Source organism: Miniopterus schreibersii (genome assembly GCF_964146895.1).
Source record: "Miniopterus schreibersii genome assembly, chromosome: 9".
Taxonomy (NCBI): domain Eukaryota; kingdom Metazoa; phylum Chordata; class Mammalia; order Chiroptera; family Miniopteridae; genus Miniopterus; species Miniopterus schreibersii.
This window is the reverse complement of record NC_138118.1, coordinates 82,942,197-83,223,283: the sequence shown is the minus strand read 5'-3', so window position 1 is coordinate 83,223,283 and position 281,087 is coordinate 82,942,197. Positions and strand designations below refer to the sequence as shown.

The 281,087-nt window shown below is 55.9% G+C and overlaps 4 protein-coding genes and 1 long non-coding RNA gene across 27 annotated transcripts; 2 read left to right on the top strand and 3 right to left on the bottom strand.

Annotated features, from left to right (window-relative positions):
* Nucleotides 1–29,631: 29,631 nt before the first annotated feature.
* IKZF1 (IKAROS family zinc finger 1) lies at nt 29,632–103,752 on the top strand. Of its 9 annotated transcripts, none has more exons than XM_081146739.1 (8): nt 29,632–29,726; nt 43,713–43,766; nt 48,748–48,867; nt 79,563–79,823; nt 83,520–83,687; nt 88,045–88,170; nt 92,283–92,387; nt 100,659–103,752. In XM_081146739.1, exons 2-8 carry the CDS (start codon nt 43,727–43,729, stop codon nt 101,366–101,368), a joined length of 1,530 nt encoding a protein of 509 aa, XP_081002865.1. In that variant the 5' UTR covers nt 29,632–29,726; nt 43,713–43,726; the 3' UTR covers nt 101,369–103,752. The 9 variants fall into 9 exon arrangements, with proteins under 9 accessions (XP_081002865.1, XP_081002863.1, XP_081002869.1 ...); XM_081146737.1 differs by having other exon boundaries at nt 92,283–92,417; XM_081146738.1 differs by lacking the exon at nt 29,632–29,726 and adding an exon at nt 33,349–33,408 and having other exon boundaries at nt 92,283–92,417.
* A 9,982-nt stretch (nt 103,753–113,734) lies between these two features.
* On the bottom strand, nt 113,735–119,663 carry FIGNL1 (fidgetin like 1). Of its 4 annotated transcripts, none has more exons than XM_081147300.1 (4): nt 119,566–119,663; nt 118,460–118,528; nt 117,549–117,636; nt 113,735–117,208 (listed from the first exon to the last, which is right to left on the bottom strand). In XM_081147300.1, exon 4 carries the CDS (start codon nt 117,196–117,198, stop codon nt 115,192–115,194), a length of 2,007 nt encoding a protein of 668 aa, XP_081003426.1. In that variant the 5' UTR covers nt 117,199–117,208; nt 117,549–117,636; nt 118,460–118,528; nt 119,566–119,663; the 3' UTR covers nt 113,735–115,191. The 4 variants fall into 4 exon arrangements, with proteins under 4 accessions (XP_081003426.1, XP_081003428.1, XP_081003429.1 ...); XM_081147302.1 differs by lacking the exon at nt 119,566–119,663 and adding an exon at nt 118,704–118,871; XM_081147303.1 differs by lacking the exon at nt 119,566–119,663 and adding an exon at nt 118,716–118,871.
* A 1,312-nt stretch (nt 119,664–120,975) lies between these two features.
* On the bottom strand, nt 120,976–165,520 carry DDC (dopa decarboxylase). 5 transcript variants are annotated; one of them, XM_081147323.1, is made up of 15 exons: nt 165,383–165,520; nt 153,640–153,866; nt 151,880–151,993; nt 149,490–149,609; nt 144,414–144,548; nt 142,763–142,906; nt 140,049–140,115; nt 139,068–139,162; nt 135,521–135,588; nt 127,590–127,666; nt 127,305–127,324; nt 126,122–126,220; nt 123,772–123,873; nt 122,718–122,937; nt 120,976–121,369 (listed from the first exon to the last, which is right to left on the bottom strand). In XM_081147323.1, exons 2-14 carry the CDS (start codon nt 153,838–153,840, stop codon nt 122,737–122,739), a joined length of 1,443 nt encoding a protein of 480 aa, XP_081003449.1. In that variant the 5' UTR covers nt 153,841–153,866; nt 165,383–165,520; the 3' UTR covers nt 120,976–121,369; nt 122,718–122,736. The 5 variants fall into 5 exon arrangements, with proteins under 5 accessions (XP_081003449.1, XP_081003446.1, XP_081003445.1 ...); XM_081147320.1 differs by lacking the exon at nt 165,383–165,520 and adding an exon at nt 165,171–165,260; XM_081147319.1 differs by lacking the exon at nt 165,383–165,520 and adding an exon at nt 162,240–162,293.
* A 2,511-nt stretch (nt 165,521–168,031) lies between these two features.
* Nucleotides 168,032–275,751, bottom strand: GRB10 (growth factor receptor bound protein 10). Of its 8 annotated transcripts, none has more exons than XM_081147808.1 (19): nt 275,570–275,751; nt 231,477–231,575; nt 217,173–217,263; nt 208,975–209,101; nt 208,439–208,500; nt 196,138–196,357; nt 191,697–191,910; nt 181,038–181,194; nt 180,303–180,418; nt 179,325–179,393; nt 177,902–178,039; nt 176,661–176,771; nt 176,214–176,312; nt 174,607–174,684; nt 173,597–173,713; nt 172,712–172,778; nt 172,483–172,570; nt 171,608–171,701; nt 168,032–171,327 (listed from the first exon to the last, which is right to left on the bottom strand). In XM_081147808.1, exons 2-19 carry the CDS (start codon nt 231,528–231,530, stop codon nt 171,181–171,183), a joined length of 2,049 nt encoding a protein of 682 aa, XP_081003934.1. In that variant the 5' UTR covers nt 231,531–231,575; nt 275,570–275,751; the 3' UTR covers nt 168,032–171,180. The 8 variants fall into 8 exon arrangements, with proteins under 8 accessions (XP_081003934.1, XP_081003935.1, XP_081003941.1 ...); XM_081147809.1 differs by lacking the exon at nt 275,570–275,751 and adding an exon at nt 268,221–268,241; XM_081147815.1 differs by lacking the exon at nt 231,477–231,575 and having other exon boundaries at nt 275,570–275,651.
* LOC308562102 lies at nt 275,412–277,306 on the top strand. The gene is made up of 2 exons (XR_013999581.1): nt 275,412–275,534; nt 276,503–277,306. It is a non-coding gene; the product is annotated as an uncharacterized lncRNA (long non-coding RNA).
* The last annotated feature ends 3,781 nt before the right edge of the window (nt 277,307–281,087 follow it).

The following is a 281,087-nucleotide window of genomic DNA, read 5'->3' as shown; positions in this document are numbered from 1 at the left end:
GGGTTATTCCTGGCTCCAGTGCGATGCTTGGAAAGCAGAATTGGGGGAAGGAGGGGGAGGAGAGAGGGTTCGCCTTTGGTCCCCTGCCTTTCCTGGGCGAGGTGAGCGAGCCCATGAGTCACCCCTGGGTTCCATTCTCATTCGGGAGCCGCGAAGCCACCCAAGTCGGACAAACAGGAAGTGAGCAGAGAGGCCTCGGAGACCACAGCGACCTGGAAGGTGCTCTCCACACAGAACTGCGCCAGACAGTTTATTATTATTATTATTTTTAAAGCTGTAATACCACCACGTAGAGAGGACCACTATTTTTTTTTTTAATATATCTTTATTGATTTCAGAGAGAGGAAGGGAGAGGGAGAGGGAGAGAGAGAGAGAGAAACGTCAATGATGAGAGGGAGTCATTGACCAGCTGCCTCCTGCAGGCCCCCGACTGGGGATGGAGCCCCCAACCCGGGCCTGTGCCCTGACCGGGAATCGAACCCTGATCGCCTGGATCCTAGGTCGATGCTCAGTGGCTGAGCCACGCCCGGCCGGGCTCACCAGGCAGTTTAATGTGAAAGCACTTGTTTAATGACAAAGCCCAGAAAGAAACGATTTCTCGCTCCATCACTAGGTCCCACCGTCGCCACCCTTCTCGTTTCTATTGCTCCTAGAAGAGTAGAAACGGGTCTCGGTTTGGGGAAGCGTCTCCCTCGGCCTGGAGTGTGCGTGTGTCTCGTTCACCGTCACATCGGCACCGACGCGTCTCCCCGGGGGGGGGGGGGGCCGAGAGTGACCATCTAGTGGCGGTTCGCCCGAGGATGAAAGCTGCGTGGACACAGGTGCCCAAGGACAAACCCTGCCCGCCCTGCCTGTGGGTTCCCACATCGCACGTGCTTAGGAAGCACCGGTGGACTGACGCTCGCGCTCCCTGCTGGCCCGGCGCCTCCTGGAGAGCGGGCAGGGGAGACGGTGGGTGTCGGACGCGCTCCTGAGGAGCGGGGCCGGGCCGGGGCAGCACCGTCCTGGGAGGAGGGGCTGGGGGCAGGGGCGCAGGCGAGAGAGCCACGCGTGGCCTCGCGTTCGATGGACGTCTTCCTCTGGCATCCGCTTCGGTGGCGTTCCGTTACACAGGGAAAACTGGGAGGCCGTGTGTGGTCAGTGTGAGGCAGGACCTTCCTGCAAGTCTGTCTGACGCGTCCCCCCCGAGAATATTTTATTCTGGTGGGAATGGCTTCCTCGGGGCACAGCTAAGGGAAGAGGGGGCGGTGTGAGGAGCGGCTGGCACCGGGCTGAGGGTGAGGCGGGCGGCGGAGGCCGGGCAGGTGGCGCAGAGGCCGCGGTGCCCGGAGGCGGGCCTGCGCGGGATGAAGGGGCCGCGGAGGCCTGGTCCACACTTCGGGCCTTGCTCTGTGCTGAGAATAGGGAACCGGGAAGGTGCTGAAAGGGCAATGGGTATTCTAGGAAAATTAGTCAGGCCCTCCCACGAGATAAATTAGACGGGGGCAGCCCAGGGGCAGAGAGCGGGCAGGACCGCAAGGGCCCCGCGGAGCCGGGGAGCGCCTGGCCGAAGTGGGTCCCTCTCGCGTGCATCCATTTTTCACCCTCGTAAGTACAGCCTTAGGACGCCCTCCTGGGTACTCGACACGCAGCAGAGGAGCAAGGCGAGCGACGCTTGTCCTAAGGGCACCTGCGTTCTGGTCGGGGAACCCAGCCACGAATAGAAAATAAACGCCTTCAGGAAGCCTGGGCAGGGTCAGGGTCAGATGAGGGCCGGGGACAGGTGAGCGGCGGGCGGAAGGGAAGGCGCTCTGAGGGGCTGGCACAGCAGCTGGACGGCCCGTGGGAGGGCAGGCGGTGAAGGCAGGGGGTCAAGGCGGGGGCCACACGGGCCAGAGGGCCGCGGGCAGAGGGGCTCCGCTCCTGGAGTCTGGGCAGAGGCCAGAGGTCTGAGCGCGTGGGGTGCGGATGGGCCGTGGGAGGAAGACATGAGTGGGAGCCTCCGAGGCAGCTGTGGCCGGCTCTGTGCCATCCTCGAAGGTGGCGATTTCAGAGCATCCAGGACAGAGGCCGCGGGAGGGAGAGGTGAGCGCCGAGCTCTGGGGAAAGGGGAAGTTTCAGGTCTTATGAAGAAGCCGAGTAGGAGACAGAGGTAGCCCGTGACTCATCTGCGGCCCGGGCCCCTCTCTCTGAAGGGCAGGGCTCTTTCTTTCACGCTGTTACGGAATTTCCAGGTCTGGAATGGCTGACGAGGCCGCGGGACTGCCTCTCGGAGCCCCGGGCAGGGCGGCCGCGACCTCCCCGGGCAACGTGGGCGGCTGGCGAACGTGCCAGAGGGACAGGACGCAGCCGCCTTCCGCCAGGACAGGCGTCGCTAGTCCTCCAGTTCGGGGCCCAGGGGCAGCTCTCCCCGGGGCAAAGCGGTGTAAGGTGGCTCCCAACGGAACGGACCCACGACGAAACCAGCAGACGCGGGAAGAGCGGGACCGCGGAGCAGCGAACAGAAAGGAGAGGAGATGGCGCAGGGTTTGGGGAGGAACCTCCGACGAGAGCTGGAGGAAACACAGGCGCTGATTAACTCGCGGGTCCCACGCCGAGCTGTGGAGTCCGGAGTCGGGGAAGGACGGCTGCCGGACTCTCCTGGGAATTTCTCGCCATCCTGGGCTCCGCCTGCGGCGGGGCTGGCCCGTCTCTCGCGATCGCCCCGTCTCCTTGCAAGGAGACCGAGAGAGCCGGCCTCCTGGAGAAAGGGACAGGTTTGCCTCTCGTCCTGGTTTCTCGGGCGTCAGGGTGGACAGGGGTCCTGCCTGGACCTTGTATCTCCCAGTCAGGAGCCCTTGTTCTAAGTCCTGGCCTCCCTGCCAGGGGCCTGAGCAGCAGCTTCTCCCTAGACCCTCACCCAGTCCCACCCCTGAGTTCCACTGGCTCAGCTCATCCTGTGCAAAATTTGAAATAATAACTTTAAAAACCCTCAGAAGCAGGTAACCATCCGGTATAGACCCCCTGCTGTGGCCTGTGGCCGGGGCTTGACCAGGCATCTCAGGACGGCTTAGGGATCGGGCCGCATTTATGTGACATCCTCACTGTCTCCAGGTGCCAAATAAAACGACTCCCTCCCCACGCCTCCTGAGGGCCTGCTGCGATGCCCGGCTTTCACTTTTTAGGCCTTGGTGATTTATTTGATCCGCCCAGTCTTTGCTTTTCTGGTAAATGGGTGGCTTCCCTCCATGGTAGGTGCAGGCCCAGGAGCAGGCAGGTGCTCAGCCGGAGCCCAGGGAGGTGTGTATGGGTGGGGGGCAGGGGGTGAGGTGGGGTGGCCCTTCTGAGGTGGGGCCCTCAAGTCTCCCGTCTCCTCCCATCAGGCCTTGCAGCTGCAGGAAGCCACCCACCCTAACTGCAGAAACCACAGGCTCCTGTGGGTTGCATCCTTTTAAACATGCACCCCATTTAACATCGCGGCGGGCGCCTTCTTTTACGTTTCTCTGCTAGAGCCAGGAAAGGCGCCCTGAGCCACGCGGCTTGGACTCCATGTCCCCATCCCTGAAGGAGGCTCAGGCTCCCTCCCAGCGCCCCCTGGGTGGGTGCACCCCTGCGTTGTGCCAGCAGTCTTCTTGTTTGGTGTGAGGAGGCGAGGTCCTGTTTCTCGCCCTGGGCTCTGAGCAGTCAGGATGTGTTTTTAGCTGCCCCTGTCACTGTGGGATAATGTCACCCCGTGGATGAGAAGGACAGGGGGTCCACGGCCGGGGCCCCTCCCGTCTCCTCCTCTGGACCCTCTCTCCTCTGTCCAGGGCCCCCCAGCCTGTCCCCTGCTCAGCCCATGGCCTGAATCGCACATGCCCGACCCCAGCTGCTCCGCCTTCCTCCTCTGGCTTCCAGCCTCCTTGGGCTGCCATGCCCGCGGCTCTGAGTCCTGAGGCCACACCCGTCACTCCTCCATCTCTGGCCCTGCAAAGGGTTAGTCCCTGGGAAGTACTGGGGCCCCTGTTTACCTCAGCCACCTGATGGCCCAGAATGGAAGAAATGTCGCGAATCAGGGAAGCTGCTGGGCCCAAGGCCCACTCCTGGCGTCCCTCGCTGACCACATGCAGTCGTCCTGAGCTCAGGACCTGACAAGGCCGCCCACCTGGGGCAGTGGCAGCTCGGGAGTCCGTGACTAGGCCAGGGAACACTCTGGAGGGACACTCTGTCTGTGGTCAGAGCTGAGGCTCTCCAGGTGGATGCTCTGCAGCACCCACCTGGACACGGGGGCTCAGAGTGGCTCAGAGAGGCTCTTTCAAGATCATATAACTGGCAAAGGTCAGAATATGAAGCAACAAACTGAGCGATGCAGTCACCCTGCTGTTTGCCATGTGCCTCCCCTCCCGCTGGGCCAGGCAGTGGGGCCGCTCTGCAGGCCTGCAGACAGTGCAGTGGCCCAGGTCCTGGGCACCCAGACTCCGCAGTTAATGCTCCGTGGCCAGTGTCTCAAATTGCTGGTCATTTTATCTTAAATCTGTGTTTTGTACATGAAGCCAGGTGAAGCATGGAGCAGGCCTCGGCTCCCACACAAGCCACAGTCCCAGCTGCTTCCCCTCCCCAGGATGGGATCCGGGCCATCTGCTCCCACCAGAAACTGCTGCCTCCTGTCGCCCAAGCTGGGGCCTGGGCCTGGGAGTGGGGACGTGGGGGCGGGGCAGTCATGTGAATGGGAGTCTGGGCCCAGCCCCAGGGGCCATGAGGGTCTGCATTTACCCCTGAGTATCCCCATCACAGGGGTCGTGACATCAAATAGCAAATAGAAAACATTACGAGTTAAGAGAGAGATGACAGAAGGAAACGTGTTTCAGGTTGGCAGAGCCCTGCCCAGTGTGGAGTCGCCCTGCCTGGGGACACATGCTGCCCAGGACCCAGCTTGCTGCTGCAGGTCCGACTCTCAGAGCCCCCCATGCACCTGACATTTTAGATTGTAGCTCTTCTTAAGGAGCAGGGAGGGTGTGAGAAGAGGTGGCTGCAAACAGCAACCTGAGGCTCAGGGAGACAGAACCCGCCTGCCCCTCTCTCTGCTGCTTGGGTGGCACGTGAGCCAAGGGCCTCCGTGGCTTGGGCTCAGGTGACCTCCCCCTCAAAGACAAGAGGGATGGCTGGGTGTTTGGGAGCTGCATTCTCAACCCTCGTGTCTAAATTAAGGCTGCGATTTTGCATCTGCGATTATTTATGCCTGGAAATAAGGAAGTGAAATTCCCACCCACTGGAAGGGCCGTTGTGGGGGCTGTGCTGTGAGGCATGTGGCTCAGAGCTGCACCCAGGGTGGCCCACATATGCAGCGGAGACCTGGGAGCCGTGGACAGGCCGCTGACAGAGGTGCTGCTGCTCAGGGCAGATAGGGATCTGACTCCATTTCCTCTTAGGAGGTGCAGGAAAGAGCAGACTTCACAGGGGAGTGGTGAGGGCTGGAGGAGACCGAGCAGGAGCAGGACTGGCCTGTGGGGACATGTGCCCAGCAGGGACAGTCAGCGTGGCTTGTGTCCATCCAGCGGTCCTCACTGCCTGTCACCATGCTTGCAATCCTCCCCTTAAGGGCCCTTCTAGGCTCTAAGTCCTGTTGGGTGACACCTCTCTAACCTGTATGTGCTAGTTTCCTGCACTGGGCATGTTGTGTGGACTGTTTGAATTGCTCTCAGCAACCTCCTCTGAGCTGACATGTGAATAGCACTGAGTCTATGGCCAGTCATGGGAATGTGGGCCCTGGACAGCTGAGACCAGCTGTGCATCACACCACCTGGCCACAGTAATTGTTACGAGACAGGGACACAATCCAGTCAGAGCCAGAATATTTCCTGAGTCCTGCGGATGGAGAAATTTACTCTTACGCAAGGGCTTCAAGGGCTTCAAGGGCTTCAAGGGCTTGAAGGGAAGGGCACCCTCCCTTCATATTGTGTGACTTAGAACATTAGGTCTGGGCAAGAGGGTGGAGCTTATCCAAGGGAAAGCCCCCTGTGGGGTCCAACTCTGAGACTGACACTATAGAAGGCAGATCACAGAAATGGAGAGTCATTGATTTCCCTGTGAGTCCTCTGGATCCAGCTTCTCCTGCATCTGCTGTTGACTTTTTTATTTGAGCTGATACATTCCCTATATTGTTTAGATATGTTTCAGTTATGCTTTTTATTTTTAATTTTAAATTTTTACTGAATTACTAGGGATTAAATTATTGTTCAAGTTGCATTTTTGTTAAGTCATGAGGTTAACTATTCATTCTATCTCTACTTGAGCACATGACACATATTGATTGATTTTATGAGAGTCCATATTAAATCTCTGTCATATTTATTGAAAATATTTCCCAATTTGTTTTCTTTTCATTTTATTTTTATTAAGTGCTTGTTTGGTGGAAGTTTCCTATGTTTATGTTCCATATCTTTTACTTGCTTTCTTCACAATTTGTTATATTGGCTCAAAATTTTGGAAATATGAAAACTTTCTGATACATACTTCACTTTGCTATTTATTTCTCAGATTTGTCTATATCATTAGTTTTTCTAAGATTCATGCCTTGGAGCTATTTATCTATTTTGTTTCTGTGTATTTCCCATTATATTCTTTCTTCTTTTATCATATTTCTCAGGGGTCTGTCAGTTGCCAGTTAAAGAAACTCGATTAGAACTGTCATGTGCAACACTAGATGACTTAGTAAAAATGTAACAGTGGGAATTGTAAACCCCCCTACCATTCTTTTGACATTGTTTCTGTAAATGCTGATTCTGACTAATATGTAGCTTGAAGATAAACAGCATGTTTGTGTAAGGATCCTAAGAATTAACTTCAGAAGATACAGGCTTCAATCTGATCCCAGCTCCGGGAGATTGGCTGACCTTTAGCCATAGAACCAAGATGAAGAAGACCAGGATGCTGCACACCAGACCATCACTTGACCAGTTTCCAGGTCCTTATCAGAATGGACTGTGCTGCCTGCATGTAGATAACTTTTCAACCCCCTCTCCTTTGTCTCTTTGTCCTGCTTTCCCTCTCCCTCCTTATAAAAACCTCTGCCTGCACTGAGGTGTTGAGATGGGCTTTGTGACAAGAGTCCCCCATCTCCTCAGGTGACAGGCACTTGAATAAGCCTCTTTCCTTTTTTACCAGCACCTGTCTCATGAGTTTGATTTTCGTGGTGGCAGGCAGCCAACCCTGGATCCCTGTCACAAAAGGATGCTGAGTAGGTCACAGATATGAAAGACAAGCTGGTGTTGAGCAAGAAGAAAAACATGGTAGCAAAGGGCTGGGTATGAAGTGCTCCTGCCTCCCTCCCTCTCTTCTCTCACTGCCAGGATCCAGGTTTTATTACTTTTTCTAGTGGCAGACATTTCTCCATGCTGAAGAAAATATGAGAGCCCAGGCCTGACATCATAGAGCTCCATCACCCAAGTCACAGAATAGCCTTTCTCCAACAGCCACCAGGAATGTCCAGGGAGGTCCAACTGGCCCAGCCGCGGTCACCTGCTGGCCCAACACACAGAATGAATACTAATTGATATTTCCTCAAGAAGAAAATTCTTAACTCTCAATAGTGAGAAGCTCCCAGGAATCTGAACCAGGCTGTAGACTCACCTAAGAGCCAAAGGCAGAGCTTCCATCCTGAGCAGCACAGGGGGGCCTCATAGTGACCCCCTGCTACACCCCACATCCTCCCAGGAATGACCCTGGTCACGTGCTACAGGTAGAGCGCTGGGCTTGCCTTGAGCTGCAGAACTTCAAGGAGGCCTCAAGGCTGCTAAAGAATCCCCACATCTGCCGTTTATTCTTGGAAAGAGATTTTGGCCTCTCAGTCTAGACTCCTTTGTCAATGGGCCTAGTTGCTTGTTTTATTTGACCAAATTGAAAAGCTTTCAGATCAAGCTTTTCTCTATTATTTTAACAAGAGTATGAAAAACTGGAAACAGCATTCTTTGCATAACTTTGCCTGGATATCACTGTCTGACTTACTGATCGCTGTGTAATTTACTCGAATTCCCTAGGCCCGATTCTTCTTACATAAGTGGGACCTTCTCTGTGGGAGCCGGTCTGCAATACCCACTGAGAACTTCTGAAATGTGTTTCAGAGATGTTTTTCTCGGCTCCCTCGAATCCTTCTGTCTCTCCAGTGCACGTTGGTTAACTTTATTTGCCTCATCTGGGCTTTAGTTTTAGTCAGCACTATTAATAATTCACTCTCTGGCTTAATGGGGCTGTCGGGGGAGCTCTGGTTCAAACGGCGAGAGCTCCCTGTTCTGGACAGCGAGGGCCTCTCCGTGAGCTGCCAACTGCACTGAGAGTAATAAATGTATAACAAGCCAGCCGCCTGTGCGGGCGTGCGCTGAAGATGAACTTGGGGTGGAGTGAGCGAGTGCTCCGTCTAGCTGGCTCTTCTCCCAAAACTTGCAGAGTTGTGGGACGAGGTGCTCACGCCCACTGCTCAGAGTGCGCACGTGTGTGTGTGAACGGCCAGTCCCAGCACCTGCAGATGCCGGGAGATTTGGGCAGCAGGGCTTCTCAGTAGGTTATTTTGATCAGGAGAAATCCTTGGCCATGTCCCGATTCACGCACCATGGGCCAGGGCTTCTGCTTCTCGGGTTCTTCTCATTTCACTCACTTCGTTGCTCCAGGGGAACCAGTGGGTGTGGGATGGCTCAGCAACGAAACCTCAGGGCTCTGCAGCTGCAGGGGTAGATGAGGTGGGGTGAGGCAGGGAGGGGAGGGGTGTTTTCAACTGGACAGTCATGGGGGGGGGATGAGCCACACCCACCATGGGGGATTTCTTCCCCTCACACTGAACCCACAGGAGTCTCTGTGTCTGAAGACAGTTCATTCTAAAGTGGGGAGAGAAGTAGGAGGACTGATGCCCAAGTAACCAGAAAGCTTCTGGAACATTCTAGAGAGAAGAAATGGGAAGAAAGTCTCTCCTTAGGTTCAGCAACAACCAGAGCTATTTAAACCCAGGAGTGGGTGATGTACTTAAAATGTGGGTATCGGTCCCTTGCAGATGGAGAGATGAGAGTCCCTTCCAGTTAGGTCACGACGACCTACACTAGGAGGGAACAGGAGCCTGTGGCAGTCAGGGGGACACCTTCAAAGGACATGGAGTTGAGGATTCCAGACGCCAGCCACAGACAGGACCCAAGCATGCCTTCGGTTACACCCAGCTGGGAGCCCCCCAATTCGGAGGAGCCAGGATTGGAATCCAGGCGGTTTCCTGTGGACTCTTAACCACAGTGCCTGGTCCCAGGTGGGGAAGCAGCCCTGTGGGCGCCAAAGCAGGAGGAGGCAGGAGCAGGCATGTCGGCCTCCTGAGGGCCTGTCCCCACGGCCAGAGACACCAACAGGGAGGCAAGTGGGGAGAGCAGGTGGTGGGAAAGGGACAAGTAAGTTCATCAAAACCAGACGCATGTGAGTTCAGGGCCTAACTTTATGACTGACCGGCGGAGGTGAGCCTCAGTTTACTCACCTGCCGAGCAGGGGCGGCAATGTCTGCCTCCCGGGGTGTTATGGGAATTCAGTGATGCATAAAAACCGTCCGCAGTGTTGAGGTGCAGCTGGTGATTAGAAAATGCTGACTGCTTCCCGCGGCCGGGTCCCTCCTTCGCGAATGACTTGCTGTGGGCGGGGCCAGGCAACGCTCCTCCCAGAAGCTCTCCCAGCATGTTCATGGTGCCTGCAGAGGTGCTGCTAATGGCCTCTGGTAAACACCCCAGCTTGAGTGGGTGTGCTCGGTGGTTAGAGCATCAGCCTGTGCACCACAGTCGAGGGTTCGATTCCAGGTCGAGGGCATGTACCTGGGTTGGGTGCAGGAGGCAGCCAGTGGCAACCAGTGGGTGTGTCTCTCTCACATCGATGTTTCTCTCTCTCTCTCTCTCTCTCTCTCTCCTTCCCTTCCACTCTGAAAAGCAATGGAAAAAATATCCTCAGTTGAGCATAAACAAAAAATAGAGACACAAGCGTGAGGCCACTCAGACCACAGTGACCAGGGACCACCTGGGGTCTCTTCCTCTTCAAACAGCCTATGTTCCAGGAGCCAAGTTTTCATAACCATGATCCTGGCCAACAAAGAGTTCAATGAAACACATTTGCACGGGGACCTTAAATGAAGTCTTTCTCCAGGAAGACTCTCCTTGCCCGAAGTATAACATGTTAATATAGGAAATTAATATAGTGTGTGTGACATATGTGTGTTTAAATACAAGTACAAACCAATGTAACAGTTTTGGAAAAAAGTTACAGTGATATTGGAGGGAAAGGGGCGTCCTCTTTGTTTATTTGAAGTTTCCATTACGTAGAGAATTCGGTACATTTTCAGATTGCCTGAGTGCAATGTTTCCTCCCATAAGCTGAAAATTAGAAAATAACCGTCCATACTTGCTGATGTCCAAATAGTAACAAATAGTAGGAAAGGATCCCACCAGGCAGGTGCCTGTCATTATATAGGGTGTCCCAAAAAATGTATACACACACCTTGAATAATTATAAAGGCAGTTTTATTAAAGTACATTTCATTTTGCAGATTGAGCTCTCAGCTGCTGCAGTGTGGATACACTTTTTGGCGCACCCGGTATATAAAAAAGTGCTCTGATAGCCAATACAGAGAATTGTACCAGCATGTTTCCAACCTGACTGGACGATGGCTCCGGGGCTCTCGCTCACACTTGGTTCACTCCCTGCCCCTGAATGTCCACGGCGCTGGTGGACTCCACCCCGGATGCTGCCCACCCTCGGGCTCCGTGCCCGAAAGCCCCCCCCCGCGGGAGCTCCCTGGCCCCCCCATCACCCATGGGCTGATTGAGCTCATTAATTGTCAAAAGCTATTTATTCCAGCCAGAAGGCGTGGCTCAGTGGTTGAGCATCGACCTAGGATCCAGGAGATTGAGGTTCATTCCATTCCCGGTCGGGGCACAGGCCCGGGTTGCGGGCTGGATCCCCAGTGGGGGCGAGCAGGAGGCAGCCGGTCCATGACTCTCATCATTGACGTTTCTCTCTCTCTCTCCCTCTCTCTTCATCAATAAAAAACATATTTTAAAACAATAAAAAAGCTCTTTATTCCTTCTCTAATGAATAATTCTTGATTCAATTAATCTCCTTCCTAGCTAGACGGTGCTTCCACCGTGGAGGCACCTGCTGCGGGGAGATGGCTGTAAAAGCCGATTCATTCTTTCCAGAACATTAGCCCAGAATTCTTAATTCCTTCGCCAGAGCAATCGGGTGTCCACAGCAGCACAATGGCCGAGGCTCTGGCCCAATTTATTCTCTCACTCGGAGACCCGCTCTGATCCACGAGCCGGAAATACATTGGTTTTAAATTGGGGATTTAGAGGCCTTCTAGCTGGAGAGGGGTGAGGTGGTGAGCTCCGACTCCAGGCCCGGCTAATGGGGCCCCTCCTCCTAACTGTTATTTAATCACGGGGATATTGTGTTCCTGGTTTGCTGTGACCCATTACACACAGTAACATCTTTATGTAAATGGCACCTCGGGACGTCTTTTTCATAACCTATTAAAAAATAGCAGAGTTACCTATAATAAAAGAACTCATTGGTTAACAGTTCTCAATTGAATAAATTCTTTCTCTTTTAGCTGGTCAACAAGTGAAGTGATGTACAAATGCTCCAGAAGCATCGTCTAGGCAGGGGGGCCACCCCGGCCCAGGACTGACTCACCCTGGGGGCTCCTTACAAAGACTGACCACAGAAGGGCTTATGGGGCCTGTGCCTTCCCTTTGTCTCCAACTCCAGGTGCCTGCATTTTCTTATGACCCCCAATCATCCTACTGAAAATGCAATTCCTGGAGTTCATGGGGAACAGGAAAATATACTAAATCTGCCTATAAGAGAATTCCACGTAAGAAATGTGCACCTAGGTTGCACGTGGATGGAAGTTTCAGTAAAATGAAGGGTCCAGCCCACCACTGTGGATCAAGAGACAGACAGAAATTCTTTGGTGTCTTGGAACAGGCCAGGCTCAGCGTATGGTTCAGCCTCACAGCCAGGGTCTCCCAGCCTTTCTGGGGGACAAGCTCCCCTCTGCCGCCTCCCCTCTGCCTCTTCCCATCCACCCCCTCCAATGTCCTGGGCACCAAACCTTCTGCATGGGGGAGTTAGGAAGCATGGGAGTGCTTGTTTGTTGAATGAAGGTTCTTTCTTGCCTAAAAAAAGAAAATTGCAAATTATTAAGGCCCCTTTTCAGATTTTATTACGTAAGAAAAGCCAAAATTGGGAAACAAAATTCTTCAGTTTACATCAATAGGGTTTGGGTCCAGTAGAAAATGATGCATCCATATTACAGAATATTAAGAATTTCTTAAAAGAATGAAGTGCGCTTGGAGTTGGAAAACTGTCCATGACATTTTCAATTTTTAAGTGTTAAGTAGATACAATGCTATAAATACATGTAAAGTATAGGGGTAATGATCCAACAGCCATGACCTCACTTTGGGAAAGCCAACAATCAGCATGACTTTGAGGTCCTCGGGGTCTCCTTCTCTTTCTGCTCAGAGGAAAATGCTATCATGGATTTTTGAGTTCATTTCCTTATGTCTCTAGAAAATTATTTTATTTTTATTTTTTAATATTTTTTATTAATTTTTAGAAAGAGAGAAACTTCAATTTGAGAGAGAAACATTGATCAGCTGCCTCCTGCACGCCCCCTGCTGGAGATGGAGCCTGCAACCCGGGCACGTGCCCTGACCGGGAATCAAACCGGCGACCTCCTGGCACACAGGACAACGCCCAACCCACGTAGACACACTGGCCAGGGCAGTGCTACTATTCTTTATATTCTTGAATATTTTAATTTCTTGCAATCTAGTGATATGATAATATGGTTTTAATTTGCATTTACCTAATTACTAATGAGTTGAACATTTGTCCCATGTTCCTAAGTCATTTATATTCCCTTTTGTAATTGCTTATTCAAGCCTTCTGCCATTTTGCGATTGCTTTATTATTGATTTTTAAAATCTGATTTGTGGGTGTTCTTTGTAGATTCAGAAGATGAGTAATAGGCATTCTTTATATATTATGGAAATGACTATGATATGTATTTGTGAAAGGAAACTTCCACTTTGGAGTCAGTCTTTTTGCTCTTTTTTAGAGAAGTTTGTAACCTTTTCCGTGTTAAAATGTGTTTGTGTGCGTATGTGAAGATTTTCCTTACCTTGACATAGTGAAGAGATTTTGCTCTATTTTCTTCTAAAAAAATTTTAGTGCTTCACAATTTGGTCTGTAATGATTTGACTTTAGGGGAATGGATTAGGGAAGGGGTTAATTTTCATTTTTTTGTGTGGGTAACAAATTATTCTGCAAATATGACACTGAAAAGCCCTCCTCCATTATTTGCAATTCTAGCTCCATTATTAATTAAGTTTTCACACACGTCCAAGGCTGTTTCTGGGCTCCAGTCTGTTCCATTGATCGACTTGTCTATTCCGACACCAATACCTGGCCATCTTAGCCACATTACTCATAACATTTCTTGTTAGCAGAGGAGGCATATGGTCCCGAATTTTGGTGCAGGATTCCTTTAGCTCAGGGGTGGAGAACATTCGGCCCACAGGCTGTATACGGCCCATGATATCATTTGGTCGGGCCCTGCCAAGGCCTCAGTTCTAGCCATCACATTCGGGGTGAGTTCATTAAATGTTTGACCAAATATAGCAGGATAATTTTTAAGTTGATAGTTCTGTATGGCCCATGAATGATGTTATAAATATCCAAATGGCCCTGGGCAGGAAAAAGTTTCCCCGCCCCGCTAGCTACTCTGAGCTCCAGGAGCAATTCCACATAAATGTTAGAATCTCCTTGGTGAGTTCTTGAGAAAGGAGGAGTTTTGAATGGGGCTGGACTGAATTCCTCAATCGATCTGGAAAATCAGCGTCTTTATTAACATACTGCATTATTTGATTCATGAACATGGTATACATCTCTACTGAAGACTGACTGTGGATGGATTTATTTTTCCTTTTAGGGTGCGTGTGTGTTTCTATGAGGCTCTTTCTTACTTTATAGACTAGAATTATCATATTCTTTTTGCCAGTGATGTAGTAACTTCATAATTCTCTTAATTAGAGTCTCTTTTTATTCCTGTAAAACTGCACCTGTTTGTTTATTTATCTTTTTGTTGGCGTCTCTATCTGACTACTCATCCTTTCCCGTAGTTTTGTTTTTGATCCTTCTGACAGCTCCTGTTATGTCTTTTGTAAAAGAGATATGGCTGGGTTGATTTTTAAAATCCACCCTCCAAATCCAATTCAACCTCAACTAGGGAATTTAGCCTCTTGGATTTTATTTTAAGTAATGACATATTCTGATTTTTTTGTATCAATCTGCTTTCTTCTTTTTTACCTTTTCCTGGTCTCCTTTTGAATTCAGTGGGGGGTTATCTTTATTAGTAGCTTGGAAGTTGTCCCCATTCTCTTAGTGGTCGCCACAGAAGTTGTAATGTGCACACTCAACACATAAGTGAATGACTACTGTTTACCTCAACCCCGATAACGCCGGGACCCAAAAGCACCTCAACTCCAGGCTTCTTCCTTCTGACTCACGTGTATTGTTGCAGCTGCAGCCCAGTGAAGATTGTGGCCAAGGCCTCCGAATTCACCTGGGAGGCATTTTTCCTGAAGCTGAAGTTCATTTGCAATGTCACCCTCAGCTATGCCGGGATCTTCCATCTCCAGCTCGGATGAGATAAGAAAAATTCATCCACTGTGAGAGGAGGAAACCATTTCACACGGACACATCTTTGCCAGGATGAAAATGACCAAGGAATAGTCTCCTTGTACCTGCCCTGCCCACAGGTGTCTAAATCCAGTCCACGTGGGCTTGGAGGGGAGCAATCAGAGGCTGTGTCTAGCAGCACCTTCTAGGTTTGGGGGTTCAGTCTCATTGTAAGAATGTTCTAAAGTCACTTTCAGAGAGGGGAACTCTGAGGCTCAGAGAGAGGAAGTGGCTGAGGTCACCCAGGAGTCAGTTGGCAGAACCAGAAATAGACTCTAGGCCTCAGGTCTCACTCTTAGTTCAGACAGGCAGCGTGTTCTGCTTTGATGCAAGATACAAAAGGAGAGAGAGAGGGAAGAAGAAAGAGAGGGGGAGGGAGAGAAAGAGAGGGAGAGAGAGAGGGAGGGAGAGAGAGGGAGAGAGAGGGGGAGAGAGGGAAGGAGAGAGAGACACGGTGTTTGTGGAGTAGATAGGACAGAGACTTGTTTACCTAAGAGCAGTTCCTTTCCCCCCTTCCACTCAAGGGCATCTGAAAGCCCTCTGCTAAGGGCTGTGGGATTAGGCCAATTCCCACCAGATCAAACCCTGCCTGGCCAGAGCCACAGCTGCTGTCCCCCAGCTGCAGACCTGGTCTTGTGATTTCCGCAGGACTCAGACGTGTCTCTGGTTCTCCTCACCCAGGGTGCTGAGTGTGGGAAAACTCCGCGTGGGAGACTTCTCTCTTCCACAGGCTGGGAGCCTGCCTGTGACTCCCCAGGACACCGGCATGGAGAGCAGCTCGAAATGGTGTCCCGACAACTTTTGGAAACCACAGTGAGAAGGCACAGTTTGTTTTTTCCAATTACAGTTGACGTTCAATGCTATTTTGTATTAGTTCCAGGTGCACAGCACAGTGGTTGGACAACCATATACTTTACAAAGTGTTCCTCCTGATATTTCTGGTACCATCCATAGTTATTACAATATTATCGACTGGTTCCCTGTGTGGTGCTTTACATTCCAGGCCTATTCTGTACCGTGGACCCACCTGCACGTCTCAGTCATCGGGCACACTTTTAACTTGCCTTGCATCAGCTCCAGAGCCCGAGGGCAGGGCCTCAGACAGCAGAGAGCGCAGGGTGGGCTCTCTTCTCTGGGCCCTTTGGAGGAAGCATTGGGGTTGATCTTTCCCCGGCTCCCTCCCTGTGTGGGACCTTCCTTTCCCGGCCGGCTTCTCGCTGCCCCGCACACATGTCCCAGGAGGAGAGGAGGCCCAGGCTCCCACAGGTGCTCGGAGAGAAATGAGCACAAGCCAAGCGGACCCTTCCAACGGCCACTTTCCCAGAAATCAGAGGTTACAGAGAAAACTCAATGGAATCTAAATTGGGTAAAATTTGCAGAACCTCGGGGTTTCGCTGGGTCAGGACCAGGGTAAAAATAGTCTCTTGGGGTGATTCCTGGCCAGGACAGCAGAGACGAGTAAACGGCAGGAAAGGCTGTAAAATTTCACTTTTTCCTACTTGTTTGTTTTCACTGTCTGTCTCTGAATCATCTCCTTCTCTGGCCACCTCCACGGCTTTGCGGGTGAGCTGGCGGGACACCAGCATCCAAGGTCTGAAGGTCCGCTTGCATGAACTGTCACGAAGACAGGTCCCGCATGAAGACAGGTCCCGCATGAAGACAGGCCCCAGACATGGACCGTGTGCCTGCAGAGCCAGCCGGCCAGCTGCCTCCGTGTAGGACGGCCCATCCCCCGTCACAAAATAGGGCCCCGGAGCCCAGGGCACAGCCTCAAGGGAAAGAAGAGCAGGAACCGAAGGTCACTTAGTCATCGGACGCTTCCAGCCATCCCAGGCCAGCAACTGGTTGCCTTATGTCTGAAACTCAGATGGGGACACTCCCGCTCCCCGGGCAGCTGGTTCCTCTCCATCAGGAGTCTTACGCTGGTTTTCCTTGGGGCCATCCAGCCTGTTTCGCCCAGTTCCTCATTCCCTCCAGATGGTCCTGTTCTATTCAGTGGCCTTTCGGATTCCTTTCATCTGCCACCAGGATCACAGTCGTCTTTTCTTAGAGGACTATCCAAAGAAACTCAGCTGCCTGAGTTCAGCAAGAGCGAGAATAACTGAAGAAATCCTAGCGGGACTCTTTAGGTCTCAAGTAACAGAGACCCACTCACAGTGCCTTAAGTGAAAAGTTTGCTTTGATTTTGTTTTAGTTTCTGTTGTTTTTTTCCTAATAAGAAGTGAGGGGTGTCTCGTGGTCCCCATGGGCAGAAGGTGCCCCAGGCCTTAGACGTTAGAACTGGGATCAGTAAAGTCCAAGTGATCAGCCAGGACCCTGGGTCCCTCTCAACGCCAGCAGGTCTCACAGCATCTTATCTGGTCTCCCAGTGTCTCTCATTCCTACAGCTCTGCACAACGCACGTCCCTGTGGAGGCAAACGTGTGACCAAGCGTGACCGACCCAGTGCAAGTCAGCTTCTCCAGCTTTCCTGGATACCAGCCAGCAGGTTAGGGGACAATTCCAAATTCCCGGGGAGGAGACTCGGACGGGTCCATTTCCGGTTAAGAGATAAACCCTAGTCCAATCAATTGTGCTCAGAAGAGAAGGCGCTTGTGGTTGAGATGAAGATACAGGCCCATCTGGTATGGGTGAGACCCCAAGATGCCTCTACAGTAGAGACGAGCTGATGACTTCCATGGACTTAAGTCATCCATAAGCATTGTGCATGTCCCTGTGCATGAGGAACCAGCAACTCTGGGGCTTTGGAGGAGAGGCGACCTGTGCATTTGGAGGAGAGACAGCGTGTGCATTTGGGGAGACATGACCTGTGCATTTAGAAGGGAGGCGACCTGTGCATTTGGAGGAGAGGAAGCATGTGCATTTGGCTTCTTCTCTGGCATTCTTTACTTTTTTAGGATCACACTTTATTGGGTGAGAAAACGTTGAATGGGCTTGAGCCCTCTCTGGGTGTGGTCAGTGTTAGCCCCCACCTGGCAGCCGGGCAGGTGAATGTGCTAGTGGATCATGGCCTGGATCACCAATGGATCAGTTCATGGTAACAGGGCCCTTGGCTCAGGCTCACACCCAATACCAAGCCCATATCCAACGGGTGCTGCCAAGCACAAGATGAGTGCAGGGCAGTGAGGACGGTTGACTTCATCCGTCACGTGGAGAACATCACGAAGCCCAAGCACTTGTGGCGTCTCTGTTTGTAAAGGTGAAATTGGAAAGCGCATATTACATGGAAGATGGGTGATGACATCCAGCCATAATTATGTTCCGATTCCAATAACATCTTAATTCAGCAAATGAATTGTCTGAGTCCCTTCAGGCTGTTGTAATAAAACACCACGGACCTGGCAGCTCATAAATAGCAGATATTTATTTCTTACAGTTATAGAGACTGGAAGTCAGAGATCGGGGTGCCAGCCGCGTAAGGCGAAAACCTCCCTCCTGGTCACAGGCTTCAAATTGTGTCCTCATGTGGTGGGAGGGGCAGGGAGCTCTCGGGGTCTCTTCTATGAGAGCGCTGATCCCATACATGAGGGCTCCACCCTCATGGCTTAAGCACCTCCCACAGACCCCGCCTCCAAGACCATCACATTGGGAGTCAGGATTTCACATGTGAATCTGGGGGGGCACCAACATACTTTTATAAAGAAGCCCCTGGCTTCCTCCACGCACTCAACATGCTCCTCTCGTCTTCCACACGGCAGTCGCCATCCTGAAGGGCATCTGATGCCATGTGTCTTCCTCACTGAGCTTTGGGGCTCTTGAGTGGAGGCGTCGTATCATAGTTTTCTCTTCTATGTTCCAGGCTTGGGGCCCAGCCTAGTACCTGGCCTGTAGCAATAAACAGTTGACAGTAGATGGGTAAATTAATGATGGGTAGAGAAAAAAAATTGGAGGTGGGAAAGAAAGGGAGGAAGGAACTGAGAGGAAGGGAGGGAGGGAGGGAGGGAGGGAGGGAGGGAGGGAGGGAGGGAGGGAGGGAGGGAGGGAGGGAGGGAGGGAGGGGGTTCAGAAGACCACAGGGAGCATGGGGGCCGTGTCCGGCTGTTCACCTCTGGTGTGTGCCACCTTCTGCACCAAGCAAAACATCACCACAGAGCTGCTATTTGGCTTCACCCAAGAAGCTAACAAGCTCGGCCCGGGGCTAAAAGTTCCAAGCGTCATGTTGGTTTGGGGAATTCCCTGCCCCTCTTGTGCACCCCTGCCCTCTGCTCGGGTTTAACAAACACCCCCAACGGCATCCTCCCTGAGTACGCAGCCTCCCCAGCCTGGCTTCCCTCACTGAGTATAAGCATTTAAGTTTCCTCCATGTCTTTTCATGGCTTGATAGCTTCTTTTGAGTGCTGAGTAAGATCCCATCGTCTGGATGGACCACAGTTTGTTATCTACTCACCTCCTGAAGGGCACCTTGGTTGCTCCCAAGCTTTATGACTAAAGCTGCTATAAACATCCACATGAAGGTTTTGTGTGGATGTAAGTTTTCAAGTCCTTTGGGTAAAGACAAAGGAGCATGACCGCTGGATCGTACGGGAGAGTATATTTAGTTTTGTAGGAAACAGCCAAACTGCCTTCCACGGACGCTGCACCGCGTTGGGCTCCCACCAGCCAGGCGTGAGAGTTCCCGCCCCCCCGCGTCCTCGCCGGCATCAAGGGTTGTCGGTGCTCTGGATCCTGATGGGTGTGTGGTGGCATCTCAGTGTTGGTTTAATTTGTGTTTTCCTCATGACGCGACTCTGAGTGGCTTTTCCTGGCCTACTTACCGCTGGCCTCTCTTCTTTGGCGAGGGGTCTGCATTTCTGTGCTTTTTCTTCCAGCAGAAGGAGGTCTCTGACAGCAAATCCTGTGCGGTCCTTACCTCACAGGGTTATTGAATTACCTCCTTCTTAGTTTTTATTTTGGAACAGTTTTCTCCAAAATTGAAATCACATCCGCATTTTATAACACTCAACACAAACCATTCTTGTAGCCTATGACTGGATGTTGTCAAGCATGTTGTCGTATCTCGAATCCCATCAACACATCGGTCCACATCGCTAAGTAATAAGAACATGTTGGCACAAAATCACACGCCGTTTTCCCAACTCACCCACTTTTATACCAACAAAATTTTACCCACTGTGTAAAACCCTTTGGGGTGATAGATATCCATTTCAAAATATACCCCACGGGTCATTTTCTTTAGCCTGTTTTGCCTATTAAACCAAAGACAATTTCATTGGCTTCGCACGGTTTCTCGACTACATGCCTGTCACTCTTATCAGATTCTCTTTTCCTACAAAGATCGTTCGCTTGACTCAGAAGTTTTCTCTCACTCGTCACGTTCTCTGTGCTGGGCCTTGGAAGACTGCAGGCCTTTGAACCTAAAGGCAGCTGTAATTCTTATTTCCACTCTGTGGCAGCTCAGTATTTCCAATGAAATGGGTTTGTGCTGAGATCTGAAGGTTTTCCTGTGAATTTTCCACATTGTAGGCATTTACATAGGCATTTGGGGAAGTTATGGGTTTTCCCCAAAGCATTTCCCACTTACCACAGGGGCCTAGCTCACAGCCGTAGTCAGGATTTCCCCCAGATCAATACACTTATTTTAGTCCTGTGTTAGCTCATCTGCTTAGTTCCCCCCCTTTGCTTCTGCAACAAGCAGCCTTTCCCAAGAGTCCTGGTCTTCACCAGGTGTCTCTCTTCTTTTACTCAGGTGGACTTTCCAAGGAAAATCCTGCCACTGGCCAAACATAAAACTCCTCGGTGAGGGCACTGCCCAGACTAGTCAGGTGGCCCTGTCACCTACAGCACACACCTGCTTGATTTATGCTTCGGGTCGGGAGAGCTCTGAAGTTCTTCACTCTGCTCACCAAGCCTGAAGTCGAACCCTCCATCTGGCCAGAGGGGTTCAGTCACTGTAGGTTAGTAGGTGGTGAAGTCAGTGGCTGTGTTTGTGCATCTTTGAGAGTGTGATAAGTCCTGGCCACGTTCAGCAAGGTTGGCCTTCGGCGCTTGGGGTCTTCTGGGGTGACACAGCCCTGAACGACAGAGGTAGGTAGACTTGGAGATGACAGGGCTTCCCCCTGAGGCTGTCCTCAGTCCCACGCCAGTTTCAGAAATAAATGCATCACCGAAGCCAAAGTCAAGTCATGAGGACCCATTAGGAGACGTCGCAGTGATCATCTTGTCAACCACCTTCATTTTGGGAAGGAAGAAACCAAGGCTTAGGAAGGTCAACTGAACCACTTGTCCAAGTTCAGAGAGAGAAGCATGACCAAAACCAGGTCTCCTGACTCTCACTAGTGACCCTCTCTACCTACCAAACCAACCCAAATTGTCCCTGGATCCTGACTCTCTCCATCTACCCAACCTCTACTGAAGCTCGGGAGGCTGGTGGTGCCTCCCTGAAGCAGGCCCTGTTATGGACAAGCCTAAAATTTCTCCAGTGGGGTTGGCCACTATCATCAAACTACTTCCAAGGGACTTTGAATAGAACTTGCTCAATTTGAGGTCTCACCTATTCAAGTCTAGAATCCTTCATCATGGGCCTCGGGAGGATGGACTTAGAGATGGCCTCGTTGGGTGAATGGATGTCTACTGAGACAAAAGAGAACCGTGTGCATGATTCAGATGAAAAATACACCTTGAAGAGACTAGATTGTTGGCCCACATGTCCTCAGGAGGCCCCATTCCAAAGCTGGATCCCACCTTACCCTTGACCTGCCTCCATCCTTAAACTACTTGGTCTTTTGTCTTTGAATCGGCAATAAGGTTGGGTCTTTAAGAGAAGAAATAAATAGTAAGTAGTTCTCTGGGTTTTGTGCAGCTATGTCTCGCATTTGACAACCGTACGCTCCCCGATCTGACAGTCTGCTGTCACTAACCCGTATGCATATAAGGTGTATGTTACCCCCATGCCTACCGGAGTCTCATTTAGCCAACGACATCTGTCTTCGAACTGTCATGAAGAGCAAGAATAATTATTTTTCTTTTGTGGTGTCAATTCCTCTTTCTGTCATTATTAACCTCGTTAAATACCCTCCCCCCTCCCCCTAGGAAAGGCATGAACTGAGAGCTGAGTTTTAAGCGTATCCCTCATCTAGCTATCTGCTTAATCAAACACCTACTTCTACCCCCTCAACGGGGAGTAGGCCCTTTTGTACATTTAACGAATTCAGGCAATTTAGCGATGGGGTTGAAGTCTATGTAAAGTGCTCCAACAATGAGGGGAAGGAAGACACTGGCCCTCTGTCTCAGCCAGTTAATGGAAGACGTGAAGTCTCAGAGCGCGCAGCGCGGTGGGTCTTGCCGAGCTGCCTAATGCACTACTGGGAAAAGCCTGCGAAGTTCTCCACCGCGGCGGGGGAGGCGGCTGACAGTCGCTGCCGTTGCTGTCAGCTCCACTGCGGGAGGGCCCTAAACGTGTGATGCTGGGAAATGTTTCCCATGCAAAGCTGTCCTGGAGGAAGCAGAGGAGCCCAGCAGCACGGTCTTCCACGCGTGTTGTCCGTGGTTACCCCAAGGCCACGGGGCAGTGACCACGGACACGTCTCCATCTAACCTGGTCAAGGGGAGTCAGAGCAAGGCATGGGTCCCATTGGTCCATCTACATCCATCAGCTTGCCAAGCCTTAGCTGAAATCTATCTATCATCTATCTATCATCTATCAATCTATCTATCTTCTATCTATCATCTATCTATCTATCTATCTATCTATCTATCTATCTATCTATCTATCTATCTATCATCTATCTATCTATATCTATCATCTATCTATCATCTATCATCTATCTATATAGTGTCCCAAAAAATGTATACACACTTAACAGCTGATAGATCAATTGATGTTTCTTTCTTTTCAGATTTAACCCATTGGAATTAATAATTATTCAAGCTGTGTGTACGTTTTTGGGGACACCACGTATATATCCATGGAGTCGAGGGGAATCCTCGTGGTGGAGCGGCGTCGCTCCCCAATGGCGTGAGGGTCTCCTTAGGATGCCGTTTCAGCCGAGGAATCAAACATTCAACACCGTCAGGTAGAAGGTCAGGTGTACAACAGAACTTTGGGGTCGTCAAGAGGCAGCTTTGTTTCCTTTTGTTCCGCTTGCCTGCGCCCAGCAGCTCCTTCCTCTCAGTCCCCTCATCCAGCAAGGACAGAACCACAACCTGATCCACCGTCCTGGGGAGGAGATGGATGAGCCGATGAGGGCTTTCTGCTGATGGGCTCTAAAGCCACGCAAACATAAATCACAGGGCCCTGGGCGCCTCACCCGCCCCAGGTGCCCGAGCTCCCACCAAATCCACGGGGGCGCGGGAGGGTCCGAGAGGTGCGTGCGGGGGGAGCTGGGCAGCAGCCTCGGGCTGACTGCGGAAGCCCCCCCCCCCCCGATCCCTGATCCAGCGGCAGGTGCTGAGTGTCTACTATCGACCGCCGCGCTTGGACTCGCTCTGAGAGCTCTGCAGGTCCAGGCGTCCGGCTCAGAGGGCATCAATCATTCGGTGCAGCTCCGTGTCTTACGGGCTTAATGGCCTCGGCATCCTCAGGGCCAAAAGCTGCCCTGGGAAGAGCACAGAGGGCTCTTCTCGGGCTGGAGAAGCAAGTGGGTCTGACTTTCGCTTCACAGATGATAGTCCGACGGTCACACAGTAATGACCGGCCTGCAGGTGTGTGATCTGCATGTAGTACCCATGAAATACCCTCTCCATCCATGTCTGTGTCTCTACGGCTCGGCCCACGGGGCCAACCCCTGGCTCCACCCCCAGGTCAGTCACCTGGCTGGTCGCCCTTAGGTGCCAATGGAATGTGTCCCCAACTCTAGTCAACGGTCTTACCACCATGTACAAATCCCCTACCTCAACTCGCTCCAAGGAGTGGACACGCATTCTGCAAATTCTCCTGACCTCTCTCGTCCAGAAGCCGCGACATCACCCCTTCTCCCAAAAGGCAGGGCCAGTCCCTACCGTGCGCTGGGAAGCCGGGTGCTCTGCAGAAAATCTCGGTGATATACGATCACAGAAAATAAAGGGACATTACAGCGAGGAGTCAAGCCCTCGGTTTACTGCAAAACGCCATTTAAGCTAAAGGAAATTGTGTGTTTCGCTCTGAGGTGGAAATAAAGTTGCCGTTTCCTGAGACGCGCAGCCTAGAAAATGAGCCCTGTGTCTTTGCTGGGAAAACACCTGTGAGGGAGAAGCTTGTGAGCCGATAGCCGAGGACCGCGCGGCCTCCGGGCTGCAGGAGCTCCAGGGCCCGCTCCACGCTCTGTTCAAACAGCTTCCGACTCGCCCGTTGGGAGGAAACCCGACTCCAGGCCTTACTAAGCTACACCTGCCTCTCATCCCGCAGAAACAAAGGGGGATCGGCTCCCTTGGGGTGACTGCCCCCCGGCCCGCGGGGGGTGAGAGAAAGCTCATCGTGAGTCGGGAGTGTTGCGTTTTTAAATCATTCTTTGCTTCCTTCTTGGGAAATGGCTGGAAAGTGGGACTGAAGCGCATGTGCGGACGGGGTGGACGAGCCGCCGACTTCCCCAGGCCCCCAAAAGGGGTGGACGGAGGCCCCCTTTGCTGAGGGAGCAGCAGGAGGGGAGGAGGGAGCGTTGCCACGTGCAGGGTCTCACAGGTCCCGACCGACAGACAGACGGACGGACAGAAGGGAGGCAGCCTCTTCGGCTCGAAGCCTCGGAAACAGTTCCACGCAGACTGGAAAACCCTGTCCTCTCGGGAAGGAAATCGCGTTGCCTCAGTTAGAAAAGTCAGATGAAACCTTCAAAAGCAGGAGCGATGAGTGGAAATGTCTGAGGAGCGACGGGCTCCAGGCACTGAGGAAACAAAACAGAGGAAAACAATATCGTCCCAGAAAGCAAACAAAATAAATGTCAATTAGACCGCACGTTAGAGATGCTAAGTGCCGGGGAAACTAAAGAAAGGGGAGCGTGGGGATGGTTGGGTGGGGGTGGGGGTGCTTGGGCAGGGTGGGGGTGCTCGGGTGGGGATAGGGGTGCTCTGGTGAGGATGGGGGTGCTTGGGTGGGGTGGGGGTGCTCGGTGGGGGCTGGGGTGTCGGTGGGGGTGCTCGGTGGGGGTTGGGGTGCTCAGGTGGGGGCTGGGGTGCTTGGTGGGGGTGCTCGGTGGGGGCTGGGGTGCTCAGGTGGGGGGTGGGGTGCTTGGTAGGGGTGCTCAGTGGGGGTGCTCGGTGGGGTGGGGCTGCTGCGCTCTGCAGAGGGTGGGCAGAGACAGCCTCAGAGCCCAGCTGACAGCTGAGCAGACTTGAACCGGGGGCCAGTGTGCAGCGAGCTGTCCCGGGTGTTTGAGGGCCAGCACGGCAGAGCGAACTGGCTGGACACCCGTGAGCAAGGGGACAGCAGCTGGCAGGAGTCGGGGGGAGACAGGTGGGGAAGGAGGGACAATCTCACATGCTCCTGGGACTTGGGGTGTTCCTGGGGTCGGCCAGCCGCCCTCCAGCACAGAGGCGCAGGATCCGACGGGGCTTCATCTCAGGCTCCCGGTGCTGGGAGGGGCAGGGACAGAGGTCGGCAGATGAAAGGGGGCCTGGGCTTGGACCAGGGTGGTTGCCGTGGAGACCAGAGGAGGCCGGATGTGGGTACCTGTTGGAAGCCCAGCCAGCGGGAGGTCCTGATAAACAGGATGGTGAGAGAAAGACAAGCCTCAAGATGCCTCCAAGGGGTTTGGCCTCAGCAGTGTCCGGGTGCCTTCGGAGGAGATGAAGACGGCGCTGCGAGGCAGGCTCGAGGGACAGACCCGGGGTTCAGTTTGGGGACATGGTAAATGTGAGAGGCCAGTGAGACCTCCAGGTGAAGGAGTCGAGGAGGCAGTAAGACGTGTGAGTCTTGGTCTGAGAGGGGGTGTCAGGACGCGTTGATGACGTGGAGAGCCCCGTCCGGGGCCTCATTTGGGAAGGACGCTGAGAGGGAGCAGCAGTGACCCAGGGAAAACCAGGTCCCCGTGGGCTCCCGAGCGCCCACCTGCCGACACCCTCAGGTTCAAGCACAATGTGTGTGGGAGTTTACTGCAAACTTCCAAGCCGCAGATACATGTTCCTGGGGCCAGCGGGATGTTGTACCAACCACCTGGGGAGGGTTCTTCCCAGCTCCGCCCGGAGATGCAGCCTCCTCAGCTGACCCTTGAGGAACACGGGTTCGAACTGCACACGTCCACTTGCAAGCCAGCGTTTTCATCTTACGAACAAATGGCATAATGCCCAGTACCGATAAATACAGACAGGACCCTAAGTGTGTTTTCTCTTCTTTATAATTTTCTTAATAATGTTTTCCTCTCTTTAGCTTACTTTATTTTAAGAAAACTGTGTGTAATACATATATGTGTTATATACACAAAATACGTGTTATTGGGCTGGTTATGTTATCGGTAAGGCCTGGTCAACAGTAGGCTATTAATACTTAAATTTCGAGGAAACAAAAGTTACATGCAGCCGGGCCGGGCGTGGCTCAGCAGGTTGAGCATCGACCTAGGATCCAGGAGATCGTGGTTCAATTCTCAGTCAGGGCACGTGCCCGGATTGCGGGCTCGATCCTGGGTTGGGGCCGTGCAGGAGGCAGCCGATCCATGACTCTCTCATCACTGACATTTCTATCTCTCTCTCTCCCTCTCCCTTCCTCTCTCTGAAATCAATAAAAAAAATATTTTTAAAAAAAGAAAAAAAAGTTACACGCAGGTTTTCAACTGGGAGAGGGTTGGTGTCCCTGACCCCTGCATCATTCAAGGGTCACCTGTATTGGCAACTAGGTCAAGGTTAGTCCCAACTGGGAATCTGGTTACACCTGCGTGCCCCCTGCCATCGTCTTCACCCACTTTCTACTGGACGTCGCCTTCTGAGCATCCCCATGGGGAAGGGAAGGAGTGGGAAACAACGCTGATCACCGGGTGTTCCCACTGAAGACCTGTATTCACGCTCTTGTGTCATCTTTACACCAGTGCCAGCGGCAGGCTCACTTCCTCGTTGTAGGTACGAGAGATGAAGTGACTCTAAGTTCCTGCGGGGAGCTGTGTGCGGCCGGGAGAGGCACCAAGATTATTAGGACACTTCCCACCCCCCCTCCAAAAGTGTCCCACCTCCTTTACGACTGGGCAGGTGAGATTTGCGACTTATTAACACTGAAGAGAGAGCGATGCTATAACAATACACAACACCTAGACTGGTTTCCCGTGTATTTTACAGATTGAAAAGTCTGTTCACAACCTTACTCTTTCCTGGATGTGCCCATCTCATGATTCCTTTATCCAGGCTGGTGCTTGCTGCCGATTCCGCCTTAAGGGAAATGAACACTTGAAAGAACTGGAGAGGGACACTTTCCGCCAACTGGAGGACATGGTAGGGGAATGAGAGCTCCAATTTGTTTTCCCCTCCAATGTGCTTTTATTGTGGGTCTTCCCTGGTTGCGCCATGAGTTTCTTCTGCTCCACCTGTTTGGAGGTGGGAGGAGTGGGACTCGGACCCACATGCTTCTCAGCCGGCTGCCCATCTCCACAGGACACTGGTCCTCAGCCGGTAAATAATCCGGAACAGTTACTACTCACAGGGCCCTCCTCTCTGCTGGGCGCACGGCAGGAGCCTCCATGTGTGATCCATACAATCCACACACAGTCCCGTGAGGCAGCTTATAGCATTGCCACCGATTTATAGATGGGGAAACCGAGGCTCAGGGAGGGTAAGGACCTTGCTCAAGGTCACCCGCAGCCCAGACTGTCTGGACTCTCACCTCATGGTCTTCCTGCCCTCAGATTCCCAGTCCTGGGGACCACACACAGGTTTAAAGAGACTCCAGGAGAAGCCTGCAGCGGGCATCCAAGGAGCAGAGGAGCCCACGACCCCTCTGGGCCTCGCACCTTACGCTTATTGCCTCCTTTGGTCCTGACAAGAATGCTTTAGGGTGAAGTAGTGTTTCTTTCTTTTGCAGGTAGGGATGACCAGGCTCAGGGGCCTTGGATAACCTGCGTGAGGTCGTGCAGGAGAGGGGAGGTCTGGGCGCCAACGCCCTGAGCCTCTCACCAACCCTGCCTCCCCTGGGCTTTGAGCCAGGAGCTAACTGGCTCGGCTGGGCCCAGCAGAGCTCCTTTCAGGAAGGGTGAGCGGTGGGTGAGGCACAGGGGGTCTGGGAACCATCTGGCCAGATGCTGTTCGTGGAGGGCGGGTGAGACTTCCAGGTGGCACTAGGCAAAGCAGTCAGCGGGGTACCTGGGCCCTGCCACCGGCAGCCGCCTTCAGCCAGGCACGGCCTTCCCTGACCTCAGCCGTTCTTGCCACAGGTAACTGCTCTGAAGGGACATTTCTGGCATGGTCCCCTCCACCTGGGAGCCTGCACCCCTGTCCCCAGCGCCAGCGCCTGCCTCGCAGTCCCGCAGGAAGTCGCTCCGTCCCCTGGAGCTGCCCGAGGCCCAGGCTCCTGCTCGCAGGTGCTCCGGCCTCTATCCCAGCCTTGCCGACGCGTCCTTAAGTCCGGGACACTCATCTCAGGCGCTCCTAGTGATTCGGTTGCATCCAGATTCCTCTGCTCACGCCCAGCGCTCGCTGGCTCCTGCCCAGGTGCCCGGCTGGCATACGGACGGCTCGGCTGTGGGCGCCCCTGCCCCGGACCCGCCGCCCCCGTGCGCGCTGCGGGCCGCGGAGGGGGGGCCTGAGGCGCGCAGAGCCGCGCGGGGGTCGCCGTCCCCGTCGCTGTCGCCGTCGCCGCCTCGCCACCGCCCTTCACACCTGCGAGTGCGCACGGCCGGGATGGAAGGATCCTAACTTGTGCGGCGCGGGGGGAGGGAGGAGAGCCGAGAGGTATTCCATTGGTTGTCTGGGAAAAGGAGCCGCACTTTCCCTCCCCCTCGGGTGGGCACCGAGAACGCGGGGTCGCAGCCAGAACCCGGGCGCCAGGAGGCCCCAGACCCAGGGCAGTGCGCTTGGCTGGCAGGGGACCCCCCCGCCCCCAGATTCTGGGGAAAGTGCTTCCTGGCGTCCGGAGCCCCGCGAGTGTCCCGGGCCCGGCGGGCATGGGGGGCCCGAGAGGAGCGGCCCCCGGCGAGGGGCGGCGGGGCCCGAAGGCGCGTGTCCCCTCCGCCCGCGGCCCCGCGCGCGCCGCCCGTGCCAGGCGCCCAAGGGTTAAGCGCAGGGCCGGCCGCGTCGCGGGCGATCCCGCCGCGGGCCCGGGGCGCAGAGCGGCGGCCCCCGCCTGGCGCGCGGGGCTGCGGGGCGATGCGGCGCTGGAACGAGGAAGCGCGGCGGCGAGGGGCGGGCCGGGGCGCGCGGGGCGCGGGGGCGGCGGAGGCGCGCGGGGCGAGGCGGGCGAGCGGGCTGCAGCCGGCGGCGCCAGCAGGTACGGCCCGCGCCCCGCCCGCGGCCCTGGGGGCAGCCCCGCGCCGGGCAAAGTTTGCGCGCGGCCCCGGAGTTGCGGTTGGGACGGTGCCGCGCGAGCGGGCGCCTCGCCGGCGGGGCGCGGGGCGGTGCGCTCGGGTCTGTGCGCGCTCCGAGCCCCGCTCCGCGCCCAGAGCCATGTCTCGCTCCGCGTCCCGATCGGCGTCCCGCTCCGTAGGGCGAGGGCCGGGCGGGCGCGCGCGGCAGGCGGAGCCGGGACCCGCGTGCGCACAGCCCCGAAGTTTGCGGGGCGCGGGGCCGCGGGCGCAGGTGGCGAAGCGCCGGCCGGCCGGCGGGGGCGCGGCGCGGAGGGCCAGGGGCGCGGCCCGTGGGCGGCGCTGTGCGCTCAGGGCAGCCGCCCGGCAGGCAGCGGGAAAGCCGGTCGGAGCCGCGGGGGGTGGGGAGCGCGTTGGAGAAATGGGGAACAATGCGAGTGAGCAACTCCAGGAAGTCATTGTGAAAGAAAGCCGGGAAGAGCGCGGGGCCGAGTGAGCCGGGCGCTCTAACAAGTGCCTGCGCGGCCGCGCCTGGGCCCCGCGGAGCGCAGCCGGCCGGCCGGACGCTCGGCCGCCCCCTCGCCGACCCCGGCGAGCCCGGCAGGGCGCCCACGGAGCCCAGCCTCCGAGGTTGCTCTTGGAGCCCGAGGATCAGTCTTGGCCCCCAAAGTGCGACGCACAAATCCACGTGAGTGTTTTCAATTGAATTTCAAAAGGAAAACCTGGGGTAGCTGGTGGATTTGAGAGAGAGAGAGGGAGAGAAAAGACAGGGCGGGAAGATTCCTAACCCTTGGTTTGGGTCCGCGCCGCCTCTCCTCTGTGCCAGGGGCGCAGGTGCCCGCCTGGCCGGGGCGGGACGGCTCTGAGCTCCGAGCCTTCGGCGCTCCTGCTGAGAACTGTCTAGCTCCAGCCACGTCTAAATTGATATATACTTACACAGCGAGATCAGAGGTCAGCCCTTATGAAGTCATTCATAAAGAGCTTTTTTTTTTTTTTTTCTCTTATTTGGGGGGTGAGAGATTTTGCTTTTACTGTACAATAAATGAGACGGAGCCTGAACTTGCTTTCTGCAAAATAGAATTATCCCGGTTTGAAAAGTCAGTAGTACTTTTGCTGACTGCGATTTTGGCTCTAGGGTTAGGAGACGCTGGGTAATCGGGCATCAGGTTACTTGAGACTGCATTTGAAATGCGTTTTAGAAACCTGTCAGGGATTCTCGGTGTTTCCTAAGAAATCTCAGGAAGGTGTGAGGGGTTTTGGGGGTTTTCTTTTTCTAATTTGGAGGCACAGAGTATGGCATCTAGGGAGTAAAAAAATGTCAGAATCTCCTCCGGTCTGATCAGGCCCAGCTTTCAGAGGCAGATGCCAGCCTCTCTCAGGGTGCAGCAGGCCCAGAGTGAGTTCAAGGCAGTGTGCCCACCCAGGGTGGGGGCTTAGTTCCCCACCCTGCTCCCCACCCAGTATCCAGCTCTGAGGTACCTTGTTTTGAACTTGGGGAGACAAACTGCTGTTGAAGAAATATCTCCTTACTGGTCAAATCAACTTCTGTTCAAAGAGAAAGAAACTGTGGAAGTTGAAAATATTTAATATGCATGATATTTAAACGTCAATGGAAATGGAAATGATTTAAGGATTGGTTCACTTTGGTTAATTAGTTGAGAGGAGAGAGAACCCTGCAGGAAAAGGTTGCAGCCTCTTGAATTTGTTTCTTTGTTTCGAGGTGTTTGTTTGATGAGGTTAATGGGACTCACCTTTTACATGGGATTTCGAAAGTAACAATTTAAATATTATTTATATTAAATGTGTCGGAACTGTTTCAGTGACAGATCAGATTATTTGGTTTGTGGCTTAAAATTTAAACAGTAACAAGTATCCACGACAGGAGGATTGCCTGCTTACATCATAAAATATGCAGAACATGTTTTTAAAAAATAACTCGTGTGCACAGATAAAATAATGATGTCACATTTTACAGGCCTGTGCTATTCTGCTTTGATATAATGTATCTGATTTCAAAATCCCTTTTTTACATGAGAAAAAAAAATGTGCTTCCTGTTCTAAAAGTCCACCAGAGCTGACGCCTAATACATGTTATAGAGTGAAAGGGTTGTGTGTTCTTCCCTTTTTGCCTTGTGGGGATAGTGGAAGGCAGGAGTTTTAGAAACTCCATGGCGCTTGTCTGCGTAGTTCGCCAGCGTCTTCATTAAGCTGCTACGTGTTGCAAAGCTACAGAATTTCAGAGCACACTGCCGGCCATAGCCCCTGCTGGGAATGAGCCCGCGCAGTCCGGGAATAAAGGGGGGCGTCACGTTCCACCTGCTGAGCAGTTGGTCCTCAGGCTCCTGAGAGAAGGGAAACTGTGGCTGTCCTTGAAGCCACCCCTTGTTGGAAGATGAAGGTCACTGTGAATTTCCTGGCCCCAGGTCTGAAGCCCACGGGTGCTGGGGGCCGTCGCGTCTTCCTCGCCTGGCTGGAGACTGAGAGCCTGAGGACGTGGGTCTCTGGATTGGGGTTTTTCCCCACCTGACTTGGGTCTGTGTGTTTCACATTTGGCTGATGTGGTAGCAATTTGTCCATGTAAATGACAGACTTGGAGAGAACACCATGCATATGCTGGCTGCTGCAGGACAGGACCCTCCACCCCCACGTACACGTGTGGTATGCACACTTCACGGTTATGTGTGCATCAGTGGATGTAGGAAATACACACACACACACACACAACGTGCACACTTGTGCAGAGAGCACATGGGGGTAGGGTGGGAAATAGTGCTAGCATTTCCTGGCCCCCACCTGAGTAATGCAGCCCCTTCTTGATTTTGGGGTTTTTTTTTTACCTTTTACTAAAACAGGATGGATTTTTAAAATTTATAACGGTCAGTTTGGCACGAATGATGTGAGCAGCTTGGGTGTCTGCCTGTGCTGAAGGCCCGTGGAGTGTGAGTGCGGTCAGCCCAGAATGCGCCGTGATGGCACCGTGTAGGGGCGTTTGGGGTCCTCGTGTCCTCCAGTCTCTGTGATTATGGGTGAGCATCGGCTGTACAGCTCAGTCTAAGGCGGGTTCCTGGCTGCGGGCTCAGCTCAGAGAGCAGACCCCTGAGAACCTCGCTGCCTCCTGCCAGACGCTGCCCCCCCCACCCTGGCCTTGGTCGGCTCCCCATCCGCTGGCCCTGCCTTTGCGTCTGCAGAGCCCCCCCACACACACACACGTGTGAGGTTCCATCTCATGGGCGAAAACGTGAGATGTCACAGCAACAAGTAACCCAGCCTCACAAGCACAGACGCTCTGGTCCCGGCTGCACCCCGAGACAGCAGGCTCTGTCTTGCTGCAAACAGGCGCATGGAAATGTGGGGTGCAGGGTTAGCAGGGCCACGTTTCCGGGTATCAGCGTCCTGCACACTTTCAAAACTCAGACGAGGAGGGAGATAGGAGTGGCGCCTGCAGGGACTCAGGGCAGCTAACAAGACGTGTCTGGTGCTGGTGCTGCGGACTCACCGCGCCCGCCGTTGCTCGGGGAGACCTGCTGCTGCTCTGTGTGGCTTCGTGAACGGCTCCCTGCCGGAGCTCGTCCTCTGCGACAGGTTCACAGCCTCGATTTCCCGCGCTGGGCTTTCCTGGCTGATGGTTCACGTAGTTTTTAGATGTTCGATGGCATCTGACAACTATGAGTAAGATCTTATGGCACATTAAGAGTGAAGCGAAACAGCAAACAGAGGAGCGCTGCAGACATTTCTGAGCGGAGACGTGGCTGGCCCGCCCTGCGCGGTGTGTCCCTGCCCCTGTCCCAGGGCCTGGAGGGAAGCAGCCGAGGCCTGGTCTAGGGCAGCAGCCTCATGGGTTCGTTTTTCTTCATTTCCTCTTGCATTTTACTGTGATAAGTGGGTGGAGGCCATGGGTGCCTTCAGTGGCCCACCCGTTGTAAACTGTTCAACTCCGTGAGAGCCCCGAGTGCCCGGCCTGGGGGCCACTGTCGCCCTGCTGAAGGCCTGGCCCACTTCCTGTCTCCCATGGCATGTCTGTCTTTGGGGACCTTGAGATTCCTGTTGACTAAAAGGCTCCCCGTCCCACCACAACCTGTCGAATCAGACGCCTGAGTAATAATCTCTGAACCCACTCTGGTCGGGGCAGGAAGCTCGGGCTCCCTTCCTGCCACTGTTTTCCTGGCAAAAAACAATCTTCCCTCCGTTTTTGCATATTTGGCAAGTGGGTCCTCCTTCCTCTCCGCCCCAGTGGAGTGTGAAGGCGGCAGTGAGGAGAAGCCTCCAGCGGGACAGCAGGGTCCCTCCAGGTGGCTGAGCAGAGGGGACTCCGTGGTCCAGGGACCCCAGTCGTCCACGTCAGGACTTGTGTGGGAGGCGCGGGCTCACCGGTGAGTGCCCCCCCCCCGTGCTGGGTTGTTTGCTGGGCTCGCCTGGACGAGGTGGCCAGTGGCCGGTGTCCCCTGCACCCAGCGCCTGCCGCACCCTCCGGGCATCTGTCTGGGTGACGGAGAGCCTCAGCCACTAAGATCCAGGGCTGTCTCTGCCTTTAGGTGGTCCCCCCACCGCCGCCTCGCGGCTCCCCTGCGGGCCTCGGGGTAACAAAAGGCTTGCCGTGGGCCCGCACTCGTGGGAAAGCGCGCTCATATTTTCTCACTGGAGGCTGCCATGATCCATTTTTGCTCAGCAATCAGCTCGCTGCTGAAGGAAATCTGATGCTCTTCCTGACATCTTGGCGCCAAAAGTTAGCTCTCCTGGACAGACATGGGTGCAGAGCTTGAAGGGGCAACGGGGGGACAGCAAGGGGGACCCAACGTCACTCCTTAGTCTTGCCCCTTTCTCCTCCTGCCCCCCTCAACCCCCTTCCTTTCACGTGTGGGGTTTTGCGGAGACGATTAAAACAACTAAAAAAGGCATAAAGTATTTTTAAGCAGCCTTATAGATACTGAAATAGATTTTTATGTTTCGTTTCCGAGATCACAGGCTGAGCCCAACACTCTCAAGCATTCTCTGTGAGTTTGGAATTGTTTAATAATGAACAGCACAGTGTGGATTAGAGTCCCCGTCTCAAGCGAGGTGTTCCGCCGTGAATGTGGATTGGCCAATTTGGGGTACATTTTGGGGGGTTCGATCGGATTTTTACTGGCAATTTTGGAGCAAATGAAACAGCATGTATGATCCCTCCCCAGCAGGAATGGGGAAATGTTTAATTTAGGAGAAATGAAAGGGAGGAATCAATTGCCCAGAAGCTTACTTGGCCACATCCTGAAATGTCCTCCACGGCTTCTAATGGAGCCAGAGCCAGCGGCCCCCCCGCCGAGAGCCCCACTTTTAGCCTGAAAAGTGACCACTCTCCCCTCCTCTGGGCTGAGTTCTGTGCAGGGCAGAACATTAAAGTGAGATGCAGAGAGATCCACGGTGGAATCGTGTTGATAAACTGAGTGTCCCACCTCATTAAATTAAAATCATGCCGCTAATTACCCCAGGTTGTTAGAGATAAGGCAGCTAATTACCATTTAGACATGATCTGGCGGGTTCCAGTGCTTTGCTGCCTGTGGTGTGTTCTCCGGCTTCTGCCAGGCGTTATGTATGTTTCTCTGAATTTAAAGAATTTAAGGAATAATTTAGAGCAGACAAGGCTTTTGTAAATATATATATGTAAATGTATATATATTATTTGCTAAGAAAGAAAACTTAAAGTAAAACACTGAAAATAAATTATCTAAACTGTCTAAGCAGGAAAATCCAGCTCCAGCGTTTAAAATGAGTTTTTCTCTCTTTTGCTCCCTGAAGGACGTGGGCATTTTCTGGCAGGTTATAAATAAAGACAGGCCGATGTGTGTAGCCAGCAAATGAGGAAGTTGTAGCTGCTCTGAGGTCCTACGGATGCCACCCCCTCCCCCTGGGTTTGCACGGGGACACTGGAGTCTAAAGGTTGTGGGTTACAAATGGGCTCCAGGCCGTCCTGGTGGGGCCCGGCGCCCGCTGCAGGTCCCATTCGCGTCAGCCTGTTCCCTGTTCCGTGGGGTTGGGCAGCCCCGTCTCCCGATGCTTTGAGGTTTGGGCTGGTGCTGAGCTCTCTTTTACAGAATAAAATGGAATCGAGAACTGTGCTTGCTGATTTGATCCGACTAAAGAACCAATCAGAACATCCAGTGGTGTTTTCTGTAGTTATTTGGTTTCTTGCCCGTAGCAATCCTTGTTGCCAAATAACCGATCAGTGTATCAGCTGACGATACATTGTATCACTTGAGACGCCCTGACTCTTCCCTCGGCCCTCTCAGGCGCGGAGTAATTTGACTGTAGCTAAGGCATTTGGAGTTGGGGTGAATGAGGTGAATTTCAGAGGCCTGAGGCCACTAAAAGACTGAACTAGATTGAGGGAAGCTAATTTTTGGGTCTCCATTCTGCCTCCTGTGAACATAATTTAAAATGTGAACATGGATCATTTCTTCAATAATTTTTAAGAAAAGTTGCTTCATTTTAACTGACTATAGTTGATAGTTTTGTGGGTGTTGTAGAAGAACTGAGCCCAGAACGCAAGTTCTTTAAGGAGGATTTTCCACTAGCCCGGGGACCATGTGGTCTGAACAGTTTGAGGGCGTCAGAGAGTCACGGGAAGGCTGCACCCTCCTCCCTGGAGCTCAGACAAAATACTCTGCCTTGAAGGTTGGCCGGGCAGCCTCTTACTCTGTGAGGAGCAGGAGCAAGAAGGCATCTGGGTGACAGCGACCCTGTGATGTGTCGGCTGCAGAGCACGTTTCTCTCTGTGTTTGTATCTAGATCCCGTCTCACCGCCAGCCCGACGGTAGAGACTTATCGAAACAAAGTGAAAAACAGCTTCCAGTGCCCGAGACCGCGTCCTCAGTGGGCAGCTCGTAACTGCTCCCCCGGTACCGTTAACACGCACTTATCTGTGGATTTATACACAACTGGACATTCCCATCAGGATTTGCATAATTTTACTTCCTTGGGTCTAAATAAAACAGAGCTTTCGCCAAAGACACTTCTGCAAACCCTTCTTTAAACAGAAGTCGAAGGGCCCTGTGGAAACCTCAGGCCTACAGGTGCATTCGGGGGAATGTTACGGGTGCGCAGGCAGCTCTTCCTGCCACATTCAGTTTTCATTTTGAGTTTTAACATGTCCGCGTGAGACGATCTGCTGGTGGGCGGAGATGACTTCACCCTGAGCAAAAAACTTAGCAAATGTGGAGACTTCGTATTGATCTATTTTTTAAATGAAGGGGGAAAAAAACCCTACTTTGAAAATAATAGGAAGGCAGATCGTTCCTGGGCTCCTGCCTCTTTGCTTTATACTAACCAGAGATGGGCAGAGATGGGGTGTGTCTGAGTAAGTCACGATGCGGGGGCAGAGTTTGTACTGTTTTAAGACGCAGGTCTCATTTTGTAGCACTGTTGCCGGCCACGCACGAAGGCTTCTAAAATCGGGAAGGGGGTAGAAGAAAATGAGTCTAAACTTAGATTTTTGCACTTAGGTGATAAAGTGTAAAAAGCCACTTATATTTGAGGAAGCTACTTAGGAAGTGGCTACTGCAAGGGTCAGAGCCAGGAGAAGTCCTGGCCCGGTGCATGTAAATTGTGAGTCTGGTGCCGTGTAAACAGGACCCACTGCGGGTAGTCTGAGAGCTGGGGGCCAGGACGGTCCCCGCCAGGCAGCCTGGTTCCTCCACTGGAGGGGCACATGGGACGGGCTGGACACGGGGGGGGGGGGTGATGCGGGACAGTCCTGCCAGCGGCACCCAGCTCCACGCCTGTCCTAACAGCAGTCAACATGCCTCCAACCCCATTTCCTCTGTCTTTTTAAAATTCTAAGAGTCCTGGCTGGTGTGGCTCAGTAGTTAGGGCATCGGCCCGTGGACCCAAGGGTCACAGGTTTGATTCCCAGTCAAGGGCAGGTACCTGGGTTGCGGGTTCGGTCCTTGGCCTCTATTCGGGCACATGCGGGAGGCAACTGATCGATGTGTCTCTCTCACATCAGTGTTTCTCTCTCTCTCTCTCTCCCTCCCTCCCTTCCTCCCTTCAACTCTCTCTTTTAAAAAAAAATCAGTGGAAAAATATCCTCAGGTAAGGATTACCAACAACAACAAAAATTCTAATACATCATCTCCCATCTCTGTTTCCACACCCCTGTGGTTCTTTCTCTTCTGGATGAAACGCCTCTTGCTAAGAATGTTTGCAAACAGCGCGGCTTGTAGCCGGCTCTGCGGGGTCCCCTGGTCCCCTCGAGCTGTCCACCAGTTCCTGCCTGAGGGGAAAACGTGGGCTCAGGAGCACCCATCTGAGCTGCTCCGCCCTCAAAACGCAGGTCCCCATCGAACAAACCACCAGAGGCCTTTTCTGGGGCTCAGTTAAATGGGGGTGGGTAAAGCCAAACGGGACCCCGCGGCCCTGCCTGGAGCTTGGTTTCGATCTTATTTGACCCACAGTCCCTGTGGGACAGTCGTGAGCACATGCGGATTGGCAGCTCGTTTCTGAGAAATGAAAAGAATCCGAAATGAGATGAGTGAGCGAAGTTTCTCTGGGCTTCCGACCCGTTTTGTCAGGTTGCCAGGAAAACCTCTAAAGTCCCCTGGATGCGACGCGATGACCCGCGGGCTGCCGGGCTTTTCTGGGGACGCCGCCTCTTTGAAGGGACGTGTGAGTCCCGGTGAGGGGAGGGACCGGCGGAGATGAAACCTGCTGGCTGGGAGGTGAAAGCACCTTCCCGGGCTGGGGCCAGGGCCTTTCTCAGGGCTGTGACCTGAGGCATCGGGAACAGGCCACGGGCTCGGCCCCTGCTCCTCCCCCACAAACCCGGCCCCTCCAAACCAGCGTCACTGTGCGCAGCAGGAAGTCACCCCAAATGTGACCGCAGCGAGGAGGAGTCGGCCGTGGACAGTGGCCCCGATAACCGGAATGTAAATATGTTGTAGCAGCTTCGGGGGAGTTTGTGCTGATTGCAGAGTATCCAAAGGACACGCTTGTTTCCTGTCGAGGGGCAGGTGACATCACACATTTGGGATTTGGGGCGACGGCAAGGGTAGCAGACTGAAAAGTGTCACCATCCCCTGGTCACGGGTTCAAATATCAGCCCCCTTGTCTACGAGGCGTGTGCCCCTGATCTGGCCACTTCTGTCTCGGTCTCGGTCTCCTCATCTGTAAAATGGGACTAATAATGCAAATTACATATAATAATAATACGGTTCAGTGATGCGGCTGAAGATGAAATGTACACGTTTAGCACATGAGTATTGAGTGCTGGGCCTGTGCTGGGCACCAGGCCAGACACTCAAACCAAGGCGGGCAAGGGAGGCCAGGGCCACGGTCCTGGGGGCCTCAGCGGTTTCCCTGTGAAATGCCAGGCGCACAGTAGGGTGCTTAAAGCTACCGAACACCAGAATCGTTTCCTTTACCAAGGTTTTCTGGCTTGTGTAAGGTACCCAAGAAACGGATGAAGTATCACTGGGCAGACAGTTACCTAGCCAGTGTCGGGGAGGGGAGAGCACTTGTATGGAGGTAGGTATGTAGCCATGTGTGTGCATACATGTATGTGTGTGTGTGTGTGTGTGTGTACGTGTATGTATGTGTGTGTGTATGTGTGTATGTATGTGTGCATGTCTATGGATGCATGTGTGTATATATGTCTTTTTGTCTTTTTTATTGAGATATAATTGATACATTATATTAGTTTCAGGTGTATGATGTAATGATTTAATATTTACATAATTTTATATGTTGCAAAATGATCGCCACAGTCGGTCTGGTTAACATCTGTCGCCACACACAGTCACAGAAACCATTTTTTCTTGTGAGAAACTGTTACGGCGACACCCAGTGACTTTTCACTTTGCCGTGTGTGGTTATTGACTGCGCACCATGCGTATGTGGCGGTTGGCTTTTCGAGAAAAGGAGAGTGTAGCTGTTTGAACCTCGGAGAACTAAAGTTTGCAGCCGGTGGCCGCGCTGGGTGCTCAGCACCTGGGCCAGTGCGGGGCCACCGGCAGCCGGGCAGGCTGTGTCCCCGGCAGGCTGTGTCCCCGGCAGGCTGTGTCCCCGACACGCTGTGTCCCCGGCAGGCTGTGTCCCCGGCAGGCTGTGTCCCCGGCACGCTGTGTACCTGGCAGGCTGTGTACCCGGCAGGCTGTGTACCCCGCACTCTGTGTCCCCGGCACACTGTGTACCCGGCACCCTGTGTACCCGGCACCCTGTGTCCCCGGCAGGCTGTGTACCCGGCACCCTGTGTCCCCGGCAGGCTGTGTCCCCGGCAGGCTGTGTCCCCGGCATGCTGTGTCCCTGGCAGGCTGTGTACCCGCTGCTTCGGGAGCATGAACTGGGCGGCTTGGAGAGGAGTCGAGCTGAGGTTTGGACAGGCATCTTGTGCTCGTGACTCCACTAATCCAGACTCCGTTTCAGAATTATGGAAGAGCCAGAATCTCAGAGCAGATACCGGGAAGAGGGGAGCTCACCGTAGACAAGAGGGGGCACTAGGAGGGCCCAAGGACCGCCACCACCCGCCCCTGGCCCTGGCCCTCCGGCTCCTGGGCTCTCAGAGCCGTTCCCGGGGCCACATGCCCCCTGTAGGCAGCAGTGAGGATGCCCCTCGGGAAGCTCCCCGGCTCCTCCCTCAGATGCCACCCCGCCCGGGGCCCCTGCCGCTTCTCCCCGGAGACACCCAGCTTCCAGTCCCTGGTGGGAGTGGCAGGAGGAAAGACAGGCAAGGTCATTTCCCAAAAGTCTCATTGTTCCCAAAGGAAGCTCCTTGGAGGGTCACCCTGGGCCCAAGTACAAGTTCCCCTGGTCTGGCCGCTGGGACCACGGGGCCGTGGGCCTGTCCCTCCTGCTGTTTGGGTCTTTGCTTCACCCTCCGCATCCCCTGTCCCCTGAAGTCATCAAAACGCCAACTCTGCTGAGCTGAAACTAGGCAAGTCCTGATGGACCCTGTTAGATAGAAGGACCAGAGAGAGACACAGAGACAGAGAGACAAAGAGAGAGGGAGAGACAGAGAGACAGAGAGACAGAGGGAAACACAGAGAGGGAGGGAGGGAGGGAGGGAGGGAGGGAGGGAGGGAGGGAGGGAGGGAGGGAGGGAGGGAGGGAGGGTCTCCCAGATGAGCGAGCCCTTGGATTTGGAGGGAGGGTGCCTAGTGACAGTGGCTGTGTCTCCTCAGTGGTCGGCCTCCACGCAGCCTGTCTCTTGCCTTCACGGTCTCTGCGCCCATTTCCCACGCGCGAGATTTAGATGTTCTGGCTTCGAAGAGACAGCGAGAGGGCTCGTGTTGCGAGCTCCCAGGCGGGACGCTCCGGGCCTCGCGCTCTCTGCAGTCAGGGGCTGAGCTCGGCCCTGGTCACTGACCCTCTGGGTTTCCAGGCGGGGGCAGAATCACGGCAGGTTTCTGTGAAATGGTGACCGCCTCGGGCACCTGCCTCACGGCCCTGCCGGCCTTGTTGCTCTGTCAGGTGAAGGTTGGCGAAAATAATTTGTTAACTCGCTTTGTGGTCAAGTCCTCTCTCCGATTGTAAACGCCTTCCAGCTGAGACCCTTCTCTTGCTACTGGGCCCCACTTCGTGTGGGAGCAGGGGGCTCAGGGAGCTCAGAGCCGGGGTGCTGGAGCCCCCAGGGGTGGGTGGGGTGTCCCTGCCCTCCCAGGGGCGGGGCGGCATGCCACTGCCCTGCTGGGACCCCCAGGGCTGCCCCTCGGTCATGCAGGGGGCAGTTTCCTGTCTCTCAAACAGTCCCACTCTTGGATCAGTCCTTTGGTCTTTGCCCAAAAGCAAAGTGACTGTTACAAAAAGCCACTTTTTTTTTTAAATCCCAAGATATGCAAATTTGGAGTTTGGGGAAGTTTGAGGGAGCTTGTCAAGTCCCCATGGTGTGTTGTCAGAGAAGACAGGCCAAGGAATTCACAGGGTCCGGTGCAGGCTGAGACGCAGCGTCCGGTTCCCCAGCTCCTCAGGGTGTCCGATGGTGGGGACCAGCAGACATGGGTCCCAGCCAGGGGTCCTCTGGGCAGGGCCAGGACCGTCCGGGCCGAAAGCCCATGGAGCAGCCATGACGTGCAAGCGGGGCTGGCGGAACGTGGGTGAGAATGGCAGTGAGGCCTGCGACCTGAGTGAGATCCGTGCGCTGGGGGCGGGCCGGGCGGGGACATTTAGTGACCGTGGAAACTGGCCTGTTGACACAGCCCCGGAGTCCTCTGGCTGAGTGTGGTCAGCTCCGTAACATGTCCCACCCCAGCTGTGCACACAGCTGCCGCCCCATCCGAGTGTGCAGACAGCTGCTAAGTCAGGGCTGGTCCCAAGAAGGCGCCTTCCCCCACCCCCCCTGGGGTCACAGCGGGTGCCAGCGTGAGGTGACTGCCCAGGGCGCGGGCATTCCCGCCGAGCAGAGCCTGCGCTGGGCCCCGGCCATGGGACCGAGCACACGTTTTCTCCTATATGACGTGTCCTCCCACCCACCGGCCTGGACACACGGATGTGTGAAGGGGACCTCAGTGTTGAATTCGGTGTCCACGGATTCTGCCCCTGACAGCAAACTGGGAGGGTCCCCCAAAGGCGCACTGGCAGGCGCACCCTCGGGTGCTGCATAGGTGGGGAGCCAGGCCTTAGGAAATATGTTTTTCTTTTCATGGGAAATAGCCTGAGCACACAATAGGATATCATCAGTTAAACCACTTCCTACACTGAGGAGTGCGTCGCCTTTAAGACAAAGGTGTCAGTGTATGTTTGTAAAATAAAATTATATGGGTGGTATTAAGTGGAAGATACGTTTACAACAGTGTATTTGGGATATGTGGAGTATCCTGTTTTTCTGAAAAGCTCTGTGTGTACACATGGAAAACATTTAGTAGTTCTAAGTGGTGGAAATTATGGGCATTGTATGGCCTTTATTAAAAAAAAAAAAAAAGTTGTAAGAAATGTATCACTTATGTAGGGAGACGTCCAACATTGAAACAGTGTTGCTGGAGCGGGACCTGCTGCACGGGGACTGGGGTTCTCCCGTCGGGCCCACCCGTCAGCCCAGGGGCGTCTCCGACCTGGGTGGGAAACGCTGGACGCGTCTTCCGAAAACTGATCCCGCGGTCATGCTGCCCGGTAACTGCGGAGCCGCTTCTCATTTGAGTCCGTCTGGTTTCTCTGGAATTGTTTTGACACGTTTTGAAAGAATCGTCGATGTTTGCCTCTTCGCAGTGGAAGCGTGTGCGACCACGGCACCCGGCTCCTGGGCCCTGGGCCGGTTTCCTGTTTGCCTCCGGGGCCCCTGTGTCTGCTCCGGCTGCTCCGGCTGCTTCGGCCGCGCAGTCCCAGGGCAGAGGCGCTGGTGGGCCACGGAGCCTGTTCCTTTCTGTGGTCACCAGCTGTGCCCAAGCCACACAGCAGCCTGGGAGACTCAGGCCGTGCCTCTGACTCCCTCGGGGGCTTTCACATGCAGGCGGACGCCCCTCCCATCCGGAGAGGCTGGCAGTGGTCGCTCGTGTCTTCGTGACCAGTGTCGATACCTCTGGGCCTGGAAACCTGTGTTCCGCGTGCCCCGTAAATACACATGTGGCCTCTGCCTGCTATTGTCAGCCTCACTGGAAAGGGTGGGGTCCCCTGAGCCCTCCCCCCCGTGCCCAGGTCTCTGCTGAAAACAGGCCACAGGGCCCGGAGCCGCACGCCTGAGCCAAAGAGACAGAGGTGCCCCGAAAACCGAGACCTGATTTAGGTTTGATGAACAGGCCCGGTTGGCCGGTTGGGGCGAGATCGCTGCCAAAGGTGGCCAGCAGAACAGAGTGGAGCAGGATGGCTGCAGTCACCTTTGGTGCCCGGGGCCACCGGAGACCTCCCGGGGCAGCCCAGGACCCTGCGCACACACCACAGCACCCCAGCCCTCTGCCCAGGGACGCCTGCCCCCCGGGTGTCCCCCGCTCTCTGTGGGGGTGGCGGGCGGGGGCGGCCTGTGGCACGTTCGCAGTCGCCACCCAGGGGCAGCTCTTCCCGGCTGGTTTTCTCTTCTTTCTAAACCCATCTGCGGAGCCAGCCGTCCGTCTGTCAGCAAAACAGGAAGGCCCGGGCCTCTCCCGGCCTGCTCCCGCCGCGGCGGCCTCACTTCTCCCCGTGGGAGCCCGGTGGGGTGTGAGGCAGGCCCGAGCCGCGGGGACGGAGGCGGAAGCGCCTGCCGCCTGCCAGGCGGGCGCTGTATTCATTATTGATGGACGGGGCGCGCTGCTCGGAGATGCCGCCCGCCTGGGTAAATGAGACATTCTTCAGCAAATTGCCTCGTTTTTTCTGATTGCTGATTGTGCGCGTGTCACCACGCTGACTCAAGGTTCATCGATGCATGCTCGGTAAATTAGAGAGAACATAACTGTGGATCAGCCCGGGGAATGAATTCCGTGCCTACAATGACCTGGGGCCATTTAATTTTCTGCTTAATTTTGTTGCAGTCAGTTTGCATTTTGGGTTATTATGCAGCAGGAAATTAACAATAAATAACAAATTTGGTCTTTCCGTGCCGGTAATGATATTTTTATAAATCTTTGTAAGGCCGTTTTTTAAAGGATCAAGGTCTGTGCCCGTCTAATACCCCGGCGAGAGCGCGAGGAGGAAAACGCATCCCTCTCGGCAGATAACCTTGTGGAGCGCGCGGGGCTGACTCATCCCGCGCTCACATCCCGCCGGGCTCGCTTTAAACTAAACGCCTTCCTCTCTTTCTCAGGTGACCCCGGGACAATGGATGGTGATGAGAGCCAGGACATGTCCCAAGTCTCAGGTGAGGAGCTTCTGTGACTCCCTGTTGGGGGTTCCAGGAGGAGCGCTGCCCGGGGCCAGAGGTCGCAGTCATGTTTGGGGGGGGGGACGACAAGAGGGGCTGCTGTGCAGAAGGGGAAACCGAGGCGGAGTTTGTGTCCGTGTTTCATGCCAACTCTTTGAGGCCATCCCAGCGGGAGAATCTGAGCAGAAAACCTTCAAGTTAAAATTGGTTTTACTGTTAAATCTGAGAGCCACTGGGAAGGATTTAACGTATGTCGGTGCTCTCGGGGGGCGGTGACTGATTGATCTCCTCTAGGTCCCAGACACACGCCAAGGGCCTTGTTTAAAAGGGAGGGAAAGGTGTGTGGGGGGGGGAGAAAGCAGCTCGGAGAAGTTTGGGGCAGAATCTAGAATATGTGTCATGTGTGGAGGCCGCATTGCTCTCTTCCCCGCATGTTTCTTTCGAGCCACAGTGGGCGTAGCTCTTCTCACCCCAGGGCCCAGGAAGTGGAGCAGTAAGTGGCGGGAGGCGAGGCCTGAGGTTGGGTCCCAGGCTGTCCCGCGGGGCGACGCTAGCACAGCCGGCCCAGCTCCCAGGTCCGTAGGCGAGGGAGCCCCCCGCCTGTGCTGTGCCTGGGGGGGGGGCAGCAAAGGCGGCCTCCAGGGCGTGCGCTGGTTTGTATTTCAGAGCCTCCCAGCTCACGTCAGCCCCGGTTGGCCCCTGTGGACAGTGGCCTCTCGTCCTCTGGGCTTGGCTGACCCGCCCCCGCTGGCGCCCAGGTTTTCATTGGGTTCTGCCTCCTGGTCTAGGTCGGGCCTGGTGATGGAACCAGGGCGGGGGCGTGGCGGCTGCCCTGAGGCGTGTGTGCGGGAGAGGAGACGCGGGTCCCGCCCCCTGGAGACGGCCCGCTGCCCAGCACAGGGCTCCCCCTCTGCCAGCCCCTCCTGTCGCGGGCAGAGCCTGGACTTTACTCTGGGCTGCAGCCAACGCGCCAAGAGCTGGCTTTCCCACGGTGGCGTTAGGCACCTGAGGTACAGCCGGTGGGAAGGACCGTTGGTCAAGCTTGGCCTCTTCTCCGTAAACTGAAGTTCACAGGTACAGCGTCCAAGCAGGTGCCGGGGGCGCTGGTGCCGACACTCAAAGACCATGGTGCCTCGTGCCCTTGCTCACGCGGCTCTCAGCAATGAGGGGGCACAGACATGCCAGCCTGGAAGATGCCAGGTACATGCGGACGGGAGAGTGTGCAGCCCATGAACCCGTTCCTTCCTGTGACAGCAGGCCACGCACACACACTCACACATGCACACGCACATACACACTCACACTCACACACTCACACACACACTCACACATGCACACGCACATACACACTCACACACTCACACATGTACACTCACATACACACTCACACACACTCACACACTCACACATGCACACTCACATACACACTCACACACACACTCACACATGCACACTCACACATGCACACTCACATACACACTCACACTCACACATGCACACTCACATACACACACTCACACATGCACACTCACACGCACACTCACATGCACACTCACATACACACTCACACACTCACACATGCACACTCACATACACACTCACACACACACACTCACACATGCACACTCACACATGCACACTCACATACACACTCACACACTCACACATGCACACTCACATACACACACACACACACACATGCACACTCACATACACACACTCACTCACACATGCACACTCACACACTCACATACACACTCATACACTCACATACACACACACATACACACTCACACACACTCACTCACACACACTCACACACCGAGGAAAATCCTGGAGGATGTGTATTAATTCCTGGCTTCCTCCTGGAAGACTGGTGACGGAAGGAAGGGCAGGTTATGGAAGAAACTCGGAAGACTCAGCTTCTCACCTCCCACCTTTCAGCATTATTTTATTTCCCTTAAGCACGTACTTTGTTTTGTAAACAGAACTGTCACAACAGCAGCCAAAACTATGTGAATGGACACACGCAGCTCAGGCTCTGGAAGCCTCGGCAGGGCTCTGGCTCCTGCTGGGAGGGGAAGGCTGAGGAGACCGAGATGCATGCGGGGTCTTTCCCCCCCGGAAGGGGCCCCCTCAGCGTTGTCCTGTGGCCGGGGGTGGTGACAATGTCACAGACGCAGGAGGTTAAAAGTCCCAAAGGCGAGAAGAGAGCCTCCCGTTGCTCCTGCTCCTGTGTCTCCCTCCCCGCCTCCCCGTGGGTTTACAGGGTGGACGATGCATCTGCAGAGGGGACCCCTGCAACCCCTTCGGTCCCTGGGCCCGGTTGGGACCCGGCCTGGGCGGCATCTCCACAGTGATTTGTATGCGGAGCAGCTGGTCAGCATTCTGATCTAAGCTTGGTAACAAAAATTGCAAAAGCCTCTGTTTCTCCTCATATTTCTCTTGCCCTTCACATTATATTCACCACCCCCTGGTCCTGGGCTCGGCCGTCAGAAGGGGAGGGTCTCCGGGGTGGGAACCTCACGACACGAGACCGCCGAGGGGAAGCGCTGGCCGGACGATGGGAGGTTCGGGCTGAGGCCTGGTGCGCACGGAGCAGTCATAAAGTGCTGACGACTCCGCTGGGCCGTGTCGAACCCGGAGCTTTCTGTGCCGCGACCGGAGCCTTCATAGTCAGCGTTTTCGCTCAAGATTCGAAAGGTGCTCCTTCTGCTTCCCGCTGCTTCTCCCGTTCAACCCAACGCCAGCAATTTCTCTTTATTTCTAAAACTGAGGGACGTGGCAGTTAGTCATGGAACAAGGGTGGACCCTGGGCCAGATGGGAGCGGACGTCCCGGATCTGAAATCGGAGGGAATGTGTTACAGAACCGCCTCCCTCCCCGTAAATTACTCAGTGTGATGTTCTGTCCACAGGAAAGGAAAAAAACAGATCTTTCTAAGTTGCACCCTATGAAATTGCCACTTTCATGGGTAAAACAATGTTTCTAAATAAGTGAAATCATGTTGCGCCTCCTAAGTTGTTGCAGCTCGAAGCCTGGTTTCCTGCTGTCCCAGCGCACACGTCTCCGTGTCCTCCTGCCAGCACCTTGGGGAGAGGGGCGCTCGGTGTGGCACATGCCTTATGTTTCTGCGGATGCAGTTTCCAAATAATCCCGTATTACGTAGCACGTTCGCACCCACACACGTCACTCTCATTTTATTCTCGCAGCAGCCCTGTGAGCTAGGCCAAGATCAGGGTTTTTTGCCTCATTTTATTTCTGAAAGAGCCCTAAAGGGCTGACTTAGTCCTGGAATTGGTCCCACCGGCACCGTATCCCGAGCCGACGAACTTCTAGTCCCCGTGTGTCAGTATTTGGGGTGCGCTGACTTGATTTAATATCCTTGTATCTTTTATCATCTTCCCATGGTTTTCCATTGTAAAGGGTTAATTGGGCAGATCTGTTTAAACTCCACACGTGGAGCTGTGTTTGCCTGTCACGAGGAGGGTTCCCGTGGAGGGGCTCGTGTCCGGCGTGGAGACCTCCCGCGGAGGACGCGCCCGGGGTCACAGCACAGGGCCCACGGGAGAGATCGACATCTCAGCGGTTGCTCCGCACACTCGGGGGCTTTTAGGCAAATCAGAGGACCTCTTAAAACTGCCCCTGAGGGAAGGCGGGTGAGGCTGAATTACAACAGGGCTCTCGCGGGTCACTCTCCTGCAGGCCTGGCTTGTTTGCGGGGGGCCCCACTCAGGCCGAGGCCGATGTTTTACCCACCCCCACCCCCCGTGCCCACGCAGAGGGGCCTCCTATTGATCGGTCTGGCCCAGGGTATTTTAGAGTCGCCATCCCCACTGTTTTCATTTGTTCTCTCCCTCCCCCACGTAGAACACAGTGACTGTGTGAGCTGGAAAGTGGGGGCCCTGGGGAGCTGGCAGTCCATCCCCTGCTGGAGGTGACCGGTCATCCTCAATAAATTATAGTTTGTCTTGTTTGGTAATAAGCAGATCAGTTAAAATTTTAAAATTATTTTTAAATCATTTTTTATTTTTCAGTTACAGTTGGCCCACAATAGTGTATTAGTTTCAGGTGCACACCCCAGTGATTAGACATTATAAACCTTATTAAGTGATCATCCCAAAAAATCTCATACCCACCTGGCCCCTACCTAGTTATTAGGATATTATTGACTATATTCCGTGTGCTGCGCTTGACACCCCCATGACTGCACTGTAACTAACAATTTGTAATTCTCAATCCCGTCACCCCTTCACCCACCACCCCAACCCCCACCCATCTGACAACCAGCAGAAAGGTCAGTTACATTTTTAAAAAGGCAATCGGGAGTTACCTGGACATATGTGAGCATGGCTTCGGCAGAGAGCAGGGCGTCAGACTCCTGGGGATTCAGACTCTGGCAGTCATCAGGACCGGGTGAAAGGAATGCTCAACACGGGGCTGTGTGATAAAAAAATCTAAGTTCAAAACGAGAAGGATTTAAATTGCTGCTCGTGCACCACGCAGTGGGAGTGACACAGACGTTATACTAACGTGGAAGCGTGGTCACCGGCGTGGAAAACTGTTCGTGACAGTGGCTTAAAAAGACATGTATCACCCATATTATCTACAGTATATAAGCATGTGGGTGGGTGCACACACGCACACATATGCACACGCGTGCATGCACACACATGCGTGCACGCACACACGTGCATGCACACATGCACACACATGCATGCACGCACATGCGTGCACGCACACACGTGCATGCACACATGCACACACATGCATGCACATGGGTGCACACGCACACGCCCGTGGCTGTAGCCGCCGTCTCTGGCACCGTGGGCGGCCTGTGTATTTGGCCGCCCCCCCCCCCCCCCCGCAGCCCAGGTGCAGGCCAGGCGCCCAGCTTCCCTGCTGGCTCCTCTCCCCAAGGCCACGTCCCCGGCGGTGGCCGCGTCCCCCGAAACTCATGCTCCGACCTCTCTCCCCAGGGAAGGAAAGCCCTCCCGTCAGTGACACTCCGGACGACGGCGACGAGCCCATGCCCGTCCCGGAAGACCTGTCCACCACGTCCGGAGGGCAGCAGACCTCGAAGAGCGACAGAGGCATGGGTGAGTCGCCCTGCTGCTGGCCACGCGCCGCTCAGCCTGTTCCCATGAGCCCTCCTCTCCCTCCTCCCAGAGACAGCGAGGAGGCTGTGGGGTCGTTCCCTCTGCTGCCCCCAGCCACGCGGGAGACACAGGGCGCAGATCAGTAGGACGGGGCCTTTTTTAAAAATTTAGTTCAGTGATTAATTGTACAGACAGACAAGGACCGTGACCAAAGCCATTTGATGTAGATGGGCCAAGAAAAGACGTGTCCCTATGAATCTCTCCCCCCATTAGCAAAGGGCTCCTGTGGGCGAGAGAAGCATTCGGGGGCCTCCGCTCTGCTCACGTTTCATTCCGGGGGCTCCCGCAGCTGGCCCGCAGAGCAGGCTGGGCGACGGCCGACGCGTCTGTCGTTAAGATCGTCTCCCGTTAATCCCAGCGATGCTGGGCCATCCTGCACCGTGCAGAACAAGTAGGGTCGATTCGAGAGTCAAATCTAACTAAGCATAAGCCAGGGAGGTGCACGGGCTTGCACAGGTGGCCCGCGAGAAGCCCGCCTTGTCCCGTCGGCCCAGTGCTTGGAGCAGCTGATGGGACGGGCCCTGTTCCCTGCACTTTCACATCAACACACGTGCTCTTAACTTACGCACGACCCAGAGAGGGGCTCAAGGACCGAGGGCCAGAGAAACTGTGTGGATGCCTAGCCACTAACCATCACGAGCCGAGCGCAGACGTCACGGTTAGGGCGCTGGGGGTCATTACGGAGGAGCTGTCCCCAGAGTCCCCCGCAGCCTGTCGGTGTCACCAAGACATCCCTCAAGGAGCTGAGCCAGGCTAATTCCCGAGGGCTGGGGACAGCACACAGGTGACCAGCCACGTTAGAAAGGCGTCCACACGCTCTCAATGTACCGCCCTGATGAACATGAGAGGGTTGGTGGTTCGCCCCCGGGGAGAGGCCACCCACCTCCGGGCAGGTGCCTCTGACTGTCCCCAGGCTGACTGTGTGCCCCAGGGGAGCTCTGAGCTGCAGGTAGTGCCCACACCAGCACAGGGACAGCTGCAGGTAGGGGCCGGCCCGCCATCGCCTGAGATCTCCTGGGCGCCTGGCCACGTGTGACGGGATTCCCATCTTCTCCTTTCACGATAAAGTTCATAAAAAGTGAATCTCGGGGTTTAAATTTTAAAACACCTGAGAAGCCTCTGTTGGCTTGTGCCCAGCAGCTGGCGTGGGCCCCGGAACACTGTCGGGGAGCAAGGGCTCCCATGGGGGCTGGAGGCCCACGGGGGTCGGCCACGGCAGGGAAGCCACAAAGCGCAGATGCACAGGTGACACTCGGCCACTGGCGAGGGGACAGGTTTCAGGAGAGAAGGGAGCGAAAGGCCCAGCGAGCAAATCCGCCCTTGCCTGGCACCTGCGTCCTAGAAGCCGTCCTTTGCGATTTGGGGTGGGGCTCTGTTAGCATGTGGGAGCTGATCACGTATTTGACGCGTAATGTGTCGCTGGAGGCGAGCTGAGTGTGTGGCGAGCTGGGAGACCGTGTAAAGGTGGGGAGTCAGCAAGTTCAGGGGGAGGGCTCCCGGGAGGAGCCCCAGAGCGTGGGAGCGGGCGGAGGGCAGGAAGGAGAGCGGCCGCCCTGCGCGGGGACAGCGGGGCCCGAAGGGAGGCGCCTGTGGGGACGGGGCCGGACCTGCTGGGGGCCTGGCCGAGCCCAGGGGGCGCCGCAGGCTGAAGGCCGCGCCCCGGCCCCTCTCTGGTCACACCCCTCCGGGCCCGGGGTTCCTCGTTTTAAAGTGGCAACAGCCACAGACGCGTCCGCAGAATGGCTCGGGGTTAGGGAAAGGCGTAACCGAGCTTCGCGGAGGACACAGAGCGTGAGGAGGGCAGGACCGGCCGGAACGGTGGCCGCTTATGCGGAGCGGGTCCCCCGTGGGTGGAAAGGGTGGAGGAGGCCGGGTGGCCTCGCCCGAGAGGAGGGAGGGAGAGCCGGCCGCGGGGGTAGCACCCGGATGGGAGAGGAGTGAATTGGTCTTAAAATGACCCGTGGAATCAGCAAACTGAAAACAGAGCGAGGCGAGAAGGACGGAATCACTTAGAGGGAGGCGGGGCCGAGAGAGCTGAGGTGCTGGCCACCCCGGGCTCAGCCGAAAGCCAGGGGCCCTCGCTGTTTCCGAGGAAATACCGGGAAACGGGGAGGGGCCGGCAGGTGGGAAAAGGTGGGAAAACACCCGGAAATATCAGCCCCCTGGGGTGTCTGTTTGAGGACGAGACAGGGATACTTTTGAGAAGCTCCGAGCTCGAGACAAATCTAACCGCAACCGGAACAGCTAGAGTTACGGACAGATCGGGAGAAAGCGCAGAAATCAGATGAGAGGGGCACTCGCGCCGACTCGCGGACCTTGGTTTCTCACCTCCCCGCTCCACCCGGTGCTGAGGGGACACCCGTGGGACTGTGGAAGTACGTTCGCCTGGATTTAAAAAGCAAACAAACCAACCAGCAACCCACACGCCTGGAAAACAGGTGTCGGAGAAACGAGGCCAGGGCAGGCTGCGGCCGCCTGGGGCTCCGCTTTCTCCTGGGTCCGAGCAAGAGGCGAGAAGGAAGGAATTACTTAGAGGGAGGCGGGACCGAGAGAGGGCAGCTGGAGGGATGTAGGTTAGACTCAGAGAGCACCTCCGCGGACCCTGCCCTCGGCCCCCGGCCCCGCCTCGGCTGCTCCTCTGAAGTGGTCTCTTTAAAAATGAGAGTCGCACCTCTCTGAAGTGGTTGTGTACGAAACTGCGTCGCGCTGGGGGTGCACTCGGTGACCTCGAGGCGCCCCACACCCACTCAGTCAGCCCGGCAGGTGTGGGAGCGGAGGGGGGGCCGCTGGGATCCCGGCAAACGGCTCCTGACCAGGGCCTCTTAAGAGGGGCTCCCGTTCGGATGGTGTTGGGATGGGTGTGTGAAGAACAGATGGCCCGGGCCGGCCGGCTCCGCGGTTAGCCCTTCGGCCTGTGCTCCGGGGGGTTGTGGGTTGGGCTCCCAGTCAAGGGCGCGGACCTGGTTCCATCCCAGGCTCCGGTTGGGGTGTGTTCAGGAGGCAACCAATCGATCTCTCTTCCCCCCCCCCCCCCCGCATCCCTTCCACTCTCTCAAAAAATCAACAGAGATAATATCCTCGGGTGAGCATTTTGGAACAGATGAGCGTTTTGTATTAAAAAAAAAAAAAGAAGAAGACCTAGTGATGTTCTGCCTTTATCCAGTAACCCTGACCTTCCTTATAGCCTGGGCCATTGCCCATTCCTGCCTTGCCCCCCCTTGCTGTGTGGGTCCCAAGTCCTAACCCTGAGCAAGGACCCTGGAGCCCTCGGACGCTGTGGGTAACACCCCGCCCCGAGGTGTGTGTCCCCCTCAGAGAGGAGGGGCTGGGGCAGGGGCAGCCCCGCCCACGGGTCCAGGAGGCTGGAGCAGAGGGGAGGGGGTCCGGCGGAGATTAGGGGGACCTGAAGCAGGACACCCGCCGAGCTGGCCGCGCTGGGAAAGAGCAGCAGACACGCTGAGCATTTAAGAGTCGAAGCGCAGGGGAGCCCCAGGGCTGAAGCCCCGGGAAGCTGAGGGGCTGACCGGGGAGGACCCCCCAAGCACAGGGGCGGCTGAGGCAGCCGGAGGGGCCGGAGCCAGGGGCCCAGGGGCCCGGGAGGGCTTGACTGAGGCTCAGCAAACGGCGTGGCTACCTGGGCAGATAACGGGGACCTCGGGCCTCGGGCAGCAGTTGCTCACGTGGAGGCCACTGTGAGGGTGGGCAAGGGCGTGAACCGGGCGTGATTTGTACCCAGGATGCGCGGCGTTCGCCTCTGCTCGCCGGGCGCCCCTCCCCACGCTGGGCAGCAGCGGCCGCGTGAGGACCTGGTCACCGCAGCCTCTGTCTGGAGCAGGGGGCTCTCTCGAGGCCAAATTAACTCACCTGGGTCCTTCCCTTCAAGGAGCTGGACCAGGGTTCGATTCCCCCTGGCAAGGATGGAAATAAGAAAGAAAAGTAGGGGGGAAATCTTTATTTCCCCCCTCCCCTTGGAATCCAGAAAAATGCTTAAGTGTGGAAAAGCACATTTTCTGTTCCCATCCATTCCCTGCAAGTAAAAATGCCCCACTCCACCCGGTCTGAGGGCTGCAGGGGGACTGGGAGGGGTTCCTGTGTTGCTACTGGCTATTCAGTGTCAAATCTCACCCTCTTTGTAAAGTTTCCCACAGGATACAGAGACCTCCCTGAGGGTGGAGGCGAGGCCACAGCCCCTCCTCCCGCCCGCCCCCCCCACAGCCGGGGGGGGGGGGGGGTACAGGCGGGTTTTCACAGTGGAAGGAGAAGCTACTGGGCTTCGATAGGCTGGAGATGGGGCAGTGGCGTTAGAATACGGATGCTGAGCTGCTTATCTCATCAGCAGTTGGAGGAAGTTGCTCTATCTGTGCAGTGCATCACCTCTGAGCTGATAACCCAGCGAGGACGTTTATCTGGCAGCATCTGAGGGAGGTGCAGCAGCTCAGCACGTGCAGCCAGGAGGCACTAAGAGCCTCCCGGGGCAGAGCCCTGCCTGCTGGACCCCAGGGGTCAGGCCAGCTCCGAGAGCCGCCAGCCCAGAGCACTGCCCGCTGCACCTCAGGGGCGGTCCTGGTCAGAGCCTCCCGGGACAGAGCCCTGCCTGCTGGACCCCAGGGGTCAGGCCAGCTCTGAGAGCCGCCCGGCCCAGCTGCACCTCAGGGGCGGCCCTGGTCAGAGCCTCCCAGGACAGAGCCCTGCCTGCTGGACCCCAGGGGTCAGGCCCAGCTCCGAGAGCCGCCAGCCCAGAGCACTGCCCGCTGCACCTCAGGGGCGGCCCTGGCATGCAGTTCCTTATTCTCTTCTGAGAGATGACTGCAAATTTACCCCCTGGCTGCTGCTCGCCTCCCTACTTTAGGGCTTATTCCTCTTCGTAACTGAAGGATTTGGGGATGGTTCGGGCAGGGCTCCGTTTAAAAAGCCTGGTTTCCATCCTGCGGCAGTCTGTCTCTGTGGGAACACCTGGTGCAGACAGCAGGTGTCGTCACCAAGACGTAGCCCCACCAGGTGCCTCCAGTCGGAGAGACTCTCGTTTTCCTGAAGTTCCAAAAAACACAAGACCCAGCATTCAGAAAAATCCTGGTGCTTACCTATAAGTTTCTCAGTTTTTGGAAACAGGCTGTGATGTAACAGGCTCCTTGCTTCCATTTAGAAGTAAATGTTAGGGTTCGCGTTACCTCCCTTCAAAGGTCAGTGGGAAATATTCGAAAGTCATGATCTTCACAGAGCATCAGGACATGCTGGGCAATAACATTACATCAGTGATCGTGTGAGCGTCAGGGACCCGGCGGGATACGTGCATGGAATAATCTAGAAGAGAAGGCAAGGAAGGAGGTGGAGGATGAGGTGTTTCATTCAGGGAAAATGTCCAGAAAGGAATACGATGGAGAAGACGCTGGGAAAAGGAAGGAGTAAATGAATGAGTGAGTGAGTAGATCAGTGAGTGAGTGGATGAGTGAGTAGATGAGTGAGTGAATGGATGAGTGAGTGAGTGAGTGAATGAGTGGATGAGTGAGTGGATGAGTGAGTGAATGGATGAGTGAATGAGTGAATGAGTGAGTGAGTGAATGAGTGAGTGGATGAGTGAGTGAGTGAATGAGTGAATGAGTGAGTAGATGAGTGAGTGAATGGATGAGTGAGTGAATGAGTGAGTAGATGAGTGAGTGAATGGATGAGTGAATGAGTGAGTGAGTGAATGAGTGAGTGGATGAGTGAGTGAATGAATGAGTGAATGAGTGAGTAGATAAGTGAGTGAGTGAGTGAGTAGATGAATGAGTGAGTGAGTAGATGAGTGAGTGAGTGAGTGAGTGAGTGGATGAGTGAGTGAGTGAATGAGTGAGTGAGTGAGTGAGTGAATGAGTGAGTGGATGAGTGAGTGAGTGAATGAGTGAGTGAGTGAGTGAGTGGATGAGTGAGTGAGTGAGTGAGTGAATGAGTGAGTGGATGAGTGAGTGAGTGAATGAGTGAGTGAGTGAATGAGTGAGTGAGTGGATGAGTGGATGAGTGAGTGAGTGGATGAGTGAGTGAATGAGTGAGTAGATGAGTGAGTGAATGGATGAGTGGATGAGTGAGTGAGTGAGTGAGTGAGTGAGTGAGTGAGTGAGTGAATGAGTGAGTAGATGAGTGAGTGAATGGATGAGTGGATGAGTGAGTGAGTGAGTGAGTGAATGAATGCGATGGTGGTCCTCCCTCCTTTCTCAGGTGGAGACTGTAGTGCTGTAGAGAGAACTTCAGGTTGAAGGGAAGGGATTTAAGGTTCATCACGCAGATTAATTTAGGTCAGTGTTTCCCTGTGGGCACAGGTGGTATTGGGGGCAGAGACTATTCTACCCCTGGTGGGATATTTAAGTACCCATGTCACACCTCTCCCTGGTCATCATGACTCCCTAAATGTCCCACATATTTCTCAGCTGAGACCCCAATGGAAGCCCCACCATTTCACTTCAGCACCTCATCAGTTACACGGTTCAGTGCCACTCAGTCACAGGAGCTTTGCACGTGAAGGGGGCCATTTGTAGCTGATTATTTAAAATTATTTTAAATATAGACAGTATGGTCCAAATCCTGACATATGAATCATATCTGTAGAAAAACTGGACCAGAAAAGTGTGTCAGAACTCACTCCTGGCCTTTCTGACCATACTTCCAGTTTTGACTTCCTGCCTCCAAGGCACTAACTGAAAAGCTGTTTATTTTTACAAACAGAAACCAGTGTTCGTCTCATCTTCATTTTATTCCGACAACTTACACTTAGGATCACCTGGTGCCCAACTGGTTTATGGAGGGAAACACAGACTCTTGTCCCCCAGAGTAGAGAGAGAAGCAGTCTGGTCCCAGTTTTCTCCTCTTCTCTGTTCCATCTGTGTTCAAAGCGTTCGCTGTGTGTCTAAAACAACCAACCGACATTTCGTTAACTTTCCTTCTACATGGGGTTTCAGAAAGAAATGGAAAAAAAAAAAAAAAAAAAAAAGGCTTTGAGCTGTGGTTGCCAGTTGCCACCTGTCCTATCTGGTTAGGACATTTTCTGATTTGGGAAGTGTAAATATAACCCAGAAAGAAAGAAAAAAAAAGCTTCCCCTCCTTTTATGCAAAAGCAGAAAGGTTGAGGCACAGCAGAGCCTTACCAGGGCCCCACAGTTTCCACAGAACCAGTCCCATTTGGTGGAAACAGGGCCCTGGGGAGCTGGCCCCCCAGGAAGCTGCCGCCGGCTCCCACAGCCCCAGCCTGCGTACTTGAGACCAGGACTGTGCCCTCCAGATAAGCCCAGCAGAAACTACAGTTCACTCATTACTGCAGCTGGGCCTAGGCTCTAAACCCTTTGCCTGTTAGGATTTGGGGAATAGCAGAAGCTCGTAGGGAGCTCAGAAAGTGCATCCAATTTGGTGGCAGGCTGGATCCAAGGGGAACTGGGGACCATGACAGATCCAGAGAAGCTGTGGGGCTCTGGTTCAGCTGTTGGCAGCTCAAAGCAACCGTGGGTGGAAGAATTTACACCACAGAAATTGGCAAATGCTATAATGAGAGCTTTTTGTTTTGCTCTATGAGAGCTGGTTTACCTAGAGTTTCGGTGTCTGGGCAGCTACCGTGGAGAGCAGGAGTTACTGTTTGGGGCGTGGGCCTTCTGGGAGAGGGAGCCTGTTGGGAAGCCCCTTGGAATAAGGCATAAATGTAGGTTGTCCAACAAGGACTGATAAAAATGATTCTTGGCTGTTGCTGTCACACACTGGAATTAAGGCCAACTAGACTGTTTGTAAATAGAAGACTCCTCTAGCAGTTGTTTTGTCGCTGGGAGAGTTTGATCAGAAGAGGATTCTGTGTCGTATGATTATTACTGTTGCTGTTATTGTGGTTTGAAGACCTTTAACAGGCAAAGCAAGACTTGTCTGTGTTCCGTTACTATGTTACTAAGTTGCAATGGTTTTCCCAGGAAAGCGTTCACCCCCTGACCTCCTTCACAATTTGGGATTGATCTTGGTGTTCTCGAAACAGTCTGAATTCCTTGGATTAAATGCAGCCCCGGGGGGTGTGTACAGGTCTGGGGGTGACCTCTTCCATCACCCCCATGTACACAGTGGCTTCGTTAGGACACTCTCTCAGCGGAAGCTTAGCCATGTGCAGGTGGCCGGGGGACTGTCAAACGCTGGTGACTGTTGAGGACGGGGGGGTTTTCCACATTCCCTGCCTGGGCACCTGACACTTGCAGCTACTGGATTAACTGAACTGCTGTTTCTGCCCTACTTTCAGGACTCAGCTCAGCTGCAGGGCCCTTGTCTCTGCCAGGCTGCCTGCCAGGAGGGAACTGCCCCTACAGGGGATGTGGCTGCAGGGTGTCGGTTCCCACTGAAGCCCCCCGGGCATGATTCCTGCAAAGCCTGGGCTGTTTTGTGTTTTCACTGCCCAGCAGGGTGACGGAGGCCTCAAACCTAGGTCCCGGCTGCCGTTACAGTGCCTGGCAAAAGCCCCCATTCCCTTTTTCAGAATGAAGGACTGTCACATTAAAGGTGAAATCCTGCTAAAATGAGAAAAGGACTTTTATTAGAGCCCTGCAGGCACCTATGTGATTATTTTTATTATTATTATTCTTGGATTCCAGTAGAATTTTGCTGCTTTTGAAATTTCTCTGTGCTCTCCAGTTGAACACGATAGCAGTAAAAATATGATTGTGCCAGAGCCCCGAGCACTCTGCTGGCCTCCGTTCCCAGCGTAATGTTAGATAATGACAATTAACTGTCATCTGGTGAGCGGCCGCTTACTGAATCCTGGCGTCACAGTTTCAGAGGTCTTTGGTGAACTCTGTGCTCAGTGCAGAATGCTGTGGGTTTAATCCTGAGATGGTAACAGTTATTGTTTCCTTCTAAACACTGCCTTCACTCAAGATTTTAAAGTCATGCTGTTATTTCTCCCTCCCCATCTCAGTACTGATTTTTAAGTTTGACTTTGTAGCTGAGGGTGTTGAAAATTCTGTTAGGGGCCTTGCTTTGCTTTTCCTGTTTCCACAACTATTTTTTGTGACTGACAGGACGTCTCCCGACACTCACCTAAAAGGCAGCCTGCCCTGTGCCTGCACAAGCACACACACATGCATGAGCACACACACACACGCATGAGCACACGCACACGCACCCCGTCTCGGTGAGGTCTGGGGTCTGGCCCAGCCCGGCCTGGGCAGGCAGCCCTCGGGAGACACGGCCGCCTGAACAGTCCCCGTTTGGGACAGAGGCTTCACAGATGAGTGATAACCAGCATTTCCGGGGCGTATTTGTGAAATATGGGAACCAAGTGCTCTAGGGCAGCTCAGTGCCATGAAAGCAAAACGGGACCCGCATAGGTCATTCTCAGTCTTCAAGTAGCCACATTAAAACAGGAAAATGGCACAGAAAAATAATTTTAATATATTTTATTTAACTCATTTATACAGGCACTCAGTGTGAACAATCAGGGAGCATGTTAGTCTTTTTTTGTGCTGAGAAACTAGGAACTGTTTTATGCTCACAGCACATCTGGGTTCGGACTGACTCAGAAGCCACCTGTGGGCAGGGCTACCTGTGGGCAGAGGTATCTGTGGGCGGGGCTACCTGTGGGCAGGGCTACCTGTGGGCGGGGCTACCTGTGGGCGGGGCTACCTGTGGGTGGGGCTACCTGTGGGCAGAGGTACCTGTGGGCAGGGCTACCTGTGGGCAGAGGTACCTGTGGGCAGGGCTACCTGTGGGCAGAGGTACCTGTGGGCAGAGGTACCTGTGGGCAGGGCTACCTGTGGGGTCACATCCAGGGCCATGTGGAAGAGTGTGTCATTATATTACAGGAAACTTTTTAGATTAATCCTTGCTGGAATTTAGCTCAGAACTAGTCATTTATCAAGTCGCTGAAGTGGTTTTTAAGTCAGTTTTCTCTTCAAATCCTTTCTCAGTCATCATCATGAATGACTGAACATTTGCTTTTGGCTGTCCCATTTTGGGGCCACATTTGATTTAGAGAAAATGGGGGTCCAGTCCCATTTTCACATCATTTGGGTTTATTTCCTGTAGCCCTGTTTTACCTCTAGGTCTTGGAAGCATTTGATTAAGTACAAAGTAGTGAGGATGGTCAGCACCTAAACCCATAAAACAACCTTTTTCCGAAGCACAGGAGTGAGTTAGATACAGGAAGGCACTGTACTCGGTCTCAGTTTTCGGCCATTCACTCCACGCTCACACCCTCTCTGTGGTCACGTTCGGGGCGAGGAATCCCTTTGAATTTTTGAAACCAGGCGGTTGCTCTGTAGACACAAAGCCCATTGGAGCAGAATGCGGGGAGGGTGGGGCTGAGGGGACCAGCCTCCTGGGGACGCTGCAAAGCGAGAAGGGGTTTGCAGGAATGTGCGCGGGGAACAGAGCTTCCCGGGGTCTCCCTGAGCTGAGCGGGCGGCATGGCAGGTGGCCAAGGCGGGCTCTTTGTACTTTTTAGGGGGAGAGGGAAGCAGAGTGAGGGGCACCGCCTGTGCTTCCCCTCAACCCCGCGTCCTTACAGCCCTGGACCCCAGACTGTGTGCAGCCCCCCAAAGCCGCCCTGGGGGAGGGACACGTCCTGGGCAAGGAGGCCTGGTGCTGAGGGCCGGTGCTCCTGCGTTTAGGGAGACGGTGTGCACCCACGTGGCCGCTGTTCCTGAGCAGCCACAGCCCACGGCCACACAGCAGCCTGTGGCTTTGACTGTGCTGCTGTTGTCTTAGGATTTTTTCTTCTCTCTGCCTCTCTCTCCGCCTCTCCCTCTCCCTTCCCTCCTCCCTGCCTGTGTTTCTTGCGCCCTTGCTTTTAAAACTGATCTCAGGTACAGCTCCATCAGGACTCTAGTCCCTGGCCAGGCCGGGCGTGGCTCAGCGGTTGAGCATCGACCTAGGATCCAGGCGATCAGGGTTCGATTCCCGGTCGGGGCACATGCCCGGGTTGCGGGCTCGATCCCCAGCAGGGGGCGTGCAGGAGGCGGCCGATCAATGACTCTCATCATTGATGTTTCTCTCTCTCTCCCTCTCCTTTCTTCTCACTGAAATCAGTAAAGATATATTAAAAAAAAAAAAGACTCTAGTCCCTGGCCCGGGAATAAAGCACTTGAGAAGGCAGAAAGAAAAGGCTCCCCCAGCGCCTCAGGCACTGCCCACCTGTGGGGCAGGTCGCCTAAAGTGGCAGTGCAGGTGCCGTAATGAAAAGAGCCAGAGCCCTGCAAATCTCAAGGCCGCTAGCTTAGCTCTTGCTTTCCGCTGCTTGTTTCAAGGATTAGACAGGCTGGCCGGTGCGGGAGCTGTGGGCGAGACCTGCTTCCCGCACAGAGCTGCCCCTGGAGGAAAGGCTGCTGGCTGTCGCGTGAGGGCCGGTGGTCCGCGTCTCACCTTGACATTCTCTGTGATCTAGGGGGGGTACTTTACGACTTCCAGGCTATTTACCTGAGCTCACCTTAGTGCACTTGGAGGCCTCCCGCTCCCGGGGACCAGACAGAGCGGAGCCCTGTGATGCCCACGCCAGCGTTTGGGCGCCCGGGCTCTCGGGCCCGTACTTACAGCCAGACTGCGACACCCTGCGGGCGGGCCCCTCTCTTCACGGTCTTCTCGTGACCCGGGCGGTGCAAACAGATCGTCTCTGGAGGGAGCAGAAAGTCAGGAAGCCACATCCCACCCATGGGATGAAAGTAATGAAAACGAAAGGGCAGGGAGCGGCCCTTAAACCTGTCACCTGGGCATTTCAGTCAGATGCAGACAGAATAAGGGAAATGGACATTTTCAGTTTTGCTGCACAGCTGGAACTGGCTCCACAGCCTGGAGCCCCCGCAGGTCGCCCCCTCTGGCCTTCTCCCGACCCTACGGGGACACGTGATCCCAATTAACGGCACCCGGGGATCTCAGAAATGACTCGTGTGCCCTGCGCAGACTCCCCTTGTGCAGATGTCCACAGGTATATATTAGGGTTTTTTATCCCGTTCAGCCTCGAAAACGGAGGAGACATCTGAATGCTTGTTGACGTGGATTTCAGGCCATGTCTTCACGGCGCAGTCACTGCGTCCAGCACCAGCGACTGGGCTGGACGCCCGGCGGTCAAAGCTGGTGGACACCCGCTCGGATCCCCACCCCGGGCTCCCGGGCTCGCTGTCTACCGCACGTGAGGCAGGAAGCAGGGCACGGGAGCCTGTCTGTGAACCAGGCCTAAGGTCAAGGCCAGGCTTTTGAAACCATTGGAAACTATGTAGCAAGTTCCTTAAAAAGAGCGAACCTCGCAGCTCCCGTCCGAGCAAGAGCAGGAAACTACGCCGTGGCCCTGGCCGGTGTGCTCAGTGGCTGGAGCGCCGGCCGGCGCCTCGGGCGGACTTGCAGGTCTGATTCCTGGTCAAGGGCAGTGACCCGTTTCAGGGTCAGCCCCGGTCTGGGCGGGGCGGGGGCGGGAGGCAACCAGTCGATGTGTCTCTCTCACATCCATGTTCCTCTCTCTCCCGCCCTCCCACCCTCCCTTCCACTCTCTAAAATTCAATGGGAAAAGTAATGGGGTTAACCAAACAACACAATTGTGGTAAAATACATAGACCTCAAAATTTGCCTTTTAACCATTAAAAAAAAAAAAAAAAAGATCCACAGAGAACTGAGGGAGCCGGGCACGGAGGGAGAGACATTTTACTCGAATCGAAGTACGAAGCGTGTTCTTATGTATTAAGAATGGAGAAAACCCCACGGTTTCCCCGCGATGTCCCAGGGGCGTTTCCGGGAGAATTCCCACGTCAGAGCAACGTCTCTGCCGATTTCCCGCCCGCGGGCTGTGCTTTCCAGATTGTTAATTCAGAAATGGGGAAAGGAGTTCATTTTCCCAGTTTGTCGGAGGTTCAGGCGCCGCCACAGGCAGTGAGTGGCCTGACTCTCGGGAGCCGCGGGGAAAGATCGCGGGCGCGGGGTCTCCTGCGCTGTCCCCGCGGTGGCCCTCAGCGGAGGCCTCGCCTCGGGAGGAGAGGGAAGGAGGGAGACGCTCACCGAGAAACGGCTGTTTGGGACGGGTTCTTCTAGGCGAGACGCCCCTGGGGGGCGCAGCTTCCCCCTGATGGTGGCACCAAGATCAGAACAAGAGTGTGGTGGCTGTGACACCGTGGACCTCAGAGGTGGCGGACGCCGGGCGCGTTCTGTGTCAGGGATGAACAAATGGGACCACCGGCCAGGCGTGGGCCCAGGCGGGCAGCGTTTCTGAAGGTTGACATGGGAAAAGGCAAACACGGCAGAACTCGAGCGGTCAGTGCAAAGCAGGCTCAGTAAGCGAGATGTCAGCCCTGGCCGGCGCGGCCCGGTGGTTAGCGCGCCGGCCCGTGGACCGAAGGCTCTCGGGTTCAGTTTCCGGTCAAGGGCACGAATACCTGGGCCCCCAGCCCCGGTTAGGGCATGTGTGGGAGGCCACCCTTCAACCTGTCTCTCTCCCATCAGTGTTTCTCTCTGTCTCTCTCTCTTCCAGTCTCTGAAAAGCAATGGAAAAAATATCCTCAGGGGAGAATTAATTTAAAAAGTGAGTGTTGTTTTTGCACATGCCCGTTTGCTAAGGTGCGCGGGGCCAGGCGCTACGACGCTGGAACCCTGCCCTGGACTCACTGGGATCGCCTGCCAGGCGGAGGCGGTGGCGGCCCCGGCCCTGGCCCCTCGGTGCGCCTGGCGCGGTCCCCCGGGAGCAGTGCCCTGCCTGCCTCACAGGCGAGGACGCTCCCGGCTGTGTCTGCGCCACCGGCTGCCCAGAAACGCCAGTCGGTACTTGGAGTTCTCCAGCCTCCTCCTTGGCTCTGCGGTTGGTTATAAAATGAACAAGGTTAATTAACTGATTGATCTTCAGTCTCAACCTGTGTGAGCCCCGCTTTCCCGGTGCCCAATCTTCTGATTTAGACTCTTAGCTGTTCCGTTTCTTACTCTAGGCCTGTGTGTGACCTGTTACCATCCACAGAGCTGGCATTAGCCGGGTGACCTTGGAAGACACTGGCAGGGACTTTCCAGTGACCTTAGGGGCTGGTGGGAACGGGCTCGCAGTGCCTACTACGCATTCTGGCATCCTGCGTGCAGTACTTGTTGGGCACACAGTGGGACAGAGGCCTCCCTAGGTACCCACAGGCCTCCCCACGGGGCCGGGACACACAGATGCCTCAGTGGGAGTATGAAACCCACAGCAAAGGCCGGGATCGAAGTCAGTTCCGATAAAACAGGCGTGGGCTGTTTTGAAGACATGACATTTGGGGGGGTATCCCCAAGAATATAGGGTGTCCCCAAAAAATCTGTACTGTAACAGCTGATAGCTCAATTTTAAAAATGAAATGTATTTTAATAGACATTGCCTCTATAATTATTCAAAGTGTATACGTTTGTGTACACGTTTTGGGGGGAACACCCTATATTCTGTCCCCTCAAGAAGGGTAGGATTTTAAGAGACTGACAGGAGAAAGGGTCACGTTGGGGGGCAAAATCCTGGGCCCGGGGAGCGCCGTGATGGCTTGGTGTCTGCGTGGGCCGAGGGGACGATCCCGGTCCGACCTCAGAGAGGGCCTCCCGTAAACGTGTCCCCTAGGCTGGCAAGCGTGGGTGTGAGGGGACCGGCTGGGCGCCCTCGGCAGAGGCTGCCCCCTGGAATAACTGCTGGTTTGAACCTTTTGTTCTGTTCACTTTTATCAAGAGATCTTGTAGGTGCATCACCCTAACTGAAGCCTTGTCAGAAGTAGGGGATGATTCCTGTATTTTAAATAATGTTGTGGGGTCGGCGAGAAATAACTTTGGGGCACAAGGGGCCCCCCAGTGCAAAGTACGAGTCAGGGCTTAGGAACAAGGCAGCTTGTCTTACGTTTTCATTTAGGTTTGAAATCCCAGGGACCCATGTGAGAAATGAAAGAGAGGGTCCCCGAGTAGCTGAGGTGTGTGAGCGGAGCTGCGAGAGGGGCCCTCAGCAGGCGACCTTGTGGCCTGGAGCCTGCAGCCCCTCCTCCTGAGCAGCCACATGCTGATGGCCCCCATCCAGGGGAGCAACGTGGGGTCACACTGGCATCCACGCTGGGGTCCGTTTCTCACGAAGGCAGTGCCAGCCTCCCCCTCCCCATCCTTGCCACCTCCTCTGGTGCTCACGGTGCCAGGTATGTTGTCCAGGCCCTTCTGGGAAGGGAGCCACCTGAGCGGGCGGGAAGGTAAAGTTGCTGCAGCCACGAGCAGCATCTTCCCCGGTGGCGAGGAGTGTGTGGCAGGTGCCTCTGCAGCTGGACAGAGGCTCCTCGGGCCAGGCTTGGAGGCAGGTGGACGGGAGATAAACGGGTGATCGTGTGTTACCCCGGCGACACCTGGCGACACCTGGCATCACGCACCCGTAACCGCCTCCCCGAGCCGTTAGATACGTGCCGCCGAGGTGTGAAAACGTCTGTGCTGTGAGGCTTACCGGCGTCTCCTGTGCGCTCACCCCTCTCATTTGCGTCGGTTACTCATAAACGCAGGGCTTGGGTGTGATCTGCACACTGCCCCTGTGAAGAGAGAGCTCCGGGCAGGCCGAGCTGCGGGGCCACTGTCCCCGCCTGCTGGGGCTCAGCAGTGACCCCCGCGGTCGTGCCACGCGGGCCTCTACCCGGGCCATTGCGCGTCCGTGAACACGAGCAGCGTGGGCTCCTGGTTTCCCACTTTCGGCTGAACCCCTGCTTTTCCTGATGCTGGCTGGGGGTCCTGGCGCGAGGGTCGGGGTTTGAACGCGGCGGTCCTCGCTCTCTAATTCTCTGTGCGTCACATCCCTGAACAGCACCAGCCTGCGACGATCCCCGCAGGTTCTGAGTCGAGCTCCCTGAACCGCTCCCCACCCCACACTTGGCCACGACGTGCTCTCTCTCCTTCTGTCTATTCACAGGACACACCCGAGCACCAGCTCCTGCAGTGTTAGGACGTGTGAGGGAGTGCGTTTTAGTACCTGGGTGTTTTCATTTTCAAAAGCCATTTATCATGAGGAGAAATCGTGTGTCCTAAGAACCTGATACATTGGGCTCTGCACGATTGCACCTTGGGGTTGAAACATTTCATTTCATCATTTCCCAGAAGGGGCACCGAATTCACCCATTTCCTGTTTTTAATCTCAGAACGTTCTGTGTGTCCTCCAACTCTACCTTCCTGGCAGCGGGACCCGGGAAGCAGCTGACACCAGACTCCCCGGCCCCTGCCTGAGGCTCATGTACTTTACACGCGGTTGCAGCCAAATCTGCTTCTTTGCACAGAAATGGGGACGTGAGGGGCGTTTCTGTTGCCCTGATTATGTGGGAAACCGTCCAGCAAGCTGGTCGGCGAACCCTGTAGTATCTGAGCCCGACACCGGTCGCTCATGCTCACAGCCTGCGCCCACCGTGGTGTCCTCAGCGCCCCCAGCCAGCGTCTCTTCGTGTAGCATCGTGGGGGTGGCGTTTCTTTACAGTGACACTTTCTAAACCGCTCAAACCTGCCCCATTCTGTGTTTGGTGTATTTTAACCCTGCTGGATAAGGGATCTTTCTAGAACCTACTAGACCCACTGTAATTGTTTCAAGAATAGTTTGGAAATACCTTGATCTTTTCTTCTGAACCCAAGTTTACTCTTGCCAATGCTGACCCTGGCGTTACGGAGAGACGTCTGTGGGCACCTGCTTGGCACACTGTAGCCCGTAAGCAGGGAGGGCTGTGTCATTATTTCATTCACTTGCTCATTCATTCATTCATTTGTTCCTTTGCAAACATGTATCAAGCCTCCAGGGGAGCGGGCCTGGGTTTCCAGATTTTCCATAAAGTTACAAATTGCAACTATGTACCCAGAAGGCCCACTGCGCCTTTGTCTGACCAGATGGGTCCTGAACTCCCCTTCAGAAAGTGTCACTGCATGTGGAGAGCGTCTCCCTGTCCCCGCATGACCCTGACTTTGAATTCTCTTGTCCATTGGGCTTCATCCCTTCGGCAGTATTTTCTGTCTGTCTCTCTCCTTTCTAATTTGCAGCTTCAGATGTGCTGGGTGTTAGATAAGAAGGGACCCTGGAATTATTTTCACGACTGTGCAGTAGAGGAGGGCGCAGGGCCCCCCTGAGCAGAGGGACTCGCCCTGAGTAAATAGGTGAATTTTAGTTCAAAGACTTTTTACTTCACTTTTACTTGATTGCCTCAGTGGCCGGTTTTACTTTCTTTCTTCTTGACCTATTGCCACCAGCAGCTGCAGATGGAGCTTCACTTGTCTGTGTAATGTCAATGGGGTGAGACCAACCGCGAGACTCTGGGAAATCTTTATTTTCCCAGGTTTGCGTGGTTGCATTTCGCAACTCAGAGTGAGGCAGAGGGGTCACGTTTTCAATCTCTCTGATGCCCACGCCGACCACGATGGGCCTGGTGTCTGGCTGCCCACCCGGTGGACCTCTGCTGGCCTTTCCACGTTCCTCACATTTGACCTTGAGGCCTGACCTCTGCAGTGCCTGCTAACGCTGGTGAGGGGCGTGGCATAAGGAGGCGGCCTCCTCCTTGGGGCCTCATCTCCAGACAGACATTAGGGGCCCTCTGAAGTCACAGACAGACTGACTGACTGTGGAAGCTGGTCCTCCGGTGGGGACACGAGGCCGGACGTGTAGGAGCTTCCACGTGAGACCAGGCCCTCTGGCCCCAGGGGCTGTGGGCAACCTGATGCCAGCCAGGGTCCCCGTGGTCTTCACCTACCTCCTGCTATTGAAAGGTCTCTCTTGCTAGCAAATCTCTAAATCTACCAGCAAGTTACTAAACTTTCATTTATTGAAAAGTGTAGATGACTCATTCATGTGTTTCTTCCAGAAACCCCGTGACAAGGTGGGAGACATCCCAGAGCTGGGATGTGGGGACTGTATTAAAACCCAATGGCTCTTTGTATGTTTTCTTGGGAGAAGTCTCTGTCCAGAGCTTCTGTCCATTTTTTAATTGGATTGTTTGTTTGGTGTTGAGTTGTGTGAGTTCTTTAAATATTTTGCATATTAACCCCTTGTTGGAGCTATTGTTTGCAAATATCTTCTCCCATTGGGTTGGTTGCCTTTTTGGTAAAGAGTGTCAAGTACATGGTGGTGGAAGAAGATTTGACTTTGGGTGGTGGGCACACAATACAATATAGAGGTAATGTATTGTAGAACTGTACACTCGAAGCCTATATAATTTTATTAACCAATGTCACCCCAATACATTTAATTTTTTAAAAACTCAATGGCAAAAGGATCCAGAGAAGGCAGAGTCTCCCCCTGCACCCACCCCCAAGTTCACCTGTAGCTCAGGTGCCTTCACTGGGAAGAGGTCAGTGATTCTCAGGCCTGGGTCCCTCCACAGCAGCCCAGCCAGAGCCCTCTGAGCAGATAGTTCATCTCATCTGAAAGGTAACCCTGGGGGCAGGGCAATGGACAGAGGTGGGGACTGGGCTTCGGTCTCACTTCTGAGCCACCTGAGGGACTGCATACAGGCGCCCCCTCGGCCACAGCTGTCCCAGCGAGGGTGACAGGGTGAGAACTGGCAGCTCTGGGTGAGCACAGCCCCTCCCGTAGCCTCGACGCCTAGGGCAGGGGACAGAGAGCACATGGACAGCAGGGACAGGGCCCGGGGTCACACTGCCTGAGGGGGCGAGAGGCAGGCTGGGGGGACCCAGGCGTCCGCAGCACACATGGTGCCCGAGGTGGCGTCTGTGCTACCACATATATTTTTAGACACATGCACACACACACACACACACACACACCAACAACCAGAAGAGAACAAGATTCAGAGATGAGAAACCAACTTGCCAAAACCAGAGGGAAACAGACTCGGAGGTTTGGAGTCTCAGGCCTTCCGCCCCCCCCATCCCCCCAGCATTGCTGCTCTTTTCCTGGTATTGAGAGGATTTTAAAGTAAAGAGCCGGTGCCCTCAGTGACAGGCCTGCAGCCACAGGCTGAGTGTGACATCTCAGCAGCACAGAGAGCTGGCCCCAGGCGCTCCGAGAAAGCTGGTCGCATCACCTGAAGTTCATCTCGGGGCAGAGGGATGTGGGGGGAAGATGTCAACCACCCTGGTTTTACTTGGCGTGCTCAGCCTGCTCGGGGTCACACCGCTGTGTCCCAACGGCCTGTGGGGGTGGAGACACGAGTGATGCAGAGTTAGAGGGAGCTGTCCCAGGACACCTTCGGGTGGGGTCACCGGGCATGGCAGAGGGCGGGGGGGTTTCAGGGGAAGACGGGCCTCCTCCCCCAGCAGCCCTGGCACTGGGCCCCCATGCAGGGAACCTCGACCTCCCTCCTGGATCTCGGGGCGGTGGGGAGCCCGTCAGAGCACTCCCATCGGCGGGCAACGGCCAAGGGTTGAAGGAATGAGGAGACTGGACAGCAGGATGGAGGTGGACACGCAGGACAGTCCTCAGGCCCGCAGCCCCTCCCAAGTGAATTTGCACAGGTCCGTTTGCAAAGAATAAACTGAAAGACGATTCGGAGAAGGGGCCACTCCAGGGTCAGGCTTCAGGGGATAGTCAGCAGTTTTCCCGAGGAGGCCAGTGTGTCCCAGGAAAACAAGGAGGGAAATGGTTCGTTTTGCACCTGCGCCTGGGAGGGAGCTTTTCCTTCGAGCCGGGAGGCCTGGGAGGTGGCGGGAACCCCTCCCGGCCGGGCCCCTCGGCCGCGGGCCCTGGAAAAGCGAGATAAGGCCCCTGTGAGCAGCCTCCCAACCGCTCCGCCGGGAATGGCTCTGCTCGGCTGCCCCTGGTTATCTCCACGGACAGAGGCGCAGACGGGAAACTCCCAGCTGCTCCTCTGTCCCTGACTCCAGGCCCCGCGTGGCCTGGCCTCGGGCCCACCTGCACGGACAGGTGTGCTCCTGGTCCGGTCTGTCCGTCCGTGTTTCGGTCTCAGCCCTGAAATGAAATTTTCGGCGAGGGTGCTAGGAACGGTTGCCATGTTTTGACACTGGCTGTTTAAACACAGGAGAAAGCCTAACGAATGGCCTCCTGGAATTGTTAGGAATGCCTGGGTCTGGTACCGAGCGGGGCAGACGTGCCAGGGACACTTGGACCACATCCCCCGGGGAGAGACTTGTCCCTGTCCCTCCGGTGCTGAGAGCTCGGCCATCAGGCCCTTTCAGGAGTCGGATTCAGATGCAAGAAAGGCTGAGGGAATTGGGAGAGTGTGTGTCAGTGTGTGTCTGAGCGTGTCAATGAGTATGTGTCTGAGTGTGAGTGTGTCTGAGTGTGTGTCAATGTGATTGTGTGTGTCTGAACATATATGTGAGTGTGTGTCAGTGAGTGTGTGTGTCTGTGAGCATATATGTGAGTGTGTGTGTCAGTGAGTGTGAGTGTGTCTGAGTGTGTCAGTGTGTGTGTGAGCATTTGTGAGTGTGCCTGAGTGTGTGCTGGTATGAGTGTGTGTCAGTGTGAGTGTGAGTGTGTCAGTGTGTGTGTCTCTGAGCGTATGTGAGTGTGCCTGAGTGAGTGTGTGCTGGGGCGAGTGTGCTGCGGGAGATGCCCGCGGCCCGCCGAGCTCCCTGCATCCCGCGCTCCCGCTTCCCTTTCCGTGGCTTCTCCGCAGCTCTTGCGCTTCGGTTGCCGGGCTTCCTCTTTCCCTGCATCCCTGTATTTCATTATTCGCCGGGTTCCTCTTCTGGGCCGGGAGGATGTGGACACCCAGTTACACTATGACACAGGCCGCCTGTCACAATCGCGCCCGGCCTGCCTCCCGGAGGCATCTGGGCCGGGCGGGGGATGGACGGCTGGGAGGGAAGATGACAGAATGCAGAAGTTGGGGCTTCTGGAGCCCAGGGCCGGCGGACCGGGACGCGTCTCCCTGAATCTGAGTTTCCATTGGCGGCGGCTCCAGACCAGACGGGGGGGGGGGGGGGGGGGGGGGGGGGGCGCGTGCTCTGCGGGGCTGGTGCCTTGGAAGCTCTCTTGCCGCCGGCTCCCAGCTTCCCTCTTTCTGTCTGTGGGGTGTTGGGATCACCTCCTGTGTGTCTCCCCTCTTCCAGCCACCGCCATCCCGACACCCAGCCCGGCTCCCACCGTGAGACCCCCCAGGGCAGGGCCGTCCTCTCGGCTCCCACGGCCCCTGTGACCCCCCTCGTGCCTGCCGAGCCCCCAGGATCAGCTGCCCCCTTTCCACTGGGGACTCCCTCCTCCCGCTTCCCGGGGCGGTTGCCCTGCAGGAGGCCAGGCTCTGCTGTCACTTCCCCCACCGAGCTCCCTGCCCTGGGTTTGCTCGCGTCTCCCGAGGACATGGATCCCCAGCAAAGTCTTGGCCACGTCTTCCTCCCCCGGCCCCTCAGGCTCCCCTGTGCTCGGAGACTGGGTTTTCCTCGTCTGATTTCCTGGTGAAACCCTTGGGCGTGGTGGGCACCCACCCTGGTGCACAAGCCCACGGCCTTGGCAGGCGGTGACCTTTCGGTGTGAAGGGGGTCACCTTGTCCTCTGGGGCTCCTTCCAGAAAGAGAGGAGCTGGTGTGTGGAAAGTGCGTCACAGCCGCCAGCCCCAGTGCCAGCAACAGATGTGGGGACAGCTGACAGTGCCCGGATTTGAAGTGGGACCCTCATGACCTCGCCGGTTCTGTTCACACGTGTCCCAGGAAGTGGTGTTGAATCAGAAACTGCGGGGAGAGGGAAAGGGAGGCCGCGGGGCCCAGGTTCAAAGGAAAGCTGCTCCCTAAAGGAGGGGACTTCCTGAGACCAGCGCCCAGAGCGACGGCCAGAGCCTCCTGTAGGCCACACGAGTGCCCAGCACTTGTCCAGCCTCGCGCAGAAAGTGAGGAAAGATGAGCCGGGAGAGAGGGAGGGGAAGGGGAGGCCTTACGGCTCTTCAGTGGAAGAGGGGGAACGCTAGTGCTTCCCGTTTCTCTTACCCGGGGTAGCAGTCCGCTGGCACGGTCACTGAACACCGTATCATCAGGGTGTCACTTCCATTGGGAGCCGCGCTCCTTTCCCGGGGGCCCCTGCAGGAGCCCCCCAGTTAGGAGGAAGTGAGCTTGTGGGTGACTCCTCAGTGCCCGGGGCAGCTCTGGGTCCTGGGCATCCATGGCACTGAGCTGCCTTTGCAAATGTGTGAGCAGGAAGAGCGATCTCTGTGGGCCGTTTACACATGAACACACACGTGCACACATGCACACACACACGTGTGCCCTAGTGCATCCACCCCACATGCTTTCGCCCCAGCCGCAGCTCCCAGCCTCAGCCCTGCCCTCTGTAACCGGCTCGGCTGCAGACACGCGGGGGTGTCTTGTACACTCTGCTCCTTCCCACCCCAGACCCCCCAGCTGGCGGCCTGAGAAACATGCTTTTTGGGAGGAGAACAGGAAGAAATGGGAAAGTCAGGATCGAAGGCTTCGTCTCTACGCGGTGGCCTGCTGACTGCCCCGGGGTCCCCCACGATGACCCCGCGAACACTGCCCTTCAAGCTCAGAGCCTGTGGGAAGACAGAGGGCTGCACCTGGGGGCTCAGGGACCAGGGACAGTAAGCTGGGGGCTCGGGGACAAGGGACAGTGAGACATGAGCTGTTTCTCTTCCTTTGCTGAGTCACCGCTTGCTTGGAATTCTGGCAGGGACGCCCCTGCCAACCTCTGGAAGGGAGGGACAGCGGGGCCCACCCTCTGCGTGTCCTGGGGAAGATTACTTTATCTCTGGCCTCCCTGAAGCCAAGCCTGGGCTCCTGGACTCTCTGGGGCCTGACACAGTGCCAGCCACGGGGACAGGAGGGAAAGGCCAGGAGTGTGGGCAGGGCCAGGGAGCCTGGAGCACTGGGCTGCAGGAGAATGGAGGTCAGCTGGGTCTCCAGTCCTCAGCCCCCCTCTGTCTGCCCACTTCAGGCGGGAGCAGCCTGGCCAGGCCTCCTCGTGGGGACAGCTGCCCAGCGACCACACTTTGGCCGGCGGGGCAAGCTAACAGTCAGAAGGTTTCCTCTCGTCTTTAAGACTTCCTTTGCCAAACTCCCTTTTCCACAGGCACCAGCAGCTCATCCTGTTGCGTCAGTGAGAACATGCCGCCAGGAAACCCACATCTGAGCCCACACTGTCACACCAGCAGGGGTGCACGCCCAGTAGGTGACACTCACCCGCTCCGGGGCCCACGCTCCAGACACCCAGATGAGGGGTGAGGGCGTCGGCTCCACATCCCTTCACTGCCCTTCTTCCCCTCCCTCCCAGGGTTGTAGTGAACACGGGACTGTCCCGAGCCTGGCCTGTGTGGCTCAGTAGTGTGAGCCTCGGTCTGCACTCCGAAGGGTCATGGGTTCAGTTCCTGGTCGAGGGCACGTCCTTGGGTTGCAAGTTCAACCTCTGGCCCCAGTCGGGGTGTGTGCAGGAGGCAACCAATTGATGTGTCCCTCTCCCGTCGATGTTTCTCTCTCCCTCCTCCCACTGTCCCTAAAATCAATGGGAAAAATATCCTCGGGTGGGGATTAACAACAACAAACCCGTCACATGGAGAGTGTGCCCAGTCCCTCCTGTCCTCACGGGGCCTGCGCAGGGCAGGGGCCTCCACACACACCTGCAGGCGCAGCTCAGCGGCGACTCCGTGCAGGTGACGGTCACAGGGACGCCCCTGGCTCCGTGTCTGGGTCCAACCTTAACCTGCCTGTGTTTCAGCTCCCGCTCTGTGAGTCTAGACAGACAGTAGCCCCCGCGGCGAGCAGTCGGACACGTTGGCTCGAGCTCCCACCCCCCGAGCAAACCTCGAGCCCCCGCTTAGGGGATGATTTAAGGATGGGTGTCCACTCCGGCCACGTCCAGTGTGGAAGAATTCCCAGAGGACCCGGGTGTGGCATAACTGGGTCTCCCGTGGGAGCCTGGCCTCAGCGTCCAGCTCCGTGCGGGGTGTCGCGTCCTTCGCCTCAGGGTCTCTTGCTCTAGCGTGACCACAGGTGACAGTGAAACGCATTGCAAAGGTCACTGCTAGCCGCGCTCACACAAGTTAATTAGAGACAAGTGGACTGACCATGCCTGGGAGGCTAATGTGATCTAAATAAAATGTATAAAAGCCAAACGCCAGCATATTTCTCAATTCCCCTGAGTACAAATCTAAACGTGCTTCCTGCCAGAAAATTGCGGGGATCGGTCTCCGACTTGAAAATCTCGAGAATGTTTTCCCGTCTCCCTGCAGGGGCAACAGCTGATGTTTATACGCGTGGCTACATGCAGGCTGGCGGGGGGGCGGGGGGGGGCTTCTTTCCAGAACGTTCTTCAGCTGGGCAGTGTGAGCAGGACTCAGAATCTGAGGCAGCAACAGCGTTTTATCGGAGCACGTCAGCGATGATTTAGGCAACAGACATTCCCACAAGTGAACTCAGTTTACTCCTGATAAGAGGATGTAGTTCCTGAAATTTAGAAAATGAGATGTTGAGTCTTTTACTCTCTGCACTTTTATAACAATGGCCTGAAATCTGGGGTGGAATTTACTGGACTTGGAGACAAGGCCGAGAGCCGGTCATGGGACCGTCCCTTCCCTGCTCCCTGCCCCGTGGCAGCAGCTTCTAGGGCCAGCGGGTGGGGTGCTGGGAGGACGGGCGTGTAGGGAACTCTGTTGGTAAATGCGCCCTTTCTCCCCTATGTGTCTGAGTGTGTGTGTACACGTGTATGTGCACATGTGTGTGCTGCCGCCGTAACTTTCACAGCTTCCCGAAGCCTTCCCTGCAGGAGGAGACGGCATGTCTGGAATACTGACCGTAATGTGTGCATTGGACACGCTCTCAGATTTGCATATTTGCAAGCCAGCCACCAAGAGGGCACATTCCAGATCCACCTCGCAGCCCAGTCTCCTCCCCAGTAAACGGGTGATAGTCCCTGCCGCGTAGGACCCTGGTGGGGATGAGAGGTAGGGTATGGGAAGAGCTCTGTGTGTGCCTGGCATTTGCAAAGCTCCCAGTGACCCCTTGCACAGGTGCGGGGCTGACTAGAGACAGTAGAGTCCACAGGACAGGACAGGACAAGACACGTTGTCACATTGTCACATGTTGCTCTGGGACAATGACCTGTCCATGAGGACTGACCTCTTCTTTTTGGAACTCAGGAGCCGACGCATGTGAGCTACGTGGTGCGTGAGCAGCAGCGAGTTCCCACGGGCCCCGCTCTCCTGGGAGCAGTAGATGGGCTCTGGAGCCACAGCTAGGTTTTGTTTTTTAGACTTTTCATAATTTTTAGGGAATCAAATATTAAGGACAAAACTTTCAAAGTTAGTTGGACTTACACTAGGCAAAGAACAGATCCTCCTGAAAACAGTTAACATGTAGTGTCCAGCGAAGTATTTGATATCATTTATGTTGAACAGTCATGGGTGAAATGGAAACATTGTGACAAAATTTCATATTTCAGGACTCACGCTTGGACTGCCCGAGGTCTGCAGTCTCTCGTGGTGGGAAGTTTTAGATACATTGTATCAGTTCTCACCCCTGAGCTCCCCCGCTAGCCAGTGTAGCAGTGAACTTGAACTCCCCGTGTCTGTCCTCGGCGCCACATGAGCCAGGGCCTCAGAGCTGGAGGGGTGAGCTAGGAACTTGACTTTCACATCAGTTGCCATCCAGCCCCTAATTGGCACGGTCCTGGGGAACTGTGCAATTATTTCACCAGACAGTTTTATGTCACATCACATATTGCAATGTCCCCATTTTAAAAAGGTAATACCTACCTTAAAACATCTTTGCTGTTTCCCCCATCATTTGAGGTGGCTGTGCCTCTAGGACACGAAACGACCGAGGTTCAGGAAGTTGATATGAAGGGTCAGAGCTCAGTGAAGATGACCGATTGCAAAGGCCTCTGGGAGCCAGCATTGGACTGACAACTGCCTGTAGGCCCATGAGCACATACATGCCTGGCAGACCAAGTGGTATCAGCTCTGTCTGACCACGTCTGTGACACTGACTCTCTTTGTTGGATTTGGGTGACCAGGGAGCAGGACAAGGAGAGGAAGGCTAGGCATTTGCTAGGAAAGTACTAAGCCCATTGGTTCAAGCAACAGCTTTGGACTCGTCTCCCAATTTGGGTTTGCTTGGTATCCTGATAGTTTAATAGACTTTTTGTGGGGAAAAGGGCATCTGTGGTTAGATCCGTTTGGAAAACATTGGTTTAAACAAAGTTCTGCAGGTTTGCTTCCCCCAGGATGGCACCATCTTACTCTGCTGACTCAGGGGCCCATCGAATGAGTTTAATTTAGCAGCCACTTGTGCAGGTACCTGAGGGTCACCGAGGTAGCCCTCCTGGAGAGACACTGTGAGTGTGTGCATGCACTCATGTGCCTATGTCTGTGTGTGTGTGCATGTGTACCAGTGTGTGCATCTGTGTAGACGTGCCTGAGGGTCACCGGGGTGGCCCTCCTGGAGAGAAACTATGTGCATGTGTGTGCATGTGTGGTAGCTACTAAGTCTTAAGACACAGGCACTCCCTAGGAAGCTCTGACCTATAAAAAAATGAGAATTGGAAGATTTAAGGTGGTGATCGCATTTATGATAAGACCCACATAAATTCAGTAGCTCTCTTTGAAGTAGGGACAATGCTCTTTCTTCCCCACTTGGTGTGGGCATGAATGTTTTCTACTTTTCTGGGCACAGGCTGAGTGACGATCACTCGCCATGCAACCCGCCCATCATGAGCACCTGCCTTTGTGAAACGAGCATCTCCCAGCAGAAGCCTGGCTAAGGTGCCCGCATCCTGGGCCTGTGTGTACAGCTCAGGTCACTCGCCATTTGAATGGTTTAGGGTAGAAACCCCCACGAGGTCACACACCGGAGGCTGCTCCCCACTGCTCCTGTGTGACACACATGGCGAGCTCGGGCCTCCGGGAGCAGCGGCCCCGTTCCTGAGTAACTGCGGCCACCTTTTCACTGCCTGAGAGCAAACAGTAGCCCATCTGGAGCTAAGTAATGGCTTTGAGCAATACCACTTTCTTTTTTAAAAAGTGATGTTTTCTTGTAAACTCTTCCTGCATCTCTGAAATGGTATCAACCCGCTTTCTCTCTCTGTGCTTTTTTGTTGCAGTTTCCTATGGGGCTGATGGCTTTAGGGATTTTCATGCAATAATTCCCAATTCTTTCTCTCGTAAGTATATGCTTTGCTTCTGAAAAATGGAAATGTGTGTCCATTTCACTCTCTGTTTCCATCGTGTGAATATTGTGTGTGTCTTCATCACCTTTTTCCATGCTTGACGACATGAGATCAATTAAACATTGGCCGTTCTGTTCATGAAATGGCTCCCATCAGCAACATCATTTTTTTGATAAAGGACATAGGTGACATTTTATTAATATTTTTTAAATGCTTTTATTGATTTTTTGATTTTTTTTTTTTAGAGAGAAAGAAAGGGAGAGGGAGAGAGAGAGAGAGAGAAATATTGATCAGCTGCCTCCTGCACGCCCCCTACTAGGGATGGAGCCCACAACCCAGGCGTGTGCCCTGACCGGGAGTCAAAGTGGCAACCTCGCGGTGCACGGATGCTCTCAGCCGACTGAGCCGCCCGGCTGGGCATACGTGACATGTCAGATGTCCAGAGATGTGCTATTAAGCAACCCTCTGTGGTTACGGGAGTAACAAAGGGCAGAAGAAACAGCAGCGTGAATGGAGCTGTTCCTGTGCCGGTGCCGTTACCAGTTTTGTTATTAGCGTGTGGCTGTCTCCTTTTTAGTGAGCAGCTGATGACATGGCCGGGCTTTCTGTCACCGTTGAACAGCCCAGCCTGTTTTCAGGGTCGTCCTCCAACCCTGCAGGACAGGAGAAGGCCCGCCCTGCCCTTCCGTTGCTCCGCAGTGTTCATTTCACAACCGAGAGGCGTCGCGGGCCGCAGGCCTTCGCAGCGCTCGTGGGGCACCGCGGCCACTCCCGGTCTGAGCTGTTAAGCCCAGAGCAGATGTTAATCTCGTCTTTCAGTTTTAGGCCTCGGGAGAGGAGAGATCGTGAGTGTAGCTGAGCAGCATCCTTGAAGGTGTATTTCAAGGAGTGGAGATTGCTTTTTGAAAACATACGGATAGTCGAATATTCGAAGTGATACAAGCAGGTTACCCCTTAGGACTTAACCAGAGCCTGGGTCAGTGGGTTGAAGACAGCGCCTGTGAACCCGCCACAGGCGTCCTGCGGGCTCTGATCTAGGCGCCATCGGGAACGGGGAGGCGGGTGTCCCGCATCCTGGGTATCAGAAACCGCCGGGGATCTAAAGGATTTATCAGTGTCGCTCCAAGTCAGACCCTTTCCCGCAACCTGGGCTGGCTGCCTTTCCCACTTACTCGGCTCCAGAGACCCTTCTCCTGCTAATGCTCCTTGGACTCACCTTTTAACCACTAGTTTGATCTTTATTTCTGTGTGCCGTGTATGTATGTATGTATGTATGCAGGCATGTAAATGTTTGTGTATGTGTACACATGTGTACGTGGGCTTATTTGATTATATGAGACATTGCAGTACTGGGACGGAGAACTAATATGAATTTTGAGGTGAACAGTCACACTGTTGAAATGTTAAGAAGTCAGGTGCACTCCAGGGTAAGGCAATACAACCTAAGACGCGTGTCACTGACTTGAGGACGTGGAGGCTCAAGCATGTGGCAGTGTCGAAGCAGGTCCTTTGGTGAATGTTTCAGTATATAAGAAATGCCTGAAAATAAATGGAATCTAGGACACTGGAGCTTTAATAAGATAGATGGTGTGTGTTTGGATGCACTGCCTGTATATACTAAACAATTGGGCTCACAGGTATTAGTATTTCTCTCTCTCTTTCTCCCCTCCCCCATGCACCCAAATTGTAAATATCCCCCTGGCACAGGGGCTGTTGACTTAAAATATATATATATGTTTTTATTGATTTCAGAGAGAGGAAGGGAGGGGGGATAGAAACATCAATGATGAGAGTCATGGACCGGCTGCCTCCTGCACGCCCCCTGCTGGGGATCGAGCCCGCAACCCGGGCACATGCCCTGACCGGGAATCGAACCGCAATCCCTGCTTCAGGGGTCAACACTCCCCCGCTGAGCCACGCGGGTGGGCCAGTGGCTGTTGACTGATGACCTGCCCACCAAACAGCAACCAAACTGTCCTGGGCCAACGTCGCCACCTAGTGGTCATTGGGGAGACTTGTCCCCTCCCCTCAGCGCCTTTTTTTTCCCCTTAAAAGTTAAAAACATAACCCCCTGGACCTTCTCTGTGCTGGTGCGTGTCCCTCGCTACCCGAGGAGATGTGACTCTGTTTGTAACTTGTCTCTTCATAGACTTCCTCTTTTCTCTCTCCCTGACTTCGTTCCATTTAATTTTTAAAAAACTGTTTTTAACCCTCGCCTGAGGATATTTTTTCCATCACTTTTTTTCAGAGAGAGTGGAAGGGAGTGAGAGAGAAACATCGATGGGAGAGAGAGACACAGATCGGCTGCCTCCCACACGCGCCCCGACCGGGGCTGGGGACCGAGCCTGCAACCCAGGTACATGCCCTTGGCCGGAATCGAACCCGAGCCCCTTCAGTCCCCAGGCCGACACTCTAACCACTGAGCTGAACCAGCCAGGGCTGACTTCATTCCATTTAAAAGCCTAAACATTAAGTAAGGATTAAAATATTCCTAATCTTGCATCTTGACGAGAGAAAGAAAAAAGCCTACATTTAAAATGGCGTAAGTGATAAGAACTGGTTTTATTAACCTGTAAACTGCTTAAATGTTTTCGCAAACCTCTCTCCGAGGCAGCACAGAGACACCTACGGGTCCCCTCCTCGCACATGTTCATTCACTTGCCCTCATTCCAGAGACACTGTAAACATTTCCGTTCCCTTTGCTCTCTCCTGGTGAGTCACCGGTGTGGCGGGGATTTCTCTGTTTCCATTGTTTTCACTTAAAAGAGGGAGCCCTCCAAGCTCCCCGGGCCTAGACTCGCGCTATCGTGACGGTCCAGGAACCGCTTTCCGATAGAAACGTGCGTGGCGTTGGCTTCTGCGGAGCCTGGCCGGTGCCGGCTGTGGACGGCTCCGTCTTCGCCCCAGAGACCCGGGGCTTTGCCTGCATTTTCCCGGGAACCTAGAACAGGGCAGGACCCGGAATCCCGCCCCAGGGCTTTGTCTGCATTTTCCAGGGAACCTAGAAGAGGGCAGGACCCGGAATCCCTCCCCCGGGGCCTTGCCTGCCCTGGCTCTGAACAGACCTCCCTCCTGCTTAAAGTCAGTAGAGAACTGTCCTCGGTTCGCGGGGACTAACACGCAAAGAGGGGACGTCAGGTACCGAAGAAGCAGACACCTGTCGGGAGCCTGCTCAGCGGCCGGGCACAGGCGGCCGAGCTTCGTTCCGTTACTTACGCAGCAGACAGGAAGGCAGCCTGGAGGGACCGAGGCTTCTCAGGCCCCATAACCACTAAGGAGGGATTTTGCCCAACAAGGTCGCAACCCCGGGACACAGCTGATGGGGTCCATACTCTGGTGGATGGGGCTCCCCGGGGGAGCCGGTGCAGGCCAGGCCTCGGGTGCTCCAGAGGTGCCACAGGCTGTCCCTGCGGGTCCGTGGCCTTAGAGCAAGAGGCGGGAGTACCTTCCCCAGGCCTTCGCAGGCACCACCACCCGGACCTGCGGAGGGCGGGCGGGCGGGCAGGTGTCCCCACGCCCGCTGTCCCCCGCCATCCCCGTGGTAGCAGCTGCTCGGCCCCCAGGTGGGAGCCCTGGGCCCGCTCTCTGCTGTGTTGCTGCGCCCTGTTTCTGCGATGACACTGAGCGGCCCCTGTGTTGTGTCTTTCAGCCGGTAATGTTAAAGTAGAGGCTCAGAGTGACGAAGAGAAGGGACATGCCTGTGACAGGAATGGGGACGCTTGTGCCCAGGACTTGCGCGCGCTCGGTGCCGCGGGAGAGGACGCGAATGGCTCCCACGGTGGCCAAGGCGGCAGAGCTCTGTCGGGAGCTGGCGGCATCCGACTTCCTAACGGCAAACTAAAGTGTGATGTCTGTGGCATCATTTGCATCGGCCCCAATGTGCTCATGGTCCACAAGAGGAGCCACACGGGTAAGGCCTGGGGCAGCGCCGCCGAGGGGCCTGGGAGAGGCCCCGGGGCAGCAGGGCGGGCCGCCCCTGACCCAGCTGCTGCCCCGAGGGTTTCGGGGGCTCCACGTTGGGCGGGCGCGAGTCCCACCCCTGGAACAACGTGGGGAAGGACTTCCGGCGGGGCCAGTCCGACCCTAGGGGCTCGAGCCTGCGCGGAGACGCTAACGGCTCAGGCGGAGGTGCCGCGGGGGGTCGCGCCCGCTCAGCAGGGCAGAGGTGCTGTTAGGTGGAGGTGCAGGTGGTTCACCCTTAGACAGTGAGGCCAAACCTTCACATTCATGCTTTAAATTCGAGTGGAAAGGGCTGGGTTCCTAGAACCACCAGCCCGGAGATGGAATTCCAGCAACACGCAGTCAGTCTTCCCCTAAGAGTTCAGGGCAGTTTCTGAAACGATGTCTCCCGTGTGCAGTTCCTCTGGGAAAATGTTTTCTTTTTTTCAGTACATTCATTTTCTGTACAAATTCATTTTCTAAAATTGAGCAAACTTTGCTTTTCCCGGCGGGCCCCTTGCTCCTGAAATTACCCAGCGACAGGCCCATCACTCCCGGGCGTGGGCGACACCCGCGGGACAGTTGTCAGCCCCGCCCCCCCGTCCGCTGTAACGAGAGGGAGGTGAAGGTGAAGGTGGCCACCATGTGATGGACACTCGGAGACACGTCCCCGATGCAGGAGGCCCCTCACAGAGGAGCTACTCCCCTGCTGACTTGCGTGAGGCCTGACCCTACGGTGCACATTCTCTTAGATAAATAGCTGATACACGCATCAAATCCTGGCACCGAATGGCCAAAATATAACGGCTCCTGCCCCGATAAAACAGTAATTGCATCTAAGGAAGCCTGCCAAGGATGGAGACGCAAGGCAGCAGGGCCTGCTTGCTGCCCACCTCTCCCCCGGGGTGGCAGCTAAGGGCCAAGTGCCACCCACACAGAGCGAGGAATTCCGGGAATGGGACATACTAGCAGCCGCTTTATGGTCCCTGCCTTGCCTTTAAAAAAAAACAAAAAACAGGGAACTCGTGGACTGTCTCCATAATGGTTTCCACTGGCCTGAACGGGAGGGTCCACGTAGAGGCGGAAGGACATTGGCATCGTAGGTGTGACTAACCGGACAGGCTGGGAAGGCTCCCACGCTCCTGGGGTCTGAGTCGAACATGCTAGAAAAGGCCGTTTTGCTGACCACCAGCCCCACCTGAATTCCCCAAGTTTACACCTTCCCAGAGTCCTGCTTCTCCAACCTGGAGACCATAGGAGTCGCTCGGGCATCCTGTGAAAATGCAGAGCTGGGTCAGTGCAGCGGAGGCCTGGGTGCTGGGCGGGACCCTGAGCGTGGGTGGACGGCAGTTGAGGAGCAGACTGTAGGTGGGACATTTCGGGGAGCCCTTCCTCTGGGAGCCTAGGTGCAACCAAGCTAGCTAATGTCCCCAAGAGGCCAGGATCTGCCCCTGCCCCTGCCCCTGACCAAGGACACAGGCGCACAGACTGGCTGCCCTGGTAGAGTCACTGGGATTTAAACTCAATTTTGAATTAAGGATAGTAAAGTCTTCTTCCCAGTTCAATAAGGAAACGCCACCTCGGAGAAGCCTGACTTCACCCAGCTGTAATCAGCAAGCCTGGGCCCTGCAGGAGGCGAGTGGGGGACCTTGGACAGCAGGGGAGCCCACAGATTCGCAGTCCCTGTCTTGAGCCCAACTCCAGGGCCTGGCCCCTTCCGCGCTGACGCCTGTGAGGGGAAGTGGCCGTGAGCCCGCCTCCCTGTTGTCACCCCAGGGAATGCTGCCCCCCAGCTTCCCGGACCCGTGTCACATGGTCAGGCTAGCACAGGCCATCGGAGAGAGGCAGGTGTCCAGGAGAGCTTGCCCGCGGCACACAGGGCCCGGGGGTCCCTAACAGAGGGCTGGTCTCTGTCTGTCGGTGCTCCTCCGGGCGGCCTGGCCACCAGCCGTTGACTCTCCTCTTGGGCAGCTACAGGTGGTCTACCCTGGGCTCCCCCTGCTCGGCTTGACCCCCTTCTCCACTCGGCCGGGTCCAGTCCGGACGGATTTGGGCAAATGCTGACTGTATGCCAGTTAGTATCAGGGTCCCCCCAGGCGGCCTGTAGCCGAATATCCTTGTGAATTCACTTCCATTTTTATAGCAGCGCCTCCCTCCTGCCTCCTTAAAAATGAAAAGGGTGACGGGTGCAGCCGCGGTGCCCACGCGGCCCTTTCACTTAAACGGCTGTAGGTGTTGCTGAACCAGAGAGCCTGCTCCCTTCTACGCCGTCACTTTGGATAAGTGACGTTTTGTTTGCAAAGCCATGAGGATCAGCTGGGAAGGTCGTTAAATGTGCGTTTTCGCAGGTTCTATTTTCCTAAGAAAAAGAAATCGTTCCTAAGAAGCGCATTTTATGGTAGCTCAGCGCCGGGCACGGTGGTCACACAGAGCGAGTCTTCTTTTTAAAAAAAGCACTGTTTTTGAGAGAGGTAGTGTTTCCCTGAACGAAACCAATGCCTCGCTCTGGACCGTGAGCGTTAAACGGCACGTTCACCCGCTTAGATCCAAGACCCGTGACTGCGCCACGGCGTAGTTTCCACGGGCCCATTCGTCCCCCGGCTGGGTCCAGACTATGGGCACGAGCTCTGCCCCACACGAGGCCCAGCGGGTCCTTGGCCGCCAGCCCCTCGGCGCCGCCCAGGAGAGAGATCCTAGGGACAACTAACCCACACCTTAGAATCAGGGTGTCCCCCCCAAGAAAATGTACACACGCTCTGAACAGTTATAAAGGCCGCGTTTATTAAAATACATCCCATTCTCCAAACGGAGCCGCCGGCTGTCACGGTGCGTGTGCATTTCCGGGGGACACCCTGTGTGTGCCGTGAAAACATCGCCCGTCGTCCGCGGACGTTCGCCCACCGGAGCAGGAAGGTTTGGGGATGCGTGCAGGATGCCGCGCCAGGCGCCGGCGGGACACGGGGGGACGCGGGACGCTTTGCACGCCGCGGAGTTTCCTCGCGAGTCTTCCCTCCTCGCTTTGCTCGGCGTTTCTCCTCCGCCTGTCCCCTCACGCGCTCTCTGTCTGTCTCTTCCCTGATCTGCCCGCGTGGGGACAGACAGGTAATGGAGAAGAAATTGAAAGGGAAATACGGGGAGATGTAAATGAAAAGAAGTTATTATAACTGTTATAATGAACTGCCTTTCATTTGAATATAAGAATGTAACGCTGAAATGAACTCGTGATCCTGAAATGCATTTTTAATGAGTTTCCTTTTTATTTGCTGCTCCAGTGGCGTATTTTAAAGACCCTTTTGAAAAAAGCCACATTAAAAAAAAAAGCCCCACCAAATGCCACAACACGCAAAATTGGATATTGGTTTATTCCAAAACTGCTGATCAGGAAGACTGGCTCCTCATCACAGAGCGTTGCAGTCACTTTATTTAAATGAGTCTGAATTTGCATTGTGATGTGCCGCTCTGATTTAGGGAGAAAAAATTAGATTTTCAGATCAAATTGACCCAACCAGTGAAGCGTTGAGGAGCCTGGCAGGTTTCGTCTGAAAGCCGTGTGTTCTATCAGACCTGCAGCCGGTGGGAGTCGCCAACCTGCGGGAGACAACTTTCTTGTCCGTGTCCCGCTCTCGTCCCGGCCGGGGTCTCGCTCACCACCCCTGTCTCCCTCCAGGTGAGCGTCCCTTCCAGTGCAACCAGTGCGGGGCCTCCTTCACCCAGAAGGGCAACCTGCTCAGACACATCAAGCTGCACTCGGGGGAGAAGCCCTTCAAATGCCACCTCTGCAACTACGCCTGCCGCCGGAGGGACGCGCTCACCGGCCACCTGCGGACGCATTCCGGTAGGTCCTCCGGGCGAGGCTGGGGCCCCGGGATCCGGGATCCAGAGACCGCCCGAGCTGTGTGTGGGCGAGGGAGCCCTCCCCGCGGGGTGCCCGAGTCCCCAGGTGCAGCCCTCCGGCGGGCACTGGCCACCCTGGTCACAGTGGTGGCATCAGTGTCCCCGCCATCCTGTGATCTCTCCATGAGCCAGAGGCAGTGGGTGGGGAAATCTCACAGGGAGTCCCACCTTAGGGAAAGTGTTTCAGAAAAGGCCCCTCATCCACTTTTGTCAGGTAAGTGGGTCTCTTTAAAGGAGTTCCCAGCTCTGCTTTCATTGGGGGTCCTGCTAATGCCCACAAAGCTCCCAAATATATGCCTTTGTATTCCTTGTTGAGCCGCACATGTTCCTGGGCTACACAGAGGGTTTCAGGATTTCAGTAGCGTCATTGCACAGGTGATAGATGACACCTCACCCGGACCTGTCCTGATTGGGCGGACACCTGTCACCTGAAGCCATGCTGCCCCCCCTGGGCCCGAGTGTAGCTCTCACACCAGGAGCTGGTCATGTCTCACTTGAGAGGCCGGTTACCAGATTTCAGTAAACACATCCTAGGTAATCGGAGGGCCAGCTGGGTCACAGTGACCAGGAAGCGCCAAGTCCTCAGCTCTCCCCACCGTGAAGCACAAGTTTAGATCAGATCAGATCTTCTGCCTCCTAAGGAGTATTTCTTGCTATTTTTCATTATCGGGTGGCCCCATAATCTTACAGGTCAGAGGAGGACAGTGTGGGGCCTGGATGGTGTGCCTGAGCCCTAGGAAGGCTCTGGGGACAGGAGGTGACAGGCCCTCACCCCTGCCCTCCTGGAGCTGTCCATCAAAACCATGATGTTTCAAGGACTCCTCTCGAGCAGGGTACTGGGAGACAGAAGCTTCAGACCAGCTCCTTCCTGACATCCCTAGGGCAGCACCCATCAGAGGTGCCTTCCCACAAAGCAGGGGTGCTGGGTCCTTGGGAAGGTTTTCCTGGGCTCAAGCCACCTCCTTCCCAAATGTTACCAGCCTAGTTAGTGTAGGGATTCTGTGTCCATTTTTGTGTCCATTTCTTTGTCACCCATGTACTGAGCACCCCAAGGACCCCCTTTCACAGTGGAGGATACAGGTACAAAGTAGCAAAGCACCAGCGTGTTCCCAGTGCTGTGACACGGGGTGGGGGGGAGCACGAGGAGAAGAGGGTTGGTCTCCAGGGTGGGGGGCATCAGGGGAGACTCCAGTAGAAAAGGGCTTGAGTCCCAGCAGAAAGATGCGTTTCTGAGGTTCACCTTCAGAGATGTTCCACCTGGATACACAGTTCTGTAAGTGACCCCAGAAAGGGGTGCAGGGTGCATGTTAGCAAGTGTGGTGGAAACTTGTCATTCTCCTGTGAGTGGAACCTGTGGAGTTCATCCAGGAGCAAGGGGGAGCCAGGTCCTGGTACCCTAGTGCTCAGCCAGGCCGTCTCCTCTCTATCCTGACCTCCTTCCTGGTTCTCAACATGGAGGAGGCTCCCAAAACACTCTTCATTATTAACTTGTGACTATTGGGGGGAGAGTCTTAAAATCTTCCAAGAAAAGAGCCACACAAAGCCAGGGAGTTGCTCCTCCCCTTGAGGGGACAGATCAGCCCCAGTGACAGTGGGGCCAAGGCCACCCCCACCCATCTGGGATGGGGATGGCTGAAGGCTGGGGAGGGTGTTGCTGCAGGTGACAGGGAGAACAGGGGCCTCTCCAAAGTGGGATGGTGACAGTGTGACAGTGGGCATTTTTAAATGTTTCCATGCATCTGTAATGAGAGGCATGTGTCAGGTGGAGGTGAAGGTTTGCGGGGACTAAGTGACAAGCAGGTTCCATGCAGGCTTCAGATGTGACGATTATGCAGCCTGTGTGCAGTGCCTCCCAGGTGATGAAGGACAGAGAAACTTGGCAGATGTCATTTATAAGGTGTCAAGCAGACATCAGCATGGGTGACAGCAATCCAGCACGGGGTTGTAGGGAGCATAGCTTCCCACGTGGGCCTGTCCTCAGCTCATGGTCATCCCCGGATTATGCTGATTTGCAGGAGGAATCTCTCCTGCATATTCATCAGTCCTGAAAGCTTAGGATGAAACTGCTCTCTTTCCTTTCCTGCTGTGACGTTAGGAACACCTGACTCAGTATTTTAGATGACTCTGGCTCCATGCCTGTTTGCTTCCTTGGAGGCCTGGCTGTGTCCTGCTCTAAGTTCTTGAGTAATTCTCTGTGACAGAGGCAGGTTTTGGACAGGTTACTCCTATTGTGGTTCCACCGATGAGCAAGTCAACAATCTTGTCTTGAGGAAGCACCTAATGACTCTGATGGGTAAAGGAAGGTGCCGCTAATACACAGCTCTTGGAAGAAATGATTCAGGTTCTACAAGATGATTTCACTAGAAATACATGAAGACTTCAGCCTGTGTCTGCAAACTCAAAGGTGGCCCCATTCTGTTCATTGGGAAATGGCCGCTCCTCCATTCTGCCAAAAACGCAATCCGGCTCCCAGCTTTCCCAGCAACTGCCGGTGGCCTGCGGCTCCAGAGACCAACCCCTCTGTGGTGAGGTCACTGTAGAATTGCCCCTCGCTGACAACCAGAGGGGCTCAGGTAGTCGGGCAGGCAGGGGAGGGACCCATTCCTTCTTTACCGCTTTCTTTGGAAGTTTAGCCGGACTTTCTTTCCTGAAGAATGTTGGGCTACCCTTCAAGACCTGCCTTAGCTCTGTTGTCATAGTAAATGTCTTTCTTAGGTTCCAGAGTCCAAATCAGTCACATACTCAGAAAAATGGACCTTCAGACACCGTGCCCTAGATACAGGAATTTGCTAAGAAGTTACGGCTTTTTCAGGAAAGGACCTTGCAGGGTTATCTATATTCCGTAAAACTATGTTTTAGGCAACATCGTATATTTCAGCGTTGGTAGGGAAACAACACCTTCTACAAATGAAGACGCTTTCTTCCTGTGTGGAATGTTCCAGGGCTCCGATTTTGTTTTTTGTCTCTGTTTCCTTTAACCATAGATTCCATCCACCTAAGGAAGAGACTTAACCAATACAAGCTTTGCTTGACCCATTTCACCCAACATTCCTAGTTAGGTGGTATTGACTTTTACATAATACTTTCAAGTAAGTGAAATCTAACATTACGAGAAGGAAGGAGAAGACTATTCTGACCTTAGAAGGAAATGTGGATTCTTTAAGAAGCAATTGAAGAAACTTTGTCCGTTTCATCTCTTAAAATGCTGGGTATTAAAGTCTGGAAACTTAGGCATGATGTGAATCCTAGTTTCATTTCCTACAATAATACCCAATAAAATTTAGGAAGCACTAAACTCACTGTATAGAATTGGCCACCAGCCATATGTGGTATTTACATTTTAATTTTAATCAATTAAAGCTAAACAAAATGAAAACTTCAGTTCTTGTGACACTAGTCAACCTCAGATGCTCAGGAGCCTCAGATGGCCGGCGGCCCCCATATTGAGCGCGCAGGCAGAGAACACGCCCCTCTGGAGCCCACGCCGTCCTGTGGCTCTTTGGGAGAAAAAAATAACTTGTCTAAGTTAGAGCAAGAGAATGCATTTTGGAAAATAAATGCTCCTTTCATTAAAGATATTGATTTTTTTCTATGTGTTTTTATTGGTTTCAGAGAGAGGAAGGGAGAGGGAGAGAGAGAGAAACATCAATGATGAGAGTCATTGATTGGCTGCCTCCCACACGCCCCTGGCTGGGGATCGAGCCCACAACCCGGGCATGTGCCCTGACCAGGAATCGAACCTCGATCTCCTGAATCCTAGGTCGATGCTCATGCTCTGAGCCACGTCGTCCGGGCTAAAGATACTGATCTTTATGCTTTCTTAGAGACCTCAAATTATCCAGTTTATACCCTGGAAAGGAATTTACTTTGGTTGCATTAGATCCGGCCCCGGTGCAGATGGGGACCAGAGTCCAACTGAGGAGGTGAATCTGTAGATCACTCAGCCAGCAGGCCACCTTCCTCCCGCCTCTGCCCAGGGGACCTGTCCTCATTGTTACTCCTTGGAGGTGTGTTCCCGCCAGTTAAAGGATGGATGTCAGTGATTTTAGCAGGAGAGATCGGTGGTCGGTGGAGTGGACGGATTGACATGGAACAGAACTCGCAGGGCTTCTTGGGGAATCGAGAAAACCCCTCGGCGTTACCATCGTTAAAGTTAGCAGCTCTGACCAGTCCCTGACGCTTTGAGCTCTCAGGAGCAGAGTTTTTGGCTCTTTGGTAATGACTGTATTGCATGCATCCCCCCTTCCCGTAAGGCCGGAGTTTAACGGGGGTCTCGAACTCAATTCTGTCTCCCGCAGTTGGTAAACCTCACAAATGTGGATATTGTGGCCGAAGCTATAAACAGCGAAGCTCTTTAGAGGAACATAAAGAGCGTTGCCACAACTACTTGCAAACCATGGGCCTTCCAGGCACGCTGTACCCAGGTAAGCGCCACAGCATGCGGGAGCCAGGCCTGCCCCGGCCCGGGGGGGCCGCCCCCCGCCAGGGCCCAGGGGAGCCTCTGGCCACTGACACCCCACAGTTCCGCTAGGAGCCCACTCCTATCCCACCGGAGGGAGCATGACCTTAAAGCCCCTCCCTCCTGAAATCTGGGGACGTTTCTAAGATATTAGTGACCCTTGACATTTTGAGGTTGTTTTTGTTTTTTTTGTCTTTTGTAAATTATTTTAACCTGGAGTATTGGTTGCTCCTTTTTTGTGTTATTTGTTTTGTATTTTTGGGAATTCTTACCCAAGGATATTTTTTCCATTGATTTTTTTCGAGAGAGTGGAAGGGAGGGAGGGAGGGAGACTGAGAGAGAAACATCAGTGCGAGGGAGACACACGGACGGGCTGCCTCCCGCATGCGCCCTGACCTGGGCCGGGGACCGAGCTTGCAGCGGAGGAGCGAGCCCTGACCGGGACTCGCACGCAGGACCCTTCAGCCCGAGGGCCGGCACTAACCACCGAGCCACACCGGGCAGGGCTGATGGGTCCTTCGTGCCTCGTAACCAGCACAGGACGTGAAATCTTGTTGAAAAGCTGCTTTCATGACGTGTATCCAATAAGCGCTTCCAGGCTGGCTGTGGTCATGGGTGCGAGAGCGCGAGCCTGATTTAGCCGGACTCGGGGAGCGGCGGCCTTTTCCTCCTGAGCGCGGTGCTTCCCGCTGGTCTGTTCTCGGGGGCGCCTGACCCCCCCGCAGATCCTTCAAAGTGGAGAATGGAGGGGAGGGTGGCCCAGGCGGCGGGACTCGCTCAGGGACGGCGGTGTCCTCGCAGGCGCTTTCCTCACTTAGGAAGGCAGGGGACGTTAGGAATAGATCAGCGAAGGCGCCCTCTTGCTTTTGAAACACGGCTTATTAGCACGACCCCTGGGAAAACAGTCGCTGCACCAAGGCGAGCAGTCCAGCGAGTAGCTGAGCATTGAGGACGCCACATTCAGCTGTCGGGCTCCAGTGAACGGCTCGTGAAGGGAACCCACCAGGGGACGGGTCATTTTTTAAATTCTAAATTTTATTCGATTGTCTTTTATTTTTTACAAGAGAAAGCTCAGGACCTGACCCATTTTTCAGGGTACAGTTCAGTGGCACTAGAACATTCAAGGACACTCAGGTCGTTAAGGCGGGCGAGAGCGGGAGAGAAGGTCAGGCGAGGGTGAAGGTCACCTGTCTGGGCAGGGAGAGGGCACGGGTGGGCCTGGCGCCGTCTCCCCGCCCACCGTCCCTCCACCCGGGGAGGCTGCTTTCTCTGTGCCCGCGCCTCTCGCCTGGGAAATGGGGACAGTCCCTGAGATGATCGTTTAGCGTCCCGCAGAGGCTCAGGCGTGTTTCCGCAGCAGAAAGGTGCTGAGGGCCCGCGGAAGCGGGAGACTAGGTGTTAAACACAATAAGAAGAAGAGTGTAACAGATGCCGATGTGCGGCCAGGCCCAAGGTGGGGGACCAGGGGTGAGAAGGTGGCTTGTGCTCCTTTAAAATGTAAACACTCAGGTGTTGTATTTTTCCATAAAAAATAAATTAACGGGGCTTAGAGATAAGTGCTGCTGATTAGTGTTTAAATGGCCATTTACCCACACAGCCGGTGCCCACCGAGGACCCATTCTCCACTACACGAAGCCCTATTAAGTACCATAATGCGAGTCTCCCTTTAAAAGTCTACACACGGACTAGAGAAGACAAGCGAGGCACACACAGAGCCGCCGGTTTTCTCTACTGTCCTCATTACCATGGAAACGCGCGTGAAGCCACAGCGGGGGACAGCTTCCTCGCGGGGACGAGCGGGGCCCATCCCCGGGGCCTGGGTCCCACTTCCAACCCTGAATCTTTTATTGAATGTGACCCTGAGCTCGTCTCTTCAGTGGGAGCGATGCTTCCCGCCTGGCCCACAGCGCGGGGCGAGGCACGAGGGGGGGGGGCGTGCGGGCGTGGAGTGTGCACGCGTGTCACACACGTCCCTGGACACGCAGGGTTAGGCCGTGAAGGACGGCCACCTGAGGCTGAGTGCTTGTCCGTTGCGATGTCAATAACCTTATGGTCAGAAGCAATTCAGTCCTAAAACGTTCGCCTCTAACCTCCGGCGCTTCGGTTGTTTGGGGAACCTCGGGACGTCCTCAGGCGCTAGGAAGGCTCTCGGGGGGGTTAGTGCCGGTTGAGGGATCTCGGGAAGCTGCAGAGGCTTTAACGAAAGGCCCCCAAGACGGCGCCCGGGCTGGGAGGGCAGGCAGAGGGCTGGGCTGGGCGGGGGACGCCTGGTCGCTTGGCTTCGCTGTGTCTCCGTCATCTCCTCTCTTTCCCACGAGCCCGAGACCCACCCCCACCCACAGCAGACTCTTCCCTCTCCCAACCCCCTTCGCTGGGGCCATTCTTTTGGATTAAGTACAAACAGAACCCAGCTTATAGGATGTAGAAAATATTAATTTTTATGACTGCAGCATCTTTGAATAGAAAGCATTTTGATCACCTGCAGTAACCACCTCATGTCTGCACGGAGCACGTAAGTCCCGCTGGAGGCTCAGGTGCGCAGACTGCGTTGCAGACCCTTGGTGGGAAATAGAGTGAAGGGCAGAGCAGCCGGTGACCGGGAACTGGGGGCCGAATGCCCCTCACTCTGAGGACCCCGAGGGTGAGGCGCTCAGGAGCCCGCAGCCGGGCAGGGGGGAACCCCCTGGTGGCACCGTGCCTGCCCTCAGGGAGGGACGGACACCTAAGGGGGCCTGTTAGCGCCCCAGGTCCAAGTTCGACCAGCAGTGTTGAACTTGATGGTTTCATGCGCATCCCTCAAAGACATCAGGGTGTTATGTTGCCCATTGAATAAGAAACACATTTCTGATGTTCAGAATTCCATCTACCAGTGATATTAACCAATTTGAGAAATACTTTTTCAAAGTGGCATTCATAATGATGCAGCGAAGGCATAAAATAACTAGAAATAACCTCAGCGGGTGGCGTGCAGGACACGAGGAGGAAAGCTACCCAGCCACCCTGCGGCAAGGAGGACGGGGTGGGGGAGGCGGGGGGACAGGGCTGGACACCGCGCCTGGGTCTCCCAGACCCGGGCGTGGGTTCACAGCAGACGGGCTTGGAAATCTTACTGGAATCTGGAAACCATGTACTGGAAAGTGTCTCTGGAGAAAATCAGTGAGGGAATTGGCTATTTTGTGAAAGAAGAGTTCTGTCTCGTGCTGTGTTAAAATGTAGCCGTGACACGGAGAGAAATGGATACACTTTGCAAAGACCTTGCGATACATCCTCTGGGGGTTAAAGGGACTGGTTAGAAACTGTGTGGGAAGAATTGATTAGCTATTGATTAGCTATATGGTCCATTGACATTTTCAGCTCCGTGCACATGAGGATGAACTGCAGGGAGGTGGAAGAGCTGTATTTCCAAAAATCCAACCGTATAAAACTAGAATATAGAGCAGGCCATGCAGGATACAGTGTTGCATCTTCAGTGGCGGGAAGGAAGAGACGATGTGAGGAGAACACAGATGAGGGGGAAGCACCCCCTCCGTCCGGCAGCAGCTCCCCCAGGGCTCCTGACTCTCCCGCAGCCCCGGGTGCGGGCTTTGCTTTCATCTGCGTGCGCAGGGCTCAGGAGGGCTGGTTCTCTCCCGCTGCCAGGGTTTGCAGGAGCATTTCGAGCATTTCCTCTGCTTCTCACTCAGTTCCCTGCGCCCAGGAGGGAGTCGGACCCTCCGGTCATTTCTGGCTCTGACAGTCCTTCGGTTCTCAGATGCCCAGTGTCAGGACTGACCGAGTTAGGGGATCAGGGAGTATTTGAAAAGTTAAGAGGATTTGTCAAAGGGACACAATGAATCACAGTCCGCGTTATGTTAATAGCGGCGACATTCGGTCCTCGGTCTTGGGGGACAATGTGGAGCCCACAGGTGTGTTCAGCAGGCGGCTCTGAGCAGTGCGGTCACCGGGCAGGTTGCCAGGAAGATTGGGAACAATCTCTGCTGAGGGCCCAGCTTACACACGTCGGGGTAACGCAGGACAGGCCTGGACCATTCCCCGTAAGCATTTCTAAGCTGGCCTCTCTGATGTCTTTGGCTTTAGTCATTAAAGAAGAGACGAACCACGGGGAGATGGCAGAAGACCTGTGCAAGGCAGGAGCCGAGAGAGCCCTGGTGCTGGACAGGCTCGCAAGTAACGTCGCCAAACGTAAGAGCTCTATGCCTCAGAAATTTGTTGGTAAGAGTTAAACGTTTGCTGTCTCTTAAAAAAACACACAACTCTGTGGGTATTTTAGACTCAGGTGGTCACTAGCGGAGGGTAGGAGAGAGAAAAAGTGTCTCATTTTTTAGAAAGCAGAAATTGGCAAGCTTAGCATGTCTTAAATGCCTTGGGAAATTTTCCAGTAGGCTTCATAATAGGACAAATTTTCTCTGAGTACTTTGTCCTAGACGTGATGTTGGGGTGTCCGGGCGCTTGCTGGGATCTGCCTGTGGACACTCGGTGGGCACCAGGGGGGTGGATCAGTGCGCACGGGGTCAGAGAGCGGGCCCGGCTCAGCCGGAGGCTCAGGCACAGCCCGGGCACCCCCTGCCTGAGCTTGACTTGGCCATTTTCACTCGGAGCCCACGCTGCTCCCCACACGGGCTGCTTTGAAGGGTTGATGGGCAGAATGACATAGCACTTGGCCCAGGAGAGGAGCCCAGGGTAGAGGGACCCAGCCACGATTGTTGTGTTCACAGGTGGATCTCTGCCTGTGACAGGGCTTTGAGGGAGAGGGCAGAGGAGGCACCTGTCCTGCAGGAGCTTGCTGTCCGGTGTAGGTGGCAGACAGGTGCACCAGTAGCCGCCGCCCAGGCCGGACACTGACGGGCAGAAAAGAGGGTGGAGGCAGGTGTGAGAGTGCAGGTGCTCCGGGCCCAGGGCCACCTGGGTGTCAGTCACAGCCACACGTGAACACTGTCCCCTCGGTGAGATTGTTCAACACCCCCCCCCAGCCTTGGGTTTATTCTTTGTATATCTCACAGGGTTTTATGAACAGAAAGTAACACGAAGGATGTGAGAATATTTAGCAACTGTCAATATTAAGGTCAACTATTATCACAGGATCATGGCCGAGGGTCACCTCCAGACAGAGGGCCGTGGGGGAGGGTCATGTCTGGGAAAAAAGACCAGTACAGGCTTCTGAAGGTGACAGTGACCTTGATGGAAGAATCAGGTCGAGTCCATTCCTGATAGAGGAAGAATGGGAGAGGGTTCTCAGCAGGCAGATAAAAATAAAGAGAGGTGATGCTGGTGTGGGGACGGGAGTGGGGACAGGCGGGATACTGTTGAGGACCCAGCGTGATCTGGGTCCCTCACGTCCCTCAGGGAAGCAATAAGAATGAAGTTGTCACTGTGCTCTGGCCTCGGGGTGAGGCCTTGAATGCCAAGGCAAGAAAATATCCTAATTCAGCAGGCAGAACAAAGCACCGGCCTATGCTGATTGGAGCCCCATCCTGGCAAATGGAGACCGCCCTGTGGAAAGTTGGTTGGAAAGGGAGAGGGAGGGTGCGGGGCTGGCATAGGAGGGGAGGCTGTGGAGGAGAGAGGCTGGAGAGAGGGGAGCATTGGGGTCAGCTCAGGGACTCGGTGACAGAAACTGAGAGTCAGGGTGACTCCAGTGCAGTGGGTGCTGCTAACAGAAATGACTGAGCCAGGCTCTGGAGAACATCGAGTCTCACTTTTAATCTGCAGATTTTCAAGGCCTTCGGGGAGCCTGGGAAATGTGTGTTGGCAGAGAGGGGGGGGGTTCCTGGTTAATGAAGCTGGTCCCAGAGGTGCCTGCTGTCCCACAGGACAGATGGGACAGCAGGAAGGGGGACACACAGCAGAGGCCGCGTGCTTGGGGCTCTAGCCTCCCTCCCTGTTGCACATAAAATAGGCTTCCTTTTGATCAGGTTTTAAATGGAGGTTTGTCACAGGCTGGGGGTAGGGAGAGGTGGGGGAAGGAAGTTAAAGACGCTTTTGCAAACCATGGGCTGGGGACACGTGGGGGAGTTGCCCACACATGTGAGCCTCAGGCTGGGCCGAGGGAGCCCTTGTACTTCCTGAGCGGAGCGGGTGGAGCTCTGGCACCAGGAGCCGTTGGCGGTGGGGCTCAAGCCTCCCAGGTTGAGGGGAGAGTGTGGGGCTCACTCCGGGCGCAGTAGGAACAGTGGCTGCCGGTGGCCAGGGAGACGCTGCAAGGAGGTGCAGCCAGGGGTCGGACAACTGCTAAGGGTCACTGACCTTGGGAAGCCGGGGGGACTTCCTCCTTCGGGTCCCTGCCGAGGGCTTAGTGGGTGCACATGGGCCTCCTTGAGCTTTCGGAGGCTTCTAACCAAATGAGCCTCTCGGTGAAACTGCTGCAGCCACCTCGGTGAGACCACAGCTTAGGTGTGGCCTCGAGATTGAGAAGCTTCCATGTTTAAAAAAGAAAAGAAAAGCCTTGAGCCCTGGCCAGGCGACTCCGTCGGTTGGAGCGTCACCCTGTGTACCAACTGGTCACCGGTTCGGTTCCTGGTCAGGGCACGTGCCCAGGTTGCGGGCTCGATCCCTAGCAGGGGGCGTGCAGGAGGCAGCCGGTCAGTGACTCTCATCACTGATGTTTCTCTCTCTCCCTGAAGTCAATAAAAACATAGTTTTAAAAATCACCACAAAACCCAACATTCAGAAATTAGCAATATTAAGAGCAGCTGAGATTCATTCTAAATACCCTTTCATTTCTGCGCCTTGTCTGTGAATGGGAGGGGGGGGGGTAGGGGGACTGACACAGGTGTAAATGACACCGTGAGGAGCCTGTCGCGTGCGAGATGCTACGTCTAATGAAAGCACCATTTACACGTGTCTTAAATGTAAGAGGAGGACAGGAACCAAACTGGCTCACCTTCATAAATATTTTCTCATGAAAATATGTTTGTAAAGGCTGTCTCCAAGATTAAAAAGGTATATTATAAAAAACATTAGAACCTTTACATCACTCTTTATTCATTTATGTCACTTCCGTCACTATCTACTGACTCACTACTTTGAAAAAGAGGGACATCCTCCCACTTCCCAGCGTCCAGTTATGTTTTTATATGTCCACTGTCCAGCTTCATTATTTCACACTCTGTTCCGGAATCAGAACTATGAGAACAGTTCAGCTATTTATTATTAACTCTGTATTTAAATAGATTAAAGGCTCAGACCCAGTTCTTTTATAACTATTTCATTTTTTAAATTTTTTTCTTTTAATTTATCTTTATTGTTTGAAAGTATTACAGATGTTCCCTTTTTTCCCCATTGACCCCCTCCCCCCCGCCCCCCAGGCCTTCACCACACTATTGTCTGTGTCCCTGGGTTATGCTATATGCACATAAGTTCTTAGGTTAATCTCTCCCCCCCCCCCCCCCCCCCCGCCTTCCCTCTGAGGTCCCTCAGTCTGTCCCATGCTTCCATGTCTCTGGATCTACTTTGTTCCTCAGTCTATTTTGTTCATTAGATTCCACATATGAGTGAGATTATGAGACACTTGTCTTTCTCTGACTGCTTATTTCGCTCAGCGTAATGCTCTCCAGGTCCCCCCATGCTGTCCCAAAGGGCAAGGGCTCCTTCCTTTTTACAGCTGCGTAGTATTCCACACAGCTGAAATTCACTATTGTATTAGCTTCAGGTGTCACTGTTTCTGTTAACATTAATCATCTCTTAATTGATTGGACTTTTACGCTCACATGACTTTTTTCGAGAAGGTCCGATTGGCGTTCTATGTCCACAGTTGTTTGTGTTTGAGACAGCTGCTTGCTGCCTACTTGGCTGAGCGAGTGGTGTCGGGTCACCCGTTTTGTCCCTCTGAGAACTTCTCAGATCTTGTCATGATGACGATGGTGAGATTTCACTTTCTCCCTAAATGCCCAAAGAGTTCTTTTTTTAACCTTAAAGTTAAATACCCACATTAGGGTGTGACTTGGAGTTTTGCATTCTGAATAAAAATTTCCCGACATTTTAATATGGGGACTCCCTTTTATTTTCTTCTTTATTTCTGGGAAATTCTCTCTTATATAAATGCATCATTGTTCCATCTGTTGTCTCGATTCAGGGATGCCAGTTGTCCTATGTTGGGTAATTTGTCTTCCACATCTGTTAGCATTTCACCTTTATTTTTCACATTTATTCAATGTTACTATCTTGTGTTTTTCCTCTGTGTCGACCATCCCATTTTTTGTAGCTTCTGTTTCATTACTTGCTGCCTCTGATCCATGTATCAGTCCTGTAACAACACTGTTTGGATATTTTGTTTCCTGAGATCTGCAGCCTCCGTTTTCATCTTTCTGTTGTTTCAACATGCCTCCTTACGGTACCTTTCTTTTTATTATTGCGTCCGTGTCTCAGAGCCATTACGAGCATTTCCTCCCTTCTTTGAACTGAGCTCCTCTCCGGGGTGGCTCAGTGGTTTGAGTTACTTCCTTTCTCCCTCTGTGCTGCTAGAAAATATTTTCACAGTAACCACGGTGTTGCTTTTCATCTCGCTTGTTCTTCTTGGGCTGATACAGATTGACTGGTGTTTTGACATCCTTCCCACTGTATCTGAGATTTTTTTTTTTTTTTTTGTGAGAGCTATCAACGTTTCTAAATCTTGAAAGAATGCCAAGGATGGGGTGGGTGAGTTAGGTGAGGCAGAGCGTAGTGTTTGTTAGAAGACTACCTCTTGGCTGGCTCTCCCCCTCTTGTTTGGAGATTGGGTTAAATGCCCTAAATTTGTTGTCACTGAGCCTGGTTGCGGGGGGGGGGGTCCCCATCCCCAGGGCTGTGTGCCCCTCAGTGCAGAGAGGAAGACTTCACTACAGTGAACCAACCTCAGGGCCACTCATCCAGTGTCACCTGGTTCTCACTAGTGGAGGTTTCAACTGTTTTTTATCAGAAATGGAAAAAATACCTGTTGCATTAACTTTCTACTGATATGAGGGTTTTAGGGCAAATGCTGAGGATTGTGTTGATTCGTACTTAAGGTTTTTGGAGGTGAGCTTTGCCATGTATCTCATTCCAGAATTTTCTTTTCTTGTTCTTTGACTTTTTCAAATACGTATTTCATTAGGATATGTGCCTTTCTTTGCCCGGTTGCCTAAGTGAATTTTGTGGGGGGTTTTTCTTCTCACTCTGTGGAATGTTAGGAAAGAGAGATCCTGTGGCTGTTTCAATATGCCACGGGAATCTGATATATGTGTGTTTTCCCCCCCTCATCTATTTGTTGTTGATACCAAGCTTTGAGAATAACAGATTTCGCCCGGCCAGGCGTGGCTCAGCGGTTGAGTGTCGACCTAGGATCCAGGCGATCGGGGTTCAATTCCCGGTCAGGGCACATGCCCGGGTTGTGGGCTCGATGCCCAGCAGGGGGCGTGCAGGAGGCAGCCGATCAATGACTCACTCTCATCATTGATGTTTCTCTCTCTCTCCCTCTCCCTTCCTCTCTCTGAAACCAATAAAGATATATTTAAAAAAAAAAAAAAAGGAACAGATTTCAGTGGTTGCTTGGAAACCTCAGAACCATGACCTTGGGGAGGAACAGGGTCGTTAGGTGGGAAAGCATCATTTTGGGTGGGGCTACAAGCACTTTTATATTTATGAGAGTTGTCCACAGTCACGCTCCCTTCTCTCGTCGACAGAGCTGGTGGAGGGACAGACCGGGGTGTGAGCCAGAACAGCTAAATTCTGTCCTGGGGTTAGTGTAACAAGACCTTTAGCTTCTCAACACACCCAGAAAAACACTGTGGTTTCCTTCTGCGGCCCAGTCAGTCCTGTTGACCTTCGGAGAGAAGCAGCACCTCTGGGCCCCTCACCCGCTTCACATTCACGTTCCCTCTGGTCAGTGTCTGTGGAGGGGGTGACGGGCCACCAACAAGTTTTCTTCCTGTGATCTGAGGACCACATGGTACGTTATCAGGAAACGTGCCACCCTGACCACCAGTAGGTTAGAATGAAGGGAAGCCGGGCTGTTACATGATAAACACCCATTACAAAGCGACAAATGAGACCTAAAGAGCAATATATGGGTAGAGCGATGGGGCCTCTTCCTAGGCCAGTATCAATGGTCAAAGATTTTTTTTTAAATGTGTTTTTATTGATTTTAGAGAGGAAAGGAGAGGGAGAGAGAGAGAGACATCAATGAGAGAGCTGCGTCCCGCAGGCCCCCTGCTGGGCATCGAGCCCACAACCCGGGCCTGTGCCCTGACCGGGAATCGAACTGGGACCTCCTGGTTCATGGGTCGACGCTCAACCACTGAGCCACACCAGCTGGGCAATGGTCACAGGTTTTTTTAAAAAAAGAATTATTAATAAGTACAATCTGTGGGGTAGTTCATGGGTAGCTTATGCTTCCGTTGCTGGAGTCTAGCAGGAGACCTTGATGTCAGGGGTCGGGTGGGAGGTGTGGGGAGCCTCCCCCTCCCCTGCCCCTGCCCCACCGGCCACCATCAGCCATGACCGGGACTCCTGGGGGAGCCTGGGGCTGATGCCCTTCCCTTTGTCCCTCCCAGTCTGGTCTTCCCCTGTGGACTGGAGAAGGGCTTCTCCCTTCAGGCCCTCCAGTGGCTTCATTTGTCCTTTGGACAAAGCCTCTTGAGGGCCCAGCTCTGCCCACCCTCCAGTGCTCTCCCCACCCGCCCTGCACCCAGGGCTCAGGCCCTACCACCTTCCCTCAGCCCCTGGAAGCTCCAGGCTACGTCTGACCCATTTCACCTCCTGCTCTCGCTGTGGGACACAAGGGCCCTCGCCTGGCTGACCCGTCCTCTGCCTGGAGCCTGGGTGACCCTGTCCCGTCCTCTGCCTGGAGCCTGGGTGACCCTGTCCCGTCCTCTGCCTGGAGCCTGGGTGGCCCTGTCCCGTCCTCTGCCTGGAGCCTGGGTGACCCTGTCCAGCCAGCCTTCTTTCTTCTCAGAGGACGAGGGAAGCCCTGTGAGGTCTGGCTCTGGGGTCAGCACCCTGCCTGTTCTGTGCTGCTGGGGAAGGGCCCGTTCTTACTTGCTCGGCTCTGTGTCCCCACTGTCTGGGCCTCAGTAGATGTTCAGTGAAGATGTGCTGAAGGAGGGAAAGGAACAGAGTGAGAGGGGAGCTGTGAATGTGTCCCACACGCCCGGGGCGGCCTCGTGGGCTTTGACGTAGGAACGAGCCAGGGCGAGCAGAGCTCATCCGTAGCTGACGATGACCGGCAACAGCGATCGATCGCTTTGCCCTGAAGTGGAGGTTTCGTACTGAGTTCACAGCCCGTATATCGAGAAGGCGTATCTTCGAGGAAATGTGTTTTGTTTCTGTATGAAAATGTTCGCTCAAAAGCTAATCACAAGAAGCCAAAGCTAGACTCGGGTTTTAGCTTTCACAGGAAGCGAGCTTCCTGCAAACCGCGAGCTCAGATCACGGGTGTCCGTGGGCCACGGGGGCTTGCGGGCCCATCCTGGGCAGCAACTCCCGGGGCCTCTCTGGGTCAGTCAGTTTATTATTGTTGTTGTTGTTAATACTCACCCCAGGATATTTTTTCCATTGATTTTTTTAGAGAGAGTGGAAGGGGGGGGGAGAGAAACATCACCGTGAGAGAGACACATGAACTGGCTGCCTCCTACATGCCCTGACCAGGGCGGGGATTGAACTTGTAGCCCAGGTACGTGCCCTTGGCTGGGAATCGAACCTGAGACCTTCGGTGCTCAGGCTGACGCTCTAACCGCTGAGCAGCGCCGGCCAGGCCTCAGTCCTTTTTGAAAGAACAGGTGGACATCACAGCCTCCCCCGTGGCTCGGTTTGCCGCCCGCTTCCCCCACCTCTGTGGGGCAGGGCCCGGGGGCCGCCGAGGGTGGAAAGGCGGCGGGGCTCCAGGCGAGGGGTGTGGGCCGCAGCCGCGAAGCCTGAGCGTCGTCTTTAAGCCGAGTCGGAGCCCATCTGGCAGTGCGGGGGGGGGGGGGGGGCCGCTGTCCTATCACCCAGAACGCACCGTTCTCAGGCACTCTGATTAAATTTCTTGCAGAATGTTAAAGCTCTGGATTTAAAATACATGATATAATACTGTTTTAAATAAATACATTGCAGATTCGTGTGAATAGTCGCAAGATTATGTATTTTAATTAGACAAATTCATGATAAATTATAAATTACGTATTGAACATACATCCTTTCAGTGTGAAGCTGAAATATAACCATGTTTAATTATATATGAAGTTATACAGAGAAAGGACCCAGCCCTTGCTTTAGTCTGTTTAAATCTGTGCTTTTAAACCGAGAGGCACATTCCCTGTTCCACTGAGTCATTACTTGTGTGTCCAGCAGGATTTCTTTAAATGCCGACCCTGCCTGGGCCGGCCGCTGGGCTGGGCTGGGGGTGTTTGCACTGCAGCCTGCGGACCCCCCGAAACTGGGTGCCCCTTGGTGAAGGTTTGGGCTGTTGCTGCCCCACACAGGGCTAACCCCGCCTCCCTGACTGTCGCCTGCCTCCCGCAGGTGACAAGTGCCTGTCGGACCTGCCCTACGACAGTGGCACCGGCTACGAGAAGGAAAGCGAGATGATGCAGAGCCACGTGATGGACCAGGCCATCAACAACGCCATCAGCTACCTGGGGGCCGAGTCCCTGCGCCCGCTGGTGCAGACACCCCCAGGCAGCTCCGAGGTGGTCCCGGTCATCAGCCCGCTGTACCCGCTGCACAAGGCCCACGGGGACGGCCCCGGGAGGGCCAACCACTCGGCCCAGGACAGCGCCGTGGAGAACCTGCTGCTGCTGTCCAAGGCCAAGTCGCTGTCCTCCGAGAGGGAGGCGTCCCCGAGCAACAGCTGCCAAGACTCCACGGACACGGAGAGCAACACGGAGGAGCACCGGGGAGGCCTCATCTACCTGACCAACCACATCGGCGCCCACGCCCGCAACGGGCTCTCCATCAAGGAGGAGCACGCGGCCTACGAGGTGCTGCGAGCCGCCTCTGACAGCCCCCAGGACGCCTTCCGCGTGGTGGGCACGAGCGGGGAGCCCATCAAGGTGTACAAGTGTGAACACTGCCGCGTGCTGTTCCTGGACCACGTCATGTACACCATCCACATGGGCTGCCACGGCTTCCGCGACCCCTTCGAGTGCAACATGTGCGGCTACCACAGCCAGGACAGGTACGAGTTCTCGTCGCACATCACGCGGGGGGAGCACCGTTTCCACATGAGCTAAGCCCCCCGAGGCCGGGGACCCGCGAGGAGCGGCGCCCAGCCGCCTCCCGGTGCCGCGGCGTGGACTGGACGGGCCCGCTGTGCTTTCATTTCTGGATGGTTTTCTGTTCTGTCCCCTGTTTTTTTTAAGTTGGTTGGGATTTGCTTTGCTTTAGGAAAACAAGGTTGTTACTGTCAGAGACAGGGTTACCTGGGGAGCCCCGAGACTGCCGTGTTGGGGGGACTGCCAGCTGAAATTCCTCACCCGTGGTTCCTGGAAGCCCCCTCCCCCAAACAATGTCATTTTCGGAGGGTATTTTGTAAAAGCCGGGCCAAAACCTGGGAAGGCTGGCTGGTGCCAGTGCTAAGCCCGGCAGGCACACACCAGGCGTGCTTTCCAAGCCCCGGGGTGTGGCCGCGCAGGTGGGTGCTCCAGGTGAGCCCTGGAGGCGGCCCCTGGCCCGGCGGGGCCTTGTCGGGGGTTCTCCTGTGCATTGTAGGATATTTAGCAGCATCCCTAGTCACTCGCCAGTACTCACAGTCCACAACTAAAAATCTCCCCCGACACTGCCCAGTGTACCCTCAGGGGCAGGTCACCCCTGGCGGAGAACCCCGCCCCTGAAGGCCTGGAAGCTTTCCAGAGAGAAGGGCACTGGGGGACTTTCCCGGGCAGCGTCCTGGAGCCTCACTCTCGAGCCCCAGGAGTCATTATAAATTTTATAACTGAAATAGCCCCCTTCAGAAACATACCCTCCCGTGCGCATCTGAGTGGTGGTGGAGGGACGGAGCCCACAAAGCAGCCAGGGGACGCCTTGCGTACAGAGGAGTGTGGCGTTTTGAGACTGGCGATAAACACAACTGTCCTCATCCAGACGGTGGCACACCGAGACCCTGGGCAGGGGAGCCAAAGAGCTGGCGACGGACGGCTCTAAGTCAACACCCGTTGCAGAGAAAGAGACGCCCAAGCCCAGCGACCGTAGTCCGGGGCGAGAGGCTCCTTAGGTCCCCGGCGTGCTGGCCACTCCGCCGCCGTTTCCCGGCCGGCCCGCGAGTCCGCGGGTTGAACCCAGGGCTGTACATAGCGATGGCAGGAGCTCTTTTCTGAAATGTTTCCCCCTCCCTCTCACCGCCTTTCACAGCCAGTGCCACTGTCTGTTTCCACACCTCTTGCTGGGGTTTTACATTGTAACAGCATTTTCCTTTGAAACATTGTATTTAAATAAGGTTTTCTGTAAGGGCAACACAGTAGCTAAATTATGTTCACCAGGTGGCCACAGTCTGTACCAAGAGCTGTTGAGGGCGTCCCATGCCTCACGCCTCTTCCCTCCGTGGTGTCTGTCGTTGGGTGGTGTGCGGGTGTGTCTTGGGGGCTCTGTGCACGGAGGGGTGCCTGGGTTTCGCGCGCTCTCGGTGCGTTTTAAATAAATGTCAGAGGCAGGAGGGTTGCAGGCAGCATGTCCAGCTGCTGAGCAGGAGGAGAATTCGCCCTTCGGCCTCCCCGGCCCTCCGGTCACCAACTCCCCTGGGTGCAGAAAGCCCGGCACCTGCTCCCAGCCCAGGTCCCTTCTGTCATGTGTACCTTAGAGCCGGGGCCTGTCCTCGCTGGAGAGTCCCTAAGAATTGCACTGTCACCGCTTTACCACCCAAGGCCTGCCCCAGCCCCGTCCAGCGACACCGGCGTGTTCCCGTCCAGTGCAGACGCAGCTGCGTCACGAAGTCTCAGAACGTTTGCCGGGAAACAGCGCTCCCCAGGCGCGGAGCGAGGGCGCGCCTGTGTTGTTTTGTTTTGTTTTGTGCTCTCCTGTTTCTGTTCTCCTTTGATTACAATGTTACTCTCATTCTCTTATCTTGTTGCCAAAACCCAAGTGGGATGGAACAGACCTGTTAGCCTGTGGGGCGGCCGGTGCCTCCCTCCCCCCTCGCTCCTCACGGTGCAGCAATAACGAAGGACGCTCCCCTCGAAACCCACGTACCTCTCACCGGCCTCCGCGTGTGACGTTTTACTTTACCATGAACCGAAAGCAGGCTTCGCAGAGACGGACGGTGCACAGCAGAAGCCCGCCTGCCGTTGGTGGGACGGCGGTCCCTGTGAGCCAGATGCCAATATGCAGTATCGTCCCTGACGCGCCCCAGTGTACTTTCTTACGAGGCTGTGTGCCGGCGGTCAGGGTCCCTTTGCTCGTGTCTGATGCTGCCGCAGGTCTCCAGCTGCCCCCTGGCAGGTACATGTACAGGACTGTCAATGAGAAAATGCAGTTGTTTCTCTGATCTGCCTCCTCAGTGATGTTAAGTTATTTCGGCTTAGGTGTGAACAGGGTGGACCCCTGGAGGAACTGAGTTCCCTTTTGTATACTTTGAGATGCCTCTTCTGTAGTCATAGAGCAAATAAATGCGAGATACTGTAGGACCCACCCACGAAGTCCAGCTTGCCTCGGGGAAGGCGCCGCGGAGCGGGATCCCTGCAGACTCCGCCCGGCGGGGCTGGCGCGGGCGCGGGCGCAGGTGAGTGGTGTTTCCAGGCGCTGGGCGCCTCCTGGCCACCTTGCCGGGCGTGGCACCTCCGGGTGGGCAGGAGGGCGGGCAGGCAGCGGGCAAATAAAATGAGTCTGGCTCTGCACAGCTCACGGCTTCCTGCCGGAGCGGCGGGCCGAGGAGGGGGCGCCGGGGGTCCTCAGGCACACGCGCGCGCTCGGGCAGGTCTGGGTGGTGCCGGGGGGTCTGTCTCCGCTCTGCGCCAGACACGCATGACCGCAGCCACGTGGTAGGTGTGAATCCTCTGTCCCTCTTGGAGAAATGGCCAGACGTCATGTGGGTTCAGGTCCAGTAAACAGGAGATCTGAGCAGGTCTACGCTGGGCAACGTTTCATCCAGACGGCCAGAAACTCTAATGAGACCCACAGACTGCGCTGCGTCGGCCCCAGGGTGGGGGCTCTCAGAGCGACCCTTGGCCAAGGCAGCCTCGTTCGCGGTCACCCTCCTGACAGCGTGTCGCTTAGGTAGAGGACATGCCCACTGACAAATGGGGCCCACCGCCTGACAGCCAGGCCTTGTCATTTCTCCGTGATCGGGTTGCACTCACCTGCAACCACCCAGCTCCCCTGAGGGGAAAGGTGACCTGAGGGGGTGGGCCTGGCGGTGACAGTGGGGACAGCGTCAGTGTCTGCAGCTCGATTCCTCGTGAAGCTTGACAAACATGGGAGGCGGGAACGGTGGGCGACGGAGCTGCTGGCGCCAGTCACCTCCCGGCCTCCCGTTGCGACTGAGCGGGTCGGAGCGGGTCCTGGAGCCCGGGATGCGGCCACGGGCCGGGTGCCGGGCCTCAGTCTCAGGAGCCACCCACGGGATGACAGGTTCCATTCCTGGGTTTCCACTGACTTTTTTTTTTTCTTCAACCTCACTTTAGGATATGTTCATTGATTAGAGAGAGAAAGGAAGGGAGAGAGAGAGAAACAGCGACCGCTTGCCTCCTGTGCGCCCACCACGGCCCACATCCTACATGAGCTGTTAATGGGAAAAGGGAGGCGCGCAGAGGGTTTGAAGAGGGGGCTGGGTGCCGTCCCACGGAGGCGGCGGGATGAGAGCGGAGCGCAGGTCAGCTGTAGACGTGAGGGCCACAGGAGGTGGCCACCTGTCAGGAAGGCTGTGGCAGGGACAGGAGGGCGGTGGCAGGCCGCCTAGAGCAGCGCGCAGAGGAAGCGTCTCCTGGACGCGAGGAGAGCCGCCAGTGCAGCCCCCAGACCTCCCTCCTCAGGGGGGGCCGTAACAGGTCCCCCAAAAGCCAACAGATGGAAGAGGCACTGAGAAGAAGCCACCGGCTGAGCATCGGAGCACTCGCGGTGCCACAGGGGGAGCAGCTCCGGGAAGGGGTGGCCAGAGGATGCCAGAGGCCACGGTGGGCGGAGGTGGGCTGGGCCCAGAGAGAAGTGGCCGAGAAAATGGGGAACTCACTGCACCAGGGGCCAGACCTCAGCTTGGACCTGCTGCCTCAAAAAAGCCAACTTCGGGGTGGGATGCTCCTAGAGAGGAAGGTAAACCCTCACTGTGAAGTCCCCTTGCTTTTTCCGCTTTGCGGCAAAGCCAAGGACAGGAGCAAGGCGACACCCCGGGCTCTGTCCCCTGCGCTGCCCTCCTCTGGGGCCAGTGGGCGCCTGGGGAAGTGGGGTGCTGGTCCCCTCCCTGCTCCGGGAACCAGGCCCCTGGGGCCTCCTGGGCGGTGGGGCCCCACCCGCAGAGCAGGACAGGAAGCAGATGCACCCTCCAAGGTCCCCATGAGCAACTGGGACCCAGCCACTGGGGGAGGGAATTTGCATAATGGTAATTTGGTACCAGCCTGTCCCCCGAAGTGAACAGCATGGATCTCGGTACAGTTAACAAATTTCACTTCCTCTTTCCCACATGCTGTCAACCTGACTCGAGGTGACGCTAAGCTTGTGGATGGTCCAGAGACGTCCTGCTTCTCCCTCCGGGCGCTGGGGCCCGCAGGCTCACGCTCCCAGGGGTCCCTTCCCCGCCCGTCCCCGGGGCGCCCTCCCCACTAGGGTGCCTGCCACCCGGGAGCTCAGCCTCGGGGACCACGGGAAAGGCCCCAGGCTGCCGGAGCCCTGCTCTCTGTGCCTCCTGGGCCGTGTCCCCTCCTGCGACACCTCTTGCCGCTGCTCCCGCACCTGCGGCGGCTTCCTCAGGGCCACTGTCCCTCCGGCTTCCTGTGGCTAGGGCGGGCCCGGCCCCCCAGTGAAGAGGGCCTGTGGTTCCAGGGTCCTCCCCTCGGGGCACCACCCTTCCCAGAACCCGCCTGGGCCCCTTGCCCACACCCAGATCCACCCCTCAGAGCCTCCCAATTCCTTTTTAAAATGGATTTCACCACCCCTGTGGGAAACAATCCTCCGCGTGTACTCACTGGTATAAAAATGAAATAGGCTTGCCCTGGCCAGTGTTGCTAATGGGTTAGACCGTCAGTCTGTGCACCAAAGGGTCACGGGTTCGATTCCCGGTCCAGAGCACGTAGCTGGGTTGCAGGTTCGATCTCAGGCCCATCTGGGTGCGTGCGGGAGGCAACCAATCGATGTCTCTCCCTCTCTCTCTCCCCCTTCCACTTGCTCTCTAAAAATCAATGGAAAAACATCCTCAGGTGGGGATTAACCAAAAAAAAAGAGAAGAAACAGGCTTGTCTGTGAGCTCTGGGGTGTCTGACACCATCGCTGTGACTCCGAGAGGTCAGGGGGAACCTGGTCTAGGGTCGGAGTCCGCAGGCCCCAGAATGACATCCGGCCAGGTCGAGCCCTGACCCCACGCCCAGGTGAGCTCTCCAGCCTCCTTCCGACCTTGGTTCAGACCCACCTCCCTCGCCGCACACCGTGGCCGCCGGGCCTGGGATGCCCCACTCCTGGCTGGTTCTGAACTCGTCCTGCGGCAAGGCTGAGCCGGCTGTGCCTGATTTTGGGATCTCTCGAGAGCAGGCCTGTGTTCCCGGGGCCTCTGAGTGAGTCTGTGTCAGGTTCGCACAGTGCTGAGTCAGGGGCCCACCTCCTCCACCGGCCTGTGAGGGCAGAAGTCTCGCCTCAGTATCCCCAAACCCCCACAGCAGGCAAGAGGTTGGGCCCTGCAGCCGGGGCGGTGTGGGCATTGGGGATGACACTGCGCCCCGACTCCCTGGCCCCAGAGATCTGATGACCTGGACCCCCGGCCACAGCTCCTCCTTCTGAAGACCCCCCCTCCATCTTTCCACCTGCTTCAGGGCCAGGGGCACTCTCCCCGGAGAAAGACGGGAGGCAAGGGGCACAGGCCATGGGCCCTCGGGCTCTCCTGCTTCCTCCCAGCATCCTGGCATTCAGGCCCTCTCCGGGGTCTCGTCCGGGGGACAGGCTGAGCTGCCCTGGGGGAAGCTGCTGACCCGGACCCGAAGGGGCTGTGAGGTAGAGAAGGCAGGCCAGCCAGGCGCCCCCGGGCCACGGGCACCTCAGCCGAATCTGGAGAGACTGAGGCAGACAGGAGAAGGAACAGAAACACTGTCCTAGGAAATGCTCAGCTGAACCAGAGGAGGCAGGAAGCTGGCCCTTGCAGGCCGGGCCCCTGGAGGGGACCAGCTGGAGGGGCGTTGCTGAGCCAGGAAGGGTTGGGGCTGTGCGGGAACTCGGGAAAGAAGAGGGAAGGAGCCCCTGTGGGCCCTGGAGCGGCCGGGGGAGAGGTGGCAGCCTGGGCCTTTGGAGGAAGGGCGGAGATGGGTGTGAGCGTCGATTTCAGGTAGTGAAACCAAGGCCAGGGAAGCACAGTGACCATCTCAAGGCTGCAGGGAGTCACCCTTGGGCCACATTCCCTGGAGTCCTTGTGCACAACTCGGAGGGTGGGGCAAAGGGAAACTCCACACACCCCTGCCCCCTGGGACAGACACACTGCAACGCAGCCTTGGGAAGGCGGCCGAAAGACGGGGTTTGGGCGGCCCTGGCGGTGTGGCTCAGTGGTTAGAGCATCGGCCTGCACCCGGAAGGGTTGGGGGTTCGATTCCTGGTCAAGGGCAGGTACCTCGGTGGCAGGCTCGATCCCCTGCCCAGTCAGGGCACACGTGGGAGGCAATCACTAGACGTGTCTCACATCCATCTCTCTTCCTCTCCCCCCTCCCTTCCACTCTCTAAGGACCCACGGAAAGACACCCTCATGTGAGGATTGAAAGGAGAATGCACGAGGCTGCATTTAACCCAGCTTCCTGCTTCCTGCAGGTGGATTTAACCCCCCGATCCCACCGCCCTTTTATCATCAGCAACATGCAGTCACCACAGGGGCACAGCCCTTCGGGAGAAGTCCCTGCCCTAGAAGCGCCCCGGACGTTCCCGGAGCGAGAGCCGCAGGGACCCGACTGGTGGCTCTGCCACAGAGGCCCCTCCTGTGAGCTCGGCTCAGCCTCCAGGGTCAGCCTCGCCAGGGGAGTGGGACTATCCCGAGCCCCAGTGCATCTGCTGGGGCAGGGTGCAGCCGGCTGGGTTCCGGAGCTGAGGGTGGGGGTCTAGGTCTCATCGCCTTATGGCAGGAAAGAGGCCTGTGGGCGTCCTCGGCAGGCAGCCCTGACTTTGGGCCCGGGTAACTCAGATCCGACTCGGGTTCTGAGTAGCTGTGTTCACACGTGAAAAATAGGCAACGTGCCACTTCCAGGCGTGTTTCAGGTCTGGGCCTCGGTGGGAAATACCGTCAGACCGGCTGTGAAATTCTTGGAGACTGGAAAACAGAAAAGGCATTCACATTGGCTGAGTTGATGTACACCCGGCCCGTGCTGGGGACCCTACAAGAGTTTCCTCGCCATTCTTACAGGTTAAGGTATTTCCATCAGCAAATGCGGAATCCCAAGGTTCAGACAAGTCAGGTAGTTTCCCCACTGTCACCCAGATACCCCAGATGACACCATTGACAAGCAACACGCATACTGATCTAATAGAATATCTTAGAAATATAGAGAATATGTTATTTTTAATGTAGGAGGGAAGATATCAATTAAGATAATAATCTTTGTTTTCCAAACAGTCCCCTATGCCTGGATGTCTTCAGGTTTGTTTTTTAAAATATGTTTTTATTGATTTCAGAGACAGGAAGGGAGAGGGAGAGAGAGAGAAACATCAATGACGAGTCATTGATCGGCTGCCTCCTGTGCGCCCCCGACTGGGGATCAAGCCCGCAACCCAGGCATGTGCCCCGACCGGGAATTGAACCCTGACCTCCTGGGTCATGGGTGATGCTCAACCACTGAGCCACGCCGGCCGGGCAGTGCCCTCCAGTATTATCCATAGTTGACAGTATACAGACTTTCTGGGTTAGACTCAGCCATCGGATGTCTTGGGGAAGAGTCGTCAAATTTGTTTCATGTGAGTGGTGCAGACCTGCTTACAGCACTGAATGCTGGGAACTGGGGTGGACAGAAGTTTTTTGGGGGAAAAACATGATAAGGAAATCTAAAAATTCCCTCCTAAGCGTGTGCCTGGGTACTGATGATGGAATGAAGACACGTGCTGAGGAAGGCTTGGGATTCAGAAGAAAAAGAATTGGGTGGGGAAAAACAGCACCAAAAACAAGGCTCAGCCATATTGAACGTGTCACTCTGTTGTCATTCTTTTCAAAGTCTCGCCAAGGTGCCTACAAGAGACGCAGCACAGCATGTCCATGAGCCACGTGTGGCCGTGGCTACCACATGGGCAGTGCAGATGGGCCACCTTTCCAGTCGTGGATGGCTCCGTGGCAGCATGCCAACAGGCCCGCGCCTGCCTTGCTCCCCAGCCCCGAGGTCCAGCTCAGCACCCAGAACAGGGCGGCGCCCAGCGGCCACCAACTCCCGCCCCCAGTGTACCCTGGGCTCCCAGCTTGTTCCCCACAGAGCCTTCCCCAGGGACCGAATCCTGAAAGCTGCCTTCAGTATTCAAATCAGGCAGCAACTTTCACTTCCCCAGGGGCCGGGCCCCTCACTGCCAGCAGGGAAGTCGAATTTGCCTGAGGCCACAGTCCTCTCCCAGGCCGCTCACTGGGCCTTGCAGAGGGTGGAACTGCTTCTCCCCAGGCCCGGAGGCCCCTCAGCGTCCGCCCAGTTCCCTGGGCCTGCCTCTGAGCTGGGCCGGCCCCCCGGTGACCGGTGACCTCCAGTCCCCTCCTGGGAGCAGCAGCCAGAAAACAGAAACCGCGGTGGGAGCGGAGGGTGGGATGGCAGCAAATAGGGAAGGACGGCTGTGCCCGCTGGCAGGATCATCCTGCTCTCAGGAGAAAAAGGGGAAAAGAGGCAATCGCCTCCCGCGCGCTTCTGCTTCGCCCGGAGAAACTGCTTGCCTCATTTCCTCCGCAGTTGGGGGAGCCTTGTGAAAGCTGCTGGTTCCACATGGTCTCACCCGGGGCGGACCCTGCTCCAGGGCGTGTGTGCATCTCGCCAGCCGGCGTCTCTGCCCCTCCGGTCAGCTGCCTCTTCTGGGGAGCACGCGGGTCTCCCCGGCCTCCAGGGCAGGCGAGACGCGGCTCTGGAAGGTTCTACGGGAGGGCTGGAGAGCTCCCCGTGCGGCCTGGGACCATGTCAGCCAGCAGCAGCCACCTAATGTCCCGGCGTCTGTGTGAGCTCGTGGCAAACACAGGCCCGAGGGAGTCGGGGCAGCTCCCTGATCCCACGTCCACGCGTGCGGGGCGGCAGTGAGGCCTGCGTGGTTCAAGCAGCCCGACCCCCCTCCTCTGTAAACACAAGAGTTTAAAAATGCAGCCAGCCTTCTGCGGGATGATATGAGAAGTAAGTACCTGGAAACTGTCCTCCAGGTAGTAAGCTCCTGGGCGGGCGTCCTCATGTGGCTCAGGGATTCTCGGGGAAATAACAGAAATTTCGAGGGCATGAGTGGAGGGAAGCCGGCCCCCAGCCTCCCCGAGCGTCCCCGCCGTTTCCTTGTGTCTGGCTGACCCTGGAAAGCACAGCCCACTTTCTGGGGAGTCGGACACAGTCCACACATGCAGAAAAACCTCCCAGTAAGAGGCACAGCCAGAGTATTTTGAAAATCTAAGCGTAATTTTTTTTTTTAACTTAGGTGATGTACATTAAAATAGATAAAAGTGAAAGGACTTAAAAACGTGAGCTTGTAGCAAATTCACTGAACATTTCCTAGCATCTGAGTTGGAACTCTAAAATGACATGAAATCCAGAGGGGCTGTGCCCAGCCAGCCCTGGGCCCTGGAGCCTGGAAGCTGAGCGGCGCTCTCCCCCTGGTGGTGAGGGTGCCGCGGGGACCCAGCCGACAGCCCCGTTTCCCGGGCCCTTCCAGCACCAGGGGGAGCCACTGCAACGCCGGCCCAGGCCCCGCTGAGGCACCTGTCTCCTGTGTGAGCGGATATTCCGGGCTTTTCCATCCTTCCGAGGTTTTGCTAGGAGGATGCGTAGCCACACCCTCTGCTTTTCCCCGAGACGCGTTGCCCTGACAATCAATCTCCCCACTGAACAGACACTGAAAACACCTTTTCTCCAGATACTACTCAGAGCCTCAAATACCCGAAGCAAAGCACAGAGACGGGTCTGGGCAGGAGGAAGAACAGAAACTGCTTCAGCGCACACGAGCCCGCCTGTTCCCAAGCACGCTTCTCACTGACTCCTTGGGGTCTTTAGCAAACATCACCCTGTAGGAAATAAGGGCCCTGGCCTGTGTGGGCCAGTGGTTAGAGGATCGGCAGGGCACCCAAGGGTCTCAGGTCGATTCCCAGTCAAGGGCACATACCTGGGTTACAGGTTCGATCCCCGGCCTTGGTCAGGGTGCGTGTGGGAGGCAACCAATTGATGTGTCTCTCTCACATCGATGTCTCTCTGCCCCCCAGTCTCTCTAAAAATCAATGGAAAAATATTCTCAGAGAATTAACAAAAAAAGAGAGAGCGACAGGAACACAAAGATTCTAAATTCCAGTACCTAGAATTTTAATACAGAGTGGAGCAAAAGGTTTACAGTTGTTTGTATGGAAAATAATACAATAATTAATAATAAATAACAATGTAAGAATAAAGTGTTTTGAATACTGGCAACTGTAAACCTAGGTTTGCCCAGCCTGTATCTCATACCAGAAAGAGCCCGATTCAGTGGTTGTCTGACCCTGGGCGTGTACGCAGGTGTGTGGTTACCTGGGTACGTGCTGGGTTTTTCTCCTGCGAACTTCAGCTGTCCCTTCAATGTACTTCCGTGTTTAAAGCTGATAACTAACCTCTAATCTCAGAAGAGCTCCTTTAAGTCAATAACGGTTTATCAAGTTATCAGGGAATTGGTTTTGTTGCTTTTTTAAAAATGTCCTATTTTCTCTAGAACATTATAAAGTGTGTCCTGTTTTCTGTAAATTAACACAGCTAATGTGGTAAGGGAAAGACTACATTGAATTCCCCATTTGTTGTGTCCTATGTTTTACATAAATTAACACAGCTAATGTGGTAAGGGAAATACACTGAATTCCCCACTTGTCAGAATAGGGACTCATGACTCGGTTCCTCAACTTGGGCAGAATTTTAGAGGCACCTTAAGTAACGCGAGTTTACCTTGAGTTGCCCTTCCTAACCTACCTATTGCGCACGTGGACTGCAGCAAAGACGAGCCCTGCTCCTTACTTAACGATGTTGCTCAACAGCCTGAGTTACCAAGTCTGGAGGGGTCACAGCCTCTTGAGGGGACATGGGTGGGGCTCACCACCTATCGCCCCTTTTATCTGGCCATGATGCCAGGCCAGTCTCTCGGCCCAATCTCGCCAACCGATTTGTTGTTAAATGAAAATACTGACCCTTCTGATCAATGAAAATATTCATTTAATCAAGAGTGTGAGCTCCATCCAGCGGTGAGCAACCTGAGGGCTTAGGGTGGCGTCTGGCACAACAGGTGCACAACAGGCCGTAGGCCAGAGCAGAACGGAGTCAGCGAGAGCCTTTGAAATTAGTTACAGCAGGGTTTTTCCGAAGTACAAAGTGGCTCACGAAAAACTTTTTCCATTTCTATGTGTACCACTGTAGGGTGGAGGCCGCTGCATTTTCCAATCTAATTTAGGCCGGCGGAAAGGAATGAGTGATGAAATGCTGACATATTTACTTTGCATCTACTAAGTTTATCCATTAAAACAGATTTATCTGCACCATTTCCCCTAAATTGCGATCGTGCCCTGGCTCCACAGCAATTTTCTCTATTTTGTGCAATTACGTTTCCGGAAGCTTGGCACGCACGCGGGCTGCAGTGGGCGCTCGTGCAGGCTGCGGGTTCCTCCGGGTCAGAAGCACGCGCCTGGCCAGGCTGTTTCCCCAACGTGAGAGCTCACCACCACCCGCCCCCAGCCCCCGGGACAGGATTTATCAGGTCTGCAGCCACAGACGGGCCGTCAGGCGTGTGCACCGCCTGCTCAGACTCCTTTGTAAAATGGGTTTCTGACCAGTCTCCTAAAACGAAGGTGAAATCGGCACGTGCCTCGCAGCTACTTTTTAAAGCTATTTGGACAGCTTTGCTCAATTTGGAGTCGGATGAATGACTGTTTGCAAAGGATTCTGATTATGAGAAGTTTACTTCTAAATACAATCTCATATATGTGCAAAACATGTATTTTACAAAAGTTTATTAAAGATTTATCTATGTTTGGTCATTGTCGCTTCAGCCCCATTTCCACATGCGGTTTTCTAAGAACCTTTCAGGGTGTTTTAATTCTTACTCTTGCCCCTCTATCACTTACTAACAAACCTACTGCCACAAAGACAACAAAACCCACTAATTATGCAACAACTGTACGTCTCACACTTTGAGAACACTATTGCACTGAGTCTTTAAGAATCACGAAGGGTGCCTTGTTGTCAACAGTCACACCACCTATGCTGTTCGTGCGCCGTCAGGAGTGGGAACGCCCGTCCCCCCACCTCCTGCTCCCAGGGCAGAGCCTCCTGGGGCCTTCCCTCCCGCCCAGACCTACACCAACTACTGCGCGACCGGCCTCTCACCGAGCAAGAGCCTGGGGCTCTCTCCCTGTCGAGGTACATTCATAGCATTCACCTGATTTTTAAAAACCGTTCCATAAAACCCCATGAACAAGTCTCTATTGATAGATGTTTAAGTTGTGTTTCTTCATATATTAAAGTTTCAGTGAACTTATCTGTAGAGTATTGACCTAGAAGTAGAACGTTTTTGGTAGATATGATCAAATTGCCCTCCTAGAAAGGCTGGACTCACCACACTCCCCTCACAGGGTGTGGCAATGGCCTGCTCTCCAAACCTTTACTGTGAACTATCAGTATCATGACAGTCTCCTAGTGTTTAATTTTATATCTTGCTGCTTTGGCTCCCTGTATAAAGGCGACTGACTGGTATGAACAGCAAAGATCACCAGACATTCAACAAACTTTTGTTTACAATAAACAAAAGGTGAATAACCTACTATCCTGCCCCAAATGCCCTCAGCAGACTGACCACAGCCCCTCCACAGGACGAGTCCTGGCGGCTGTGTAAGGGAAGATGCTGTTGATGTCTGTTAGGCTGGGAAACGGTGACGACACACACTAGAGAGAACGCGGGGGATGCCTGTCCTGCCTCAGCACCAGGGGACTTGGCTCTCGGGCGCTCGCAGTGCTCTCCCCAGCGGCAGGGAGCAGCCCTTGCCACCTTGTCTCCCTCCTCACCTCTACTGTGCAGTTCCCACAATGACCTGTTACTTATAAAGCAGAACCGTGCATCACAGACATCCGCAAACATTTACTTCTGAAAGACACCGATACTTCAGGCTCTCACTTGGTGTTAAATACAATGTTAGACATCACCTGCCCCCAGAAACCCAATCCTCGCCTTTCAGTTCTGTGGTACATCTGACACTAGACTACACTGTGCTTTCTGAACATGTTTTATTAGCTGGTCCTGCTAAGAGAAAACAGTGAGAGGTTACAAACCGAAGTAAAAACTGGCCCTTTCCTTCCAGTGTTTGGTGAGACCTTAAATTGTAAACAACAGTAAGCAATGCCCTGTCTCAATCGTAAACCACTACGCTAGCAATGAAAGACGTATTTAAATCACACACCCTCACACACAAGTAAGACGTAAGAGTTTCAATCTGAGGTCACTGCTCATCCCACTGCACATCCTGAAAAGAAAGGCTCATTAGAAACAAAACAAAAAGGCCCCTTCATATCAGGTATGAACAGGTGTACACACCAGGGAATCACTGGGAGAAAACCCAGCTTCTATCGACATGGGCTGTCTGTCGGCTGTAACATCAGAGTTATTGTTATTCTCTCTCACCTACGGCATCAGATTCAGAACACCCGCCCCCAGCACGCAAATGACGCCCCCTGTTCCTGCGCTCAGAACGGGGATGCACCACAGAGGTGCCCTCTCTCAACTGGAAGGGTCCCGTTCACTTTCCACAACCAAAAGTTCTGTTCCAGTTTTCATAAAGCTCTAGATCTTTCGGGGACACGCTGGGCCGCACGGTTCTGAACGCGTTTTCAAAGTCAACGTACGTTATGGGTGGGACTTGGTCGGCGGTTATCGTGGCGATGTCGGTGGCCTGTAGGCTGCGGATGGGGCCCAGGGATGCCTCTCTGCACAGCTGTGTCACGTCAGCCCCTGAGAACCCTTCCGACCGCTGCACAACCAGCTCCAGGTCCTCCTCACGGAGGAGGCACTGCTCCTTGGACATCAGGTTAGTCACGATCTGCCTCCGGGCGGAGGCCTCTGGGAGAGGTATGTACAGCCTTTTCACCAGCCTCCTCCGGGCAGCCTCGTCGATCTCCTGTGGCCGATTGGTTGCTCCCACAACGAGAATACGATCTTCTGAAGATGTGGTGGCTCCATCCAACTGGACCAGGAACTCGGTCTTGATCCGCCTAGAAGACTCGTGCTCACCATCCGCCCGCTGGGATAACAGGGAGTCGATTTCATCAATGAATATCACAGCCGGCTGCTGGCACCTGGCCACCGCAAACAGCGCCCGGACCATCTTCTCCCCCTCGCCCACCCACTTGGAGGTCAAGGAGGAGGCAGAGATGCTGAAGAAGGTCGCCCCAGACTGACTAGCGATGCACTTGCCAATCAGGGTTTTCCCCGTCCCAGGGGGACCGAAGAGCAGAATTCCCTTCGGTGGGCCTCGCAAACCGGTGAAGATGTCCGGCCTCATCATGGGCCACACAACGATCTCCTTTATCGTGGCCTTGGCGAATTCCACCCCTGCGATGTCCTCCCAGTTTACTGGGGGCCCATGGTCCATGATCTCACTCATGATCAGCTCGATCATTTTTGGCTCCAAGCTCTTCAGACGCTCGTCAACTGGGTGTGCTGCTTCTGGGGGTGCAGCCCCGTCCGGCTCATGCTGCACCCTCCCACTCGCGTCCCCCCCATCTGGCTTAGGGACAGGAGGGACAAACTTCCCAAAAATCCCTCGGGATCGACTGGCCCCCAGGGACTTCTTCACGCCGCCGTAGGAAGACACTGACGCACGTGCGGGCTGCTGGTGCTTTTTCTGCTGCTCTACCCACAATTGTTCCTTGGCAGTTTTAAAGGTAGGCAGGCTGCTTTCCTCTCGGTGGCCATTACCTTCTGTTTTACCAAGAACCTTATTCAGAGTCGGGGCAGAAAGGGCATTGGTGGGGCCAGAGCTGTACAATGTGCTCCTGTCCCGGGGGTTTTCACTGAAGGAAGGGAAACGGGACGGATGGGGTAAGAACATATTCAGTCCCGTGCTGGATTTAGGAGAGCTGCCATTTTCCTTTCTGACAGTTCCAAACAACGGTGTGGCTAAGTCACCAAATGGTGTCGAGTACGTGGGACACGTCTTTGGGGTGTTAGTGGCCAATGGTGGCTGGGCATTGTGAGGGCCCAACGGACCACTCTCTGGGATGTCCGGGGCCCGGCCTGTACTGGGAGCTGGCTTAGTCAATGGGTCACTCTCCCTAGAACAACAAAAGCTGAATTTTGGAGGATCGGGGACCACGGCCCCTTTATGGATCACTACCATGGCATCAGCAGGGGACAATAGGGAGCCTCGGAACTTTTCGCCAGCCCGCATCATCTCCTGTACACCCCTCATCTGGAAAACGTTATCTATGGACAGCCCAGACTGCCACTTGTCACTGTCAGCTTGCTGAGCACCTGCTAAAGGTAAAACGTGTTCTGCATAGTTATTCAGGCCAGTTTCAACATTGTCAGAATCGATAACTGCAGAGTATTTCTCAGCATACTTCTTGAACAGTTTGGCAGCACAGACCTGGGAGATCTCGGAGTTCGCCCATGCGTACTGGATGCGCAGGATCTGTGCCCGGTAAGCGTCTGCCTTCTGCCCCGCTGTGCACGCACCAGATGTAGTTGTAAAGTAGTTCTTCTGCCACTCGCTTAGGTGCACAGACCTGGAGCCCGAGGCCTGCATTTTACAGGCTCTGTAACAGAGACAAAAGTGAAAGTGTCAGTAACAGAAGAAGACAAAGGTAGACTTTTAAATCTCTGCTCATACTGGATTTTTCACTTATAAGGTAATTTATAAGGACAGACCATTTGCAAAGGAAATACTAATTATTCATAAATTTCGAGCATTCAAGATATAAAAGATTAAAGACTCAACTTAATAATGCCTCATTATGAGTTAAACTGTTGTAGTTATATAATAATTTTCCCTGCAAACAGGGAAAGCATTCATAAGAACTTAAAAGTAATCAGCAAAAAGAAAGGCAATACGGCAGCAACGTGGAACTATATACAGACAGACAAAGCAAAACAAACCAAGCCTGGGGTTCAGTATGGTCTCCAAAAAAAAGCAGGTGAACAATCTCAAGTGAGCCTCTTACTGTCGCTGAGTCTTCAGTTCCACCTGTAAAGTGAGAGAAATCATGGTCAGAATCAAGTCACATAACAAGTATAAAAATGCTTTGAAAACTATTACCAGCCCTCGTGCGCGAATGTAGAAGCCGTGGCTGCGCCTGTGAAGGCGGTCCCTCGAGACCAGTGTCAGCCCGGGAGCCAGAGCTCGCACAGGAGCAGTCTCACTCCGGGGGCAAGCACGTCCCTGCGTGCAAACGCCCTGCATGCTCCCGCCACAGGTGAGAGCAGCGCGGTCACGCGTGGGAACCAGCACCACTAAGCGTTTGTAAGGACGTATTCGTGAACGAGCACCTAAAGCAGGAAGCTCCAGGACTCTCACTGTTTTCCAGACTCACCTGAAGTATTAGTAAGTGAAGCCGTCTTGATATACAAACTACGAGAACAAGCTACACAATCTGCTAGTAAAGTGCTTATATTTTTTATTTTTTCCCTCAAGTTATTTTTATTCCTCCTTACATTAAGTGAAAGTTATTTTAACACAATTATAGATGAATATATCCTGTTGCTGGCTGTGTGGAATTTACCTGCCAACCCATGAGGAAAGTAGGTAAGAAAATGTTCAGTCTCCTAACAGTATTGCAATAAAGGAAAACCCAAGACCTTGTGTATTTTAAAAGTCACCTTGCAAATCACCTGTAAATATAGCTTAAGAATCATGTGTAATAGTTTCGTATCTCCCATAATACCCTACAGAGAATCTGTCCCATTGTAGGTAGGTGTTAATGAGTCCTTGTTAAAAAAATAAACTTGAGACTCAGGGAAACTCTAATTTGCTTAAAGTTATAAAGATAAATAAAGAGTCAAAACTACACCTGCCGTCTCCCGACCATCCCTCTTCTTGCTACACCATTTTAACGTCCTTTGATCTCTTCTCTGCAGCGCTGGAAACAGGAGGTTGGAGGCAGGTGACTTGGAACAGGTGTGTCACAAGCTTTCCTTTCCTGTGGACATCCCCGTGCCCCCGCGGCCCTGGGATTCCTGGAGGCCGAGTTCTCGCCCCTGTCCCGGGCACACCCTCCCTGTCCTCTCCACCTTCGGAAAGTTCCCCAAATTCACCTCCCTTCTGACCTCCTCCCTGGAACGCAGTCTCCGTCCAGCAGCGGTGGACACGGACAAGCGCCTGTTCTAACCCACACCTGCGGGCCAGTCCTGGTCAAGGGCACAGCCCCCGCCCCTGCGCCCTGGTCCCCGTGCCCTCCTGGCGCCTCCAGGTCTAAGCAGGGCGCTGACCGAGCCGGGCAGTGCGCTCGCGCCCCGCGCCTCCGGCCTCCGCGCACAGGGGACCTCGTGTCCCGCGCAGGGGCTCCCGCGAGGGGGCGTGTTTCCATCACGCGGGCCCGCGGTCGGCATCGCTCCGTCCGGCGCCCCGCCCCCCAACCCCGCGCAGATGCTGCAGTTGCTGCAGAACCTTCCAGACCCCCGGGCACGGGGCCAGCGCCGCAGCCGTGCCTTGCCGTGGGCCCCGTGGATTTGCAATGAGCCCCGTGGCCTGTCCGTGGCCCCGTGGCCTGGCGGGGTCACAGCGGCACCCCTTGGCGGGCAGGGGCTTCTGGCTCCGCGAAGCGCTCGGAGCCGCGCCCCGCTCAGCAAACGCCCCGAGCACGAGCCCGACCCTACAGCCCCCAGGCACCGCCTCCCTCCCACGCGCGGGGCCGGCGGCAGCGCAGGTCTGCGGGGTCTACACGGGCCCCGGCGCCGGAACCGCTCGGGGCCGGCCCGAGACGCCCCCGCGGGGATGGGGATGGGGCTGCCCCCGCCCCCGCCCCCGCCCCCGCCCCCGCCCCTAAAAGGCCGGTCGCCCGAGCGCGCAGGTGTGGAGGCCACGCCCACCGCGAGGACCGCCGCGGGACCGGGCCGTGCGCCACCTCCCGGGAGCCCCGCACCCCGCGGCCGCGCCGGGAGGCCCGCGGGGACTGACCTGCCTCCCGCGCCTCTCGCTCCCGCCCGGGCCCGGCTCCCCGCGCGCCGCGGCCCCGCCGACCGGCTGCCTCCGAAAAGCGCGCCGCCCGGCGTGCGCCTGCGCGCTGCAGCCGTGCCAGCCCCGTGCGGTGCGTGCGTCCGTACGGGGCGGGCTCGTGCGTCGGGGGCGGGGCCTAGGTTAGCGTCGGGGGCGGGGCCGCGCCAGGGGGCGGGGTCTGGGCTCGCGTCGGGGCGGGGCGCCGGCCTGGGCTCCGCCCGGGCAGCGGGAGGCGGCGCGCTCCGGGCCCGCGCGCAGGCCGAGCGCCGGGCCGGCTGCCCGACGGGCGCGCTCCGCGTTTCTTTGGACTGAGCTTCATTCTCCCGGCCTCCGCGGTGACGGCGCGGGCTCCGAGGTGCGCCACGTCCTCAGGCGCTCACGGGCGCGCTCACCTGCGCTCACCTGCGCCGCGTCCTGGGAGGCGGTCCCCGCGGCTCCGGGCCGGCCCCTCCCCCGCACCGGGCGCCGGCGGGCAGGTCCCTGGTACCCAGCGGCTGGGACTGCGTAGCCGGGCGCGTGAGGCCCACGTGCGTTTTTAGGGAGAACAGGGGACTCGGGGTCCCTCCCGGAGCCCCGCAGCCCCGCATCCAGCACATCTCCGCCACCCCCACCCCACCGGGGCTCCTTGGGGACCCTGCCCTGGGGACCGCAGAACTCTTCATGACCCTGGACTTTGGCTTTAGGGAACAGAACCACGTTAGGTTAGTTTCGTGAATCGCATTTTCACCACGAGCCACAGAAGAGCCACACGGCCACCTGCTGGGTAGCTGATGCCACTGTGCCACACAGGCAGCCTGCAGGTTCGCCCTTTGGGCCTGATGGCGCGACCTACAGATGTCACCAGGGGCCGCCTTTCTGGGTCCCCTTCTGCCGTCTTCTCCCCGGGGGGCTTTCCTCCCAGGCCTGGGCTCCTTGCCCCAGGGGGACCCCGCAGACCCAGGAGCCAGCCACATACTCGCAGCAGGAGGGAGGGACACTGGGAGGGGATCTTGCGCCCAGCAGGCTTCCTCTCCCGTCTGGGCTCAGTGGGGCCCATGGGTGTCCCTCCCTGAGAAAGTGACTCTGCAGGTGGGGTTGGGGGCGGAGGGGAGCAGAAGACATGTAAACGGCTGAGACCAGCCCCCCCTGCTCTTCATGCTCCGTCTTGCTTTTTATTTCTTTAGAAGTTGGAGTCACCTCCAAGTAAAACTTGTATGTCGTTAAAGCCCCTAAAACAGTGCCCGGCGTGTACTACACACTCAATAAACATTGTGGAGTAAGTGAACGCTGTGTGAAAACATCCAAGGATGCCCTGCCTTTGGCCGCTTGGAAAAGATAGGTCCATATTTTAACGATCTTCCGGGTTGAGCGTAGAACAGGATGTTCGCCAGACACGGTAGCCGTTGCACTTGACTGTTTATTAAGCACTGAGCCACGGGACGGAACAAGCTCGAGACCACCGGTCACATAGCCACAGGCTGCCCGGGAGATGGTTCGACAGGCCCCTCCCACCACGGGCAACTTCAAGAGCACGGAACACTATGATTTTTTAATTAACAAAAATCACAGCCAAATAATGAGTAAAAGCTGTATGCCCTGGGATTAACATTTCCCATAGCAAATAATATTTCTTCACTGATGAGAGACTGAAGAGACGCCAGCACTTGCTCCTGGTAACTGGAGCAAGGAGCTCGCGCCCAGCACGGGCTCCCTGCCGCGGAGCCGGGATGGTGCTTCCCTTCCTCTCACCCCGGTTTTCAGATATACTTCTGCTCAACTTGGAGCTCTACAGAGGAAAGAAAAATAGCATGAACATGTGGCTACATTTAAAAATATATTAAAAAATCGGGATTTTGTACACGTCCCACTTGCGCACAGAGAAGGGTATGTGGTATCTCCAGGGAGCTGGGGGCAGCGGGAAGGGAGCCTGAATCGGAAGGGAGGAGATTTGATTGCCGACCCGGCTTCTCTATGACACATTTTATCGAGGTCAGCTGGAATCTGTGCCCCGTTTCCTACCCCCTGTGAAACAGGGACAGCTCCTCCTTTCTGTCAGAGCTGTGGCCCGTGGGCTGGACATGATGACCTCAGGTACATCCCAGGAGTGAAGGTTTCCATCACTCTAGTGAATCTGCCCAACACAGCAAAGGTGCGCTGTCGTTTACTAATGTATGCAACGTCAAAAAAAAAACCACCCTATTTTTATATACACACTTCAAATAATTATAAAGGCAGTGTTCATTAAAATACATTTCTTGCCCGGCCAGGCGTGGCTCTGTGGTTGAGCATCGACCTAGGATCCAGGCGATCAGGGTTCGATTCCTGGTCAGGGCACATGCCCTGGTTGCGGGCTGTAGCCAATCAATGACTCTCTCATCATTGATGTTTCTATCTCTCTCTCTCCCCTTCCTTTCCTCTCTCTGAAATCAATAAAGATATATTTAAAAAATAATAATTAAAAAAAAATACATTTCTTTTTCAAAATTGAGCTGTCTGCTGTTAAAAGTGTATACATTTTTGGGGACATCCTGTATATGATACTATGTAGAGTATATATGGTACTATATATAATATAGGGCAGTGTGAGTATATATGATACTGTATAGTATAGTCTAGCTGTTAAAGCAGGTATACATTTTTGAGACACCTTATATGTGATACTATATATAGTACATATGATGCTATGTATAGTATAGTCTAGCTGTCAAAGCAGATACACATTTTTGAGACACCTTATATGTGATACTATATATAGTACATATGATACTATGTATAGTATATATAGCTGTTAAAGCAGATACACATTTTTGAGACACCTTATATGTGATACTATATATAGTACATATGATACTATGTATATAGTATAGTCTAGCTGTTAAAGCGTGTATACATTTTGGGGGGACACCCTATGTTATGATACTGAGTTGCCTCAGTGGACGTAGAAATCTGATGGAACATTACAGAAATACACCATTGTATGCTATTGATATTTTCACATAACAATGCAAAGTAGAAGTCTGTCGAAGTCTCTAAAGAACCACCATAGCGTACGGTCCCTCCCACCTCTCCGGGCCGGACAGGATCCTGAGGCCGGCACCCCTTCTAAGTGGAGGAAGCGGGTCCCCGCGGCTCACCGGAGGCGCTCGCCCCCCTTTACTCCTGCGCGGCCTCCAGCAGCTCGCTCGCCAGCGTCCGGATGTGCGCCCAGGCCTGCTGCACGTGCGCAGGCTCCACCGTGCGGGCGCAGATGGCGAAGCGCAGCACGAACCTGCCTCTCAGGTGGCAGGGCACCAGGTGGATTTTTTTGGCACTGCTTATTCTGTCCAGAAGGTCTTCGTTCAGCTTGTTGGAGCCCTGGAGGGATCGAGAGATGGGGGCCGCATCTCAGCGGAGAAGCCACGGGACCATTTGCCTTTCGTTGACAGTGGAAAATTCAAACAAATGACGGCTCCGTGGCCCTTGAAGGGCCGCAGCCTGTCCCTCCCTATGTGACAGTCTGTTCTTGTTTAGTGTGCTGTCAAGAGATGTCCTTTTCTTGGCTTTTTTTAAAAAGTGAAGATTCCTGGATGTGAGATCTCTTAACCCATGAGCTCAACAGCAGAACTGGGATTCTCACGGCACCATGAAGGGGTCACCGTTCCCAGCAAAGAGGGCTCCGGCCTCAGCCATCGAGCACGGTCATCCCCGGAAAGCAGGATGACTGAGTGCCACAGAGCAGCGGGTCACACACTGCCCTGCCCACCAACAGGCCAGCCTGGGGACTTGTGAAGGTGCAGAGTTGGCAGGTCTGGGTGGCCCAAGACGGGCGTTCATCACCAACTGCCAGCTGACGCTGAGGCTGGCCCAGGAATGACACCCGAGGGAGCAAGTGGACAGGTGAGGCCTCAGGAAGTGCCAGTGGCCGAGACAGATGGACAGAGGGAACGGTGGGCGTTCTGGGACCAAGGGTCTTGACTCTCCTTGTCAGAGTGACCGAAGAAGAGTGGACACTGCCTAGAGAAGCCTGCGTAGGGCACGGTGGGCAGTTAGGTGGCATCAGGGCTGGGCCGCGCGAATGGCAGCCTGCAGACCGGGCCTGGATTGTGTGGTTGGGGAGTTATGGCAAGTGTTTGAGCTCAGAGGCCTTGAATGGTACTCTGCCCTCTGTCACGTTAAAAGGGCATGGAGACGAAACGGGCATGGGCTTACCTTCAGCCGGAAGCAGACCAGCCCCAGAGTGACTTCCGCACAGACTTCAAAGCGCGGATCCTGCCTCACCAACGACTCGAACTCATGGGCCAGCTGCACGTGCTTGGAAGCGAAGGGGAGTCTGTGTGAGCCTCTCCTCGGCTCATTCCAGAACCCAGCCCCTCAGAAACCACTTCTGCGATTCAGCGATGTGCCCTGGCCGGTGTGGCGCGGTGGTTGGAGCATCGGACCAGGTACCCAGGGGTCATGGGTTCGATTCCCGGTCAAGTGCACATACCTGGGTTGCAGGTTCGATCCCTCGCCCAGGCCCCGTTCAGGGCGTGTGTGGGAGGCAATCAGTCGATGTCTCTCTCACACCGATGTATCTCTCTCTCTCCCCCCTCCCTCCCTCCCTCCCTCCCTCCCTCCCTCCCTCCCTCCCTCCCTCCCTCTCTCCCTCTCTCTCTAAAAACCAATGGAAAAAATATCCTCCAGTGAAGATTAACAAAAAAGCTATAATAACTCACTGATGTGCCTTTAGCTGTTTTCTTCAAGTATCTATGTCACCCACTCGCCAGCTGTCCCCACACAGGCTTAGAAAAAACTCGGTTACCACGGGGAAAAGGGCAGTGTCTTCAGGAAAACACTCCCACCCTTTTCTTCTGTTTCTGTCCCAGCAGAGCAATTGTTTACGATTTTAGAGGAAACGCTGCGGAGCGGTATTGGAACATTCTAGAAAGGAGGGGTGGCCAGCAGTGGCCGAGAGGCTCCTTTGTGCTGGCCCAGCACCCAGAGCAGCACTGCGCCCGCCACACGACAGCCCATCGCCCCCGCAGTCCCACCCCCGCACCCATCCTGCAGATGCGGAGACTGAGGCTGCGCTCCGCCTAATGCCGCTGCCAGAGGAGAAAGTTTCCGCCCTACGGAGGCCCCGGCTGTTTGTTAGGTGAGAGCCTTTGCGCCCCCGAGGGCGTCAGCCCTAGTCACCGGCGCAGGCAGCCTTCCTCTCTGAATAACGCCACCTTACTTCCCTTCATGGAACTCAAACGTGATTCAGACGGCACCCGATCTGAGAACGTGGCCTTGGTGGGTGTCTTCCTGTTCTAAACCCAGGCGCCCAGCCTGGCGCCGTCCCTGGGAGGGTTCGGGGCACCTGAGAGGTACTTGGGCTCAGAGGGCGGGTGGGTCTGAAGCCCCCTTGGGAAGAGCAGTTCCCAGTCACATGGGAAATCTGGTGCCACCAGAGGGCGCCAAAGACTTGGGCCTGCCGGGCACCCGCCACCCCTGGGCTCCGGACCACAGGCCCGGCTGGGGACGGGCTTGGCCCTGCCACTCTCTCTGGCAGGACTGGGACCCCCTCAGAGGGAGCCTCTGGGTGTTTCCGACCCAAGGCAGCATAGTCCCACCCAGCTGCCCCTGAAGTCAATGCTGGGTTCGTTATGGAGACACAAGCCACCATTTTTCCAAGTTCTTTCCCCAAAGAAGCCGAGTCCTCGTGTTTGAGATGGGGATCCTCAGACGGAGAGGGGCCTCTTCCCCGTGGACTCACACGCACCCTCCTTGAGGGGCAGGCAGGGGCCAGCGTGTGATGTTTGGCGGGCGCCGAGCAGACGGACGCCTGTCCGCGTGCCCCGTCTCCGAGGATGGGCCGGGGGCATCCCGCCCGGCCCACAGATGCTGAGCCTCCGCACCAGGACGTCAAGTGAACAGCAGCCACGTCACAACCACCAGAACTGGCATGAAAGCTGAGGGCCCGTGTCCACCCAGATGGGGCCGAGGCTGGGGAAGGACGTCAGGATGGGAGGGACCTGGCTGCAAGCAGCAGGCCTTTTACAGGGGCTCAATGCGGGGGGGGGGGGGGCTTGGGCAAGTCCCAGCACACAGTTAGGCCTCAGTTCCCTCAATTGTTTAAAAAAACACAAAGCAGGTGCTGGGACTTGGAGTAGAAGGGTGGTCCTCACATTTGAGTATCCCTCGCAGCTGAGACCCCCGAGAGAGCCGGGGGGTCACGTCCAAGACCCACCGGGCCAGGTGACCTCACCCCACCCCCCTCTAACCTTTCCCTTTCCCTTTCCGGAAGGTGTTGGGAGAAAAGCCTGTGCCCTCCCTGCTGCCACCCTGCCTGCGCCTCGCTGTCGGCCACACGTGGCTAAGGCGCCAGCTCGGTGCTGTTTCCCTTTGACAGTCTCCCGGCCCAGTCGCCTGTGGTCTTGATGGAAATGTCCTAAAAGATCCGTAATCGTGCACTGACCGTCCTACAAACACCCTGATTGCAGCAGCCCGAGCTGGCCCTTATCACACATTTGCTTCATTTCTAGGGCCCCCGACCGCCGTGAGGTCACCCCGAGAGTAACCAAGAGAAAGAAGTCACCTTGCGGATATGGGCCTGCAGTCCCTTGACGCCGTACAGCCGGAAGACAAACCACATCTTCAGGGAGCGGAACCTGCGGCCCAGCGGCAGCTGCCAGTGCTGGACGGAACAGACAGGCTCAGTGGGGCGCGGGCGGGGAGGCTGCCCGCTGCGGCCCCGTCGGGGCGGCGAAGCCCTGGGAGGGGTGGCAGGTCTCCCAGCAGGTTCTTCCCTGATGGAGAAAGCCTGTCTGTCCGCCCGCGGCCGCTCCTGCCTCAGGGGGGTGCTGTTCTGAGGCCTGACTATGCGCCTTGGGTTTTAGGACACCCTCCCTCTGCTCCGGAATCATCCCCCGGCTCCTTCATGAAGCTCCCTCACCGGCCCCTTCGGCGCCTGTGAACGTTTGCTGAGCACACTGTGCGCCCCCCAGCTCTGCCCGCGGCTGCAGCCAGCCTTGCAGGCCAGGTGGGCACCAGAAGGGCCGCTGCCCGGCCTGATGCTGCACCCGCCGGCACGAGGGCCCCTAAACAGCAGGTGGCCGACTCCTAAGCTCTGGGCACATAACGCCTTGGGCTTCCTCTCCGTAGAGTAAGAGAAATGGCCTAGGGGTGTGTCCGAGGACCAGCGGAGGAGTCAGGACACTGTCCCTTAGGCCAGAAACAGCCCTTGGAGAGGCACGGGCTCTGGGTCTGTGCGCACAGCGGCACAGGATGGTCATCACGCGTGTGACTGTCCACACCTCTGGTGCCCTGGGCATCCTGGGGTCCAGGCAGGGGTGCAGACCCTGCTCACTGCAGAAGCAGCCAGGGTGCCATGGGCTCCGGGCTGGGGGGGCACTTGCTGCCCCCGAGCGAGGTGATGCTCTGACTGTGGCCTCCCCGTGCCCGGGAGGCCGGCTCTGGGCCCAGGGCAACTGCACAGGATGGAGACAGAGACAGAAGTGCCCGTCCCCCAGGTGCAGAAGTCCCTGTGCCCCTGGAGATGGTCATTTCCTGCTAACGTGACACCTGAGGTTGGTGGTCAGCAGAGCTGCCCACTGCCGGCCTCATTCGCTCCTGAGGACCCGGTGGGAATGTGTCCTTTATGGGACCCTGATCATGAGGGGAACACCGGACGCAGCCCGAGTCGCGGCTGTGACAGCCCCCACCCTGCCTCCCTCCTGGATCCCGCGACCCTGGGCCCGTGAGACAAAGCTCCCACTCACCCTGTAGTCGGTGATTAGTCCTGGGAAAGAGGGAGAAAGAGAGAAGCCATCAGACACGCCGGGCGATCACAGGCCTAACCCTCCTCACGGTCACGGTCAGTCAGTCCCCTCCCGGCCCAGACATGAGACCCGCGAGCACGGGGCCCGGGTGTTGTGCGTGGCCCCTCCCCAGGCGCCCAGAGCACACAAACGCTGAACTGTGAGTGGTCCCCATGGGTCTCCGTCGGGTCACTTTCTGCAGCCCCGACGGAAACAGACTGCGGCCCGCAGGCAGGCGCCACTCACCCGAGTCCTGGTGGCTGTGCTGCAGGTACACGGGGTCCAGCTTGAAGGCTCCCGTCAGGTCCACCCGCTTCTTCACCCTGGTTTAGAGAACAGACGACCACGGGGCTTAGAGGGGGTGTCTCAGCAGGGGCTCCGTGCCCCCCTGCCTGTTTCCCCTCCACCAGGCCCAGCCTGGGCACCCCTGCTCCGAGACCCCTTCCCTTCCTTCCACTCTCTCTAAAAAAAAAAACCAGTGGAAAAAATATCCTGGAGTGAGACTTAACCAAATAAGAAAACAAACAAAAATAATAATAAATGTTTGGTGTTTCCCATTCAGGGCCCACAGAGCCCACATCCCTGGCATCTTTTGTATGCCAAGGAGATGGCAGGTGGCTGGGGCCCCCACTTCAGGATGGGGACTGGGTGCCAGGAAACCAAGTCACGGTTAGAGGGGTGCAACCGTGAACCCCGTTCCCAGTCTCCAGGGAGGGGCTGGAGATTGAGCCCATTGCCAGTGGCCAGTGAGTCAACCAGCCATGCTCGTGTGTGAGGAGACCTCCCTCAAACCCTACCCGACGCTGCCAGGTTGCCGGCCTTGCGGATGAGCCGGGGGGAGACGCTGTGCCCCCCCAGTACCTCCTCCTGGGCATCGCTCCCGTTTGGCAGTTCACCTGCCTCCTTTCTACAAACTGGTAAAGGTAAAGAAAGCTCTTTCCTGGGCCCTGTGGATTGTTCCAGGAAGTTATCAAGCCTGAAAGAGTGGGGGACCGTGGGAACCCCGACTTTATAGCCAAGTGGGACAGAGAAGTACAAGTAACCTGGGACCCATCACCTGTGGCTCCTGTCTGAGCCCTCACCCCGTGGGGACTGCGCCGGGTCAGGGGGTCGGGGAGGGAACTGAGTGAGGGACACCCATAGGTGTCTGGAGAGCTGGGACATGGTATCTGGGGCAACGCCCCAGCGGATGTCATTTCCTCCCTCTGTCCCTCCAGGCCCAGCACCCGACCCCCACGGTGTCCTAGTGTGTGGGGGGCAGACAGAGGGCTTGCGGGGAGCAGGCGATGCCCCGACTGTGACACGCTGTCCCCAGAGCTCAACCCTCCTGCACCGTTTGTCCCCGGAGCAGGCATCGGGGGGCATCCTCCCGGGCAACTCAGGCCTCACCTGCCACACGGGCAGGGATTTATGGTAACGGCCCGTGTCCTTGGGCAGCGTGGACATCGCCTCACAGCAATTCTGTGGCAAACAGAGCATCTGAAGGGCGAACTAGAAACATGGGTCTGAGGGCAGGTTAGGCCCGAAGGCAAACACAAGGTTAGAGTCCCCGAGAGAAGGCAGTGAGCATGAGGGGGGGGGCGCCAGGGAGGACACGGGGAGGCTGGGCTGTTTGGGGAAGGGAAGGGGGCTGCGAGCCTCAGGGTGGGGCTGGGCCGTGAGCCGTGTGGCCCTCTCTCGGGCCTGTGGAAGGGCGGTCACGCCTGCTGCCGTGTGCGCAGGAATCTCGCAGCATCGCGGCCCCTGCATGAGGACACCTGGAGGGTCCCCTGTGGGTCTCCCTGTCCTTGGGAAAGCTCTGGGCCTGGCCTTGGCGACGGGACAGGGGAGCGAGGGGTGGACACATTCACCTCCCCGGAGAACTCCGGCCTTTGTCACGAGGTTCACACGGCCCTCCCCGGATGCCGGCGTGACCTCTGGGCTGCTTTTTCTTAATTTAAAAATATCATTCAGTGATAAAACTATGTCTTAAAAGGTATAAATAATACTACGCCCACCAGGCTGCTTCTGAACAAAACCTGCGCACGCGGGAACCCGGGTGTCCCTCCCCTCGCCGCCCCCAGAGGGCGCCCGGCGACTGCTGGGTTTATCGGGCCCAGTTCTGAGTTTACACAAAGCCCTCGGTCACCTACGGTGCTGATTTTCACGTTTCTGAACATAATACAAACTCAAGGTGTTTAAACCTAAATTGCACCGTTTCTGTGTCATTTTCTGCAATTTGCCTTTTCTCTCAAAAAAGAACCCGGGCAGGCCCTGGGCACCCGCCCGTCCAGGGGGTTGCAGTTCACGCCTGCCCCCTGCCGAGTGGGTCCCGCACAGTGAACACCTCGGGCCGTCCGTCCTACTGCTGCTCATTTACTGTTAAACACAGTCCTGGTCGGGGGGCAGGACGCCCGTGGGACCGTGTAGCAGGCGGGGCAGGGAGTCCCCACGCTCGTGCCCACACTCCGCTGGGCAGACTTTCTCCTCCATCCACAGTGTTTCCTTGTCACCTTAATTTGCATCTATTACCAATGAAGTTGAGCAACTTTGAGTCTGTTACGAGGCTACTCCAGCTTCCTCTCTGGCCAGGAAATTTCCGTTCATGTCTCTATTAGCTTGTTTGCCTCTGTGCTTACGGAGGACTGTAAAATCCTGTGAATATTGGGAAGCACCGTCTCTGGCCTCTGTCCCCCGACGTCAGCCCCTCCATGCTCAGCCTCTCACCTGCGTCTCCAGGTTGGAGGGGACCGGTCCCCCGGGTTTGCCCTCACCGCTCCCTGGGCCACCCTGGGTCTGGGGAGAACATCTGGCGCAGCTTTATCAAGTCCCGATATGTCTCAGCCTTGCCCTGGGCCTGCCGCTGGGCCTGCCTCTCCCTGCGGGTGACCTGCCTCCATCCCGGCTCTTCCGCACTGGCTTCGGAAACTGTATCACTTTCTTCATAGAAACCTCCAGAGGCTTTGCTACATTGATGCAGATTCACCTGATAGCTTTCCTTGCTCTTATACACAGTGTTTCTTCTCTTTAAAAATATGACGCCTGCTGTGTATTGTATATGTAAAAAAACCCCAAAACCTTAAAAAATGTCGCTTATCTAGAAATCTTGCCGTGTCTCTCGTTGATGAACTTCTATCGGAGAGTCTCTGTTCATGGCAGACAGTCCCACCCGGGAACGACGCGTCTGGCGTCCTCTCTAATCGCCACACTTCTGCGTCTCGCTCGCTGCTCAGCTTAGGACAGCGCAGTGCTGAGGTCAAGGGTGGGTCATGGAAATCCTTATTTTTTCCTGGTTTTAAGAAAGTGCTTCTAATATTTCACCATCACAAACAGGTTGACTGTAGTTTTGGGTAGATTTTTTTGTTGTTGTTTATCAGATTAAGAGTGTTCTTTTCTGTTCCTATTTTGCTAGGAGTTTTTCCTGGGTGGGTGTTGAATTTTATTAAATTCCGCATCAAATGCGATGAAAACATTTTCTTTCTTAATGGTTAACACGGCGAGTGACATTTTAAAATCGACTATTTTTAAATCACCCGGGCATAGCCGGAGTACACACAGTTTGGTCACGATGTAGTATCTTTTTTAAAAAATTGAATTTTATTTGCTAACGTTCTACCAACGGCTAACGTTTGAGCTGGTCCCGTGTGTCCTTCCTCAGCCTCTCCTCTGGCTCTGACCCATCACCCCAGGGCTGTGTAGGTGGAGGCAGGTCCGGGACTCACGTGCGGCTCTGCGACCCACTCTATGGTGCCGATTCCCCATTTCATTAGAGTCCCTTCGCCTCTGTCGTTTCCCTCCTGCTGGTTTTCCGGGGTGTGTGTGTATGTGTGTTCTGTTGTCGGTTTCCAGCTTCGATCTAGTTCATCATGTTCTGATCCCGTTTTTCCCCAAGTCCTGCTCTGGCCACGTGACTGAAGCTAGTTCGGTTGCAGATTCGTATCCTTCAGTTCTTGGTGTTTCCGATTCCAGTTGAACTGTGTTTGTTGATCTGAGACTCCAGCGGGTCTGGGGTGTGTCTGCTGGTCTGTGTTTTGGTGCCAACTTTGCTTTTCCTGGTGAAGCAGATGGACCAGGATCATAAAAAGGGAGACTTCAGCTAAAAAAACAAACAGGCGTGTGTGTGTGCATCTGTGTGTGTGCATCTGTGTATGTGTGCCTCTGTGTGTGTGCATCTGTGTGTGTATCTGTGTGTGTGCATCTGTGTGTGTGCATCCGTGTGTGTGCATCTGTGTGTGTATCTGTGTGTGCATCTGTGTGTGTGCATCCGTGTGTGTGCATCTGTGTGTGTATCTGTGTGTGTGCATCTGTGTGTGTGCATCCGTGTGTGTGCATCCGTGTGTGTGCCTCTGTGTGTGTGCCTCTGTGTGTGTGTGCATCTGTGTGTGTGCATCCGTGTGTGTGCATCCGTGTGTGTGCATCCGTGTGTGTGCATCTGTGTGTGTGCCTGTGTGTGTGTGCATCCGTGTGTGTGCATCCGTGTGTGTGCATCTGTGTGTGTGTGCATCTGTGTGTGTGCATCCGTGTGTGTGCATCTGTGTGTGTGCCTCTGTGTGTGTGCCTCTGTGTGTGTGCCTCTGTGTGTGTGTGCATCCGTGTGTGTGCATCCGTGTGTGTGCATCTGTGTGTGTGTGCATCTGTGTGTGTGCATCCGTGTGTGTGCATCCGTGTGTGTGCACCTGTGTGTGTGTGCCTCTGTGTGTGTGTGCGTCTGTGTGTGTGCATCTGTGTGTGTGCATCTGTGTGTGTGCCTCTGTGTGTGTGTGCATCCGTGTGTGTGCATCTGTGTGTGTGCATCTGTGTGTGTGCATCCGTGTGTGTGCATCTGTGTGTGTGCATCTGTGTGTGTGCATCTGTGTGTGTGCCTCTGTGTGTGTGTGCATCTGTGTGTGCATCTGTGTGTGTGTGTGCGTGCGCACATGCACAGAAACTTCCTCCCTCGCATCGGCCGTCTCCCCTGGAAGGGGCCTCAGGTAAAGAAAGTCTCCCCATCACCAGATACACCCCTGCAGGACGGCTGTGAGGGGCGAGGGGAGCGGGCCCCTGTGCTGTGCTAAAATCAAGGCTTCTGACATTGTCTTTTGAAAACCTGCAGCTCAGCACAGGCTCCCTGAGTGAGGGCTCAGGTTACCTCTCGATGCCGGCAGGGGCTTAAAGGATTTACGATACTAATAGGCACCAGGTCCGAAGCACAAAGAAACCAAAGAGATAATGTCAAAAACCGCACGAAGGGCCAAGAGCAAGGTCTCGATTCAAGTCTCCCCGTGACTACGGTGGTTAAAATCTTCCAGAGTAACTGAATTTAAAAAAAACAACAAAACTCCACCTAACAGAAGTGTACAAAAGCTATAAAACTTTCCATGATAAAATCTAATTTTATTCAGAAAAAAAATCCAGCCTCTTTTTAAAGGCAGATAAAACCTGCTCTGGTGCGTGTGGAGTTGGAGGCTTTCTCGGGAGAATATCTGATATTAAAGAGATGCTAAGACCTGAGCAGAATGTTTCCTAGTCACGTATAAAAGATCCGAAAAGCCAAATAATGAGGAATAAAAAGCTCATGCACAGAGTAATGAAATCATCGCGAAACATCTTCACTGCGCTTGTGATGATCACAGTTTTAGAAACTTCCATTATCTTGTCCATTTCAATATTTAGAAGATAGAACCAATGTGTTTGCTTTAAATCACGGACTAACCATTGGTAAAATTTCATTAAACAAGAGAGAGATGCTTCTTACTTTAAGGAACACAAAAACGCCCCCGAGAGCAACGGAAAAAAAGAAATCCATTTTTAGCTTGTTCGTTGTATTAGCAAAATTTTAAAGCGTATCTATTAAAAAATTCACAACTTGCCCGGCTGGTGTGGCTCAGTGGTTGAGCATCGACCCATGAACCTGGAGGTCACGGTTCGATTCCCAGTCAGGGCACAGGCCCGGGTTGTGGGTTCGATCCCCAGCAGGGGGTGTGCAGGAGGCGGCCGATCCATGACTCTCATCATTGATGTTTCTCTCTCTCTCCCTCTCCCTTCCTCTCTCTGAAATCAATAAAAACATATATTTTTTTAAAAATTCACAACTTAAAATTGTTCGCTTGCCTTCGACTCTTGGGTGTGTAGAGGACACCTGTGCCCCTCTGCAATAGGCTCCTACACGCGCCCTCGCTGTGTGTGCTCTACGGTCAGGACACCTCCTGTTACTGCTGTGACCTCTTACGGCGGCAAATGCTTGTCCCGACTGTGTGGATAGTCAGGCCAGTGAGCGAGCTCGGCCTTGTCTTCCTGCTCGCCCACTCGCCGGCACCACGCCGCAGGGCGAGGCCTGTCCCACGCCCTGGGCAGACACGCCGGGTGCTGAGATGCGGGCCCGCCGCCCCGCCGGCCAGGGGACACACGCTGCTTGTCTGTGGCCGCGAGGCTGTCTGGCCTCAAACCCAGGACCGTTCAAGATTCAGAGAGAACGTGGGATCCGTGAGAGCTCGCAGAAAAGCCGAAATACAGCCGGGGCCCGATCCTGCCTCATTCACACCAAAAGGCAGCTGTCGTTTTCCAGTGTCTCCCGGATTCGTCCTGACAGTTCCCGTGTGTTCTGTGCTCGGCTCCGTTCATAAAGGCGCGTAGGGCTTGCCTGCGGGGCTCTCGACCGGCGTCCCTGAGACACAAAATCTCTGACTCTCTTGACTCAGGACTGGTTACTAACGTCACCTCCACCGTGTGAACCCGTCTGTGGCTCCGGCCCCGATTCGGTGCCTGTAAGATAAACGTCTCAGCGCCTCAGTGGCTGTCCCTAAAGCAGGGGTGGCAAAGCCAATGCACGGAGGCGATGAGAACCGAGGCAGGAAAGAGCTGCTTGAGAGCAGGAGTCCTTCCGAGTGGGACATTCGCGCACAGCAGCGCGGTCGGCGAACACAGCGGGCGGAAGACCCTGGCGCCCGGGAGGGAGGGCGGACACGGTCCCCTTGTCCCTGTGTCCAGACAGGCCAAGAACGCAGGTTCCTGTTTTACTTCCCTGCAGAACCCGGGGCTGGAATTTAACTTGGCGTGGCGTTGACTGCGAATGCCGGCCCGTGGCAGAGACCCCTTGATCCCGGGGACATTGCACTCTGGCTCCAGCTCCATGTGCTCAAAATCAAATCCCTTCCAATTAAGCCATGACCCCGCTTCCTCTGTGGCCTGGAGGGGGCTGCCCCCGATGCAGACGCCATCCCACCGGGATTCCTGGGGGAGGGGCCGGATGGGGGAGGGGGGTGTGAAGGACCCGGGCCCCAGCGCCTTGTCCCTGCAAACACTTTAGGAGGAGAAACGGGGGGAGAGGGGGCTGCTTGGGTGCAGTGAGATCAAAGACACGTAAGTTTGCCCAGAGTCGAACAAACAGGAATCACAGGCATAATTAAGACGAGAGGGTTTAACATCAGCTGACCTGGTTTAAATCCCTAACTATTAGCCGAGTGGCTTTTACTAGTTGTTTCCTATGGGCACCATTATGGGCCAGTCTGACGCTCCCCCCAGATTCCTGCGCTGATGTCCTGACTGCCCACCCCCGCTGCCCCCCAAATAGGACCCATTTGGAAACAGCCTTTTCAAAGGTGATTGAATTAAAATAAGGTCATAAGTCTGGGTCCTAATCAAACCTGACTGGTGTCCTTACAAAACTCATCACAAACTTAAAGAACCAGGGCCTAGTGTTGCCCTGTGGCTCCTAACGGCTGTTCCTCTAAACATCATCCGTGGGACGGACTGTCCCCACGTTGACGCTTTGGTTCTGGCTCTCGCTGTGAACACACTGTGAGTGTGGTGCGGCGGTTACGGAGGTCGGGGGGGTCTCAGGAAGCAGAGCTCCTTCTGCTCCCCTCAGGACCTACACTTAGAGTCAGTCAACACCTAAGAACAAAACGCAGAAGCAACCAGTTAGAAGTAGGCCCGGAGGTTCCGCTGCGTCTGTTTTATGTCAACACGGGTCAGTCAGATCACAGATTTGCTCTGGCAGCTTCTCTTTCCCGTTGCCAGTGTGTCGCCACAGCTGGGCGGGTGAGCAGGAATGGGTGACAGTGTCCCCGGGCGGGTGAGCGGGGGTTGCCTTGGGGCGAGAATGGAAGCAGGTCTGAGAAGGGGCTGACCGTGCCCCCAGCCCTGGGCCCCCACTGACCGCGGTTCTAAAGAGCCCCGGACACAGGGCCGTTCATCAGCCAACAAACAGGGAGACTCACCACATGGCCGAGCAGTCAAAATTCACCAGAAGCCACTTGTGGGGGTTAAAATTAAAGGAATCTGCAAACTGCCGAGAAACAAAAAGATGGTTGAGTTAATTCGCATTTAGTCGCCGGGAGGTCACAGACACAATAACCAGCCGTCTGGCCCTGGCCCGGGGCTCAGTGGGCCGGAGCATTGTCCTGGACCCCAGAAGTTTGTGGGTTCGGATCCCGGTCAGGGCACATATCCAGGTGGTGGGTCAGATCCCCAGGAGGGTCACATATGGGAGGCAACTGGTCAGTGCTCTCCCTCCCTTCCTCCCTCTCTCTCTAAGATCAATAGAAGCACAAACTCGGGGGGGGGTTTAAAAACTGGCAACAACCAGCAGTGTGCCTTTGCAAGTGAAACAGCGAGGCCCGTGGAGGGGACGTGAGGTCACTGAACCCGGGGTCCAGGCTCTGGGGACGCGTGTGGGCAGCTACCTGGCCCCTCGGAACCTGTTTTTATTCTCACTCAAGTGGCAACAACCGAGCTCCCCGCAGGAAGCATGAAGCCGATACTGGTCCTATCCTGGGCCAGACTCGAGAGCAGGAGGAGGGCACTGGAGTGGGAGAACCGGGGTGCAGGTCCCCCGTGAGCCGGCTCTGGGGTCACGTGCCCATTGTGGGCAGCACCCGTAGTTTCCAGCAGAAAATGAGAGAGTTCAACCACCCAGGGGCCCGGGAGAGCACCCTCACTTCCCACAACTGCCCCGAGGGCTGAGTTTTTGTGTTTTTCAAAACGCGCGCCCCGCTTTCTCTCCTGATGACAGGGCCCGGGCCACCTGGAGACCAGGGGACAGGGCCACAGGGCTCATCGGTAATCGGAGTGGAAGTAGAGGTGGGGCCAGGCAGGGCCCCCGTCCGCTGAACCCCCCGATGGAAGACTTGGAAAGCTTCCCAGGGCTCCTCTGTTTGGTTCCCGGATGAGCCTGGAGGAGGCAGGAGGGGGCGAGGGGCCAGGTGGGCATGAGCGGGGACATTGGTCAGCCGATGGCCCCACTCGGGGGGCGGGGGGGGCGCAGATTCATTTCCTTCCAGGCTTCAATAAAAGTCATTCTGAGAGGGAGGCAGGAAATTACAAGGAGTTGCGTTTGCTGATCAAAGGTAGCAAAAGGTGAAAGCTGGGCTTTGTCCGCCAGGAATGTTATTAGCTCGCTCCTGGGGGGCTGCTCTGTTTAAACTTCTTTCATTACCCAACTGCGATATTTTCCTGCTGCTGACGGGGAGAGAGGGCTCTTATCTCCAGGCGGGACCCAGACAGGATATTGCAGCCCTTATCGGAGCCGCTGAGCTGAGCGAGAGGCCGCCCGGCAGGAAAGAGTCCCCGAGATGGGGGAAGATGCTGACCTCCTCGCGGGCGTGAGATCCTGTCTGCGGCTGATAGGGTCCCGCGCAGGGCCTGCCGCCGCGGGGGTCTGACAAGCAGGCACCCCCGTGAAAGGTGACACCTCAAGTTCATGGGGAACAGAAGGGAGTCGCAGGAAAAGGTCTGAAACCCTAAACCTGGTGGTTAGAAAGGACCGGCCAGGGAGAGGCACACAGACCCCCGAGAACGCCTCCCCCTGCCCTTTGTCCCTCGAGCTGCCGGGAAAGCCAGTCCTGGGGTTTATGGTCATCCCCACAATAAAAGGTGTTTATTTAATTTTTGTTGTTGGTAACCCTCACCTGAGGATATTTTTTCCATTGATTTTCAGAGAAAGTGGGAAGGAGTGGGGGAGGGGGGAGAGAGACATAGGCTGGTTGCTTCCTGCGTGCATCCTGACTGGGGCAGGGATCCGCAACCCAGGTACATGCCCTTGACCGGTAATCGAACCCGTGACTCCTTGGTGCATGGGCCAGCGCTCTAACCACTGAGCCATACTGGCCGGGGCAATAAAACCTGGCACAGAGGTGTGTTCTTCACTTCCCAGCTCCAAACAAAACCAGCGATCCGCAGGGCCTGCAGGGGGCTGGGTGTCAGCACCCCACAGTCAGAACCTCTCACCCTCCTCCCATATTCACAGGGGCCTCGGGCCTCTGTTTACGCCCGAGGATTGATCTAAGCCCTCATGTGCATTCAGGGATCAATAAGTCATTACAAAATGAATGAGGGAATCACTGAATGTCGTGGAAATATAAACCAGGATGCTGCTTCCTCATCAGTACTACAGGGACCCTTCCTTCCAAAGACGGGGACATTTGTATTCTGCGCCTCTGAACCCCCCGTCCTGCTCTTATGGCGTGACCAGATCCAGACTGGAAATTAGGAAACTGATGGGCGGTGGGACGAGAGTGGAGACGGGTTCTGAGGGGCGGTCTCTCCAGGCCCTGCGAAGGTTAATAACAGCATCTAATGCATACACAGCGCTCACTGTGTGTGCCAGACGTAGGCTGTAAGCCCATTAAATATGATTAAGTCCTCTGAGCCTTACAACAGCCCCTCGAAGGTATCGACTGACTCCATCCTGTGAGGTGTGGAGAGGACACCTAACCTGCTCAAGGGCACACAGCTGGTCCTGGAGGAAAGCTGGGGTCCAAGGAGGCCTGGTGGCCTCAATCCTGCACCCTGTGCATGGCCAGGTCTCAGGAAGCCCCGCCTCTGAGCACAAAGCTGATGCTGTGGCTCCTCCATCACATCTCCATCCCTCCCAAGCCGCCTCTCCAGGCGTCTGAGTCCTGGGCAGGGAGGAACGTCCTGCTCCGTGAGCTGCCACCAGGCCTGAAGTCCTGCTGGAGCCTAAAGTAGCACTCACAGGTCACCCCAAGGTCGCATCTCTGTGTTGCGTCTGCTGCCCTGCGAGGAGCAGATACTGGCAGATCGTTGTTTGCGCTTGCTCGGGAGCACAGGTGTTTCAGTTGGCATTACGGGCCACATTTTACAAATCCCGGGACACTGAAATGCATCGGAAGCCGCTCGTTTGATCCCGGGTAAGGTGAACACCGTGCTCAGGCGCAGGCCCAGAGCCCAGCTGTGCCATCGAGCGGGACCGAGCTGGTGTCTCCATCACTCCTCCAGCGGACATGCCTTCAGGAGGTACTTTGTTCCTAAGTGTTTCCCCACAGCTTTATAAGCCGACACATCCTGTCACAGCAGCTCTGCCCGGGACTTGTGCAGACTGGGACCCAGCTGTAGACGCCAGGCACACTGTGTGAAGACAGGCTGTGGGACCCGTCATAGGAGGGGTGACTCCCCGTAACCACAGGGATTGGGTTGGAAATAATTTGCTGACACATGGAAAGTCACATCCTCATAAGAAGCCACTGATCACATGGTACTTTTAAAAAGTGATCTCATTAGCCCGGCCGGTGTGGTTCAGTGATTGAGCCTTGTCTCCTGCGCCAGGAGGTCGCCGGTTCAACTCCCGGTCGGGGCACGTGCCCGGGTTGCGGGCTCGGTCCCCAGCAGGGGGCCTGCAGAAGGCAGCCGATCGATGGCTCTCTCCCAGCATTGATGTTTCTCTCTCCCTTTCCCTTCCTCTCTCTCTAAAAATCAGCAAAAACATATTTTTTTAAAAAAAGCAATCTCATTAAAGAGCACACCCACCTCCACGCCATTCAGGAGATGCCGGAACTCAGGGCAGATGAAGGCACTGCCCGCGTAGGCCGCGTCCACGTGCAGCCACAGGTCCTCCCGGTTGCCTGGAAGCCAGGGGCCACGCGTGAGTTCCTGAATGGACGCCCTCCTCGAATGGGGTTCGCGCGGGGTCTGACAGCGGGCCTCGTGCCGGCCCACGGCCCCTCGGCAGCACTCACGGCCCTGGCCTCGGGACCCCCACAAGCTTCTTCCCCCTGAAGGCAGCGAGCTGAGGGCAGGGGCCGCGCTGCTGCCCGGGGTGCCTGGCACAGACCGGGGTTCGCCGCACGCCTGGAAAGTGCGGGAAGATGGAGTGATCACCCCCCTTGACCCCCAGGCCGATCCTGAGGCGCTACAAGAAAACCTGAGGCCTGTGGTTGAGGGTGGGGGTGAGATGGCCCCATAAACACAGGAGCTCAGGTCCTTCTTTGGAGAAATCCAGTGTTGGGGCATTGATTTGCTCAACCACTTTAAATAAATACCCTGCTGAACTCTACTCAGTAGTTTCAAGGAGGCTAAAGAGACAGGCAGGACGACACACTTCCAGGGTGGCCAGTGCTCGTGTCCTGCGTGTGCACGACCCTCCCGCAGGGCCCTGCAGGGCTTGAGGAGTGACTTCTCCTCGCGGGGGCAACTGGGCCTTGCGAGCTTAAAAATGAGGGGTGTGGGATCAGCTCAGCCTTGCTCTTGCCCAGTTAGCCCAGGTTCGCAGTTGGTGGCGTTCAAGCTAATGAGGTTCAGGCCGTTGCAAATACAGAAAGAGTTTGACAAACAATCGTCATGTGAAGTAGCATTATGATAATGTTCTATTTTATTATGTAATATACAGTATTATATCCTGTTTGTTATGTTATTAAGTTAGTATTATGGAGGAGCGCCCAGGGGAAGGTCTGTCTAATTCCCACGTACCTACTGAGACCAGTTTCAGAAGAAAATATGAGTGGTACTCACAGACGGGCCCCACCTCCGAGAGCCTGTCGAAGGAGCAGCAGGGTGTGGTCCCCAGCGTCGCCACCACCTGGCGGTTACAAAGCAGATGTCCCATTAAGACCCCTCGCCTGGGTCACTGTCCCAACCTCCACCTGCCCAGTGACCACCCAGGGCGTGGGATGTGGTACTTGGTGACGTCTGCTCTGGGAGATGTGGATCTGGAGGGCACATGATCTTTGCTGGAAGCATCGTAACACATGGGGAGAAACAGATCTGCCAACGGAGAGCCAGGCTGAGGCTGGAGATGGCTCAGAATTTCCCGTGGTGCGAGGGGCGGAAACCAAGCCCGTTCCGTGCCAGCGTCCCCAAGCTCTGCTCTATCGACAGGATATCTACTGATCTAAGAATATTCTGAAGCCTGGCCGGTGTGGCTCAGCAGTTGACCACTGACCTAGGATCTAGAAGATTGAGGTTCGATTCCCGGTCAGGGCACATGCCCAGGTTTCGGGCTCCATTCCCCAGTCGGGGGCGTGCAGGAGGCAGCCGATCAATGACTCTTATCATTGATGTTTCCATCTCTCTCTCCCTCTCCCTTCCTCTCTCTGAAATCAATAAAAATGTATTAAAAAAAAAAAGAATATTGTGAATATCGCTCCTTCTGTGAGGTGGAAAGTTGGGATTGTTCCTCAGCTTGGTGTGTGTGTGTGCGTGTGTGTCAATGTGTGACATTATTCTGAGGCCTGGGCTTGGCAGACATAATATCCAGTCACAGAAACCTCATGTGTTGGACACGGTTATGGTCCACACTCCACACTGACCTACGTGAGGCTCCAGAGGCAGGTCAAGGACACTCAGAGAGATGGAACCTCGTTGTGGCCAACTCTTGTTGTCCATCCAGGGAAAGAGCCCAGCGCCCTGGGCCATGCCAGAGACCCTGCTAACCAACCCAAGACCCAGCAGCCCAGAGAGGGGACCAGGCTCTCGGCCGGAGGCACCTGCAGGCCCTTTCGGCTCGGTGTCCTCGGTTGCAGGGAGTCAGCTGTCCTAATCCTCAGAAGCCACTTTAACCAGAGCACCTGCCGCGCCCCGGGCTCTGATTACCCCGGCTCAGCTTGCCGCGGTGGCACTAACCTGATTTCGGTGGAGGCATAATCACATTTGTGCAGGGGAGGGGGAAGGACAAGGCTGGCGCCCGTCTCCAACAGCCCCCGGGGTCCTGCTGCCGAGGACAGGGCCCTTCCAGAGCCTTCTCTCCCACCCGCCTTCATCATCCATCCTCCTGCCTGCTCGCCTCGGATGGGCACCCGGCGGGCACTGCCCTCTGCCTGTGGCCTGACCTCAGCAGGCGGGAGGGCAAACCATCCTGAGAAAGCTGGAGAAACTGTCACCACCCAGCACCTCCCTGGAGGGCAGAGGCTAGCCTTCCGGGTTCAAGCCTGCCAAACAGGCCCTGGCTCTCAGCAGGGGTGTGCTTTGAGGGGTGTGCACCCCCTTGAGCATAGGATGAAGGCAGATGCATGGAATTATTGTGGACGTGCAGAGTTATAACCACTAGATATGTAAGTCAAGGTCAGCTCTGCCCTCTGGGTCTGGGCCGTCCATCTCTCTGGCTTCACTGGCCCTTAGTGGCTGGTTTAATATAACAAATTGGCTGCATTTCCTCAAAAAACCTGTGGTCACTCACATCTCCACATCTGGGCTGTCAGTTGAGCCTGGGCTGCTGTGACAATTGGGAAATGCCCAGAGCGTGAAGAGTGCCCCCGCCCCTGCCCCGGGCAGCGTGTCCCGGTCCTGGGTCCACACGAGGACCCTGAGTGACTGTGAACCATTTCCCAGGCCCGGCTCAGTCCCTAGTGACTCAGGTGAGATGGAATCAGGACGGAGCCCCCAGGTGATGCCAACATGCAGCCAGGTAAACGCCCCGGGGCCAGTGCCGTGACCACCACAGGACACAGCCTGCTCTCACGGCCACACCGGGGTGACAGTCCCCAGGCTCTAGTTACCACGCCAACTTTTTCTTCCCCACCAGAAAATGCCTGTCTGTGCCCAGGAAAACCAGGTGCCCGTGGCTGGTTAGGGATCTCACCCTCCTCTCTCACCAGTTACACTCCTAGTGTCCGCGGACAACACCGATAGGGCAGCAAGGCCTCCCGTGCGCCACCTGTAATGTAGCTCACACTCATCATGTGCCCCTCGTGACAGAGTGTCTGCCGTGGCCTGAAGAACCTTCAAACTGTGGCCACACAGTCACTGTGCAGGAAGCAGGAACTAGACGTCTCACCCTAGCCGGGTCTCGGGGCTGGGGTCCTCTGCCCGCTGCGTTCTGAGAGTTACTCAGGGGAAGGAAAATACGCCACTCCTGCCTGGCCGGCGTGGCTCAACGCTGGAGCATCGACTCAGGATCCAGGAGAGTGCAGTTCGATTCCCGGCCAGGGCACATGCCCGGGTTACAGACTCATGCCCAGTAGGGGCCGTGCAGGAGGCAGCCGATCAATGACTCTCATTTTTGATGTTTCTATCTCTCTCTTCCTTCCTCTCTCTGAAATCAATAAAATAAATATTAAAAAAACCACGACTTTTCCTCCAGCCTTCCTCATGGAGGGGCCAGGGCCTACACGCCACGTGGCCTGGGAGCCTGCGGCAGCTGGTAAGTGGCCTGGCTCCCGCCCCGTCCCAGGCCCTGGTGGGGCTCTAACCCTCCCAGGAGCCTTTGCAGCCGGCGCTGCTGAACTTACGAAGAAAGGAATCAGACCCGCGGCCTTGTCCCTCTCCAGCACCTCCTGCAGGGCCGAGGCGCGCATGGCGAACTTGCTGTCCGAGGGGATGGCTTTGAATTTCACTCCTCCAATTAATGCAGCTCTTTCCACGGAGCAGTGGGCCTGCAGAGAGAGCGGCGGAGTCGGGTCGAGCTGCACGCGTTGGCCCGGCGCCCCTGGCTCTACCGAGAGGCTCCGGCCTGCCCTGCCCGGGAGCACATCCCAGCCTGCTCCACGCGGGCCCCTCGCTTCCCTCGCCCTGCAGCGCCCCAGAGCATCTCCCCATCAACAGTGAGCACCCTCCGCCCTGCAGCCGGCCCTGCTCCCCTGGCACCGTGCTGGGGCGTCACCGCCCTGAGCAGAACAGCCCCTGGAGCCCGCGTTCCTCACGGGTAATGAATGCCCCTCACTCCCAGCACCTAGAATGGTGCCCGCCAAGCAGTACCTGGGGGAAATCGGGAAGCCACCACAGTTCCTTTCGGCGGGGCTGAACTCCCTCCTAGAACCCCACTGGGAGAGGCTGCACCCCAACACTCACAGCGACTCATCCCCTGGGTGTTTACTGAGCGCCTACACTCGCGATCTCGAGTTTCCTCGTGTGCCCTGGGGGACGAGGGAGGTGTAGGCACCAATGACCCGTTTTCTCCACGCGCAGGTGTCTCGTGCGTGGGGTCAGACCACCCACAGGCGGAGGGCCCTCCCCAGCAAGCGCTGAGCTACGGGCACTGAATCTATCTCAGGCCGCACATACAGGGTGTCCCCCAAAAATGTATACACACTGCAGCAGCTGGTAGCTGTTAAATGAAAATGAAGTGTATTTTAATAAACACTGCCGCTGTAATTATTCAAAGTGTGTGTATACATTTTTGGGGGGACACCCAGTATTTATGAGCTGGGACGAAGCTGCCGCAGCTGAGATGCTGGGGTTAAAAATGCACTCGAGATAAACGTGTCAGCAACACCCGCCGGCTGTCCCGGGCGGGCGGAGCCCGCATTCCTGAGGGCGGGGCGCCCATACTCTTTAGTGACCTTTTGACTATGGTTTCCCTCTCGGATTCACTTTCTGCTGCTCAGTTCTCTTTCCTCCTGTTTGTTCTCAGACAATCCTATTTGTTTTCTAGCCCCTTTCAAACGGCTGGTCAGTGGGATCCCAGGGACCCCCCAGTTTGCAGCTCTCTAACCCGGTCCGGGTTCAGTTCAGGGCAGTTGGGGGAGCAGAGACCCCCAGGGCACGTGCTTTTGTCCCCGGCTGATGGTGAAAGGGGGTCAGAGAATTCACATGATTTGCCAGAGATCATGGGACTTAAAACAACGGAGCTGGGATAGGAGCCTGGGTCCGAGCCCCGTGTCCCCCGGTCCCCGCAAGGCCACTCTGAGGGTGGCCGGGTGGTTTCGGGGAGGCCAGGGTGGGTGGCCATGGAGCTGGTCACTGTGGCTTCACAGCAGGTTTATTTTCAACTGGGTTTAGTAAGTTCCCACCTTGGGCCCACACCTTCTCTGTGTATCTCTGTGGCACCCGAGGGACACTTCTTAGATTTGATAGGGTGCTGCGTGGTCTTGTTTTGTTTTGACATGAAACAAAACACACAGATCTTGGGGGCTTGGGGGGGCTTCGGGGGGACACACTCACCTGGTCCGAGCCGTAGGCCACCAGTTTCTCCATGACGGCGGCTTCCGTCAGCCCCGGGCGGGTGGCCTGGAGGTGGCGTGTGGCTCTGCTTCGAGCGGCCAGCAGGGCCATCAGCGTGGCCTCACTGGCGCTTCCCTAAATGAGAGAGAAGGGGGACATGCCCTTCAGAGCACAGCAGGGGGTCTGGGCCTCAACTGTGGGAGATTCTTTATTAAATCTCTATGTTTCTTAAAAGGTTAATCTGAAATTAGGAGGCTCACCTGCTGCACACAGAACTCTGAACTCCCTGTGGCTGCTGCTTCAGCTTCAGTTCTATCAGAGGGGAGCGGGGCCCCGGGACTAGCCGCCGAGCCTGGCTCTGCCAGCATCACCCTCGGACGGAGGCATTGTATTTGCTTATAAAAGGGGTTTAGGACCCTGGCTGGTGTGGCTCAGTGGTTGGAGCGTCGGCCTGCAGACTGAAGGGTCCCTGGTTCAATCCCCGGCCAAGGGCATGTACCTGGGTTGCAGGTTCGATCCCAGGCCCTGGTCGGGGTGCGTGCGGGAGGCAACCAATCTGTGTGTCTCTCTCACATCGATGTTTCCCTCTCTCTCTCCCCACCCCACTTTCTCTCTCAAAATCAATGGGAAAAATATCCTAGAGCAAGGATTAACCAAAATAAATAAAAAGGGTATATTTCCCTCTTAGCCTCACAAATCACCCTGGAGCCCCAGTGTCAGGGGCTGCACTGCGTCCCCTCAAATTCCTCATGTCAAAGTCCTAACGCGAGGACCTCAGAACCGACCGAGTTTGGAGATAAGATTTCTAAAGAGATTAAGTTTAAAGGGGGTCTTCAGACCCAGGTCTCATCCACTCTGGCTGGTGTCCTGAGGAGAAGAGAGGGGGGCACGGACGTGGGTGCACACAGAGGGGTGGCCTGGTGAGGACACTGGGAGAAGACTTCACCTGGTGGCCAAGGGGAGAGGCCTCAAGGAGACCAGCCCTGCCGCCCCCTAGGTCTCAGACGTCCAGCCTCCGGGACTGAGAGACGGTCAACCTCTGTTGTTGCAGCCGGGCTGTGCCACTTCGCTGTGGCACCTAAGCACGGGGCACAACTAATGCCAACAGCTTATTCTGGCAGAACCGTGGGGGATGGTGCCGGCTGCACTCCTCCGAGGTGGGCTCAGCACCCAGCATGTCACCCCACTTAATGTGCAGGGTGACCGTCTTCTCAAGTTTCGCCGCCTTCCGGGGGGAAAGCAGTACTCAGAGGGGGCCCTGCTCCCCCGCGTCGCAGCGCATGGGGCCTGGCGAGGAGCCGCCCATGCCCGTCCCGTCCGGGCTGCCCGGAGCCTCCCCACGGGCATCAGCAGCCTCCCCGGTTCCTGCTGCCGTGACCCCGGAGCCGTAAGTCAATCTTACAAGCAGCCCAGGAGCTGAGCAGGATCCGTGTCGGAGAGAAACATTTTAAAAGGTTTTAAAAACTTTAAAAACTCAGCAGGATTTTTGCTGACTGTGAGAAAGGACTTACAAGATTTTAGAGTTTTTCCAGAGAAATACTCAATAAAACACGAGGGGTCAACCTTTTGTTCACAGCTATCCTCTTGCACTGATGCTGATTTCCTACTTTATTTACCAATTTACTGCTTTCACTTCTTCTTTTAAACCAACTCACATCCCCGGGGAAGACAGGCTAGTTTTAAAGATAGACGCGTTTACTCGTGGCTGTAACGTGCGGATGGCAGACACACGTACACAGTCTTCTTACTTCCACCTCGGCAGTGGGTTTACACCTTCCTCAGGCCCCATTTTCCCTGGTGGTGATTTTAGACTCGGTCCGAGAAACCGCCAGCAAAGCTAAGCCAGCGGCCGCAGCAGGATGGCTGAGCAGCCCGGGGCGGGCACGGGGGCTCTGGGTGGGGGCACTGGGCGGCCCTGTCCTCTCCTGTCCCCACATTCTGCATGTCCTGGAACCTCACACATCCTCCCTGAAGGTGGAGAGGCTCCCTGAAGGCCCAGCTCCTGGATGGGAAACTTCTGACCCCGGCCCTCTCGGGGGGCCACAGCCTCTCTTGTGACCCATGGCTCCGCGGTGTCCACGTGCTCCAAGCCACATTCTAAGTCTGGGGCCCGCCACGCCAGCTCATTAGGCATTTCCTCTGGGCTCTGTCTACATCCTGAGAGAAGACCCCCCTCCTTCAGGCAACAGACGTGACTTTGGAAAAGCCCGGGGACACCCTTCTCAGGCGAACCCCAGCTCCGGGCTCAGGGGAGACAGTGGGTTCTGGGCCCTGGGCTTGAAGCAGACTCTTGCCACGGGCGGGGTGGGACTGTACGCTCTTGTGCTGGGAGCATCGTGACACCTCTGCCTTGTCACAGCAGACAAAGGTTGCCATGGCAAGCCCACCGAGAGGCAGGCTGCCCGGCCGGGAGCGGAAACGGCCCCCCAGCCCCGGTGCTCAAGGGTCTCCCACACACGACGGAAATGGCTTTTCTTGCACGAGCGCTTTCAAACCCAATTAAGAGGCCATTTGCAGCCTGTTTGTCCAGCTCGGAGGGTGAGTTGACATTTGCCTCAGACGCCCGTCACGGCTCCGGTGCCGGCGGCTGTGATTACGGCTCCCAGGGGCCCCGCATCCCCCGCATCCCCCCGCATCCGGGGGCCGAGGCTGTCACCAAGCTCAGCGATCTGGGGCCTCACAAATTACAACAATCAGCCTGTCAGCCAGGAGGGCGCTTCCTGCCGTAAACACAGACTCCCTCCCTGCCCTGTCCAGCAAACGGAGCGCATCGGATCTGAGGGGGGTGAGTCCCCGGCCCTGAGCGCCCAGGACTGATCCCACCAAACTCTAGGCTTCTGTTGACTCTAGAAAACAGAACTGAACTTAAGGAAAAGATAACTGAGAGATTTAGCCCTGGTGGCACCCACGGCTCTGACACTGTCACCCGAGCAAATGGTCCGGGTGAGCTGGTGGAGCACCCACAGGCTTCATCCGTGTCGGTCCTGGGAGCCAGGAAGGCTGGCCGGGGGCAGCTCCTCCGACCAGAAGAAAACTGTCCTGTCCGGGAAACACTCCTCATCAGGGAGGAAATGTTGCTGCTGGCGGAGTCTGAGCCTGTTCACAGCATCCTGAAGCTTCGCTCGCCTCACAGGGACGTTTTCATCTGCTGCCCCCTCAGAGTCACTGATGTAGGAGGGACACGGTGAGGCAGGGAGGACAGGGGATGGGTCGGGCCCGCCGCCTGGGCCTAGGGGTCCCAGAGGCATCCATCCGTCACTGCATGTGCCCGTTTAGCAAGGCAGGTAGAGATCTCTGCGTCAGCATCACCTGAGCGACACCTTAGAGCGCTGATTCCCAGGCCCACCTGCCATCTGTCCAATCCTGGCTCCAGGGACAGGGTCCAGTCACCCACACACTGGACGTGTCCAGCAGAGTAAGGGCCTCCCAAATCTGTCTGGTCTTCATCCTGGGACCTAGGACTGTTCACCTGACAGGGACCAGAGATCTCGCTGATGAGATTAGGCTAAGAACCTGGACACAGGGATCAGCTTGGATTATCTGGATGGATCCAATCTAATCACGCGGCTCCTTAAACATAGAGAACCATCTGCGTCAGAGGGAGATGTGCATGAAGGAAGGTCAGCAAGATGGAGCTCAGTGGGCTTTGGAGGTGGAGGAGGGGCCGTGACCAAGGAGGTGGGAACCTTCTAGAAACCAGAGACGTCAAGGGGAGGTTCTCCAAGGCACCAAGCTGGGCTACAGCCCCGTAGACCAGTGCAGACAGGAGGTGAGAGGCCTGGCCTGGGTGGGCAGCCTCGGGACGGGACCGGGGCTGCCTTCCCTGTTTACCATGGCCACGCCCGCAGCGAGGCCTCCGGGTTTTCGGGGTCCAGTGGGCAGGAGAGCAGCTGCCTCATCGAGTCCTCAGAGCCTTTGCAAAGACAACGTCTTCAGAAAGAGCGAGCCGAGCTTCCCCGACATGTTACCACACACCTGGCGCAAGGGGAGTGACATCGGGCGGAGGGTTCCTGGCAGGAGAGTCCCCCTTCCTGCGAGGCAATGAGGAAGCCACACGTGTGGGTCTGCCCTGCAGACCCTGGTGGGGCGGACGTCCACCGAGATGGCCTTCCTGTCTGCCTTGTCCCCGACGTATGTTTTTCCCACAGCCTCTCTCAATGGTGCGTGGTGAACAAACAGAAGGAATTCGGTCAGCGTGTCGGAGAGGCAGCCTCTCCCGTGAACTACCGGCTCCCGTAGATGGAGAACTTTGGCCCTGGGTGGCATGGCTCAGTGGTTAGAGTGTCGGCACGAAGACCAAAGGGTCGTGGGTTTGATTCCCGGTCAGAGGCACATACTTGGGTTGCCAGTTCGATCCCCAGCCCTGGTCAGGGCACATGTGGGAGGCAACCAGTTGATGTGTCCTTCTCACATCGATGTTTCTCTCTCTCTCCCCCCTCCCTCCCTTCCTCTCTTTCTAAAAATCAAAGGAAAAAGTACCTCAGGTGAGAATAAACATACAAACATACAAACAAAAGATGGAGAACTTTGTGGGAGCCTTCGAAACACACAGCCACGGGGCCACGGGAGCACTGAGGGCCTCCCTGCGTGGTGGCAAAGACCACGGTTCCACAGTCAGACAGCCGTGGCTCAGACCCAGCTCTGGACTGAGCAGCGGGGGCCGATGGGCATGCCCCCTCCCTGCTCTGTGCCCCAGTCTCCTCATCTGTAAATACAGGTATTGAAATACGGCCCCGAATTCATAGCATGGTTGTGAGAATTAACTGAGAAATGCCCAGAAAGGGCTCGGGCGTGGTGGTCGGAGACAGGGACCCAACGCGTGCATCAGTCACTGCTGCTTTATCACTGGGCACCTGCCAGGTGACAGTCACTGTTCCGTCTACCACGAGCAGGGCCTGGGGAAGCAAGGGAGAGATGGCGCCAGATCCCAGTCCAGACCCAGTTTTCCTAACAGCTCAGCTCAGCTCTGCTTCCTCCAGGAGAAACAAGAGGCCACAGCCAGCGCGCCAGCCCCTTCCCCTGCAGCTGGGGCCCCGTGACCCGCATCCGGGGGCTGGATGCCCCCTCCCTCCTCACCTGGATCACGCCGCCCCCCGAGCCAGCTTTCTCGGCCAGAAACGCCTGGGGCAGCTGCAGCATCTTCCCCAGCCAGTCCAGCATCACCGTCTCCAGCTCCGTGCACGCGGGGCTCGCGGCCTGGGGGGAGGAGAGGAGTTAACCCGGCCAGCTGCCCTCTGCTTCCTGTCAGCTTGTGACAAAGGGACGCACAGACAGGACAGCTCTGTTACTGCTGTGACTCAGATTTTATCAATTTAACAGAAGCTTTTAAACATTTGCAGAAGGCCATCCCCAGGGGGTGCTCAGCAGAGGGTGTGCCTCCCCTCTTGGAGTTCCAGGGAGACAGTGACAGAGGCTGGTCCCTGCCTCCAGCAGCTCGGAGGCGCTCCTGGGCCACTTTGGAGGGCTGAGAGCCTGGCCTGCCAGTGTCCCCTTCCCTCCTGTGCTTGGGATGGAGGCGCCCTCACCCCTGCCCAATCCCAGATCCGCCGCAGGCGGCCATGTGCTCGCTGCGTGCGAGGGTTTGCACGTGTCCACCAGTGACCTCACTGCCCTCCACCCGCAGACTTGGCCTCTTGGGGGTGTCACCCCGTCCCTGCCCTTCTCTGCCACAATTCTCTAGGGGCTGGTGTATGAACAGGGGCCAGATCTTGCAGAATTTTAAGAGCAGCAGGGTTCAATCTTCCGCCCAACCCAGGTTAAAATCGTCCAACCCTGGATGCTCTGCAACGCTGGACACGTGTCAGACAGGGGCTCTCTGACCAGGACTTGCGGCACAGTGGCCGTAAGGACAGAGTGCCCCGGTAATTACCCCACTGCAGGTCATAGGCACCACGTGCTCGCTCGGCCAGCCATCTGCTTGCTTAAGAAAGGTCTAGAAAGGCTCCCTGGTGGACCCCTGTGTAGTCACAGGGACTGGGACTGAATTAGGAGCTGGGCTGGGGGCCCGAATCTGACCTTGCCTTTGAAACGCTGACACTCTTGAGCTGGTGGCCTAAGAGCTTGCCCGGCTCTGCTCCTGGGGCAGGTCGGCCTTGGCTGTACCCGAGATGGACCGAGCTTCTCCCTCCCCGTGGGTCTCACTGTGGGGCTCAGGGCCCTGCGCTCCCCCCCCCCCCCCCCCGTGCAGGGGCTCAGGACGCATGGCTGATGACAGCAGGCAGGACTCTCTCCGCCCTGCCCATCAGGCCCATCAGGAGGGTTCTCCCCGTCCCTGCTAATCCCGGCTTCTGGTGGGACCCAGCACTGGCTATTAGGAGCCAGGTCTCGGTGGCACAGCAGCCGGGACAAGTGCAGCTGCCTCCGCACCCCCGAAAAACCAGACTGTCTCAGAAAGGGCACACACGACGGGTACCCTGAAGGGACAGGACGGCTCTTGGCCGGCAGAGCGGAGTGACCTTGGCCGCGGTATCTAAGGAGACAAAAGTCCTTGCTTCAGAGGCGGTGAGCTCAGAGGGACAAAGGAAGGTCGTCCGGGTCACAGTGGCCATGCCCTGGCTGCTGTCCCAGCCCAGGGAGGGCTCGGGCACCTGACAGAGCAGGTCAGAGTCCTGGGCAGACAGCTGGGCACCCTCCAACCCTACCTGTCTGGGCGAGGCTGCCAAGACCACCGCCTGCACCTCCGACCCATGGGGGGAGCAGCCGATGGGGTCTGCTGGGCACTGAGCACCCACAGCTCAAGCCCCAGGCCCTGCCTCAGCACGAGCCAACCCAGCTCCATGGCCCAGACAAGAGGACGCCGTGGACCCAGAGGCTGAGGGCAGACCCTGGCTTTCACATCCCCTCCAGGCCAGCAGCCCAGGACCCTGACTCAGTGGGTAGGCGGCTCTGCACCCCCGGTAGGCCCTGGGAAAGCGGGGACCTTCCCTCTAGGGCTGTGCTGGGAGCAGAAAGCCAGGAGGGAAGGCCAGTCCCGCCCGCCCCCTGAGCAGGGGTCTCTCTAGCATTTGCCCCCAGGTAATGGGGGCCTGGGCCGGTGGGTGGACACAGGAGCTGGTCCCAGGAGCCCAAACTCCTGATGGGGACCCTCTCCCGGTACAGAAGTCCTGGCTGAGAGCAGATGGATGGGACAGGACAGTGGCATTTCTCCAACTGCAGATCCTACAGAGCCCCTCTGGTCGGCTTGGTGGAAACTCAGATCCCCAGGCCTGGCCGTGGACACCCAGGACTGAGATTTTCATCCACACCACATGGCTCTGAGGAAGCTGGCTGTGCAGAGTGCCTGGTGGTCGCTGATAACTTTTCCAGAAGGGTGTCTTTCTCTCTAGGCCCCTGTGTTTCACTCCCCCATGAGGCCCCCTCTCCAGGGCCAGACCCTCATCCTGTCTCCCAGGGGCGCTGCCCCCCACTCAGGCCTCTGAGAAGACACACCACGTCCCCAGGGCAGGACCCGGGTCCCCGACACTCACCCAGGAGAAGCCGATGCAGCCGATGGCCCCACACAGCATGTCAGCGAGCATGGCCGGGTAGGAGCTGGCCGTGGGGAAGTAAGCGAAGAATCGGGGGCTGTGCCAGTGGGTCACCTGCGAGGGGATGGCGGTCACTCGGCGTGAGAGGAGCCCCCATGACCCAGCCCCTCAGTGTGCACAGCCAGGGACGTCCCTAAAACAAGTGTTTGCAATTCTGGCGAGGAGTGCGTGTCGGGAGCCGCTCGCACCCGAGGCCCAGCTCCGTGTTGGAAACCTGGTTTTCTAAAACTGCTCAGTATAAACAAAAAGTCTAAATCAGAAAAAAATCTAAAAAGGCCTGATTGTGGAGGTTTCCTCACCCGGTTTCGCTGCCACCCCGCCCTCCCCTGTTGAGTCCCTTCCCTCCGGCCCCTTCATCCCTCTGTCCCCAGCTGCCATCAGCACCTGAGGTGGATGCTCCTAAACTGGCCCTCGGTCAGCCGGGGCCCAGAGAGCTTGACGACTGTCCCTGCAGTCACACAGCTAGCAGGGGGCGGGCTGGGCTTCCCTCACAGGGACACCGCCCCAAAGCCCTGCTCTGCCCAGCCCCGCTCTGGCAGGGACGGCCCCCATCTAACCTGCAGGAAGAATTCCACAGTCTCCTGTCCGCCCTGTTGTGAGGGGACGCGTCCTTAGTTGGTGCCCCCCACAGTGTGACTATTAGGGGGCGGGGTTAGATTAGATCTGAGGGAGGACGGGCCATGTGAGGACCCTGGCCGTCTGCAGGCCAGGATGAGACCCTCACCGGGCCGGGTCTGTGGGCCTGTGATCTCGGACCCAGGCCTCGGAGCCCCGGGAAGGAGGGGTTTGCAGTGCGAGCGCCCAGCTGGTGGTATTGCACATGGCAGCAGAGCCTGACGTTTAACACACATCCCCGGGGGGTGATGCTGAGGGCGCAGTGTGTTTACATGACCGGTCGGCAATGCCAGCACCACCCGTGCTGGGCTCAGAGTGCAAATGTCAGGGACACTCCTGGGGAGGAGCATCTGGGCCGAGCCCCTGAGCTGTGAGGTCCCAGGGCTGGGGCCCCACCTGGGCTGGCGTCCGGTCTAAAGGTGATGGGTGGGGGCAGGGCCTGGGGCCGCTCCTCCCACATCTGCCGAGGCGACCTCCCGGCAGGGAGACCTCGCTGTGGAGACATGAAGCCACGGTGTGCGTCCTTTGACCCGGAACTGCCGCCCACTTCGGAGTCACGCGGGGTGACGGCCGCCGAGGTTCTGCCCACACCCGTCCGGGGCCCTCCATGCACCACGCGAACTGTGACTCTGGGCAGAAGAGCCAAGTCCCCCGTTCTCAAATAGATCAACAGAACATTCCTGTGCTCGTGCGACTTGCCCTCTGTGAGCGTGGACTGCAGGCCTGCGCTGCATTCTAAGCGACCGACTTACTTCCAGCCACCCCTGGGGCTCTCGCCTCCACCCGTCACATCCGCCCGCTCACACGGCAGGGTCTCCGGCAGGGGACGGACCCAGGGAAAGACACTCACCGCCCTGGGAGCCCCCCGATCTGGGTTGCCATCCTGACTCCATCACTTCCTAGCTGTGTGAACTTAGACTAATCGCCTAACCGCTCTGAGCCTCAGCTGTAAACTAGAAATGACAAGGGCGTCTGTCCAGGGGGGTGGCTGCGAGGATCAGGGGACATGCTCCATGGGAACCCCCAGGGCCCGGCAGGTGCCCCATCGACGCCAGTCCTCCTGACCCTGACGCGGGAACACTCACCCCCGGCATGATGATCTTCTCCACGTCCTTCATGATGTCCTCATAGGCGTCCGGCTCCTGGGGGGCGCAGCTGGGGATCAGGGGGCGCAGGTAACCGGGCTCCACGTCGGGGTAGACCTGGCGTCCCTCGATGCCCTCGATGTAGTCTGCTATGTAATCCACCATCTCCCGCCCTCTCCTCCTGAACTCGCTCGCGTCCATGGTGCTGGGCGTCCTCGGGAGAGAAACTGCAGAGATGAGGAGACCGGTTGGTCAACAGGAAACCACACGGGAGTGGGGGTGTCCAAGCAGGCTGACCGCTGGGGCCGCCTGGGCAGTGCCCCAAGTGCCCCGGGGACCACGAGGTCCCACGTCAGGCAAGCTCTCCTTCTACGTGCGGAAGCCGGGGAAGTGACCCTGGAGCTGGAGACGCTGGCCGGACGCCTCCACCGCTCTCCAGCTGGTCAACTATAGACGGCGCCACATCTGGCGCTCTCACTGTCCACACTGGTGGGAGGGACACACTCGTTTCCATGTCCGTGCCAACTGTGATGATGACGCTGGCCCCTGACCAGCTATTGAATATGTCACTGGCAAGATGACAGTCTTCTTGAAGGAAAGATTTCAATCAAGAGACAAAGTGTAGAAAAGCCAGCAAGTTTATTGGCCGCAGCAAAAATATACTTGGGGCAGTGAAACAAGGAAGGGCCCAGAGGAGGCCACAGGAGGGCCGGGGCTGGGCTGCTCTGGCCACTGGGGAGTCAGAGGAAAGGGGGCTTCAGCCCGGGCTCTCTTCCGTCCCATCCCCATTTCGGTTTCCTATCACCCGTCTCAAGGTGACCGGGCTCTCTACCATAAAAACACGTCCCACAGGAGCTTCCAGCGGACCCTCCTCAGCAATTCTGTTGTTTGGCTCCCAGAAACCAGTGAGTATCTCAGTTGGAATTGGTCAGAAAAGCCAGGGCCGTATTCTCTCACCGTTAAATTAAGTCCCTTTGCAAACCCACCAGGGTCCTGGAGAAGGTCAGGGAAATCGTTCAGCAGACTCCTTAATTCTTGATCTAGTCCAGGGAGTGTACGCAATACCTGTTTCCCGTCTTGATTCAGGCCAGTTTCAACCAAGAGACAAAGCGTAACAAAGCAAGCGATTTACTGGCTGTGTAGAGATACACTCGGGGGGACCGAGTGGGCACCGCGGGGGGAGCCCCCTGGTCAGTTACCGAGCTCAGTGTTCACGGGCCCGGTCTTCCCGGCCTCCTCCGCGCCTGTCCCTTCAGCCCCCCAACCCCCGTGGGTGAACCGCCCCGTGTACGTGCCAGGAGGGACTGTCGCCCACGTAGCTGAGTGATGTCCTGAGATGGAGTCAGCGACCTGATGACCCTAAGTCCAAGTACGTGAAGCCTGTTTCGGCTTAAGATTTTTACCTTAGGCCCTGCAGACGTGCAGGAATGCACGAGGCCGCTCTACCCCTCCTCTCCCTTTGATGTCCCGGCTCCTGTCTGACTCGCTCCCTATCCTGACACTTTGATTGATAAGTTCACCGGGTTCCCACACTTCTCGGCCCTTTGGAGTCCTCCTTTCACAAACAGCTTGCTCACTGGACTCGCCCCTGCCATTTCGGTGAGATTGCAGAAGCTCTAATGCATATATGCATGTCAGTTATTTGGTTAATCTCTCCCCCCACCCCCGCGCCTTCCCTCTGAGATCGCTCAGTCTGTTCCCTGCCTCCATATCTCTGGATCTATTTTGTTCGTCAGTTTATTTTGTTTATTAGATTCCCCGTGTGGGTGAGATCATGGGATACCTGACGGGCTTATTTCGCTCAGCATAATATTCTCCACGCTGTCCCAAAGGGCAACAGATCCTTCTTTTTTACAGCTGCGTAGTATTTTTTTAAACCTTTAGATATTCGAGTGACCCCTATCGGCTTGATCCCGGGGCAGCCCACGCCGTGCGCAGGTGGGGCTCAGGGGGAGGGACTGTGTGAAGTTCAGCGCGATGCCTGGGTTCTCGGAGCACCAGCTGCCTCAAGAAAGAAACAGACACTCACACACGCACTTGCCCCCAAAGAAATATCCCTAGTGGGGCTGCAGGATAAGACCTGGTTACTATTTTAGAATCCCAGAGACCTCCCTAGGAGGCTCGTAGCGCAAACCACAGAGAATCTGGGGCTCATTTCTGTATCTGTCTGATATTTCGTGTCCCTGAGCTGGGCAAATATTGGCTAGAAGATGTAGACGGTGATAAAGGCCACGGCCGATGCCTCTCCAGGCCCCTGAAGCAGTTTCTGTTGACATAACCCGGGGGCAGCGCCGGGCAGCAGCTGAGCCCCTGGCATTTCGCGAGGAGCCCCTGACCTCACTGCACATGGCACGAGCCGGCCTCGTCCCTGGACTTCTGTCCCGGCGTCTTGTCACATCAGTGACGGGCACAGATGGTGCCAGCCCCGTGCCTGTTTTCAGAGGCTGAGAGGGAGCCACGGGAAGTCTGAAGGATGTGCCACACTGGCTGTGGCCACCAGGCCTCTAGACGGCTTGGTATTTTTTTGTTTTGTTTTTGTTAATCTTCACTCGAGGATATTTTTTCCACTGCTTTTTAGAGAGCGTGGAAGGGAGAGAGAGAGAGAGAGAGAGAGAAACATCGACGCGCGAGACTCACCGATGGGTTGCCTCCCGCACGTGCCCTGACGGGCCAGGGATCGAACCTGCAACCCAGGTGCGTGCCCTTTACTGGGACTCAAACCCACCACCTTCGGTGGGCGGGCCGACGCTCTGACCACAGAGCAGCCCCGGCCAGGGTGGATTATTCTCATGATTCATAGGATTCAGGGTCACCCACAGACACTCAGTTAAGTAACAGCTTCGTTTCTAAACAACGCAGTGCTGGCCAGAGTCCTAGGAGTTAGGAGGGAACTTAGAGGATTTGGGGGACAGCTGAACAGACAGTCGCCCTCATCACCGGACGCATCTCGTTGCTAGAAGCTTCCCTACGGTCAGAGCGGGAAGGTCCAGTCCTGCTGGGTCCCCCGCGGTCCTGTCCCCACGCAGGAAGAGCCCGGCCAGGAGCCAGCCGACTGACGGGAAAGCAGCCAGTGAGCCCTGTGCCTAGACCGACGTTTCTGTGCCCAGGAGAGAGGAGAGACAGGGCATCCCAGTCCCAGAGGGAGACACGCTTTTGGAGGCATTTTCCCGGGAAAAGCGTAAAAAGGATGTAAACGCTTTCCTTCTATCAGGATAGAAAACGAGAGCCAGGCAGGGCTGGGCCCCGCCGGCAGCGCCCGGGGTCGGAATTGAGACCACGGCGTCAGAGCAGCTGTGGGTCCTCGGAAATCCAGGCTGGTGGCAGCCGCGCCGAGACGGACGCTCTGCTTCTTCCTCCGTGAGGCCAAGGTGCCCCTCCTGAGCCTCCGGTCATTAAGCCCCTGGCCTCCCACCGCACACAGGCACCCCCCTTACCGCCGTCTTCCCCTCCTGCCTTCACTTTTGGGTAAGTCGAGGTACTCTTGTTGAAACAGGGGTCCTCCGGTCGGCTTAGGAAAGGGCTCATGCCCAGCCGTGTGGCTCCACTGGTAGAGCCTCATCCCGTGTGCCAAGAGGTCGCAGCTCGACTCCCGGTCAGGGCCATGCCCAGGTGTGGGCTCCATCCCCAGTCGAGGGCCTGCAGGAGGCAGCCGATCAATGACTCTCTCTCTCTCCCTCTCCCTTCCTTCCCCTCTCTCTAAAAAAAGTCAGTAAAAACACATTTAGAAGTTTTTTAAAAGGTGAACATTTCCATGAACTTACATGGGCCAAGTCCCACGTCAAGCTCTCTGCCTGTGATCTCTTATTTCATCTTTGCAATCACACTGTCGGGACTGTCACCCCCTCCCTCCCTCCCCAGATGTGGAGGCCGAAGCTCAGAGACTGAGCCACCTGACCCAGAGCGCACGGCCCGCTGGGGAGGTCAGGGCCACAGCGGGCCCCAAGCTCTGCCCACTGACCGGCACCTCCCGGGCACGCTGGACCCCAGCCAGGCCCGGGCACATCCAGCAGGTTTGGCCAGAGCACAGGCTGTCAAACCCTGAGAAAAACCTTAAGATCAGAAACTCAGAAAACCAGTTCCTCCCCGCGCCTGCAGGACCGCTCCCAGGGCGCCTCCCTCAGTTCACCCAGATCACATTCCTGCGCGCAGGACGGCTCTGGGCGTGGGCGGCTCTTCCCGGGGATGGTGGCCCCTGACCGCCCCCGGCCCCCATCCTTAGCCTGGGCAGCGGCCGGGATACGAAGCACCGCACGGAACTCTAACCGGGGCTCAGGACCCTGCATCTGGCTGGGCGCCCAGCACGCGCGTTCTCTCCACGCTCCAGGCCACGTCAGCAGACGGGAGGCCCCGCACAGGCCCGAGCCGAGGGGCAACGGCTCTGCCCGGCAGCCGCCTGCTGCCCATCGGCCTGCTCTGGCCTGGAGGCTCCCTGCCGCACCTCACAGCCTCCTCGGGACTGCAGTCCAGCAGGGCTGTGTCCTCTGTCTCAGCTGCCCGGGGACAAAGGACAGCGGGTCCAGGCTCAGAGTCAAGGGGCCGAGCCCTAACTGCTGGAAGAGGCCGTCTGGCTGTCGGCCCCTCCGGGCCTCAGTTTCCTCCCTCGTCCCCCGGCAGGGAGATGCTGCCTGGAGCAGGCCCCCTGGGCTGCGGCACCGTCTGGATCCTGCAGTAATTACGCCAGAAAGGACAGGCGGCCGCCACCCTGAGTGGCCAGGTCACCTGGCCACGCTCAGACATCAGGTTCGAGTGAGAGATGCGGACACGGGTTGGGCTTCAGGGCGAAGCCCGGACCCTCTGCCAGGAAAGGAGGGAGCCGCCTCGGCTGCCTCGTCCACCCCCGCGTCCCACACGGCCCCGCCGCGCGTGTTTGTTGTTGGCCGCGGGTCTCCACGGAAAGGAGCCGTTGGGAAGTGATGTCACGGTTTCCACTGGGCTCCCACGGAAAACGCTGCTACTTCCACTCACACCCCTGCCGCCGGTTGTGAGTGATGTAAAGCTGACCAAGAAATTCCTCACTGAAGCGGTTTCAAAGGAAAAGAGCTGTCAGCCGCATTACACCGGTCGGCGTTGCCCCCGTTTCCTCCTGGCTCAGACAATTCAAATACAGGGTGTCCCCAAAAACGTGCATCCGCACTTTGAGTGACTATAAAGTCCGTGTTTATTAACCTACAGTTCAATTTCAAAATTTAAGAGAATCTACAGACATAAATACTTTTTTTGGTCAACGCCTGTTTTCAAACTGGTGACCGTTCTGGTCCAGGCCCTGCTGATAATGCGACGCAATGGAATTGCCAACATCAAGGCTCATTTCATGTGGTATCTGTGGGCCCTTGGTGCATCGGCTGTGGCCAGTTTTGTCCCGTAAACTTTATCTCTCATGTGTCCCCGTGAAATAGTCTAGTGGCCTTTTAGGATAAATTTTCTCTGTCCAAAGCTTAGTCTGGCTTCACCCCTTATTTCAAATCAGTTAAACCTGAAAAGGAGTGAAAATGAAGTAAATGATCAGCTGTTATAGTGAGTATACATTATGGGGGGACACCCTATAGTGCTCAGCCCGGCTTGTATATTATTTGGAGCCCTTCTCTCCCTTACTTTCTCCGCAGGCCTAATTCCTATATTCACAATACTAATGCAGTGCCTGTACGAATCCTCACTTAACCTGCCACGAGGGGACTTCCGGGCGTTTCTGGGACACGGCTCAGTCCCATGAGGTTGGTGGGTGTTGGGAGCTGTGAGAGGCGAAGCCATCCTGTTAAATCTGTCCCTCAAAGGCCTAACTCCCCGATGAACTAAGGTGTGGGTCCCTCGGGTACTTTGCATGTTGCACAACTTCTTTCCACACAAACTCGAGTGACAGAAAAATGTCCCCGCCCTCAGGCCTGCTGGGTGAGCGTGAACACCCCACCCGTTTCTGTGAGCTCTTATCGTTCATCCACATTATAAATGTAAATTAGGCTAAAACCTTGATTACATTAATCACACTTAAAATTAAATTTGGAATAATTCGGATGGCTTCATTTTCTTTCCTGTTTGCTACCCTGACAGGTTCGTGGAGAAACCGCCCGGTGGTTTTAGTTTTCACTTTCCTTCTGTTTCCACTTTGTTCCCGTGTTTTCCAGGGAACGTTCTTCTCAGATGGGAAGCCCTCCGCCCCCCGAACGTTTTCCTTATTTTCTCCTCGATTCTTGTGCCCCTTTCTGGTCTTCCCTTGAAGCCACGCTAACAGTCCACGAAGGCCACGGCCACCTGCCTTCTCCGTGGACCCGAGACTGTCCATCAAGCCCCAGCCCCGCTTCCTGCGTTGCGGCCCATGTCCGCTCATCGTGTCGGGACGCCCGCCGCTGTGTCTCTGCGCCACGTGTCGCATGCTCTCGGGGAGCGTTTGCTTTCTCCCGAATCAGTTCCACGCTGAATACTGGCTCCTCACTCCCTGGGGCTCCTCCCTGGGCACCGGTGCTGGCCTGTCACCCCGGGGCTGAGAAGCCTGCATCGGTGGCTCCCCCAAGACAAATCCCGAGACCACATAGGCCCTTGATTGTCCCATCTTGTGGCCCAAGAAACCAAACGACTCAATGTTGCCAGACCAGCTAGGCTGGCACCAGCCGTGTCCCACGTCTCTCTCGGCACCCTGCCAGGGTGTGGGATCACTGCTGGCCTGGGAGGGCTCAGGGCGCTGGGGCCCGACCTCGGCCGCACAGTCACAGGAGCAGAGGTGGGTAGTCCTGACTGCAGGGGGCTCCTTCCCAGACACCTGCCGCCAGGCGTCCCTGCCCACCTGCCCTGTCTACTACCTGTGGCCAGGTGTGCCCTGAGGACGCAGAGTCCACAGGCCCCAGAGGGGGCTCTGGCCATGGCTGGGGGGCACCGCCTGCCACTAGGAATGTGGTCAGGGTCCTGCCCCTTCCCCACATGCAGAAAAGGGCTCTGGGGCAGCACCGAGCCCAGGAGGGAGGATGGGATGGAAACCCAAAGGCGGAGGCTGAAGGAAGCCCGTGGTCCTCGGCGCCCAGGAGAGGCGCCTGCCCCCACCTCCTCCCGAGCTGCAGACGCCGGGTCCTCCCGGCACACAGGCCCCGGGTGAGCACTTATCCTCCGGGCTCAGCCTGCGCAGCAGCTCCGCCAGCAGCCGCAGAGCTCACTCAGGACGCGAGGCGACGGGCTCGGGGAGGCGGGTGCCGCACCGCCCACCCTGCTCACCGCAGCTCCTCGGGTTGCTCTGGGCACCCGCCAGGCCAGGTCGGCTTCCTTCAGCCTGGGGCCACCACGCCCGCCACTCCCAGGGCCCAGCCCCCACGGAAAACACCGTGGGATGTGAGCCTTCCCTCGGAGGCCCCATCCACTCGGCTTTCCCCTACGCCTGAGCACCCACAGGGACCTCAGGACTGCTCCCCTAAAATATCAGGGGAGTCTCATCTCCCCAGAGACACCCCCACTGACCACCAGGCTCAGGTGGGTTTCCACGGGGACAGGGCCCCACCCCTCGGAGGTCATCCTGAAGAGGGGCAGCGGATGTAACGCACCTCCGGCCAGGTCTCTGAATGGTGGACGCGTAAGGGGTCTTGTTTATTTTAGCTTTTCGAATCCACCTGGCTGCACGCAGACACCCACCACCACCTGCCCAGAGCGGGAAAGAGGCTGCGGAGAATGGCACGACCTTGTCTCTTTCAGCAACACCCAGACACTCTCCATCCTGCCGTCTGAACTGTGCCAGGATGTCCGCTGTCCCTGCCAGGGACCTCGCAGGCTGTCCCCAAGTAGAGAGAGAGAGTCTATTTCCCTCTGGCCCCTCAGAAACCCGGCGACGGCCAGCTTGCTGGGAGGGAAACACTGCTGATGTCAACGAGAAACCCATGGTAAGGAGCCCAGACCCTGGGCCTTTGAGAGAGAAATGGGATTCGGGGGGAAAACCAGGTCAGCTGCTTGGGTTTCCCCTGGAGATGGGCAGAACAAATACCCACTGCGGAAGGGCCACTCAGCAGGGTTCCCAGCCCCTCCCGCTCCCCCACCTGCTGTTTACCTGCTTATTAATAACACAGCTCCCATGTTAACCACCTACGTGCCCGGCCTTTTACAAACACCAGACCTAGTTTTACAAGCTCCCCGTGGGAGGCCACCCTGGGCTCCCTTCGCCGTGAGGGCAGGGGCCTGGGCACTGGCTGAACCCCATGCAGACTGGTCTGCCCAGCCCCTGCCTCCCCCTCGCCTCCGCCTCCGCCTCCGCCTCCGCCTCCTGCCCCAGCCCCGTGGGCCCCAGATGGCCCAGGAACCAGCTGGAGCCCATGTCCTCACTCCTGTGTCTCATCAAGGCTCGGAGAGAACGCTGCTCAGAACCATCACAAGTTCCTGACACAGCCTGACTTCTTGCTCAGAGGGGACGCACAGAAAGCAGGCGCACTGGGCGGGCACCTGCGTCCTCGGAAAGTTCCCGTAGCATCCCCACCTGCACCCGGCGGATGCCAACTCATCACCACGGAAGGAAATCGGCCCCAGCTGGGATCAACAGGCGCACCTCCCTCCAGTCCCTGAGCCTGGGTCGTAGCGCCCGGGAGCCGGCTCCCCAGGCCGGTCCCCAGACTCTGGGGACAAAGGGTGGTACTCACAGGCAGCCGGAGTGCTTGCTATCCGTCGTCCCTCTCTCCCCGGTGACAGTTGAAAGGCACAGAGGATGCGATTATGCGATTGCCATTTATGTAGACAGAGTGTCCGCCTCCCTGAAGCCAATCAGAGCGGCGCTGGATCCGCTCATTTATTGGCAGCGTCTTCCCTCCGCTGCCTCCTGCCCGCCCCCAGGACACCGGGGCCAGGGAGGGCAGAGCAGGGCCCAGGGGACAGTAGAGCCTGCCGGGGCTGGAGGCGAGGGGCCGAGGGAAAGGTTCCTGGGTTCCCAGCTCACGGAGAGGGACCCAGACTCTGCCAGGGCTCCTGGAGACCCTGGGCATCCTCTGAGCAGGCTCCGTCCCGGGGTGACGAGGGCCGGCCGGGCCTGGGACGCCAGGAGCGCTCGCTCTGTGACAGCGCTAGGCCACACCGGGCCACACGCTGGGCCAGCTCCTCTCATCTCCTTCCCGGGGCTACCGGGACCCCTGTGCCAGGAAGGACCGAGGCTCAGTGTGCCAAGCTCCTTCGCTCTTGTTCCCTATCACAGAGAAGCAGAGGCAGGTGAGGATCGAACCCAGGCCCATCTAACTCAAGGCCCTGTTCTTTCACCCTGGAGCTACCAGCATCCAGAACACACAGGTCTTCACAAAGCGGCGTGGTCCCTCTCTCCCCTCCACCTTCCCGGGAGGGCTGGTCAGGGCAGGAGGACAGGGCCCCCTTTGCTTCTAAGGGGAGCACAGAGAACCCTGGATGTGGAAAGGGGGACCGGGGGGAGCCACTCAGGCCAGGAGGGGCAGGGGGGTTCCTCTGCTCCCATCGCACACCACACACACACACACACACACACACACAGGATGTAGACACATTCACACCCACACGCACACGCATGCAGGCATGTGCACATGCTCACCACATACATGCAGACACCCATCCTCAGGGCCCGTGGCTGTCAGGACCCAGGAACTCCACCTGCAGGGCCATCCAGCCTGGTTCAGTTAAGCAGCATCTCTTCCCAGAGCCTGTGCTCTCCCGGGGTGGAGACCCGTGGGCTTGAGCAGGCCAGGGGCACAGGGCTGCCCCCAGCAGGTGGGCGGGCTGGCAAGGGAGCTGGCACAGGGCCGCTGAGGGACGGGCTGGGCATGGCCCAAGGGGCAGTGGAGAGACTGGGCCCCTGTGCGTGGGGCAGGGCCAGCTCTGGTGGGGAACCACCCAGCCAGGAGGAAGCTCGGCCTCAGCCCTGGGAGGTGGACGGCCCGCAGGGCAGAGGCAGCTGGCCAGCTCCCCGCACTGAGCCGGTGGCCACATGCAGGTGGCGTGTGCACAGGGCTGCGGCCGGGGTCTGGGCCCCTCTGCCCTCTGCTTAGGGCACACAGCTTAGCCAGCGCAGCCCGCGGTAGCCCCAGGTGACACATGGGGGAGACACCGGAGGGGACACGGGTGGGTGGGGGGCTGACCCCAGCTCTGACCTCCGTGGGCAGGGGGGCATCTTGCATTTCACAGTCACCGTGATAGTACCTGGCATTCCAGGAGGTTTCCAGCACAGTCATTTCACAGGCTCACTCAGTCCCTCACAGCCACCTCGCATGTGGATAATATCGTCACATGCCCTGGGAGGTCAGGACACTTGCCCGAGGTCACAGGGCTCACAGGGCTGAGTGGCGTCACCCCACGCTGCTCCCAGCAGCCAGCCCGCCCTCCCGCTGGGCATGGCCGGGTCCACTATGGGGTCCCGGGGCAGGGTGGCGGACAGACCACAGACCAATAAACAGGAGAGAGGAGTCCCCAGCTGTCGGCTGTGCCCGGCGCTGCCGAGGGCCTGAGGAGGGCACAGCTGAGCGGAGGCCCGGTGGGCAGGCACGCGGGTGGCGCTCGGAGGACAAGGCCGGCCCTAGGAAGCGTGTGCGGGCGGCAACGTGCTGCAGGTGCGTGGGGCAGCCCCCCAGCTTCGCTCAGACGAGTGAAAGAGTGACTGGGTCTGAGGCTTAAACACGGGGTAGAAAGGAGATGTGGGCCGGTGACGACGGCGGCCGGGGCGGGACCAGGCTCTGAGGAGGGCCTGTCCTTGCCCCCTGAGGGGGACGGTGGGCCCGCCGCCGGGCCATCTACGGCGCCGATGACCAGACAGGACAGTGGGGCGGACCCGGACAAGAGCCGTGCTAGAGTTGTATGAAGAGACTTATAAAAGCGTCGAAGACGTTAACCTGGATGCGTGAAAACCGAGGCCGTGCGTGGGTGGGGACACGCGATAGTGCAGCCCTTTCCATTTCCCTCAAACTGATGAGCAGATGCAAAAGCCTGTCGTTGCCCTGGCCGGCGGCTCAGCGGTCAGAGTGCGGGCCCCGGGCACCAAAGGCCTCGGGTTCGATTCCCAGGCAAGGGCCACGCCTGGGCTCCAGGCAGGACCCCGGCCCCAGTCAGGGCAGGTGTGGGAGGCCGCCCACCGATGTTTCTCCCCCCCTCCTTCCCTTCCTCCGCTCTCTCTAAAAATCAACAGAAAAAATATCCTCAGGTGAGGATTTACCAAAAACCCCCCGAAAGACCATTTCAATATGAAAAAGACAACGCGATAGAAATAGAAGCATGTCTCAGAAATGCAAACAAAACGTCTCCTAAATACGTGAGAAGGTCGTCCTTCTTGGCAGTAACCAAAGATAAGGGGAGTATGATATTTATTAATCATCTGCCCTGTGCCAGATATTCCCAGCCACTATGTAATTTAACCCTCAAGCTACTACAAACACCCCATTTTACAGAGGGAGAAACAGAGGCTCCAGGGTGCCCAGCACCCAGGCCGGGTGGTGAGAAGCAGCAGAGGGGGCAGAGGGTGGGTCGGTCCTGCCTGGGCCCTCCCAGCACCCAGGCCGGGTGGTGAGAAGCAGCAGAGGGGGCAGAGGGTGGGTCGGTCCTGCCTGGACCCTCACGCCCACACCCACCTCGTCAGACGGACAGCAGCAGGGACTGTGCCCGCCGGCACCCAGCGCGGATCCCACAGCCCGAGACGGCGTTAAACACCAGTAATACTCTCCAGCCCGCAGGGGAATTAACCTTTAAGCAGAAGCTCTGATCTGTGGATCCGGAGGTCGAGGTACAGGTGTCGCCATTTCCAACAGCAATAATCTGATTAAGACTAAAGGCCGAGACTCACCTGCTGGGACGTCTGCTCCGTGGGTCGGCTCACGGCAGGAAAGCCCCTGGCGTGGGGCTGGAACGTGGAAACAGCCCGGGGCTAGCGCCGGGCAGCTCTGCCCTGCAGCCTCGAATCCACACGTTCGCCTGGCTTTGCCTTTGCAGCCCGTGGGCTGGTTAAACATTAATTTCTGTGATAAAGCCTCGCCCCTGGTGAGCTCTGTGCCCATCCACACCGAGCAGTGCCCTGCAGAGCGTCAGAGCCCCGTCAGCTCGGGGACAGTGCACGGACCTCAACATCCCTGCCTTGTCGAGACTCAAGACTTTTCATGATCCAAACGGAGGCCTCGTAAGAAATCCTTAGGTGCTGCTGTTCCCATTCTCCCTCCTCAGCCCTCGGAGTCGGGAGGGTCAGCTGTGCGCACGCAGGCCAGCTGCAGGGTGCGTGCACACAGAACGTCTCTCTGATGCTGAACACACACAGGCCTAAGGACACGTGCCACCAAGGGGGGACACCTAAGGACACGTGTCACCAAGGGGGGACACCTAAGGACACGTGCCACCAAAGGGGGACACCTAAGGACATGTCCCACCAAGGGGGAACACCTAAGGACACGTGCCACCAAGGGGGAACACCTAAGGACAAGTGTCACCAAGGGGGGATGCCTAAGGACACGTGTCACCAAGGGGATCACCTAAGGAAATGTGCCACCAAGGGGGGGTGGCTGGCAAGGAGCACATGATCGGCAGCCAGAGTGTGTGGGGCCGAGGTCTGGTCCAGTGGGATCTTTGTCATTGAGAGCTGCCTGCAGCCGAGCCATCGGCCCCAAGACCATCCTCCCAAGACCACAGACTGGTCCCACCTCAGCAAGAACCTTCTACATTCATTTAAATTCACACACACTGTTCGCTGCAGCCACGGCGGCCACGGGGTTTAACTCCTGCCTCCAGGTGGAACTGGGTGTGAATCTCCATGTGGGCAGCTCTGTGACATTCGGTGACAGTTCACCGCCCTCCTAGCCCCCGTGGCTTGAGACATGACCCTTGAACTCCATGCCCCGAAATGTCTGAGCTATAGGGTCACTGGGTGGCAGCTGCTGTCTCCTGCTGAGACAGGGCACCTGACTCACCCTCACCCCCAGGGGACAACTTCTCATCCCTAGTATGGGGCCTGTTGAGCCTGGGTTATGAGTGCCGAGGTCCCGGGTGACCCCTAGGAGAAGTCCACAGTCGGGTCGGGACCAAAGCCACGCGCCCCTGCAGGATGCCACCTGCGGTTGATTCCAGGCCCACGCCCCTGAACCCTTCCTGAAGGGCTCCCGTGTGGCACAGAGTGGAGCTGTCATGGGAACTGGGTGCGGGAGGGTTTTCCCTTCGGCACAAGTAACGCACGACTCTCCCCAGGGCTGATGTTGACCTCGGAGGTCAATTTCAGCCCCGGGTCAGACCAGTGCCTGCAGGGGCCAAGCTCGGGCTGTGCTGTGACCGGGCATCGCAGCCGTGGGTCTGGCCGTGGAGGTTAGAAAATAGCTCACAGGGCAGGCTGTTGCCAAGGAAGGGCCCACAGTGGCCAAAGTCCACCGGGACCAGTTCGCAGGCCTCTCCCTGCTGGGAGCGCGCAGCTCTGGACCGACTGGCTGCTTCCACCTCAGGGACACCTGATTTCTCTGACCAATCAGGCGGCCTCCTTGTTTTGGCCACTTAAAGCCGAGGTCACTTTTCTAGCCCCATCTCGAGGCCACCGGGGCATATTCCCTTGATTTCTTAGAAAGACCCATACCCTTGACTTCATAGTCTCCGGCCCTCACTTCCCACCGGCCTCGCCCTCCTTCCCCAGTCACAAGGGAAGTGTGACAGCTGAGTGGGGCTCTGCTGACACGAAGGGCCCCGGTCATCCAGGCACGTCCGAGGCCTGGCCGGGAGGAGACGAACTGAGGAACCGACGCAGTGAGAACGTGAACCACCGTCTCAGGTGTGCTGCTGACGGAGGACACGGGTTCTGACCTGGCACAGGACCGGGGCAGACGGGGCCGCCTTGGAAGGGGAGGCAGAGGCTAGGGCTGGGCGCAGGCTGGGCCACAGAGGGGCAAGCTGCCAGAGGACCCTCCCGAAAACAGGTGACAGCAGAGCTCCGCACGCCACGGGCGAGCTCCTGCGGGGGTCGAGGCTGGCTGGTGACAACCCACACACACTCCGCCGCGAGGGGACTGGTACATTGGATCCCTAGGTGAGGTCCTGGGGGAGCAGAGACACGGGGCAGCCATTTCCTTTCTGCCAGTTTGTTGTTTGGCTAGAAAACCGAGGCTGCTGCCACTTTTACTGTGTCACTGAGGCAGGACAGATGCCACTGGACTTGTCAGATGTGAATGTCCACGGGTTTCCTGAGGTGTCTGCTAAACTCCAGTGGAGATCTGCCCTCCCCCGGTGTTCCTGTGGTGGGGCTGGGGGGACAGGCCCGCTGGGGTCACCCAGCACCTGCTTGGTGACCGATCTGAGAACCCGGGACTTGGAGGGCCAGGCGAGCTCACACGCCTCACACCAGCCAAACCCCCCCCCACCCAGCCCATCTCCCCTGGTGGGAAGAGGCACACGGTCACCTCCCAAAGGTGTTCAGCTGCTGACCAACTGGAGGGGTTCAAAATACAGAGACATTGCAAGCAGTGGAAAATGAAGAACACTGTATTAATGTTTATTTCAAATTACAAGAAACAGATCACCAGTCCCTTATTTGTACAAAAATACCTGAAAGTTTATACTTAGGTTCATGAGCTGAGTAGCTATGTACAGAGAGGAGCAAAGCACATGGAACAGAAGTGTCGTCTCTGAGCACCTTCCAATTCCCTGAAAATGCGGACAAGCCGGGGGCGCCGAGCTCCTGACTCCCCCACGCGAGCGGCCGCCCCAAAGGTGAGCAGGCTTGTCTAAGTGTCAGGTGTTAGGTGCAGAAAACAGAAGACAGAACTTCTAGACTGAGGCACATATTTCTTCAAAGTTTAGCAACAAAAAAGCGTCCTGGACCTGCGGCCCCGAGCCGAGCTGGCGGGGCGCCGACACCTGAAGCACCGGTGTCTCCTCCTCCTCTTCGTCCAGGTGGCTGCTCGGAGTATCACTTAGAAAGAAAATCACAGGCAGATAAACTCAACAGGCTCCAAAACGACCCTGAGCTGTCCCGTTTACATTCATGTCGTTGAAATACAAAAATAAAGGCCGAATGTCCTCGGGCCCTGGCCGGCGGGTGGACGCTGCCTCCTCCAGGGACCGGCGGCTGTCGGGTGGCCCTCCCAGGCCCAGGCGGGGCGAGGCCGCGCGAGGTGCCAGGCGGCCGGGGAGGTGCGAAGGGCCAGGTCACACAGCTGCATGCGAAGCTGCGTCAGAGCCGAGCTTCTGCTGTCCTTTAAATAAAACGCGTGCGGATAAATATGAAATGCTGCACACACTACGTCTACGGGGGCGGGGGGGGGGGCGGGCCTGTCTGGTCTCACTGCCGGGCCGGCTCCGCGTGAAAGGACGGAGACCGCAGGGCCCTGCTCGGGCCGTTTTAAGGCTTTGCTTTGTGTCCCGCAGCAAGAGCGGCGGGCGGCGCTGTCAAGTCCCTTGGTGGGTTCGGGGGCGCCGCCCGCGGGACAGAGGCCCGCCGTGGTCAATGGGATGAAGGGTGAACTGGGCACAAAGGAAGAAAACAAGCATTTATGGCTAAAAACGTTTAACTAAAACTTCTTCATTTGCATAAATGGACAGTCGTGGAAAACCACGGGGGTGCGGCCTGTGGGATAAAACGAAGCACAGGGCCCACACCCGACTGGCCTTCGGTGTGTCTGAACTGTGCTCCCGGGAGCCCTGTGGTGGCATGTGGGCAGCCGGCGGCACGTTCGGAGGCCAGTCGCTGTCGGAACCGCTACTGCACAAGGAAATCACTTTGCACCACAGCGCGCTGTGTGCTCGTCAGAGACCAAAGGTAAGGAAGATGCGGCCACTCTCAGACCTGGTGACCCGGTTCTGGGGACCGGGTGCCGGCTGCAAGGGCCCCCCGGTGTGGGAGGCAGGGCCGCGTTGACGCCCTGGAGCGGGAAGCAGGGTCTCTTTGATGCCCCAGAGCAGGAGGCAGGGCCCCGAGGGCGCCCCGGGGAGGGACGCAGGGCCCCATGGATGCCCCGGAGCAGGAGGCAGGGCCCCGTGGGTGCCCCGGGGAGAGGCAGGGCCCCGTGGATGCCCCGGGGAGAGGCAGGGCCCCGTGGATGCCCCGGAGCAGGAGGCAGGGCCCCATTGATGCCCCGGAGCAGGAGGCAGGGTTGTGTTGACGCCCCGGAGCGGGAGGCAAAGCCCCATTGACGCCCCGGAGCGGGAGGCAGGGTTGTGTTGATGCCCCGGAGCAGGAGACAGGGTCTCCTAGATGCCCCGGAGCGGGAGGCGGGGCCCCATTGACGCCCTGGAGCCAGAGGTGGGGCCCCGTTGACACCCCAGAGCTGGAGGCAGGGTCTTTCTGACACCCCGGAGCTGGAGGTGGGGCCCTGTTGATGCCCTGGAGCTGGAGGTGGGGCCCCATTGACACCCCAGAGCTGGAGGCAGGGTCTTTTTGACACCCCGGAGCTGGAGGCGGGGCCCCGTTGATGCCCCGGAGCGGGAGGCAGGGTCTTGTCGACGAAGCTGGTCCAGGTCCACAGCTGCCTTGAGGTACGAGCCGGCAGGGGGGCCGACAGCTGCCTCCTGCGCTGGGGTCTCAGGATAGGGGGGGTCATCAGGCACAGACCGGGAATGCCGGGCCAGGGACGTGCCCTTTCAATGTCTGTCACCATGGAAACCTGCAGGTGGCTGCAGGAAGCTTAGCAGGTGACATTTTCTCATCAGAGCCTTGAATCCCCAAGGGAGAAAAGCCAGGAGGGGACTCAGGCCACTGCAGCGGGTCGGGCGGCGATCGCTCTAGAGCAGGCTGCAGGTGCCCAGGCGGACAGACCGCGGGCAGATGGGGGTACCGGGGGTCTTAGGAGGGCTGCCGTCCCCAGCTATCGGCGGCCACTCAGCCCTGGCGGGCGCAGAGCACTAAGTTTTCTGAGAAATCAAGGCTCCTGCGCCGTGGAAGACGTGGCACCCTGGGGACACGAGCACAGCACCTGTGCACAGAGAAGTGATTGACAGACGGTGGCTGCCTGACTGGTCCACAAACGTGCCCAATGCCGACCACAGGTGACACCTCTATTTTTTTAAGAAGCTTTTCAAGTAAACCGGGAAGGGCGAGGGTCTCTGTTGTTTGGAAGCTGAGTCCACCCGCGGAGACCCGCAGGAGGTGGGGCCGCCCTCTGGACACCTCTGGGGGCCGCACTCCGTCGGGGACGTCTGCCCATCCCGAACCGTCTCTCCGTCTTGAACGCACTGAAAAGCTGCAGGCTGCCACCAGAGGCCGAGGACAACATGGAAAACAAGGAGTGCAAAGGAGTGATCAATACAAAAGTAAACATCGCAGTTTCAATTGTCAAGATTATTCCAGGGCAAGAGTTCATTCCCAATCACTTCTCTCGTGGCCCCGCCAGGACGATGGTTCCAGTTTGTCCTCAAATTAGCGCTCGCTCTTTTGTGACCCCGGTTTGGCTGGCGGGGTCCACAGCAGCAAATCACCATTAAGTCCAAGAAACTATCCAATCGTGGGGGTTGGCACCTAAGGAGCCGATTTTGCTCCCAAGGTATAGAATCAAAGTGTGTTCTCAATCATGCACAGGCCTCCTACTCCTCCAGGGTCGGCTCCCTCCAGCCGCCAGCCCCGGTGGGTCTGGGGTCACAGGCCACACGGGCGCGGCCCCAGCCACCGGCCAAGCCGCCCTGGAGTCACAAGGCCACGCGGACGCAGTGGTGCTTCAGCTTGCAGGGCAGCACCCCCTTGTTGAGCTGGTAGAAGTCGACGAGCTGGATCAGGTCAGAGAACTTGGTGTTCCCATCATCCAGGCTGAAGAACGCCTGCCCGTCTTCCTCGCACTAAGAGACACAAGAACACTTCCGGGTCAGAGGCCACACTGCAGCGACAGAACGGGGACCCAGTCGGCACAGGGCACCGTATCAATGTCATCACCAGGGAAATGCTGGTCCTCTTTCCAAAGAACAAACCTCTCAAGAAGCCCTTGAAAGTCTCTCACCTGTGAGCTTGGGCCTAATAGTTAATAATCTGTAGTCTGGTGAGTTTGTAACTTGAAAATTGCATTAAAAATAAAACCAGGAAGCAGAGATGGGGGGTTAGAATGACAATATCAGTACTTACGGGCAAGATCTGGAAGTTTTTAATCTTCTGGTGATGGCACAGCGTGAGCACATAGGCCTTTGGATTGCTCTGGCTGTCGCGCAGCAGAAAGAGCCTGTGAATGGGAGACAGCTGCTGTTATTTAAAAGTCCAGACTCGATGTACATACCTGTGTTTGCACACACACATGCACGGACATGCACACATCTGCACACAGTGTGAGGACACACTTCCCTTGTAGCCATGGTGCCTGAAGTGCTTTAGCATTCAGGTGGCCTCTATGGCACCGGCACCTGCACACCCGGGCTGTGAATGTCACTTTCCACAGCAAGGACCAGGGGCTCCTGAGGCACCACCAACGCTGACATAATGCACACATGGAAGGTATGGGCACCCTGGCCAGCGTGGCTCAGTGGTAGAGCGTCAGCCCTCACACTGCAGGATTTGATTCCCAGTCAAGGGGCACATACCTCAGTTGGGGTTTGCTCCCCGCCCCTGGTTGGGGCGTGTGCGGGAGGCAACCAGTCGATGTGTCTCTCACATCGATGTCTCTCTCTTCTACTCTCTCTGAAAAGCAATGGAAAAAAATATCCTCAGGTGACGATAAAAAAAAAAGGTATGGGCAATACTGTTGTTGGCATTTGCCCAGAGCCTAATTCAATGACGAATGTGTTCCTCTGTCCCTTTCAGCACACGCAGAAAGGTCACAGCACATAAGCAAAAATGGAGACACTTACTGGTGGAGAAGCATGTGTGACACTCCCACCCCCAAGCACCCTTCTCTGCACAACGGGATCTCACCACCACCTGTCAGGATGCTCAGAGGCCCTGACCGGACCGCATGCCCATGCAGCGCAAAGCGAACCCGGCAGACATGCCCTGCCCCGCGTTCTCACCCATCCACCAGCCCCTGCTGCTTGATGATCCGGTGTGACTCCTCTCGGGAGATCCTGCCATGGAACCAGTGCTGGCTCTTGTGGATCACTGTGGAGGGAGCAGAGGGGTGGGTCCCAGCCCCTGAGCAGTGGCTGCCTGAGACACATGGCAGACTCGTGATGGGCCAGGTCCCATTCCCATGGCGGGGCCCCTGGAGAGCTCAGGACAGTGGGAGTGGGGCACACTTACCGGTGTTGAGGGAAGGGTGGGGGAGGGGACTCTGGCTCCCCAGCACGTTCATGCGAGTGCTCCGTCTCTGCAAAAGGAAGGTGCCTTACTGCTGCCAGCAGGCGGCACAACCCACAAGCCCCTGTGCACATGCCTCAGGACACCCTGCCTGGGGGACAGCACTCCGGCTCATGGAGCGCTGGCCTGAGCCCCAGCCCCATCTGCCCACAGAGAACAGGGAGCTTCAGGTTACAGTCATTAGAACTAGAAGCACCGGGGGTTCCTGATGGTCCGGCTCTGAGGCTCCTGCTTCCCACACTGGCTATGAAGGGGAGCTGGATAAATCTTAACAGACAAGCACAGGCTCCCATGGCACTTGGGTGGATCTGAGCTGCTTCCCAGAACGCCATGGGGGGACACACACCTCCTTCTGCAAGCCCCGAACTCAAGTCCAGGGAGCACTTTAGAGCCGGAGCTGCAGGTTCCTGTTTTGGGCTTTGTCTTTAGTCAGAAAAACCTGGAAGCTGAGTGACAGTCTTCCATCTGGAGAGTAGGAACTTGAGCCTCAGGGTTAAGGACTGTTCGAGCCACGGGGCTAGCTAATGCTGGAGCCATGAGACACAGGCTCCATGTCCCTTAGCAGGGACAGTTCTGTGCGTGGACCATGATGCCCCTGCTCCTATACTCTTCCTTCCTCTGGAGTCCAAGGGACGGGTCAGGGGGGAGGGGACAGGGAACATGGAGGAGCCAGCAGTGCCAACTGCTTCTCCCAGTTGAAAATTCGATGCCACCCTCCCTCTCCAACACCTCGCCTCTTTGCCAACAGCCACGGAGCCACTGTCCTGGAGCAGACTAGTGGCAGAGGTGCCCCTGGGAGGGAGCCAGTCCCAGTGGCTGTGGCCTTACCCTCCAGGCGTGCCCTTCCTCCAGGGCTGCGCTCTGGGCTTCATCAGGATTGTCGATCACCCTTCCTGTCTGCCCAGAGAAATCCATGGCCACGAGGGAGTTTTCAGAGACACTGCGCTGGAAGGGAAGGCCACAGACTTTGAAATGTAGGGAAGCAGCCAGAGCAGCACATGGAATCTCAGCACAAAACAGTCCTAGACGGCTGGCCAGGGGAGGGTGGTGGGAACACCTCCAGGTCCCAACTCTGAGGTTCCGGTGAAAAATTCAGGTGCCCTTGAGCTAAAAATAACTTTTGTTTCTCTTAAGACTAAGACACATCCCATCCTCTCTTGGGTGTTCCAAGGTGGATGTGAGGCTGCTGGTGCCTGCAGGATTGGGCCCCGCAGTGCCCCAGGGCCCTGACTGCACTGAGACGTAGCAGAACAATGGGAATGTTGGGGTGCCCAGTTGCAGCAGCCACCGTCCCTCCCAGGCATGCTGGTGCAGGGTGTGGCATAAAGTAACAGAGGTCCTAAGAATAGACACCGAACGTCCTCATGATGGTATTTTGTGAGGATGAGTTTTCTGTGCCTTTAGTAAGTTAGTTGAGTCTTGAGAACCAGCAGACTCACTCTGATCTCCACCTCACCAGCGAAGGACTCGAGGGAATGGCCGTGCAATGGTCAAAGGCAACCAAGGTCTCAGGGCCAGAACAAAGGAAGGCACAGGAGTGCAGGCAGCCCCTTGGTGGAGTTTGGGCTGCTGTTGACCATCTGAGCACTAAGTAGAGCATCTACCTAAACCATCTGGGGGCTGTGGGACAGGGCAGGGCTGGCCAAGGAGCTGCTCCCAGCCGTCCCTCTGCTGAGCCGACAGGAGCAGCCCCGGGACATGGAATGCAGGGGACAGGCTAGCTTCTCTGAAACGCACATACTCGCCCTGCAGCTCCCCCAGCAACCCTGCCTGAATGAGATGCGGGAGGTCCCTGTGCTGACTGGGACCCTGGCTCTGAAGGCGGTAGGTCCACTTACCGAGGAGCTGGAGAAGGCTGCCAGAAAGTTCTTCCTCTGCTGGGGGAGCCTGTAGTTCTGGTACAGGGTCATTCCATACTGCAGGGGAGCCAGAGTCAGTGCCCCATGCCTGGGGAGCCTGGGCCCCATGGAGCCAGCCACCACCCCTGTTTCACTGTTTTTCCCTTTTCCCAAAATAGATTATAGATACACAGACCCCCAAAACATACAAGTATATAAAACTTAACGGTTTCCCTCCCACATCTGCTCACTTTGCACGGCCGCTCTTCTCGCCCCCAATCTTCATTTTCTCTCACAGTCTGTACAGTGTCTCCGCGTTACAGAAACACAAGGCTTCCCTCCCCCTCCCCCACAGAGCACGCTACACACTGCCCAACTTCCTCTGCCGATACACCCTGCTTTCCACAAGGGGGCCCAGAGAGCTGGCTCATTCCATCTGGCTGCGGGGTATTCCTATGAGTGGACATCCTGTAACCCCCTAAACAGCCCCACTGACGGACATTTAGATTCAAATCTAGCCTGTAAAGGAGTATAACCTCTCATCTCAGCGCTAACACGTCTACGAAACAGTAAAACTGTAACTTTCGTTCTCTTTGGTTTTGTCAGCAGCAAAAACAACACAGGACAAGGTTCTGGGACAGAGAGGTACAGGGAAGCCCGCGCTTGGTGCTCCTGTCCTGTGTCCTCCCAGGAGTCTGTGCTGAGCCTCCCCCTGGGTCTCTGTTTCTCTAAGTGAATCCCCCTGGAGTCTCAGCCCAACTGGAAGCGGCAGGAGGGCTGAGGGTTTAGCCGCGAGATTCCTGGGCCACACCCTGTGTTGGCCACAGGTCAGAGAACAAACTCTCCTCCAGAGCCACGTTCCTCTTGATTAAGTTGCACCTCGAGTGGACTTTATAAGTACAAGTGACTGTGGACACGTGGCGCACATGGGTGCATGAAGCCGCGTTTGTGGAAGTGGAAAGTGAAGGGTTCCACCAGCACGAGCTTGGCTGTTACTGAAGAGCCGTGGGGACTCCACATGGCAATTACTGTGAAGCTGCTATCTAGGGATGATCCCACGTGAAGTCCCACACAATAAACATCCCCTGGGACTTATTGCCAGGAGACAGCTTTTCTCCTGGGCCACTACACTGGCTGTACCACTCCTCAAGTGTCCCTCAGGGCCAACTTTTCAGGAGCCTGGAGTCTGATGGTCAATCACAAAAATGATTAACCCTCTGCGAATTCCTCGCTGTCCCATTTCCTGGCCCTCATCTTTCTATTCCTTTCCCTCTAACCCAGACCTTGTCCGCTGGGGCCTTTCCCTGCCCCTCATACCCCAGGCACACTGGTAATGTCCAGAGGCACATGGGGCTGGCTCACCTGGTGGGGGTGCCACAGCATCAAGGGGAGAGACCAGGGCCCTGTAAGTGCCCCACAGCGCACGGGGCCCACACCAACCCTAGGTGCTACAGTGCCCAGGTCCGCAACAGACCACCCTTCCCCCTGTGAAGCTTCTGGGAGCAGCTCCCAAGACCCCATGTGAAAGATGGGTAACAACAACTCATCTCAGACCCCGGACGGAACAGAGCCAGGTGGCACGACTCCCAGGGAACGCGGGCAGGTACCTTGAGCAGGCGGAAGGCGGTCATCCAGCACGTGCGGCCCTGCTCGTCCTCTGCGCACAGCACCCGCAGCTCCTTTGTGTCCTGCAGGACTTTGTTTGGCTAAAGGAGGGAAAAGAAGCTGAGGTGAGCGGCAGGGAGCGAACCAGAAACTCGCCCCAGGCTCGGGTAGGGCTGAGTCCTGCACACAACAGGCAATTGCTGGGCGTCCCAACAGGGACCCCTTTTAACCACCACACCCTCCTCTGGGCCTCCAAGCGACTCAAGGACGGACATGTCGTAACACACAGGAAATATCTATACACTAATGAATCAATCCAGTGTGAAACCGTATCACCGCTTTTTTTTAAAAAAAGCAGCAAGCGAGGAACAATGTACAGTCTCAATTCCAAAGTCGCCAGAGGCTGCTGCTTATTAGCTGGCAGGGTTTGGCCAGGGCTGGGGGGATACCTTGATGCAGAAGCCAAAGTCCGTTGGGATGCTGTACTGCTTCTTGCCCGAGAACACGGAGAAGACGCTGCAGTCCTCCAGGTCCGCCAGCAGCTGCAAGTGTCTGGGCTCCTGTGAAAAGGCGTCCGTTTTAACTGGGAGCACTTGTCCCGCCCAGCCCAGGCGGAAGTTTCCTGTCCTCGCCAACAGAGGGCAGTCTGTGCGGCTTTCAGGGCATCCCCCCTTACATTCCACAGATCATAACCATGTGTAAAAGAATCACTAAGCTAAAACCAAAGTCGCCCTGCCCCCACCAAAACCCCTCCCAATTCTCAGAGGTAAGACTGCTAGAACGTATCTGACACTCGGAAACCAAATATTTAAAGGACAAAGGGGAGAAATCTGAAACCCTAGGTCAAACTAAAGAGCAGAGGCTCAGCAGCAGGTCCTATCCTACCTCCCTCCTACCTCCCTCTGTTGTGTGTCAGACGCTACCTGTGTCTGCAGTTTTCCTGATGGCTCACCCCATCCCCGCCCGGTCCCCTCTCCAACTGAGCTCTGCCTCCTGCTCTGGCCACAGAGGTCCCTGGGTTCAGCATCTACGAGGATGGTGCGTGAGCCACACACCAGAGCTAGGAGATGGGGAAATTACCTGCCCCACCTGCATCAGCTGGGAGACGCTCCCTCTGCAGAGGAAAGAGCCCCACCTGCTGCCCTTGGAGTAGCAGGAAATTAGCCTGATGCTCAGCACCCTCATTGGGGGTCCCACTCAAACCTCCCTCTCCCTCCAGGCGAGAGCAGAGACCTCAGCTCTTAGGGGTAAACACACGACCAAGGTCAGCTGGGCTGGGTGGCCACGGACATTACTAGAAGAGCAGCTAAGAGGGGCAAAGACCCAAGGAGACACAAGCGAGGGAAGCCTGTGAGGCCACAACTTTCTTTGGGCCTGGTGGCTGCCTCCACCTCTCTTCCCCTCTTCCCACTGGGAATATATGCAGAATGGCATTTTATTCCTTAAACTATCTCTAACAGCAGGGAGTAGACTGCCTTAGGATGGAACTAATCTATCATCCTGGCTGGATGGGCCCTGAGGTGGGGGGGGGTTCAGCCTGCAGGCTCCTAGGTCTGTGATCACCTGGTGTCTTAGCTGTTCCACGGGTAGTTAGGAGCTGGGAGGAGCTCAGGGAGCACTAAAAGCAAAGCCCCACCCACTCTGCACCCTGCCACCTGGTGTGCCCAGCGGGTGGGGGCTCTGAGCTCACCTTGGAAGACCCCTTGGTGGAGCAGTAGAGGCCAGACCTGCGCAGACACAGGTACATCTTCTTCCAGGACTTACGCCCCAGCTCCTTCACGTGCAGGAACCCCTGGATCTCAGGGCAGCTGCTGGTGTTCAGGAAATTCTGTTGAAGGGCAAGTGTTAGAAGTTAGGTGTGTTGATGTAAAATGATTAAAGCAGATGTGTGATCAGCATCCCTGACATTCTGACATCTTCTGAAGGATTAAATACTCTTTTGGGGGGCAAACTGGGAATTTTCAAATGCACTTCATTTCTAAAGTCTTAAACATTCCATCTGAATTGGTGTGGACAGGACAGAGTTAGTATTTAAATGGACCTTTCCAACAGGGACACAAAGCACAAGGCCCCCATTTCCTTATGAGACAGGACAGTGCAGGGCCTGCCCTTTAGTCTAGTTGCCCACAGACTGTCCCATCAGCAGAGCGCAGGCGGAAGGAAGCACCTCACCGTCACTCCCCTGAAGTCTGTCTGTCTGCACACCACCTCTCCAGGGAGCCCCTGTGACAGCCCACTGTCCCAGCGTGCTTCCCATGGGAAAGGGAGGCCGAGAGCCTCTGGGGAGGTGCTGGACTGAGGGGACACGCTCCTCCCGCAAGTGAGACGGGACACCTGGACAGTGCTATGTGTCTGGGCCAGACCTCCTGGGTGGAGTCTGAGACAGCCGTGCACCCTCTGGAACACATGAGCCACCCAGATCAGGCAGCTAAAGCAGCCATTAGCCAACTTGCCATGGCCATGCACGGGCCATGACCAGTGAATGTGGAGGACGCCTGCCCAGCACTGTGGCCTGTGGTCAGGAGGGCCCCGGGAGGCCCGGGACGAGCCCTGAGGCTCCAGCTCAGGGGCAGAGAGGAACATGGTGACCAACCAGGGGAAAAAGAGGGCTGGGCTGTATTCTGTAGGAACTGCCTTTAGTAGCTTCTCTCACTCGGTGGCTCTGCAGCGTGGCTGCCTTAGTTGATGGGTTTGTCTGTCACTTAACACACTATAAATACACATATTTAAGGCAGCAGTAAACTCCCTTTTCTGTTCCCGACTTCACTGGAACAGCATCAACCAGCAGCAAGCGTACAGAGACCTGTAGTGTTCCCTTCACTGCAAGGGGTATGGGCAGAGGCCACATTTTCTAGGCAGACTTTACAAAGCAGGCAGGCAACTGAGACAAGTGTCATATTGGTGCCCTGAGGTGAGCAGCAGAAACCACAGCCTCTCTATCCTGCCCTCCGCCGGGCTGCCTCTGAGCCAGGTGAGTTTTCCTGTTTACAGGGGCCTGTTCTCTAAGGCTGATCCATGATTAAGAATGAAGTTGCTCCAAGTGTTTGCAAGGCCGCCGTGGCAGCTCAAGGGAGGACTTCCGTCCAGGACCCTGTGGCCCGGGTGCCCAGTACCTGCAGGAGCTGGGTCTGACCACCATTCGCCTGCTGGCACCAGGTAACCATCTGGTCTGGGAAGAAATTCTACAGAAATGGAAAAACAGACATGCAAAGGTTAGGTCTGAGGTGGGGAAGGGCACGCTTACAGGTGTGCCAGGTCTGACCACACCCTATAGCAACAGTTATGTCCACTTGTGTTATGACGACGGCCCTTTCATTCCCTGTCTCTCGGTGGGAGCGCCTGCTTCAGGAGGCCCCACCTGGAGCAGCTCTCCTGTGAACCTGAGCTCACATCTCAGTGCCACTGAGGCAGAGGGCTGCCACGGTCCCAGCCTGCAACCCAAGTCACGGCATAAGACAGACAGCTCTTGAAACTCAGAGATGAGCACGGTCACGTGCACAAGGCATTCCTAGTGCATCCTCCAAAATCCTTAGCACATTTCTTACTTCCAAATAAAAAGTAATGAGACCATCAGAGCTGGAGTGGGTCTTCTCCCCAGGGCACACGGCTCTGCCTCAGGACTTGGGCAGGAGCATACACCAGGGCAGGTCTGAGGCCCACCCTGATATTTCACAAGACAAGCACCCCCCCCAAAAAAACCCAGAAGAGCAAAGAAGAACCCAGGAGACTAGTCCACATGCCTCGATATTAATTTCTCTGCTCAATCTTCCACAGATAATCACAAGGTAATATCTGCTACACTTATTCTGCTGAGTGTCTGACCAATTTGTTCCAAAGTGAGAACTCTGCTCTGCTTCCTTCCCATCGCAGCCAGAGAGGGCGCGCTCACCTCGGGCCAGGGTGAAGGCACATAGTCCGCAGCAGAGCTGGGTATCGAGCAAAGAGCACTTCGTTTAATGGCAACTCGGAGGCACAAACCTGCCTGCTGCCCCTGAATCTCAGTTACTGTACAATCTGCTCCCGTGAAACCCCAGTGCCACCTGCAAGACCTCAGGAGTCTTGCACCCCACACCCGAAGACAAAAGACTCACCGTCGGATTTTTGAAAAACTCGTATTTGCCATAGTTCTTCCTGAATAAGAATTTGCTCTCCCCGGCCATGGTGCCGTCAACCTTGGCCACCAGCTCATGGTCTTCCAAGCACCGCTCTGGGAGGAAAAGCATCATGTGAGACGGGGGCGAGGCCATGGTAGGACCTTCTAGGCCCCTTCACAAGCAGCAACACCGTCTCGCTGGCTGGCCACCTACAGACACCACGAGCGAAGGGGAAGTGGACACGGAACGGAATGTGTGCCTTTCCCTAACGCTCTCCCGAGTGCTGGGGAGGCTCCGAGATGCAGGACAGGAAGACTTCTCTCCACTTGGCGTGGACAGAAAGTGAAGGAGAGAGTCAACGAACACCCCAGCAAATGACTGTGCCTCAGAGCAAGAAGCGTCAGCTCTCATGGAGCAAGGGGACTGTGACAACTGGGAACACGTGGAGACAGAGCAGAGGGCGGGCGCTGAGTGGGGAGGACCACTCAGCTCGAGGAAGGGAGTGGGTGGCAGGAGCAGAGAGGTGTGGGCTTCTGGTCTAGGGCCCTCAGTGCCTGCTCCCGGGAGAGGGGCTGGGAGGGAGGAAGGGGAAGTCTGAGGAGAAAGCAAAGAGCAAGTGTGTGGAGGACAACACAGACACCCGCTGCGCAGGCAGGCAGGGGATGCTGCAGTGACGTGCTTAGCGGTCTTGGTCTGACTGCACACGGAGCACCCGCAGGTGCTGCTCCCTACCTATCCCCAGGTGAGGGTGGTGCTCCACCAGGGTCCAGCTGTTGTCATCCACACAATGGCTTCTGTACACCAGCAGCTGGCACAGGTCCCTGGACGTCATGTCCACTGGAATCTCCACCACTTTGCAGGTCCCGTCTTCACCAAAGATTCTAACATCCTGCAGCAGACAGGGGTGCTCACAGATGAGTAACTTAGGAGGGGTTTTCTTTTGTTTTTACTTTTAGATTTTTATCACTCAAACTTGTGAGAAAGAAAACTTAACACAATGTGACTTGTCTCTGGCCCTCGGGATCCCGGTTTCAGGCACTACAGCCACTGGAAACACAAGAGTATTTTATCTATTTCTCAAGAGACGGACTAGGTCATCTTAAGAAAACTAATTCCATTTTTTAAATGAGTTACCGTAAGGAAAAAATAAAAACTGGACAAAATACTCCAGGAAAAATAAAGGCTGCGGTGCTCCAACAGATGTATAACTGTTCTCCAGCAGCTGGTCTTAGAGGGCCACTGTCCACGCTCCCCCTCCCCAGCCTCCTCCCACCTGGATGGTCAGGGGCACAACATGGCACTCCTGACATGCCTGGGACACTCAGGACAAGGCTGCAGCCAGACCTGAGGTACGCAGGGCTCTCAGTGTCTGTCTTAGGAAGCAGAACTCCTGTCAAGTACGCTGGTGGCTGGGGTTGAGCATTTCACAGTGGAATCAGTTGCTGAGACAGATGAAGAGCAGATCCCACAGAATTCCCGACTTCTCATGGCTCCACCGGCCCTCCCTGCCCAGGGCCAGGGGTGTAGCAGGCGCACCACCACTGCCTTTTCTTGTCACACCCCTCCCACCTCATGTCCACTAAGGCCTAGGAAGAGGTTGAGAAAGGTTCCTACGAATACGCCGAAACTTAAAATACTGGAAAGAAGAGTGTAGTAGAAACACAATCACAAAATTCTTTGGACTCTGCCCCTACAACATGACAAGCAAGCTTCGTTTCCAGTCCATCCAAAGCCACTCAAGTGAATGGCTCCCAGGCAGAGTCACCAAGGAGAGACGGAAGGGTGGGAAATACACTCTGCCCAGCAACACACCCCTGGTGGGGGGAGGTGAGATGCTGAAAAAAATCTCACCTCCACAGCCTGGAAAAAGCAGTCAGAGGAACAAGACGGCATTTTAATACAGGCTGCCTCCTGAAAGGGAGCTTGTCCCTGCCTCTCCCACCCTCCCTGGTGGGCTGGGCCCCCTCCCCGCTGACCGGCCACTCCTGGCTGTGGGGAGCGGTGGGCAGGCTGTCTCCAGGCAGGCAGAGATGCTGCCCAGGCATCTAGGTGGGAATCAAGCCACCTGGGCAGACCAATCAGGTCCCTCCCTGGGCCCTCGGCAAGCGTCCTGGGGCTCCCCCTTCACAGAAGGCTGCCTGCTGCCTGCTGAGATGGAGGTGGTCACACAGGACAGCCGCACAATGCTCGGACCAAAACGCCAGACAAGTCCCTGCTGATGTCCCTGGGTGCTCAGGGCCCAAGCACGTGTGTTCTCTGAATTCTGCCCTTTGCCAAATCTCTTAGAAATCTGTGTCCTGTGCCTCATGCCTTCAGTGGCAACTTCAGGGGTCCTGACAAACTGCCCCAACCCTGGTGCTCTGTCCTCTTCTGTTCTCCTGACCAAGAGCCCACTTTGATGTTTATTTCACTGAGTGGCGTCTGGCAGGAGAGGCCAGCGCAGGGAGAAAGTTCCCGTCCCCAACCCTCCTCCAGCTCCCGGTCCTGAAGGAGTTAATGCTCAGTCAGTCTCCAGCTCCCAGCAGAGGGGGCTGGGCGGCCTGGGGCCCACCCTCCAGGTGGGCGGTCACCACTGCTGCCTGCCACCTCTCAGCCACCCCCAATCTCAAAGAAACCCCGGGGCCACATCAGGGCTGGGGAACCTGCTTTCAACTCACATTCGCTTTTAAAGAAATCCACACACCCTTTTCCAGGGCTTACATCTTATGCAATGAAATTCATACTTTTACAACACACATTAAGTATTCAAATACAGCCGATGTGACGGGGTTTATAAAAACAAAATTTAATCAAAGAAAATATGTCTTCGGTCTATAGGTAAAAACTTCTTAAAGCTGCTTAAACATAGAAGAAAAACAAGTTTAAAAACTACGAGTAGATTCACTCAGTTCCTTATAATACAATAATGTGCTGACTGTACTATTTACCACGTCTCCTACACCAGGGCTTGCTTCCAACCACAGAATCAGCATGCTCCCCTCTCTCCTCTCCCAAGTTCCTAAGAGAGTGATCTGTGATCACGAGCATCATCTTCCCTGGAAACTCAAACAGTGGTGAAGTGAGTTTCCATCTTTGAGCCCATTTATCACCTTTCGTGCCCATGCCAGCCATGGCTCGTTTTTAACCCTCTCTTCAGCCACCCTGTGTTCTCTGAGCTCCCTCCTGACCTCGATGGTGCTCCATGGTGCTCCATGCCCCCCCCCCCCGGTCTATATTTAGCTTGGCTATTAAAAGCTGAGATGTCTTTGTCACAGGGCCACCTCCACTGATTCCCAGAGCAGGCCGGGCTAGGGGCAAGAAAGCAAGGCCACTGCTGCAGGCCCGTGGCAGGAACAAAGAGTCGCACAGCCCAAAGACAAGACCTGGAGCCCCATGCTGCCACCCTGTCCCTGATGCAGCATTGCCCAGCTACTTCCCCAAACTCAGCAGGCCTGCTGACCGCAGACAAAACGCCCCAGACAGAACCCTAGAAAGCTCTGCATGTATAGCAACCTCTAGTGGGTCTGGGCTTGGAGCTACAGGCGACAGTATTTCTAATAAACACAGGCACAAAGGAAAATGTTACTGGAACAGCCAGCCACCAGCCACCATACCTTTTAAAGCCAGAGGTTCTAAAGGGAGCATTTTGCACCAGGCCAGTGGGGCCTCACTGTGGAAGCAAACTACAGTTCTGTATCTCAGGCTTGGTGCACAGGCCTGGGCTGAGGGCTGCTGGGAGCAGCTGCAGCGCCCTAGTTAGATGCTCAAGCACCTGCACACCTGCACAGGACGGGCCACAGAGGCTCTCTTGGCAGGTCCAGGCCTCTGCCCACCACAGTTCAGTTACCTGGGAGCAGATCTCTATGGGGTACAGTTTTCCAGGCTATAACCTGTCCAGGGAACATATGGATCCACGTAATGCCCAGATGGGGAGGACTCAAGAGGGCAGATGCCCAGTGCCAGCCCGGCTCGGCCACTGCCTGGCTGTGGGACCTCAGGCAGGCAACTGACCACAGGGGGAACTCAATGTACCCCATGGGGGCAGCACTGAGAGTCAGCAATAAACAGGAAGCACAGAGTTCAAAATATGAAGGTCGAAGCTGCCTTGACAAGCTCCCGGCATGGGGGATCCAAGGGGGCACTACAGCCAGGCTGCTTCATAGCAAAGAGCTGTGGGAAGCTGGTCAAGTAACCCCCACTCTGTGCCTCAGTTTCCTTATCTGTAAAATGGGAATCTGTAACACTGGCCACGTGGTGTCTGCCTGGCACGGCTGACAGCCACCTGTGCCTGCCCCCTGGGGTGCCCTCGATGCAACTGGGAACACAGATCTGGGAACATGGCAGGCACACAGGGTCAGGGGGGTTGGGTTGGGGGGAGGCAGCCAGGACCTGACAGCTGCTTGGACTCTGAATGGGTTTGCTATTCTGAGAACACAACTCTCCCGACCCATAAGATGGCGTGGAACCAGTGAGCAGGAAAAGCTGACAGCCCTTGTGGCCTTTTCCCCACTGCAAAGGGAACCCAATGGCTAACTGCCTTTTACAGTAGGACAGGGACACTAAGAGCAAGTGACGTCAACAGCGGAGACCTGCTCAGAGCTGGGGGAATGGACGTCCACCCCCCCCCCCCGCCCCAGCTGGCGCAATACTGTTGCCTACGTGAAACCAAGCCTTCAGGTGACAGCGCGTCTATCCTGCTGAGCTCTGCAGTCACTATCAGACACTCCTCGCACAGAGTGAGAAGCAAACTGAAAGGCAAGAGCTTGGTAAAAATCAGGGCTAAAGCTCCATCACTTCCACAGTCCCAAACCGCGTCCTGGGGAGCCCAGCTGTTTGTCTTGGGTCCCAACAGGTAGGCTCCTGCTTCACACCCCAACACACCTGCTGGCCGGCCTCAGGCTCAGACTCTCTGAATTCAGAAGACCCTTGGCTTTAGCCCAGGTCACCTGTGAACACAGAAATGGGTTCTCTCGGCTCCCTGCCCCTGGTAATGTTCCATCCGCAGTGTGGGAGAGCCCTGGATGGACAGCCGCCCTGGGGGTGCAGGCAGAGCACAGGAGGGGGTCCTGCTAACTCTGGGCAGAAACCAAACAGCCAGGAGGGTTCTGAGCTAGGGCACCTCTCAGGCCAGCTCTGCCTGAGTTCTCTACCCTCACCACTTCAAAGTGAGGACATGCGCTGGCCTCTCAGTGACTCTGGAGCCTCCTGTGAATCCTGGGGTAAAAGCTCCCAGAGGAGCCAGCCTGGGACCCGGCAGGGTGGGGAGGGCAGGGGAGGGAACTTGAGGAGGAATGTCAGCTGTCCTGGCAGGTGGAGGGGAGGGGCCAGTTCTGAAACTGCAGAGGCCATGCCAGGGCCCAACTCGCGCTGGAGGCAGCTGTCACAGTCCGCCTCCCCCCACGCAACCACCCCAAGATATGAGGCAAAGAAGTCTCAGGAAGCAAAATGGCCTATCTGGTCAATGAGATGAACCCGAGGGGGCTGGGACCTGAACCCAGGGTGTGGCCCTCCTTCCTGCCAGCAAGGCATCCAGCACGGGGGCTCTCCCCTGCCAGGAGGGACCCCGGCCTCCCAGGAGCCACACCAGGCTCTTCACTCTGGGGTGTCCCAAACTAGGCAGGCCTATCAAGTTTTGAGGAAATCAAATTCACGTCAAGCCAAGGCAAAACCAGGGTTAGGCTAGGTTAGTTTCAGTGTGAAGAAAAGTAGTTCTGATTATTTCCAGGTCTGTTCTACATTAACGGTGCTGTTTTGAGACGCAAAGAAAAGTAACAGGAGCTGCCACGCGTGCTTACGTGGCTCTGATCACAATCGTGGTCTTGTTTAGTTACACTGACTCAAACCTACTCCAGAAAACAAAAACCTGTCTTATAAGCTCTTCATTTCAAGGTTTCAGTGAGAATCAAAAATATGTAAGTCTTTGCAAATCCTTTCTAAAAAAGTTAAGTTCTAAAAATAACTTACAAACTAGTTCTTGGAAACAAGCCATGCCTTCAGAGTCCCTGGGCGGACTAGCCCGCGGAATGGCGCTCACCGGCCAGGGCGGGGACGGGCTCAGGTACAGACAGGCCCGTGGCAGCCTCCCGCCCGCTCTGCGCCAACCAGGCAGGCTAGCTGAAGAACCAATTTTGATCTGCTCATCTGTGTCGTTTAAACTTTCCTAGAACGGCACGTGCGATCTGTTGTCTTGACAAGAGTGGTTTTGAAACTGGTATTCTATAGAAATAAAACATCTTGAAAAGATCTCCTTGGGCGGACTAAAGAGGGGCAGAGACCCCCACCCGGTGGAGCTGAGTGCAGGTGCGCAGCCGTCCTCTGGGCCTCGCCTTGCTCAAAGGTAGTATAAAAGCCACATCACCTAGTCTGTGAGGAATTCCTGTGGGCTCATAGTCGGGTCCCTGTCAATCACGTGGGCCCATCCTGTTGTCCCTGGGACCGGTGTTCCTCTCCTCCTCCAGAAGCTCCTGACAGCAGGCCTGTTCCTCATTCTGGGTTCCACTGACTGACCTTTGTCCGCTGGTAAGGGAACCCTGGGCCCTGGGGACCATGGCTTCACACTCCTGCCGAATGTGCTCTTTCTCCCAACCAGAAAAGCTGGGCTGTAGGCTCCATGGGAACCCACACCTCCCTCTCTTGCCTGGACTCCTCAGACCTCCCTCTAGCTCTATGCCTGGATGGTCTCTGCAGGCTCCCCTCGGACTCCTGGGACCAGGTCCTACAGCTGGGGCTGCTGGGGGCGTGCAGAGGGCATGCAGGTCTCTGGGAAGAGCGCCCCGAAAGTGTTACCAGATGTCCTGTCAGCCTGTCCCCAGCATGACAAGGACACATTCACGAGAGCTGGGAAGGGTGGTGAATTTAGAACATAAACGGAAAAGGGCCTCATTCAGGGTGGAGACACCTCGGTGCTAGCAGTGTGCCCAGGGAAATCTAAGAAAGGGACGGCATTCACCACCTTGCAAATGACCTTGGACAACTCGGCACCTTTCCCAGTGGTTCTGGGGGGGAGTCTCTGGGCCATGGAGAAAGTGGTTCTATGGGGAGTTTCTGAGACACGTCAGTGTGGGCTCCATGTGCTTGGCGAGGTCATGCTCACATCCCCTATGAGTGATGAAGTGTCACGTGAACGTTCGCTTTGGCTCAAGGGCCGTGCTTTTTGGCTCAGAGCATAGCTGTCCCCCATGGGGAAGACGATGAACTGGAAGCTCGGTGCAGGACTCTGGGTGGGGCTGCCACAGCTGCTGCTGAGAACGTGTCAGTGACCAGCCCCTGACAGAGGGGGACAGGCGCGCAGAGCCCCCAGGGCTGGAGCTGAGGTTCTGGGGGCAGCCCCCTGGGCTCCCCAAGCCAGGGGCCTCTCAGAGAAGGGAGAGGCAGGGCCTCCCAGAGATGGCCAAAGAAAATAAAAAATCTTGGTTGAACTGACTTCCTCAGAGAGTTGGTAACTAAACGTTCCATTTGCATATTGTAATCTTAAAAACCAACAAAAATGGTTTATGTTCTTTCTCTAGAAAATTGTCCAGGGAAGCCACATGACTGATTGGCTGCAGTGGCCAAAAAATAGAGGCAGAATTTAAGAGAGAGCCCTCCCTCCAAGTTCCAGGAGAGGAAGACAGTGGGCCCTCTCAAAGGGTGGGGGAGGAGGCAGAGTCCATGCTGGAGCGGCAGCAGCTGCTCCCAGCAGGGCCACGTGTGCAGGGCCAGAGCCTCGGGTGTGGAGGGAGGCATGGGGAGCAGAGAGACAGGGCTCAGCAAGGGCTGGGCGGAGAGAAGAGGGTGGCGATGGGGGCTGAGGGGCCCCTGGGAGGGGACATAGCACACCCCGCCTGAGTCATCCCCTTGGCCCGTGGACTCCGGGCCCCTCCAGGGGTGGGGCGTTGGGGGTGGTGAGGAGGTGGCAGCTGTCCACCCATCCATCACTCATAGAAAACAGGCAGTGGGAGGAAGGCAAGAAAGGGGGCCAGTTGGGGGGTGCAGAGTAAAGAGCGCTTTATATTCTAAAACCACAGGGACGTGCTCATGTGTGTCTCAGGCTGACCCTTGCTCTGGTATGGCCATAAATGACCATCACGGGACAGCAGCTTTTCCTCTGGCCCACTGGGAGCCCAAGCACTGCTCTCCAGGCTCCTGTCCAGACAAGACCCTATGACTCTCCTGAGAGTCTAAAACGTGGGGGTAGGGGGGACACTCGCCTGCTTGGTGCCCCTCGGGGTCCCCTGCACTCAGGTTAAGCTTCACCGAATCCCTGGTTCTAATGTGTTCTGATCCTGAGGCACCAAAGAAGGTGGGTGGGTGCACTCCACAGGGGCTAAGAATCAAGGCTGGGCTCCTGTGGGGTGAGGGCTGCAGGGTGGACACAGATGACAAGAAGACAGTCTGGCTACAGGATGGGCCCCACGGAGCTCTGGCCCAGGCGGTGAGCAGGCGGCACCGTCTCCACACCAGCACCCGCGGGAATTAACCTGCACTTGGCAGCCACGGGTAGCTTTTCTCGCCAAAGATGGTCTGACGTCGAGGCTCGTTCATTAAATCTTCTCAAAGCCTCAGGAGACCCAACTTTGCTCGTTAATAAATGCATGTCAAAACCTTATGCGAGGCAATTAACTCACTTCCAGAAAATTAATTTTTAAAATTAAGCAAAGAGAGAAGAGCTGATTTGGAGCGAAGACAATATTTATGCCCTATTAATAATGGGGTTAAAATATGTGACTAATTGTGTTTACATAACAAATGGAAAAACCTGCTGTAACAAGTCACCGGGCGGCTGATGAAACCTTCACTGGCTGGAAGACCCGCCCGACCATGCCGCTTGAGTACCCATGAGTTTTCCCAGTGTGCCCTGAATTCAGAAATTTGGAATCACTATACTTTTCATACCACCCTCTCTCCGTGGCCCTCCCTCCTGGTCACCAGGCAGCTTGCCCGCTCACTTGTGGCTTCTGCTTTCTCCAAAGGTGACTGTCCCTGCCACTGGGCACCATGACCTGACTCCATGCCCTGCTGGGTGAGCCCACTCCACACAAAGCCTCAGTTTCCCTCTCTACCACTTAATGTCTGTGGGGCCTGGCCCAAGACTCGTGTGTGATATGGTGTCCCAGGTGAGCAGCCTGTGTCCAGCCTCCAGTTGGAGAGGACTTGGGTTCCAGAACCCGGAGCCAGGCTGGCCATGGCCACGGTCTCCTGCCCTGGTCCTCAGACACAGAGAAGTGCACTTCCTCACCCCAGGAGCCTATCAGGCCTTCGGTTTCCTGCAGCCAGACACAGCCCAAGAGCACATGACACACACAGTCCCTGACCTGCCCTGGGAGGAAGCCCAAATCTAGCAGTGGGGTGGGGGCAGGGCTGCAGGGTCTGGCCAGTCCGTCACTTCCCCGCCACTGGTGGCCTTTCCTGGGGCCACAGTACACCCGGAGTCCTCTGGCATCACACATGGCCTGTAGGCTGCGCCCTAGAGAGTGTGACCAGTGGCTTCCCCTGCCTTTGTGTGAAAAGAGAAAGGACATCTGACTTCTCTTTCCCTCAGGCACGTGGCAAGGAAGGGGCCTGCCCATCAGCAGCAGCTCCGCCTACCGTGGTCCTAGGCTAGGCAGGATCCCGACACCACCTGGCCAGGCTACTACCCCCTGCAGCACCAAGGACACATGCTTTTCATAAGATTGGTGCGGAGGGGACTCATCCATTCCTCTGAGCCGACTGAAAAGCAGCGAAGAACACTACTTTCTGCGTGTTCCTGCGCCTACCGGTCCCCAGGGGCTGGAGGAATTTGCACGGCAGAAACACAGACACCAGCACAATGTTCTCATGGGCAACTAACACCAATCCCAAGAAAAACAGCAGGCGAAATTCCTGGGTTTCCTGATTCCGCTCACAGCGTTGGACTGTCCGTGGGGGTGGAGGCCCGCGGGCTCGCCAGCCGCTGTGAGTGCCAGATAATACTTCCATGGTCTTATTTTAGGATGAGTAACTTTGTAAACAACCTCGGGGACCAATCCACAGACAGCTTGTCTAGACCCTTACTTGAAGCAGAAGGTCACCAGGGAGGCAGACATCCCAGATGCACTTCAGGCATGTGACAAAGTGCCGCGGCCTGGCCAGCTCTGGCTCCAGACGGGGCCCTCACCTCTCTCTCTGTTGATGGTGGGACAATGAAGCCTGCTCTGGAGGGTGAGGTCGGGGGGTGGGGGGCAGCGCTCGGCAGCTGGAGAGCATCAGAAGAAACATCTTCTTAACAGTGCACCCGCCCTGGCCTCTCAAGGGACAGGAGGGTTTGCAGGGAACAGGGCACATCACCCTGCAGGACGACGGACGTGGAAAAGTACAGCGAGTAGAAGGGAGTAATTCTAGCAGGAAAGGCAAAGGGACTTTGGAAACACTCTTGTTGAAAGGAAAGAACATCAAGGGGCCAGTGAAAACCAGAGGCTCCAGATCCTGAGGTGAGGACACCCCAAATCTAATACTCACACTGACTAGGCATCCCAGGTTCATCACTTACTCACACTGGGTCGCACCAGCCCCACCATTTACACTGGATCCCACCCAAGTTCCACCAACTTAGAACTAGGCCTCAGTTTCCCAACTACAGACAGATAACATTTACACCTACCTCTTTGGGCTGTTTTGAGAAGTAAATGCACATACAAGTAAACAAGTGCATAAGCCACTTAGAACAGTGCCTGCCACACAGAGATGTCCCTGTCGTCACGGAAGTCACGCTATACTCACACCACCCCCTGACACACCAGAATATCCCTGGGTCTCCCTCCGAGCCTGTGGCCCACCCTGGCCCAGGCCCTGCCAACCAGGAGGGATGGAGCCGCAAGCCCATCCCCAACAAGCTGATGATGGGTGATTTGACCTTGGGCAGGTTACTGAAACCCTGTGCCTCAGTTTCCTCCTGTGGGGAGGACGGCTGCATAATATGCACTGCACAGTCCTACTTCAATGTAAAAACTACCAGTTTAAAAAGACAGCCATCACCTCCTGGGTCAAATGAAAATTCTCCCTCCTGGAGCAGGTCAAAATGATGACTGAAATATGGAAGCTCCTCTATGAGGGTCTGGCATTTATTACCTCATTCATCCACAACAACCGGGCCACGGAGACAATGTGGTGGGGAAACTGTCTCAGGAAACTAAGGTGCATTTTCAAGCAGCAAACTGTTGTTATTTTTTAATCATTTTTATGAGACTCCTTCTAAAACATAGAAATACATCCCTGACTTAATAAAGGAAATTTTGGTCGATGGATTAAAAAGCCTCACAAGGCAACAGGTACAACTGCAAGAAGAGAAGCACCAAAAGAAAAGACTCCACAATTTCCCTCTCTCCTTCCCAAAGGAATGAGCCAGCATGTCTGCCGACGCCACAGTCCAGTAGTCTGTGCTCGGGCCAAGGGCACTCTCACTTGCTTGCTCACCTGCTTGCCCACCTGCTTCACCGGGGCTGGGGCCGGGACCGGGGCTGGGGCCGGGGCCGGGGCTGGGGCCGGGGCCTGGCTCTGGCTCTGGCTCGGAGGTAAGGAGCCGGACGTGACCTCAGGGGGGCTCCCTGTTTCAGTGAGCTCCGGGAAAGGATTGGGGATGGCTGGCAGCGACGAGGTTCGGAACTGCTGGTCCTCCTCCTGCAGGCGCCTGGGAGGAGAGACAACCATTGGTTAAAAGCTGCCACCCAACATCATCCAGTAGTCCCATGCCTGGAGATACACCCCAGAGAAAGAGGCCCTTGAACAAATAAATACACAGTGATCACATCAGGACTGTTCACACAGCTAAAAGGAAGAAGCAACCTGTGTGCCCATCGATGCATGAACAGATGGCAAAATGTGGTCTACCAACACAAAGGGATATTATTCAGCCCTGAAAAGGGACAACGCTCTGACATGTGCTATGAGAACGACGAACACAGAGGACACTGTGCTAAGTGAGAGAGGCCAGTCACAAAAAGACGAATCCTGTATGAGCCCACTTCTCAGCAAACTGAGAGACAGAAAGTAGAACAGTGGGTGCCAGGGCCTGGAGGAGGCTGGGTGGGGAGTTCATGTTTTGTGGGGATAGTTTCAATTTTGCAAGATGACAAAGTTCAGGAGGCTGGCTGCTTGACAACATGAACACACATGACACTGGAACTGTACCCTTAAAAATGGTAGACAGTAAATTTTATGTTATGTGTATTTTGCCACAATTAAACATTAAAAAAAAAAAGCTGCCATCTCAGACTTAAAGGCTATAGATTCCCTGATCAGGTGAGAAGCACTGTGCTCGCTCCCATGACAAGCAAGGCACAGCCCACCCTCGGCGCCCTCAGTGGTTCCACTCCAGGAATGCCTGACGTGCGGGAGGGTTTGTGAATACGGGCATTTTCATGAGAACAACTCTTTTCCGATGACCTTGAAGTGAGCACTTCTCTAAGCAAATACAAATATTAGAAGAGGCTCCCTGCGCCCTCATCTGAAGTGTGGCATGAATGCCTAGTTACACAAAAGGGCTGTTGATACTGAATTAATTGGAAATCAATGCTGCACGGAGCTGTGCACCCGAAGCACAAAAGCCCATGTTTGTGTCACCCCAGGAATGCTCCGCTGTACCCACTCACACCACTGATAGCCACCTCCTAATCACACTGCACCGCCCTCTCTTTGGCATTTCTCCAGAGCTCCCTCCTCCCAGGAACACAAACCTCACTTGTCATACAACCAAGCAAAACATACACAGATGATGAATCAGAGGCAATTAGGAAAACAGCAAAAAAATCAGGTTCAAAGTGAAAGGGAAAACAATGCAAAGTGCCCTGTGTTTCCTCTCCCCAGGGGATCCGCTGGCAGCTTCCTGCCCACAGGTCCAGGGCTTTGCGGGTATGGATCCCCCTCTGTCCGTCCCAGAACTTCACTCTGGGTGCAGTCTGGTCTGGCCTCTGCTCCAATTTCCCGCTCCTTATCTGCACACACCCTGAGGGTAAACCCCTCGTGTCAGGCTGTGGCTTCCAATAGTTTTTTCATCAACTTTATAGTTTGACTGAATTAACGGTCCATTCGCTTTCTTGGGAGGTGTGCCAGTGCAGAAACAGGCACGGGAACCCTTTCAGGAGTTCTCCCAGTTCTGCAGGAGGCTGCGCAGCCTCTCTGCATGGACCAGGCAGTGATTCCCTGACTTCCGATGTGGATGCTCCCACTGCACAAAGGAGCCCAGGGCCTCGAAGACGTGACAGCCTTTCTACAATCCCGACAACGTGCCAGGAAGTTTCCTTTCCCTGTTAACAGATCTCACTCTCCCCATCACAGCTTCTGCCTGGGCAGAGCATCCAGCTGTCAAGTGTGTCCCTGCCCAGACCTCAAACCAGGAGCCCAAAGAACACAAGTCTGTTTTGACCCCTAGTACCAGATGCTCACGTTGGAACACTCCCGCTGTTCGCCAAGGCTCCTCTTTAGTAGGTTCTGAGCACTGAAAGAGTCCTGTGTGTTTTGAGGCAGCAAAGACACTGCGTAGGATGTTTTAACGATGGATCTGCGAGCCCACAGCACCTCCAACACCAGGAGTGAACCCCAGTGTGCACCAGGGACCCTGGGTGATGGTGACGTGTTCATGCAGATTCATCAATAGCAAATATTAACAACACCCCTGGTGGGGATGCCGGTAACGCGGGACAAGAGCGTACCGGGAATCTCTGTACCTTCCTCTGAGTTTTGCTATGAACCTAAAAGTGATTTTAGAAAAATAAAATCTTAAAAAAACAAAACATTATCCTCCGTGAAAGGGGCTGGACAGGGAAGGCCCCACGATGCACGAGGCTGTTTCCGGGAAGCGTCAGGGGCCGACGCGTCCAGGGCAGGGGCGGGCGGCGGGGGCCGGGACGTCCTGCGCGGGCGAGGTCACGCCACAGGCCGGGAGGGCACCGCCGTCCCTGAGTTGTGTCCTTTAAAGTGGTTACTTTCATGTTCCGTGAATCTCGCCTCGATCAATTATGTTTAAAAATTGACTGCGCAGCGGTTCGCAAACACTGCCGAAGGCAACGCTGAGGGACATCGTGCTGCTCGCGGGGGGCGCGGGGGCGGCCCCGAGACAGGAGGCCCGTGGGGACAGATCGAACACTGGGGGGGGGGGCGTGGAGACGAGCAGACACTCGGGGGCGCTGTGGGACCAGCAGGCACCCGAAGGGGGCCCTAGAGGCGAGAGGCGCGTGGGGGCCGTGGGGATGCGCAGACACGCAGGGGGCCGGGTCCACAGGCAGCGCCCTCCGCTCCGCCGCAGCCACGCCTCCCTCGGGACTCGGGGGGCCGCCTGGGCCCAGGGGGGAGCCTCTGCCTTCTCCAGAACCCCTTGGGGCGGACAATGCCCGGAGACGGCGGGGACCCTGCCCTCGGGGCATCACCTGGGTTTGCATCCGGGCACCCCATGCACAGGTTGCAGACAGTCACGCGAGGGCGCCGCGCTTCCTCACCTGGGCCCTGAGGGTCGCCACACCACTCACCTCATGATGCCGCCGACACGACACCGGCTGGGAAACTAGACCCAACAGACTCGCGCACCGGAAGTGCTCTGCATGCACCGGAAACGGAAGTGCTCTGCATGCACCGGAAACGGAAGTGCTCTGCATGCACCGGAAACGCAGGCCTGTGCACGAAGCGCTCAGCACGCCAAGCACCGGCAGGACCCGAAGCGCAGGGCACGCACCGGAAGCAAGGGTAGGCAATACCGGAAGCCCTGGGCACGCACAGGAAGTGCTCAGCGCTGTACAGAAGGCACGCGCCCTAAAGGGTGGGAGTGGCACACAGAGGAAGTGCTAGGTGTGCGCGAAGTGTTCTGCAGGCACCGGAAATGCAGGGCATGCACAGGAAGCACAGGCAGGCTCCACCGGAAGCAACCCCGGAGACGCACAGGACGCTCTTGGCATGCACAGGAAATGCTCGGCGCTATACCGGAAGCACGCCCCGGAAGCGCTGGGCACGTGCCGGAAGAGTCCCTCTGACCCTCTGACCAAGCAGGTCTGCGGGATCTTCCCTCCGTTACCCCGACTTCCCGACTTCCCAGCTGCACTGCAGCCCCGAGGGCTCGCCCCCTGGTGGGCCGGGGCCCCATACCTGCGGCCAGCCCCCCACGTCCCCTCCGCCTGCCCTGCGACCGCCAGTCCGCCCCCGCCTCCGCGGGCTTGGCCGCCTTCTTTCCTCGTGGAAGCGGCTTCCCGCGGCGCCCGCCCGGGGCCCCAGGCTTGCGCACTGGCCGCGGGCCCTGCTGTCCGCCCGGGATGACCGGGGAAGGGAAGTGTGCGCGCCGGGAAGGGACTGTCCCCGTGCGCGGAAAGGAAGGCGGGCCTGCCATCCGCGACACCAGGCCCTCGCTGTCGCTCACCTAGACGCCAGCTCACCTAGACGCCAGCTCACCCTTCAGGACCCAACCCGAGCCCGACGCTTGCAGGGGACCCTCCTCCAGCCCGGAATTTCCAGAAGGCTCCTCCACTCACTCCCCTGGGCCATGTCACCAAGTGTCTTAAGTCACCGTCTGGCAAGCGCCCGGGGACGCCACTGCCCCTGGTGCCGGCCCTGCTCTGGGGAGTGAGGCCTTGGGAACCTCCACTGACTGACCAGCCACTTCATTCTTTCCAAGGCACTCTCCTCGGACAGTCCCCTTCCAATTCTTTCACCTGGCCCAGCGCATGGCACAGAGCAGGTAGTGAGTCATCTGTCCTGAACCAGGGACCAAGCCCAGCCCGGTACAGCCAAGCCACGCAGGGAAGAGGTATGTAACCTGCCTGCGGATTTCACAAGGCCATCAGGAGGCCAACACCCATCACCGCCATCGCCACGTAGCTAGCAGAGAGCAGCATCCCTGCAACCCACTAGCTCCCCCCGAGGCTCTGGGTCCCACCTGACAGCCGTGATGTGCATGGGCTGGGAGCGCTGCACCTTCTGCTGTGAGGATGCCTTCGGCTCAGGGGGCTTTGTTCCTGAGGGTGGTGGCTGGCCGCGGGTGTGCTGGCCGTTCTGACGTGTGGGCACCGACTCAGACTGCATGTTACCAGTTGGGCACAAACTCTCCATGGAAGTGTTCATGTCATTCATCAGGGCTTCCAGGTCCAGATCATCCTCTGGGTGTTAAAAAGCAAAGTGAAAAAGTAACATTAGCAGCAGTGAGGGATCACAGCCAAATGTGCACCTTAGCGACCAGGTTCCAAAACTCACATTGAAAAATATCACTTGAGGACACAGTACTATAATTGAGAAGTAGCTATTTCAGTAAGGATTGTGCCTGTTGCATTTATTAATAGTTGTTGATATTCCAGATGCAATTCAGTAATTGTAGTCCCACTGGATTTCTACCTGGCTAGACAGGAGACACCTTTTAGAGCACTTGCTCAGGGCACATACCCATCAGGGTGGGTAGGCCACGCTCAGCTGTGGTGGCACAGCATGACCCCACCTCCCTGGCCTCAGCTGGCTGGATCCCAGATGGACATGGAGCCCTAATTAGGCCAATCAGGATTCCCCCTTCCCTGAAAATCTAGAAGAGAGATAAGAACAGAACAGCACCCAGCAATGACACCAGCCCTGGCCCACTAGAGCCACCAAAAGGGTTACAGGTTGGCCAAAGCCATGGTGGACAGGCTCACTGTGGGCTGTGCACCTCTGGGGGCCCCTCCTCTGCCCTTGACATGGCCTGTGAGCTGGAGGAAGCCTGTTTTCATGGAAGAGGGTCTGAGGCAGATGCAGAGAGAGAAGCAAAGATGGCACACAGAGTGCACAGAGAACGCCGGTGAGAATGACAAAAAATGCCAGAAAGAGAGGTGCACATGGAGACTAGGATGGAGAACTTCATGTGTCAACTTGGCTGGAACAAGGAACCCAGATCTGTGGTCAAACACAGCTCTAGATAATGCTGTAAAGATATTCTTTAGATTTGATTAGCATTTAAATCAGTAGACTGAGGGAAGCAGATGACCCTCCATAATGTGGGGGGGCCACACCGAACCAGTTGAAGGCCTTAAAAGAAAAGATGGATGCCCCCTCAGCAAGAGGGAATTCTGCCTTCAGGCTCTTTCCTGCAATTCCTTCCCAGGTCTCCAGCCTGCCGGCCCACCCTGCAGATTTGGGACTTAAAACTCCACAACCATGTGAGCCAATCACTTAAATCTCCTCCCCTCCCCATTATGTACCATGTGTACACGTGTGTGTGTGTAAATGCACATCCTAGTGGCTCTGTCTCTCTGGGGAACCTGGATCATACGTGGTGACAGATGGAACCCAGCACACTCTCAGAGATGGAGGAAAGGGCTGGGGAAGGGGCAGAGCTGGGACCCGGGATGTGGGCTGGGCTCCGGGCAGCTGTGCATGGCTGGGCTTCCATCCTTCCTGAGGCCCGGCTGCTTCCTGCTGGGAGCTCTGGCACACATCCCTACACCCGTGGAATAACTGTGCTCCAGCTCGCTTGAGTGGGTCTCTCTCGTTTGTAACACATACACTGTAATAACACTGGCCTCATTTTTCTGTGTTTTCCAGATCAGTCACTTTTTAACAACTTGGTAAATAAGAGCTGAGGGTGACTCCAAGGCAGCACACTGCTGGTCACGTATTCGGTCTGGTTTGTTCCCCTAAAGGCCCCATGTGACACCCACTTAACAAACAAGGGGCTCGCACAGGGCTCATGACAGCAAGACCCTCAGCCTCCCAAAGGCAACGGCTCCTAACTAGCAGGGCCGAGAGCTGAGAGGTCACATGCCAGGGACGGCTGACCGGGCCCTGGCCCAGGGGGCCCAGGTTTCTGTTTTTCTGGTGGGGGGTGAACAATCGCACCTGCCCCGAGGGAGGGTGTAAGCAGTGGGTTAGTTATTATCTGCTCCATAGCAGAGCCCGGCGCCGGGTAAACACTTGAGAACGTTATTTATTAGCTCCAGTCCATCCACTTCTCGCAGAACAATATCCAGGGTGGCTGTGAACCTGGCGCACCGGCGGGGGAACGGGCCTAGAGGAATTAAGTGGCGTGCCAAGATCACACGAGCGCTAAGTAGCAAACCCTGAATTGGAAAACGAGTTTGGCAGCTACCAATTTAAGCTCACCAGGTGCCTGCTCAATGAATGAGCTCACAGAACTTTCCGGAACACTTGGCCCTCCCTGCCTCTCCCGCGCCCAACACAAAAGTTTCCTGAGGTGCAAGGGCACAAATAGGCAGAACAAGAGGCAGAGAGGCAAACACCTGCCTGAGGAAGGCCCAGGAGCTGGGACACCACGTGAGAGAGGCTGCAGACCACACACGGACGGACGGACGGACAGACAGAGGGACAGGAGGGGGACAGAGGCTGGCTGAGGAATGGACGGGCTGGAAGGAGGGAGGGAGGGACACAGGACTCGGACCCAGAGTCCCACTTGGGGAGATCAGCTTGCGGGCCCTGCATTCCCAGGGCCTGTGCAGGGAGAAGGCGACGCTGCTGTAGGTCAGGTGGTGAGCGGTCAAATATTAATCCCGTGGCCAGATATTAAGAGGACAAAAGTGCTGAATTAATAATTAATAATTACCACGGCATTAATATTTAATGTATCACATGGGAGGACACCGAAGTCAGCAGGCAGAGCTCTTGCTCGGAGTCCTGGGGGCAGGTGGGGGAGGGAGGGAAGTGGGGTTCACAGAAAACCAGGACCCAGAGGCACAGGCGCACCCCCCGTGGTCCCCTTGTCCCTGCAGGCTGTGTGGCCTGAGATGAGTCCTCAGCTGTAAACCGAGGAAGCAACACCTGCCTGCGATGACAAAAATCGTGGGCGATGGCTGAGCCCCAAGAGCCCGCCGCCAAATCGGGGGCCCAGTGCCTTGCGTATTTCCTGAGTCCTCGGGGTGTTCGTCTGATGGGGAAAGGTATAAGTTACACTGAAGCCCGCAGACCCGGCCTTCAGGAATGTTCTAGAATGTTATCTATCCATCATAAACACCACTCATGTCCTACATGGTTAGCTGATAAGTAACAGCTTAATGTAAGCTCCGTAACAGTTCAGCACCTGCGCGCCCTAACTCACCCTATTAACAACTCAAGGTCTGTATCTTAATGGGCCACTTAAGAATCAATATGGGGTGCACACAGAGTTCCCTGTCATTACAGAGTGACCTTGCGTGTGCACCACGGCGGCCTGGAGGGCAAGGACCAGCCGCCGAGCCCACGTCCACATGGCTGCCTTTCGCACTTGCTCAAAGATGGGAGAAGGTTCTGATGGACGGATCTCTCCCGAGAAGGAAACTGCCCGGGTTCCCTCGGGTGGGTTTCCACTGGAGTCATTTCCCCCTGGCGTTGCTGAGAGCCCTGGGCCGTGCCCACCCGCAGGGCAGCCCCCTCTCCTGTCCTGCTCTGCTGCTCCTCTCGGCCCTCCAGGTCCCTCCTGGGCACCCCTCTGCTCCACGCTTTCCACCGCAAAGCAGTTTTGACATTGCTCAGAGTAAATACTAAAGGTGAGCTGGACCCCGAAGTGTCAGCTCAGCGCCCGGTCCTCACACGGTGCCTCGGCTCCCCTCCGAGGGGGGCTCTTCACAAAACTCCCCGAGGAGCCCGCTGCGCGGCCGGGCTGCGTACGTCGTAGGCTGTCATTTTCATCAACCCGACCCCTGTGCTGGCCTCTTTCAAACTTGCCTATTTTCCATAGTCCTTGGAACACAGATAAAACTTTTTGAAGAATCTAAACTCTGTAAGGGTGGAACGCACTTTAAAATTTCCTGTGGGGCCAACCAGCACGTTATCTTTGGAGGTGATAAAAGCATGTAGGGTTCCCCGGTTTTACTTAAACTCTGCTAAATCCTATTGAGGGTTCACAATGGAATCTTCCAAGCCGGGATTTTAAAGAACTGACTCGAAGGACGGTCATTCTCCACAGTCTTCCAGCTGTTCCCGCTCTGAGATACTACTGAGTGGCATGTGCTTCTTCCAGACGTTCCACCTGGCTCACGTTCCGTGGGCCAGCCCACGTGGACGGCCCCGGGCCTCGCGCTGCGGGGGGCCCGCGTGATCCACGAGGATCGGCCATCGATCACGTCCTGCACGGTCACATTCGGGTGGGAGACTCGGATAACCTGGGTGTTAGCAGAAGACGCTCCTGGAAGCGACGAGAACATGAAGTCTCTGTTCACTGCTAACTCGACGCCAAGACACTTTTCCGCGAGAAGGCACCTCTGGCCGGGATGCTGGGGGGGGCGGGGGCGGAGGGAAAACGGTTTTATCACTCAAACCTCGCCTCACACACATTTACGAGGATGCGTTTACCGCACAAATGTAGGTCACACAGCGCGGGGGTGAGGGGCTATTCATAGCCACTTTCCTTCCCAGAATAGCCCGACCTAAAACGGGCCGTCGACTTTTGTCCCAAATATCTGAGCAGCTCATCTGACCTCGGGCTCACACGCGCGTCTCGTCTCACTGTCCTTAGCAAACTGAGGCCGGGCAGGTTCTCAAAGGGATGGGACCGCAGTGGAAATAACTCATGTTTGACTCATGAGCTATCCTGGGCGAATCTCTTCCGTGAGCAGCGCCAGGAGAGGCCGCGGGCCGAGGCCCCATCTCACCTCCTCGGCTACACCTGCTGGGCGGAGGGCGACGTTCGGTGCCTGCCTTAACTGACAGCAGTGAGGACACCGGGTCCACCCGACTGCCTTATTTTGGGCCCCCGAAGAAATGCTCTGTGTCCAGGACACGTCGGTAACGTCCCTTCCCACGGAGACCCTGCCAGCATCTGTGCCCAGGCAGGGTCTCCCCGTTTCCTCCCATTTTATACCCCAGGCATGCTCCTTCCTACCCGGGGGCCGGCTGGGGCGGACTTGCTTACACAGCTGAACCCCCAACGGGGGTAAAGGAGGGAGAGCAGACTGGGTCCCTGGGAGGGACAGAGCATCTGGTACCTGGGGGGCGGGAGGCTGCGACAGAGCCCGTGCAGGGACGCACGTGCCTCCCTCCATGGTCCCCGGCACACGGCTCCAGGACCCGCTAACCTCCCAAGAGATAAGAGTAACAGGACCGCCTCTGGGTATAGCACTGAGTCTGCTGTTCCTGAAGGGGCTCCAGACGCTTTATAAAAGCGAGGGGAGCTGCTTCTGTTGCTGGGAACAAGCTCCTGGCCCCCACACCTGAGTCTGTGCTAATGAGGGCCCCCCAGGAAACCACAGGAGGAGCGCAGGCTGCCGGGGGGAGCCAGCCATGTGAGTAGAGGCGCTTTCATCAGCCCCACCCTCCTGGCCTCCTGGGAGGAGACGGGCTGGGGACTGACTTAGGCCTCTGTGAGAACCCTAGAGAGCGGGGTTCAGCCCCGGCGGGTGTGGCTCGGTGGTTACAGCTTCGGACCGAGGACTGAAGGGTCCCAGGTTCGATTTCTGGTCAAGGGCATGTACCATGTACCTCGGTTGCAGGCTCGATCCCTGGCCCTGGGCATGCGGGTGGCAACCGATCGATGTGTCTCTCTCACATCCATGTTTCTCTCTCCCTCCCTCTCTTCCACTCTCCCTAAAAAAAAAAAAGAAAACAACAAAAACAAAAAAAACAATGGGAAAAATTTCTTTGGGTTAGGATTTAAAAAAACAAAAAGAGCGGGGTTCACGGAGCTTCTGGGTTGGTGAACACGGTCAGGCGCTGGGGGGCTGGTGCCCCCGGAGAGCACGAAGCTCCCCTCCCCTCGCCACCCCTCGCCCTGCGCGCCTCTTCCATCGGGCCGTCCCTGACTTACATCCTTTTGTAAAAAACTGCTCCCCGAGTGACAAAACGGGTCTCCTGAGCTGCGTGGGCCGACCTAGCAAACGACGGGCCCAGGCGCGGGTGGTGCCAGAGCCGAGCGGAGCCGCGGGGACGCCCAGCCGGGGCTGCAGAACCGCTGAGCGGGGGAGAGCCCCCCCCCCCCGCGTCCGGGGCTCAGAGGACCCGGGGAGTGGACGGGAGGAAAGGGGGCATCTCTGTACAGTATTGTGCCCGACGATTCCTGAACACATGTGCAAATGCCAAAGCCCTTACGCATCCCTCTCTGGACACGGACGGTGCGTCCGGCCTGCACAAGTATTTTCAGCGGGGATCATGTTCGGCCGGCGAGCTATTTTTGTTGACCTCTAAGCAAGTAAAACCTTGTGCAAATATAACTCAACAGTCAGCCGAAATGCCTTTCTGGTACAGCAATTAATCTTCCTGCTCACGTACCCCAGTCACACGTACTCAATCTTCCCCGTGCAGGGCTGTTTGGACATAAAGCAGCAGCAAAAATGTGCGTTTCTTCATAGCCCACGATCACATATCTGTAATCGTTAGACCAAAAAGATTAAGGCTGGATTCGGGGCCTTTCTTTCTTTCTTTCTTTCTTTCTTTCTTTCTTTCTTTCTTTCTTTCTTTCTTCTTTCTTCTGTTTTTAAAAAGTTTAAAAAGTAAAATCATTAGACCAAAAAATTAAGGCTGAATTTGTGTGTGTTTTTTTCCTTTCTCTGAGCCGTTTTTAAAAAGTAAAATCATTAGACCAAAAAAAAATTAAGACTGAATTTGTGTTTTTTTTTTTCTCTCTTTGAGCCATTTTTTAAAAGTGAAAAACTTAAAAGCCGGGATTCAAAGAGCTGTCCGTGCACGCGTGTCCACAGCGGCATTACTCACACCTCGCAGCAGCCAAGGGTGGAAGCAGCCCCGCTGCCTACCAGGGAATGAGACAGAAACGTGGTCGGCCCACGGAGCGGAGTATTACTCATTTCCTAAACAGCGAGGCATCTGACACAGGCCGCGACAGGGACGAACCCTGAAGACATTATGCTGAGTGCGCGGAGCCGGTCGCCAAAGCACAAATACTGTAAGATTCCACGGACGCGAGGTGCCCGGAGTCAGACTCACAGTCACACAGAGGAGCCGGGAGGCTGCCAGGCTGCGGGAGGGGGGGCGGGGGAGCCGTTTGGTGGGGGCAGAGCTTCAGTTCCGCGCAGCGGGGTGACGGGAGCCCCGGAGCTGGCCGGGGGCGACGGCCACGCGGCCACGTGAGCTTGCTCGCCCGCGCTGAGCCGTGCGCTCAACACTGGCGGAGGCGGGACTTTCTGTGTGAGGTGTGCCTCGACACACATTCAAAAATAATAAAAAACAGTAAAAACATCTTTCAGTTGGAATGTGTAATACTCTCACATACGGCCACTTAAGAAATCTGTCTGGCTGATCCGCTGGGGCACCTCTAAGGCACCCTGCGCCCTACGTCGGCCAGGCGGAGGCAACGCCACGGGGCTGCAGCCTCACGGGTTGCTTGTCTCACGCGGCCTTGCAAAGCTCGACCACCCACGGAGGCCGAACAAGCAGGACCCACAGGAACACAGCAGGTCTCTGTGGCCCCTCACACCGCTGTGCCCGCCACGCTCACCACGTCCCCGGGGGCAGCCGGTGGCCGAGGCGGGAAGGGGACAGGACGCTGGCTGCAGGGACCCCCTGGGAGGGAGGGGGGCTGTGTCTCCCCTCCTGATAAATGGGAAAGCTCAGGAGACTGCACCCCTCGGAGGGAAGGGAGTGTCACAAAGTCCAGGGCAGGTCTCGGAGTCAAACACAGACGCCCTGGCAGCCAGACAGCTCTACCTGGACCACAGAGCAAACAGCAAGCGGGCGAGATAATAATTAATCGCCCTGGACTTTGATTCGGTGAGATGCGCGGTTTAAATCCGTGTGTTAGAGGACGGGAGGATCATCCTATCCAAGGTAAACAGATAGGGAGATAAATCAGGGAAGCTCCTCGGTGCTTTCAGCCCCTGAAATTCAAGAACCGTCTCCGAGGTCAGTGAGCATCGCCCGAGAGGAGTGTCGGTTTCCCTTCTTTCCTGAATCTCATCCGGCCACGTGGTTCCAGGAGGCCCCTGGGCGCCCCCTCGGCTTCATCCAGGCGCCGTGAGACTCGTGTTCTGCGCCCGGGGCGCACACAGCACAGGAATCCCCGGGACAAAAAGTGACAGCCCGCTGGGCCCGGACCAAGGCCCTGAGCTACAACTGGCAGGAGACGGGACAGGTTTAGCGGTGCAACGTCTCCTTGCGCTGTTGGGAGACAACCAGAGGGAAACGGGGAGGGGACGCCGCTCACGGGGCATCACTCCGAGGGCAGGAGGCGGGCGCACCTCCCTCCTGCCTTCCTTAGCGGCTCAACCTGGTTTTTATCTACCTTCCGATTTCGGTCCCCGAAGCTTCGATGACATCACACATCAAGCAGGAACCTGGGTGTCAGTCACTCGTCGCTCTGGTGTTCGTCTGCCATCAGCCCTACATGTGTCAGTCCAAGAGCACGGGAGGGGCCAGGGAGGAAAAATCCAGGTCACAGTCCCTGAGTGTCCCTCGCTCGTGCTACGTCCTCAAAAAGCAGCATTTAGGAGGCAGGTTAGACACCAGGGCAGCTTCTTTATCCCAAAACACTACGATTCCATGACTTCCACTCTGAACGTGTAAAATCCAAGCATGTAGCCCGTTTTCCTACATTTAACAAAAGCAGGGGTGTCCCCGCTAAAAACATATACACATTTTAACAGCTCACAGCTCAATTTAGAAAATGAAATGTATTTTAATAAACACTGCCTTTATAATTATTCAAAGCGTGTGCCTGCGTTTTTGGGGGACACCCCCTGTTTACTGAGCACCAAGGACGTATGTGACGTGGGTCCAAGAGCTGGAAATACAGCCGCCCACAAGGCAGACAGCACCCCCGCCACCTCCACGCCCCGGGGTCTCAGGCATGGAGCTCTGGAGGGGACGGCAGAGCCGAATATAAAGTTGCAGGGAAGGATCTGAAACGGCTCTTTCCACATCTGGAAAAATAATTCCCTGCTCCGGTTCAGTGACCACTCATGGGAGACGGAGGGGGTGGAGGCCGCCTGGAGGAGAGGGGCCTCCTCCCGGAAAGGGGCCACGTCTCGGAGAGGCTCGGGATGAGGGATGAGCGGGGAGTGTGTCCCCGGAGGAGGACCGGGCGGAGTTAACGAGGCGCCCCACCCGGGACGGGGCTCGGAGGCCAGCGGCGCCCAGGTGGTTATGCTCAGGGCTTGGCAGGCTGAGGGGGTTTTAAAACCAGGGCTCTGTTTACAGGGAGGGCAGTCAGCTCCAAGAAGGACCCGGTTTGCAAGGCGTCGGGATGGGGGGAGTCGTTCCAGGAGAACGTTCCAGGCGATTCCAAGAAATGGCACGTCTCCCAGAACTGAGAAGCCCGGGAGAGAGGGGCTGGCTCCCCAGGATATGCAGGGGAGCAGGGCTGAGCCGCAGAGGAGGGACGCTCTGGATGGGCCGGGGCGGCTGGGGAGCCACATAGGCGCCCTGTCTCTCTAGAGCTAAGCTGATGGGCAGGGTCATCTGGGGGGTGGAGGGGGGGCCTGTTTGGAACCTGGTTCCTGGGACTCACCTGGATTCACTCTGAATCCACATCTTTGGAGTCCAGGCAGGAAACGAACAGAGCTCCTAATGGGGGCCTTATTCTTCTCATAGTTATTTTCCCATGAAAAGCAAGCAGCACACGTGGGTGCACGGCCCCTTCTGAGTCACGGCCAGGGGGCAGGGGTGCTCACAGGCCCCCTCCCAGAACCTGGGGTTGAAGGACCTGAACTCTGGGGGTGCAAACAGGGAAGGAGGGGTCCCACGGCTGGAGGGAGAGCTGGGGGTGCGTGTCTGCTTTTTATTCTCGCTCTGGATGCAACCCTGGGCTTATTAACAAAGAGGAACAACGGCCGCCGTCCCTTCAGCATCCCAAGTGCCAGGCCCTTCAGCATCCCAAGTGCCAGGCCCTGTGCCAGGCGCACCTCACAGCTCGAGCCCTTTCTAACCTCCCGGGCAGACCAGCCACGTGGGCAGTCTGTAGGTTTCCAATGAAGAAACCGAGGATAAGAGCCACTCGGCCGCCAAGCTTGGGAGTGGAGAGCCAGGCCCGGGGCTGCCCGGCCCACCAGCAGGCGTGTTGCCTTCTTCTCAGATTTTAACTTTAGCTTGGTTTGTTTCCCCCTCACTAAGCCCGAGTGTCCGGGAGGCTGGACCTGCCTGCTCCTGCCTTGGCCTCGCTGTCCAACTTCACGCCTGGCACACAGTAGGTGCTCAGTGGACGTGAGTCGAATACGTGGAAAACGGAGTCTCCAGCCCCCATAAATCAGGCTGCAGAATTTTCCAAAAAGTCAGACAGCCAGGCAGCGTTCCCAAACCCTCCGGAGGCCGCCGAGTCGCCAACCCTGTGGCTCCTCGGAGAAAGCCCCGCCGGGCAGGTTACACGCAGGCCACGGGGGGGGGGGGGGGGGGACCGATGCCAGACTGTCTACTTCCAACGAGGGATGGCCGGCGTCCAGGAAGGAGGCCGTCCTGGGCACCGGCAGCTCCGTGCAAGAAGCGTTACCTCGCGGGCCAGACCTGTGCCCAGGAGCCCGGCCGACCACGCAGGCCTTCCACTTGTCCCCGAGGTCGCAGGGTCCGGAGGAGGAGCCAGGCAGGGTCCGTGCCCAGAGGACAGCCAGCGGCACCCCCAGGGCACCGCAGCCGGGAAGGCTCCCTCCCTCTGCAGGCACTTTCTCCCGAGGCTCCAGGGAGCAGACAGCCCCGCGCACAGCACCCACCACCCTCTCCTCCTCTCCCACGGGCCTCCGTGCAATGAAACCCTGCTGTCGGTCCTCCTCGGTGACAGCGGCTTCAGGCCACCAAGGTCCGTCTCCTCCACCCGACGCCTTGGACGCCGAGCTCCCCAGCAGAGCTCCCTCCAGGAGGACTCGGCACGCGGCAGGACGCAGGCTCTGCCCTCGGAAGGATTTCTTCTCTAGGTGGAAGGCGGAAGGCGGGCGCGTGTGCGATACGTCGTGAACGCACGACTCACGTCTCCGAGAAGCGCAGACACTCGGTTCTCGGCTCCGTGTCCTCTAACGAGCACGCCTGTCTGCGGCCGGTGCTGGTCCAGGCGGCGATGCAGGAGCAGAAAGCGTGGAGGGGCCGGGGCAGGACCAGGGTTTCGCCAGGGCGGCTCCTGGCATCCGTGCAGCACACCTGGGGCTAACTGCCGTCACACCCATTTCACAGATGAGAAAACTGAGGCTCAGAGAGGACACCCAACATGGCACAGCTATGCGTGGAGCCTCGCTGCCCACCCCGGTGCGTCTCACCGCCAACAAACATCCTTTTAGTTTTCCCAAGAGCAAAAACATAAACATGATCTCAAGGAGCCTACAAATCAATTGGAAAAGCACGGACTAGACACACAATGGAACAGAACACCGAGCGGTAGGTCTGGGGGTCAGGACTGGACCACAGGAGGGGACCCACAAGGGGGCGGCTGGCTAGTCAACGGGCAGGAGGAGATGGGGCTACGACCAAACTAAAGAGCAAGGTCCAGTCTCTGCACCTGTGCCCAGGTGACATGCAAGGTGAGAGGAAGCCAAACGGAGAGTGAGGCTGTGTCAACGGGCCCAGCCCCTCCGGCAGCCGGCCCCTCATCGTGGAGGCACCGAAGGACCCAAAGTGTCTGAGAAACTGAGTGATGTTCTCAGACTCGATTTTAAGAAAAAAAACGTGGCAGCCACGAAGACGGCCGGATCGTGCCATCGGAGGGAAAGCACACGGGCCTGGTGTCCCTGAGAGGTGCCCCATCCTCCAAGGGTGGTGGAAAGCATCTTGTTCCGATGCAGAAATCCAGTGGCTGTGCCCATGGCCAGGGTCACTGTGCCACGTCCCAGGGTCACTAAGCCACGTCCCCACACAGGAAGCGTTTGTAATACCTTCAGCCACCGACACACGGGCAGGGGACAAGCCCACCGGGTTAAGTTTCAACACACAGATCACGGGCCCACAGAGATGGACGGCTGCACGGACTGTGTCCCCACCTCCTCTAGTCCCTGCCCCCCTTGAAAAGGTCAGGACTCGTAGTAACACCTTCCTCAGGCAGAACTAAATGCAGCCTGGCGGGTGTCGGTTACGGCCGCCTGGCACGCCCCCAGGGAAATCGCGGAGGGCAGTGGGGCCACCGGGCAGGCTCCTGGCTCCGACGCCAGCGCCCCGGGGACTGGACTCCAGGGCCCCGTCTGCCCCAGGGAAGGCCGGCGAGAGGACTGACTGGACACTGAGCCCATCGGGCCTGCCCGTGGGGAAGGAGCCCGGAGTCTGGGGAGCCTGCTCGGCGATGGGAGAGCTCCCGCTGGGGCGTGTGGTGACGTGATCCCAGCCCTGTTAACAAGCGTGGCACACGGAACCCGGGGGGGGGGGGGCAGTACCTTCTGTCCGGAAGGACGTGGGGTTCCTTTTCCTTACTCGAAATCTCCAGCTTGACATCTTCCTTTGGGAACAGAGTTTAAAATTACTATAGAAAAACAGCTCGCTCCAGAAGAGTTACCCGAAATGGCGACTTAACTACGGCTTAAAAAATAAATAAATTTAGGTGCAAATATATCATTGGGTTCTAGGAGGTAACACATCCTGATTTTTCTACCCAAGGGACAGACGGTCTTTCGTCACTGGTGTTAATGACGAGCTGCATCTGAACTCCACCCCGGCATTTCCCAAAGGCATTTAGATGTCCCTGGACGGAGAGGTCCAGGTGTTCCATGGCCAATAAATTAACAACGACCCACTGCTCACTGCTGTGTCCCCCGGGCTTGGTGGGACCCAGACAAACGACAGGTATCTGCCGAGTGAACGAAGGAACAGGTGAGTAACAGAGACAGAAAACAAAACAAACACGACAGAGCAAAAGGATAAAAAGCCGACAGGCCCGAAAGACAGGATCGCGGGGACCAAGCCCTCCACTGACCGGCGAGCGCCCGACAGCTCGGGAGACAGGAAACACCAACGAGTCCGATTATCCGACGAAAGGGAGCAGCTCCGAGTGGCCGGGCTGTCCGAGCGCCGGGGGGGCGGAGGCCCAGAGGAGCCGAGACCTGGGGAACGGCACAGGGTGACAGTGGGTGGTTCGGTTCTGCTCCAAACGCGGCCCCGGGGAAGGGCCGGGCCCCTGCTCGCCCAACACGGGGCGACGGAGAGCGGGCGCCTCGGGCCGGTTCTGTCCCAGCTTCCCTGTCGGGACAAAGGATCCGCCAAGTGGAAAGGGTGGGACCGCTCAGTGGAAAGGAAGCCAGGGCCGAGGACAGGGGAGGCGACCCCGGGATCCCGTCTGCTCAGCTGCTCGCGAGCACAGGGGAGATCGGGTCCCGGCGGCTGGAGTCTCGGTCTGCGCCCCTGAAAGGCGTGGAGAGAGTCAACGGGAAGGGAAAACCTTCGCGGGCCGAGGGAGGAGAGAGGGGAATGGATCCAGAGGCGGGAGCGCACCCTGGGGAGATGCTGGCGCCCCAGCCCGGGGTCAAACCCATCCCTCGGGGTGCGATCTGGGCGAGCGTTCTGACCTCCGTGCCTCAGTTTCCCCCCCAGGACTACCCGCCTCAAGGGGCAGTGAGGCGGATTCAATGGGTTAAAATGTGAAGCACAAGTTCCCAATAGGTTAAGGGCCTGTTTCCAGAAGAGGGAGGCCACCCGAACAGGTGAGAAAGAGGGGTCGTAGGGACCCGGGTGCATGCAGTTACTAGGCGTGGGCCGAGCGCGCCCTGCGCGCCTCAGGGCGGAGGGACACGTGGATGTAATTAACTCGCGGGGAAGGAGGAGAGGTGAGTCTGCTGTACCCCAGCCCAATGCGCGGAGCTTAGGCATGGGGCTGGGGTAAAATAAATCAAAATTATAAACAACTTTGCATCGCTGTCCCGCCAGAGGCCAGCGTTCATGGCCATTCGGGAGTCTGTTGAGCGTTTCAGAAAGAGGCATTACCTTTGGGAGACAGCAGCTTCACTGCGCGAAGGGACACCGAGAAAATGCAGCGAGAGGGAGGGAGGGGTAGGGTGTTGGGGACGTTCTCATGCATAAAGCACTAGAGACGAGGCAGGAGATCAGCCCGACGGGCCGGTGTCAGCCGGGTAAAGCAGGAGTGAGCGGGAGCCCCACCGTCCCTCAGCGAACTGCACAGCCCCTGCTCTCTACCGTCGTCACCCCGGGGTCCCCGACACCCCGTACATGGCACCATGGGAAGGGCGGGCCTCTGCTAGCTGGTCTTCACCTTTGCTCACCCGACGTACGAGCCTCCCACGGGGGGCGGTGGCGGCAGGGCGCGGGCCCGCTGGCACCCTCCCCTGTATTTACGGCCTGCGAGTTCAGGAATTCATTAAACAATCATCTATTAAATACGGCCGTGGAGAAAGCACCAGAGCGGAACCTCCAAGAGACGCGGGACTCGGTTCTTGCCCTCGGGAAATGCATGATCTCCGGGGCCAGGGGACGCGGGCGACGCACAGAGTCAGCCGTCTGGGGAACTCATACGCGCGGGCACAGGCGAGGCACCTCCTCTAAGGCGTCTCCAAGCGTGAGGCTGGGTGGGCTTGGCTCTGACTCCGACCTGACCGCCGTGGGACCTCGCTGTGACTTCGGGGCAGGCTCCCTGCCTCAGTTTCCCTATCTGTAGCTCTGAGGACAGAGCCAAAAAAAAATAAATAGGTGCGAAGGAGGCTTTAGCACAGGACTCCAAGTTATTGCCGTCGTCACTCCTACTATTTTCCACAAGAATTGTGCAAGATGGGTGCACCCGAGGGAGAGCCTGAACTGCCAAGTGGTCACTGACTCGGCCGCGGTCACAGGGCGCTGCTAGAAAAACGGAGGGACGGGAGCGTAGCCAGCCCAGGGCCAGGCCGCCGCCAACATCTGAGGACACTCAGGACGGCTCAGGAAGTGAAGAACCCAAAAAAGCCGCCCTCCTTGATCGAGCCCACTGTCTCTATTAGTGGGGTCTTGCCCACTTTGGTCTTTTCTTTCCCTTGGCAAACAGACGATCCAAAGAGACGCCGGGGCTTCCGAGACGGTTCCGTTCCACACCTTTTCCCAGCGGGAAGGGAAGCAGCCCTCCGGCACTAACATGATGTCCGGCTGAAAGAAACCGAGGCCCGGAAAGGGTCTTGATGGGCTGGGCAGGACCGCGGGGGGCCAGGGCCGGGCGGGTGTCCTCGAGTCGGGGAGCGGGTGCTGGAGCAGGGCGTCGGCACCCGAGCCGGGGCATCGCGGGCGACGTTCCGAGGCCCTCTCAGGAGGCTGCTCCGTGACGCTCACTCAGCAGACTCCACGCGGGATCCGGTCACAGTGAAACGCACACGCGGACGGCCAGGGGCCCGTGTGCCTGGACCTAAACCTCCCTCGCTCCCTGGCGCACCTTCTGTGGCGGGGCCAGCTCGGCACCCGCGGCCAGCAATGATAACCCTCTGAACCAGCCGGTGTAAAAAACATCACGGCTCCCTAAGAAGTCACGTCTCGAAAGCGCTGTTGAGAAAAAGCGGCGCGGAACGGCCGTATTGTTAAGCAATTCCAGTCCTAAGTATGAGACGTCCCCCCAAAATGCACACACACCCTTTGAATAACGATAAAGGCGGTGTTTAAAATACATTTCATCTTCAAAACCGAGCTCTCGGCTGCTACGGTGTGGGTACATTTTGGGGGGACACTCTATGTATGGACGCGAAGGAGCGGCAGGCAGGGACCGGGACAGGGATCCGCACGCCCGTGGTCTCTGCAACGTAGCTCAGAGCAGCCAGAGTGGGAAGCAGCCCCAGTGCACGCGGGCGGGCGGGCGGGCGGGCGGATAAACAAACGTGGTCCATATGTGCAATGGAGGATTACTCAGCCATAAAAGGCGCGAAACCCTGACACATCCCGCCACCGGGACGAACCCTGAAAGCACTGGGCTACGTGACATTAGCCAGACACAAAAGGGTACATGTCATATGATTCCACGTCCATGAGGTAAGGAAGGCGAATTCAGAGGCGGAACAGGGGTCCCAGCAGCCGGGGACGTCGGGGCCTGGCTGGCACCGCGTTTCTGCTTGGGGTGATAAAAACATCTTTAAAACAGCGGCGACCAAGGCCCCGCGCTGCGGGTACAATGAACGCCACTGAACGGCACGCTTAACACGGTTAATATTACGTGGTGTGCACTTTCGCCACGACAAAAAACGTCTTTTAAAGGACTCTCAAGGGCTGCTACGAAACTAGCCTCTTCCAGCGGAAAATGCGTCCCTCCCCGCACTGCGCGCTGCTAGGGACCGCGGGAGGCAAGTGCAGCAACTGTCTCACACAAAAATAAGCCGCTTACGCTGGGAATGAGCTAATAAAAACGGGGCCGGCGAATCCTCTTTGGCAGGGGGAGGGATGGGTCAAGGAAAGTCACGGCGAGTCTTCTAATTCTCAACGTCAGGACCCTGACAAAGAACCAGGCGGCCCTCCATCCAAGACGTGGCGCAGAAGGTGGTCCAGGGTCAACGGCGCCTGGCGACACTTGAAAATTCAGGAAGGAAGAGCGGCCGGATCTTTGTCAGATTCCACCACGTGTCCCCGAGGGTCTAGTTGAGAGGACCCTGAGCGCTGAACTCGGGGTTGGGCACGGGATGGTAAGGGAAGGCGCGGGCCCCGGAGGAGGGCACCCTGAGCCCGCTCGCTGCAGACACCCGGGGCCGTCAGCACGCCAGAGGGACGGCGAATGTGTGTGGCCACATGGGCACCCCGGAAGCAGGGCTCTGTGCCTTTCTGTCCCATGTTTCCTCTGCTGGAAAAGTCCTCCCTGCTCTACAGACCCCTCCCTCCCTCCCCTGAGCTGCGGCTCCGCCTTTTCCAGAAGGTCCCACAGTGGGAATCACACGCTATGCAGCCTTTCCAGGCTGACGGGTTTCTTTCCCCCCCGCGTCATATGCGTTTAAGGCTCCTCCGTGTCGTTTTCATGGACTCAGAGCTCATCTCTTAGCACCCAAGCACATCCCACTGTCCGGGTGGGCCACGGTCTGCCCACCGACCCCCCTCCCGGGGAAGGGCATCTTGGTCGCTCCCAAGTTTTTTGGCAACTAGGAATAAAAGCTGCTATAAATAGCCCGCGTGCAGGTTTTTGTGCGAACTTAAGTTTTCAGCTCCTCGGGGTAAATACCGAGGAGCGTGATTGCTGAGTCATAAGGTGATACTATGTTTGTTTCTGCAAGAATCTGCCAAACTGCCTTCCAGAGCAGCCGGGCCGTGGCGGGTCGCGTGTCCGCCAGCCACGAATGAGAGGTCCCGATGTGCCACGTCCACACCAGCCACGAATGAGAGGTCCCGCCGCTCCACGTCCCCGCCAGCCACGGATGAGAGGTCCCGCCGCTCCACGTCCCCGCCAGCCACGAGTGAGAGGTCCCGCCGCTCCACGTCCCCGCCAGCCACGAGTGAGAGGTCCCGCCAGCACCGGGGGTTGCAATTTTGACTCTGTATTTTCACCGTCCACAGTCCATTTCCCTTCTACCCTCACGCTCCCGGCCTAAAGTTGCTCGGGTTTCTGTGTTTCCGGGCTCGAGCTCCCCGACCCGCTCCTCCCGCAGTCTCCCGCATCCGTCTTGCTCTCCGCTGCCTGCGCTAGAGGGGTGCTGCTGTCTTGGGAGGTTTTGCGAGACCGGCTTTCGGATGTGTTCCTGTCGATCGATTCGGTCCCTGGGCTTCAGGTCGTTTCCGATCTTAGTTTTCCTAAGGACTTCCTTCTGCACTGCTGAGAAGCTACTCAACCCTTATTCTTCTCATTTCAATCTTTCTTTCTCTAGAAGCTTAGACATTCAGCCTTGAACGCCTTCCGGCGGCGCAATACGTCAGCCCGCGGCACGTTCGGCTTCGCTCGGCTCTGAGCCGCTGGTGTTCTCGCCGTGAAGGTCTCTGGGCCCTGCGCGGCGAGCTGGGTGTGTGCTAGAGCCTGGTGACTGAACGTCTCCTGTTGACTTCTGAGTTAATCACACTGGGTGAAAGACCGTGGCTTGCATGACACAGATTGCTTAAAATTTAGCGCAACTTTCCATATATGGTCAACTTTTTAAAAAAAAATTACACAGATTTCAGAGAAGAATCAAGAGCCCGTGGGCTGGGGGCAGGTTCTACGTGCGTCCGGGGTTTCAAGCCTGGTGACCTGTTCCGGATCTCCTTGGAGCTACTCCTGGAGTCTTATTTTGTATTTTCTGTTTGACCTCTCCCCCCCCCCCCATCTTGTGCTTCTTCCTTTCCTGCTCAATGTGGGCTGTTTTTATTAAATATAGATCCCCTTCTGTTTCTTTCCGCCAGGTCTGAAACTCAGACGACACACGTACCCTTTCAGTAATTACAGTCAATGCTTCAGTTACGCGTTACCTTTCAACATGCATAACTGAGCTCTCTTTTCCCCAATGAAGTCCCAAGCTCTTTCACATTCTGCTTCTCACTGGGGTCCTGCTACGACTTAACCGCTCACCGGGCAAACCCTGCTTTCAAAAGACACACACGTTCCCAATGTCCGATCACCCCGAGTTCTAGCTGAGCCTCATTTTAACAACTCACGTGGAGTCAAACTGCGACGCTGCACCCTCCCTGTGTGTATTCTCCTTCCTGGTCCTGAACTACGGCTTCTAATAACTCCGTTCGTGAGGATGGCCAGTAACCATCTTTCTCAATTTGGGTCCAAAAAAAAAGCTTTACTTTGCTCCCACACACTGCTGGTATATAATTCTAGGGGAAGCTTCCCCCCCCCCCCCCCCGCCCCGGATGTTGAGAATCCTGCGCTCCCTTCTGGCCCTTACTGTGCCCAAGGCCCCTTTCAGGCCAAAGGCAGTGCCCTTCATGGAAAATCTGGCTTTTCCCTTCGGATGGTCTCTGTGTTTTCCATTTTCCGGAACAGTGCTAAATGCCCTGAGATGGGAATTCGCCTTCCTTTTTCATTTCAGTCCTTTGAGTCCAGCGTGGGGCCAGTGCCCACTCAGCGCTGGCCCATCCTCAGCTGGCACCTCTAAGGGCCTCCCCGCCACGCCTGCTGCCTTCCTCCCCCCACCATGCCCTCCTCCCTCCCCTCCGCAAGGCTGTCTCCCTGTCTGCGCCCAGCGGCCTGTGCCCGTTTCCGTGTCTCTCTGTGACGTAGGGGGGCAGACTCCGGCTCGTGAATTCTCTTTAGACCGAATTTTTTTAAATGCCAATAGCTATATAGTTCATTTCCTGAATCTCACACCCACCGGTCCTCCTGTCAGCTCTTCCCACTGTGTTTCCTAGTTTCCTGTCCTCTGCTACAGACACGATCTGTCACTCACGTCCCTACACGTGACAAATACTCCCTTAGATTTACCTCCACTGCAGGGGAAACCGGCACCTGTGGGCTCTGCTACCGTGTTTCTTAGTGGGAGGAAGATCCACATGCTGGGAATGGGGGTCTGCAGGCTCGTGTGGGGGGCCGGGCTCCGTTTTCCATGTGGCGGTGGGGTGGCGGCCTGGCCATGGGCTCGCATGCACTGGGGTCCTGCAGGAGCAGGGGCCCCGCACCCCAGCCGCCGCCTCTGTGCAATGGCCGGGGCCCTCGTGTCCCCTGGGACCCTGACTGCCACCCATCGCTGCTGCTTTTGGACCTGCTGTGGCCTGTGTCCGAACCCGGCTGAGCCCTTTGCGCTTCCTGTTTTATATGCTGTGCGTGTGGAACTAGCGGGGACTGGGGGGAAGGAGGTCAGTGTCCTGGGTGTGCCTAATGGTACGGACTCCCCGGGAAGCTGGGTTCCACACGAGACAGGTTGGTTTGCTCTGCGGGCCCTGCTTCAGGCGCTGGGACGTCAGATGCTGGCTTCAGCCGCCTGCTGGGCAGCCCTGACCGGGGAACAGCTAGCTCTCCTCCCCACGCAGCCGGCCCCCCTCTGTGCCACGGATTCCCCTGACACCTGAGTAGGTGTGACATCTATGCGGCATGTGAACGTCCAACTTAGAGACACAGGAGGAGAGTTCTAGACGCCTTGAAAAGTTCTTTCAGTGCCCTGGCCAGTTTGGCTCAGTGGTTAGAGAGTCAGCCTGTGGACCGAAGGGTCCTGGGTTCGATTCGAGCCAAGGGCACTGGGTTGCAGGCTCGATCCCCAGCCCTGGTTGGGGCGAGTGCGGGAGGCAAGCAATCGATGTGTCTCTCACATCGATGTTTCTCTCTCTCTCTCCCTCTCCCTTCCTCTCTCTCTGAAAAGCAATGGAAAAAATATCCTTGGGTGGGGATTTTAAAAAATAAAATAAAAATAAAAAGTTCTTTGGGTATACTTTTTTCTAACTTCCTGATTCAAGTATTAACATAGATTTCATATGGATGTTAACACCGCCCGAGACTTAGATTATTTTCGTTTAAACGAGACCATTTGTAAGCAGCAAAATGCCATGAATTACGAATTTCCTAGGTTTCGAGGCCAATGTTAACAAACGGTGCTGTTTCCCTGACATCATCTCGCTGGACAGGCTCCTCAAGGATGACCCTCCAACTATGCGCGACCGAAACCCTGCGCGCTGACGGAAGCGCCGTCTCCGGCACCTGAGCAGAGCCCTCTGACGCGGGCTCATCCCCGCGTTCGTTTCTGCTAAATGTCGCCCTCTTTCTCATCAGGCAATTTTTAAAAATCTAATTATTCTCATTCCTACCAGTCCCGATCCTTCCGTCTCTCGTCCTTAAGCTCTCCAATCCTCTCGTCCGAACAATGGGCCCGCTCATCCGGCCTGTTCCGTCTCGTGACCAGCTCCCCCTCCCCGGGCTCCCGTCCACCGTCGGCGCCTGCATTCTGCGGAGCTAATTTCCTAACCCCTGACCCTTCCGGTGCCATTCTTTTCTTTCCCACCAGGACCCCAGCAGGAATTAGCTGGAAAGAGCAGAGAGAACCAGAGAAAGGTGGAGAGGGGCCTTTAGGTGGGATCCCGGGACGGCCACGTGAAACCGATTCTGAACTTGTGCTCACTGGGGTCGGTGCGCCGAAAGGAACTCTACTGAAGATCCACAACCAGGCGCGTCTCTCCTTTTTAGAATTTGGTTTCCCTCAAGGGGAAATAGGTGAGGATCTTCTATTCATAAGAAGGTCAATTTCTTAGAACACAAAGCCCTCGCTGGCATCCTCGCAGAGCTGGAGTTGGGCGAGTGGCACGGGTGTCCCCGGGGTTCTGGGTCCTTACCTGGGCGCTGCGCACGCTGGTCAGACTGGGCCTGGGGGCCCGGTGCCGGTGGGCCCGGAGGGCTCTGAGGAGACGGCTGCTCCTCCTGCTCCTGCAGGAGACAGGGGCAGAGGGCTCAGGTCAGAGGACACACTGCACACTCGCCGGCACCCTCCACCCCCAGCGTTTCATTTCTCCCTCACCTCCCCACTCCCTTCCCACTGCTTCGCTCTTTAACTTCTCATGGAGAGTTCTTTCAAATTCGCCGCAACAGGGACATTCGTCATGAATAAAAGTGCGCCCTGCTTGGCAAGGGAGGGAGAGGAAAAGCCACTCCTGTTTTTTTGGACTTCAATGGCCTCCTCTGACTAGCAATTCAAGAAGAATTATGGTCAACGGCTGGACTTGGGCAACGGATATACACAATTAGCATTCCACGGAGCACGTGCATTTTCCCTGACAATGACTGGTCCTCGGGGCCCAGGCGCCTGCTACCTGGTCCCCGGCATCCAGAGGACGCTTGCCCACTGGGGCCCCCTCTGGAAGCATCGGGAGCTCAGTGGCATTTTTTTTAGACATCAGGGCGAGGAGGAGGCAGTAGACGACCAAGCCCACAACTCTAGAAGAAACATCCTGGTGGGATTACAACGAAGCCAATAAAGATACGTCAAAATGTAAGAGAATGAAATGGGCCTTTTCTTATTGACAACAGATTAGCAGGGATTAATTTGGGCAAGGGGGGGGACGTGAGGGGGGAGACCAATTTTCTCTCACGGATTTAAGAAATCTTTGGCATTTTTACAATATACACTAATACCTCTGTAATTAGAAAGGTCTTAGAACTTCGCCCAAAGTATAAGCTATACAAGGAAAATCTACCATTTATACTAATACTACGGGTGTGGACAGAAAGGGGGTCCTATGCTGAACCCGACAAGCCCGGGGGGGGCCCTGCAGGGTGGGCCCTAAGAGCTCAGAGAGCGAAAGTGGCCACACACAGGATGGTCATCGAGGTCCCTAACCAGGAGCAGGTCACGGCAGGTGGTCACGTCCCAGGTCCGTGGCTTCCTTGACAAAGGTCAACGTTTACCTCTGAAACTGCCCGCTGTCTCTGTGCGTCTGAGATAACATAACATACCTTTAAAAAAATGTCAGAGAACTCTTCTTCGCCAGGCCTCTCGGGGCAAAACCTCCGGCACCAGAGCGCAAGGCCACAGAACCCCTCATTGTTATCTGGTCTCCTGAATACCATCTCCATTTGCTGCAACTGTTCCTCTCCTGCGCACACCAGTGTCAAAGAGGCACGTGTCTCTCCAGGTTGTCTTTTCATCTCGCCCCAGGTTCCCCTCCACCCCCCGCCTGGCTTTCTCCCGCCCCCCGAACCTACCACCGACGGATTTCGTGCAACACCCGCTTACGTCTCCTACTTTCATCTCATGTATAAAATAAGCCGTAAAACTGCCCTTCTCAGGAGCGTTTCCTCAATCCACTGAGATTCTGCTTCCTGGCAGTTATTGCCAGTTTGGCTCGAACAAGATCATAAAAATTCTCTACCGATCTGGGTGTCTCTATGTCGACAATGTCATTGAACAGACCACAAAGGTACCTTCAGCAACCCCCACCCCCGGCCCATGCAAAGGAACCTGCCACAGGTGGACTATTCCCCACGGCACCGACGGGGACACTAAGGTACAGGACGGTTCTGTCTACCCCGCTGCCACCCGGCCGGTGAGGGGTGAGCCCTGGAGTGGGCACCCAGGCAGCCGGCCTCAGAGCCCACGCTCCTACCCACCTAAGACGCCCAAGAGACTCAAGAAAAGGCACGGTTATTCTGACAAGACGCTTTCTCGACGACACGGTCCCCAGGGATCGGATTCTGTGTCCGGAGCCTTCGCCTGCTCGGGTGTAGAAAGGAACAGTGATAACTCGCCTCCGCGTGAGACCACCACCTGCGGGTAAACGGACGTGGGGCTGGTGGGGGCCTTGGAGGAAGAGAGGAGACACTTCCCCCTGGGGAGACACAGCGGATCCACAGCTTCCTCCGGCAAATCGGGGGAAACCAAACACAGCCCTGAGCTGCCGGAGCCGCTTCCACTTCTCTCTCCCCTTTTGCCCACCTTCAAAAGAAACAGCTTCCTTTATATTTTTGATCATAGGCGTCGTAGTTGCTCATTGTGAAAATTCAGGTGTTAAAAAGTGTCCAGAAAAAAAAGATGGAAAAGAGCCTCTTGACTCTGGTCCTGTCAGTTGAGTCTGTTCCTTCAGAGGAAAAACGCACACAGATGCACACGTGTGTGAGTCTATGTGTGCGCACGTCTGAAGTATTTATGGAGAGTGTATATGATATATTTGAGCCACGTGAGGGTCACAAGTGATCCTGATAAAAAATGGCACTGTGGCGACGTGACATGTACCACGGCACTTTCACCGAGCTTTCTGAAACGCCCCGGGGCTCCAGGCCTCTCCATCGGCACCCCACTCCTCTCCGGGGCCCTCCCCCAAGGGCACGTGTACTTGGTTCCTTCAACGAGACCCCACCGGGGACACAGGCTGTCCAGACGTTGTGAGTGTTTGACGAGGGAAGAGGAGAGGGGTGGGTTTGGAGGACGTGGGGTCTGGGAGGAGAGCCCCACCCACGACGGTGGGGGAGGCAGCTCCTCGCAGCCCCCAAATCCAGCGGGTTCCTCCGCGGGACCTTCCCCGCCCAGCTCCCGCAGGCCCACAGCCCATGCTTCTCCACCCATCGAGAGAAATAGTTCCCGCTTTCCCGAATTCTAAAGCAACCTGTTTACATTTCTGGAAATAAAGGGCAGACGTAAAACAAAAATGAGCCGAAACCCTGCGACAGGAGGGCGACTCTGCATCCTTGTGGGCCCGGCGCTGTTTCGTGTTTTTCCCGCAACAAACACCAGGAGAGGTTAATTTAAAACCTTGGTAGCTATTCTTCAGATCCCACGCTGTCCAGTCGACACCTTTGGTCTTTCGCGAACTTCAGGGAGCGTCAGTCTTGTCCTAGTTTCCAGTTAGCGGCCCGGGATCCCTGGAAGTAGGATGGCAGGCCAAGGCCGCCTCGCGGTTCTAAGAGTCCGGACGCACACTGTGAGGTCTCCAGGGCTCGCCGGGCCGCCCCGACGGGAACGGCGTTTCCTGCCACCCGAGGTGGCAGTAGGTCGCCTGATGTCCCTGGAATTTTTTCCTTGCCTCTCCCTGGTTTTCCCAGGCAGGTCTCACATTCCGAGGTTGGACATTTTATCATTTGCCTGTTGGCTCTTGGTTCCCTTGGGCTCTCCTCTGATCCCTGGGCCGTCTGTGAGGGGCCACAGCCCACGCCTCAGGGTCTGGGCTCCTTCCGTCACTGGCTGTGGGTAAAATGGGGCCAATGACCCCAGAGGGGCTCCTTGGAGGGTCTGTGCCCACAGTGAGAAGCACAAAGCCGGGCTTAACGTGGGGAGTGAGCACCCCCAAAATGCTCCCTACGTCCCCCAGGATGAGCCCTCTATGAGGCGGGAAACCCAGTTTGGTTGTATTTGTCGCAAGCGCTGTCCCATCCTGTTCGCCTTTAGGTCTCATTATGTTTGATTCTCAGGGGTTTCAGTCAACGGAGTCACGTTTACTGGACTTCTTTGGGGGGTTCGTCTTTTAAGCTCGACCATGGCCTCCCCCCCGCCGTCAAGATGACTGGAAAACATCCGTTTACGTTTTGTTCTGATTTTTCGTCCGATTTGTGTGCTGTGCTCCCGTCCGTCTGACGTTGACTGGGGTGGACAGGAGGGGACGACACCACCACGCCAGCCCTCTGCCCCGCCTCGCCGACCAGTTCTCCCTGCCCGCTTATGGCGCAACCTTCCCCTCGGCCTGCTCCGGAGGGTCACTTATCACACGATATAATCCGTTCACGCGTGCGTCTGTTTCGTTTCTGTTCTATCTGCCCGTCAGTTCCACAGATCTGCTTGTTCCCTCCGGGGCCAGCGCCTCCCGTCTCCCAGAGCTCGCCAACGTGTTTATCACAGGCAGGCGCAAATTCCTCACTCAGTACCTCCGCGTAAACTTCAGAAGGTTTCAGAGTTTGCTTAAATTATGAAACCTTCTCATCTGGAAGATCCGCTTGTAAATAAATGAGTCATGACTGCCCATTACGAATGCGAACGCTGGTACTCAATCATCTGCCTGAAGGCGGGTCATGCAAACACTGGGAGCGCACCCCGGGGGGCTGTGCCACCCCACCTGCTCTGAGGGGCGAGGGGACCGGCTCCGGGGACGCTGTGTGCAGACAGGCACCCTGGGGTCTCGCTCTCAAGGTCCCTGACCACCCAGTCCACACAGTGGTCCCTGTGACGTCCTCTCACAGCGACAAGCAAACCAGACCCCCTTGAGATATCTATTTAGCAGACAAACAAATTTCAAACCTAACTTAAGGCCACTTTGTCGAAACAGCGCCGGCACACTTGGCGACTAAAAACATAAGATGCCCAGCCCTAGTCAGTTCTGTTCAGTGGTTAGAGCATCGACCCACAGACTGAAGGGTCCTGGGTTCGATTCCGGCCAAGGGCATGAACCTCGGTTGGCTGGGCGCATACGGGAGGCAACCATTGATGTGTCTCTCTCACATTAATGTTTCTCTCCCTCTCCCTTCCACTCTCTCTGAAAAAGCAATGGAAAAAATACCCTTGGGTGAGAAGCAAAAAATAATAATAATAAAAAAAATAAAAAATAAAAAATAAAATATATATATATATATATATATAGAGAGAGAGAGAGAGAGAGAGAGAGAGAGAACCCAGTGAAACCTGAATTTCAGATAAACACCTAATAATTTGGGGGGAGGGGAAGTATATCCCTAATATTGCATGGGACCTCTCCTAAAGATATTTCTGTCCTTTATCTAAATTCAACCGGGCCTCCTGTACTTGACCTGAAGGACTGTCCCAAACCTGAGAGGTTCTAGCAGGGACAGCAAAGTCCCGGTACTGGCCCATCTGCGTGTACAGGGAACACCCGGGTCAGAAAGGGAATGTGCTTGTCAGGAGCTTCAGAGAGGAATTCTGTTACCCTGGGAAGCCAAGGGGGACGGTAACAATATGGAAAATGGTGGTGTTTATACAGTAAAGCTCAAAGGTGGAAGAGGGAAGGGAGGGGATAAAAGGTGATGGAAAAATTAAATTAAATTAAAAATAAAATGAAGCTCAAGCACAGAGGCAGCAGCCGAGCCTAGAAGGGAAACAGGGCTCCTGCTGGCCCTGGCCCGGGGCGTCAGTACGGATGTCTGTCCGCATGTTTGCTGGGCGCAGGGGGACAAAAGCAGGGACAGGAGTAGCGGCTGGTCCCTGAGCTGGCTTGGTCTCCTTTTGGAGCCAGTGTTTGGGGGGCTTCCTGTTCCAGGTGAGGGTCAGGATGGTGGGGACCGGAGGGGACGTGAGGGCTCCTCTCTAGAGTGGCCCCCGGCGGCCCATGCTTCTTGAAACCAGAGCCCCAATGGCCTTGCCGTCCACCCCAGGGAAGGGGAGCCCTGCACCCCCTAATTGAAGCTGTGAGGGTCACTCCACAATGTAGTGCTGGACCCCCCAACCCACGGGGCCTAAGAAACACTTCCCAAAGTCAGAAATGGGCGTCCAACGGAGTGGAGCAGGGACGGGGCCTCCAAAAGTTGAACAGGAGGAGCCTCCCGCCGGGTGGCCTGGGCTGGGTGATCTCATTAGATCTGCACTCAGCCCTGCGGGGGCGGGGGGCCTGCAGGGGTGGCCTCAGCCAGAGCCCCAGTCCCCGGGCCTCACAAGGCTCGGCTGTGGGGCCCCAGCAGGAGAGGGTGGGACCAGGGGCTGCTTTTCGGGCTCAGCTGTGCTGTTCCTCTAGAGTTCCATCGTGGGCCACACCCCAGGCTTGCAGGAATGTCCCTGGCCGTGCTCCGGTAGGCCTCTTTCTGGCCCCAGGCATGGGCACGGACCCCGCTGGCTCCTCTTAATCCCTCCTGCTCCTCCCTGAAACTTGCTCTGGCCCCACTATGCACTATGCTGGGACCTCCGACCATGGGGGCAAGGGGCTCACCTTCCCTCACTCCTCTGACCAAGAACCTGAGGTCTTTTTTGTTGTTAACCCTCCCCCGAGGATTTTTTCCATTGGTTTTTAGAGAGAGAAAGAGAGAGACATTGATTGAGAGAGACCCATCGATTGGTTGCCTCCCCTACATGCACCCTGATCGGGGTGGGGGATCAACCTGCAACCCAGGTACATGCCCTTGACGGGGAATCAAACCCTAAACCTTCGGTGCCCTGCCAACAATCTAACCACTGAGCCACACTAGCCAAGGCAGAGCCTTAGATCTTAAAGATGACACATGAGAGACTTGAGCTGGGCTCTGGGCTCTGGTGGGTGCTGAGAGGAAGCAGAAGACTGACACCCACAAATATATACCTTTTGGGATATTGCTCGTTTTAAGCTGGTTATTTTTAAGAAACAGAAAAAATTTAGACAAAAACAAAAACCTTTGCCCTTCACGTCACCACCTAAAAGAATCCAGATAGAAGACCTGCTCCGGGAAAGGAGCTATCATCACTGGTAACTACAGCTCTACAGTTTCACGTGAACCAGGTGTGATGGACAGAGAGGGCCCAGCAAGGCCCATGCGATCAAAGTCCTCTCTGTGTCCCGTTATTAAAGATGGCCCAGCAAACATTTCCTTACCAAACATTTGCTTTTCCATCTCCATGTGAACTGCCTTCCTGCCCTTTGAAGTCCCAAACCGCCCCCCTGACATAGGGGCCTCAAGGGCCCAGTGTGTGTCCTTGGAACCCCCGTGTGCACGTACGCAATAAATGTGGTCATTTTCTCCAGTTACTCTGTCTCGTGTTGATCTGGCGATCAGTCCAGCAGGGTGAACTTAAAAGGGAAGCAGCCCCCAACCTGGTGACAGGGCCTGAGTGCCTGCCTACCTATCAGGGCGGAGTGTGGTCAGCACAGAGCAGTGCCCCCGCCTCACCTATGAGAATGTGTTTGAAATGCAGGCTCCCAGGCCCGTTGCTCCCCTCTGTCCCAACTGCAGGGGAATGGCGGGGTCTGAGACCCTCACCTGAGATCCTCACTCATGCCCAGCATTCCAGGGGCTGCCCTCCGGGCCCAGCTGTCCTCTACTTTGAACTCTCTGCTCACAGACCTTGTGCTTCCATGTCCTGCTCTGCCTGTGGAGTCCTCACTATCAGGAGTGTTCTCTGCCCTGCCCGCCATGCACACCACTGACTCCTCCTCAAGGCCTAGCCCCAAAGCCGCCTCCTCTGGGGCTTTCTCTGACAGCCCAGATGACAACGGGCTCTTCCCCCCCATCCTGCTGCCCTGATTTAACTCCAGGTGGGCACTAAGGAGGGCAAGCTGACCAGTGTGCTCCCCTCCCAAACTGGGGCAGGGACCTCTCAGCTTCTGGGTGAGGCAGTGAGAGGGCGAGGCCCGGGGTGGAAGGAATGCCGCTGAAGGCTGTCACCGGGACACACCCCACCCTGCCAGAGCCCACAGCAGGACAAGAGGCAGCTGTCCCTGCTCGGTCGTCAGCTGGCACCCGTATTTGGTGGCAAGCAGGGCATCTAATAAATCTGCTGACACTGGCTACTGAACCTGCTGGAGACCAGAGAAGGTCCGCTGAGCAGGGTGAGCAGTTTCTTGATCCAAAAAAACAAAGAAATGCAGCCTGAGAGAGTAGCTGGGAATTTGAGGAGACAGGAGTGTAACAGTCACCACAGCACCTGCTGGGTAACAAATGGGAGCGTAGGGCCGAAGGCCAGGCCCTGGGGTCCAACCCCAGTTTCTCACCTGCTGGTGTGTCGTGTGACTTTAGGCAGCTTCGGGCACCTCTGTGTTTCCTTGGGGCAGGACAGTGGCTGTGCAGGTGGGTTTGAGGATTAAATTAATACGATGTCAATGAAGGGCTTGTCTGGTAATGAAAAGTACCAGATGCTCAGCGAAGGGACAGTGCCGACAGTCCTAACTGCAGGGACAGGGCGTCCGTAAGGGAGATCTCTCTTCAGGCCATCTCACAGGCTGTGTCCCCAGTCCTGCCCTGTGCACAATCTTTTTTTGTTTTTGTTGTTATTAATTCTCACCCAGGGGTATTTTTTCCTTTGCTTTTCAGAGAGAGTGGAAGGAGGGGAGAGAGAGAAACATCGACTGGTTGCCTCCTACACGCACCCCGACTGGGGCCAGGTATAAAACCTGCAACCCAGTACATCCCCTTGGTGCGCCAGCCGACACTCTAATCACTGAGCCAAACCGGCCAGGGCAAGAGCTGAAATCTTAATGTGGATAAACTTTAAATACTAAAGGTACATAAAACCGATCAACTACCCACCCACCCACCCAACGAAGAGAATGGTGTGGGGGACATGGGGCCATCCAGGGACCCTCACTTGAGGATGCCGTTTAAACAAAGCTTGAGGGGATCTCCCAACCCCCCCCCCCAACCTCCCCACAGCTGCCCTGGAAAATCCCACTGTAAGGCACACCGAACAAGAACCCCTGGGCCGTGGACTCACTCATTGGGTGTTTATGAAGAAAAGACCAGACCCCGAAAGAGTTCAAGTGCACAAACTCCCCAAATTAAAGCTCTCTTCTCAACACTGCCCACTTATCACCATGGCGGGAACACTGAGCAGATACCTTGTCCCCTCCCAGAGCTGTGGGCACGTTCCCATCGAGCTCCTCAAGTCCCCCTCACAGCAGGCCCAGAAATCAAAATCCACGCCTGCCACACGGGCCACCCTTCAGGGCCCCAGCGACACGCAGGCAGGACACAGAGGTGGCCAGAGAAGCCGGGCTTGCTCTCGCTCTCCAGGCTCGGCTCCACTCCCGCTGGCAGGTGGCCCTGTGTGACTTCAGGCCACCGCGAGGGCCCTGGGGCCGACCCTCCCCCCAGCCCTCTCCCCCGTGGCCCACAGCGCTCAGCTTCCCTACTCCACCCGGATCCGGACCCCGCCGGCTCCTCTCCAGCCCCCGGAGGAAAAGTCGACTGTTCATTATTTAAGGTTTCTAACTATATCCAAGGCTTTGGTATGGACATAACTTACTGGGAGAGGTAACACACCAACTAAATTCAGATCTAGGAATCAATGACTAACAGCGAAGACCAGAGAGGGGGCAGCTGTCACCCGGAGAGGAGGGCCTGGAGGTTAGAGGCAGGAAACACTAACGGTCACACGATTCCCCAATTCCACAACGGGGCTGTGTCTCAGGAACCCCAGGGAGAGGTGGGGAACTCCCGCCAGTGTGGCCACTGTGGCTCAGAACAGGAGCCCACTATTCCACGTTGGTGAGACTCTAACTGAGAGACATGATGTCACAGACACGCCATTCAGTCCAGGACAGCGTCTCCTGGGCTGTTCTCCCTTTCATAGAAGGCTCAAGGTCTTCCAAAGTCACCGGCGTGGACTCTAAGCACAGCCCCAGCTTCCTGTCAACAGCAGGAGCTGTTAGAAACTCTGTAACGGGGCCTTGGTTGTCTTACGGGATCTACCTAAGTCTAGAGGACGGTCAAGGTGCGGAAGGCAGAGGCCGCCTGAGGTTTTCCAGGCTTTCCTGAAGGAGAGGCCCCAGCTGGGGCCCCTGGGTCTCACCAACTGGCAGCCGTGTGCCTAGGTGCCGGGTGTCCCAGGGTCTCCCCTCCCTCAAAGAGTCTAAGTCAGTGAGCGCCACCCAATGACCCGGCCACCCAGCCCTGTGCACCAACTGCCCCGACGTGCACATTTGGCAAAACAGAGGCGCAGATGCAGTTTCGAGGCGTTCGAGGCCGCCCTGTGTACGAGGCATGTCTGCGCCAGGCCCACAACGAGGCCCTTCCCTGTCCTTCACCACTGACCCCCCCCCCCCCGACGGACCAGGCTCAGGGAGCAGGACTAGAGGCAAGGGAGGCCCAGGGGCCCACCATCGGGGACACAGCAGAAGCAGGACAAGCCGGACCCAGCCCTCTGGACTCGAAGTCCACAGTTTCCTCTGCCCACTCTGCCTGCCTGTCCTCCCAGAGCCCGCTCCCTGGGGTTAAAAAAATAAAATAAAATAACTAGAGACTAAACCAGCCACGTGCGTAAATATAATGTCAACTCATTAGCATCGGCAGCCAGTCAGCCCCTCACCAACTTTACAAATCGCCTACTTTATCCTGCAAAATACCCCCATGAAACAGTGGCTGTCGCTCTATTCAGAATGATCATCTCGAATCATTTGTAAAACCGTTTCAGGTAAGCGCCTGGCGAGCTGGAACCGTCTCAGAAAGAAGGGATGTTTCAAAGGGCCCTCACTTTGCACCCTCCCGCCTCCAGGACAAGAACAGTGACGAGTAGGAGCTACTGTCCACCAATTTCTTGAAGAAAATGGGGTCCGGTGAAAATGTCCCTTTGCCAAATGACGGGTGTGTAAGATTAACAAGGAAAGAACTACAGAACCGCTCTCCGAAAAAAAAGAAAGAAAAAACCCCCCAGAAAACAACACACACACACACACACACACACACCCAGCGAGAGGCTCTGGGAATGGTATTCATTTCCACAGGCTGATCCCAAATCGCCTGTAAGGGGATGATGTCACCCCCCAACTACTCAGGACCCTGCCAAAAAGTTGGCGGAATCCAGATGTCGGGGCTCCCAGCACAAAACCCACAGCTGCATGTAATCAGCGAGCAGAGTCTCATCGGAGGGCTGTGGGTCTCGTCCCCTCCTCCGAGGAGGAGAAGAGCTGATACAGGGAGGCCACGTTGGCCCCTGTCCACCCAGGAGACGCCTTCGAGCAATTGGTGCTCTGAAAACAGCAGTTGGAAAACTTCTTCTGAGTAAAAAAAAAAAAAAGGGGGGGGTTTAGACAGCACTGAACTGTGCTGACGTGGCCACGGAGCAGCCACGGGCGTCAAGGAATGAGCATGGCTGTGTTCCAATAAAACTTTATTTACAAAAGCAGGGGGGGGCGGGGGGCCGGCTTTGGCACACAGGCAGTATTCTGCCAGCTCCTGCACTAGAAGGGCCTGAAGGCCCAGGGATACGAACCTGACACGGAGCCAACAGAAACAACTTGCGGAACCCTGGGGCGGGGACAGAGTTTATGAAACGGCTCCGCACAGGGACGGGGGAGATAAGGCTCCATTCTGCAGGAATGCTGTGTCCCCCCCAGGTCCCCACCTGGAATCGGGGCCTCCGCGGGGCAGAACCGCAAGGACCGTTGCTACGTTCTGCTTCTAAAAGGAGTGTACACGTTTGCAGTTCAGAAATCAGGGGGGGGAAAAAATTATAAAAGTAAAAGTAAATATTTGAAAGGACTGTTTGGAAATCCGACAGCCCTGGTAACCTATATGAAATGCACACGTACTCGAGTTTCATTTCCAAAGCACAGTTCGACATTTTGTTCAGGCCGTTTGGACCTGAGCTCATTTTATTTTCCAGTTTTTGCATTTTTCTGAGGGATAATGAATGTGGCTTTTCTTTACCGCAGCTCTCAAATAGGCACGCCTAATCCCTTCTTCTAGACCCCGGAGGCTCCCTGTGGTTGGGAATTAGGAACGTCTCGGGCTGCAGGAAGATAGCAGGGTCCCGGGCGGCACAGTCCCACAGCCCAGCCGGGCCAGTTCTGGGCAGTCGATTTGGACCGTGCCCTGACATGAGCAATGGAAAAAACCGCTCAGCTCTGAGCCCTTCGGATTTTAAAATTGCAGACAAGGGCTGTAGGCCTCTATTTATAACTCCCCTCCCCCACAACGATCTCTCATTTCTAGTTGACTAAAACCCAAACTCCTCCCCGGCTGGGCAGGCCGGGCCTCTCCGCCCCGGGCCCCTGCACGGAGCCCTGCCCGGTCCTGCCTGGGCGCCACCCCGGCTCGGGGCACTCCCCCGGGGAGGCCTCCCTGACCTCCTGGCCCGACTCGGCTGCTCTCTCCCGCTGTCCTGTTTTATCTGCTTCAGAATTAGTACCCTTATTCCCAGCGATCTTATTTGCCAGTTGTCCCGTCGGCCTCCCTCGCTGGGACACATGAGCCCCAGGAATTTGTCTGCTTCGCAAAGCTGCCTCCCGGCACCAAAGCCACGTCTGGCACCTGGTGGTGCTCACTCAATATCCCAGGAATGAGGGGCAGCGAGCGACGACCCGCCTGGGCGGCTGCAGGGTGGCCGGCCCCGGGCTGGGGTGCTGGGCACGTCCCCCGGTCCCCCCACGGCCCCCGGCACGGCCCCCGCACCCTCGGCCCCCCTGCGCCAGCGGGGAAACTGAGGGCCGGGGCCAGGCTCTCCCCCGGACCACAGAACAAAGGAACGTCCCGAGGCTCGCAGGCGAAGTGGCCGGCCCCTCCTCCCGCCGGCCCCTCCCCCACGCCAGCCGCGGCCCTGTCTCCAAAGCAGAAAACAGGCTAATTTCATGCACGCACCAATTTTGGTGCTTCTGGGCCCATGAAAAACTGCACATATCAGTGACTCACTGGCTGAGCCCCGTGTCTAATCCAAGCCACAGCTATTAGGGAACAGCGAGGCTCAGAAAACCACTTGTGGGGGGCGGGGGGCCTGAAGGAGAAACTCTGCTCTGTGGAAAAACTTGGAGATAAATCTAACTGCTCCCCATGCGCAGAGCTGGAGACTGGGCCCCACAGTAAATCATCCCATCTTCTGAGAAACCCTGGAACCCTTGTCTAATTTTCCAGGAACGGGGGGTGTGCGCTGCCAAGCCCGCTGCGGGGTTTGAACAAGACCGAGACGGGGCCTCCAGGAGCCACTGACCGGCGTGACCGAGCATGTCCTCCGTGACACAGTATCCCTGGGAATGGCCACCATGTGTCCGCGGCTGGCAGGCTCCCCAACAGCCGCCCCGAGCAACTGGGGCGGCCGTGGCAGCTGACACGTCCATCAAGCGGGCGGCTGGCATGAGCGGCGTTCCTGCCATCCCTGTGCGGACCGGCAGGAAATCAAGACGCCGGTGGGGGTGGGAGGAGGGGACGGGGACAGAGACGGCCTCTGTCGTCAGCCTGCCCCGAAGGTCTGCTCGGTGGCAGCCGGGGGGGACACTAAGGACTTTCGGAGGGACTCCCCTGGGGAAGGTGCTCCCGGAGGTGCCAAGCGCAAGGCAGCGGGCCGGGGGAGGGCGCCCGCGGGGCCCACACGACTGGTCTAAGCTAAGCGGCCCCACGCAAGCCGGACCCACGGCCCACGGGTGCGGCACGGGGCCGAAATCAGTCCACGGGGCGAGGCACACGGCCTCTTTAAGAACGAGGGACGGATCACCCGGGAGGCAGAGGGCCGAGCCCGGGGCAGGGCTCACCCACTACACAGGCCCGTGAGTCACCAACACACGTCACGGGTCTGCTAAGGTTTTCGCCCTCTTTTCTGGCTTGAGACTCAGTTTGGCTTTGTCTCAAGTTCAGTGATTACAATGAACAGTATCCTAATCTTCAGCCTTTCTTCGAAGGTTTGTTTCACTTTGATACCAAATAAATTACAAAGAGACGTCCGCCTGCAGCGGCCACGCTACAGGGAACTCTCGTCACCCCGGCTGAAGACGACTCACGGGTCAGGGCAGGGAGAGGCAGGTTCCGAGGGGTGTGGAAACGGGTCCAGGGCAGAGCCTGGGGGGGGGGGGGGCTGCACGTGGGGCTCCCGCTGGACAGTGGTGGCCCGGGCGAGGCAGGCGCGGCCTCCCAGTGGGGCAGGGCGGAGAGGCCAAACTGAAACCAGGACTCACGTGTCAAACCCAAAGCACCGGGGCACCATCTCCTGCCACGAAGCCCGCTGAGCCGCATGGCAAAGCTCACACTCCACCTGCTCCCGGGGGGAAGGAAACTGCAGACCAAACCTATCCAGCGGGTGAAAACTCGAGGCACAGAGATCACCTCGGTCCCCACAAAGCCCACCCTGATGCTCTCAGGCTGGGGAAAGGAGCCCACCTGGAAGGACCCCCACCTACACCGGCCAGGTGACAGCGAGGCCATGAGCCACCCACTAAGACGCCCTCCTCTTGGCCACGCCCTTGCCCTGTGTAAGCTCTCGTGTCTCCTTAAGCATCCCAGTTATCTGCCACCAGTCCAACCAGTCCCTGGCAGGTGACCACACTGCGCCTGCTTCACTGCAGGGGACTTTGTACCACCGTGAACATATCTTAGGAATGGGCATCATGGTCTAGGCTAAGGGGACAAGGGGACGAAGTGTTTCTAGGCAAAGCAAGGACCCTGCGGAACGTGCCTGGTCCCCCAAACCATAGGACGTGACAGCGGCCGTGGCTGAGCACACGGTGACCTGCTAGCTGATGAATGGGTCAAGGTTATGAACTCCCTGTGCCGTGGCCCTCGACCAACCTCGGCCAGGTTCCGACATCCATGTCCACCCATACCTGGTAGTTCGGATGGTGCAAAAAAGAGGAATCTGGGCAGCCAGCTAAAGCCATGGGTCCTCCTTGCCTTCTTCAATTACATCTACCGCACTGTCGCACCTGGGAACAAAGACAGACAGTGAGAAGCCACGCTCGACAAGCCACGCCCAACTCAGGACTGTCAGGGGCCACACGTCCACCGGGCAGCCCTGGGACATCACTCCTAGGTGGGTGAGTACATCGGCTCCAGGGGTATCGGCTTTTCTCCTAACCAACCACAGAACCTCGAGATGGCCGGTGTGGTCCCGGCCGCTGGACTCTTTGTCTCATCACTTTTATTAACACCTCAAGACTTTATCACACTTTGGGGGAAAACGGACTTAGTTTAATTCCAAAGAGCGGTGAGCATTGTGGTCTCACGTTGGGGGGGGGACGGACGCGTGTGTTGTTGGGGTCCTCCAAGTACGTTCACATAAAAGCTGGCTGCACTGGCCACAGCCCGGGACAAAGCACTGTTCTCAGTGGGCACCAAACCGCGGCGTGGACTCCACGCTCTCCCTGCAGGCCCCGTTTCCCAGCGCAGTGTTATTCACAATGTGCACACCCAGCTCCCACAGTGAGCTCCTGAGAAGCAGGAAACAGAGATCCTGTCTTTTTTTTATTTTTTAATCTACTGTGGCACCAACCACATGCCTGAGGCCGACAAATGGTCCATGAACGTTCCAAACGGGACTCGGGCCAGGCCCCGCCAGCACGGGAGGGGGGGTGTCAGCATCTCGGCCTGGACTGGGACTGACCACGTTTTGCCTCTGAACACAAGAAAATGCCAGGCCCCACTACTAATATACAGAGATGACCTCCGAAGTGAACTTTCTCCCTAAGACACTTCTTTCCTTCTCCGTCTGAGCAGAAATTAGCATTTCCTCCCACGAAGGCAGAAGACGCCATTCCAGGCCGCACTGTGGAACGCAGTCGGTGGATCCAGGGAGAGGGAGGAACCGGCGGTGACCACCCTCTCTCCCCCTCAATACTGTTCTTCTCCATCAGAAGTCTTCAGAGATGGAAAACACTTCCAGAGACAGCAGCGACTCCGACTACCTCTCTCTGTCATGATCAGCTACAGAGGCAGGGCCGTGGGCCCTGGCGGGAGGCCTTCTCGGGCCTCAGCACCTGTAGGTGTTATTCCGGTTGTGATACTATCACTTACTACACTTTGGGAGAAAGCTCAGGGATCACCTCCTCCAGGCAGCCCCCAAAGACTGGCCCCCCTCCGATCACCACCACCCCAGGGGGTGCCACACAATGGGCTTCCCTCCGTCCACCACACTGGGTTGTAAAGTCTCCTTCTGGGTCTCACTCCCGCTAAATAAACGGGGTACTCACTGACCGGGGAGTCTGTACCCCAGCCCCAAGCCTGACTCAGTAAGTGCCCAGGAGTAGCCACTGCCTGGCTCAAACGCCCCCGCCTCACTGGGTCCTTGCACCCGGCCCACACGGGGCGGGCTTCATGCAGGGGGTGCTGGTGGTCGCGAGTGCCACCCTGTTAGAGCACGGAGAACACCAAACAGCTCCGACGGGCCACCCAGCAGGTCCGGGGGCGCCTGGGCAGGACCACCTGCCTCCTCTGTGCCGCCCTCAGAGGAGCCCAGGGATGGGCAGGCGTCCAGGTGTGGGGGGCACGGTCACCTCTGCGGCCGCATTTTAGGGGAGCAAGGACAGTGAAGGGTGAGAAGAGCCACCTCGACGAGGGGACAGAAATGCCGCTCAGACACTGCTTCCTGTCTTATACCCTGATGGTGTGGAAGGGTGTATTTCCTGAATCTGTTTTACTATGAAAAAAATAAGAAAAATATAGAAAGTGGGTCATTTCTCTCAATGAAAGAGTCAACCAGGAAAAAAAAAGAGAGACAGAGAGACAAAGAATGCTAGATAGAAAAAATACAGGGAACGGGAGAAAGGGCCCAAGACAAAGTGAACTGTCCGCTGGGGGCCGTCCAGTGAGGATCCGTGCTGCAGAACACTAAATCCAAGGGGGCCACGCTCCAGGGGCACCGAAAATAGCCCCGGAGAGAACGCCCGAGACGCCGTGAGTGGTCACACAAGGTCACTCACGGCTGAGCTCGGGACTCAGAGCAGGGGTCGGCTGCGAAGGGGACCCAGAAACGGTCAGGAACGGGGGCTCCTTGCGTTTCGGACATCGTAGCAAAGTCGAGAGTCTCCATGTAGGTCCCGTCGGATGTGTTCAGAATTCAGGAACTGAAGCCTCCCGGAGGGAAAATGAAAGCCTCACGTAGGGCCTCAAATCAGGGATATGAATTCCACCGACCAAGACAGCGGAAAACGCAAGACAAGACCGGGCCCTGAACCGAACTGCGTGCCCCCCACGAATTCACACGCTGGAGCCGTAACTCCCGGTCCTTGCTTCAGAGTGTGGCTGTATTGGGAGGGAGGCGCTTTGGTTTTTTATTTTGATTTTTTTGAATCCTCACCTGAGGACATGTTTTTCTCACTGACTCTAGAAAGAGAAAGGGAGAGGGGGAGCGGTTGCCTCCCTTACATGCCCTTGACCGGCGATCGAATCGGCGACCTTTCTGGTGTACGGGACGAGGCTCTAACCACTGCGCAACACCGCCCAGGGCTGGAAGTAGAGTCTTTAAAGAGGTGATCTGAATTAAAATGAGGTCACTCGGGTGGGCTCTAATCCGATAGAGGGGATTGGGACACTGAGTCAGAGGGCAGACCCCCGGGTGACACGGGGAGAAGGCGGCCACCTTCACGCCAGGAAGAGAGGCCTCAGGGAAGGCTGCGGGCCCCTCGATCTCGGACCCTGGGCCTCCAGAATTGTGGGGTAATCATGTGTTCAAGCCCCCTGCTCTGCAGGACTATTATGAAAGTCCCAGAAAAAAAACCACACAAACTCAAAATGTGAAAACACTGCTAAACTGTAGGTATAGCTCAAAGGAACAGATGTACTCAAGTTTGTAACGGTCACCACCAGCCAATGACGTCTGTGTCTCTCCGGGGTCCTTTAAATCACCACCATAAACACCAAAGAACGACCCTGAGCAGGGCCCTGGGCTGGGAAAGGCTGGGGAGCAGGGGGGAGGCCACGGAGGGCGGCAGGGCTCCACGCTCTAAGTCGCCCTCCCTCACTCAGGTCACTCTGGCTGGTAACCTGCCTCCAGCCCCCGGCCAGTCCCCAGGCCTTGAAACTTCTCTGGCCTGTGCGTCAACCTTGCCCTGTGACAGTGAGTGTCATGTGTCAACTTGTCCGGGCTCCGGAGCCAGCCTTGTAATCTAACACCGAGCTGGGGGTTGCTGGGAAGGAATTTCGTAGAAGTGGTTAAGATCTGCAATCGCCGACTTGAAGGAGAGGCCTTGCCCCTCGCGGCGGCGCGGTGGGCCTCCTCGAGGCAGGGAAGGGCTGGGGAGCGAGCGCTGAGGTTTCCGGGAAGAGAAGGAATCCGGCCTCAGACTGCAGCAGACTCCCGCCCGCCCGCCTTCCCGGGCTGCTGGCCTGCCCCGCGGATTTCAGACTTGCCAGCCCCCAGTCGCCGGAGCCAATTCCTTACAATAAGTCTCTTTATATAAACACATACAGGTTCTGCTTCACTGAGAGCCCTGACTGATCCACCCAGCAACTGCTGCGAGATTCCAGGGCCACATGGGATGCCTCCCGTGGGCCTCCCACACCCGCAGACTCGGGACATGCGGCCTGATGGCTCTGCACGGGCCCCCGTCCAGCCCCTCCTCCCAACACCCCTTCCACCTTCTACCCTGAACCAGCCTTGCTTTCCTGGGGAGGCTGACTGTCCCCCTCTCCCCACACCCCTGAGGGCCTGGGGGAGGGGTCAGTGTCCTCCTGGCTCCTCTTGACTGCCACAGAGAACAGTTGTTCCTGTCCTTTAAGTGAGACCCTCCCTGGGCCCCCGCCCCGGCCCGCCCCGGGCCTCCCCCTCCTGCCACGTCCCCCTCGCTCCCTGGCTCGCACGTACGGCCTGCCCCCGGGAGCCCTGGATGCCTGCAACATATGGAAGCATACCGTTATGATCCCTTGAAGTTTCACATGCGACGGGCGTTAGGATCACCGAAAATATCATTTAAACACGCCATTTGTTACCAAAATATCACCTTTGAAAGTATTTGCTAAAGGAGATTGGTTCTCCACCAGGAAAACCTACATCTCCTAAGCGCCGCGGAGTAGGTTTCTTCAGAGCAGGTAAACTACGGTTAGAGCAACAGGGCTGGGTGGACTCTGGTCTCGGGGAAAACGTGTCAGACCCACAGCCAGCAGGGAAGCTTCCCCCCAAGATCAGGAACCGGGCAGGGGTGCTCGCTTCTGCCACGTCTGCGCAACATAGGATTGAATGTTCTAGCCAGAGGGTCCGGCCAGAAAAACGAATGAAACGGACAAAGACCTAGAAGTGTCTCTGTTCACAGACGGCATTGTCTTATCTGTAGAAAGCTCTAAAAATGACAAACCCACACGCAATTAGAGCGAATAAGTAAATTTGGCAAAGTGATTTTTTTTTGTTAAAAAAAATCAACAGGCAAAAATCAGTTGTGTTTCTATACAGTAACGAAAAATCTGAAAAGGGATTTAAAAAGAAACTCCAAGAAAAAAAAAAAAGAGAGAGAGAGAACCCCTGGACATGGGCTATGGTGTGGTGACTGAGAGCGAAAGGCGGGTGAGCGGAGGTGGGACAGGGCATAGAAGGGACACATGGTGATGGGAAAAATAGATAAAAGTAAAATAAATTTAAAAATTAAAATTAAAAGACAGCGTCAAGAATAATAAAATAATTAGAGAAAATTAACCAAGGAGACGGAAGATGTGTGCACAGAAAACTACGAAACACTAAGTAGGGAAAACACCGTTGGTTAGAATCCTCAACATTGTTATGATGATACTACTGCCCAAAGCGACCTACAGATCCAGTGTGATCTCTATCAAAACCCCACCGGTATGTGGTGCAGAAATAGACGAAACCTTTATAAAACTCGTATGGATTCTCGTGGGGCCCCGAATGGCCAAAAAGGATCTTGGGAAAGGAGAAACAAGCTGAAGGATTCACACTCTCTGATTTCAAACCGTACTTACTCCAAAGCTACAGTAATAGAGGCAGACATATAGACCAGAATAGAACAGAGCGCCCAGAAATAAACCCTCGCCCGTATTGATTTTCAACAAGGGTGCCAAGGCCATTCAGTGGAAAAAGGACAGTCTTTCAACACGTGGTTCTGGGAGAACTGGATATCCACATGCGGAACAATGAAGGCGGACTCTTACCTTATGCTATAAACAAAAATCTGCCAGGGGCCCCGGAGAGGCCATATGAATTTTAGACAGGCTTTATCTATTTCTGCACCACACACCGGCGGGATTTTGATAGGCGTTACACGGAGTCTGTATATACTTGATTCTACAAAACCCTTGGAAGAAAAAATTAGAGAAAAAATTTCATGACACTGGTTATTACAGCGATTCCATGATATTACAGAAAGGGAACAGGCAACGAGAGAGAGTAAAAACAAAAAAACAAACCCCGAGAAACTGAAATTCATCAAAATTAAAGTCTCGTGGGCATCGGCGGACACGATCGCGAGTGTAAGATGCTAACCCACAGAAAGGGGTAGAAGAGTGGCAAATCTAATTAAGGGATTAATATCCAGAATACATAAAGAACTACAACTCAACAACCAAAAAAAAAATCAAAAACGGGGCAAAGAACTCGACCAGACATTTCTCCAAAGACAATGAGCCCACGAAAGGGTGCCCAGCCCCGCCGGTCATTAGGGAAACGCCAGCCAAGCCGCGAGAAGAGCGCGCAGAGCAAGCGCAGGGGGCGTGCGGAGCGGCGGGGACCGCGGGCGCTGCGGTGGGGAGGGAGGATGGGTGGCGCGGCCGCTGTGGGACACGGCGCGTCGATACCGCAAAACCGCAACGCAGACCGAACGCTAGCTCCAGCGACTCCGCTTCCAGGTGACACCCGAAGGCACGAGAGCAGGGACGCGGGACTCGTGTTTGCACACCCGTGTTCATCCCAGCCGAGAGGTGGACACAGCCCGAGAGTCCACCGAGTGGCGAACGGAGAAGCAAAACGTGGTCTGGACAGACAATGGGATGTTACTAAACTTGCCAACGACGAAATTCTGACACGTGCCCAACACGGATGAACCTTAAGGACTCTGCTGAGTAAGCCGATCACTACAGGGTGACTATGCTCTCACTCGTCTGAGGTCCCCAGTACAGGGAAAGTCATAGAGACAAAAAGTAGACCTGCAGTTCCCAGGGGCTGGGGGGGGGGGGGGTTAATGTGTAGAAAATGTCTCTCAGGGGTGATGAAAAAACTCCCGAAATGACAGCGGTGATGGTCACACAACGCTGTGCACGTACAGACGGTTAAAATTTGAGAACGGTACATTTTATTAAATTTTGTAGATTTTAACCTAATAAAAAATTATCAAAAAGTTGGCTATTCGGTGGGCTTCCTTTAATAAAATCGGCAACTTGCGCTATTTTTTTTTTTTTTTGTTAAATCCAACCGTGAGGCTCCGCAGAATTTCCTGGGGTGCTAACACTTGGAGGTGGATACAGCAGTCATTCCAAATGCCGCGTGTGCACAGTCAAACCTTTTTAAAAACAGCGCCATCCTGTTCTCTGGTGGTACTTGCCCCGTCACGGGGAACACGTTCGCAGCTTTTCCATTTTTAAGTATCTGGACCGGCCAGGCCCTGTCGCGGTCTGTGACTCTACGGCACCCGGCTGTCTCTATGGAGGTGACACGGGAGCCCGCGCGGCGAGCCCTCCGTACGCGGCCCGGACACCCAAACCCGACGACAGTAAAAGCCCTGTCATCATGGGGGCCCTGAAAAACCCACACCAACCCGGACAGCAAACCTCGCCTCCGAGGCCCTACACAACAGCACTGATTTACTGAACGCCTGAAGAAAAAAAAAAGTTTCGTTTTAAAACCACCAGCTGATTTATCCAAAAGTGACGCGTGGGGTACAGACACGGAGGAGCTGCTTCCCCGGCAGGGACATCCTCTGAAGCTTCCTATCTATCCCGACGGGAGACGCTGCCGCGAACAGTTGTAGGACGACCGTGAAACCGTGTCAGCGATGGTTGTCTCCTTCCTTCCTTCCACGGACAGGGCCCCCTGCCAAGCTCCGCGGCCGCTGGCTCCCCGGGCGCCTGGGACTGCGAGCGGCGGGGCCGCCTTCGCGAGACGCCGTTTGTAAATAGCGCACCGGAGCCTGTGCGTTTTAATTGAGTTTTGAACGCAGGAGAAACATTTTTAATAGTGTTCATCATCGCTGGCACCTCTTTCCCAGTTAGGGCAGAGCGCAGAAAATTAGCTCAAGCGAAGTCAAAAGTTTGCCGATTCTAGAGTCAACATCTTTCTCAACAATGTCAATATTTACACTTCTGGATCCAGCGGCTGAACTTGAACGTGCCTTTGTTCTTTTCATTTCGTGTTTATTGATTTGTTTCCAATTTAAGGGCAATTTGTACTAGTGGAGCTAAAATGATACAGTTGTGAACCGGGAAAATGGTGCACCCGGTGAGCTTTTTCTGAAAAGCACGTGTGGGTGGGGGGAGTGCTCCTCACCGCGATTCTGGTGACCTGGGGAGACGGCAGGTGACACTCCTATGCCTGTCACATCATAACAACTCGAGTTACGTTTACGGTGGATGTAAGCCGTCCCTGGTCCCCTCTCCCGTCAGGATGACTGGATCTCAGGAACGTGCACTGTGACGCCGGCCAGCGCACCTATGGGTCCCTGTGTCCCTCTCATGATTCTCCGGCTCCTGACCCTGGAGAGGGCTCGGCGTGTGCCGGGGACCCTGCCATCGGCTCTGAGGGCTCCCCTCCTGTCCCGGCTCCTTACCAAAACACGCTTTCGTGACCTACTAACTTGATTTCATGGGATGAAGATGGGTTGCAACCCACATTTGGAAATCAGGTCAGGTGTGGGTTTGTGGTTGGCGCCCAGTCTCCCAGCTCCCCGGCTGTCCCCTGCACACCCGCACATGGGCCAGGGCAGGGAGGCCGCTGCCACCCGGCCACTCCTGCCTCTGCTCGCCCCACCGCACTCTCCTCCTGGGCTGAGGGTCCGAGTCCGCTCCAGACCGGACATACCTGAGCATTCGCCCGCCTCCTCCACGGGCCCTAGAAGAGCACCACGGATCTGCTGAAGGCCACTCGCAGGACCCCACTCTCGCCAACGGTGCTAAACGGACCCTTTCTAGTTTTTCAACCACACATCCAAAATGGGCATTTAATACCTGACGGGAAACGCAAGGTCATTTCCTTAGGAGATTCGCTTCGCACTCGCCAGAGTGTCCGTGTCACACCTTCTCCTCTCTCCCTCAAACACTGACCGTCCCCGTACGCGCCGGCAGGCAGGTGGCGGCCGGTGCGCCTGCTGTCCGGGCGCCCACAGCACACGCAGCGCCACGGCCAGTCCCTGACGCCTCTCTGACCTCACTTGCTGGGCAGTGACCACCTCTGCTTGTCCAAGAACTCGCCTGGCTCCCTGCCACAGCCAGAACTGCACACAGTAGGGGCTCCAGCGGGACTGGCGAACTAATAAGACCGACCAGTCTAATTGCTGGTGAAGGTTAAATAACAAATTCAGCTTAAAAGTTAAATATTTCATACTCGTTTCATAATCTGTTTAAGTCGTTAGGCTATTCACCTTAACACAGTGCAGTGCGTCCATTACAGGGCAGGAAAGGGGGCTGACAGTTGTGAGTGACATTCTCTTGAGTCAATAAAGCGGCCTGGCCAGTGTGGCTCAGCGGTTGAGCATCGACCTAGGACCCAGGAGATCGCGGTTCGATTCCCGGTCAGGGCACAGGCCCGGGTTGTGGGCTCGATCCCCAGTCGGGGGCGCGCAGGAGGCAGCCGATCAATGACTCTCATCACTGAGGTTTCTCTCTCTCTCTCCCTTCCTCTCTCGGAAATCAATAAAGACATATTTTTTAAAAATAAAAATAAATAAAAAAATAAAGCTACTGTCATAATCGTCACCTGCATGCCTTTTTCCACTCGGACAACTTTTGCCCCACGCTGTCTATTTCAATGTCGCTGAAGAAATACTATTTTAAAAAGAAGAAAACATCAAAAAAAATTAAAATAAAAAAAGGGAGAAACTTCAAGTCTTAAAATAAATCACTGAAGGGTTGTTTTTGTTTTTTTTTTTTCAAAAAAAGAAGCTATCTTTATTGATTTCAGAGAGAAGAAGGGAGAGGGAGAGAGAGAGAAACATCAATGATGAGAGTCACTGATCGGCTGCCTCCTGCTCGCCCCTGACTGGGGATCGAGCCCCCAACCCGGGCACGTGCCCTGATCAGGAATCGAACCGCGATCTCCTGGATCAGAGGTTGATGCTCAACAGCTGGGACACACCCGGCTGGGCACTGAAGGGTTTTTAAATAAAGAAAGTGGTACCTTCCCTAGAAGACAGGAGATCCTGGTCTTTATTAGGAAATGCACAGTGGAGTAAATTTCATGATATATTAGCACGACCACTTGTAGAACTGGAAACAGAGTATTTGCGTTCTAAATCATAATAAAGGGATAAAAGGAAATTAGTACTTTCAACATCAGAAGGAAATGGAAACCAGACAGATGAGGGGCTGTCCCCGCAGGAACAATGGACTCCGAGGTTGATGACATGTGGCAATAAATGTCAACTGTCCGGTTCCCTTCTTTTCAAAATGATACTGAAAAATATTCCAATAAAAAAACAAAACAAAAAAAACACCCAAGGCAAACTGAAATAGAAGAGCTTTAAAAAGACGCGAGAAATGGGAGCGAAGGAGACAGAATGGGCGAAGCCTCAGAACAAAGCCCAGACTCAAACACAATGACCCCGGGGATGGTGGCCATGGCCAACTGTCCTCTAGAGCAAAGAAACACAAATCCATATTTTTAAAAGCATCATCCATTGATAAAAATGTAATTAACGGGGAACAAAAATAGTACCAGCTCTTCTTCGTCCCCCAAATAACAAAGCAACAATATGCACGAGTCTTAAATTTTAAGAGCGGACCTCAGGCTTCAAAATAAGACCTTTACGCTAAAGAAAGCGGACAAGCAGAAACGCAAAGCCCTCCGAGGAGACACCGAGACGCGCTGTTTGCGGTCGGAGACTCCAGCTTATCATTTAGGGCGAAGGAAGGGATCAAGCTGAGATAACAAAGAAGGCGTAAGGCTACGGACAGGATGAGATAGCATTTGCCAATATTGACAAACACCTTTGAAATGATTGTTTTAAAAAAGTGCTGAGCCACAAAGAATGTCGGTGCATGTGACTAACACACGAAGCTCTCTGGAGCTAAAGGAACACCTGGGCCCAGCCTCTCGGCCGGGACGGTCACTACTGTGCCAACAGGGCCCGTGCTGGAGCCAAACACGGCGCAACCAGAAATTGGGAACGTATGTGTAAGAAACAATAACGGCTCGGCCACTTGAAAATTAAAAACAAGCTCCGGCCCGGAGAACTGGCCCAAGGAGGAAATTAGTACAAGAATAGTCTCGGGACAGTGGGGACAATGAACAGCATCCCGTGTGGAGACAGACAATAGGAGGCGAGGGAAGCGGCAGAAGGAAAATTAGTGCCGTGACCTTTGCACCGTCTGCAGGAGAAAAAAGAAATTAAACGAACAAGGCGAATCCATCCCCAGCCCCAGAAGGAAGGAAGGAAATCCGGTCACAAACAGACCAGAAAGCAAAGCATGACAAAATGTAAGGAAATCCAAGAAAGATAAAAAAAGACAAATCTTTGACAAATATAACCCAAAACCCCCACCACCGATATGTAAAATTTTAACCAAAGAAAAGGAACAGAGTAAAAGGACTTATGTAAATCATGTAGTCATTGGACAGATATTAGTAAAGAAATCAATGTGGGCAAGTTCCATAAAATTGTAGCTTTTGTTTAAAAAGTAGGTTATAAAATCAGAACATACAAACAAGAAAAAACCCTTAAGACAGGAAACCTTGGAGATGAAATGGAGTAAAACCCACCCTCCTTCTTTCATCAATAGAAGGGAAGCCACGGACTCAGATGTTCTCGCTATCAATTATTTTGAGAAAAAGGAAATGGTTTCCAAATCCCTGCTCAGCCCAGACGTGGCTCGCGCTGGCGTGTGCGTGTGTGCGCGGAAACGCGCACACACACACACAGTGCTCGCTGTGTCGTTCCTGTTGTTGACAGCGGGAAAATGAAGTGTGGCGGTCAAGGTCCCGGGGCCGGGGCCGGGAAGGCCTGGGACGTGACCGAGCCTGTCCAGGAGTCCACGTTCTCACAGAGACCTGCAGTCCCTGCGTTTCACAGGCTGGTCCCTGGACAGGCCACATGGTCAGCGCCTGGAAACGGCTGCAAGGCCACCTCTGCCGCCCAGGCCTGGCCTTCTGGATCCAAAGTCCGGGTGGCGGCCTGCACGCAGCGGGTGTCGCGGGAGCCCTCGGGCAGCCCTGTTGCACGCTGACCCTCAGCCCCCTCAGCCCCACCACCAGCCGCACATCTAGCTGGGGGGGCGGGGGGGCAGTTCATACAAATCCAGGTGCCTGATTTGCACCCCAGAGCAGAGAAAATAAAACCTCAAGGTGAGGGGGGGCCGTATTTTAGGCTCCTCAACTCCTCAGGAGTTTCCCAAGCTGAGAATCTCTTTTCTTTACAATTATCCCCCTTTTATGTATAAAAAAGCGGGAGAAAATGACAATAAAGTTTTGAAGAATCATGCCGTTCTGTTTGGAGCGTAAAATACAATCAGTGACTCGAGATGCCGCCAGTGAACTCCCAACTGGGGGCTGCACCTGGTGTGTTCTCTGCCTTTTAAAAATCTATTATTTTTTCCTATGCAAACATAAAGAATCCCTCTCAGAAAAGCAACTTGACCCTTTCTGCACAAGGCACGGGCTAAACCCCCATCGTCTCAATTACCTGCAGCGAGGAATGACCCCGTCATGTGAAACCACACGCTCGCAGGTCCCAGGGTCTGCACTTGACCACATGCGTGACAATAACCTTGACTTGACATTCCCGGTAACAGACCTGTCTGCATATTCTGTTCAAGTATCAACAGCGAACCGCTGCAACCCAAGGAGGCCACACTTCTTGTTATTCTGTTTATGTATTTGGTGAAGCATCGGATCCTCTCAACAATGACCTGTGGGGACACGGTCATTGTCCCACTCCACAGGCCAGGAGACTGAGAGTGGAGGGGCCTTGCCTGTGGTCACCCAGGCTGGCAGAGGGTGCGGTCAGTCCTGAGCTCTTTGCTGCCCGCTCCAGAGCCCAGGCCCTGAGCGACGGGGCGGCTCCCAGAAACGGGGTGCGGACCATGCGCCCCGGAGAGGCCAATGGCAGACATTCAGCTTTGAGACCCTGTTCCCCGCCCCACGCGGGCTCTGGGTCTGAGAGCTGGCGTCCACTTCTGCGGGGCCAGCACACGGACATGGAGGGTGTGCATTTGGGGGGGGAGGGACTGCTAATCCAATTCCTGAAGGCTCCTGGAAGGAGTGACCCAGCTCGCCAGAGGCGAGTGTCACCGGGTGAAGTCGTAAACACCTGAGCGAGGGTGACCACAGAAAATGGCCAGGGCTCCCAGACAGCGGCCTCGCGCCCCCATCACAAACGCATCACCCGGGGTAGAAGGAAAACCCATTATAACAGTAAATTTAACATGGGGGATCACTTACACACAGATCTAAAATTCCAGCCCTTTGAAAAGAACTTATTTTCCATGATATACATTTTTTTCAGTCACTACAGTTTTGTTTTTTGCTATTGGTATCATGATTTAGGATAATCCTTGATTCTCGAGTTTTATGAATAATTACAAATGGCTGGATGCCTCTGGGTGCCTTCCAAGGGACAGAGCTTTGTACATCCGAACTATAAAAAGAGAAATAAAAATTAAGAGACTAAGTCAATTAAGCCAAAAAGGGAAAAAATTACCAGAATGCCACCCACATTGCCAAATGCCCCCACCCCCACCCCCCACTGCCCAGAAGCCCTGACTTCCTGTGGGATCAGTGAAGTTGCCCCAACGCAAAGACAGAGCGGTCAGATTTGTCTGTGCGGCCCTCGAACCGGACCTGAAATCGTTTGGGAAATGGTTCCAATGTGATCAGTAAAATGAAGGACATCTTGTCAAACAGGGTCCTTGGATTTAGATACCTGATAAGACAGACACGCTCCGGAGTCCTTCCAATCACACCTAAAAGTTCAGGGCCCATCCCTGTAAGAAAACCCAGCTCACTGATGGGCAGCTTTAACCACTGTCACCCCGACAAGTTTAATTAAAAAAATAAAAATAAAAATATATATACATATAAAAAAAAAAAAAAAACTGGGGAAAATGCCCCAACAAGTTATATCTAAATTACACGCCCAGAATCAGGACTGAGGTCTCTGGTTAAATGATAAAATAATGGAGGCAGTGCCATTATTCTCATTCCTTGAACAAATCTCAAAACACGTGCGGCTCCCTCCCTCCCCAATCAGCCACACGTCCAGGGCGGGAGCTGCCGGACCCTCGGGTCTTTGGTGCTTCTGAGAAGGGGACACGGGTGCCCGAAGCCACACTCGCCCCACGGCAGCGACACGGGGGAGTGACTCGGCTGACCCGCACAGGGGTGATGATAATAACAACAAAAAACCCTCCGCTTTCTCACTTAAAATAAGTTGAATAAGTTTACACTCAGCTAGACAGATGATGCTAAAAATTCTTCCAACTCCCAAGTTCTAGGTGTTTGGAAACATTTTGCATAAAACTTGAATTTTTTAATACAATATTTTAATTGTATAATAATTTAATGAAATTTTATTTTACATTGTTTGGCTCCCCGAAAAACTAGATCTGTGTCTACTCAGCCCACACCGGCCCTCCATTATCAGACCCGCTATAAATAATCACCAGGAGTTGTGTGTTTTTTGTGTGTTTTTCCCCTAAGTTCGCATAATTTGCAGGACCTGCCATTTTCAAAGCAGTCCTTCTCCCCCATTGGCTCTGAGAACTGCAGTAACGAAGACAGCAATCATCTCCCGATGAAGTCATCGCGTCCATCAGCACCCTCTGGACCCCCGGACACCCACCCGTCTATCGGTGACGCGATTGGTCAGAATAACCCGGGGCGGGCGGCACAAAGGAAGGAGCGGCCCCGCGGCCCCTCTTCCCTCCCCCGCCCGTCTGCAGGCTCAGCTGTTAGTTCTGCTCGGAGCTTGTCCTTCTTATCATAAATCTCACCGCTTGTCATTACATTCCTCCATCTCCCCTAATTGCGACTGTCGCTAAAAAAAAGTCCTCCTGCTTTCAACGTGGCGTGAACTGTAACCGCCTGGTGATCCTGCCCCTCCTCAGTAACGCTGTCGCCAGGCTGCCCCACTCCCAGAGAGAAAAAAGGGAAATCTGCTTCTTGACGACAGTTGGAATGTCTGGCCTACGGGTCACATGGAGACACAGGCGCCGTATGGAGCTCTCCACGGGGAAGCTCCCTCGGCTCCCTCGGGGGCCCTCGGGGATGGGGAGGTGCCGGGGCCGAAAGTCCTTTGCTACCACTTCAAGGATGGCCCTAAGGAACATCTTGGTGGCTGCTGCTCTTACCATTCACACACGAAACTTATCTGAGAAGTTGAGTGAGCTATGACATTGGATTAAGAACCAAAGGCACAAAAAAAAAAAAAAAAAAAAAATGTAACAAAGACAAAGTGAGGGGTTTCCTCCCTGCGTCTCCCCTTGTCTCTCCCTAAGCAGGCTTCCACTGTCACCTACCTCACGCCTTCCATTTCAGGGCCGTCCTTGCAGCAGACGCATCCACGGTGACAAACGTCATTGATCCGGGCAAGGATCCCTCTTGGGGTGAGACACCTAGAAGTGCTAGAGTAGCTACCCATAGTCCTAAAGGACCGACGGCAGCCAGAAGTATCTAGACAATCATGCTTGAGTTTCCCACCCCTACTCCCCACCATCTGGGAGGCCAGCAACACCTTAGACTAGCGAATGTCAGCCGTGTTCATCTCACGGCACACATAAACTAATTACTAAAATCCTACGGCACACCAAAAAATTTTGGGGGGCTGATCTGACCAAAAAAATAGGTATACTTTTGATTTGTCCACACTGGATGGCTATTGTTGGGTTGGCCATTATTTTTTAATTTTTCAATCTAAGGGAAAAGAGGTCAGCGCCCCTGACTAGATAGTCACGTAGTGCATGTTTAAAAATTCTTGTGCACACCAGCTGGACATCGCTGCCTTAGTGAATCAACCCAGGCCCCAGATTTAGCAGGCACCGATCGCCAAGGTCCCAAGATAACTCGCTACTGACTAGGAAGATGGGCCCTCCCACACCCGGTCTGGGCTAAATGAGGAGAAAGGTAAGTCCGCTGTGCGCCAAGCCATCATCTTTAACCGTTTAAAGCACAAGTAAAATTAATAGAGGGAGGGGAGACTCAGAGGATCCACATGGTATGATCCCCAACGTTCAGATCAGACTCGGTGAGAATTCACGAGGCTTGGATTCCCACCCAGCTAGAGCTCTGACCTGTAGGACAGAGACGTCTATGTCCCGAGGCCTCACTTGCCTTGGGCATTGCCTTCCCTTCCCAACCAGTCCTGCCCCTACTCCCACCCACACCAGGATGCGGACAACTGGTAGACCCACCACCATGCCCCGGGTCCGACAACCAGGACCTCCACCGGAGCAGGAGCATCCAGGAAGGAGGGTAGGAGGCAGGACGCCGCACTCCTGCAATCTGGAGAGATGCAGTGAAGAGTGCAATCGATAGCACATGTATTGAAACAGCAAAAACCTGGAAACCACTCAAATATCCATCAACAGGGGGACCGACGGTGATGGGTCCATTCACAGGAATGACTTAGTGATATCAAGGAACAAGCTATTGATACACGTTTCGACACAGATTCACGTAGGAATAATTACGCTGAGTGAAAGAGGCCGGACAAAATGCATTCTTCACTGGACGTGACTCCAGCAAACGCAAACAAATCCATCCGAGGGAAACAAACCAGCGGAAGGCTGGGAGAGAAGGCCTGAGGGAGCCCAGGACAAAGCTTTTGGGGGTGATGGGTGCATCTTCACGACTTTGTGGGGATGGTTTCATGGGAATAAATGTATATTAAAACTCATCAAACTGTCCATGTTGAATATGTACACTTTATTAGCAGTGGTAGCTGTGTCCTAGCAAGTCACCTCAAACAGTGACTTGGTGACCACTGAACTACTGGCCCTAGGAGGATACATGGTGAGGGCTCTAGGAGCCTCTGCTCACAGCGTGCTCTTCAATTGATCAATATTTCATGTGCTTCTGTCTGATGAAGATGACCTAACATACATGGTCAACTCATGAGCCCTGTAGCCCTCCCCAGCGAGGCTCGGCAGACACACGGATTTCCTCTCCAAGGCACAGCCTCATGCAGTGAGGGACACCGGCACTGTGCTTGGGGGCCATTTCAACAGCAAAATCACCAACAAACACACAAGTGTGAAAAGCATAGAGCCAAAAAGACGGAAAAAAGGACACTTGTTTATAGCTGAGATCTTGAGAAGGAGAAACACTGATAGGTCTGTAGTTTAAAAAAAAAAAAAGGAATCAAAAAGAAATTAAATTTCTATGCATCGGCAATAAACTTAGAAAACAGCATGTAAAAATACATTGCCTAGAATATCAGCAAAACCATAAAATACGTAGAAATAAACCTCACCAAAAAAATGTAGGGAAAAAAATTTTTTAAAAGAAAAAAAAAAAAAGGCAGAGCGTGGTCCTGCCGCTGACATGCCTTATGGCCGCCCATAAATCCTGGCCAGGACACTGCAGGAATCTCCAGTAGGAACCACCGGCAGGCTCAGACAAGAAAAGCTTCAAGAAAGTCTGCCCCCTCCTCCCTTCCTCCCCTCCCCCAACAATAAAGGGGGGTAAAGGGTGGTCTAACTGAACCAAAAACCTCCTCCACAATGCCCTCCTCTATTCCAGCCAAACGCCATCGGAAAACCGCCCCCGCCCACTCTGGTTTCAGCAGGGCTGGTGGCAGCTAATTTTCCACCCTCCTCCCAGCCCCTGACTGGCAGAAGCAGGTGACCACACTCAGATCCCCTGGGGTGGTGTTTGCTGACCAAGCAGGAGCTGATTTTCTGTCTCCCACCTGGTGGAAGCAGACACCCGATCCCCCGGCAGGGGGAAGGCCAGTGGGGTCCAGTGGGGAGCTTGGCCTCCACCCCCCCAGCACCATGAAGGTGAGAAGCAGGGTTAGTTGGTATTTCTCCCCCCCACCCCCCACCTTCCATGCCAGCAGGGTCCAGCGGGAGCCGAGTCCCCTGACAAGTGACGAGGCTGTGCATATGGGCCCTTTACCCACACCCCACCCTGCTCTCGGGGCCCAGAGGGAAAAAGAGTTTCCCCCAACTTGGCCACAAGAAAATGGAGCCCTGGGAAGGTATGAGTGGGGCCAGGGAGAAGCTGAGCATTCACCCAAATGGACTGTGACAAAGTGCTCTGCATCAGCCCCCACCTTTTCCCATGTGGTGTTTGCGGGGCCCAGTAGGCAGGCAGGGGACCCCCACCCCCACACAGACCAGTGGCTGCACCTCAACAGGGAAAGTGTTGCTAAGATTAAACAAAATCTCACCACATAAACCCAAGATGTCCAGCATACAACTGAAAATCACCTGTTACACCAAGAACCAGGCCAACTGCAGCATGAATGAGAAAAGACAGTCCACAGATGCCAGCCCTGAGATGACCTGGGGTGGCACTACCTTGGCAGGGAGTTCAGGGCAGCCATCCTACCCAATGCTTCCACCAGAATGGCAAACCCTCTTGAAACAAATGAGAGATAAAGAGCTACATCTCCAAGTGACTTGTGAGCAGGGAGATCATGGGTTCTTTTACTTCTTAGATCAGTGACTTTTAGATTCTTTCAATGAGGGGACAAGGGGCTGAGGCCCCAGTGTTTCTGACCCCAGCAGAGCAAACAACTCGATCGAATGCTTATTGCAATCCTACCATGGGCGCGTTTCGCGAGGGCTGATCATGGATGCGTTCGCTATGAACACAGCTAAGGGGGGGATGAGCGAGGGGAGGCAGAGGAGCAGAAACAGAATAAACAGGGAAGCTGTTGTCACAGAGACCCACAGACCAGAGGATGCCCAGAGGGGAAGACGCAACACCAATGTGTAGGAGTCTCTCGAGATATCCTATGTGTGGCTGCGTGGCTCAGTGGCGACGCTCTGCCCTGGGAGAGACGAAGGCAAGCACCGTCCCATTTGTAGTTAGACTCTGAGGGTGCTTGGTCTAAATGGCACTGAAAGTGGGAAATGAGCGAAGACAGGGAGGGAGAGGGTGCAGGGAACAGGTGGGGAGACCCCGCAGAAACGGTGAAATAAAGGGCCTATTGTTACGCCCTGCCTGCAGCCACATGCATTTATCGATCTCAGCCTGATCAATGTTTAACAGAAGATTCTCCCGCAGAGAGAGGTGCTTCCTACAGGTGAAGACCAAACAGACCTGACATGGAAGAACCTAGAAAACCCCTGCAGAGGGCCCACAGGGTGCCCTGGCGGAGACTTGGGCATGGGAGCCAGGGGGCCTGAGCTATCTCCTGCCACCACCCCATGTTAACAGGCGACGTCTGGGCGGGTCACAGAACTCACTGAGCCTTGGCGTCCCCAGCCCCCAAGTCAACCTGAAAGTATGTCCCTCCAGGGCTTCTACGAGGATAAAGTGAGCTAAAAAGCAACTAAAGACTCAGGTCTGACTCGGGGTAAATGTTCAACGAATACTAGTTACCATTAACTGGGACCCGTCCGCCAGCTCTCCCACGCTCAGGTGCTAAATACATCCACCTGCAAGCTATAAAGGCTCTGATGTTTAGAGGACGTGCAGGTCTTTAGGGTGAAAGGAGCTCACATGGTGCGTGACGGTGGGACCGCTCACACCTGAAACCACATGCACGGCCAATGGCATCTCATTAAAGCGCCTGCTTTCACCCTCGCAAGGAATTTAGGTCTGAAAAGCCCCACAGTGATGATGTGGAGTGGAATAGCTCTAAGTCCTAGGAGCTAAATTGACCAACGTTTAAAAAAACGGGGGGTGGCGAATGGTCACACAAGCCTGAGAGTCTTTGAAATGACGATGGGCTGGATGTTGGAGAGGGAGCCCAGGGTCGCCAGGTCAGTGTATACCTGTGACTGCCTCCGATCCGCGGAGCCTGAGGTGTCCCACCTTTTCCAGGCTCGAATCTTTTCCTGGATCCTGGCGCGAACGCCCTGGGATCCCTCCCGAACGCCTCTTTCACGAACATGCCTTCAGATTTACAACACACGCTTGGGAGGTTCGCCTTTTCTTTTCATAATGGGCAAAAAAAAAAAAAAGAATCTATAATTAAAGAAAAATAGCACAGCGTTGCCCGGGAAGCTCACCACGTCAACCACTTCTGTGTAGCTTGAAGAAAGTGAATATTGAACTTTACAGTAAACAAAATGAGGACCATATGCTTGTTGACCCTGGTGAACTGAGAAGTGACTGAGACGCAGAATTCCCCCATCACAGCAGCCCCGACCCACAGCCGGGGGAGAGAGGGGAGCCGGCTGCAAACACACCTCTCGCCTTGTTTACAACGCCCCGCCCAGAACCACAGCCAGGCCCCCGGCACCCCCAGGGCCCCCAACACCCCCAGCCCAGACCCGCAGGCTCCCTGCTTCCTGCCCAGGTCTGCTCACTGCTCCTACAGAGCAAGGAGCCTCTCTCAGCCCTACTCACAGCTTTATAGTCAGACTCGACATCAACTTGAAATGTTAAAAAATATATGAGCTTGGGCAAAAAAAAAAAAAAAAAAAGCACCAACAATAAATGTCTTAATGTACTTCCAAAATATTTCAGAAAGGGCCTCTTGATTTCTGTTTAGTATCTTTGATATCTTCCAAAAATTCCTGAGTTAACATAAAGTTTTCCTTCTGTTTAGCTTTCTCACACTAAATATTTAGAGTAATAACAGTGACTATTTAGACTTTCAACAAATCCCTACTTTCAGGAGGACGATGTTCGGGCTGCTGGGCCAGACGGCTCAGCCCGCAGCAGCCCCGCCTGCGTGGGCCTCAGTTCCCCCCACTGTAAAATGAGAGAAACAGCCCGGACCTTGAGCCAGGATGGAATGATTCAGGTCCCAAAAGTGCTGTTCAGGGACTGGGAGGAGGGAGCACGTGACAGATGTGGGGGAATGAAGATACAGGAGGGAAGGAGCTGAGGGGGGGCGGCGGGGGCCACGCTGGTGTAACAGGGCAAAGTGACAAACGTGTGCCTGCCGCCAGCTCCACGCGGAGAGAGACCCTGCCCAGGGCTGACCCGTGGAGAGAGCCACGCGGACGGGGCAGAGCCAGCGGGGAGGGGGAGCTGCGCTCTCTGCAGACTGTGGGCTGGAAGTCTTACAAAAATGAGCATGAATTACGTATGTGATTCTAGAATTTTTTCTTCTAGTAAGAAGAAGCGCTTTCCTCAAGTTTCAGACCCCGGGGGACTGGGTGCTTCTCCTTCCTTCCCGCCCCCACCCAAAAACCTGGCGCTGAGTCCTGGTGATTCTCAAGCCCAGTGTCCTCCCTCTGGCCAAATTCTGGCTCTCCCGCCCTTTCTAGGAATTCCAGAGAACTCGCTGCTGTGCCCCTGGAACAATGAGGCCATTAAGGGCTGCAGGAGTCACATGAGCACAACCGCAGGGCTGGGGCTGCTCTGCAGAGGCTGTTTCTAGAAACAGCAAGACTTCCCCCCCTTCTCACTTCTTTTGCTCTTTCCTTAGGAAGTTAAAAAAAAAAAAAAAAGGGTACAGAGGTAAGTAAGTGAACACAGTCCTGCCTGTGGAAAAAATACACAATTTCGCCGTTCAGGCAGCAACAGTTCTGAGTGAGGAAGGCATGGCCTGCGCTGGGGGGAGTTCTCCCCTCTTCATTACATCTAGGAGAAATGGACTCCATCTGTCTGAATGCTGTGACCACTCTCAAAACCACCCGTTATCAAAACTAGCCAACTCATGGGGTGCACCCCCCAAAGTCCACTATCCCCCCACCTTCAGGACTTTGCTTTAAATATAATCACATCTTTTCTTTCTCTGCCTCAGGGACCACCCACCGGGGTGGCTGGCATCCCAAGCAGATCACATAGAAGCCCACCCGAGCTCAGGCGGGTGCTTGTGGAACGGTCACCCTGCCTCTCTCGGCTGGAGCCTCGGTGAGCAGCCTGGGGTTTCCGCTGCGGAGTGGTTGTGGACTTCAGCTGCCCCGTGGGATCCACACTTAGCGTTTCATTACTTGATTCCCCTCCTGCCCGTGGAGCTATTAGTACAGTCCCAACAGACTAATCTCAGAGGGTCCCCTATAAAGATCACCGAAATTAATCCAAATCTTTTTAGATGTAGGTTTTCTCAATCGCATTTTCTCCAAAAGGTCAGGGCCTTCACACCCCACACGAGGTGGGGCTCCAGGAGAGGGAGGTTCGTGTTGAGACCTGAGAAGGAATCTCAGGAATCGCTCATTTAGACAGAAACAATCTGTTTCAGCTACAAGGTAACTTCTCTTTGCAAACATAGATAACACATTCCTCAAGTCCCTACACTCCCTGTCACTCCACACGCCCCCTACGTGTGCTCTAAGGCCTGCCATGCTTTCCCGGGATGAAGAATAAAACACACTTGGTCTTGGTCCCCATTTTGGGGCACAGCTCCTCAAACTCTTGGAATTTCCAGAATGAGGACTGTCTTTTGTCCTGGTGACTAGGGGCTGGTCTCCAAAAGACAGAGGCATAATCTCAGGGCTGGAACTTTCAGCCCCACCCACGACCTCCAGAGAGGGGAGCGGGGCTCAGGATTGAGTTGATCACCAATGGCCCATGAGTTGCTCACGCCTATGTAACACCCTAAAGGACAGGGTTCAGAGAGCTTCCAGGCTGGGGGGCACTTTGGGGTGCCGCAGGGGTGGTACCCCTGGAAAGGGCATGGAAGCTCCCCATGTCCCCCACCCTCATCCAAGGCATCCCTTTCATCTGGCTGCCCCTGAGTTGTGTCCTTCATAAGAAACCAATAAACACAAGAAACATGCCTTCCTGAATTCTGTGAACCATCCCATCGAACGATGGAACCGGAGAAGGGACTGTAGGAACCTCCGCCAGTTTACAGCCATCAGGACAGAAGCACAGGACACCTGGGAGGCAGTCTTCTGGCCCTTTACCTGGCAGATCTGTGTTAGAACTGAGCTGACTTGCAGGCCGCACTCCCCCCAGACTCACAGCCCACTGAGGCCAATCGCCTCCGCTGAGACACGTCCAGGGGCCACATGGACCCTGGCATTCTCACTTCCGTGCTGACTCCACATTTTAACCCAAAAAAGGCACCTGAAGATACTGGAAGACTGAGGCCTGGGTTCCCCCCTTATCTCGGGCTTAATAACTGCAGACCAGTTGTCTTCAGGCCCCTCTGACCTGTCTTCACAAGTAGGGGGTGCTGCAGGGTGGGGCTCCACCCTCATCAGCACCTCCGCCTGGGGAGACCTTCACCTGCAGTCCTGGGCAACAGGCTCCAAGGTGAGGTCAAACCCACTATCAAGGTGCTAATGTGATTGACTGGCCTTTTCCTCTTCTCGTGAGGTTTTTTGACTTGAAAAATATAGCGTGTTTCTTTCCCTTAAAAGATGCTACTTACAGTTAAATGTAATGAATTTATTATTATTCTTTTTACGGAGGAATGAATATTTTTAAAATTTCCGTCTTCATTTCTAAAACGGCAAATACCAACATGTGTGCCCACATAAACACAGCTCCTGAGGCTCTTCAGTCATTTTTAAGTTTCAGGGGGTCATGGGAGCAAAAAATGTGAGAGCTGCAGCCTCTACAGCGTGGCCCAACCCAGGCCGGGGGCGGGGGAGCATTCCCCTGGGGGACCGGGAGCTGGCTAGCCCCCCGCGACTTGGCCGTGCACCCCAGGGACAGTCTGAGCCCTCACCGGGGACCCTGAAGCAGAGAACACGAGGAGACTTCTTTGTTCAGAAAATATTTTCTCAACGTTTCAGGACTTTTCACTCGAGACACGGCCACGTAAATAAATGTCCTGACCGGGACCACCGGGATGGCATTCCACCCCAGGGCAGCTCTGAGCAGGGGGGACCCCTGAGCAGGGGACCCAGGAGGGTTGTGACCTTAAAGAGTGGCTCCAGCTGTGCTGCCCCAAGGCCTGTCCTGCCGGCTCTGGCGAGAGGCACATCTCTGAGCCACTTGGAACATTCTTTCCAGCCTCCAGAATAAGCCACCCAAAGGGGAGAGTCCGAGGGAAATGTCACGCGGCCAGTATTTCCAGTTTTCTAGCAGAGTTCCAGCTGCGGCCTCCCTGGGGCTCCTGACCCTCGCAGACACCAGGGCGTCACCATTTGGCCTCTCTCTCTCTCCCGGGTGAAACCAGGGGCCCACACTCAGCTGCAGGCAGCAGCTTCCAGGGTGAAAGCCCCCCTCCCCCGCCCCCAGAGAAAACGCAGTCATTCTCAATGAATGCAGATCTGGCTGTGTGCTCCCTCTGTGCTAACTGCTTGATGACGTGGAGCCCGGAGCTACAGCCCCTGCGGAACACTCGGGGGATGGGGGGACAGAGAGTGGCTGTGTCCCCCATGCTGGCTGCTGCGGGATTACCACGCCCAGGACTGAGCACATGCTTAGGGGGAAAGAGGATCTATTTCTGACCTGAGAACGTGAGATTTACTCTTTAAATGGGGCAAGGGCCTGCATAATACCCACTTCTATCTGTAGGACTCAGCACCCTGCAGGGCGGAGGAGAGAAACCAGGGCACTGAACTTACAGTTCTCACCCTCAGGAAGCCCAAATCCACCCTGAGAGGTGATTAGAAAGTCAAATCAACTCCAATAGCACCCGTGTGCTGCCCCAAAAACCCGGGACAGAAGTAACAGAGCCTGAGAGAGATGGGAAGGGTCTGCAGATGGATTCGGGTGGCCTCCGTCACGCCATGACCGCTCCCGACCATCGCGGACATTTTGAGAAATGAAGACAGGCGGGGGTAAAACTGTGCGAGTCACGGTGCAACACCAATTCCCCGCCTCCGAAAACCCACTCGAAACCCAAGGCCTCAGCTGCAACACTCAAAACTAGAAGGGGGCCTGCACGTCTGGAAACAAAGGGGACTTGGTATCACATTACAACACGGGACACAAGCTTCACAGCTTCCAGACCATTCTGAAGCCACGAGCCCCAGGACGGTCAAGGACATAGAATCTTTCCTGAAAACATTCCCCAGGGAAAGGGTGTTAAAGACCCACTGGTGGAGGACACTGTGAAATGAATTTACTTGCAATTTTGTTTAATATTTACAAAGACTGAGAGTAAAGAAGCAACATCCTGGAATGAGGTCCTTTCCTAGTACATGTGTCCCCATTCCTTGGAGAGGTGGGCTTTTGGTGGAAATGCATGGCCTCACCCTCTACCTTCCTCCTCCTTGATGGCACTCAGGGGTGCAAAGAACCTGTGACGTGGGGTCCAAAGACCTGAGAGAGTGGCTCTAACTTTTCCACTAAGGCCCACTTGACCCTGAACCAGGAGTCTGAGTGTCAGGAGGTCCTGTCTCCTCAACTACAGAAGGAAGGCACACTCTCTCTCCCTCATAGGGTTGTCCCGAGGCTCAAATGCAACCCTGGGAAAGTCAGCGCCAGGGAGAGTACGGAATTCACCACCACCCAGTGCAATTCCTGTTCTCCTCGTTCTCAAACAGCTGCACAGCATCTTGCCCAAGCAGGTTCTGGAGTTACGTGGACAAATGCACACGCCTCCCCATTATCCCACCAGAGCAACTGAAAGTCTGTGATACCAAGAGCCCCATTAACCACCATGTCAAGCTTCCATGTTTTATAAAAGGCTCTTCTAAATATAATTTATTCTGCAAATGTTCATATCTAAGCAGTCTTCCTTAAAGCATAAGGGTAATTGCAAGAAGAGAATTCTAGAGAAATGAAGGGCAAAGAAAGCTATAAGATACACACACACACACACACAAAATGGCAGAGGTACTTCCTTATCAGTAACTAAATGTAAATTGATTAAACCCTCCAATCAAAAGGCAGAGATTGGAAGAATGGAGAAAAAAGACATAAGCCATAATCTAATTACATGCTGTCTTCAACAGACTCACTTTAGATCAAAAGACACAATCGGATTGGGGGTAAAAAGATGGAAAGGATATTTTGTGTTAGTAGTAACGAGAGTTAGTTGGCTATACCAACATCAGCCAACATATACTTTAAGTGTAAACTGTTACAAAGACAAAGAAGGACATCATATATTGAGAAAAGGCCAATTTGCCCCAAATATGTAACAATTATAAACATACATGCACCAAATATCAGAGCCCCAAAGGGTATAACGCAAACGCTGGCAGAATAGAAGGGAGAAATGGGCAGTTTGATAATAATAGTTGAAAACTTTAAAACTTGCCTTTCAGTAATGGATAGAGAAATGAGCCTAAAGATATAAAATAAGGAAGCAGAGGACTTGAACAGCACTACAACCCCCTTGGATGCCACAGGCATAGTCAGAACACTCCACCCGATCACAGCAAAAGTCTTTTTTTTTTTCCAAGTGCATATGGAAAATCCTCAAGGATAAACTATATGCTAGGCCACAAAAGCAGTCTTAACAAATTTTAAAATATTGAAGTCATAAAGAGGAACTTTCCGACCACAACAGAATGGAACTAGAAATCCACAGCAAAAGTAAAACTGGAAAATTCAAAAATATGTAGAAACTACTGCAGTCTTTAAAAACTAGTGGGTCAAAGAAAAAAAATCACAGGAGAAATTTTAAAATATCCTGAGAGAAATAAAAACAAAAACAACACATCAAAATTTATGGGATGCTGCAAGGGCAGTGCTAAGAAGGAATTTTACAGCTATAAATGCTTCCTTTAAAAAAAGAAAGACTTGAAATAACCTAAATGTATACCTTATAGAGCCACAAAAAGAGAAAACTAAACCGAAAGCTAACAAAAGGAAGGAAAGTGTAAAGATTAGAGCGATAAATAAAACACAGAATACAATATAGAAATGTAGAATACAAAAAGACTAGGGAAAAATAAACAACAAAAAGTTGGTTCTTTGAAAGGTTCAACAAAACTGAAAACCTTTAGCAAGACTGTCTAAGAAAAAAGGAGAGAAGACTGAAATTACTAAAATTAGAAATGAAAGTAAGGACACTACCACTGAAATTATGGAAGTAAAAAGAATTATAAGAGAAAACTATGAACAACTGTATGTCAACAATTGGATAACCTAAAAGAAATGGACAAATTCCTAGAAACACACCATCTACCAAAACAAAATCATGAAGAAACAGAAAATCTGAATAGATCTATAAATAGTAAGAAAATTAAATTAATAATAAAAAGTCTCCTGATTTAAAAAAAAAAAAAAAAAGCCTTGAACGAGATGGCTTCATTGAAGAATTATGCCAAACATTAGAAGAAATGTTCAAATCAATCCTTCCTAAACGCTTCCAAAAGAATAAAGGAGGGAACCCTCAGTAACTCATTCTATGAAGCAAGCATTGCCCGGATACCTAAGCCAAAGACATTGCAAAAAAAGAAAACAATAGACCAATGTCCTTAATGAACACTAATGCAAAAATTCCTCAACAAAATACTAGCAAACCAAATTCAGCAGCGAGTCTGAAGGATTGTACAGCTGGCCAAGTGGGATTTAGTCACGGAATGCAAGGATAGTTCAACATACACAAGTCAATCAGTGTAACACACCACATTAATAGCATGAAGAGGAACAAAACCTCAACTGATGCAGAAAATGCATTTGACAAAAATTCAATACCCTTTCATGATTAAAAAAAATTCAAACTAAAAATAGGTGTCTTGGTCCATTTGGGCTGCTACAGCAAAACACTAAAGACTAGATGGCTTATATACAACAGAAATGTATTGCTCACAGTTCTGGAGGCTGGAAGTCTGAGATCAGGGTACTTGTATGATGGTGACAGGTCTATTCCAGGTCACAGAGTTCTCACTGTACCCTCACGTGGCAGAAGGAGCTAAAGAGCTCTCTTTTCTAAGGGCACTAATCCCACTCATGATGGCCGAATCCTCATAACCTAATCACCTCCCAAAGGCTCCCTCTACTAGAATCTCAACATAGGAAATCTGGGGGCACTTTTCTGCATATGAAAACCCATCAGATCACATCATACTTAAAGGCAAAAGAGTAAAAGCCTTTCGTCTAAGACCAGAAACAAGTCAAAGATGCCTGCTTTCACCACTCCTACTCAACACAGAATGGGGAGCTCTCGCTAGAATAATCAGGCATGGAAAAGAAAGAAAAGGTATCAAAACTGGAAAGAAAAAACTACGATTATCTTTGTTCCCAGATGGCACTATTTTATACATAGAAAAGTCTACAGAGTCTAGAGACATAAAAAATGATTAGAGTTAATAAATTCATCAAAGTTATAGAACACGAAGTCAACCTGCAAAAATCAGTTGTGTTTCTACACTCGAACAATGGACCATCTGAAAATGAAATAAAATTTAAAAATTCTATTTACAATAGCATCAAGAATGATAAAATAGGAATAAATTTAACCAAGAGGTGACAGACTTGTACGCTGAAGACTACAAACATATCTACAGGAACAGAAAGAACAGCTAATTAAGAGAAGACATCTCATGTCCATGGATTGGGAGACTTGATATTAAGTCAAAACTATCTACAGTTACAATGTAGTCCCTAACAAAATCCCACCAACTTTTTTTTTTTTGCAGAAATATAAAAAGCCATCCAAAATTCATATGGATTCTCGAGGGATCCTGAGTTGCCAAAACAACATTGAAAAAGAAGCTCTAAGTTGGAGGACTCACACTTCCTGATTTCAAAACTTACTACAAGGCTACAGTAGTCCAAAGAGTGTGACACTGGCATAAAGACTGGCATACAGACTAATGGGATAGTAGAGAGAGCCCATAAATTAAATCCTCACATATCTGGTGGGGTAATTTTCAACAAGGATGCCAAGACCAGTTAATGCGGAAGAAGAGTCTTTTCAACGATGAGTGTGGGAAAACTGGGTCTCCACGTGCAGAAAGATGAAGTGAACCCCTACCTTACACCATGAACAAAACTGAACTCAAAATGGACCAAAGACCTAAGTGGAAGAGCTAAAACCACAAAAGTCGCAGAAGAAAATAGGGAAATCTTTATGACACTGGATCTGGCAATGACTTATTGGATATGACACCAAGGTAAAGGAAACATAAGGAATACAATAGATAAGTTAAACTTCATAGAAACAATTTTTAAAAACCTTTCTGTGTGTGGTGTTTTTGTTTTTGAGGAAAAAATAACCCATAAAAGAAACAAAATAGCTACAAATTCTATCTCTGGTAAGGGATTAATATCCAGAATGTATTAAAAACTCCTACAACCTAACAACAAAATTCAAATCAAAACCACAATGAGATACCCCTTCACTCCTATTAGGACAGCTATCTTTTTTAAAAAAAAATCAGAAAACTTCTAATACTAGCGGGTGCGTGGAGAAACTGGAACTCCTTGTGCACAGCTAATGAGAACGTAAAACGGTGCAGCCTCCGTGGAAAACAATATGGCAGTTCCTCAAAGCGCTACGAAAATGAAGTACCAATAGGTGCCACATACGGAGAAACCATGTAAACAGTACGCTAAATGAAAGAAGCCAGGCGAGAAACCACCTCACTGGACATTGTATACACTATATTTATCTATCTACACACACATGCTCATTGCACATATCTGTGAGTATATTAATTGTAATTGAGTTGTACACTACATAATTGGGTAAATTGTATGATTTGTGAATTGTATCTCAATAAAGCTGCTTTTGAAAAAAGAGAGGGGCTCCGGTTTGTTGGAGCAGCATCCCACACACCAAATGGTTGGGGGTTCTATTTCCTGGCAGGACATATACCTAGGTTTTGCGTTCTGGTCGGGAATCTATGGGAGGCAACCTATCAATGTTTCTCTCTCTCTCTCCCTGCCCTTCTTCTCTCTCTCAAATCAGTACAAATATCCTCGGGTGAGGGTTTTAAAAAAAAAATCACATTAAAAAAAAGAAATAAAAAAGAGGGGACTCTATGAAAGACTAGCCCAGCAACATAATCAGCATAAAAAGGGGTGCCATGTTCCCAAATCTGGAGCCACCATAATCTATCTTTGTCTTTGAGTGTCACACTAAATTTTCTGAAAGCTCTACCCTAAGAAACGAACCTTACGTACCCTGACATTTCCAAGCACACTTGGCCACGAATATTAGCTCTTGGGGCATCTACTAACCTTCGGGAAGCACTAGGAGGTCCCACATCGCCACATGCCTAGGAGATGCCTCAGGAAGGACAACAAGGGAGGGAACAGGGCCCAAAGGTACCGAGCAGGGCCTCCATAGAAGTGGGGCGCTCGGTGGGGACACACATCCTACATTCCTACAAAGAAGGCAGGACCAGCTCCAGGCCATCCAAGAGTCAGAAGGTTCCAGACCTTTCTAAGTGTTCTCTTATCATAAACAGGAGAGAAACAAAACCACCCAATAAAACCCAGGGGAACCCAAGTAAATGTCCAAGCAGGACCCCGTGCACATGTTTATAAACAGAATAAAGGATGGACCCGTTGAAGAATGCCACTCGCAACAACGCAGGGCTATGGGCCGAAACACTCTTGGCAAAATTCCTCGATGAAGTAATGCCACTAGTAATAATAGCTCTTGCAGGGAAAAGTATCCTACTCGGGGACTTTCTAGAGAAAAAGAAACCGAAGATAAAACTGGAGAAAACGTATTGGGAGCTCAGTACAGGAAGTGCGGCCCTCCCACCAGCAGCGGGAGCATCCCCTGGGAGGCGGGCGGAACACGGGCTCAGGCCCTGCCCTGGGCTCGCTGAGCTAGAACCTGCATTTTAACACGATTTCGGGAGATAACACGTTCATATTCAAGTTTAAGAAGGGCTGTTTTCAGACACTGTTAATGTTTAACTTGTGTCAGTGCCGAAATTCGCCAGCGCCCTCCAGGAAAAAAAGGGAAGGATACGTTTCTATCACTTCTTAATTGCTGCGTCCGCCCACGCCATCCGCCTGTCCCTTCCTCCACAGATGTCACTATTCTCAACCTACGCAGGCGGGGACAGACAGGACATCAGGTGCTTCCTCAAACATCTGTTGGATGAATGACTGAACAGGTCCTTGTGAAAAGCCATCCAGAGTCCTCCTCAAAACTCGCATCCTGCGTGACTTTATTAACCAGTGTCACCCCAATAAATTCAATAAAAAAAGTAAAAAAAAAAAAAACCCAAAAACCTCTTATCCTAGGTGGCAAAGGCAAATGACCAAGTGAGCCGAGCCACCAACACGACTCTGACCACACTCAGCCACCATGGAACGGAGCTGAAAATACGGGCCATGACTTAAAGGTACCACGGGGACACTCAGGGTCTCTTTTCCTCCCCAATATTGGGCTTGAGCTCGCCTGCCACCCTGCCAGACGCCTGCAGGCCAATCCCCATAGACCAGGAGAGTTCCTGCAGAAAAAACCTGACCCAAGGGGCCAGAGAGAAGGAGACAGGAGAGGAGCCCGTGGGCTCCATACAGGCCTCTCGGGCCCGCACCCGCCGGTGCGCTGGGCGTCTTCCTGTCCCTTTCATTCGGCTTCTCCCAGCTTGGGGAGCAACAAAGCCGGGAGGGAAAATGTCCCACACGGGGGAGGGAAGGGAACATTTTCCCTGATAATTCCGAATTTTGTGGTTCATTCCCAACCAGTGAGTTCTACGAAATATGGCCGGACTGGCCTCTCACACCAATTTTGGATCTGATGCGTGACCATGCCAAATGCCGGGCGTGCTTGTCGGTGTCCTGCCCTGGGTGGTGCTGGGCGAGCCCTGGGGACGCAGCCAACTTCTTTTTAAAGTCTGATGGAAAAGACAGAACCGAGAGGGCCCGCACAACGGCCTCTTTTCACCCTCCCAGACCCCCAGGGTCCCGGGGCTCAGGCCACCCTGAGGCCACCCCTCGTCCTGCCCGTGACCTCCCAAGGAGGCCAGGGTCCTGGCAGGTGGGAGCTGCCAGCTTCCTGACCCAGAAGCCCGACCAACTGGTCGCCAGGCCCAAGCACAGCCCCCGAGCTGGGTGCCGTCTGAACAAAGCATCCCGGCTCAGGGGGCTTCACAAAGGCCTGGGGTTCCCAGTGGCCCAGGGTGGGCTCCGGAGGCGAGGGCGGGGTGCTGGGCGGCAGGGGTCCGAGGCGGTGGCCCGAGGTCACGCCTTGCCCGCCCGGCTCGCCCGCGCACTCCTCCACCTGGGCAGTGTCGGCGCGGCTGCCGTCGGGAAGGAATGCGCACCTGCTCCAGCCGCGCGGGTTGCCTAAGACATTCTTACTAAATCGCAGTCCACACCCGAGACGCTGCCCGGCTTCTGTGGGACCTCGAGGGTTGAGCGTCGATGGATTTTGAAATGTCGCCAAATTCCAAGATTCAAAAGATTCAGTGTTCTCTGGGAGCTCAGCAACCCAGCTCGGGTGGCGAGCGGGCCTGGAAACCCTTAGGAGGTGCTACAAGTGACTGGCGCCTGCACCCCGGCCCTTCTGGAAGCCCCCCACCCCCGCGAGCCCGCGGCGGGATCCCCATCAGTCCTGCCCCTGGGCTCGCGGCCTCCCCTGCCCGCGGCGCGGGGCCGCCGTCCCTGCCCCCCCCCCCCCCCCCCCCCCCGGTTCAGCCGCGAGGAGGGCCACGCGCCTCCACCCCGGGGCGCGCGGATCGCCAGCGCCGCACCCCCGCGAAACCCGGGCCCGGCAGGTAGATGCCGGCTCTTCCGCGGGTCTGCCCCGCCCTGACGCACGGGGGCACCAGGGGACAGCACACCCAGGGGCCCCCTCTCCCGCGCGCGCCCACCGCACCCCCACCCAACCCAGGGCGCATGGCTCCTGAGCCAAAGGGACAGGGTGAGACCTGCTCCCACCGCGCACGGGACAACCCAGCAACCCCGAAGGGCCCGGACATGCAGGGAATCGAGGCAGCGCCTGGTCCCACGGCCCCTTCTGACCGGCCTCTGAGGCCAGCGCTTGGGGACGTCGCCCGAAGTCCCCGTGGTCGCCACCACCTTCATACTTACAGAGAACCATGGGCAGAGGCCCACTCGCCGCCCTCACCAGGAGAGGAGTGGAGGACTGGGCGGTGCAGGCAGCGGGGTCCCCACACAACGGCCACCTGCGCGCAGGTAGGTGCCCCCCGGACCTCCACGGAGTCCCCCGCAGGGGCTCTGGCCATAAACGGACAGATGGCAGCTGGTCAAAGGGACAACCAGTGTGTGAAATCGGTGATCTGATTGTTTTTTCTGAAGAGTCGGGGTGAGGACGCCCCGCGCGCGTGTGGCGCAGGGGTGGAAGGCCATCAGGGGTGTGCGCGCTCCCCGCATCTTCTCTCTTCGCCCCGGTCCTCCAACGGGGCCCCTTGCTGGTGATGGCGGAGAGGTTTTGGAGAAGGGGCAATGGGACAAGATGTGTTCACCCCAGGCTCTCCCACCCGACCACAGCCATCACCGAGGGCCGAGAGGTGCGGGCAGCAGGCCTCGATCGCCACCTCTCCCCGGCTGCCCCCGCACCCCTGCCCGCCACCCGGCTGCGACAGGGGCGGGTCTATCTGGGAGCAGCCATTACTTGTGCCACATGAGACAATTAAGATGAGAAAGGGTGACACAGCGCGTGCGACAGGTACCATCCACGGGGGCTACGGGCCGGACTCCGCGGGCGGCCAGGGGGCCCCGCCGGGACTGGGAGCGGCGCTTCCGAAAACGCGCGGCACTCGGAGCCGTTGGGGCCACACAGGCCGCGGGGACAGAGGCTGGGGCTGGGCCGGGGCTGCGCCTCCGGCCGACGATGCTGCGGACAACAGAGCCACGCCGTGGAGGCGGCGGTCCCTGCACCCGCGGGCGCGCAGCGCGCCGACTCGCCGAGCGGGGTCGCTGCGCACACCCGGGGGCGGGGACTCGGGCCGCGCGGTGCGCAGTGCGCGGAGCGCAGCGTGGGCCGGCCCGGGCCGCGCCGCGGGCCGCCGTTTCTGCGGACAACAGAGCCACGCCGCGGAGGGGACCGGCGCTGCACCCGCGTCGGGTCCCGCCCCCGCCGCGCCGGCGGCGTCGCTGCTCACACGCGGCTGGGCGGGGACGGACGACGCGGTGCGCAGTGACCGTGCGCGGTGGGAGGCCCCGCTGGTCCTACAGCCCGACGCGCAGAAGCGGACGACGGCCCGGACGGCGGGTGGGACTTCCGGTGCGGCGGGCGGTGCCCAGCACCCGACGCGCGGCACTTGCCGCACGGGGTCGCTGCGCGCACAGGGCTGGGCTGCGCTTGGGCACGCGCAGAGCGCAGAGCTCAGCGTGGCGAGATGCTCCGCTGGTCCGCCGGCGGAAGTAACGCAGCGGTCCACGGGACCACGCCGCGGAGGGGTCGGCCGCCGCACCCACGGCAGTGCCCCGCATCCACTGCCGCACAGGATCGCTGCGCGCACAGGGCTGGACAGGGCTTGGGCACGCGCAGAGCGCAGTGCTCAGCGTGGTGAGACGCTCCGCTGGTCCGCCGGCCGAAGTAACGGAGCGGACCACGGGACCACGCGACCACGCCGCGGAAGGGTCGGCCTCCGCACCCATGGCAGTGCCCCGCATTCACGGCCTCACAGGATCGCTGCGCGCACAGGGCTGGGCTGGGGCTGGGCCCGGGCACGCGCAGAGCGCAGAGCGCAGAGCACAGGGCTCAGCGTGGTAAAACGCCCCACTGGCCCGCCGGCCGAAGTAACGGAACGGCCCACGGGACCACGCCACGGAGGGGTCCGCCGCCGCACCCACGGCAGTGCCCCGCATTCGCTGCCTCCCGCACAGGATCGCTGCGCGCACAGGGCTGGGCTCGGGCACGCGCAGAGCGCAGGGCTCAGCGTGGTAAAACGCACAGCTGGTCTGCCGGCCGAGGCAGTTAAGCGGCCCGCAGAACCACGCCGCGGAGGGGTCGCCGCCGCACCCAGGGCGGTGCTCGCGGCACGCGGCGGCGGCGCGCACACAGGCGGGCGCGGGCACGGGCACGGGCACAGGCGGCGCCGTGCGCAAAGAGGAAGACCGCTCGGCTGGTCCGCCGCCCAGCGTCCAGAAGCGTAGCTCAGGGCCACACCGCAGAGGGGAACGCCAGGGCGCCCACGTCAGTGCCTGGCACCCGCGGCGCTGCACGCGGGAGTGGCCGCACAGGCTTGCTGCGCGCGGGCAGCGGGGCTTGGGCACGCGCAGAGCGCAGGGCTCGGCTGGTCCGCTGGCCGAAGTGCTGAAGCGGACCGCGGAGTCCGACCGAGGGCGGGACTTCCCGGCGCCCGCGGGCCGCGCCGCTGCGCGGGACTTGCCGCACGGGGTCGCTGCGCGCACGCGGCTGGGCCCGAGCAGGGGCTTGTGGGAGAGCGCGCAGCCGGTCCGCTGGCCGAAGTGCTGAAGCGCACGGCAGAACCACACCGCGGAGGGGTCGGCGCCGCGCCCGCGAACCCGCCGGGCCGCCGCTGCGCAGGGCCCGCGGCACCGGGTCGCTGCGCGCACGGCCCGGCTCGGGCACGGACAGCGCAGAGCGCAGCGCTCAGCGTGGGAAAACGCTCAGCCGGCCCGCCCGCGCGGTGCAGCGCGCACCACAGGGCCGCGGCTCGGAGGCGTCGGCGCGCCCGTCGTCGGCCCCGGCACCAGCTGCGCGACACTTGCGGCCGGGATCGCCGCGCACGCAGCTGGGCGCCCACACAGACGGCGCACTGCGCAGCGCTCAGCGCGGGAGGCCGCTCAGCGGGTGTGCCAGCCGGTGTGCCAGCGTGGGCCACAGAGCCACATCGAGGACGGGACTTCGGGCGCGGCCACGTCGGCGCCCGGCCCCGCGGCGCAGGACATGCCTACTGGGTACTGGGTCGCTGCGCGCAGCCGGCGCGGGCACAAGCGGCAGCGTGGGAGGCCGTTCAGCTGGTCCGCTGGCAGCACGGTTCCGCGCCCGGATGGACCGGGGAGCTTGGCACACGACACCGGATCCCGGAATCCTTGGCCCCCTGACACGGCCTGGTGTGCTCCAAAACCGAGAAGCCGGGAAGCCATCAGGCAAGGCTCGGATACCACCCTGACTTCTCAAAATGCCCAGTAGGCCACACCCCAACACTCCGCATGTGCCTGGAGGACCCCAGCGCCCCTGCCCTGGGACCACGCTCCTCCACTTCAAGAGGGGCGGCACCTGGGAGGAAGGGGAGGAGGGGGGCAGAGCCTGGTCCGCCTACGCCGCAGGAATCCCAGGGCCAAGCCTGGCGTGATGGGGTCATGCTGCAAGGCCCCCCAGGGGCCCTCCACTGTCCTGATGCCAGACCTCTGGTTCGCATGGCAACCCAGAGAACCGTGTCCCTGCTCCCTCCACTGTCCCCTCTCCTCCCCTAGGGGCCTCTCCACCCTCATGGGCAAGGACACCTACACTGGCCACTCACAGAACCCCAGAGTCCCCCTTACCCACTAGTGAAACCACACAGAACACTTCGCTGGGGGGAAACCTGAGGCCCACCACCAGTCAGGCATGTGACCGGTCCCCATCGCTCTCCCCACCCGCCTGGGGGAACCATGTGACCCCAAAGCCAGCCATTTCTGGTTGTCTAGAACCACTACTAACACCCCTCCCCAAAATGTCAGAGCAAGAACAGTCAGGAAGGGAGAGATTATGTTCTGAAGCCACAGGCAGAAAGCCATTGGACATCACGGAGAAAAGAGATGCATTTAAAACGACAGCAAGGAAACAGACACGCTACATGTGGGGTGTAAGCTACCTGCGAGTCACTATACATACGTCCACGCACATCCATGCACATACACACACATGTATACACATGCACAAGCATACACATGCACGCAGGCATGTGTGTGCACATGCATACACATGCATATACACATGCACAAACACATGCACACAGGCATGTGCACATGTGTACACATGCACTAATACACATGCATATACACGTACACACATGCATTTACCCACATACACACATGCATATGCACACATACACGTGCACACACATACACAGACACACACATTCACACACACACACAACTCTGCAACAAACCAAGGGCAAAAGGCTTGGAGGTGTTAAGCGACTTGCACACAAGGCGACAGGACCAGAGAACAGGGTGGGAGAACCGAAGGCTGCAAATGGCAGTGAGGACAGTAACGGCCGGCCCTGGACGACAAATTCCAAACCCAGACACTGCCCCGCATTCAGAGGCACGGGGGCGGGGGTGCTGCGCTCAGAGGACAGAGAAGCTGCGGAGGTGCACTCGGAGCACCAGCGGCCGGGCCAGCATGGGGCCCCTACCTCACCACTCCCGGGGGGTGGAGAAACAGCAGACATTCACCCCGAGGAGGGGGGCTCCAGGTGACGGGGCCCATGCTCTTTGCATATTTGGAGTCGAAAGGAAAGCAGATTGGAGGCAGGTTTTGAGAGCAGCCCCGAAGGACGTGTCCACCCCAGAACAAAGGGCAACAAGCCTCCCTCCGACGGGGCAGGTCTCGACTGGCCCGCTCCCAGCCACAGAGATGCTGCAGAGGAAACCAAGGCACAGAGTCCACCCCGAGAACCTCAGAAAAGTCAGGGCGCAGACAGATGAACTTGTCTAAGGTCCCAGAGAAAGTTACCAGCAGGGGAGCACCCAGCGTTCCTCGGGGCCTCCTGCGGCTGCCAGGGAGAGAAGAGCAGGGCCGCAGGACCGACGGGCTTCCTCTGCCACGAGACCCCCGGAGAAGCCCAGGGCTCCCGCTCGAAGCGGCTGGTCCAGGATGTGGGAGAGCGAGAGGGAAGACAGAGGGAGACGACAGGAAGGAATCCAGAAAGCCCAGCCCTGTGCCGCGTGTCCGCTCTGCCTCCCCTCCCCCCGCCGGGCTTGCACACCCAAATCAAACACGCACGTAAGTTCCTGCCTGCCGGAGGGTCTGCTTTCTGGGGAGGCCAGACGCAAACACTCAGGAAAATTTAAAAATTAATAAGTAACGTAAAAACCGGAGACAAGAAACTGCAGGAAAAACTAAAACAAAAACTCGTAAAAACTAAAATCTCCAACAAGAGATTTAAAAAGAAACAGTGCATCTATGAAACAGGAATATTATGCCATTAAAGTAAGAATAAGTGTTTTTTGGGGGGTGATTCTGCATCGCTGTAAGTTCTTTGACTGTAACACACGTTCCACTCTGGTGGGGGTGGTGCGGGCCAGGGACACAGGGGAGGGGGGAGGGGGGAGGTAGGAAATCTCTATTTTCCACTCTTTTTTTTTTTTTTTGCAGTGAATCTAAAGCTACTCTAAAAAATTAAGTCAATGAAAAATAATAATAACCAAAAGAGAAAAGAGGTCCTCAGAAATTAAAAATGAAAATAGAAATTAAAAACGAAAATAGGCAAACCCACTCGAAAAGTTAGAGTCTAGTTGCTATGCTCACAACCTAGAAAAACACCAAAGACACGAGACAGGAGACAAAGAGCGAGAAGTAGCCCTGGCAGGTACTCAGGTGGTTAGAGCGCTGTCCCCATACCCCAAGGTTGCGGGTTTGATCCCCGGTCAGGGCACATACAAGAAGCAACCAATGAGGCATAAATAAGTGGAACAACAAGTCAACTTCTCTCTCCCTCCCTCTCTCCCTCCCTGTCTCTCTTTCAAATCAATAAATTCAAAAAGAGCAGAAGAAAATGGAAGAAGAGAAATTAAAGAATTATCTCAAAAACCTGACCCATCCCCAAAGAACCTGAGTTTCCCCTTTGAAGGGGCCCTGGACGTGTTGGGCGGGATCCACGCAGACCCCACCAAAGCTCCCGTTCGAGGGGCTTCCAAACAAAGACACAAAGAGAATATTCTACAAGCTTCCAGACGCAAAAAAAGAGAAAACGGGGGAAAACCAACATGCAAAAAATACCGGGGACGTTTTCATACAAAAAAAATCAAGAATCCGATTCGCTTCCCTCTCGACCTGGTTCTGCCTAAAGACAATGGGGGCCTTCAGAGGTTCAAGGGGGAGCTACGTCCAGCTTAGGAGCGAGCTCTCGGACAAACGCTTAGCTGTGAGCGCGGAGCAGGGGCATTTGCAGACATGCAAGGCCTCGAAAAATCTGCACGCACCTCTTTTTTGGAAGTTATGATGGAATGTTCACCATCAAATTTTGGAAGGAAACCAGGCAAGAGGAGTCATGAGATCCCAAGAGCGGGACCATGGAAAAGAAGATTCCAGCAGAGCCAGGACGGCCGCTGGACTTGGAGCCTGGGGGGCAACTGGGCCCCAATGAGCGATGGTTTCCAGAAGATAAAACTGGCCGCAGACCAAGGGTGTGTGAAAGGACATTTGCACAACTGTGTCAGTTTGGAGTGGGGGTGGGGGCGGGCAGTGATAAGTACATAAACCACAAAGCAGATGCAAAAACAACTGCGGGAGAAAACAAAATGTCCTGGGAGACGGAGAGAGCTAGCACCGTCAAGGACGGGGCCAGGGGCGGCGTTCCGGGGGCTGCCCAGCCCGCGGCCCCCGAAGAGATGAGAAGGGGAAGGAACTGCGAGAGCAGGATTCCGATGGGACCTTCCCAGCGGGGACACTGGGTGCTGAGAAGGTGCGGGTGGGGACGGAACAGGTGGGAAGGAATTGAAATTTATTACGCAGACATCTGCTTGGAAATATGAAGGTAAAGACAGAAAAAGCCCAACTAAGAAGGCTGCTTTCCTTTGGGGGAGTTATCTGACTCTTTACGCACGTGTATCACTCAGATTAAAAAAAAAAAAATCAAACAGAATTTGAAAACAGGCTGCCCTGGGAACGGAGGGATTAGAACACCAGGTGACCCTTCACATGGACAGACTGGTGTGGCGAAGCCACGCCGGGCCAGCAGGAGACAGGGCCCACCCGAAGGGCTGACCAGCTAAGGAGCCTGAAGCTGTTCCTGCCTGTCCCTCCTCCCAGGTCCCCTCACACCCCAAGGGAGATGCTGGCTTTGGGCTCAGAGTCTCACTGCTCTGGAAACCCCTGGGAGGGGTCCCCATGAGATCCATACAGTTCTTCAGAAGACAAGGGCATTCTAGAAGAAGCCGTGAGGAGGCTCTCAGGCCACGCCCACAGCCCTGCCGCCCACGCAGAACACTGGAAGGCTCTGGACCTCACCCAGCTTCCCCTCCCACCTGGAGGGAGCAGGCTCCCAGATTTAGAGTGAGGAGCCCTCCTTAGGCCAAAGGACGCGACCTCCAGGCACGAGGCTAATGCACAAACCCCTGAGCTTCAAGGTTCCTCGCATCCGGGGAGCTTCTGGTCACTGTGGGTTTCCTTGAGCAAGGAATCCTAAAATTATTACTCCTATTAGATACGTGGTATTATAAAACGTTCATATTAAAGGCAGCGCTCAACTCATAAAAGGCTGGAAGAAACCACGGCCCAGACATTCTCAGGGACGAAAACTGAGAAAGCAAATATGCCAACCAGAGGCCCAGCTCATCACAGAAGCCAGGGCCGCGGGGTCTCACGGAGAACCCAGGAGGCTTGCGGAGGGTGGCCCCGGAGGTCCTCGCTGTGGACGACCATGTGACAGGACCAGAGAGAAGATGCGTGGGGGTCTCGGGCACCCTTCGTGGTCCTCTGTCCTTCAGAGGTCACCACGGCCCACCATCGCTCTACTCACAAAGCACAGTCAACCCATCAGGACCAGCAGTCCCCATGCACCTCAGATCCCACCCCCGGCTAGAACAAGTGTCCCTGTAGATTCCAGACACCAGCCAACCTTGGGGTCCTGAAGCAGAATCCCCAGCTCCACACGCTTGGAGACCCAAGGTCTCCGCACGCCCAGCGCCGCAGCTGGCCGCGCGCAGGCATCGGGCGGTCTTCGCGTTTCTCGCTCCTGGTCACGAGGGACCCACTTGGACGCCCGCTCTCACGGGGGTCTGGCCCAGATGGTCTGCAGCCAGGTGAGGTGGCCACTCCACCATCCGCCTCCGCTCTTACAATCCGCCTGTGAGGAGGCGGAGCCGCCTGCTACCTGTGGGCAGTCCGAGAACTCTCACTCCGAGGGCTGGTGCTCAGAGTGGGGGACCCTCAGCCCAAGAGGTTTCTACAGCTCACTGCGCAAAGCACCAGGAGGCCAAGCTACGAAAAGCAGAGCTCTCTTCCCAGCGGACCTCGCAGATTAATGGAAACCCAAGCACAGAAGCTGCTCGAAGCCACGGCTGCACCTCAGAGGCAGCGCCTCCGGCTCTCACCAAGAGCCACTCGCCGAGACAGGGTTCACCCAGCCCCGAGAGCCTCAAGGTGACACCCCGACAACTCCCCCACTCCACTGATGAGCTGAGTTAACTAGCTCAGGCTCGCCAAGCTAGCAAATGGTGGACACTGGAGTCCCACGGAGGCGACGTGCCGTGTGCAACAGTCAGTACTGGTCACGGCCCTGGGCAGAGAGAGGGAGCGAATTCCTCCCTGATCCCATTCCCACCGTGGAGGCCAAATCACACAATCCGCTGCAGCTGCTCCAACCCGAAGGGGAGCCTCAAATCTAGGATCTGAGCAGTCCAGGGGCACCTCCCCCAAACCCACATGTAGATTCGATGGCTGGAAACAGGACTCGTGTTCTTGTTTCCCAGGGGCACCCAGTCAAGACAAACCACCGTCACCCCATGGGCCCCTGGCGGGGATCCTACAGCAAGACTACGACTTAAGGGGCAGAGAAGCTACTCCCACCTCGACATCCCATTTGCAGGAGTGGGCGGGGCAGCCTTCCCTCGTTCCCAAGGGGATCCCCTCTATCACACAGGCCAACGGGGGGCTCTCACTAGTCTGTGTCTCCAAAGCAGAAAGTCACACCACTCAGTTCCACGCCCAAGATGATTTTTGTCAACCCCAGGACATGGTCTTTCTTGTGGCCACCTCAGAGGGCAGTCCCGCCATCTTCCCTTCCACGATTAACGAAGGGACACCAGCCTTTGCATGGACCTGGAGGTAGGTTTTAAGGGTCATCTGCCTGCACCCCCTCCCGCTTAACAGACCCCGTGATCACCAGGAGCACAGGCCAAAAAGCCCACCACTCACAGATGAGCTCAGAAGCTCCTGGAAGCCACGGAGCGCTGTGGGAGGCAAAGGTGTCCCCACAGGAGAAGGCAGGGGGAGGAGGCAGCTCCCCGGGAGCGTGCAGCTAAAATACTAGCACGGATGCAATGCCAGCCAGGGCTGGAATATGAGATCGGTTCCACGCCCATCCGCACGGACCTTGCAGAAGGTTCCCAGGTCCCCAAAGCACCTGTTTGCCAAGCCTCACCCAAGGGTGGCTTGACTGTCTACATAATCTCTCATACTTCTAGAGTTAAGCAAAAAATAAGACAGGCTTTAAAAAAACACACCAAAAAAACACACACACACCAAAAAAAAAAACAACCCCAGTCCACTAGCAGAAAAATAAGTTTTATTTAAATTCTGAACAGAAGACAGATTACTTAAATGAGAGACAAAACACATATTTTCTGCTCAGGAGCCCCTGCGACTCCAGGTGGGTGAAACAGCCACGGGGTTGAAGCCAGGAACTGCAAACGCACAGGGGAGACGTGGGTGGGTGGGATCCCGGGGGACATGGGCTCTTTGCATCAGGCCACCTTTAAGTCACTGGGTCTCATCAGATGTGCCAACCTGGCCCTTCTCCAGCTCTCAGGAGGAGATGTCTCTGCTCTGGCAGGAGTTTGCCTCCTAGGAAGTAGAAACTCTTGAAGCATCAGTATCAAAACTTCTGGGCTAGCTCTTGGATTCTGACTTGGTTCTACTTCTCCCCCCGGGGCGGGGGGGCTCACTGTCCATGGAGACGGTCACCGCGGCTGGCCTGGGTTCCGATCCTGGTGGCCACCCCCATCCACAGCCCCGCACAAGTACCTGGCGGGAGCCTTCCCAGCTCCAGGTTCCTGGTCCACAAACAAAAGGCAATTTTTCCCAGCCCAACACTGCCCCCAGCATGGTCCAGACAACAGGCAATGTGTGATAGACGACTTTTATTAAAACACGGTTTTAATTACAACAAACATCACTAGCATATCAAACTCAGGACTCTGTGGATATCCACGTTTCCTTCCAAAATAAATGTGTATTTGAGTCTAAACATGGAGTGGACAAAAGGAAATATTGATAATGGCCTGGGCGATGGTGGCCCAACTCTGGAAAGCGGGGGGCCACGGGGACGGTCCCTGAGGCTCCCTGTTCTCCAGGCGTGGGACTGGCGGCCGTCCTCTGGGCCATTTCTCCTTAGGAGGCAGAGGTATTTGTGCAGGGGCATAAAAAACTCACAGGACTAAAAAACATATATATATCTCTCCAAGGCTTTGCTGGCCACGGGACCCTGGGCAGGCCAGTTTAACCTTCTGAGCCTTGGTTTCCACACCTGCACACGGGGGGCCCGGGGGGCTATGGAGGATTGAGAGCAACAAGGCTCTGGGGTGGCTGTGAAACCGAAATGCTCCAGGAGTGTCTGTCGCCACACTTCTCAGTTACACAAGCTGGCTGGCGGGGTGTGCAGCCCAGGCTGCCCTCAGATTCCCTGCAGTCTGCAGTGGCCCGTGGGGCCCTTCTGTTTCCAGGATTCCCAATAAAACTCCAGTGTTACGTGCCGTGATCCCAGAGTTCTGATTTGTAACCAAAAAAAAAAAAAAAAAAAACAACCAAAAAACAACAACAAAAACAAAAAACCCCGAGCATCTGGACCATTCCTGGAAACACGCTTGGTCTGGGGACTTTTCCTGGATAAAAATCCTCTCCTAAAAGACGCTTCAACCATCCCCCCTTAGGTGAGAATTTCCTTCGGCTGCAGGAACCTGGGTTCTGCCCGTGTTTCCTGGGGGAAGAAAGTCGGGGCGCCGCGAGCCGCCCCCGGAGGCGCCCGGCTTTGTGCTGGAGCCGGCGGCGCCTGTTGCCGCGCGAACGTGTGTCCCCGGGCAGGCTGCGCGCAAAGCGCAGCGCCAACCATTCTGAAGCTGGGGGCTCCGAGCGGCTGACTCAGCGTTTTCGGAAACAAAGTGTCCTGGGCCTGCCCTGGAACAGCGGCACCCAGAAAGTTGTGCAACGACGCCCGTGGGCTCGCGGGCGCCGCGCGTTTCGGGGCTTTTCTTTGCATCTCGTGGGCTGAGCCGGGCGCCGGGGCTGCAGGGGACCAGTCGCCTTTCGGGTGCACGGGCCGCCGGGCTCCGGGACCTCGTCCCGGTCACCTGTGGCTCCCGGCCGTTCCCCGCGTCTCCGTCCGAGCCCGGGACCCAAAAAAGTTGGCGTCCGTCCCCGTCCCCGGAGCGGGCGGACACAATGAGAGGGTGGCGAGGACCCTCATCTCCACGAGGCGCGTGCGGCAGGGCCTTCTCCGGGCGGGCGTTTGGAGAGGCGGCCGGCGAAGGCGGGGAGTTGCATCAGAAATTTCCTTCTGCAAACCGCACGCCTCTTATCACGTTTCCACGGCTGGCGGGCGGCTAATCCGCGAGCCCTCGAGTCGGGGTTAGGCCCCAGCGGCGGGTAACGGGGTCACTAACGGAACCGAGGGGAGAGAAAAAAAAAAAAAAGAAAAAAAAAAAAGGTCCCGGGGCCGGGCCGCTCGCAGGGGGGAGTGTCCGGCCCGGCGCGCGCGCGCGGGCGCACCGGGGGCGCAGGGGCGGCGGGCGGCCCGGGAGCGCGGCCGTGGCCCCGGCTGCGCGGCCCCCACCGGCCCGGCCCCGGGCGCCGGCGTCCGACGGGAGGGTCCGAGGGGTCGCCGCCGCCTCCGGGGCGGCCCGGGGCCGGGCGCCCGCACCCGCGCGCGCAGCCCGCTCCCGCCTCCGCGCGCCGCCGGGGGAGCCCGGGGCGCCGCAGCCCCCGGCCCGCAGGCGACGCCCTTCCGCCCGCCGCGCCCCCGCGGCGCCCGGCGTCCCCGGCCCGGCGGCAGCGCGCAGACAATGACGGCGCGGGGACCGCCCGCCGCCCGCGCCCGCGCCCGACCACAAAGTAAGTTGCGGCCGCGCTCCCCGCCCGCTCCGTACCTGCGCGGCGCCGCTCCCGCCGCTCCGCGTGGCCGCCGCCGCCCTCGTGGCACCGGGGCGAGCGCGCTGCGCGAGGCGTCCCGGGCCCCGGACGAGCTGAGCGCAAACTTTGCTGCGCGTGGGTGTCCGCGGCCTCCGAGCGCTGAGCCGCTGCCGGCGCGCCGCTCGGTCCCGCCAGCTCCTCCGGCCTCCCCACCCCCTCGATGGGCTTTAAACGCGCCCGGCCCCGCCCGCCGCCTCCGCCTCCGCCGCCTCCGCCTCCTCCCCCGGCCGCTGTTCCTGCCCCTCCCGCCGCCGCCGCGGCCCGGACCGCTCGGCCGCCAGCGCGGGCGGAGCCGGGGCCTAGGCGCAGGGCGTGGCGCGCGCCGCGCGGCCGGACCCTCGCGGGGCAGCCGCGGGGCGCGCGCGGGGACCCTCGCCCCGCGTCCCGGGACCCCCGGGCGCGGGACCCCGACCTCCAGGCCCGGGGCGCCGGCGGGGGCGGGGGGACGCGCTCGGGACCTGGCCCGGGAGGCGGTTGGTGAGCGAAGCGCTGGAAACTCCGAGCCCCAACTTCGCGGCCCCGGTCCGCGCGCCGGGCGGCGGGACGCGGGAGGCGGGAGCGCGGCCGCCGGGTCCCGGGACCGCGAACCTGAGTTTGTGATGTCGGCTCAGAGGCAGCCGGGCCTGGGGACCCCCCTTCTGAGCCTCAGCTTCCCCACCGTCGAGCGAGCGCTGGGCGCGGGCCGGTGGAGCGGGAGGCCCTGCGGACGCTCTCAGCACCCACCAGCCTCCGAGTCCGCATCTTTGAAATGGGCCCATGAGCCCGCCCGAGAGTGATATCCCGGGAGAGGGGGGGGTTAAAGTCACACCCAGGAGGTCGAGGGCTGCGGCCGAGCGCCCCCGAGTTGATGGGAACCATTGTCATTCATACGATCACTAATGTCCCTACAGAGTGAAGATTACAATGCAAATGGGAGGAGAGTGATGCCTGTTTCTGGGTCTCGGATGGTGTAAAAACAGCGAGGACAACAGCTTCCCTCCACTAAGCAGCGTTTGCGCCAAACGCACCCGCCTCGCGCCCAGGCCCCGCCGTGGCCCGGCTGGGTGTCGCCGGGAGCCGTGCGCCGGGCGGGCCTGGAGACCAGTCCGGCCGATGCCGAAAACCCGGCCAAGGTCAGGGGGCGGCCAGTGCGGACTAAGGAAGAGGCAGGAGCCCTTGGGGGCACTTTTTAGAGTTCCTGCCGGTCACACCTTTGGATGGAAACACTGATGAACCGTCCCCCTTCTCTGTCACTAAAGGGGGCCCCCTGAAAACGCCCGCCCGCCGGTGGGCCCAGGCTCAGGAAACCCGGGGAGGAAGATCTTGCAGCATCTTTGGCTCCTGGGAGGTCGGAACACAAAGGGCCCCTGTTTGAGACAAGGGACTCCCGAGAAAATCCAAGGAGAGAAGCCTCGGTTCTGGCCGGCTTCTCCCAGGTGTAGCCGCTGGAGCCTCCCAGCTCTGCCCAGGGCCCCATCGGCGGTGGACGCCGCTCCCGCCAGAAAGCGGGGCCCACGTAGGTGTCTGAGAAGCACCTGTGTGCAGAGGCATCGACTGGCTTCTCCCCACCACCTGTAGGCAGGTTTAATCCCCGTGGCCGCTTTCCCCGGGACACTTAGCGTCTTTCCTAAGAGTGGGGAATTATCTTACGTAACCTCAGTGCAGTCACTTAAGCTCACGAGTTTATATCAATAAAATAAACGTATGTAACCCAGGTCCACATTTCCGGTGTTGCCAGTCGATCTGCTAATGCCCTTCCCAGTGTTTCTGTCCCCTCAACACGAGATCCAGTGCAGGGCCAGGGAGGACATTTGGCCGTCTCAAACCCTGTGGGTTTCAAACATTACCACTGACTGAGACGGGATCAAAATAAATGTCCTCAAGTGTTTTCCTGCTGACGTGGGTCCCCACGGTGCCCGCCGACATTGGTCCCCTGAATTCCCAGAACGGAGGCTCCTTCCCCACAGTGCCAGCAAAGGGAGAAATACGGGGGAGCGGCACCCTGACAGTGAAGTGCTCTGGCCAGAGAGGGCGCTCACTCTGCTCACAGGGGCCCAAACCAGTCTCAAGGCCCAGCCAGCGAGGGGGAAAGGGGTGGGGAGCACTGGCCCCAGGGCACGCAGAGCTGGAAACCAGGGATCGCAGGCACAGGCACCCAGGGCCGCCTGCCCGCCCTCAGCCCTCACCGTGGGGCGGGGACGGATCTGCAATCACGTACAACCCAGTACCTGCCTGAGAACCCCGTGGGCACCTGCTCCGCCAGCAGACCCCTCGCCCCACCCCCACCCTACAGAGTTCACCCTGCGGGCTCAATCTGCATTTTTAACCAGGCGATGCATTGAACTCTCTGAACAGTAGAAATACAGGCTGTCCCAGGTGCAAGTGGGGAGTCTGGTGGCACTTTGGGGAAGGTTCCCAGTGGTAGCCATGACCCAGCGGGGTCCTGGGGCACCCGCGACTCAAAGAGACGCAGAGGAAACCGGCCAAAAGGCTTACCAGGTGGAAGGAGAGGCGTGCGCCTCAGCAGAGCCAAGCAAGAGTTCACCTGGTGGTTACATTTGGTCGGGACGCTGAGGCTGGGACTGGGATGGAGAGCACGAGGCCGGCAGGAGGCTTGGAAAGAGGCCAGGCTGGAAAGGTCAGAGGGGACTTACTCAGGGACTTACTCTTCACACTCAGGTGTCTCTACTTTGTCCCAAAGTTGATGGGAGGGTGCGAGACATGTTTGTTGTCAGGGGGTCTGACCCACACAGTTTCCCTCTCAGTGGAACTGTCCACAGTCCCCTCAACAACCTGCCTTTCCTTGGTCCCTACATAGAAGTTGATTTGCTGGGGATGACACTGGGCCCAAGGGTTCCGGTTCTGTGGGTGGAAGGATGGGCCCGGCCGATGCCTCACCTGGGAGTCTGAACCAGAGTCCTGGAGGGTCTGACTGGAGCACGGAGACCGGGGAAGAGCAGAACCCCCGTGCGAAGGGAGGCGCCCACAGAAAGCCCGGATTAGACGCCCTCCGTCTCCCACCCCCTGGCCTGGCCACTGCGGCTCCTGTGCGAGATCCATTTTCCTTAGGATGTCTTCCTGTAAACCTCCCCTTCCCTAAAATAACTTCAATCAAAATAACTTTTCAACCAAAACAGGGACTCACTGGAGATGTTTCTTAAGTCTCATTTACTGAGAGCAGATTTGCCTACTGGAAAAAAACCACGTTTTGTGGAGTTTGGGAAAGGAATTCAGTTGTGTGACCAGAATAATTTCATGACCCCAGAAGGTTCCCTCTTGCCCTCTTGAAATCTATCCGGTCCCCACTCGCTGAAGCCCCGGATCTGCTTTCTGTCCCCATAAGTTTTGCTTTTTCAGGACTGTCACGTGCGGTATCGTGCAAACGTTAATTAATGAAATACACTTGCAGCTCAATACACTTGATGGCTTGAGTCCCCGGAGTTCTGGAGCTAATAGAATCCAAAGAAAGAATTGTTTTCTTTGAAAATGAAAGGGGATCATCTATTTTAGTTTTGGGGTGTGGGAACTTTTTGGAAATTTAATTTGTGGACCCGTGTTTTGCAAAAGCCAAGGAAGGGCAGGGGTAAAATAGGGCTTGGGTTTCTCATTCTGAGTGGACCAGCGAACTTCCCTCTGCAAGGCCGGTTCAAGTCACAAACCCACAAACAAATCACAAATCACAAATGTCAGCCTGAAAACGGTGTCAGGCAATACATATTTTTTTAAGCTTTGTTTTATATTTATTTTTTATTTCATTTTTACTGGGAACGGTTTTCAATAAAACGCTTAGTTCTGCTTAGGTGTTTTGGGGGGGAGCCCTCTTTTCCATATGTAATTCCATGTAAGAGGTTGTCTAAAAGTTAGTATTTTTAATTAATAGGAAGATTTTAACATCTGCAAGTGGTCAAATTAAGGATATAAACCTCCCATACCTTCCTGTTACGACAGATTTAAAAGCACAGAAAGGACAGCCCTTGAAATCAGGTAGCGTTGGTCATTTCAGTCACAGAGAGAGAGAAAAAACAAACAGAACTGTGCTGGGCAACACTTGGTCAGCGCTGTTGAAGATCCATTGAGGAGAGAACAGAGAGAAAAGGTTTCGTCTCAGCCCCGCGCCCGCCCGCGTGGAGGAGGCCGGTGAGCGCGCTCTTTGAGGCATCCACGCAGAGCTCGTTTTAAATGGTTAAACCCAGGAGCCACCTCCGTCGCCGGCGCACATTCTTTAAGAGGGTTAATCTGCCTGCCGGTGGCGTGAGCGAGACACAGAAAATAGAACAGCTAATCCCGGGGATGTGCTTGATAAAGGATCCGGCCGGGTGGAGGCCGGCGAGCAGGGCCGGCCTCGCTGCTGGGCCCGGCGCTGCGGGCGCCCGCGTGCGACTGGGCTGCGCCGAGCACGTCTCGTGGCCACGAGCAGCCCGTCTCGTCTCCCCAGGCGGGAGCCCGGACTAACCCGGGGTCATGATTATTTAGGACTCACCCAGCTGAAAGGTGGAGCGACTTGCGTAGGGCAGATTTTTCCTGGGAGAAACTCAGTATTTTATGTTCGTTCGCTTCCCCCGACGTTTCGTTTCATCTCCTTCCCCCTCGAAGCCAGGTCCACTTCTTAAGCTCCCCAGGCAGGCGATGAGTGGATGACACATGCCTCGCAGTATCCGAGGCACCAGACCTCGGGCGCATAGCTCAGTTAATCCTAGTGATGAGTTTTGAGGTAAATATTATTGTCTCGATCTTATAGTCAAGGAAGTCGGCTCCAAGCCCCATGGCTTCTCAAGGCGACTTAACCAATAAATAACTAATCAACGAGGCCACGTTTGTCTGACCCGAGACCTATCTCCTTCCAGTGATTCTAACGTCTCCACGGTCGTTTTATTATTCTCTATGTAACCGGCCACTTAAACAGACGGCCTAATGGCATTTCTTTGCTTCACATTTCAACTCTGTTCTCTTTTATTTGGGATCCTCTGTGTGTCCCAGGATCCAGTGCAGAAGAAGGTATTAGATCCTTTATTTATTCAAGTTCGGGGTTTTTACCTGCCTGCCCCACCCCCGCCCCGCTTTTTGGGGGTCTGAGGACTTGCCTGGGCAGCTACGTGGGAATCCGGCCCACCTGAGACCAGAGGCACCCGCGGGATGGGCAGACCCAGAAACAGGCAGAGGGAGGGGCCGTCCCTGAGGGCGGCGCTGGGTCAGAGCAGGCAGCCGGGCAGGGTACCCCGAGTCCACCTGAGCTGGACTCACAGGTGGGTGGCCCTTGTGGGTGACGAGACTCCAGGTGGCATTCAAATGCCCGTCGTAGGGCAAGTGGATCCACATAGGTGCAAGGTCCAGTCAAGGACAGAGGTCCAGGCAGGTACTTGGTGGCTGGGTAAGGACGGGACTGGGCGTGGGTCCAGCAGGAAGTGGGTCAGGAGGTCAAGCCTTGTGTACAGGAAAAGGCCGTGTCCCGTGGCCAGAACTGGGATGCAGGTGTACCGGGGCCTGTGGTCATAGCAC

What these genes read in the sequence shown, in the direction of transcription:
- DDC (XM_081147323.1), bottom strand. Translation starts at nt 153,840, where the DNA reads ATGGACGCGAGCGAGTTCAGGAGGAGAGGGCGGGAGATGGTGGATTAC. An exon ending in GCTGCATCGGCTTCTCCTGG is followed by an intron (nt 149,610 to 151,879) that starts GTGAGTGTCGGG and finishes TCCTCCCCCCAG; the next exon opens with GCCGCGAGCCCCGCGTGCAC. An exon ending in ATCTCCTGAATGGCGTGGAG is followed by an intron (nt 135,589 to 139,067) that starts GTGGGTGTGCTC and finishes GTTTCTCGGCAG; the next exon opens with TTTGCAGATTCCTTTAATTT.
- FIGNL1 (XM_081147300.1), bottom strand. Translation starts at nt 117,198, where the DNA reads ATGCAGGCCTCGGGCTCCAGGTCTGTGCACCTAAGCGAGTGGCAGAAG.
- GRB10 (XM_081147808.1), bottom strand. Translation starts at nt 231,530, where the DNA reads ATGGCTTTAGCTGGCTGCCCAGATTCCTCTTTTTTGCACCATCCGAAC. An exon ending in CCACCCTCACCTGGGGATAG is followed by an intron (nt 180,419 to 181,037) that starts GTAGGGAGCAGC and finishes TTTTCCTCCCAG; the next exon opens with AGCGGTGCTTGGAAGACCAT. An exon ending in ACTTTGGCTTCTGCATCAAG is followed by an intron (nt 176,313 to 176,660) that starts GTATCCCCCCAG and finishes TCCCTCCTTTAG; the next exon opens with CCAAACAAAGTCCTGCAGGA.
- IKZF1 (XM_081146737.1), top strand. Translation starts at nt 43,727, where the DNA reads ATGGATGGTGATGAGAGCCAGGACATGTCCCAAGTCTCAG. An exon ending in GGACATGTCCCAAGTCTCAG is followed by an intron (nt 43,767 to 48,747) that starts GTGAGGAGCTTC and finishes CTCTCTCCCCAG; the next exon opens with GGAAGGAAAGCCCTCCCGTC. An exon ending in CCACCTGCGGACGCATTCCG is followed by an intron (nt 83,688 to 88,044) that starts GTAGGTCCTCCG and finishes TGTCTCCCGCAG; the next exon opens with TTGGTAAACCTCACAAATGT.